The sequence below is a fragment of the Ammospiza nelsoni genome, chromosome 1 (assembly GCF_027579445.1).
Source record: "Ammospiza nelsoni isolate bAmmNel1 chromosome 1, bAmmNel1.pri, whole genome shotgun sequence".
Taxonomy (NCBI): domain Eukaryota; kingdom Metazoa; phylum Chordata; class Aves; order Passeriformes; family Passerellidae; genus Ammospiza; species Ammospiza nelsoni.
The window spans coordinates 13,743,526-13,976,464 of record NC_080633.1 but is presented as its reverse complement, the minus strand read 5'-3'; the positions used below and the strand labels follow the sequence as shown (position 1 = coordinate 13,976,464).

General features: G+C 40.1%; 3 protein-coding genes and 2 long non-coding RNA genes across 9 annotated transcripts; 4 read left to right on the top strand and 1 right to left on the bottom strand.

The window, feature by feature from the left end:
- Nucleotides 1-20,051: 20,051 nt before the first annotated feature.
- Nucleotides 20,052-140,334, top strand: CCNY (cyclin Y). Of its 5 annotated transcripts, none has more exons than XM_059473687.1 (10): nucleotides 20,052-20,471; nucleotides 93,413-93,487; nucleotides 99,164-99,198; nucleotides 109,701-109,801; nucleotides 112,814-112,849; nucleotides 117,033-117,090; nucleotides 117,195-117,314; nucleotides 127,997-128,163; nucleotides 131,872-132,034; nucleotides 137,785-140,334. In XM_059473687.1, exons 1-10 carry the CDS (start codon nucleotides 20,318-20,320, stop codon nucleotides 137,899-137,901), a joined length of 1,026 nt encoding a protein of 341 aa, XP_059329670.1. In that variant the 5' UTR covers nucleotides 20,052-20,317; the 3' UTR covers nucleotides 137,902-140,334. The 5 variants fall into 5 exon arrangements, with proteins under 5 accessions (XP_059329670.1, XP_059329708.1, XP_059329699.1 ...); XM_059473697.1 differs by lacking the exon at nucleotides 20,052-20,471 and adding an exon at nucleotides 30,208-30,286; XM_059473725.1 differs by lacking the exon at nucleotides 99,164-99,198 and having other exon boundaries at nucleotides 20,336-20,471.
- A 14,605-nt stretch (nucleotides 140,335-154,939) lies between these two features.
- GJD4 (gap junction protein delta 4) lies at nucleotides 154,940-158,894 on the top strand. Its single transcript, XM_059488929.1, has 2 exons — nucleotides 154,940-155,003; nucleotides 157,714-158,894. Exons 1-2 carry the CDS (start codon nucleotides 154,940-154,942, stop codon nucleotides 158,892-158,894), a joined length of 1,245 nt encoding a protein of 414 aa, XP_059344912.1.
- A 17,562-nt stretch (nucleotides 158,895-176,456) lies between these two features.
- FZD8 (frizzled class receptor 8) lies at nucleotides 176,457-179,755 on the bottom strand. The gene has a single exon (XM_059479467.1). It carries the CDS (start codon nucleotides 179,103-179,105, stop codon nucleotides 177,096-177,098), a length of 2,010 nt encoding a protein of 669 aa, XP_059335450.1. The 5' UTR covers nucleotides 179,106-179,755; the 3' UTR covers nucleotides 176,457-177,095.
- A 7,733-nt stretch (nucleotides 179,756-187,488) lies between these two features.
- On the top strand, nucleotides 187,489-191,582 carry LOC132077665 (uncharacterized). Its single transcript, XR_009419092.1, has 3 exons — nucleotides 187,489-187,647; nucleotides 188,521-188,596; nucleotides 191,472-191,582. It is a non-coding gene; the product is annotated as an uncharacterized LOC132077665 (long non-coding RNA).
- Nucleotides 191,583-195,028: 3,446 nt separating this feature from the next.
- Nucleotides 195,029-212,840, top strand: LOC132077657 (uncharacterized). The gene is made up of 3 exons (XR_009419091.1): nucleotides 195,029-195,085; nucleotides 212,257-212,351; nucleotides 212,740-212,840. It is a non-coding gene; the product is annotated as an uncharacterized LOC132077657 (long non-coding RNA).
- Nucleotides 212,841-232,939: the final 20,099 nt, after the last annotated feature.

Below are 232,939 nucleotides of genomic sequence, written 5' to 3'. Positions count from 1 at the left end.
TGACACCTTGTGGAGTATAAATGTCTGCACTTTATTTTCAAACTGATAAAGCAGCCAAAGGATGCTCCAAAAGTAGGGAATTTCTTGCATCCTATGGGGGAAATTTGGGGTGTGGGGTGTTCTGGAGCCATTGAGGACAGAAACTCATTTTTGCTGCTGTTCCTGTGTTAATATGTATTTAGAAATAAATTATTTTAAATTTGATAGCCTTTCAAGAGGAAAAAAAATTATATTGACAGTTTTTCAATTTATAGGCTCTTTCTGACCAATAGTCCCATTTAATGAAAGACAAAATGGGAGTTATTTAATTTTGATTTATAATAATAATAGTAATAATGATAAGATTTATCTAAATGCTATTGCAAATACTGCTATTGAAGCACAGCTGTTATTAGTTCTAGATCACAGAAATTAAATACAATTAGAAACCTAAGTATCTTTGGAGAGCTAAGGATGTGAAGGGAAAATGAAATAATGTGGCTTTAATCCTGGAAAATGGAAATACCATTCTGGAAATGGAAGGGAGAGGTAAAAAGGGGGAATGCAGAACACAGGAAAAGGTAAAGACAAAGTCATGAAGAAAAGCATTCTTCAGGATAGGTAGATTCCACTTTTCTAATAAATTGTACAGTTGTACATTACAGCTATGACCATATAGTGTTCTGTCCCCCACAGATGCTTTGCCAGTGACCATGTGGATAGTTCATACTTGTGTTTTTCCACAGCACCTATGAAGTGGGTGAACAAAACACCTAAACAGGATTTTTTTTTGACTCTTTCAAGAGAATTAGCCAAATGCATGAGATGTGATGTCAATATCTAGAGCAACAAATGCACTTGCATGTGGTAAGTTTATAGGCCTATTCTATGAAAAATGAAAATACATGCAGTTTGGAAACTGTTGTTATTAAGAGATTAAATTAAATATTTATATAATTTCACAATTAGACCATTTACAAATGCCATGCAATTTTTTTCTCCAGTCCAAAATATTAACTTGGTCACAGTTAAGTTTGTATTGTAACAGAGAGAGCCTGAAGAGGGTCAGTATCCTCTTTCACTGCAGTGTATGACTGCAGAGCTTATAAAGCTGATTTGCTGTCCCAGCTGGTTCAGTGTAGCCATTTTGGCCAGTGTTAGATCTGGTTGTGTATCTCCTCCCCAGACTAGAGCATTCCTGAGGTGACAAACAGTATGCTCAAACAACATCTGATATTAGCTCATGCTGTTGGAGTAGATCAGTCAGTTTCACAAAGTCCTTCTTCCAGTCTTACACACCCTCACACCACCCCACTTTCAGGAATGAAACAAATAAATGTTACATTTCTTTAGCCCTGGAAATCCTTAGGTGTTCTCTTTGATCTCCCACTTTACCATTAGCTCCCTAAGGATCAGAAATGGATTTGCTCTCATAACCCAGCTGCACACTTGTATGAACAGCAGAGGTCTCATTGTGCATTGGAAAGGTGTGAGAGGAGAACAGAAACAACTCATGCAAGTGTGCACAGCAGCAAACTTGCACTCATGCAGGAATGCACACCTGCAGGCCTCAGGTCAAGAGGCATCTCTGGAGATACATTTCTACCAGATCTCCTTTGTAAATGACTGACAACAGAACCTCTGCTTTCTACTGCTCAATTGCCCAAAGCCACATAAAAGAGAACTTGCTCAAGTTATTAGTATTTCTGGAAGTATCACTTTTTATTGGCTTCTTTTGGTTTGTTTTTCAAAGTTTTTTTTTCTCAGAGTGATGACTCTTCTAGCAGAGCCTAGCTGCCTCGGGTAACAGAACTCAAGTTTGAATTCTTCTCTAGCAAGATGGTCAGCTTCCACCTGTGGCAAGGGAACTTGTTATTCTTTTTGATGCACACTTAACATGAAGGCAATAGCTATAGAAATGTCCAAGAGATTTTTCAAGTGTACCAAGGAAAAATAAAGGCATATGCTCAAACTTGAAGGAAGGAAAAGCTTCCTTCAAGCAAGAAGAAGGCACTCCCACAATAAAATTATCAAAGCTCTACTCTCAAGTTCCATAACAAATTTTAGGCATTTCCTCACATACTCCTCTGCAAAGGTTTTGAAAATACAAAATATAGCTGTCCTGCCAGTCTAAAGAATCTGAAAGAATCAGATTATGTAACAGATCTGATTCTGATGCCTGCCTCTGCTGAAATTTTAAGTAAATAAACCTAGTCCTCCTAGTGCTTTCATGGCTTCATTATGCACTGCAGGAAGACTATATTTAGGACAAAAGAAACCAGGATTAACAATGTCCACATAAACTTAAATTTTGGTTAGGATATGGGATAGTCTTCTTTGTCTGAATTACTCTGGGAAAAATCTTCATAAATAAAAAAAACTAATAAAGCACAAGGATTTATGCAATTGCATGAGAAATTGTGTATAGATCAAACAGAAAATGAGTCAATTAGTGTCACTTATGAATGGGACAATGGTTAAGTATGTAGGTCACTTTTTAGAGATTAGTTATCTGGAATCTTGGACAGATGCCCAGCAAAATGAAACACACTAAATGGAATTCCTGATATAAAATAATCCTATTAAAACATAACATTAACTTTGCAATAACGTAGAGAAGTGGTGTCAGAACAGCAGCTTTGTTTTAAAATAAAGACTCGATAAGGAAATAAGCCTGTCAAATGAATAGAATCATAAAGACAGTGGCTAAATAGATGTTAAACGTGGTTAAAGATTTTATTCCTAATGAATCCATCTGCTTTGATTCTTTAGCAACATAAAGTAGGATGAAAGATATTAAAAAAACACAGGGAATGTAGCTGATATGCCATCAGATATGCACTTTAGGCCAGATCAGCAGATTTTGTTTGCTCAAGTCAGTCAATAATTGTAGCAGAAAGCATAGCTAGACCTTGTAGCATATAAGCTGCAAAAAAACTCCAACAAACCAACCCAGCAGAAAACAGGCAAAATGAAAAAATGAAGGAATATACTGCCACAAGGGGGCTGGAAAAATAGTTGTGCTTATGTCTTAGCTCAGTACTCAGTAGCAGTGGTACAAAATGAGTCTGGAGTGCTGCAGCTGGTTCTCCTTCAGCATTCCTGAAGCTGTGTATGTCCAGTGATGAGAGAAGCAGACCTGCCTGAAGGGCAGAGCTGGTGCACAGCCAGAACTTGGCCTGCAGATTTACCTGTGCCTCATCACTGCAGAAGTGCTACAGGGTGAAAACCTTGAAGAGCATCCCCACATTGATGGTACCCAGGAGAACTGCAATGACATTTGTGAACCTGCCATTGGAAATAGCCCTATCTTAAGGACCAGATACTAAATGGTGCAGTAAATCGTTGCATGTCTAAACTTCAGACATCTGGTCCCAAATCTGGTAATTGGATCCCTCACTGTGTACAAGCTCTCTGCATAATACATGACTGCTTACATTAAAGTTCAGAGAAGTTAATAGAAGTAGGTATAGAAAGTCCATCTCCTTTCTTCTGATTCCTGGATAAATTAACTCTCAATTGCTTGAAGTGATACTTGTCTTACCTAACAACGATAATCTAATCTAAACTCTAGGTATTTCTCCACAGACTAGTTCTGTATTTCAGTGGGAGGCAGGCAGTGTTTCCATAGTGCTGTCCATAACTCTGAGGGTGAAGTTATTTGCTCTTGCTGAAATCTCTTTCCTTCCACTAAACAAACAAACAGTTCAGAGGGGAGCTAGGACCAGACAGCTGTTTTTTTGATTGCAGTTAAGCAAGATACACCCAACCTCAATGGTAACAAATTCCTGATCCTTCCCAAGAAAGATTAACTTTTATCTTGAGGAAAAAGTCCTCAGAGAAGCAACTGTGGTAAGGAAGCGGAGACAGTATTATCAGAATAATGGTGTACAGACAGCAGACCCTGACCAGCACAGTAGCTGAAGACTTCCCAGGAGAGGTGAGATTGAAAGTTCTTTGGCAAAGGAGGAATTTGATCCATTCTACATATCTGGGACAGTGATCCTGACTCTGTGCCATAGAAGATGTACCTTGAACATCCCAGGCATGGCTTATGTAATTTTAAAGGGTAGTAATAGTTTTGTTGGCTTCATCTGTCAGCTTGATCTGAAAGTATGAAGTAGGTTTTGCAACTTTGAAGCTAACTGAAAACCCTAATGGTATCAAGTTGTGTTAGACATTCAGGTTAGGTTGAGTGTAAGCAGCAGCTCTGTGAGCACTGAAAAAATTGTAGCTGTTAACAGGAGCAAAACTGTAGCCATGTCAGGAGCTCTTAAGACCAAGATATCCAAGTTCATTCACATCCTATTTTAAACAGCAAAACCTTGGCTTTGGCAAAACCTGGCCTTGTTGCAGTGTGCTTAGTCAAATATCATAGTCTCCTTAATATTTCTATTTTGGTGAATTTGGATATAATTAAGCTTGAAGTACAGAGATATCCATGACCATTAAATACTAGATAAGGATTATTTAGTTTCTCTTTACTCTTCCTTATCAGCTAGTATATTTTAACTTATTTAGCATTAAGTAAAAAATGATTTCTGAATAGTTCCTAACCTTTTGAATGTATTGTAGAAATATTTTATGGATATTTACAGAGCTGAACAATTGCACAAGAATACAAGAAGGCCTTAAGCTAATATGTGCCTCTGCAACTCTTGGGAATGAGTCAGCTATTCATTTGGAATTGAAAATACACAATCCCAGGAGGATATTATAAAATGTTGTGGAGCTATTTTGTTAAAATTTGTTGGATTTTTGTCAATAGTTAATTTTCAGCATTGTTATGTAAGTGAGAATTCACTGTTACCTGTGAAACAGTCTCAGATTAAAAACCCAAAATTCTTCACAAGTTTTGGTTTTTTCTTTGTTAGGGAGCTTTAAATTTGAACATTGTATAAATTGTATATTCAATAAAGTTCCTTGACCCAAATTTCTAGTCTAACCTAGATAGTTATTTATTTTATGTGGGTTCCCGATGTCAACTTCAAAAGTTATGTTATTCAGATGAACAACATAAATTAATAATCAGTGCATATCTGAAAATCTTTGAAGATATTTTTGTCTTCATTTGCAGTACCATGTGCCACTGATGCTGACAGCTTTAGGACATGTGTGATTAGTTCTCTCTGCAGACAGAAACCTTTTTTTTGTCCTGTATTTATGTTTTCAGTCTTATCAGTACCTCACCAGAAAATCCTGATTTACAGAGTTGTTATGGATGTTGCTTCTCTAGTTCTCTATGCCTGACCCATTCCATCCCATCTGGAAACCAGTGGTTGCCTTAAGCTCTTGCAGTTTCTGTGCACCTCACCATTCTCTTTGTGTAAATTGATTTGCATTAGGAAGTAGGATAGCAAAGGCTTTTAATTTTAATTCAACAGATCAGCTTGTTGAAATAGGACTGTTAAAATAGTTATCCTTAAAAATGTATGGGTTTTTTGGTCCATATAGTTAAATTGCATATATGATAGGGTGCAGTAACTATAGACTTCAGGATACTCAGATCAATGGTGAATGTAACAGTGGCATAAAAAGTTGCAAAACCGAGATGCTTATTTGTCAAAAAAGAGATGGAGATTTATATTCCTTTCCCAGAAAATCCCACAGATACTGAGTTAGTCTCTTCTGGCAACCCATCAGGGCCTCAATACTTTCTTTAGCAGTGTTTTTCCCTTTATTATATAAAGGAAATTGATTAGTGATGAAGACACTTGCCTCCTGCTATGGCTGGCTAAAAAGACTTGGTTTGCACTGGAATAATATTTCATATCTTTTCTTATAGTAAAAAACCACAAACCCTAAACTCAAATCAAACATAAAACATTAGTGAAGGCTTCTTTCTTGACAGCCCAGGAGTGTGAAACCCCAGAAGGATTAGAACAACATTAAAGTTCCCTGTGATATGTTCCCCTGGTTTCTTCTGATCTGAACAGACCAGTGGGTGTGATGAAATGCCATTTGTTTATGGCTTTTCACAAAATGAGCTCTGGAAAGTATGAAATGTGGTGAGCAAGGTACTCTTTTGTTGGAACCTGTTCTGATAGCACAAATGCCATTTAACTTACATCAATGATGCCCATAACACAAGAAGAGAAGGTGCTCCTGCATGGTAATTCCTATACTCCCCATGGATATGTGATGAAGGAACAGGATTTAGCAATTAAAATTGATTTCAAAATAAGAGAATGAACAGAACAGAGTATCTCATGCACACTTCTCTGTGCAACATATATTAAATGCTTGAAGCTTCGAGTAAATGTGTATTTGGTAATGCTTAGTTAATAGCATAATGCATCTCTCATTGTGATGTTTACTTCTGTGACTTCACAATCTCAAATCTTTGAACTTGTGACCTAATTCCTATTTCTACTATAGCCAACTGTTGTATTTCATATTTCTAGAGTCCCATACAGCCTCAATCATATTTCTAAAGTGTCGTACCTTCTCAGTGATATTTCTTGGGGGCAGGTCTTCACAGCACAGACATCTTCTTCTGCTTGCTGCTGCTCCTAGGTCAGGATTCCTTCCAGACTCTCCCTGACTGGCCAAGCCCACTCCCTTTTATCACAGTTATCTTCACTAGCTACAGCTGCAGCCCAATTACGGACATCGCAGCTGCAGCCCATCAAGAACAACCTGGGCTTATCAGGGCAAGGCCTATATACAGATATTCAAATACAATACAGATATTTTACTAGGACTCCTACTGTATTTCCCCCTTTTCTTTTTCTTACAGTGACAGGTTTTACATATTCTACTTACAATTATACAATACATGTATTTTCCCAGCTCTCAACTGTATAATACAATACAACTAGGACTCCTACTATAGCCAACAAGGAATAAGGATATAGAAGAAGGTCTAACTGCTACACCAGTAATAAAATCTTGATACTTCAGTCTGTTGCCTAAGCTTCCTGTCCAGTGCTTGGGGATGATAGTCTTGCAAAGGAAACTGTAAATCACATTGGAGCTCTGCTGAGTTGGGTGGTTAGTGAAGATAGCGCAGCTTTATTGTGCAAATGTTTGAGCTGAAAGCAGCATTCATTCCAGATCTTGTGTAGTGATGCAATCTGAAAAAATGGAATCCCAGTTGTGCAACATTTCTGTTTCAAGCCTCATTAGAGAACTGGGTTTTGTGTTTATTCAGACTTAGTGTTTTAATCCACTTGTTCAGATAAGGTCTTGTACCACTGGGGTCTGAGGGTTTGCATTTTATTTGCTATTTGTAAAAAGTGCATTTTTACTTTGTAGGAGTGACTTAATCTTGCTTTCTTTGACTTTGTGCTGGTTTTGGCTGGGGTAGAGTTAATTTTCTTCATAGTAACTGGCATGTGGCTGTACCTCAGCCTTGTGCTGAGAGCAGTGCTGATAACACAGAGATGTTTCAGCTATTGCTGAGCAGTGCTGATACAGCACTGAGGCCTTTTCTGCTTGTTCTGAGGAGGCTGGGGTGGCACAAGAAGCTGACCCCAGCTGGCTGAAGGTGTTTCCACATGCTGATACCATGACTCCACAGGATGCCATTCTCTGCATGTAAAGCTGAGGAAGAAGGAAGGGATTCAGAGCAATGGTGTTTGTCTTTTCAAGTCACCGTCACATGTGATGGAGCTCTGCTGTCCTGGGGATGGCTGAAAAGCTGCCTCCCCATGGGAAGAGATGAATGAATGAATTCCCTGTCTGCTTTGCTTGCATGCACAGCTTTGGCTTTACCTGTTAAACTATATTTATCTCAATCCATGAGGTTTTTTCCACTTTTACTCTTCTAGTTTGTGCTGTATCCCAGCATGAGGAGAGTGAGGCTGCATGGAGCTGAGCTGCTGGTTGGGCTGAAACCATGACAGACTTGTTAGCTAAGTACAGAAATGAGGCAAAGTTCTTTAAGTCTGTATTCCCCAGAGATCTGCCCTAAAAACAGGATGAAGTGGTGGTGGTGGACTCCCATGCATACAGGAAAGGATTTGGGATATGCCTGAGTTGGGATTTATGTCCCAGGGCTGTTGGTAAACCTGTGCCTTATGCAGATTCCAAGTTCTGCAGCAGAAGCCTGACAGTGTAGGTAGGAATTGTTTCTCTATTAAGTTACATTCATAGACATTCCAAAATTACACTTGCAAATGGACATTATTTTTTTTCTTGAGCATACAGGGTACAATAACCAAGCCACTACTCATCACTGTATGTACTGCAGGTGAGAGAAGCTTCAAAGATGTAAATGATGCTCAAATGCATAAAATAGAGGAACTAAAAAGGGCCTGTGTCCCTCCTTTGAAAATGAAAAGAGTCCCTGGAATGCCCTGACAGACAAAAGAAAGTAGGATTTCCCAGATTTCAGGAGCAAGAAAAAGCAAGAAAACTTGGTATACACAGCTGTGAATATACAATGCTGTAAACTTTTCAGGAAATGTGAAAAATCAATGTACATAGAGATGACAGCCAGATGACATAGACAATGCATTAGTCCAATGGGAACTTATCTGGGTGTAGACATCATGGACACAATCTGAAAAACTTTGGCCTTTGCCTGTAAAAATATTTCTAGCTGAAGTCCCAGATGTGTACAGCAAAAGGTAAAAGAAATATTTCTGTAAATAAAAGTATTAATGAGATATGTGGAACAATACACAAGTACCTTTATCTTAAAAATGCTCAGAACTAAAACTGCCCATTCTTAACCTAGACTTCAAGAAATGAAGGAATAATTTTTCTCTTATTTCAGGTAGAATTCAGTGAACTTTGAGACAGTTGCAAGGAAGCTAAGATTTAATTTTTCCAGGCTATGCTTGTTCTCTAAATCTGTGAAAATTAGTTTTCTAGGACTCTCATGCCACTGCTTCACATACAAATAATACTCTATAATCACAAAGGAAGTCAGGAAGAACTGAGAGAGCCTTGCAATTCTAGGCCCCTCCTCAAAGGGTAACTCACCTCAAATTTATTATAATTTATTATACTTTGTTATATCCTGATGTAACATATTTTTGTTGATTTTGTGATGGTAACAGCTCCTCTTATGCTCAAGTAGATTGCTAGAAGTTAAGATTAGCATGACATTACAACTTTGGAAGTAGAATCAGGTAGCTTGCAGTTTTCACATGTTGTCTAACTAATAGTAAGTTGGAGTGGGTGAGTGATTGTACAATAGCTGTTAATGTTTTCTTTCTGAGAAGCTGCATGAAAAGAGATTAAGTTTCACTTGGCTATATAGCATCTCATTTCCATGAACATTGTTAATTTGTCAAAAAATATATAACTCCTCCTTTGACAGAACATTAAAATTTTAATTTTCCTTTAGCACAGCAGAAAAAATTGCATCTATTTCTAAAAAATATATTTCAAGTATTGCACCAGCAGAGATCCAGCAACTGTGCTTATGAAATGAGATATTTCAAAACTATTATTTCCAGCATGATAGAAAAATGTGGCAGAGTAATAAAAAGCCAGTGCTGGTTTTAGCATCCGTATTACGTATTTCTGGTTCTTGGTCTGTGCTCAGCAATGCTGTCTGATGTTCTAGGTTCTTGAAGTGGAAGCAAATGATATAACCAAAACAAAGAAAGCAGCACAGTGGAAGATTTCAGATAAACTGCTGAAGCTACAGATGTCTGGCACAAGTCAAATTCACATGATTAAAAATCCTCTCCTGCTTTTATTTCAGCATCTTAGAAAAAACATTGAAATGTCCTGCAAAAGCAACTGGCAGTATAGGAGTAGTGATAGGGAGGATTCATGAGAATATATTTGCTCTTGGAGCTGATTCCCAAATTTAGGCTGCTGTCTCAGTCACTTAAGCCCCTTGAGTGAGACTGTGACCCAGAAAAACAGCCCTATCTTTCCCCAGTCACGTATTTCCACTGCTTCTCCTGAGCCAGTAATAATGTTAGCACAATTCCATGGTAAGCTGGGTTGGAGACTAGCTGAAAACTTTGCCTGATTTGCCTTCAAGCAGAACAGGCTGTTTGAGCTTCCTGTATGGCCATACAAATAATAATGTGGGCAAAGGAGAACAGACATGATTCTGCATGTGGGAGATCAGCTGGATTTATGAGTGAACACATGATTCAGAGTGAGTGTCAGTATATCTTGTGTTTTTGAGGAGATGAATATAAAAATTGGCAAACTATAATCGGGGCCAGCAAAAGTTCCCAACTCATGTGCATAGAGAAGGAATTGCAGACAAGGATTTTCCCTCCTCTGGTTATGTGCTGGTCCCATGGGAAGGAAAGGGGTTTTGTGTTTTTCAGTGCTGGCCATTTTGAAACACTTTGTGTACTATTAGTAGGATCTGGAAGACATTCTGCATATTGGATGCATCTGTAGTAAACTGAGATTTTCAGTGGTGCAAGTGAAAATGAGGCTGTTGGATCTTGTTTACTTTCACTGGAAAAAAGGCCTTTACCTCCAAAGCTCAGAGTGGCAAGAATCCCTTCTGAAATGATCCTCATGCATTTGTTCAAGTGTTGCAACCACTGGGCCAGAGTGATTTGACTCTCTTGGGACAGACTCTACTATGCAGTTTTTAGTGATGCACCATTCTACAGGGGTCCCTGACACATTTACTGCTTTGATGGCACCTGCAAACTGCACATTAAGTTTAAGCACATCTAAAAGCAGGATGGATATCTGGAAGAGTGAGCACTTGCAGTGAGACAGTTAACTCAGTGGTTGTATTTCTGCTTCTCCCAGTCAATATTCTGGGAAGTTTTGCTCTGCAAAGCTGGTTTAGGTTTTTTGGTTTGTTTTTGGAACTTTTTAAACTCTTATCAATGGGATTATGCATGATTAAGGGTATAGATCTAACTCAAAGAGTCTGTGAGCCCTAATGCTCTAGATGAATGATAGAAAATTTGTTTTGCATGACATAATGTATAATTTTTTCTCCTTTTGTTTGCTACCCTGTGGCCAGCAGAATGATTTATCCTGAACCTAAACACTTTGCCAACACATATTTGATTAGAAATATTAGCCATTACCAAGACACATATTTTAGCTATGTAGGCAATCCCATACCAGCTGTGAATTCTTAAAATAACTCAGTCTGAACAACTGGGAAAATCATGAAACCAATTAACAGACTCAGACAAAATACTGTATTATGCTAATGGATAATCCACCATATTAAACAGTGAAATGTATCTTTCGCAACTTTATTTTGGACAAAGACAATTAAGGGTGAGGTTAAAAACTTTGTAAGCTTGAATACATAATTAGAGTCCAAAGATTGCATTTCACTGGTTTTCAGACTTTAAGGGGCAGCTGCAAATATCTGACCTGAATTGCCTAAGCACTCCAAATAGGGAAGTTTGCTCTGCAGTCTTGAACCAAATTTTATAATTCATGTAACTCACCCAGTATGAGAAATTATTTTAACTGAGAGATTACAGAAACAAGTATTTTTCTATGTGTTTTTGCCATTTATTGGAAAGGTTGTTCTGCAATTTTAGGAGTTTTACTTCAAAATTTGAAGAAAATGGGCATATGTTTATAGATGGATATTCTGTCCTGTGTTACACAAGATATTTTTCTGGTTTTCAAAATGAATTTGAGGAGGCCTTTCTTTTTTGTTTGGAGCTAAGCTTATCTAGAGGGCTACAATTTATAGTCATATCTTTTTATATGCTTTTTATGAATTCTTTAGACCTTAATTGTCAAATTATGTGACAGTTCAAAGTTCCTGGAATGTAAAAATCTGGTGTCTCGAAATAATTTCTAGTTAAGTAGTTTTAAAGTAAAGAGGAACTCATCACTGAATTAATTGGTGTTACAGAAGTGTCACATGCATGAGCACAACAGAAGTATGCTGCAATAAACCTGGTGATGCACCGAGCTGGACCTAAGAAAATCCCTGTTTCAATGCCCTCATTTTATTTCCTGAATAAATTTCCTTAGCACTCCCTAAGGGGCATTTTTTGAGTGACAGCAGAGGACACTTGGGTGAAGTGTTAGCTGAAGAGTTCCAGCAGTGAAGGGTAGCATTAACTTTGAATGAAAAACAGCAAGCTAGTTCCTTACTTGAGATAAAAATGTCTTCATTAATTATATTCTCTTTAATTTGAAGTGTAATTCAAATTGACTAGATTCTTCCCAATGTTAGTCAGCAGTTTCCTACAGGAATGGCTGTGCTGAGTTCCCTGTTTAACCACACACTGCCAGATGCAACTGCAGGTCATGGGGCCTGCTGGCTGCTCAGCTGCTGAAATTCCAGAGCTGCCACAAGGACTGCAGGACACTGAAACATATTACAATTTTTTCCTCATTAAGAGTTTAAAAAGTATGGCTCATTTTGCCTTTTGATTATTAAGAATACTTGCACAATAGTATAATTGTATTTTTATTAGTTGCTCGTGGTTTTATTTTCATGTTTGCTAGGACACTTTATTCTTTATTTCACCATAAAGTCCTGCTTCTTTAGCTACTTTAATTCTTGTCACTTTTAACTGTGTGAAATGGATTCCCAGACAGCCAACAGGAAGTGTTTTTAGGTCAGCAGCTAATTTTCCCAGGCCCATTTTGCAGACTCTTGTGATTTATACCAACTCTATTTATAGAGGAAAGACTTTTTTTAACCTATGAACTTGCTATCCTCATGTTGGCATTTTTTCTATCAGCTGATGTATCTGCTTGTTGAATGATGGTGACAGCAAAGTTAATAAGTTACACAAGTGGAAAAATGTATTGCAACAGACAAGCATTTAATAATGTAATGATGGTCTAGGCACTGCCTGCATCCTGCAGTGTTGGTGTGCATGTCAGGAGCACCATGGGAGGACAGCACATCTGTGATTACAGAGTATTCTCTTCATTTTATTTACTTGGTCCCCTTTCCTGTAACACATGAACAACTTGCTGTTTTAAAGATTTTAATCTTAAAAAAACCCTTTCATATAGTGAGGTTCTATGATTTCCATTCACTGAAAGGGATATGAGATATGGGGGTTAAGTGGTGTTCAAAATTCCTGCAGAGTCTGCAATAGAGCAGAAAAATGAATTTGCGTTCCTTGACTGTGGGCATATCTCTGGGTGGTTATTCTCAATAGTAAAACAATCATTGGTCCTGTCTCTGTGGGTTTGTAGTTTAAAATGTGATAACAAAAACCCATGAGTTTCACCTGACTAAAGGAGAAAACTTTCTTCTTCCCCTCTTTCCCCAACAGAAACTTAATCTAAGGATCATGCCAGGTTTTGCTGTATTTGAGGGGAGATTTTTAAATGTTGACATGGAAGCCTCAATTTCATTTCTGTAGGCTTGCTTGTGTCCTGGATACTTTTTCATTGAGAGAGAAAGAACTCTGGAATACAAAGAAATAATGTTTTTATTACTTTTATTGATTTTGTAGCCTTTCTACTCAAAGAACATTGATATCAACGACCACTGATGGTGGACAGAATTCACAAGTAAAGCTTTTGGCCTTTTTTCATGTATCATTTTCAGTCTTACATTGTTTGTCAAAGGAAAATGTCCTGCCTAATCCCACATAGGATTCCTCCCACATGAGGAAGTGGAACAAAATCTGTAAGAAGTACACACTCAAAATTACATAGCTGTTGATCATTCATTAAGTGCATTAATTAATTTTTGGTTCTTTACCTTTAAGATCCATATTTCTATTTTTTGTATTTTCTAGACGTATACATGGGGGTTTTTGGCCTCTCTACAGTTACAATTGAGCTCCTACAAGTATTCACAATTGTAGTACCCTGCTAAAAATCAAAAAGGCTCATGCCTGGAACTTTTCTGTTGAAAACTTGGATGCTTCAATTTAATTTTCACACTGAGAATTTTCTCACTTTTTAATTTCACCTCTTGATTTGAAAATTAACTCATGAAAGTCCATTTTCACTCAGGACAGATGTTAATACTTACAGGAACTTAGCTTGAGAATGTGTTTCACAGGAATAATTCCTGAGATTCATCTGTACAGCTCACCATATTTAGCTTGATTCCCTGTCTCTGAAACCTATAACTTTTCTTCAGATCTATCCTTCAAACAAAACACTTTTTTTATACTACTTTAAAAGGATGGTCTTCTGGGGAGCTGTAAGATAAAGCAATAAATTTCTATCATATTCTTCATACAGAGAGCTCAGCCTGACACGTGATAGACACATGATCTTCTGGTGAGCCATGTTTCAAAAGACTTCAATCACTTGCATATTACCCTTTATTAGCTCATATTACAGTACTTGTAAGCTCATACTACACAAAAATGTTTTTAACTGTGAGCTGCCACTACTGATACTCAAAATTACGAGGTATTGACAGTTAGTAAAAGTAGGGGATGTTATTTTCTCAAGATGAATCTGAGAGAAGATGGCTTTGTATGAACATGCTGTCCCAAATTGCTGGGCCTGGTTCAGTTCTCATTCTTGGTGGAGATTAGGCACAGCTTCATTGAAACTAAACTAGTTGTATTTGCCTAGACTTGTATGACATAAGAAGAGACTAACACGTACCCCTTTATAGAATGGGATCTTTCACAGGCAGGACAGACTGAAACACAGTAGGCTCTTATTCATACTCCATATAGACTCTCTAGCTAGCAAAGTGCTTTGTGGCAGCACTGCCTGGTTTTACACATTTTGTTTTGTTTAGTTAGGCTTTTCTCTACAAGGGGTTTTATTGTTCAAGAGGGGGCACTCCCACCCTTGCTCATAGTCAAGTCATGGAGTAATTACTGCTCTTTACATGCCAAGATCTCAGAGCAAGAAAAGGCAGCCAATCCTGATACAGGAAGACACACACTGGCACAAAAAAACTAACTAGGGAGACAATGAAGAGAGGAAAACACAGAGTGAGCCTGTATGGGATTGTGCTCTATCTGCCTGTGACAGTAGCATCAGGGGAAATGTTGTTTTTCCCCAGTAGTTTTCCAATATAGTTACTCCATTCACTGATGAATTGAGAGTATGTGAAACTGTGCCAAAGCTAATCAAATCAAATTCCACCCAGCTGGTTAAATCCAATTGCCTGTGCCTTCCTCCACAATGCAAGGGCATGCATGGTACACTGTGCTGAGCTGCCTCCTCCCTCCCAAAGCTCACTGCACGTTTGTGCACTGTGGGTGATCATTCCCCATAAGCGTAATGCGTGGGCTTCTGGCTGCTTGAGTGCAGATCTTATCTTGTTCAATCCCTGGAGAAACAATAAAATAAAAAAGAACAGTTACATATATATGTATATATATATGTGTGTGTGTGTGTATAATATTCTAGCACAGCTGTTCTTCAAATGTAACCCCTAAAACAATGACCAATCTTCCCCTACTTGTGGGGAAACTGCCTCTTTCTGCAGTGATTTCAAGCTGGTGAGAAACATGGCAATAATAAAAAAGATTGTAATATAAGATAATACACACTTATCTGGGCTATGTATGTTTCAGGCAGTACTCCAGCACTCGCTCTCTGGTGTATCACTTTCCTTCTTGAAGCAATTGTGTCCTCCTGTACAGTAAGTGGCAATAGGCAGAGTCCTCTGGCTGCCACACTTCAGAGTAGGAGTGTGATTCAGGGCTTTGCATTGTTGCCTAGAACAGTATCCCTTCATGGGCTAGCATGAGACTAATATCCCAATTTATGCACTAAAGTTGAATACATTAATCAAATAGCCCCAGTTTCTGCCCTGATCTTCAAAACAAATCTTTATTTACTCTTTCTCCTTTTCTCACTGATTCCAGTAAGGCATTTGATTCCTGAGAAACAAATGTGCCATTCACCAGAGGAATAACTCCACTGATACCATTTGGGTATTTTTAAAGCCAGTCCCATCTCTTACATACTCCTTGTTAGGTCTGGGTGTCTTTCCTGTGGACAGTAGCTGCAGCTCTCTGCCATGTGCAGAACCCTCCTCCTCTCTCTGGGGACAGCTCAGAGGTTGGGGCTGGCGCATAACTTGTGTCAGGCTGAAAGGATGTCTTCTGGCAGGCACTGGATTTCTACCTCCAAGAAAGAGAATACTGTCTTAGCCCTGGAAGAATCAAGGGGGAAATCTGCCATAGGAGTAGTCTATGTGCACAGTATACTTGAGGGAGGGAATCTAAGACATGATCCATGAATGCATTCCCTTGAGGAGCAGCACAGTAAAAGGCTTTGCCACACAGCCTGGGTCAGAATCAAGTGTCATGCATTCTGAACTTGCCTTCAGGAAGGAAGTCTGCTAACACTGCTGAATTCAGACTTGTAACAATAAATGCAAATATTAACAATAAGAATTGTCAGAGGGATAATAACATTCCTCAGATGTGTTCATGACTGACTTTAACTGATTTGGAATTTATTACTATCGTAAAAAAATTTAGCTTTTACAATCAACAAAGTCTAGGGTATGATTCAGTTGACCAGGCTGAACACTTTGCACATGGGAATGTTAATTTTAAGCTTTTTCTTAAACTCCAGACAATGATTAGCTCTGTGAGAGAACTGACACGATGCATTTGAGAGTGACTGCACACCCAACCTGCGAGTACAACTCCAACCAAACATCAGATGGCGGTGTGGGGAAGGCATTGTGTGACACGACTTTCTCAGGCTGCATTTGAAAGATGAGCAGAACCAAAAGATCTGGTGATCACCACTCATCTATCTTATGGTTTTGAGGGTTTTTGTTGTTGTTTTTTTTTTTTTCTTTAACTGTACTTCACAAATCATTTGGTTTGTGAGCAGGAAATACTTTTGGATTAAATAATACTTCTAATTTTTATCTGCTCAAAATAGATAAAAAGCTTATATAAGCAAAACACTGACCTATATCTGAGGGTTTGAAACACATTTTTTGACAACGTTCCAGGAAGATTTCAAGCACAAAATTCAATGGGTCACATCATTAATTTTAGCCAATTAAAATCCATTGTCTTTTCTATAGTGGAGTGTTTTCTGTGCAGTGGAGATGCTACAGATTTAAAATATTTTTTGTGCAGGAATAGGCACTTTTAAAACAAAAGTATGTCAGCACTGACCAATTGTGAAAGCCTTGGCCTTAGTTTAGGGACTTTTATGGTGTTCCTCAGCTGATGCAGTTGCTCCAGAGGGCAAACTCATTAAAATACATAAATCATAAATCTCAAGAACAGAAAAATCTCTAATCAAAGAAGGGCATACATTGATTTCTAAGCATGTCAGTAAGGTGCAGTGAGCTGTTCCTGCTTTACTGTATGAATATTTATCAAATAATGCAGTTACATTTGCATCATGCCTTTCAGATAGCTGAAATAATCATAATCAAACCCCAAATATGTTTTCATGGTATATATTTCACCTCTTCTCAGCTCTTACATACCAGCAGGAGACCATTACCCTAGAGCAGCATCCCTTTTCTTTGATTTGAAATATGTATTTCAGCACCTTTGTCATTATAATGTACTTCAGCAAGCTCCTAGAGTGAAAAGAGGAGGAATAAAGGTAAAAATTTAGAATTAAAGACTGTGAGTGAGAAAATAGGTAGCTGTACAGAATAATAGAACTAGGGATAGAATACAGAATGGTTTGGGTTGGAAGGGATTTTAAAGGGCATCCATCTAGTGATCACATAGTCACATCTAGTGATTAAATCCAGTGATTACATGGTCACAGCCAGTGATCACAAATTTTAAATACATTAAATTACAATGTTTAGTTTTATAATATTAGTTTTAAATAAAACACAAAGCTTAAATCAATCCTTTCTAATAAAGAAAACATGTCTTTTTAAGCTCTACTTAAACATTTAGAGAAGCAAGCTTCATAACCCATCTCCATCATTACGTGGCCTGTTTTGTTTCAAAGCTTGTGAAAACTGCAGAATAAGTATAAACTGCAAATTTTGTCTAAGATTTTACTACAATAGATTTACAATTGTTACAAGTTTCTAAACAATTAGGGGTTATGAAATGTTTATGAAAAAATGTGGGATTGATAGTGCAAGCCAAGAGTTGCCCAGTTAGCATTACCCAAAAAGAACTAAAAAGACAATGGTGCTGGTGCCCTAGGAGCTGTCACAGAGGTTGAAAAGGCCACAAATGAGCACATGTCCCTGAATCCTGCAGGAAGGTGGAATTTAACAGGGCAGCTCAGACAAGTCTTCCGCAGAGATCTCACTAGCTTGAGGTGCCTTTGTAAGATGTGGTAAGCCAGGCATTTCAGTAACATCTTACTGTTCTGTTGTGTATATACCGAGACAATTTAATTCTTTTAAAATTGAGATTTTCTGATTGTTGCTTATGCCCATTTCAGATTTAACCTCCCCTGCTGCCAGGTTAAGGTCAGGCCTGGTCTGAGCAGGCTCAGGCTCAGCTGGAGAGCAGGTGAGCTCCAGTGGAGGGGCTGAGGTGCCCTCAGCAAGGGATGGCACGGTGCTGGAAGGCGCTAGTTAGCATGACATCCTCCTAGACAGCATTTCTGAGAGCAGCCAGAGCTCAGCAAAGACTTTCCTTTTGTCTGGATGCAAACCACTGAATACACTAATACAAAAAAGATGCTAAACCTATCCCTAATTTATCTTCACTTACTCAAACACATAGGGACGATGTAACTCCAAATCTCCTGATGTAACCCCAAATCTACTGCCCATCCATGTTTGGGGAGGGCAGTGTCCCTAAACTAGTTACAGAAGACATCCCCAAAACAGTTTGATTTTGAAAAAAACTCACATTATTTTTCTTTCTTCTTGATTCTTTGTATCCCACTAGAGTACATTTGCATCAATAAACATTCAAAAGGCAGTTGAAAATTAAAAATTTGATTTTCTTTGCAATGTGTGATGTGAAAAAAAAAAAAGTAGGATAAAAAACTTACAAGCCTTTCATGTAATCATCTGACTTGAGCAGATCTTGTGAACACATCAGATATCATGAGATGCCGGGTAGATTAAGTCATGGCTCCCTGGACACAGGGCTGCAAGTCAAAGCATCTTTTATAAACACAGAAAAGTGCTTTTCTCTTGTCAAATTATCAGTGTATTCATTCAACTACCATGACTCAGACCTCCAGCAGTCAAGAGACTTGCTCAGATTACAAAGATTTAAAGGAAAAAAACCCCACACAACAAAAAAGACTAATGAAAGCCATGCACATCCCCATTACTTTGAGTAGGGCAAAACTGGATTTTTGACTGGGAAAGCCTTAAGCACAGGGAAGGTGTTACAAAGGAGCACTTAACACCCTCTCATTGCTCTGTGGCCTGTTATCTTTGGGACGGTCAGTCCACAGGAGAGTTTAACAAGTTCTCAAAGAATCCGTGCAGTCCCTACAAATCTCTGGGACAGCAGTGACTCTCTCCGGCTGGATGCGGGTCCCCACGGCGGGGCAGGCGCGGGGCCAGCCGGGCCCGGGCTCCGGTCCGGATCCGAGCAGCCAGGGGGTCCCCCTGCGGACAGGAGCTCGGGGGGTCCCGAGGAGCCCTCGGGGCAGCGGGGCGGCCTCGGCCCGGCCGGGCCCCTGAGGGGAGGGGAACGACCGGGAGCGACGGACAGCGCCTGCCGTGCCCGCTCCCCCCGGTACTAACGCGCTGAGCCCCGGGCTGTGGGAGAGGGTCCGTGCCCGCTCCCCCCGGTACTAACGCGCTGAGCCCCGGGCTGTGGGAGAGGGTCCGTGCCCGCTCCCCCCGGTACTAACGCGCTGAGCCCCGGGCTGTGGGAGAGGGTCCGTGTCCGCTCCCCCCGGTACTAACGCGCTGAGCCCCGGGCTGTGGGAGAGGGTCCGTGCCCGCTTCCCCCGGCACAAGGGCGCTGAGCCCCGGGCTGTGGGAGAGGGTCCGTGCCGTGTGCAGGACCCTCGAGTGAGGAGGGCCGGGGACCCAGGGGCCAGCGCGCCGGGAGCCCCGCGGCCGCGGCTCAGGGGGGCTCCGTCGGTGGCTGCCAGGGCGGCCCCTCGGCCGAGTCGAGCTCCGCCGCCTCTCCCGCAGCCCGCCCGGCGGGAGGCGTCACCGCCCGCTTGAACCGGAACCGGTTCGCGGGGGCCGCCCGGGGCGGCTGCTGCTGCCGCCGCCGCTGCTGCTGCGGTGTCGCTGCCGCGGAGGCTGCGACGCTGCCGCGTGGGTGCGTGCGCGGAGCGGGCCCGGCGGCTGCGCGGGGGCGGGGGAGGATGGGGCTGTGCCCTGGCGGGCCCCGCGCTGCCCGCCCGCGGAGGAGGGCGGCTTAGCTGCCGCAGCCCACGCCGGCGGGTCGCGCTGCGGGGCCGCCTCCGCGGATGAGCCGCCGGGGGGAACCGCCGGCGAGTGCAGCCGCAGGGCGCCGCAGCCGCCGCCTCCTCCCCCGCCACCGCTCCCTCTTGTCGCCGCTGCCGCCCATGGCTTCCCGCCACCCCCGCTGACCGGCCGCCCCTCGTCTCCTCCCGAGCCGGGCCGGGCTGGGGCCGGGCAGAGAAGATGGGGAACACCACGTCCTGCTGCGTCTCCTCCAGCCCCAAGCTGCGGCGGAATGCCCACTCTCGGCTGGAGTCCTACCGCCCCGAGGCCGAGCTGAGCCGGGAGGACACGGGCTGCAACCTGCAGCACATCAGCGACCGGGAGAACATCGACGGTGAGCGCGGGCGGGCGCCCGGGGAGCCCCCGCAGCCCTTCCCCTCCCTTCCGCTCCCTGCGGCGGGCTCGGCTCTGCCCCGGCCATTCCCCGGCGGGTGGGGCCGGGCCGGCCGGTCCCGCTGCCCCGGCACCGCGTCCCTCGGGTGCTAGTCCCTGTGCCCGCGGGGCTCACGGGGATGCCGCGGTGCATTCCGCCTCCAGAGCTGCTCCTGTCCCTTGGGAGAGCTGTGCGGGACCCTTCCAGCGGGGGCTGGGAGCATCCTCGCACCGCGCCGCATCCTCTGGCTGGGTGCAGTTCCGCAGTCCCGGGTCTGCGCTGCCGAGACCCTGCGCCCTTCAGAGGATCGTGAGGTGACATTAGGGGCGGTCCGGCGGGCTCGGACACCCGGGCTCGGCCGTGGCCCAGGGCAGCGGCCCTCGCCCTTGGCAGGGCTGGCTGTGCCGAACTCACGTCACCTGCCGGGATGTCACCTGCCAGGCCTCTGCAGGAGTGAGCGTTTAAAGGACAAACCCTGCCGGAGATAAAAGTGGGAGAAATGTTTCCCATGACAACCTTCTCTTCCAGTGACTTTTTCTTCCGTTGCTGTCATGATGAGGCGCAGTGCTCATCATGAATACTGCCTTGCCCTCTCTTTCTCTGCAGAGATATTAAAAAAAGCCATGTTCCTGTTGGTTTAGTCGTGACTGAATGTGGTGCCATTCGGGCTGGCCAGAATACAGCTTTATTTTAAAGATGTGGGCTGAGTTAATGTATACATGTAATTTAGTTTTTGATTAGCTGAAGTATTTAGTCCTAAAACTTTACTTGCTAAAAGGTCAGCTATCTCATGGGTTTATTCAGTGAACAAACCCATGAGGCTTTTGGTAGAAAGCCAGAAAGAAGGACTTTGGTGCCCTTCAGTTTGCCGTCCACATTTTTTTCACAGCTTATTACATTGTGATTTTAGTGCGGAATTCAATGTTCTGTCACTTCTTGACACTGGTAAAGTTGTGAATCCCGTGGAAGCATATAGGTACCCTCACCAGTTTCTTTCAGTGAGGTACATTCTAGAAATAGGAATGTTTTTCAGATGTCTTTGCTACATGCAGCTGAAAAATGGAGTGTAACAGGATCAGTAGGTGGAAAAAAATACATAATGGTCTGATCTGAGAAAGCCAGGGAGATGAAAGAACCAATTGTTGATCTGTGAATGATTAATTCTTCCAGCATCAGTGGTGTGCAGTGTAGCAGGATGCAGCTCTCTCTGATGGTACGGATTTCTCCATCTATAACAACACAGGCTACAGTAAACTTTTTGGTCAGAGATGTGTGGGTTTTGTGCCTTGTTCTCAGTGTGCTTTTTTTTTAATGGATGGGAAGAAGAGCTTTGATGGGAATAGTAAGTGCATGTGTGCTTGCTGAAATGTGCATGCAATGCAGATAAGTTCCTGCATCTTAGCAGATATTTGCAAAGAACCCCAGGAGATCTTTATTGGTTGGTGGTTTCATTTGTTGTGTCAAGGTACATGGGTGTTCTCTCTTCTCCTTTAAAGTGTGGCATGTGTCAAATGTAGAGTTGTACCCTGTTGTTAGAACACAGAAAACACCTCATGCATTATTTATATTTACATTTGTTGGTTTTCATCTGGAGCCATTGTCAGTTTCAAATGGGCAAGCTGTCTTCAAATTTGTGAACAAACAGTTATTGGTTTCCTTTTTATGCTTTACTCACTCTTGGCCATTTTTATGGATAGAGTCTGACAAGTAAGTTTTCACTGGGAGGACTGATGGGTAATAGATGTCTATGCATTCAAAACAACTGGACAGACTGGGGTAAAACAACTTTGTGAAGCGTGCTTTGTTGCAGGTCTGTTGCACTGCAGTCACGCTCACTGACGGTCTCTTGGTTAGAGGTGATGACTGAGTATTAAATGTAATAGGGTGATTCTTTGTTTCTGAAATTTTATTTTGTATTGGACTAGCTATTATGTTTTTGTTGTTAGATTGTTTGAAGTTGTATGGCATACAGACATTTATGGATGTGACATTGGGATGGGGAAAACCCTTCACAGTAGAGACCTCTGATGATATTTTTGCCATTTTAGAATGAAAGAACAATAGTCTGGTTATCTGTGTTGTGAAGAGAGAATGCTGGATGTTTGTTCCTGAGTGTTCCTGCAAGTCATAAGGTTTCTCAAATTAGAAGTGTTGGCAAATGTGCCTTTTTTTTATTAAATGAATGATGACAAAGACTAATGCACTGAAAGGAAACTTTTTTGACACTTCAAATTTATTTCTCACTGTTCTTCAAGTGAGAGCCCTTCCATCCTGCTTTGGTATGTGTGTCAGTGACAGGTCTCAAAGTGCAAATTCGTGTCTCTAACAAGCATTTACTTTGTCACTGGTACTTTCAGGAACTGTAAAAATCATGTCATGCAGTGTCTTAGTTACTGTGTTTTGTGTAGAAGTTGTTTTCATGCTCATACTGATGGAAATTCAGGAAACATTTTATTTTTTGAAGTGGGTAAATCTACTTGAATAAATGAAGAACTTTTAGAACCTTTAAGTCAGCTGTGGGCTATTTTAAGCTTTTAAGAGATGTGTGGTTTTCACTGTTCCAGGCCCTGTTCTGGCAGTACGGGAGAGACAAAAAAAAAAAAAAAGAGGGAAGGATGTCAAATCTTAAAGTGTAATTTAACTGGAAATTTTAGTACTAGTGGAACTGTTTGACGTCTGCCTCTTTTATGTACTGCATAAGGAAATAGTCATCAAATCTGCCTTCAAAAATCATGCTTTTGACTTCTCTAATTCAAGTTCCATACCCAGTCCACTAGTAGTTTTTCAAAGAACTGGTGGAGAAATTATTTTCCAGTAGGAATTGGTTTTATAACAAAATACTTCTACATCACTGGTACTTTGCTAGAAAAATCTCAATTTCTGTAATATTTTACAACTGTTTGTAAATTGGTAAATCTGAAGGAGAAGGGGAATTTGGAAAGAATTTTGATGAGGAGGAATTTATCAAGAGAATTATTCTGGAGAACAGTAAAGTTGAATTTACCTTTTTTTCCTCTTTTTTTTCTTCCCCTCAAATTTCTCAGAAGGTAGTGGACTTCTACAAACATCCACACAAGCAAAATGCCTCTCTGAATATTGTGCAGTCACCAGAATGTTTTGGTTTTGTTTGTTTCTGAATGCTTTTTGTTTATTTTATTGTTAGTTTCCACAGGCCCATGATAATGAAGAACAGTTAACAGAATTTTAGTGTTTTTCTCTTTTGAGGAAGAGCAAGAAGGTAACTGTAACATACAGAGATTACCTTCTGGTTTTGATGATTTATTGCTTAGGGTGAGCTTCCACATTTTTCAGTGCTTCACTTTCTGAAGTTAACTTTAAAAAAAATTGTGGCAGTGCATTCAATACTTGTAGATTCCTACATCTGTTTGCCATCAAGACCTTTTTTTACAGCAGTCAATGGCAGCCATAAGTAAAAACGATTGAGACCTTTGTGTGGCAGATTCTGTATCTCTTAGGATGCAAACTCTGGCCTGTGCAAGCAGCTTGGTGTGTGCTCGGTGTCAGTGCTCGCTGCCTGGGCTGCCCAGAGCCCGCACTCCCCTTGCTCTGTGCTTCAGCAAGGCACAATCAGAGCCAGTTTAGCTTGGGAAAGGTGCTCAGGTGTGATTGCTCTGTTTGGAGCATGATTTCTACAGTCAGCTTTTAAAGTATGGATCTCTAGTGAGGGAGTGAAAGGAAATGTCTTACTACAAATATAATGGTGTGAAGCAAAGCTGATACCATACAATGAAACTGGCCAAAAGGCTGTTCTTGAAACAGAGACTAGATGGAGAATTCATAGGCTATTTCAAGAAAAGATGGTTCTTAATGTTCAGCTTCTCCCCTTTTTCCCCCTTCATCCCACAAAACTCAGATTTATTTTTTTCCCCTCTTGATAAACTTCTGCTAGTGTCACTAGGTCATGCATTGCTAGTTCACATAATGCCTTGTGCAACTGTGCATCACTGATAAACCTTTTCAGCCCTTTTCAGTCATGGGTCAATCATGTTAATTTTTTTGCTGTATAATGTACAGGCTCCTTAGAACGGACTGCTTTTAAAAAAGCTATTTATTTGTTCATTTATGTTTTTTTTTTTTTTCCTCCAGCTTCTTGGAACTGGCATAAGAGGGTCTCTGACATGGGATTAGTTACTATTTGTATGTTTCTTGGTTGCTAGGTTTTATAAGAGTTACAAGATTTTAGCAAAATAGAAGGAAGTTTTAAAATGTCTGCCCCATATACCTAATGGAATTTTGCTGAAAGGGAATACTGGTGTTTTCAAGAGCTAGGGCATGATGGGTTGCACATTGTGAAGGAACTGACCTACTTCACTAAAGTCAGGACATAAGCATTTCAGAAGCAAATTAAACATCCAGTGTGCTGCACACAGGCATTCCTGCTAAAACACGGATTGTAAAAGGATAGGCCTTCTTTAAAAACAAAGCCTATTTGGTTTATGAAAATTCTCTTTCAAAAAATGTTCTTGTTTAGCCAGAACTCCAGCACAGAGGTGATCTGTGTGTTTTTCAGTACTACTGTTTAGGTGTTTGGTGTTATCTACCTAAGCATTTGTCAGAAGTCATGTATCAAGGTATCCCTGTATTCTGATGCATGAAAAAATTAAAAATGCAGCCTGCTGTGGCCTACATTGTTGAACCTAGGCCTAAACTGCACGTTGCTAATGATGCCTCCTGCACAGCTTTCTTTTTCCTTCTGTTACCACCTCATCTGGTTATTCTGTCTGTGCCCTGCTTCTCCTCAGAGACACCATCGTGTCGTACAGAGCCTTCCTGAAACCTCATTTTTGCATTGTTCACATCAAAATAATAAATTTACACCCTGTATTTTCATATTTAGCTGGAGAAACTTTCAGAGGTACACACACTAAGGCTAGTCATATCTGAACTTACTTCTAAGAAATTTTATTAGTGCGCTGCCATCTGATTAGTATTTTCTTTGCAAGTGAGTTGTACAGTCTTGGCTGGGTAAATTGGTACTTGAAACAGAAGGAAAAACTTCAAATTATAGGTGTCAGAAAATGGAAGGACTACTGTATTTTGAGATGTTTTGGACAAAAACCGGTCCTGGTGGGACACCATACAGCAGCTTACTGACATCATGAATGCCTTTTTCTAGCTGCTGTGGTGTCCTGAGGCTGGAAGGGGAATAAGTGAGCAATGTCTGGCACTACCTGATGGCTGTCCTTGTCCTGCCAGCCAGATGCACATCAGACACAGTCTAAAGATCTTCCTTGCTTAACATCTTTGCAAGAATATGAAACACACTTTGCAAACTGAAAGCATATATATAGCCTGTCTCTGAGCTTTCCATGTAGAAATGAATTGACATTACTTTTGCTTCTTTTCCATTCCTTTGGACTTGGAGAAATAGAACTTCTAAAATTTATTAATTTTCTATGTGCATTCTGACATATGGGGTGATCTTTTTCACTTCATCCTGCAGAATATTTAATATATGTGCCACACCTCTCTGAAATGTATGTGAAGAGCTGGTAAGCATTAATAAATCTTTTAAATCTAGAACTATGGATGGACTAGATGGACTATTCCAAGCAGTGTGCATAGGTGGTGCCTTCACTGGAGTAGTTACTACTTCCTGTATCTTCTGTAAGGAGAACGAGCAGTTTGTAAGGAGTTTTATTCCTTACCAACCAACTTTAAAAGCAAATATTCCAGAATTGCTGAAATGGACTGTTGGGATGTTAATTTCCTTAGCTGAAGCTTTTTGCAAAATTGACCAAAGTTCAGAGATGGTTTTACTGAGCTCAACTTAAACTAGCTTTTGTTGCTGATTCTGTAGGCCGCAGTAGGAGCATCACCAACTCTTGTGCTGCTTCTGGGAGGACTGGTTTTAAATTTGGGGTGCTCAGTAGCCTGAACTGGGTTGAGAAAGAACTTAGTCTTCAGGCCAAAGCTCCTGTTTCTAATCCTTAACTAGTATAGAAGCTGGCTAAAGAGCCATGGTTGGCATTAATGGAAAATTACTAATGAAAACTGGTTGGAAATTTGCACAAAATCCTGGTTTCTCCCCCTTTAGTTTTAATTTGTTTGTTTCCTTTCTCTTCATGCTTATGACATTTTGGGGCTGCAAATTGGAAAGGATTTTTTAGATCATTCAGCTAAGACAAGATTCTCAGATCATCAAGATTTGCATTTTCCATGAACTGGTGTTAGAATCGTGGAACATTTTGAGTTGGAAGAGACCCACGAGGATCATTGAAGTCCAACTCCTACTTATTTACTTCTCTCTTTACTTCTTTGGAAATGAATACTGTTTCTTTTAAGTCAGGGTGATGCTGTGACCATGTTGCTGAAATTCCTTTGGTATGCCATCAATAGGTGCAGTTTGCACTGCAAAACTGTTCTCCTCCTGTAGCTTTTGGTGGTTTGAACAAAATGTATCAATAAAGTCAATGTTTTTGGTACTGCAAGTGGCACTTGATTACTGTCTTTGTTTGCATGAAAATGTTGCAGAAGGCTGCAATAGTTGAATGGTCAGACAAGGTTATGGAATAGAGCTAATCCCAAGATTAAAAGCGAATTTTCATCCACCTTGTGTGACATTTCCCATGCTCTTTTCTACTGTGATTCTTAGAGGGAGAATCTGCACTGTAATATCCTTCTCTCTGCAATCAGAAGAGTCAGCCTTCAACTACTGACTCCTAATTTTCTTTTAAATAAAAATCCACCCAGCCTTAGTTTAAAAAGTTCTATCTCAAACTTTTGGCTTGCTTATCTTTTTTTTGTCTGCAAAATGATTCTTAGCTATGGCTGAGATCCAGAAGATATCAGATGGGAAGTGAAAGTATTTACTTTCAGCAGTATTGAAACCAATATGAGAACGTGTTGAAATTTTAAAGGATTGTTTTCTTTGCTGTGTTGGTATTTCATTAAGAGTGGGAATTGATGAATTGTTCCTTCATCTGAAAGTTGAGTTGTAAGGAGACAAAACTTACAGAAGATATAGAGTACTCCAGGGCTTTGTAAAGTCAGGCTACACAAAGTGATGTGATGAAGATGCAAGACTTAATGGTACAGGGATTCTTTTCTAGATCCAGAATGTAGAATTACTGGCATGCTTAAAATTGTTTCTGTTCTGCATTTTATCCCTGCACATCAGTATTCTGGGAAGCGGTACCTTTTTTTTGCCATGTTGTTATTTGTTTTATGACATCTTAAGGGACACTTCCAACTTCAAAAGATACTTATTACCATCTTAGTTCCTGGGAAAAAGTCATTCATTTCAGATATTGAAAGTAGTACTGCATGGGAAAGAAAGCATGCTTGGTCAGCAGAGATATTTCACATTGCTATCCTACACTTTTTCACCACTGTGCAAGCTCTCTGTGCAGGGGGTAATTTAGGAATTGTCAGTAGATGAGGCTGTGTATGTGAAATGACTGGCAGCAGTTATGCTTTTGTGCTATTTATCAATAGTTCCATTTTAAAGCTAAATATATGGTTTCTTTATCCTCCTTCCTGACTTTCCTGTGGAAGGACATTGCATTAGATTAGAAGGTCCAAAGTTTGGGAATTGTAGCTGATCCTGAGCACAGCAGACCATGCTTCCCTGCTTTGACTAAAAGAAGCTTTCAGGCTGTGGTCAGTGGGCTTTACAAGCAGTAATTATATCTGTGAAGTACTTGGTGAGCTGTGTTGTGCTGTGAAGTAATGCAAGTCATCTAAAGACCTTGAAGAAGGTCTTTCAACATTTGAAATTAATTAGATCTCTTCATTCCTAGGCTCATGTTAGGAGTTTTAGATCTCATCTGTTTATCTAGCTTGAAAAAAGTTGTCTTTGTGGTATATAGGCAGTTTTCATTCAGTGAACTGTAGTCTCTACTAATTTGGTGTGGGTCTGCCCCCACTTCCTCCTCTTCAAAGAATGCTGTTAGAATAACCAGTGTGAAATACAGGTTGAAAAAGAAGAGGTTACAATTAATCCTAAAAGAAATTTTGATTTCCAGACAGTTGGTTTGCTTATTATAGAACGACAGTTTCCCATGTGTTTGCGAGGTAGAACCACAGCTATTAGGAATTGGGATCTTCAAATCTCTTTTTATTCCTGTTTGTTTTCTCTTTATTTTGGAGAACTTTGAAAGACTAATTTTGTTTTTATTAATTAAGTTTATGAAATACGGAACTGAAATCAACAGAGTTAAAATTAATAACTCCAGTGGCAAAATATTTTGCCTAACAATTCATAGCATCATTCTGCTTTGTTTATAATTAGGGAAAAAAGAGTTTCAGATTTTATTAGAAAGAATTTTATGTCTAGTTGCTGGCAAAGTTTCAACTGCTGCTATAGGCAGAATCTTAAATCCGTTGGATCTCCAAACTCAGTAAAATCTGTTGAGGATGACCTATAATGTAAAATTCTCTGCTCTATTCACTATCACTTTTAAAATAAGGATTGTAATTAACCACTTGACACAGTTGTTCATAGATGTGGTTTGAAATCCTAGTATTTCCATTTTTAAATAGTAATCAGTGATTGATTTGTTTGCATTTGGAGTGAACAGTTCCTGTATCTTAACTTCAGAATTACGATACATGAGCTTTTTCTGGTTAGTATAATGATATGTCTTGTTAAATTCACATGCAGAAGATTTCATAGTTCAGATAGTACAACAAGCATCAAGGTAAGATCCAGTTTCACAAGGGAGCAGCAAGATCCTTTGTGTGTGCCTGTGCTGTGAGCTGTGTGCCAGTCCCACCTGGTGCTCCCTGTGAATGCTCAGCTCTCAGTGGCCCCTCCTTGGAGCTGGTTGTTGTGACTGTTCCAGGCTGGCAGAAATCCACATGCAGTTATTCACTCAGCCGGTGGAGGCTGGAAGTGTGTGGAGAGTTTGGAAGTGCAATTGTGTTTTAAGCTTTCAAATCACACTTCTGCAGCTAAATGTCCTCCTTTCTTTTAGGATAATTCACTTGGGGTAAGTGTCTAGAATGCTGCATTCATAATATTCAGTCAGACACAGAAATTTGAATTGTAATTGTATGGAGGATTTTCTGTACTTTTTCATGGGATTAGGGACAGGAAGGATTCCTGTAACTGAGATGGTTTTAGAGAGCAAGTCTGTGATAAAAAGAAGAAGAAGTAGGAGAGATTTAACTGTTTGTTTCATAGAGAAAAAGAAAACAATACCACCTTTGAAAGCTAAAGGAAACAAAAAAACAATTCAACGTTCCACATATAAGCAGTGATGCAAATTCTAAATCTAGAAAATAGTGTCCCCTGGGCAAAAATGGATATTTAAGTGAAGGGGACAGTGCCAAGTTAAATTGGACTGGAAATGAATGTTTTGTGAAAAGTAAGCTCTCAACATTAAATCACATTTCTTTAAAAAATATTATGGTAAAGAATTATTTTTGTAACAAGTATTTGAGTCACAGTTCATGCAATCCAAACGATAAGGTTTTATATTACTACATGAGAACCTGAATATTATACAACTGCTCTCATACTTTCACATACTTGGTTGTGTATAGGGGGATAGCATGTAAGAAAATACAGTGCAGAAGGTAATCTCACATCTGAGGAGTTGCAGCTGTGCTAATTACCAGAGATTAGGAACAGGCCTGCCCTTAACAGGCCACAGCTGTGTCCAACAAGGACTCGTGCTATAAAAGAGTGGGTTAGCTGGGTGAGGGGAGTTGGTTGTGCTGTGAAGAGAGATGGAGTTTGTTGGCTGCACTGTGAAGAAGGAGAAGGTGTCAGTACTGTGAGGAGTTGTCCATGAGAAATCACCAAGAAGGTATGGAGGCTTTTGCAGTAAGATGGCAACAGTTGTGGGTTGTTTTTTTTATTGCTGTTGTTTTTCTCCTTACTGCATGTTTTGATTTTGAATATAAATTTGCAGCTCAACAGCAGTGAAATTAGGTGTGATTGTGGGTAGAAAAGGAGAAGAGAACTTAAGGAACCACTTCTGTAGTTTTTTTGTCTCTGATTTTGTGTTGATTTTATCAAAATGGCTTCCCATGGATGTACCAATGTCTTTGTTACTGTAGGGGAAAAAGCAAGTGTACTCATGCTGACTGTACTGGGTGGTTATTTGAGCGAGGAATGGTGCTGGCACTGTGGCTGCTGCCAGGCCTGGGTGCTGCAGAGCAGGAGCTGGCAGTGGCATCCCTGCACCAGGGAAGGGTTTGTGCAGCATGGCCTGGCCATGGCCCCTGTGCCCCAGTGTCCTCCTGCCCCTGGTGGCAGGGTCAGCTCAGGGCCTGCTCTGGGGCTGGGTAACTCATGCAAACCCAGCGTGCCGTTTGTCCTTGGGGTATCTGTGAGCTGCAGGAGGCTCTGGGCTTTGGCAGAAGCAGAGCACATTCTGCCCCAGTTATTTTGTCTTTGTGTGTATGGTCTTGAATGGAAACTTTGGTCTTCAGGTCTTATGTTTAACAAATGTATTGGAATATAATGTTTTGAAAGTAAGAAGTTAGTTTATGGTGTGTTTCTAGTAAAATGGTAAAAGCAGTTTTGAGCTGAAAGATCAATCTGTTCCTTTTAGATCGTTCTTCCAGTGATTTTTGATGATTCCTCCATCCTTGTTGCTTTACTGTGACTGTCTGATTTTTATCTCCTTTTTCTTCTTCCCCTTTGTTTTGTGTCACTCTGTCATAATCTGCCTTACTTGCTTGTGCTCAGCCCAGCCTTCTTCTACCCACACCACACAGACATCCTGTCTCTGGTCTCATCTCCTCCTACTTGCCCCCTTCTATTTTGCAGTTCTTTTGGGGTGATGAGGAGTGCACAACAGTTACAGTTTGTTCTAGAGCAGGGCCAGTGAAGATTCCAGGGTGGCAGCATGGCTGTCAACACTGAATTCAAAGCCCTGTATTATCTTAGGTCATGGTTTCATTTCAACATTTGCTGCACATTCCTACTTTCCTCCCTCTCCTACATGTTTTACAGACAAGCAAATAGTCCTTGTTCTCTTGGATCTGTGTGATGGTTATCCATAAATTGGTAAGGTTTCTGTGTTTCTGGATTGTGTCTTTGGACTTCCAAGTGCATTTTGATATCTATAATTTTCTTAATATCTTTTGGAGATTTGTGTTTTATAATGAGTGTATGTACTGAAATACAGTTTGGGATAACAAATAAGCCATGGTGCATGAGCTGCAGTTCTTAAACAGGCTGTGAAGCTGTGTAGGTTTTTTTCTTTTTAAAGAATGTGGAATGCATATGCACTGCTTTCTTCTGAATAAAAAGCTGAAAAGAGAATTAAGACTCGGTAGGAGTCTTAAGATCTGCATTTCATGGAAGAAATTTCCTGGTAATTACCATCTTTGTAATTGATACTCTGCCCATTATTCAATGTGTCCAGCTGTATGTAAATCTTCTCTAACCATGTGTTTTTGCATTTCTTTCCTCATGCAAATGAAGAACCTTCTTGGTTTCTATCAGGGGACTCAAATCTGACTGATTTCATGTGCCCTAAGTGAAAGACAGGGTCTCTTGCTGGGAGAGGATTTCTTTCTATTGAAGGAATGGGAATGTGCTTGAGTTCACCGTTGTCCAAACCAGTGGGATTGGTGGCTCTTGGTGGCCTCTTCTGGCCAGGGATACCTGGCAGACCAGGTGGCACCCAGAGAGGCTGGCAGGGCAGTTGTGCTGTCCCTGTGAGTTCCTGGAGTCCAGCCCAGTCCTGTCCTGCCAGGCAGTGATGGGACCATGTCTCGTGCTCCTCCTTCTCTTGGTTTTGTTAGTCTGGGCTCTTGGCCATGTGAAGGGTTTTGTTTGTAGGTCAGAAGAGATCTCTATCCCTGCTGTCTACTTCTAGAAAAGTGTTTTGCAGAAGGCTGCTGATGTGTGCTGGTCATGTGTGCTTGCTGTGCTCCCCTTGCTGGCTGTGCCATCGTCTCCACCAGCAGTCCCTGGTGATGCTGTGCTAATCAAAGCTGGGGCAATGTCACATGCTGAGTCAGCACACTGTCAAATGTGGCTGTAGCTGTATAACTGGTCTTATTTATGCCATAAAAATTATATTTGATTGCCGCTAGATTTCATGAGAGTGTGCTGACTTATTTGAACCATTGCCAGTTCTTACACAGAGGTTTTAATCCTGGTTTTCATTGAGGTAAAATAGCTTTGATGCAGATATAAAAGAGATAAGCTGTTACAGGTAACTATCAAATGGAGGGTGGTGTAATTCACGATGAACTGCTTTGGCAGGGGTGCAGCAGTATATAATGAAGTGCGAAGTGTCACTTCAGCAGTGCATATAAACTGTAGACTCCAGTGCATTGCTGGCTGTAAAACACATTTGCAATGGTACCAAAGCATCTAAGCTTGTGCTATCAAACAGTTAACTCCTATGATAAATTTTCTAACCAAGGCCCATGTGAGAATGTCTTGTTGAAGTAATTCAGAACATGGAACTTGCTCTTGCAAGACTCTTAGTATTCAACAAGGCATTTGTTGAAAGAGGATATTGCGTCTGATTTCTATATAGTCCTGTTAGCTTCCTATTGCTTGCTGCACATCTCTTTCCTCAAGTAACTAAGGTACTTTTTTTCTTTGTATCTGATAAAAAATAATAAGGCAAGTATGCACTGGGAGAACTTAATTATTGATGTCCTCTAGAGAGTTGATAATATCTACTTGTAACCTGGAAAATAAAGTTTACCCAGGAGCCTGACTGGTATCTGGAAAGATCTCTGTGGCATTGTTCAAGTAAGATTTGACAATATTTACTTACTGTTTGTGGAAAAACCCAAGACTTAGTTCAAAAAAACAGTTTTATGCCACTGTGAAGTGGCGTTACTTGCCTGTCTTGCTGTTTGGGTCTGGTGGTCTTTTTTCATGCTCTAAATTTTTCTTGTATCTTTTTCTTTTGTCTCCTGTTTATCCCTGTTTGGCAGGGTTTATTATTTTGCCACAAGTAAGCTTTCTTACCTATTCTTATCTTATAGCAAACTGAAGGTTTTCCAGGACTCGGCCATTATAGCATTTTTTGGTGCCATAACTAAACTTGGGGTGTATTTTCTCAATGGAATTTAAAGTAGATTGGGAGGAAAAAGCCTGAGTTTCCTTCTGATAATATATAGCAGCTATGTCCAGGCACATGCCTTTGTGTTTTAAATAAATAGCTGGTATTTTGGTAGTTAGCATTAATTATTTCCATTAGCTTCATTCCTTTGATTAAAGGGCATCATTGTCATCCCTGTGGTGGTACCCTGACCTAGTAAACAACGGAGAATCAGAAATTACTTGCAAATGAAGGTGGTTGTTGTGAAGAACAACACTTTGTGCTCATGCTTGTGCTTATTGGCATAATATATTAATAATGGCTAATTTATGTGTTTTTAAGCTGAGACAACAGTAAGAAATGTCCTTGGCTCTCTATTTATCAGAAATATGAAATTAACAAAAACCCCAAAGGATTTGTGATATGAACAAAGAAAGCTGAAAACTACTTGAATATTAAATAGTTTGCAAATACTATGCCTGACTCTTGGGAACAGAATTCATTTTTAAGTTAATATATGTCTTCTTCCCCTTAATGGAAATTTTTATTTCCCTGATATTAAATATTTTTAGAGACAATATCTTGATGCTGCAAGCTAGAATTAAAAATATCAGTTGGCATTTTTCAAGCAAAGCAATCTCCATGTCAACAAGTAATATTTGTGGGAGAATGAAAAGCTCTTAAAGCATGCTAGAAGACATAGTTTTATTCACTGGAGCTGCAGACTGTAGTACAAGTTGCAGCATCCCTAATTTGCTTGTTCCAATACCCTTTTCAGGGAATTTAGTAGAATTGCATTAAGGAAAATTTGTCTCTTTATTTTCGAAGGTGATATATCTTGAAGTGAGGTCTGAGGTTTGACGGTTTCTTCAGGGTGTGGAATTTTTCAGAAGCCTGCAAGAAAAGAAACGGAGATGTTTTCTGCCAGTTTAGACCAAAGAAAAAGTTAATCTAGTCCTTGTGGTAAAAAGAATTTAATTCTTTGCTTCCTTAAAAATAAAATATTGCTGGCAGATTTGAAGTAGATTTTGTTCTAGTTATGGGGTTATTTGGTTTTTTGTGTACATGTACATATGTATACATGTGTTTATGTAAATTCATTTAAAACCCCTCATGACTACAACATTTTGGTCAAGAAAATTCAGGGTTCTGTGTGGCTGTAGAAACTCTTGGGACATGTATTCGTACCAGCTGTGTGTAAATTAAATAAAACTGATAACAGCCAAAGACTCACTTTGCTAATTCCTTTACAACTCTGTACACTGTACAATTGCTCTTCTTGACTTCTATTGTTAATTCTCCAAAAAAAAAAAAAAAAAAACAGAAAAGAGAAATACCTTGGTTTTGACTGCAAACAAGGTTATCCTTTTGGGGTTTGGTGCTTGGTTGCTGGCTCATATAGGAGTCCTTCATTCTCACCAGTCCTGGCTGACAATACTTTCTCCTGTGCTGGCTGTTGAGGTGGGAAGGGCACGCACTGGGAGGTGCCCTGTGGGCCCTGCAGGGCAAGCAGCATGAGGTGGGCTCACTTGGCTGGGATGTATCCAAGACAAGGTCAGCAACTTTGGTCTTCTTTGAAGATTAAGTTGGCATTGAATTATACATTTGACTTGCTTTTTTCTCTTAGAGTGAAGTTCAGCGGAGTCTCTACTTGGAGTTTAATTTATAGCTGTTTTGATAATAGGATTTTTTCCATAGCTCAAGGTTGTAGCTTTCTACCTTTTCAACCACCTGGGTTTTTGCAAAGGACAAATTTTTTTACTATCTCAAATATTTTCTCTGTGAAAGTGTATTTAAAAGGTAGCTGACCAACTGGACTCCTGTCTTCAGACTAAGGGTCTATTTCTGCCTCTGTCCTTTTCTGATGAGTATTTGCAATGTGTATATTATGCTAAGAGACTCACTAAATGAGACTGACTTTTAGAAAGCCAAACCTCTTGATAACTCAATAAAGCTAAAAAACAAATGCAGAATAAGCCTTCACTAAATTTTATTTCCTTCCATGAAGTGCCTTACATACTTGTCTTCAAGTGTTGTGTTTGCATGTAGCAGAGAATTTGAGAAATCCCAGTTGGCCCAGACAATGTCTCTGCCAGCAGCAGCTGCTCAGATAAAGTGCACAGCACCATCTGCACTGTGCTGTGCCAGAAGAGCTTTACAGAACTGGAGAATACCTGTAAACATTTAAGACAGAGGCAAGAATTACAACTGTCTTTAGATGTGACTCTTTTTCAAGGCAAGATAGCAATAGCTGTAAAAAAAATCATTCCTTGTTTATAAACATCTGTATTAGATTTGGATTGCTTCTGGTACAGGAAAGTAAGTTTGTCTGTGGGATTCTTTTGGAGTGCCTGTATTCCCAGGTAGAAGGGCACGTGCTGGAGTCCTACAGAGCTGTGCTGGTGTGTGAGCAGCAGGCATCCTTACATATTTGACACTTTAATTTTGTAAGGCCTAGGCTACATGGATGGTCTAGGAGCACACAGTGACAAGTTTCCAGAGTTGACTAGAATGCTAAAACACACTAATTATTTTTTGTTTACTTAATTTTATTCTCAAAAAAATGATATATTTCCTAAGGACATCCATATCAAGTGGAATTTTCAGTGTGAAATATGGTTTTAGTGTTTGTGCTGCACAGTTGCATGCCCATAAAGGTTGATGTTTGATTTGGACTCGAAGGGAGGAGTAAGGGGGCATCTTTCTCAGTCAGCTATAGAAATAGGATAGGCTTTCTAAAACTCAGTAGTTAGTGTATTTTAGCCTTGGCCTCGTGATTTCTGAAGGAGCTGTACACAGTCTTATGATTTCTTAAGGTCTTAATTTTTTTTGCATAGAATGCTGGGAGTGATCTGAGTTTTGCATGTCCTGTAATTACACTTTGGTAGGAATGCTGTGGGGTCATCAGCTGTGCTTCATGGTCTGGGTTTTCCTTGCCTAAGCAGTGTGTGAAGGGGAAAAGAAACTGGCAACATCAAACTTGAGTTAACAGTTACAGTTTTGCTGCTCTGTGTATTGGGGAGCATTGTTAGCACACACTGAAAAGAAAGCTGGTTTTATATTGGGAAATACATTGCTTCTGGATAAAAGGAAGTGTTTTCTTCTAGAAAAGGTGCTTACCAGAATATACTGCCCTTGATTACATGGGCATCTTTAGTAATAGCAAGAATTACATACCTGAAAGGTAAGCAAAAGTCGGAGGCTAAACTAAAGTTGAGGACTAGCCACCAAGTTGTGTATCTCAAGTCTGATGATGCCTTAAACAGCAGATTAAGGGGAAAAAATTCTATCCCCCCCTTCCCCAAATTCCATACTGCACTTTTTCACAGGACAGATACTCAAGGAGGAAGCAATATTGCAATTTGAAACCACAGGCAAGTGCTCATGCATTTGTGGTGTTACTGTTTCAGTTCCCCTTCATTTCCAATGAATAGAAAAAACTCCTGAAAGATTGTATTTCACAGATTAGTGTTCAGAATGTTCACTTTACAATAGTCAACAGGTGACATTCTACACCATAATTTTTATGGATTTTATCTAAAGCTTATCCAGAACACTGATTAAGAAAACAATTTTACCTTGGCAATTTTGGTTCAGTTAAATACGAAAGATGTAATTTTTGTACATGTCTGTTGGCATGTCTTGATTTGAAGCTTAATGAAGAACCCATCAGATAAAACCTATAAAATGTAGGTATCAGTATTTTCAAACTGCCCCATATCAGTTAATTTTCTGAAGTTTGAAGTCTTGTCCATTTTTCATCTGTTCTGTCATCATTTTCAAGCTGTTTCCAGTCCTTACTAAAATTCCAAGAAAGTCTCTACATTGTCTGATGCTTGAGAAGTCTGTCTATAAAAGTAAATAGACAGAAGGTGACGTTATTCTGTGATCTGTTATTTTTTGCTGTTTTCTATTTGTAGTCACTGCCTGTGACTTGACTGATTCTCAGATGCTCACTTCTGTTTGTTTCCTACATGTAATAACCAACCATTTGGCTTTTTGCCATTTCTTGTATCTAAAAATAAGAGACAACCAGCTGATCAGTACCTCCAGTGCAGGTGTACAGTGTGACATGGGGTTTTATTTGGAAAATGGGCATTTTAACAGTGTCCTGCCCAGGGCTGTTCTCTGGATTCTCTATCTTGCTTTCATTACATGTGTGCAGCACTGGCAGCTGTGTTGGGGACAAGGTACAGCAGCACATGTTGTGTTTCTGCCTGGAAGTGGCTGTATTTAATTGATGGATGAACAGCCAGAGTCCACTATTGGCAGTAGTCCTGTTATTGTTTTTTTAACTAGAAATTGTTCAGTGATGGGCATTGAAATTCCAATGAGGCAGATGGAAAGGCAGCAGAAGGCTTTTAGATTTAACAAAATTGAAGTCTTTGCTTTGGCAAGACTCTCAGTTCTTCTCTCTGTTTTAACTTTGTCATTAAGGAGGGGAAGAAAGTTGCTCTAGTTAAAGAAATTAATTAAATTGCAAATTAATTGCAATTGAAATTAATTGCAAGCAGGTGTTAATCTTGTTAATTCTGGTTTGTGTTGATCCTTTCAGCTGTATCTACTAACAAAGCTATATAAGCATTTTTTCTGTGAAGCTGCTCTTCTGTCATTTTGATGAGACTAAGTTATCTCTTTGACTGTTAGTATGTAATATCAGTTTTAATTGTATTGCCCTTGAAATATTATTGATGTATTCATCATAGATTGTCATGCTTAAAAGAAAAGGTTCTGTTACTCATGAACACTGCTTGTTTTCTCTTTTAGCTGGACTGCCTTACCTTGTTCTGACTGCTGTAGAAAGCCCTATAGACTACTAAAGAATTGTCAGCTCTCTGGATGCCTGGTCTGGCTTCTACCTTGTTCTGCATAGTTAAAGTATTCTGGTTTTGAAATTAATATATTTTCAGAAGCTGCTTGTTGCCATTGAAATCCTATTAATTTACTTCCAGTGTTTTCCATGTCAAGTCATCTTTTATAGTCCTCTTATGTATTTTCAGTTTGTCTTTTCTGTGTTGTGAGAAAAATGCCCTTATGCATAGGGTCATTACACTATGTGATGCTGTGCTCATTCTTAGTTGTTTTTTTTTAAATGCATAGTCCTTCTAGTAACAATGACAACCCCTACATATTCCTACTTGTGTATTAATGTGAATATTCTTTAACGGAGATTGGTTTGGGAGTTTGGGTCATTTATACACTGCAGGATATTGAGAACTAAAGGATACATGTAAATACAGCAAGAGGCCAAAAATATTGCTGTAGGGATTCTAAGCAGATGCAGTGTCTCTGTCCCTCCCTCTCTGTTTCTGTATTACCACTGCTTGATAAATGGTTCATATAGGAAGTTAACATGGATGAATATTTAGAAAATAGATGCATCACCTTGAAATGTAAATGTGCTAGGAAGTGAGACCAACAATGTTTAATTAATGTTTTAATGTTTCTTAAGCTGATCCAAACTAAGAAATAGATATTTTATTGTAATTTGGATTTAGGAATTGATGCTTGCTCAATTGATGCCTAATCATGCAAATTAACTTTTTTTTACAAATATGCATCTGCTGGTTTTCTTTACCATAAATGTGATAAATTATTTATAGACATTTTCAGATAATTATGTTTCCAAAATAAATAACTGTTTATTCCAGATAAATAGTTTCAGATAATTATGTTTCCAAAATCTCCCTGAAAGGAGTGTAACTCAGATTGCCAGCCAGAGCAATGACAGTCAGAATTGTGTACCAAAGTTAGAGAGGACCTGCTGTGCTTATTGTTCTGTTTAAGTAACTTGCTGGGACAGCACTGTGAAATCAAGATACGGGAACCCCATCTCTAAAACCTCTGTTACAGTGTTTAAATGTGTGAAAGATTTGACTGGGTTATCTTCTTGTTCCCTTTGAAGAAAGTAAATGATTCAGTGGGCTTCAAGTATATGATTGAATGGCCTTTTTTTCCCCTGGGATTTTGAGATATGTTATTTTCAGGGAAACAGCAAATCACATCTGTATGCCTTAGTATTTAAATTTTTAAAATACCAGTTTTGTATTGGTTAACAAAATTACTGGAAACTGCTTTTTTATCACAAAGGAGTAGAGCTTCTCGTTTTAAGGTTGCTTTAGCCTGTTGCTGGATGCTGTAAGGCAGACATTGTTCCTTTCCTAGCTAAACTGAAGTCAGAACAGAATTGCAGTATGCTGAGAGCAAAACAGCTTCAGGGTTAACCCTGCTCTCTGTGGGCACATTGATCCCTTGGAAAGGAGTGTTTGTGTGTGCTTTGTCTAGTTCTAATTTTTGCTTCTTCAGTGCAGAAATATAACTGCCAGGTAATTAATTTATTTTTTGACAGATTGTTTTCCTTCACTGGATTAATTTATTTACAGATTCAAAACATTCTAAGTTCTCTGAAGTCCCAAATTCTGATGCTAATTCCAGCTAAACCTGTGACACCTGTGCTCATTTATCTTAACCATGCAATCCCTTTTAAGGGCTTGAATTTTCCTTTCTAATCTGCCAGCTCAGATCACAGTGTCTCCTTTCAAAGCCACTCGTGTGCTCTGAAGTTGAGCACTGATATCATCTGGGGCTGTGGCAGGCTGGAGCCCCATGGGTTTTATCTCTGTCTGCCATAATGTGCCTATAGTAGGCAAAATTTCTGGTATGATCATATTTTGTTTGCATTCTGAAAAGTCTGTGTCAGTTGGTTTTTTTTTTCTGTAGCCCAGTTAACCAGCAGGTAACCAATACAAAACTATAATTTTAAAATGAGCAGTCGATACAAAGCTGCCATGTAAATACTGGACTTCAGAAATGTGTGAAGGACTCAAATTTTATAACATTTGGGAAATGACTGTGCTGTTTATCAAGCAGTGGTACTGTGGGACATAAAATGTACAGCGTGCTTTGGTTTTATCTTGGGGGAGTGTTTGCAAATTGTGTATTTGTTTCCAGAGTTTTATGATATGAATGAGTTAGTGGGCTTGGAGTCTGCAGCTCCATGAAGAATTCCATGCCCCAAAGCAGAAATGCAGCACATTTGCATCCTCTGTGTTAGTCCTGCTTCTTGGAGATTTAATTTAAGGGTTTTTCAGTCCCTAGAAATATTAATTATCAGAGCTGGCTTTGAGATCTTGGCATAATTACATGGGGATTCTGGCATGCTTTAAGAGAGAAATTGGATAGTCTTTCCTTACTTTGCAGTTGAAAGCTCCTTTATGTTTTGGCTGTGAAGTCACTGTGTCACTGTTGCAGGAAAAGGGCAATTAGGCTGGGTTTTTTACCACTACAAATTGACTTATGGCTTCTTCCCTCTGGGAATCAGTTGGGAATGAGCTTGAAATGGAGGTACTGTAAAGCTCCAACTTTAGGCTTCCCATATCTGAGTCTTTATCATAAGAGGATTGGGTAGGTTCTAAAGTCCTTGTAAAGCAAGAACAAATCCTAACCCAGTTATGTCCCTTCAGAAAGGTGAATGGATAACTACTAGAGGCTGTATTTAATTTTGTGTAACAGCAGTCTTGACAGCCAGAGGGTGAATAAGTTGTTTCAAACAGGCATACAGCTTTCAGATAGCAAGGAATTGCAGTGTTCTGTCTAGAGGTAAGAGTAGGTATTAACCATTAAAATATACAGCAGATATAATAACCAATGTATTAAAAACTCTTAAAACATGATATTGGGTTTGAGTCTCTTAAACCTTGTTTGTTTGTTTGTGGGTTTTTTTTTCTTTTATGGGAGTTGTGAAAACAGAAGGATTCCAAAACTTTAGTATGTTTTGCCCCTGAATCAGCAGCAGCATATGCCTTTTCTAAAGAGGAATTTGGTTTGCATTTCTTGATATATTTTTGTCTTCCATATGTTAGAAATGCTTTCAGAGGCCTTTCCCAAAGCTGTGTAACACCTGCAATTTTTTTACCCAGAACAATCAATACATTGTTAAACATAAGCACCAGCTGAGTTCGTGGTTCCTGTAATTTCCCATCTGATTTGTGGGGCTAGCTTGTTTCATACATACTTGTTCAGTTCTGAGATATTTCAGGAACAGATACCCATGAGTGTTTCAGTTGCAACATCAATAAAATTTTTAATGGTTTGATTGACCATTCATATAGTATGTCACATGCTGAGAAGGCTGAAGTATTAATAATAATAATAAGGTATTTTCCCTCATTCTGTCTTCTGAGGACAGGAGTGCTCTGTAATTGGACTTCAGGAGTCATCTGGTGGAGGACTCTGCATAGCTTATTCTTTAAATTTGACAAGGTTGTTGTAATTTTTAAGAATGAGCAATTTGCAGCTGGGAACTGTTTCCCATAGGATGGGAGGAAATGAATCCAAATTCAGACTTTCTGTTGAATTTGTTTTGTACATATTTTTATGACTGGGGAGGAATTATTTTGACTTCATTTCTCTTTGCAGAAATGCCTATCTTCTTTCTGCAAATTAGCTTCACATTTTACTAGGTGACTTTGAATAGGCTTCCTCTTTCTCTTCCTGTCCTTAAATAACCCCTCGTTCAAGTTTGGTGCATTTGAGCTTCATTTTTGCTATCAGGGCTTGTAATTAATATTATTAATTTCAGTGCTTAAGGATCAGTGCTGTTATATTTTAACTTACTGGTCATGCTTCCCCTTGGCTGAACACTTTGTGATGGGAAAGAAAACTCTCTGTGTCTGGCTGATCCAATGTGGAGCCATGGCCTGAGCAAACCAATATTCTCCTTTTTCTTAGAGAACTGCTCAGTGCTGATGCAAGTCTTGGGGGCTTCTATTAGGGCTAGCATTTGGTAACATCATAAGGATGTATGGCTGGCCAGTGGCATGTTAGAGACATGTGGGAGGTTGTCAATTAATTGTGTGTTGGTAGGGGATAGTGTCTTGTAAGAGAGAAGATGTTTTCTGAAGTGTTTGTCTGGAGAGCTCCCTTGCTCCTGCACGTTTGTTCAGATGTCTGACCATTGTTGCAAATGGTCACCCTTCCCAGTGTTTGCTCTTCCATGTGTAGAAATTTGCTTTTCTTTTGGGTTGAAGTAAACCAAGTGTTGATTTGGCTCTGGCTGTCTTTTCATTACAAGTTTTTTTAAAGTTTGTTCTCTCCTCTGTTTTCTGTATAAAATTTCAGCAATAGTGTGATGTTGAAGGAAAAAGACAAAAATATAATGTTGCTTACATTTTTTCTCTTGTCGTTCTCTGGTTGAATTCACTGTTGATGGTGGATCAAGAACCTTTTTCCTTCTTTGTACTTGACAAAACAGAGGAATAGAAATGAATGAACTAAGATTTACTGTTTTCTAGTATGGTCAAGTTGAAAACAAAGGAGGAATGCATTTGTACTAGGAGGTGGGAGTGAAGGACTTAACCTTACATCATCTCTAAGGATCTATTTTACTGATAAGCAATGAGGTGTGCCTGTAGCTTGAGGGCTGTATATAATATAATTTAATGGACAAGCATGTTTTAGTGGATTTTAACTAGTGGAAACCTCTATCAGATGTAGAATGATGAATTCACTGTGTAATACATTAAGCAGAGACTTCTGTTTCTTCTTGGTCATAGCTAAACCAGTCTTAGGTCTAGTTCTGGTTCAAGCCTGGCTCCACTGCATGCAGACATTCTCCCATGAGCCAACTGCATTTTATTTTTTGTGGTTAAACCACAAAGTGTGTGGTTAACAGAACTATTTATCTTGGTTTCCTTCATATTTATGGAAATGTACTGTGAGGATTTTACTGTGTAAAAAGGAGATTGCAAATAAAGAGGTGTGTGATTCTCCAAATCTTTCCTCTTCCACTCAAATGGGAAGTATTTTGTAGGGTTATGTTTAAATCCTGTCTGAAAAGTAAAGATTTCTATTAATCCATGCAAATGTCCATGTCTCCTGCCCTATCTTGAGTTGTAAAACAGAACAAATTTGAAGTCTTGTTGTTTGTCATCTGTCTGAGATTGAATGAAGGACTGTTAAGAGAGAGTCGCATCCCAGTAAATACAGTCACAGAGATAATTACAAGTTTTCATAGCTAGTTGAAAATAATTTTCCATTTGACAGGCGTTTTGGTATTTACTCTTAATTCCTGCTGCTTTCCCATATGCAGTTTAACTGAAGTGGTGTTAATTATGGTGCTGGATGATGAACATCCTGCAGGCAATGGGGTGGTTGTTCTCTGTTCCTTAAACTAGCACAAACAGAGACTTCTCCAGCTTTTAGCTGTGCTGTGAAGTTGTCAATGCTTTGATTTTCCTACTGCCAGTCTTATTCAGAGAAACACAGTTTCTTCTCACATGTCCTACTGAGAAATCAGCAGATCCAGATTAAATGAGAGGAGTTTTGGTCATGTGTGGATTTGGGCTTTTGACTTGCGCCAAGACCATGCTCATTTTATTTTAGACTTCAAAGTAAACTCTCAAATACCTTCCAACCCACACAGCTCCCACCATATGGATCAATAACGTTGTGTTTTTTGATTATTAGGTTAATTCAGAGGAGCTACTTCCAATAATTTTTCCCTTTCAAACCACTGAGCCACTGTATTTCTGTATTTAGGTTGCTAACTGAGTACTAACATACTTTAATATCACAAACTGTTCTTCAAGCTTGAAGGTACTTTCCTAACATTTACTTCAGTAAACTTAGTCTTTGGGGTTAATAACTCGAGCTTATATCAGGGGTAGATGCTCCTTAGTGACATCTTTCTTTTTGTTCCTCGGTGGCAAATACAGAGTGTTAGTATCCTAGAAGAAAGCAGAAAACATGTTACATATATATGAAGAATGGTTTGATTTTGGTTTTTTCCATCAGTCTTCCATCTCTTCCTCCTGGTTTCATTCCTTCTTTTCTGCAGCTTCTGTTGTTGTCAGATCTTATATTTGCTTTTAGTATTGCTTTTGCTTGTGTATGAGGGAAGCCTGTTTGGTATTTTTTAATAAAGAGATTCATGCTTTCAAGGCCAGGTGCTTGAAATTAGTTGTTTAAATTAAAGGAGCTCAATTCTTAATGTCTGTGTTGAGTGCATATAATTTCTGTGAAAATTTTACATGACCAATATTCTAGCCCTCTTTGATTTAGGATGCTAATCTGGAGGAAGTGTTCAACTGTGAAGCAACTTGTTATGTTTAGGTTTTAATAATATTGAATGGAAAACACATTTTTGTTCTTATTTTTAGAAGGCATAAATATGACAAAAGCTAAGCTTTTCCACTCTCTCTGTGATGAGGCTTTCAGTCAGGTCCCTTACTTTACCTAGATTTGATAAATTAATCTCTGGGTTGTTTGGTAGAATTTGCCTAAATGTTAGTGTGCAGCAGGAGCAATGTGTGTAAACTGTTAAAAATGATAATTTGCAGGCTAAGTCAGGAAAGCACAGCCCAGCTTCTGCTGAATGGGACCAGGATGTCCCCTTCTGTTCTTAGTCTCTCTTTTTGTGTGTCAGGCAGGTGGCTGGCAATGTCTTTGGTAAGTGGTCTGCCCTCAAGATTGCAACATAAATAACTCCATTAAGACAAAAGGAGGAATAGAATTACAGCGTCTTCCGTCCATTCACAGAAACGTAATTTGGCTGTTACAGTTCTCTTAATGTACAGTCAGCTAGGAAAGTCTGCTAATGCCCTCTGCAGCCTGGGAATTTTATCTCCTGTCTTTTCTCATAGATTAATGGAAATGGGCTTTCCAGGAGCTGTGAAACAGATGTCAAAATTGCAGCAGAGAGCAGTGACCAACTCTGCCCTCTGTGTTTCTTGTTATCATTGGATCTCAGCATGGTTTCAAGCCAGGATGAAAGGAGCCACATCAATATAGCAATTCCTTTTGCGTGTGGTGGATGTTTATTTTAAGTGTTGGCTTCAGAATATTTTTGATACATTCAGAAAATCTGTCTGTTAGGAGAGCAGGAGAGAATTGGTTTGGGTGTGTAGATGCAGTGTGATAGGGAGTCTTGTGCCTTACAGTTGCTAATGTGGATGGTAGTGTGTAGGAAATCAAAATACTCCCTGCAGTTCCCCAGCTTTCCTTTCTCCTTGGCTCTGGAAATAAAAAAAACTTAAAAAAAAAAGTTTTGGAGACTTCTTTTTAAAAAGAGCTTAGTTCTTAATTAGCTTACATTTTTAACATTTATTAAAAGCTGTCATATAATTCCTGCCCTCAAAGCTGTAGAGCTCAGATCTTAAGGGATTTGTTGGGCTGGGAGTTTGCAGTTTGGAAAATGTGCAAATGTAAAGTAAGGTGCCAGTTTTCTTACTGTCAGTTAATGTTTTTTCCCTACAACTTCTGCAGTCTAGTCTGTTATTCACATATTATTCAGAAGCTGATGTTTTTAGGGCTTGGGAAAGACTAAGATACCACCATAGAAAGATGGTGAAATAAAAACAGGATTAGAAAGTATTCATAAGGAGTGTTTTCTTGTGAATAGCCTGAATTTGTATAGTGCCTTGGTTCATAGGACATCTACACATATGGGGCAGTTATGGACTAGGTTAATGAAGGGGTTTTTTATCCTCAGTGTCTATATTCGGTGTCTTATTTCTCTTAACAGTATCAGAATGGGTGAGTTACACTGAAGGTGTACCTAAATCCAGCATTCCTGCGGCTGCTCAGCTGTTTCATTATGTTCTAGCTAAAGGCAATTCCAGTGCAATTTCATTTCTATGCAGAGTCTTTTCCATTACTTTGTTCATACTTAAATTTTTTTCCATTCTTTTAAATTAAGATGTGAGATTTTCTGAGCCTGTATGGCTTATTTTTTTTCCTATTTGTATCAGTCTGAGCAGGCAAGGGCTCTTAAGGGGTGTTATGTTCAATGGAGATTAGATTGACGTTAATTTACCAGGAAGAAACAAAAATTACTGAGAAAAATTTACCACCCATGCTTGCTCCTTTGGCCTTTAACTGAAACAGAACTGTGCTACTAATATGTTTGCAAAAGTTTTCAGACAGCCTGCAGATAAATATTGGGTGATTAAACAGGTTGTTACTTGTGTCAGGGATGTCAGTGGCTGTGCCCCTGTATTGGCAGTGAGGCATGTGCCCCGTTTCTACAAATAAAATAAAACATCAATTTGAATTTACAGTATAAAGGATGGTTTATACCCATGACTTGATTTTTTTTTTTAATTAGTTTCTGAATTCCTGCCTTAAGAAATGAGGTTTTGATCCATGTGGCACAGTGAAATTGGTCAGTGGCAAATACATGGGAGGAAAACTAAAAATGTCCCATTGCTGCCTTGCTGTTGTATTTCTGAAATCTTGAAGCCACCCCTGCTTGGTCTTTCCTCCAAGAGGTTTGACATGAAGATGCTTCAGTGATTCACCAACGCTGTGCAAATGGTTGAAATATTTTGAGACACTTTTCCTTCAGGCATCCCATGCTGTGTATGTAGCAGGTTCAGATGTTTTGAGATTGTAGGAAGTCTCCCCATCAGCTGAGAGGTCAAAAATATCTATGTTGTCCTTGGGTACACTTCTCCAGTCTGCAGTTAAAATTATAATTCAGAAAAGTACTTCTAAGTTTGCAGTATTGGATGGAGACAGATTTTGTGGAAACACTGTTTCGGGTGAGTCCAGAGAGTTTTATATTGCTCAGATAAAATTATTTATTTCAGTACTGGGCAAATCCAAGCAAGTATTCTCATATGTTCCTTTTTTTTTTTTTTGTTCGTTTGTATAGCCAACTTAAACCGATGCAAGTGTTTACTCTTAAAGTATCAAGGCATTCAACTTCAATTTGAAGACTGTAGTGAGTTGACCCTGGCTGGAAGCCAGACACCCACCAAAGTCTCTCTGTCACTCCCCTCTGCAGCTGGACTGGGGAGAGAAAATACAACAAAGGGTTCATTGGTTGAGATAAGGACAGAGAGAGGTCACTCACCAATACTGTCATGGGCAAAACAGGCTAGAATTCGAGATATTAATTGAATGTACTATTAACAAAATCTTAGCAGGATAATGAGAAGTAAAAACGGACCTTAAGAACACCTCCCCCCCCTCCCCTCCCTCCTTCCCAGCTCTGCTGTCTCCCCCAGTGGCACAGGGAGATGGGAATGGGGGCTGTGGTCAGCTCATCACACATTTCTCAGGCTGCTCAGGGAGAGGAGCCCTTGCTCTGCTCCAGCCTGGGGTCCCTCCCAGAGGAGAGAGCTCCCCATGAGCTTTTCCAGCATGAGTCCCACAAACTGCTGCAGTGCAGGTCCCTCTTGCACAGGGTGCAGTCCTTCAAGGGCAGGCTGCTCTAGCATGAATCCCCCATGGGGTCACAAGTCCCACCAGGAAACCTGCTCCAGTGTGGGCTGTGCTCTCCATGTTCTGCCGGTCCCTGCCAGGAGCTCCCCACGGGGTCAGAGCTCCTCTCAGGCATCCCCCTGCTCTGGTGTGGGTCTCCTCTGTGGGCTGCAGGTGCATCTCTGCATCCCGGTGGCCTTGTCCAGCACCATGTCCATGTTGGAGCCAACTGGGGTTTGCTCCCTTGGACGTGGAGGAAGTTTCTAGCAACTCCTCACAGAATCCACCACTGTTCCACACCCGCTGCCTAAACCCAGCCATACAAACCCAATACAAACACTTAGAGGAATCACCACAATAAATAAAATGTTCAAGGTTAATGATCCTCACAGGTAAATGTAAGTTTTATCTAAATGTATTTATCAGTGTTTCCTGATTAGATTTTATTATGGCTTTAATAATACGTCCCACTGTATCTGTGCAATTTTCACCTAAATTTATTTTCTTAAGAGTTTAATGCTCATCAAAATACTTGTTAGTGGTTCTTGGGCTCTGAGCTTCCTCACATACTCCTCTGACTGGTAAACTTAATGATTGCCAGAGTGGTAAATGATATTTTTGTTTATAGTCTTTTTTTCCACTAAATAATCAATGATCAATTTGAAACCAAATTAGTAGTTTTCTCCATCTAGCCCTTTTATTCAACCACTGTTTTTCCCCACTCTGCCAGAGGAGCTGGCTGTGTTCTGCTCTTTTTCTGTCCTGTTTGTTGCTGCTCTGATGATAATGGATGGGAAGTTGTGCATCCTACAGCCTCTTGGACATAATTTAGCCATAGCAGGGCTTGTCTGTATTCTAGCTGGTGACAGCCTGCCCTTCATGTTGGTGCATGATGTCTGCCAGGTGTGCCATCAACCGGCAGGACCTGGGAGAGCTGTGACACCAAGAAACCCCTTTGTTACTTTACAGTTTGTAAAATAAAGGTTGCTGAAGGCAGTTTTCTAGAAGGTGGCTTTTATGTGGGTTTGGAGGGCTTGTGGAGGTTGTGTGTGTGGCACAGATGTGGGCAGGCAGCTGGAGTGCCCAGCCCATGGGCTGCCCACTGGGCATGGCTCCTGCCCAGCCTGGCTGGGAGGGCCTGCACTGTGCTTTGGGCTCTGTTTGTCACCTGCAGAGCTCTGATCTCCCAGGAGGTGCCTGGTCATGGGCAGGCACTGCACACCTGGTGAGCCCTCAGCAGCAGGGCCTGCCTGGGGCGCAGTGGGGAAGGGAGGAGTTGTGCCTCTGCCCTCAGCTCTGTTCAAGCCATAAACACCGACATGTGAGATGACTTGGCAGGGTGTGCTGCCAAAGACAGGCCAGGCTGGTTACACCCCTCAGGGCCATCCCCAGTGTGTCCCTTTGTCCCTTCCAGCAGCACTCAGGCTGTGCAGGTGGGTGGGGAGGGATGCTGCCCAGCACGTTCCACCTGCTGTGTGTGCGTGCTGCTGTCTGTCACTGACTATTTTATGAAAATCCTTTTGCTAGCATTTTTTTGTCCTAAGAAGCTGAGAGGCCTCAAAAATGACATGTAAACAATAACTATCTGACGGCTGTGCAATGTGGTCTGGAGATGGTTTACCAACTATCAAGGTTGCATCATTGATTGGTCTCATGTGGTTGTTTTTAATTAATGACCAATCACAGGTCCAGCTGTTTTGAGGCTGTGAACAGTTGCAAGATTCTATTATTCATTCCTTTCTTTGCTAGCTTCATGATGTCTCCTTTCTCTTTCTTTAGTATAGTTTTAGTATATAATTTTCTTTTAATATAGATAATAAAATAATAAATCAGCCTTCTGAAATATGGAGTCAAGATTCTGATCTCTTCCCTCGTCTTGGGGACCTGCAAACACAGCTGTCCTGTGGGGGAATCACGGGCAGAGGCTCTTCCTCTGGGGTTAGGCATCCACACTGTCGGGAGGAAATCCAAACACTTGGATCTGTTTTCTGGCACATTGCCCTGCAGGGAAGTTTGGTACTTTCATGGATTTTCTGCCTTAATTTAGAGGGAGGTTATATTTTTATCTACTTTACTGGTCAGGTGGGAATTATTGTACAATTAAATGCAGCAGTATTGAGATTATACAGCTTTTTTTTTATAAAGAAGAATAAAAAAATAGAAGACATGCAGTGCTAATGTAACTTCTATTTTCTTGGGTGTGAGGTTTTTTCCTTGTTGGGCTTTCATTCCATTTTTTTTCCTGATCAACTTTGGTATATGAAGAGCATGCAGCATAGGCAAGCTCAAAGCTTCTTGCTTTTCCTAACCGTGTATGGGCTTCTACTATGCCTTGATAGACCTTTGGGATTAATTAGTGTTCTTCAAAAAATAAATTAGCTATGCTTATTACACTGGGTTTGAATTTTGCACTGAGGTTTCATTTTAATAAGGTGACTGAGGTGTAGGAGGAAAACATCTGTGACATTTGTCCTAGCTATGTTTTCTGTAAATACAGTTTTTATAGGGCTAGGCTGTAGATCAATGCAATATGCAAGTTGAATCTTCTGTATTAGCTATATTGTTTTTTTAAAAAATAATTTCAACAAATGCTATGTCTTTCTTAAAATTTGAAGCAAACTTCTGCATTCTGAACATGCTTTTATTTTTCTGTTTAATTTTGATATTTTTAAAGTGTCTTCCTTGGTTGTGTATTGATTTTGGAAGATCATGATATATAAACAAATGATACTTTACTGTTGTGTGATTATGTGATCTCTTTAATATGGTGCTAATTTGGGCCTGTGATGTTGATGTTTTTAAGATGTACATTAACTGCAAATGGTGGTTGGTAATTGTGGCTTCTCTTACTTGCCTTGGAAATGTCTCCTGAATTGGAATTTTTCCTTGTGATTTCTTAGTGTCACTGCTGTTGCACTGCAGGTGAGAAGAATGAGGAGTGCTACTTCTCTAGCACAGCAAATTTCTGCCCTACTTTGTTGACAGCATGCCTGAGACTAAAGAAGTACTGAGATCTTGAAAAATGTTTGCTCTTCTGAAAATATTACGACTCTAGTACATAATGTTCTCTCAGCAGTTGCCTTTCTGATAGATAAAAATAAGCAGTGATTCCTGAGGAGGACAAAAGCTATCATAAATTCCATTAAGATCTGAACAAATGCTTCTAAGTGTTCTTGGAAGTAATAATGCAAAAGCAAGTCCCCTGTTACTTACCATATGGCACTGCTTTAGATCTTGCTGGGAGGTCTTGACTGGTTTATTGTAGTGATTGCATAACCTCTCACTCCAGAAGCTTGTTCACATTAATAGCTGGCTGAGGGAAGCCTGGACCTTCACCTTCTTTAGAAGGTATGGACTTCAGGTTTTAGCTTTAAGGGGATTCACTGCAGGAACTCAAACTAGCTTTCCTTCTCAGCTTTGTTCTTGGAAGCAGAAGGAGTCTTCATCTGATTTGGTTTTTTTTCCCTTTCATTTTTCTTTCTCCTCCCTAATCAACGATGGATATATTTTAAGAAAAATTCAGGGTCTGAGACTGCAATTTGGGTTTTTTTTCTTAAAAGGTGGGATTGTTGACATGGGGAACAGTTGGCGTGAGGAATGGTTGACTGCCTCTGAGGGCTGAATTTTATCTCAAAGGATGAGAGATCAGAATGACGTTTGTAGAAAATATTATTACCCACTAATTTTCTACCTTGCATGTTTTTGCATTATATGATTTACAGCCTAATTATTGGTGTTTTGGCAAGAACTGCTAATAAAAAGGGGGTTTTGGTGTTGGGTTTTTCCTCCCAAACTTCTCCTCCAGTTCAGGTTTTTAAATCTCTCAGGCAGTGATATGCTCCCTTTTCCTTGGGGGTTTGTTGTAATTTTGAAGCATAGTCAGTATTATGTTTCTTTAAAGATTCCGCCCAACATCTTTTCTCCAGCTTTTCCTCTACATACATTTTGTCTAATTTAAACAGTGTTAGGAGTTGCCTTCAAGATTTTTTTGTGTACAGTGTAGGAGGAGATGGACTCCAGCAAATTACTGCATCTCTGTGTGCTCTTTATTGTACTGGAAGGACTGTGAGATGTGATTTCAAAGTCTGACAAGACACCACACAAATTGTTTTTTTTGCTTTTACACTGATTGGTGCAGTGAAATGCAGACAAGGTGATTGGGAGTGGGGCATTATGGGCTGCTGTCTGTGTGATTTGTTCTTGGGTGACATTTAGCATCATTTCTTTTTGTTCAGGGATGAATCCTTTGCTTACATAACACAGATGCACATCAAAGCAGTGTCCTCAGAAGTACACTTACTGTATCTTTGATTTTTTTTGTTGGATTTTTTATGTGTGTAAAATACATAGCAGTGTGGGTATGTAATGCATTTTTATTTTGCAAGGTTGGTATATCTGACACTGACTCTTGTTGAATAATTAACTTTCTCAGTAAGGAAACTTTTTTATTTATCCTATAGAGTTTATTTGATAGTATTTTACAGTGCGAGTATTTCTTTCTGACATAATTAAACTTGCAGAAAATAAATCAAACTATTAGATGCAGTATTTCTTATATGGGGAAGATACTTCCTACAGTTCCTCTCCTACTGTCACACCTGCTTTTATTATTGTAATTTATCCATTTTGGTAATGCAGTTTCATGATTGAATTTGTTCTGGGATTACGCATTGTGTCAGTAGGGATCTCCACCTCAATTACTGCCAGCTCTACAAGCCTTTTCCCAGATGAAAAGCACTAGCCATGGCACAAACACCAATAACAAAGCAGTTTAAAGATTTGGGTGGATGTACCATGGGCTTCTAAGGTTGTGTGACTGGAATTTTTAGCCCAGCACTAAATCTATGCTTTCTTTTATGTCTAGTAACAATTATATCTAGTAACAAATTATACTGTAGTCTTCTTTGGCCACCATCTTAGACCTAGATTTAATGCAGGAGCATGTGTAGATGGAAGATTGATTTTGAAATTAATGAACTGAGCTTCTCCACTACCAAGTGAGACCAAATAAACATGTAGTACTTGCTCATTGCTGTTTTTTTAGCCCTGGGACTAAAATCTGTACTTGCTTCCCCAGGAAGCTTCATGTTTCCTGCATCATCAGGCATGAGTTATTTGAGCTTCTGGTGTACATACCATTAATGTGCCATTTTTTGTTTCTTGTGTCTCAAGAAATTATTTTCCCTGCCTGCTCTGTGGAAGAGTTGTAGCCTTGCACAGCAGCTTTGTGTTGGACCTTGGTGTCTGCTGACAAAGTCTCAGTCTGTGAATATTGACATTTTATTTGTCTTAGGCCTCCAAGTATATTGAGTCACCTAAGTACTCCTGATGTGGAGATACATCTATTTTAGCTGAGTTTCACAACATCTTCACTAAGTCTTCAGTCTAAGTAGGATGGTTTTTGTTTAAAATGCTGGATTGTGAAGAGAAATCAACATGAACCAACCACTGTGCCAGCATCCCACCTTGTAGACCAGGGGGATTCTTCAAAGCACTCAGCCTTCTTCTTTGAATATCCAAATACTTTTAATGATACTTTATGGCTTCCTGTGCCTCAGCATAAAGTGCAGTTAAGTATATAAACATTATATTTGTTCTTGTAAGGCAAACCTTATTCTGTGTTTTGCAATCCAATTATTTTCCCCTTCCATAAGGGTTATTCATGTAACTAATCCTCCTTTCCTCCTCTGTGTTCAAAAATGAGTTTAATGCTGGGTGATAACAGGCTGTGTAATGGGCTGCCTGTGCGTCCTGAGGCTTACTTGAACTCACTCTTCTCATCAGGTACTTACTATTATTATTATTTTAAAGAAGAACGAGGATTGGAGAAATATATACCATATTTGGGTATGGAATCTACTACTCTAAAGAAAATGGAAGAATCTTAATAGCAAGATAACGATATTAAATTCTTGATATGTAGAAATAATAAATTACAGTGGAAACAAAATAATTAATCGTCTTTTTTCCTCTCATAATTTTGGACAGTTAAGTTCAAATTTATTTGTTCATTTATTTCTAACTATGTTCTAATTTTGTTTAGTTTTCCCTGACTAAATCAGTTCATGAAGTACTGCTTTCCTCAAAATAAATGTTTTTTTCCCTGACATCTATAAAGAAATGTTTTATATATTAAATAGGTAGACAGTCCCATTGGCTTTTGTGCATTAGTGGTTATTGGGCTGTAGTGTTGCCTGGGTAGTGTCACTGCACTGCTAAGGGACCACTGCCAAAAGTGAACCTGGGGGGCTCCTGAACTTACCTGAACTTGTGTAAGTTTTACTGTGAGTTGTTGTTTTCTGCCCTTCAATAAAAGTATTTATATTGCATAGAATATAGAGCAAAAGAAAAGTGTGAGGACTCAACAGGCTTCCCAGATCTTTACTTCTGTCACTCGGTTTTTGAAAAAAGCTCTTCTTGTTAGGGGTGAAGAAGTGAGCTGGAGCCAATGTGTCCCGTGTCCCTGTGAGCACGGGTGTGTCAGAGCCAGAGTGGGCTGACACAAACTCCTTTCTGCATCTGCCTTGGCAGCAGCGAGGAAGGAGCAGTGTTCAGTCTCCAGTAATGCACTTGGGGGTTTTGGGTGTGGGGTTTTGGTTTTTTATAGTCCCCAGCTCCTTCCTGGATAGAGGTGTGCTTGTTGTGCGTTTGTAGCAATTGTTTCCTATAAATACTTATAAAATGTTGTGTGCAAACAGTGCCCTTTTTATAGCTACTCTTCATTCTTTGTCTGTGGCACAAACCTGCTAATCTGTTTTGCCTTTGGCTTATTGTTTGTCCCCATATCTTCTGAGTCATCTTGAGAAATTAAGTGGTGTTGATAGAATTGGGTAGGCTGTGCCTTGGGGCTATGAATCTGGGGTGTTAAGATGGTATTTATATTTCCCTTTGGCATGGGTTCCTTGCACAAGTGTTTCTGGGGAGTTGTTGACCCAGAGGGGCTGTGTTTGGGCACTGCTGCAGGAGGCACTCACCTTCAGGGAGAGGTGAATATATACCAATATATTACCAATATACAATTTGGTAACTGACCATGCTGCTGGAATGAGCACAAAGAACTCAGGTTCCTTCTTGTGGCCGGTTATTTGGAAATTTTTAAACAAACAAACCCCAGACCAACTAAACCACCCACAGTGTTTTTGACATTGTTTTGAACTCTGAGTGTATTCATGGTCATCTCCAGCAGCAGAAGACCACAGATGCAAGTGTTCCTTCAGGGCAGCAAAAAGCCTCTGGAACATCAGTCTCCAATTTCCCATCTGTGCAGGCACGTCCCAGCAGCTTCAGAAGGGGCTTCCATGTTCCAGTCTTCATTTTCTTTTTTTTTTTACTGACTGATTTTTCCTTATCTGTATGGCTGGGCAGTTCTTTTTGTCTCCCATGCTCTTTTTTTCCATGAGTGCTCTGTGGAGGGGACGGCTCAGCAGAGCCTGCTGGAGAGAACAGTGTGAGTGTTGGCTCTCTGCAGCTTATTCCACAAACCCTGTTTGAAACATTTGCTTTCCTCTGCATTCTGGGTTTCATTCCCTTGGGCATTTTTCCATTATTAGAATGGTAATGGAAAATTGTTTCTATCCTCTCCTGGTGAAATTGGTGTATCTTGAAGCAGCTATTCATGTCTTTCCTTCTTCAGGGTTTAGTAATTAAAGGTTTAAAGTCTCTTACATTGTGCTGCTCAGCAAAATTTTTTGTGCTGCCGTTCTCTGATTTTCTTTAGATTTCCCTTGGTACCATTCATTCCTTTGTTTTGGTAAGGTACCTCCATTTTAGCTGCAAAGTGATCTCTCCTACCCATAGCCCCAGATGCTTTAATCTACGTTTATTGCTTTGAGGAAGGAGCCTTGATTCTTGTGTGAAGGTTATCTGTAAAAACGACCAGATTGCTTTGGATGGATTTGTTAGATTTCTTGCTTTTGGCAGTTGATTGTACTTGAATAAAATGAGGAACATTTTGTGTTTTTGTGTTGTTCTCTTTTGTTATAATTTCAGTTGTGCAAGGCTCAATGTTTTACTTCAAAAATCTATCCAACAAACATTGTGGTTTTTTTGTGTCTTATATTTATATTCAAGGATGCTTCTTTTTTGAGTATTTTAGCTAGAGGAAAATTACCTTACACATATATTTGTGACAAAGATCTGTTTGGTTTATGCCAAGTGTGGTGTCCTATGGAGTGGGCCATGGTGCTTGTCAGGTGGCAGAGACACATAGAGGATAGTGGTTGTTAAGATGGAATATATTAAGAAAATATTAAAATATATTAAATATTTAAAAAAAGCCTCTGCTCCTAGAAAGGAAAATGATGAAACTAGAACAAGAAGGATTGCTGGTGGGGATAATAGATCTTTTTCCTTATACTGCCTTATTCAAACAAGGGCTACTCCCTGGAGTTAGTGTCTGGTGTATAAAGTGCATGGAATGTGCGCCTTAGGTCTTGATTTGATTTTTGCCTTCTCTGGTCAGTATAGATCTCATTAAAGTTGTGGCATCCTTCTGAAGTACTGCAGAGGGACAAGCTGGATTGATTTTAGGTATTCAGAATTTGTCATCCACTTCTGTATATCTGATGTGAAATGTTTCCTTTCTGTCTTTTAAATTTAGTATTTAATTTCTGTATAAATAGGTTCCATTTTCATCTGAAAAACTTTCAAAGTCCTTTTGGGCATCATGAAACAACTGAGCTAATTAAATTTGTTTTCATTCAACTTTAGAGGCACTCTTAGCTCATCAGGGATATTTTTCAGGGGTTTCACATCAGTGGTTCATTTTGTTGTCTTGCTCTGTTTTAAGCAGCCAGTATACAGAGTGTGCATTTAGAATAACATTGGTTCTTACCTTTTAGAATGTAGTGTTTTGTGGTTCAATAGTCCATCTCCACAGGCTGGCACATTTGCCATTTCTAAGATAAGTGAAGCTTAGTATAAGGACAAAGTTAAAGATGTAGATTAAAAGAGAAAAACCAGGTTGTTTTCTTTTGTTCAATGAGGCAATAGATGTGATTTTTAAAAAATGCTTCAGGAAGGACTTGGCTGAACTTCAGTGCACTGAAGGCTCGAGTCTCTAAAGATAGCTCTCTGAAGCAGTAAATTTGTCCTCTGTCCATGAATTTCACTACTTGGTCAACCCTGAGAGCAGGCAGCCTGGCTTTTGTAAGGAAAACGAAAGATTAAAGATTGGTGACGTGCAAAGTAGTAACAGATGATGGAAAGAATTAAGTTAGAACAGTTCAAACAAGGTATTAATAGAAACTTTTTTTTTTTCAAAATATGGTCTGCAAAATGCCTGCTTTCAAGGCTTCTGTTTTTCTGTGTTTATTTTAACTGTCTTCTTGAAGTGTTTTGTGAGATGAAGATTTTAGCTCAGTTTATGGGACACAGCTGTCACTGAAGTGTTCTGCCACCCCCAGCAGAGAGGTAACATTCTCCTTAATCTTAGCATGTTGAATTGCTGCTCTGAAAGGTAAAAAGTTGCATTGGAATTGTTGAAAAATGTGTTTGATGCTACAAGCTAGTATTCTGTGTCAGGTGGAAATCCTTGCACAACCAGGTAACAATTGATCGATTTATTAAAATGTCATTGGCTGCTGTTCAAGGCCAACTACAGCAATAACTGAGCTTATTACAGCAGTGATACTGGTTTACAGCACTGCGTTTTCATTTCCTTAAGGTACACTGCTGCCTTTCTCTAGCATTTCCTCTTATATTATGACCTTCATTTGCCTTGTGGAAGGTTTCCCTTGCTTTTTTCCCCTTTCATTTGTTTTTTGTGCAAATTCCCAGCTGTGGATAGGCACCCCTGCTTGCTCATCTGCAGTGTGTGGGGTGGTGGAGAACCTTTGGTTTGTCTGTGGGCTGTGTTTGTAGGGGTGCCAGCTTCTGGTTTATAGACCTCGCTAAACAGGCGTGTTCTGACCCTAACCATTGTGTGATTCTGTGAAATGTCTGATTTGATTTCGCTGCACAATCCCTGGCTGTTGTCCTGTAGCCAGGACCATCCCTCATGGCTGGGTGACAGAGCTGTGTCTGAACTTGCCTGTGTGCCTTCAGTCCTCTGCTGAACTTCCTCACTGTTGCAGGGAGTATTTACTGCAGGCCTAGTCTGCATGTGTGCTGACCCCTATTTAAGTGAAAATGAAATTTGACATTTCCTTGAGTCTTTTTTGCTGGGTTGTGACTCCCTCCAGAAGCAGACAGTAAGAGTGTCTCATGGAGGGGTCTCCTGGTGCTCTTGAAGGGAACAATTAAAACCACATTGTTAAGCATGAGAAGGACAGAGACATTTTCCTTATGAGAACCTGTTAATGCATTTAATTTGTTTGCCAACAGGCTGTTACATAGTGACTCTTCCAGTTTTCTTAATTTCTTGAGCAATATGTGTTATGGATAAACTTGGTCCAGGTTTACTGTGCCTTGAACTGCTGTAGGTCCTTTGGATCTGAGATTTCCAGCTGGTGTTTTTTTTGCAGTTTTCCACTCGTGCTGTTGTCCAGGTGAGGTCAAGTGGTGAGGGCTGTTTTGGGAAGGCATCATGTGTCCTGACACACTGTTCATGTGCCTGTCAAGGGCAGTTATATAAAACCCCTAAATAAGCAGGCATGGCTTCTGACACAGCCTTTTGCAGCCCAGGAGGAAGAATGTAGCATAAGGCTGATCTTAGGCTTCTGGAAGTATGTTAAAAACTGCATAAATACACCTCTAGCAAAAACAGCAGAGGGACTGTGGAGCTGTCAGCTCTTTGTCACAGCCTCAGGGTCACTTTGGGCTTGCTCTGCATTTTTCCTACTGACCCATGGTGGGTTCTGCTTCTTAGTGTAGGAGGGTACCTGTGGGACAGCACTGTCTCTCACTTGCCACCCCTGTCAGTAAACTGCTAACAGAGAAACCACCTGGAGATTTTCAATTGGTGATTTTTCCCTAGGGATACTTTATGCTTGAAATTCCTTGTGCTGCTTCATTTTAACCCACTGGCTGAGTAAACAGCCTTCTTTGCAGTATGTATGGCATAACATAGAAGTGGTCCTGCTGCTGTGGATGCTTTAGTTTCATCAGGGCTGCTGACCAGCTGCTGCACAGTTGATAATTGGGATTGAATGGGAACAAAAGCCATAAAAGTCTTTATTTCCCTCATAATTGGGTAAGACAAAATAAATAAGTTTTATTTTAGAAGAAGGTCTGTAAAGGGTTTTTTTTTGGATGTTTGGTTTGTTTTCCTTGTAGCTGAAGTTGTGCCCTATTTAGTGCAAAAATGCAGTAGACATTTATGTGCTTGTAAATATTTTTTCTAAACATATTATTTTGAAATGAATGGCAGGTAAATTGTCAGCTTTTATGCCTTTATCCACCCTGCATAATGTGAAACATTTCTGTTCTGTGGTCAGCAACTTTTGTCATAGGCTAAAAATGGTGTAAAACAGTCATTCCTTTTGCAGGTCTTAAGCATACATCTTTTAATATAGAGTTTAACATTGTAAGAAAGCTCTTATTATATTGCATTGAGATAAAAATTCATTACTGTCTGCTCAAAATAAATTGTGGAAAATATCCATGCAGACAAGTCCTGAATTCATCCACCCTGATGAGGTTGCACAAGGGCCTCCATCATCCACAGCATTATTTATTTTTAAATGTACATCTGTCTTATTCAGAGTCTTTCTCACCTCTCTTCATTATGGCAAGCATCTCTTTCAGTCTGCAGAACCTTTGCTGTCTTTATAAATAACAAACAATTACGTTGCTTCTACACACATCTCTTAAAAATTTAACTACTGATTTAATAAAGAATATTGCCTTAGGAAGATATGTACCTTTTCTGATGAAGATGTTGTGACCTATTTTAGTCATTTGGAGGAGTGTCAGTGTGGTTTTAAAGAGAAAATAATATTTGAACTACATATTTCTTACGTATTACATTACAGTTTCTAGTATTACATTAGTTATTTCCTTGGGGATAGTAGGGTCAGTCCCCAGTAGAGCTTTAAACCTCACTAAGGTGCTTGTTCTCCTGTATTTAAAGTGATGTTTAATAAGCTCCTGTAAATGCTTCATATTATTTTTCCCACTAGCAAACACATTACAGAGTGGTTATGAGTTCATAGGTGGCACATGTGATGCTTAATCCCTCATGTAAAGCCTGGTTAATGCATGTGCAGCATGCAGAAGTGATAGCAAAGGCTTATCCTCAACACTTGGGTTTCCTAATTTGTTCTTCTAATTAAAGATTTTGGCCTGAAATATCCTGCCCAGGCTTAAGTTTTCATTCTGTGTGTGTTGTGTGGTGCAGAACAGAAGAGCTTCTGGAGCTTTTTAATAAACCTAGGCCTGTTGCAAATCAGGGCTGAGTGTTGCTTGCCCTACAATTAGTTTAGAACTCTTGTAGGTGTAAACCTCTGTACTGTTTTCTTTCCCAAAGCAATTAGTTGTTGAGTACATGCCTTTTGAATGTGCCCCTGATGAGTTCACAGGCTGTATGCATGTGGTTCTGTCTTGTTTGTACCAGTCATTTGTGCCCAGAGCAAAGAAGACATCAATAATGTAATGTGGGACTTGAAGGAATTTTCTATGCCTATATTTATGTGGCAATTTATTTTTTTCCACCTTCTGTTCAGTTTGTTCCAGCACTGAAAAGACAAGTCTTTGGGGACTTAAATAGAACGAAGCTTTTTTGTCAGAACATCCTACAGTGATAAATGCCTCAGAAATGTTGGTAGGTATTCTGAAAAACTGCCTATCACTCAAAAAACCATTTAATTCTTCTCGTTCAGTGGTGTGTAAACACCCTTAATTTAGCCTGATATTTACACGCATGCCTTGAATATAGGATGCTGGGAAATACTATTGCTTCAACTTAATGCTAAGAAAATTGGGGAGGTAGTTCTAATAAGATGACCAAGTTGCAGTGAGTTGAAAATGGATAGAATTTTTGACAGGAATATGGTCTACTGTTTTGCTGTGTGACATAATTTTTAACTTGAGTGATGCCTGTGGAGGTGAGAACCTACATTAGCCTTGTCCTTTTTTTATTTTTTCTCTTATCTCTGCCTCTGTTCAACTTCCTCTGAAATTTTTAGTGTCTCCAAGATCCAAGTCTTGGTGTAAGTGGGAGTGTATGTGATGGTACATAGCAGCTACCATCCTTAGGCTCAGATGTACAGGGAGGGGGCAAGCACCTGAAGTGTTTCCTAAACCATCTGTCTGAAGTGTTTTGCCAAGACAGGAGACAGATAATAAAATTTATATCATCAGTTTATAGTAAATTTGATGTCTGCCTCCATTTGTGTGAGATGTATGAATTATATAAAGACTACATGGATAACAGATGCACTGTTGAATCAGATATGCAGTGTGCCATCCTAATGAGATAGCCTTCTGTCTCCTTTTTGCATGTGCTTCTGTTTGAGGTGCTGTGCAGAGCATGTGAAGGAGATGCACACGTTTGATGGGTGTGCTCTAGCTTGCCAGGTATCCATGGTAGGAGTGCAGGCAGTGTGGGAAGACTGGGAGCTTGCTAGAGAAATCAGAGATGTCTGGAGGAGGCAAGGATCAGCCAGATCTGCTGGGAAGGAAAATCAAAGTGCTGCCAGTTGTCGAGGGGGAATTCAGCCCTGTGAAGGGCAGTGAGCATGGGGAGGTCAGAGAAGCTGCAGATCATGTGTGAGAGAGAGCAGAGAGAAGGATTGGAGAGCAAATCCCATTTCCAGCCTATAGCTGGAATTCTTTTTCTCCTCACCAAAAATTCAATTAAGGCAAACCCAGGGCACAGCCACACACTATCAATTTTCAATGTGCTTTTGCAAATTTACTCACCATCTTTCTGCTCTTTGTTTTATGAACACACCAAAATAATGTAGATGTTAATTCCCTGTTAGTAAATTTGTTAGTTTGGTTTTTTGAGGTAATTCTTCTTCAAATTGAGTAGATTGCCCTATTTTATGTTGGAATATCCCCAGAATAACACATAGGCAATAAATTAATCTCTGTCAATTGTGATGGGAGCCTGAGGTGACTGACCCATAATTTAAGCTTTATTTAGCAAGATGGGTTGACTGTGAGCCTAGCAAAATGATTTTGTTCTTTTTTGGGGGGGGGGAAATTAGTAATATTTAACTACAATTTAGTATTATAGTCTGTTCTCTGGTCTAATGTAAGTTCTCACTGTTCTCATGCAAATCCCTTGAATCCTAGGCCATATCCCTCCTTTAAGCTGCTTAATTCTACAGCACAGTTACCCTACATAGCAGTTTTCTGTTTTAGCAACTGAATTTCTTGTATTTGAAAGCATCAACATAGTATGTCCTTTCCATGTGGGAAAATTGATAACTCTTCCCTTGTCCCAGCTGCAGCATCTGTGTGGCTCTCCCAAGTTCCAAATGCTGCTGGTTTTCAGTAACTCAGGGATCCTGGGCCATCTCCTCTCCTTCGCACTGAACCTTTTTGGCGGCCTGAAGCCGTGTGGGCCCTGCGCTGGAGCATTGCCTGTGGGCTGAGCGAGCACATGGGTGCCTCAGCAGTCATTGCCACCTCACCTCTTCATCCTGGAGCTGATTCTCTGTTCTCCACAGTGCTGGAGCCTTTGAGTGAGCCCTGCCCGTTTATTTCAGACTCTGATGTTGGTACTGATGATCCAGGTAGCTCGGCTGCTATAGAGTGGGCAGCCACTGGTGCTGCTGCTTTGACTTGGTTTGGTGCTGCATGTGTTTCTGGATGGATGGATGGAAGTGGGTAAAGAAAATGTAGGAAGTAAGGGAACCTAGTGAAGAAATAGCTGAGTGCTCAGTGTTGATGTCAGGAGAGTAGAGAGAAGTAAAGTTGTCTTCATTTCTCTTCTGCTAAGGAAGAGAAAATAAAATGTAGTAAACATAAAAACCAAAGCCCCAGGGCAAAAGAAATAAGTCCAAAAGAGGGAGAAGATAATTTATGTAACTTTGAAAAATATATACCCTGGGAGGAAAAAAATTGAACTCTGGGGCCATGAAGTGGAAAACCTAGGCTCAGAAAAAGAGATGTACAAATAGGTAATGCTGGATGTTACTGTGGTATTGCAATTCTTTCTGAAAAAAAAACATCTGGAAAGTGTAGGAAAATTCACTTTCCAAATTGATAGCACCAAGAACAGGTTAATGGACATGGGGTGGTGTGATGTCCTGGTTGGGGATACAACAGTGATTTATGCTGTGTACCAGCAGTACGGCACTGACACAGAGGAAAACCAGATGCCCTTAGTTAAGATCTCCCATGTCTTTGCTTCTCATTGCATCTGGAGGTTTTGTTAAACACAGGTCACCTTTATGTCCTTGTTCCTACAGGATATGAGAATAACCATGGAATTGCTGTTCAGAAGGAACATTTGTATTAAATAGCCTAATGCAATTTGCCTCAATTTTTCTAATTTGATTGGAACATAATTTAGCTTTCATCATAGAATTATTAGTGCCAGGGGGCATATTTTAAAGATTGTGGGGACCACTTAGGATCATTTAAATCAGATATGGATAAGTCCCATTAAACAATTGAGCTAATCTTCCTGCCAAGACAGAGCTTAGTATGCTATATGCAGATGTATGTAGTGTTTCATGAGCAGCAAGTCCAATGAAGTTTCTCTGTTAAATTTAATTTCTTTTTTCTTAATAGTTGCTTGTAACTTGTTTGCTGTGCTGCTCTGCCCTACTTCCGCCCATTTTCCTGTCTTTGAATGCACACAAGTGCTGGAAATGGCAAGTTGCTGGCCAGCCACCACCTCTTGGGATGAGCCATCCCTACCTCCTTCCTTTTAGCAAGGTCTTTGATGCACTGCCTTCCCTACCCAGCCTGCCAGCTTTCCCAAAAGGCAGGCAGGTTGTTCCTTTGAGGTACTGAACCTTTTATAAAATTTGTCCAAGTAGGTTTTGTGCTCAGAAAATTTCAGGGCAGACGGCTGAGTGCTAGGGCAGTTAGATATGCCTGATTTCCTTAGGAAGTTAGCTAAAAATAGCGTTATGCTTGGGTATTTATCTACAAGCCAAAACGCTGACATCATCTATTGTCTGTGAGCCCTGTTTGTGAACAACAGAAATAAGCAAGTGTGCCACTTCTGTTGGTGTCACTTCAGAAAAGAGAGAGCTGAAATTTCCTAACCTAGGTAGCAAGATTCTCAGTACTTTCCTACTTAATCTTTTAGCAACATACGACAACTGTTTTGATTCAGTCAAATGCATAGGCCAATTGTTGCATTTATAAATAATCATTAATCATTGTAATGATTATTTCATTATTGTAATCATTTCAAATGTAATCATTATTTCATTTTTTGGTAGACTTCTTGGGCCTTTGGGCAAGGTAGTGTGTTCTGTGTGCCAAGAAATGCTTTGCCAGGTAACCTGAGTTTCACTGAGTTTTGATGAATGTGTCTCTTTGGAAGCCAGATTTAGAATGGTAATAACAACAACAATATCAATATTATTGCATAACAATAATAATGATGATGGAAAGTGTCTGCATATAGTTCATCCCTCTCCCTGTTTGCTTTGCCCAAATCCAGAGCCACTTTCTCTTTGTATGTACTCTATTGCCAAGATGGATAAAGGCAGTTGCTGTTTGAGCAACAGTACTTGTACAAATGCTTAGATTTCCATGTAATTAGACTGTTTATCCAGTATCTTCTGTGAAATACCTGCTAGTTAACAAACAATTGAAAAAAATTTCTCTTCAAGGGCAGTTAGTGTGAAATGTAGCACTTAGTGGAATAAGCACTAATGAAATAATGTCTCAGAGACAGATGATTTGGGTGGTTATTTTTATGCCCTGAATATTGCCTTCATTTGTTGTTCCAATTTTCTTGATTTGTCTTCTTTTTTTTCTATGTGGATAAGCATGGTTTTAAGTGGAAAAAAATCTCACAGGCAAATGATTGCTGATTGCTATTTAATGAAGGACTGGAGATTAACAAGACTAACAGCTAAGCTACTTTATTTACTTGGTAAACACACCATGGTGTAAGAGAGCACACGTTAATGAATTTGAAGAGGCAGCATAAAAAACTGCTTGGGCAGCATCATATGTTTTGTTCTTCATGCAGACCAAATGACACTGGTCAAACACTTTCCAATCTTAGTTGATGCTACCACTTGACTTAAGTAGTATTTATTCAGAGTCTGTGTAGTTATAGCATAGTATGTTTTCCCGTTTACAAACAATTTGCAACTGTTTTAAAGGACTATGTCATTTATTTTATTTTTGGGAAGCTGTCAACCAAGTAACTTTTGCTGTCAATGTGTTCTACACTTGAATTGTAAAGCAGGAACCACTCATTCTCTTGAACATCTTACTGCCCCTGACAATAAAAATGTATATTTATTAGTTCTTGACTTCTGGAGACGTTGAATAGATTATCTAGAAAGAAATAAAGTTTTAGGAGTTCTTACTTATAGGGTTGCACTTGTAGTGAAGAATTTCAAATTCAGAGTAGTTATCTAAAAAGCTATTTAATTTATTAATAGTACATGCTTCATTTTTTCCCATAGTGCAGTGGGGCTTTGTTTGTTTTCATTTTTGGCTAAGCACCTTTTACTTCAGATGACTGCTTCAACAGAAGAAGTTTGCTAAACTGGAAAACCAAAAGAGAAGACCCTAGTTTTAAAATGATATAGTGGTCAGCTGTGAAGCACAGTTCCTGTTCCTTTGAATTTTTTCTGTAAAGGAAGTTCAATATAACATTTCTTGAACATATTATGAAGCTGATGGGTAGTGGACATCCTCTGTATGAATTGTATTATAAATAATCCATTCAAAAATACTAAGAGCCAATAATTGAGCACTTTAAAAATAGGAACTATCAAGAGTTAAAGTTGCCTTTCAAGTTTAATTTATCTTGTTATTCCCCTCTTGCTATGCACAATCCAGAAGTGTGGATTTTTCTTGCCTTGTGCAGTAGCACTGGTCACCTAATGGACTGCTTTTCAGCATCTTTCTTGTTTGTTTGTCACAGACCCAGGTCTCCTACTAATCAAATCTTGTTCCAAGGTAAGTTACACAGTAGTGCTTGTGGACACAAGAATTTTTACTTGTCTTCCAGGAGTTTTATCAGATTTTTCCTTATACTGCAGATGGAGAGCTGATATACAGAATAATTTTGGAAAGGCCTGCTAATTTAATGTTGTTTCTAAGTGCCCAGGAGCTCAGTTTACAGTACATTATGTGCAGTTCATGCTCTTAGTAAAGCTGCTGTTGTTGGCTGAGAGTTTCTACTCAGGAAGAGTTGCAATCCTTTTAATCCTTTCCTTCCTAAAGAAACTTAGGAATCCTTTAGGTTGCACTAGACCTCTAAGATCATCCAGTCCAGCTGTTAACCTGATGTTGCCAAGTCCAGACATGCAGCACATGAAAACTTGCAGCTGTAGATTGCTTCTGCAAAGTTTGGGGTTTGACTGGCAGCAAACAGGCTCTGTGTGAAGGCAGAGGAACCTTTATTTCTGTCATCACTAGAGATTGGTTTCTCTTTACACAGTCCACTGCACACCTTGTTTTCTGTGATGAGAGGAAGAGATGCTTCAGCTAACTGCTCTCTTCATTTGGTGCTGCAGACTTGTTCGTACAGCTGCCTCTTGTGTGTGTAGTGCTGTAGGGGGATAGAAATATAAAGGTAGTGTAGAAAGTAATGTTACCCCTCAGGAGCTGCAGCTGGGCCAATTAGCAAAGATTAGGACCTGACTTTACCAGGCCAGGGCTGTAAGCAATGAGAAGCAGAATGCTACAAAAGAGTGGGGTGGCTGGGTGAGAAGGGAGCTGGAGTCAGTGGCTGCTTTGTGAAGAAGAGTCAGTGCTCTGAGGTGCTGCCCATGAGAAATACCAAGAAGGCGTGAAACTTTTGTGATAAGGAGACAACAGTGTGGAACCCCTGCAATAAGATGGAAACATAGTGACTCTGTAACCATGGGGGAAGGGGAGGTGTGCACCTGGGGTAAGTGAAGGCTGTCCAAGTGAAGAAAGCTTGACAAAGGCTGCACTCAGACCAGACTCCTTTGGCTGAACTTCCTGAAGTCTCAGAACTATGCTGAAAGGTTTCTGGTCACTTTTCTCAAAGTTGTAAGTAATAGGGCAAAATCTGCATATTGGAAACAAGCTTATCAGCTGAGAGTGCTGAAGAGTATTAGCCTTGCCAAGTACAATTTTTTTTTGGAATACAGTGCAATGAAATATACATTAGCATTACCTTGTGTATTTGTTTCAGTTGTGGAGTGGTGCCTTGAACAAGTGCTAAGAGTTTGCTTATTCTGACAAATAGGAGATAGCGGGATATCTCAGGATTTTTACAGGAATAATTAGGGTAATGATTCAGGTTATTTCAGAATAATAGAAACTGGCTATACTTGGTCCTCTGTCCAGTTCTGGGCCCCTCAGTTCAGGAAGGACATTGACATACTGGAGCAAGTCTAGAGAAAGGTGACAGAGCTGGTGAAGGGTCTGGAGAAGAAGTGATTTAAGAAGCAGTTGAGGGGGCTGGGAGTGTTTATCCTGGAGAAGAGAAGGCTCATGGGTGATCTTGTCACTCTCTATAACTCCCAGAAAGGAGGTTGTAGCCTGCAGGTGTGGGGGTCAGCCTTCTCCCAGGCAGTCAGTGACAGGATGAGAGGATGTAGTTGTAAGCTGCTTTGGGGCAGGTTTAGGTTGGAAATTAGGAGGAATTTATTTGCAGGAGGGGTGATTAGATGGACTGTCTGGAGAGGTGGTGGAGTCATTGTCCATGGAGGTGTTTAGGGAAGGACTGGATGTGGCACTCAGTGATACTGTCTGGATGATACAGTGGTGTTCAGGGCAAGGTTGGACTCAGTCTCAGAGCTCTCTCCCAGCCTGTTTGATTCTGTGATTCTTTGATGTGTGCTTAACACCTTTCAGTGTAAATTGCATCAAAATTGTATTTTCACAAATATAATGCAAATTATTTCTAATGACATTACTTTAGGTTTTCTTGGCTACTTTCAGAGAGAGGAGACCGTTGTGCCACATGTTCTGATACACAAGCACAGAAGAACCATATGAGAACAGCCTCAAAGAGGGTTCATGTGCAAGGGGCAGGCACTGATCTCCTCTCTCTGGTGACCAGTGACAGGGCCCAAGGGAATGGCAGGCAGCTGTGCCAGGGAAGGTTTGAGACTGTTATTAGGAAAAGGCTCCTCACCCTTTTAAGGAGGGTGGTTGGGCACTGGAACAGGCTCCCCAGGGAGGTGATCACAGCACTGAGCCAGCCAGAATTCAAGAAGTGCTTGGACAACGTTCTCAGACACAGTTTGATTCTTGGGGTTGTCTTGTTCATTAGTGTACCACTGGCACTCTGATTGCCACATTTGTGAACATAATTTGCTGTACTTCATCATATCCTCATTCTGCCAGCTTGGGAACTCTCCTTTTGCAGTGTCCGCTTGGTACTTTGGGGTTCAGAGCAGAATAACTACGTGGTCTCTATGGTAGAATATGTGACAAGTCAAGGGAAGTGCTCTCCTGGATTCTTGTCCTGTACTGAGGTGCTGACATTGCCAGCATAACAATCCTAACCATAAGTGTCACCAGCCTTCAAGGTATTATATCTGCCTGAGTTATGTGCTGCATTCATTTAATTTAAGTAGAAAATATGTCCATGTAGTGACAATGTCATACATTAGGAGGATAGGTGCCGTTAGAAATTTTGTTACGGAAGCAAATATTAAATGGGATTGTAAAATGACCCTCATGGGCTGTATAAAATGACAGACAAGCTTGCTTTTTGGGTTTTACAAGGGAAATTGAAATTGGTTTAATATACTTTAAAAGATCACAAAATGTATCTGGAGACCTCTCAGATAATACTGTAGGTATTTCTGCTTCTAAAGGCAAAAAGGATACAGGTTCTGTCTATAAAAGAGTAGGTAAAAAATGAAATAACTTCCTTCAACCTATCAACTGTATCTCTCATTTCAGAACATTTTCTGAATTATTTTCTATTACAGGTGTAATACAGAGTAAAACAGGGGTAATCTGGGAGAAATGCAGATGGTTTGATTGAGTCTCATGTGCTCTACCAGTAACATTATTAGTTTTACTATGGAGTACAAAAACATGCAGTTTGCCCTGCTTCATGCTAAGCATCTCAAAGTATTAAAGTTATTCTTAATAAACAATTTACGTTGCCTTTATTTTAGGAATAAGGAGAACAAAAAAATTTAAAATTGAGCTGTTATTCAAAGTACTCTTAATTCAAGCTGTTAAACTTTTATGTCTCTTACGGAGTTCAGGATTACTGACACAATAGTGATGTACTGTAAATCTGTGTAATCTAGAAAGTTGTTTCAGCCTATGTATTTAAGAACTATTTTCCTGGTTTGGCAGGAAGGAAAAAATGTTGTCTGCCTTACAGTTGAAAGTAGGGGGGTAGCAGCTAAAAGAAACAAAAGAACCAAGCTGCTATTAGAGGAGCCAAACCAGCTGACTGTTTATTAATTATTCATGACTGATATGTTCATGTGAAGTCCTTCGTTGTCTGAAGTGTCAGGCTTCCTGATGATATATAATAAACCTCTTGGTGAAAGGTTTCTATTTATACACCTTCAAGCTCCGGAAGGGATGATTGTGGTGATAAATAAGGCCTTGCATATTTTTGAATGCCTGATTTGGGTTTTTTTTTTCTGAAATCTGTTTTGTTTTCCTTGATGTTCTTTTAGGCTTTTCATCTTCCAGCTAATCAACCAAATCTGTGTAAATGTCAAATAACTGAGCGATAAAATTCTTTAGTGTAGCATTTTTTCCTAATGGCTGAAAGTTTTTTGTTCTTTTTCTTAAAAACAAACAACCCTACTGTAAGAGTGTGAAATCATATTGCAGGTTTTTTGCGCCATGTCCATTAGTGTTAATTTTTAGTATTTTTTCTCTCACTCTCGTCATACTTTATTTACTAGCATCTTCAATACTTTGTTTCTTTTAACATTAAAAATAATTAGGTCAAATCAGCTCTGTTACAGCTATCTATCACTATGTCATGTAAAAAAAAGATCAAGGAAGAAGATAGAGAAGGATGAGAAGGGAATGATTATGGGCTTTAAGTTTTTACTCTTTTCCTGACTCTCCCAATTGCTGAGTTACCTCAAAATTCTACCTCCTTTTCCCCTTTTCCTTTATGTGCTTCAGTCAGTCTCTGCTCCCTGTTGCTGTTGTTCCTCCTGCTGTTTCTGTGCATTGCAGGCATCTGTCATAATTTTCCTCTTGAGCTGTCTTTGGGGAAAGCTAGACTCCTGGGAATTCAAGCAAGATGAAAAAGAGAACACCTACAGGAGGGCTGTGTTGTTTTTAATTAAAAATCTTCCTGAATTAACTCCAAGGCCTAAGGACAATCTGGTTTAAAAAAAAGGAATCTCTTTCACAAGCACCTAAAAGTGTCTGAAACATTTTGGCAAGGGAAAAAATGAAAACAGATCAAGGTATCAAAGCCGGAAATGGAGAGAGCATGAGATTCATATTCACTTTCACTAATGCTGGGTGACATCTCCCTTTGAAGTAATAAGCATCAATTTGCTTGTGAAATAAGCAGCATATGTTTTTGTGGTTTAAAACTAGTTCTGTTTGCCAGTCTGCTGGCAGTCATTCATGCCATTGGTCACTGTGGCTTAAAACCAGCAGCTCTTCTCCAGCCAGTGCAGGAGTGTGGCAGGATGATGGTAGAACATCCATTCGTTTGATGCACAACAGGCAGTTTAACTGTGTGGTACCAGCTGTTATGCATGATAAATTCAAAGGTGCAGTACAAGAAACATGATCCTAAGTGGAAAGCCTTACTTTATATTTTCAACTATCTTGATTTTGGAGCAGTTGGGCGGCAAGATGGTCCATTCCAGCAGCAGTTGTAGAATAGGCTGAATCTGTTTTGTATAGGAATGTTTTTTTATTAACCAGGGAAGAAAGATCTATGGGTTAGATAAGCAACTGTATTCAATTAAAGATTAAAATGTATACAGGCCAATACTTGTATTTCTGTTAGAAGATGCTAAATGATACCTTTTTTATTTGCATGATGATGAGGATCCCCAAATAAATGTCATCACTAATAATATGCAAACTGTTTCAGAATGATAAGGTGTGTGATATATAACAAGGGTATCTTCTAGTGGCATGTTGTGCTGCCTTTCAAAGGTGTCAGTAATGATAGTTGTACTTGATAAAAGTATACACTTGAAACTGTGCAAACACATAGCTCACTTTAAATGTGATGTGTGTCAGGCTCTATTTGCTGGGATGTAGCTGCTGGTGTAAAGTACACTGAATTTGTTCCAAATAGTCATCTACTATTGTTTGGTACCCTCTGGCTGTGTTGAAAATGTTTTTTATACCAACTTGGTAACTGGTTTTTCTCAAGGTTTTGCTCTAGACAGTGATGCCTGAAGTTGAGGCCTGGGGACTTTGAAAGTGCACATATTCCACTTTTCAGAGAGTGGTAACTTCTGGCTAAGATTTTGTAGCCTATTGTGGTCTAGAGAATATTTAGAGAGATACTATCCAAATGTTTAATTAGCCATTAGCCAAGATGTCATCAGAAGAACATTGAAAGGCTGGCAACATTGGAAATCGTTGTGAAAGGATGTGCTAGAGCATATGCTTGGATGAAATGGGACATGCATAAGAGGGGGAGCAGTCAAGTGGTGGATGATCATCACCTGCTACGAATTAGACAGACTTAGTTATACTTGGAGATGGGGAAATTGTCATATCTATTGTAGATGAGGTTACTTTGGATGACCTGGCTAAGATCATTCTATTTAAATTTTTTGTTTGGTTTCCTGAAGACTAAGGAAGTAATGAAATCCAGTTTGAAGGGTAATTTATCCAAAACATGTTGCAAATTTCAATTCTGTGCTTCTGAGAGCAGAAGAGTTAAGTTTTTCCAACAATGTAATCATATTTTTAGTTCCCAAAATAATATGTATATACAAATTTCTCAAGAGACTAATAATCTCAAGAGAACAGAACAGACCCTCAGATGGAAGATAACAGCTGGCTGGACACCAGGCTGCATCCAGGGAGGTGATGAAGGGAACAACTTTGCACTTGATTGTATGTGTTGAGAATGTAAATATTTGCAGGAAATATTGGAGTGACTAGAATGAAGATATTCCATAGCAAGATGTTTCTTCAACTTCTGCTTTAGGTCTGAGTGGAAATCAAATAATAACAGCACAATCGGTTCCTCTTTTAATTTAGGTTTCATCAAGGACCTTTACCAATCAACTGTATGAATCTTCATCTGCCTACAATTAACAAATGCTTGAGGTAACTGACCATAGTGGAATTCCATTCTTTGTGCACTGGTCTATCGTTTCTTAGGCCTTTACTACTCTTGCCTTTATGAATAGAAGATAAATGAAGCTTGGGAGTTGCCAATGTAGAAATGATATTTAGAAATGGAGTGAGCCACTGAGAAAGAGGGGTTAGCTTCTGTGAGTGCACTAGAGACTAGGGCAGCCTGCATTGTGTGAAATGTCGTATACATCAATTGACAGTACTAACTGCCTTATGGCCTCTGCAGTGCATTTGCTCATGTGTTAATTTGTAAGCTTTTAAGACTTCTGCTGAGAGTTTTGTTCAGCAGAAAAGCATATGTCATAAGGGAAATTAACACTGAATCAACCATCTGCCTGTAAGTGGTGAAATCTGTGATAATGCAGAGGTTATACATAGCTGGCAAAAACTTGCATTCATGTGCTTTTTTTCATTTCAGGCAATATGAAGGTGGCTTTAAAAATATTCTTAGTCCTGTTAGTTTTCTTTCTTCTTTGAGAAATCCAATAAGGAAAAAAAGATGTTGGTAGAAGAAAGGGAGGAAAATAAACATATTTTGATAACTTCTGTTCTAGCAATTTTACTTTCTTTTTTCTTTATTGGTTTCAGTGAGGGATTGAAGAGAACAATTTTCCACTTGATTGATTGTATGTATGTTACTTTGACAGTTGCAGACATACTAATTAATTACAGAATGGCTATGAAATTTTTCTAGTGATAAGAAGTGGGAGAGAGGGCAGAGAGAGATTTTTCTTATGACAGTTAAAAATAATAAGAAAAATTTTCTTGTGGGAAAAGCATTTAAACAGAAATTTCTTACAGCTATTTGGAGACCAACTTCTCTTAGTTTCAGTCATCTTGGAGTCAGGAGTGAACAAAGCTGTGTTTTTGAAAGGATGCCCTCTGTAAAAATACCATTCTTCTGACACTGGTGTGACCAGCTTGGAACACAAAGTGAGAAAAGCTTATGGTTTACCAGAAGAAAAAGGTGTAATCCTGTCCAATTTTCTGCAAAGTATACGATAGTTTTCTGGTTTTTCAGGTTTAAAAAAAGTGGGAGTAGGCCAACGTGGATTGCCTGTACAAGGTCCTAAAGCTCGAGAGTAGCTCTTTGCATGGTTGCTTTTTGCAGTGCCAGTAAGTGGAAACTTACTCAGGAATGATGGATTCACCCAATGGCAGAAATGCAGGAATTTTGATTTGCAGCGTGCAGTCTTTTCAAGAGTGGATTTGTCTGGTCAGATTGGTGGAACTTAGACTAATCAATTTGAATACTCCTCAGTCTCAAATTTTGGCAGTGCTGGGACATCTGCTGTGCTTTCTGTGTCTCAGGAAGCATTCGTATTGTTTCTTTCCTGGCACATCTGAAAGATTTCCTGGTTTTAGGCCTGTTGTTACCCTGTCACAAAGTAGACAGGGTGACACCCCAACTGCCTTCAGCTCTCAGATCTGTGCTAACTTCCAGGATATTTGGAACCTAAATACAACAGCGTCCCAAATCTCCATCCATATTGATTTTCTGAGACATCTCATGCATGTATAGGTGTGTGTTATGTGTCACCCTAAACTATTTAACTGTTTTAAGACTTCACTGCTTTTTAGTTACTAGTAGAAATTACAGATTGGGCAAAAATCTCTACCCTCTGGTCTATTTCCATTTCTGGAACTCTGCTTTGGCTCAGGAGGAAGTTCCACAATTCTTTTGTAAGTGCACCAATATTTTCTCCTTCCCTATCACAAACTTGTCCACAGCCTGCCTGTCCTAGCTCTGTCTTTTGGCTCATTTGGTATTCTCCAGTCCCCAGACTCATTTTCTTAGCTAAGAAAAGTTTTTCAACAATTCCCATCAGTTCTTCAAATACTTGGTTCAAGTTTGGATGTTTTAGTCAGTCCTCTTAATTTGGTGGGTACATAGTAAAGTCTGCTCTAGAAAGGACAGAGCAGAGCATTCCAGGTTATGGCAGCTCAGTTGCAACTTCTGGAAATCTGAAAGTTGTCATAAGCTCTGTGTAAGCTCTTCCTCTGAATCATTACACATGGCTATTGATTTGAAATTGTCTTGTGTTGCTTTAGTGCAGACAGTGCTTTGCTGACTGCTACATGAGCCTTGAGAAGCTAAATGGCATTCTTAGAGCAAGAAACAGCTGTTTTTCTGAAAGGCTTGAAAGTGTCAGTGGTTGAGCCATTAGGAATCTGTGAGAGAGTTGAATGTCCCTGAAGCTCAGGACTCCCAGCCTTTTGCCTCCACTGCAGTGCCAACCTTCCTGTTGCTGTGCTGAAGAAAGGACAGCACTGGAAATGCTGGTAGCTGATGGCCTGTGGGCCTGGAACACTGTATGTGCCTAAAGCATGAGACACGTGGCAGACTTTTGAGATGGGTGTCTCAAAAATTGCTCCTGTCTCTTCAGTCATCCTGGTATTTTGAAGAACTGAAATGCTGTGAACTTTCAGAATATGTTATCATATTCAGTTGAGCAGAATAACTTGTGGCATCTCTTGTCATTGTTGAAAAGTGACTAAGATCTCAAAAAGATTTCAGAAATATCAGCTGTTTTCCACTTATTTATATGGAAGCAAATTGGTGGCCAGTTGTGGAAGTTTCATTTGCATATATTAAAGAAGAAATGTAAGGTAAAAAAAGGTCGAAATGAAAACATTCATAAATGTTTTTCAGTATGCAGATATGATCGCATTGAGGACAAATAGTTTTCTGCTTTTGAAGTCATACAGATTGGAGACAGCCTCAAGTTTTAAAGCCTGAGAAAGAGAAAACAAACATGATGCTCATGATTTTTCAAAGGCTGATACATTTCAGCTGGATTCAGCTTGCTAGTGCTTCTGCTGTAAAAATATGTCGAGTTGAACCTTGTCTCTTTTCTATGCTGTTCTTCAGTTCTACGAGTCTTCAAACACAATAATTGGAACTTTTCTTTAGACTGCAAATTGAATGTTGTAACTTCTTCTGTGGTATTTTTCAAAATCTTAGCCTGTCAATGAAAACAGACTGACTTTATTGAGAACTGAAAAGCTGTCATTTGCCTCAAGACCAGGGCACACAGAAGAGTGATAGATAAAGGGAACAGAAGACCTGTCTAACACTTCTGTCACTGGGACTACTGGTGTGGTACATGCCTGAGTGCTTATTGACAAAAGGCTAAGGTTCAGCTGGTCCACAGATTTCAGAAAAAGCTGCCAGCAGCAGTGACGTCAATGTCAGTTCTGGTGACTGTATTTTACAGTGGCTGATCTGCTGGTATTTGGACTGAAACCACTGAAGTTATTGGATAGTATAAATTGGTGTAAATCCATTAACTTTTTTTTTTTTTGCTTTGTTCTTACTTATGGCAGCACCAAGCTCAGACTGTTGTATAATGTCATGCATGTTGTAAATTTTTTTAAATTTTACCCACCTGCCTTTTTGGCCTTTGGTTTTTTGGTAGCTTTTTTGATGCTGTGAAGGAACTCAATTGTGATTTTGCCTACATGGATGTGTACTTTGGAGAAATATGCTATCGAGCTTTTGAATGTGTAAGAAGTGGCAGGTTTTCAGGCAAGCCTCCAAATCCCTCCCACATATCTGGAGATTATATAATCAAATTGTGTGTTTCATGTTGCTAGGACAAAGTAGAAACAGCAAGTTGAAGTTCTCATTTTTTAAAAGAAGGCTGTGAGGTGCCAAATTTTGCAGCATTATTACAGCAAAAGTAGAAGGGAATTTTTTGAGGGGATGACAGGGATGAAGTACAGATTGGATCCAGACTGGTCACAGGCAGTAGGTAAAGCTGGTCAGTCAAGCCATTTTTCTTCACAACTCAGATGTGACTGAGGGGCAGGCAGAGAAAGACAACTCTATTGCTTTCTAGACAAGAGAGTTTTCTTATGCAAGTTCTCAGAGCCCAGTTGTGTCATTCAAATCATAATACAGCACTGTAAGGCAGTGAGGGAGCATTTTAACATCATAGCTTGAGGATTTTTTGTTTATTTGTTTTATGTTCCATTTCTAATTTGCTGCTCTAGCTGGCAATGATCATGATTTACAAAGTGTGGGAAAACTCTTTTTAAAAATGTGTGTCAGAATGCAAACCTTACTTTGAACATTTTTCTGTATCTAGTTTTTAGAAACATGAACTTGTGGCATTTTGAAAAACATTGACAGAAATTATTTCACCAGGGTCTTGGTATGTTTAAAAAAGAGTAGCGGTTTTGATCTGCATTTACTGGAGTGTTAAAAGTTTATCTGTGTCTCACTGAGCAGTGCTGTTCTTTAGGTGTGTCAGGCAGCCTGGTGTAGGCACCTGGTGAAGTCAGGATCCACTCCCTCCATGCAGCCAAAGCTTTGTTGAAACATCACTTCCTTGTATAGATGCATTATAAGCTGTACATTGAATAACATGTGAAATAAATATCAGTAAAAGTGTTCACCAAGAGCTTCTAGATACTAACTGGAGTTAGCCTGTGGTTTGGCACCTCCCCTGCCCATTGCTGGGTGAGCTTTCACATGATAGTAACCCAGATGGAAACTGAAATCTTGTGTTTCTTGTGTTCTTTCATGGAAGTACCTACAAAATGCTGTGCATTTAATCCACGTTCAAGAAGAAAAAAGAAAGCAACTCAAAATAGGGTAACACTGCAAAACCTAAAGCCTGCCTTCATTTCTACCCAAAAGTAATTTTTTCTGCAGAACTTAAAAAATCTTGTCATTGTTTTACAAATGTTCAATCTGTGGCTTTAGGGTAAACCTATACCAGTAGGAAAAAGAAGGTTCATTAATTCCTGTTGGGCTTGTCCAGATCCTTAGGCAATTTGCAGTGGATGAACATGTATTTAGTTTGAAATGGTGTGTAAGCATTGTTGTTCCAACCAGCAGAACTGCAGCATGGCAGTGCACTGACCTCAGAGGTAACTGGGGCAGTAACGTGGCCTGTAGCAGATCAATAATTGAGCCCTTACTGAACATTTGGTTTGGACTTGTTTCACTTTGGACTGTTTTGATTCCTGCAGCTGATGTACAAGACATGCAGTACTTCCCTTTTCTGCTGCTTTCCAGAACTGCCAGAAGGACAAATGCTTCTGAGGAGGAAGAGCACAAAGGTGCTCTCTGAGGGTGGAAGTCCATATGCTGCCATAAATCTGATGCTGGCTGGACAAGCAGTCTGATTCAGTGGAGACAAGTTAATTAGTGTTAAACTGCAAGGCAGTGACAGCTTTGCTCCTTGCTTAAAAACTACATGCTTGCCTAGAAAATTCCCAGCTTTGGGTTCAGGTAATTTAGATGTTTTGGTAGCTCTCAACAATAAAGGAACTATTTGGTTTAATTTAAGATGTTTATTTTATTGGTTTATCAGATTGCAATGTACCAGGAATTTTATGTGACTGGTGCCTGAAGTTCTGTCAGGCCTTCTTGCCTGTCTCCTCCGTGAGCCAGTGGCAGAATAATAAAACAGGAACATAACAATATTTGCCTTAAGGCTCCACCCTGGGAATTCCCTGAAGTGTTACTATGCACTTTCCAAATATTAGTGAATTTGTCTTCTAGGAACCTCTGTAATCCCTTTTAAACCCATTGGTGCTGTAAGAACTTCAGTGGTGTGTGGAAAGTTGTTATACAGCATTAACGCTGCTAAGGAGCCTCCTCCTGTTGTGCCATTTGAGTATGCCCCTATCTGATTGCTTTTTTTCCCCAATTCCTACAATACATTTCCTCAGAAGGAATATTCAAAGCTTATAACATTGAAGAGGAATTTTGAATGTTTTTTCTTGTCTGCCCAAATTTTTGCATTTATCTGCATCTACTATTTTATCAACCAGTAACTAAGATATTTTTCACAGTTGATGCCATTTGTGATGTTATGTCCTGTCATCTGCAGATTTTGCCATCTTACTGAAATCCCTTCATGGTTTTGAATGTGCTGAAAAATGACAGAACAGTTGTTGAAAAGTGACCATTTCATCCTGTGCTTCTTTTCCCAGCATTTTTGCAATTTGTTCCTGGCCTTTCTGAGCTCTCAGTGTTTGCTTAGTTTTAGAAGCAAGTGGCCTCGTTAAAGCCTTTTGGTAGTCTTAAGCTGTACCAGAGGAGGTTTAGGTTGCACGTTAGAAGGAATTTTTTTTGCAGAAAGGATGATTAGACATTGGAATGGGCTGCCTGGGGATAGGTGCAGTATTTAAGGAAAGAATGGACATGGCACTCAGTGCTGTGGTCTAGACATGGTGGGGGTCGGTCATGACTTGGACTTTATTATCTCAGAGGTATTTTCCAACCTGATTGGTTCTGTGATTCTGTGTATCTGCCAGATCTCCGTTACGTAAGTGTTTTTTATCCCGTTAAGGATAGGACTTAAAGTCTGAGAGATGTAAGCTTCCATTACAAAAGCCTGCTCAATTTTCCCACTCTGTATCTGGATCCTTTCAGTATCAGGACACCATGGTTCTTCAGAAGGGTAGGACCTCTAGGTCTTCCTATGACATGTTAACTTTTCAAGTGACTCCTGCATATATGAAATTGTATTTTTTTTCACTTTTAAAGAGCAGTCAGAGTTGAATTTGGTACATGCTTCTGTACATACAACACATGCCAGTAAAACCTCTCCTATGATGTGAACTGACACATTTTAATGAAGAAAACTTCTGATAATATTTGAGATGAAAAACTGCTGTCCTGAGTAAAATGGCTCACTGTATTTAATTTTCTTATTGGCAGATTAGAGATAGGCCTTTGAATTGGAAAAATTTCACGTCTGCTTAGCAATTGCTTAAACATTTAATCTCTGGTATGACTAGATGCATTTCTGGCAGCTGTACAAATCACTAATGATGTGGTTATTCTTCCCTGTCAGTAGATACCATCAGTAGATTGTCTTGGAGGAGACTTGATGAAATCAGTCTGATTGGCATGCTGCATTAGGTATTCTCTGTTCTGATTTAATACATTGTCTTTCTGATTCTCTTTTCTCATAGCAACTCTTAAAGTGTTCTAGGCTCATGTGTGGTGGTTTGAGCTGTTATGTGGTAGCAATTCACCTTTGCTGCTTTTGATGTGTCTAATGGGTTGAGCATAGGTCTGAATCTGGCAATGAACATTTGAACACATTGAGCTATTAAAGGCAAAAAAAGCTCAGAGGAATTGAACTTGGTGAATTAAATTAGCATTTCCCTGGTAGGCAATAATAGGAAGTTTTTGTTCAAAAATGTTACACTACATATGGCCTGACATTTGGATGTATCTTTCCAGTAGCCTTGGTACCTGGAACAGTTCCCGTGATCTGGAAATAAGATACTGCCTAATAAGTAAGCAACAACGCTTAGTGTCAATGTGAATAGTTAGAAGCATGGCTGGGTTAGTGTAGTGTGTTATTTTACATATTTTTTAATTAATTTCCTGGTAAGGTTGTCAATAAATGTATCAGGAAAGATGAGGGACGTCTGACTGTGTCCGTCTCTGCACCTGAGGGAGAACAGAGACCAAATTGTTTGATATTACTTGACATTTCAGTAGGTCCTCTCCTGAATCTGGAAGGCTTCTTGGGGCAACAGGTATTTCTGAAAAATGGATCCAGATGTTCAAGCAAACTTCATGTATACTCATGGGTTTGAGGAAAGGCTTAAAAGATTAATGAAGAGAAACTGATTCTGAAATTTTCAAGATTAAACAGAATCAAAGAACTTTATTCTGTCTTTCCCCGATTTCTTATATGCCCATGTGTTGTTTTTCAACAGGGCATCCTGTACTGAGAATGGACTGTAAGTAATGCATCAGTCAGTGCAGAGGAGAGCTTGTCTGTAGGAATCCAGTGGGATTTGTTGCTGAAATAAAGGTGTTATATGGAGGACATCAAGAGAGAGTGGGATGTGAAGACAGAGTCCTGCTTTGTTCATAATTCATAGTGAGCAGTCAGCAGCCTGTCCTGGGTGACTCAGTCAAATCAGAAATCTCTGGGTTTATAACCAAGAGAAGAGTAATTTGTGTCAACCTTAGCTGACTGCACCTTGCTTTAGACTGAGTTTGTCACCACTGGATCCAGGTATAGACAGTGGAAATGGGTCAGTATGTCCAGGGTATGATGCATCTGTTCTATCCCAAATATTTGTTTTACGATTTTGTGAAATAGCTGCTAAACAAATGCACTTTTATAAGTGCTTACTTTGTTTATTGAGGGGCTGAGTTAGACATCTAAAAAGCAACTATGAAGTTTGAGCAAGATAGTCCTGTGACACCCTGAGTATGTGCTCTTCTTTTTCTGGCTGCTTAGATTGATGCTTGGAGTCAGTTCTACGGAGCTGTGGGCTAAGTGCAGAACGGCTCTGGGATTTTAATGGGACATTGCTTTTATTCCTTTACCTCAGTTCCTCGCGCAGGTATCCCTGTTCTGGGTTTGGTTTGTAAGGTTTTATCTGCCTGGATTTAGAATGGCTGCATTACGTGATCAGGTCAGCCTCAAGACCTGAGTACTACATGTGATGGCACCTGACTTGGAGGAAAAAAACCAAGAAATAGGAAATTGCTTTTATCCTTTTTTCAGTTGTCCGGGGCTTTTATCAAGAGCTGGAAAGCTGTAAAATATTGAATCTGAAACTAGTTGCTGCACTGTGACTGGGTGTTACTAGTCTTGGGCATTGAGCCAGTGTAATCTCGGAAATAATTTTGTGTTTGGGACAAGGACAGAACATTTCTGTAGGATTTAGACTTAAAAGTAAATTTAAGATTTTTCCGTGGTTGTTTAGAGCTATTCAGATATTCAGTTTAATATGTTAAATCATGATGAAGATAGATGGCAATGTTTGAGATGGCTATAAATTTTCAACAAATAAAATATCAGTGTACTGCTTTTTACCTCGCTGGGAATGGTAGCTCCTATAGTGAGAATTCATAACATATTCAGTTGTTGTAAGGGGCTTCCTCAAGGTCAGCACTTAATGACTCTGAGCTGACTCTTCTGAGAGCAGATGTTTATTGAAGAACTGAAAGACTTAAAATAACTGTCAATTAAAGATCTCTGTCTCTTTTCTTCAAAGTTCAATTATCAATTTCCTTCTTCTTGCTCTTTTTAGTGTGCCTGGTGTATCGGATGCATGAGTGTGGAAGTTGCAGGTTTCCGGTTTTGGAGGGTGTAGTGTCTGGAGTCTGGGTAATAATGACATGGCAGCATCTGAAGTGGATGCATGTTCAGGAATCAGGGAGGTTCCTGTTCTGCCATCAGCCTGCAATGGGACTGAGCCTTCTGGGCACACACAGGGCAGCACGACAGCTGAGTAATGCACCTGTGCATGGGCTGTAACTGGGTATGTTTATGGGCTTTTGCATACATTGACAGATGTAGAGATTCACTGATAGAGGTTTGTAATATCAGTTGACTTTCAGTTTTAGGTGATAATTTTTATGTATGATTTTGACACTGTATCTTGGTAGCTTGGTGATTTGGTTGCCATGTGAATACAAATCTGCAGGGGAAAAATTGAAAGCCTGTTATCAAATATCCTCCTCAGAAAATACTGCAAGTTATATTTTTTGCATCTTAAGAAAGCAGCTCCTGTCCCTGAAGTCAGAAATGTACCTTTGCAAGTGTTGTATAATACACTTGCACTAAATTTTCCGAGAAGCCAGGGTTGATATTTTTCTCTTTGTATTTCACAGATTACCTACTTACTTTAACTTTGGGTCACACAGCTCAGTAGGGAAGCAAAGAAAAGGAAGAGAGCCTGGCACGATGCTATTTTCACTGGCACTTTTAAAAATCATTTCTGTAAGGGAATGAGGAAGGGTAAACTCGTCCTACCCTGCTGGGCTGGTGAGAGCTCCTCAGAGCTTCAATCAATATCATAAGATGCCTTTGTCCAGATGTAGAGTTGAGCTGCAGCTCAGGCTCCTGTGCCCTGGTTTGCAGAATATAATGACTCTTAAGTCATGCATTTTCTTACTGATTTGTATGGCAATAATGTCTGTATTTTGAGGAATGGCGAAATGCATGGACCTTGGTGCAAAGCTGCAGGTAATGCTTCAATCTAAGATTCAAACTCATAATGTCAGCTGTGAAATGATGATTATGCTGCTGAGTTTGTATTGATCTGTGTCTTTAAGTAAAATTGCTTCACTTTGCTGTAGGTTATCACAGCACTTCTGCTGACTGGTATTGTGTGTTTGCCTCAGTGACAAAAATCCCCTACCAGCTGCTAACCAACCTCTAGGTTAAATTTGTGGCAAGAGCAGCTGGGTTCTCAGCCAGCCTCTCTTGGGGCATGGATGGCTTGATGTCTCTTGGTGGGAGAGCATGGTAATACTGTTTCAAGCAAGTGATGTAATTTGGTGCGGCATCAGCTGGTGTAATTTGTTTAAGTCTGTAATGATACTGTGTTTAAAAGATTTTTACATTTGTCAAGTAAAGTTGGTATCATAATGGGTGGTGACTGAATCATAATTTTTTTTCTGATACATGTATGTGAAGAAAAATAACTTGGTATTTTTTTAATTAATAATTTTTAAAAGTCTTTCACAATGCTTTATGTTCCCTTCTGTCTGCCTTTGAATGTGATAGGGCAGAATAATTAACTTTGAATTGGTGGATAACTTAAGTAGAAGTTTGTTAGGGAGAAACACTAAGCACTACAAATGCTAACAAGGACATTAGAGAAATGCGTAAATTTCAGTTCGGGGTTAATAGGACATGGCTTAGTTACTTTCATTGCTACATTTGCTTAAGGGGAGCACAAGTGATGTTGACAAAGCAGGAAATAGTTAAGGTGTTGATAAATCCTGCTAGAGACAGGTGATGTAGCAGTTCAGGTGGTGACGTTCTGCTGCTTTATGTAGAAATGCACTTGGAGACCCCAGCCTGTATTCCTGAAGTGGGCACAGTGATAGGATCACCTCCAGTGTGCTCTAGCTGGCATTTAATCAAGGAAGGTTACTAAGAGAGAAGGTGGAACTGGGAACTTGGGTACTGTGTTCTCAAGTGCCCGCAAGTGTGGTCTAGTAACAAAATGAACAGATTATCAGTGAGAAAATGAGCAGTGATGGGCAATGTGTGCAGCAAAAGCCCAGGAGTGCAAAGCAAGATGCTTTAAAATGGGCACTGGAGTTTCTCTCCCCAGCCTACATTACTTGAAGGCAGCTATATCATATATGATTATTGGGGGGAAAAAAGGTTTTGTGGAAGTGTTCTTATCTATATTACTTGTAATATTTAGAGTGGACCATGCTTCTGAAAAAATGAGAGCAAGCCTTACCCCGTGTTTGTATTCCAACAGCAGAGCTGGAATGCCACACACATTCCTTGCCTGTTGGTGAGAAGTGTTCAGAGCAGTTTTGCTTGGCTTCAGCTGTGTGTCCGTGGCCATGTGCTCACCCAGATGAACTGAGGCAGGTGGCTGTGTGAGTTCTGAGACCTTTGAGGGAGGCTGCTGCATCTGCTGGGTCTGGCTCAGGCCACCCCTGTCTGCTGGGCTGAAACCTGCTCAGTGCTGAGGAGTCAGAAGCTATGGGAGCTCTTGTGTGTGATGAGCTCGCAGGACTCCACTTCTGTCCAGTGCAAGCTTTTCATTCCCAAAGTCATGTTACACAATCTCAGTATGATGAAAATGGTGTTTCAGAGTGAATTTTTGTCCATGAAAGCCTGTGATGTCCTAGGGAGTGTTCTTCCTCAGCTCTGGAGTCAGTTTGTGTGTATTTCAGCATGTCTGCTTGACATCCCTGCATATCCTGCATATAAACAAGTTTTGGGCCCCGTTGTGATTCTTGGGCTAGGTTCTGTTGAAATCTTCCTTAAAAAAAAAAAACCAAAAAAACCAACAAACCCAAAAATTAATTATTTTTACAAGACTGGTGGGAGGCTCTCTGTGAGGACAGTGTTCAATTAAAGGGTTGTCAGTGTCCTTTACCCTGTAGCATGCCTTGGGCCTGCTGTCAGGAGGAAAGGTGGACATGCTCACACATGTGCTTGTCACTGTTCTTATTAATTTTAACAGGAAACTGAAAATCTTAAAGGTGCCATATTTGAGAAGTTGTTTCACTTTGCTGGCCTTAGGTTTTTAGTCAGATAAGCGAAGGGAAAGTGACATTCTTGTATGTCAAGATTTTTTGATCTAAAGAAGTGGCTTTTAGAATAGACATTGTTCTACATTCCATTATTGTATTTTATTTTTCTTACACTTCAGATGTTTTAGGGTAATGTAAAATGAATCGTGCTTCATGACATTGAGGTGCTGGAGTGTGTCCAAAGGGCAATGAAGCTTCTGAAAGGACTAGAATACAAGTGTTGGGAGAAAGGGGCTGAGGGAGCTGGAGGTGTTTGTCCTGGAGGAAAGGAGGCTCAGGGGAAGATTCTCATTGCCCTCTACAACTGCCTGAGAGGAGGCTGTAGCCAGGTGGGAATTGGCCTCTTCTCCAAGGCAGCCAGTGATAGGACAAGAAGAAATGGCCTCAAGTTGCACCAGGGGAGGTTTAGATTGGGTATTAAAAACCAGTTCTTTACTGGGAGGGTTGTCAGGCATTGGCACAGGCTGCCCAGGGAAGTAGTTGTGTCACTATAGAATCACAGACTGTTGAGAGGTGGAAAGGACCCTAAAGATGATCCAAAACCAGCCCCCTGCTATGAGCAAGGACATCTTCCACTGGAGCGGTTTGCTCAAGTCCTTACCTGGCCTGGCCTTCAGCACTGCCGGGGCTGGGGCATGCCCATCCTCCCTGGGAAATCACAGTTAGGTGCTCCTTGGAGCTGTAGACTTGAAGACAAGGTCTACCTGTTAGCCTGACTCCAGCCTGCTTCATGTCCTCAGTTATCTCCATGTTTAGGTCCTAGAAGGAAATGACCCTCACTGGGATAGGTCTTTAATTTCTGCGGTGTGCACACCTTGAAACATGTTCCGAAGATTGGAACAGTGCAAAAGGAAAAACTTGCAAGTTTTGAGCATTTTATCCCCCTTTCAATCCTTGGTTCTCTAGGGCTGCTTAAATATTTGCATTCCATTATTCATATAGCTTACTTTCTAAAATAATGGAATAAATTTCAGTGTTTTTTAAGTAAGTCTGTTTTGACTATCAGTTCTTCTTTGGTACAATAAGAAGAAAAAAAGGACTGAGTAATGCACTTAAATTTCTCTTTTGCCTTTTCATTGCTAATTTCTACAGTTACTCAGTCAAAATTTTTCTTGACCAAATTTACTGCTAGGGTATTAGTACAGGCTGAAAGACTTAAAAAATTAACTTTAAAAGCATACATTGAAATCTTAAAAAGCAGAAGCATATATTCTTCCAGCTGGTATTTGTGTTCACATTAGTATTAATCTCAGAATACTTTTTACTTAGATTTTCTCTATGATTTTAACTTCAACAAGAAATAGTATTTAATGTCTCCATCTTGAGGCATTGCTATTCAAGAAATGTTTTTATTTTCTTGGGTCTTTGCTGTGGAACTTGGGTTACCTGAAGGTTATGCAGCTGTATTTGAAGCCCTGTCTTTGTAGGCTTCACTGAACTGTGTAGCCTGTCAGTGACAATACTGTCCCTGGAGGGATCTTAAAGATTGTGCTTGTGGCACTTGGGGACATGGCTGGGCCATCCAAGTGGTGGACTTGGCAGTGCTGGGTTGATAATCTTGAAAGTTTTTTCCAACCGAAGTAATTCTATGATTCAATGATTCTGTGTTGGACTCAAAAGCCAGAGGAACAGTATTTGAGTATGATGGAAATACATGTATGCACAGTCATGTGTGTTGTGTGAAGCACTTTTTACAGTGGACAGTTGTATTTAAATAAGGGGAATGCTCTGGATTTAATAATAGCACAAAATTGTTGCTCTCTTCAGTTCATGCTGAATTCTGCATATAATGGGGAGAAATAGTTTTTCCTCTCTATTTTCCTGTGGGGAAGGGAATGAAGAAGTGTTTGCATTAGTAATTTTTTTCTTGTCTTCTTGTATCTTACATATCAATAAAACTTTTTAAACTAATTTTGGTTATAGTTAAAAACTAATAAGTGCAGTACTGAAATGTCTGAAAAACTTCCATGAGATGAGCTTGAGAGGGAAAAGATGTATTTATTACTATCTTTCATGTTCTAAATGCAAGGAGACATTAAACAAGAGACTTATGAATCATGTAATGTCAGATCATTTAATTTGCTCTTGAAATGTGTCTAGTTAGTTTGGAGAGACTGCTGTGTAAGGGAAAGCAAATCCTGATAAGTGATACAAAACTAACAATTCTGGATACAAACCTTGTATTTCACCCTGTGGAAAGTTATATCTGTGATTTGCTTCTAGAAGAGAGAATAAATATAGCTGTGCCCAAAAGAACTGCTCTGGGCTGTCACTTGGCTGACTGGTCAGGCATAACTGTACAGAAATGAGCATTATTTGCCACAGAGGGTTTCTTTTATTGACGAACTCTCTCAGCCTCCCTTGAAAGCTGAGATCAGAGCAGAGCCTGGAACAGTCACCATGTAATTGGAACTTGCTGAGAAATGTCGTGCCCTCGTTTGCTTGGAATGGTAGGCTGAGAATGCCATAGCTCCAGGATAGCAAAGATCACATCCAAGTTTTTCCAGCAATCTAGCCAAATCTGAAGGAGTTTATGCTTCCAGCCAATTGGCTCTTGAAAGCCTTCCAAATTCCAACTTTCTTTTCTTTTAATTATTCTCGTTAAAGTCTACTAGAACACGATCACAAACATTTGTTCTTGCAGGAATACTGCATGCAGCTGAGAGGCATCTTCATTTGTGGTGGGTTAGTTGCTGCTTAGATTAGAATTGAAGTATTGTAAAAAGTTGCTGCTGGATCTTGTAGTCTGATAGTGCTGAATCTTTATGCTGTGATTGTGTGGTGTTTGAATGACGTGAGCTGAAATTTGTAGTAATGGATCTCACATCTCAGAAATTTTAGTGTAAAAACAGGTGCAGTTACAGTGAAATCAGCCTATACAATTCAGTCTTGTTTTGGCTTGAAAGTTTTGAAAACCTCTGAACAGAAAGCACCCCAGTGCTTTATTTATTTATCCTAGTGTATTATTTTAGTCACAGTGTTTTATGCATCCCACATTTTGGAGCCATTGATGTACAGAAATCTCAAATGGAAACTTTACTGCTAGATTTAGTCATAGGGCTTTCCAAATGTAAAGTTTTATCATACCTCTTTTGCCTAAATTATGGTGCTTTAAAATAAAGTCAAAGAATATGGATAATAATGGTGAGAGATAGAAACAAGATTGAAAAAGGCTTTGCTCTCTATTTTAGTCTTTGTTTTTAGTCTTCATTTGACTAGAGACAGATGAGGGGCATCCTCTTAGCTGAGGTGTCCTTTTAACTCTCACCAGCTCCTCAGGGAGTGCTAATAACATAATAATGTTTAAGGGTGTATTTTCATTATTGTACTCATGGCTAATTGCTGTTAATTGAGGAGAGCAGCCCACTAGAGTTAGAAAGTAGCAGAAAGGAAAAAGGCGTAATGAGACTTTGGGAATTTATTTCAGCATTTTTTTCTAGGTTCAGTGTTGGGAAACTTATCTCCCTATCTGTGCTTGTAGAATACAGATTTGTTTCTCTTCCCACAGATGGCATCAGCTCATTCCTATGGGCTGGTACAGTGAGGGCAGGAGCACCAAGCTCCCTCTCTCTGCCAGCTGGACAGATTACCCCTCAGGTGCTGCTGGTGCAGAGGTGGGCATGGGCTGGGGAGTCAGAGCTGTGCTGGTGCCCACCCACGTCAGGGCACATGGGAAGCTCTGCCTTGGACATCCCTGTGAACATCATCCCCTTAGCTCAGGTCACCTGTGCTTCCCGTTCCCTTTGCCTCTGTGGTGATTGTTTCTCTTCTCTTCTGACACGCTTCCTTCCTGAAAGAGTGTAGGGCTTAGATGTTACTCATGGATTGCATTCTTGTAATTGCTCAGTAAGAACCCTTGTGGTGTTTTTGTTGTTTTCCACCCACTGCAAGCAGTCACTGTAGTGTCAGGCTGTGGGTGGAGAAAAGATGGCAAAGAAGTAAAGTAATTTGTGTAGTGCCTGGTCAGCTCAATTTCCTGTGCAGTATGCCCTGGACAGGTTTTTTCTTACCTTAAGTGCCTTAAAATAATTTTAAAAAATGAAGCATATGATAAGCCATTAATATGGGATACTATTTATTTCCCAAATGGTAATGGTGGCTGTGCAGTGGCAGTGATAGGCTCTGGTGCCAGGGGCTAAGGGAAGGAAGGAGAGGATTTCACCAGGTTATTTCAGAATTGAGTAAGACTAAAACCAGTGGTTTACTCAGCTTAGACTTTATTCTGTTATCAAATCACCATCAGAGCTTTGGTGGTGCAGACTTACCTGACTTTCATTGTTCAAAAGGAAGGAAATAACATCTTGTTTTTCTAACAGAATAAACACATTTTCAGACCTGCTCCCTGTGCTGCAGCCCACGTGCGCTGTTAGAAAAGCAGTGACTGTGTTGGTTTTTCCTGTTTGTGTCATGCAGAAGCTTTGATGTGTATTGCTCTGAAGTTAGTTGCTGCAGCACACATCCTTCATTCTCTTGTCGTGCCCTCTCCTATCACGGTAAGATTCACGAGGTGAAGAAACAGTTGGGTGTTTTGTTAAAGTTTTGCCACAAAAGATTTAGTCTCATCCTTTACTGTTTTTTTTTTATCTTGTATAATGTATTCTAACCACAAGTTTGAAAATGTACCTTTTTCTGAAGAATTGCAGCAGAGCTTGGTGCAGTTTTAGAGAGTTTACAGATGTGCCACTGGGATTTGCTGAGCTTTTGTGCTTAATAATTTAAATATTGCTATTTCTGAAGATTTTATAGACCTTAGGCTTGAGGCCCCTGGGATCATCTGATCTGACCTGCATATGAATCATAAGCAAGTAGCTTGCATAAGTTATTCTTAAATTGAGCCCAAATACTCATTCTGGACTAAAGCCCAAAGATGTTTGGCTAGAGCGATCTTCTCAAAAAGGAAAACATCAAGATAAGTTGAGTGCATGTTCCTTGGGTGTGGAGCTTCACTGCCTAATTGTCCTCCCTTTTTTATCATCCAAGCTCCTAATTAATATCTTTCTTTTGGCTTTCATTTTCCACTGTTTTTGTTATGTTGTGTGTTAGATTGGAGAGAGCTTTCAGTAGTTATCAAGTTTTATGTGAAAAGCGGACACCTCATAGTTTTCCTTTTCCTTCAGCTACAGTATCAAGACTCTTAATTGAAGGAATTTTCAGCAGTCTGTCACACTTGTAGCTCACCTCTACACTCATCTAAATTTTTTTCTTACTCTTTGCTCTGCTGTTTCTGCTTTAAAAAGTGGAAGCTGAGGCTGTGTTCAGTTTTTTGTGTTTTTTTTTTTTTTTTTTTTTTGTCTCAGTAATGCATTTTAAGATCTTGTTTTTAGATTTAAAATCTTGCCTGGGCTTTAGCCCAAGTCTGAAGCCAAACTGTTTTACAGTTCTCTTCTTTTTATGGCCATATTTGAATGCAGCTGCTGTAGCTTAAGGAATTAAGCTTCTCATAGTGTACAGGGTGAATCTTGTTGTGTTCTTCTGGTGGTGTCTGTTTAGTATAGTTATGTACTAAATTAAGTTATATGCGCAATCTATTCTTTTTTTCCTCAGAGTGATTTTATTTTGATGTGATGCATCAAAATGGCCAGTTATAAAAATTGTTAATATGGCTGCTGCTAAGCAAATAAGAGAATGCAGTCTTAAGTATATTTGCCTGCATTTGTAGCTGTTTTTGTCCAAATCCTCCAAAATTGTGTGAGTTCTGTTAGACACATGATCTCTTATTTGAAGTGTGCATGAGTCTGACTTTGCCTTGGCTAACCAAAAATTAGGTTTCATTTAAATATGCAGCTATCAACTAATCTATAGATATAGATATATGCCTGTGTATATGTATTTAAAGACACAAACCTTTGGTTCCTAATCTTTAGAAGACAAAAGCCCTGAAATTTTCATGGGGTACCAGACTGTTGAGGTGTTTACTGGATGTGGATTATATTTTGCCTAATTTAACAGTTTTTTTCATTTATTAATGAAAAAAAAAAACCTAAATTAAACTTGGAAATGATAGAAAAACATTCTAATTCTGTTCAACAGAAAAGAAAGCTACAGTGAAAGATTTGGACTAGCCATGAGACCATGGCTTTTTCTCTTTTGCAATGCTGGATAACTGTTGGAAGAAGTACCCACTGTTATTCTTTCATTTGAAGGCTGTGATGAGTTGCAGAGCAGGCTGATAGTAATGAAGAACATTTTTGTGCAGTTTTTGAGACTTAAAATTCTGGCTCTCATTTTCCTTTCTTCTGAATAACAGATTATTGCTTGTATGAGTTTAAATCTCTTTTTTTATCTTTGACCGTTTCATAACAAATGGGCAAACCTTTCCTATTATGACTGGTTTTCATGGTACTTTTCAAATACTAGAGAAAGAACTAGTAATAACTAAATAACTCAAGAAACAACTAGTAATAACACAAAAGCAGTATGAGTAATCTATTTTCTTTAGGAAGGAGTTAACCTTTTTATGGATAATGCCCTTTGTGATGAGTTACTGGCTTTAGATATTTGTGTATCATTTGATCTTTCTTCTGTAATGTGTTTTGTAGTGACAAATCTGTCAGAATTTGTTGTCACATTCAAAAAGAAAATTGTTTTAAACGTGTACAATGAATTAAGACCTGTAAGAACCACCAGAGACTGAAATCTTTCATGTTGTGAATCCATTCTAATGCTCCAGGGTGCCAGCAGTGGTGCTCTGGAGTGGTGTGGTGCCACAAGTGGGATGCTTGCGTTTGCCTGACCCTTTTTCCTGGAGGAAATGGGGTTGGCCCAGTTGCAGGTGCACACCAAGCAGTGCCTCTGCCTGCAAGCCCTGTGCTGTTCATCAGAGGGATGTGGGGAGCCAGCCTCTCTCAGCAGCACCTCCTGTCCCTTCTGCCACGCTGTGCTGGTAAATCAGGCTTTGCCTTTGCCCATAGCAGTGTTCTCCTGCTCTGAGTTCTGTGCAGGCAGTTTGGGAAGGACAGATGGATGTGTCTGGTCATTGCTGTTGCTGGGGAGGATGTGAGAGAAGGGATGTGGAGAGAGGAGGATGTGTGCTGCTCTGTGGGGCTCAGTGGTGGGAAGGAGCCACGGTTGCTCCCTGGCTGTGAACCATTGGCTCTGCCAAGACAATTAAAAATCCCTGGACTGTTCTCTGCAGCTGCCGAGATGGGGTTTTGCTGGCCGCCTTTCAGCTCCTGTCAGAAGAGTAACAGTTTATCTAAGAGACAGTGCTTTTTGGTAGTTCATGCATTTTCCAGGCAGACTTTTAAGTCCTCTGTTGGTTTACTGCTTCTGCAAAATAGCACCTTGTAACACAGGCGTTTTTGGGAGATGCTACTTGACTGTAAGATGTGGCAATTGGTTTTTCTTTCTTTTCAGACCTGCAAACAAACTGTGAGCCTGTACCAGGTTGTTATTTTTGCTCAAGCAGATGATTTTCTAGGCTTGAAGGAAAGAAGTGTTTTTTCTGTGTTTTGCAAGCTGGATTCAGTTTTGTGTTCCTGAACCTATTTTATTGACTGAATTTGCACTTCTGTACTTTGAAATGGTTGCTGAAAAAAAAAATACTTGTAGTGTTTTAAAAAAGCAAGAACTCTTTTTTTTTTTTTTTTTTTTTTTCTGGTGATGTATTGTGCTGATAAAAGATGAAGAGGTTGACAAAAGATAATATTGCATTTTTGCTATTTTGCATTTTTAAGTGCTGATTACTCTTCATGTAAGGAGAAGCATCTTGAATTCAGCTTAACAGAAAAACCATCCTGAAATGGAACACAGTCTATACCAGCATTGTCTATGTCAATGGATGGTTATTTTTTTCTTCTATATGTCGAAATAAGATGCATAGATTAACATGAAAACATTCTAGCTCATAGTCCCTTGAAGTCAGAACTCCTAACATAAGATGACATTCTTAGGGTATTCTCCAAACTTGTCTGATTTCTGGGACAATCAGAATAGCTTTCCCTTGAAATCCCTAGATTCCCTTTCCTTTGTGGCATGGATGATAATGATAATAGAGAAGAAGATGAGAAGACGATTTGCAGCTGAGAAGTTGCACTTGTGCATTCTCAGGTCTTCCTTGTAGAAAGATCAAATATTTTCCAGAAGTTGTGCTCAGGTTTCCAGCAGCATGTCAGGCTGCTCATCTCATGGGCTACAGAGTGCAGGGAGGTGAAAAGGAAACCAAGAGAGCATAAAATGGAAAAATACAAATAGAAGGCACATTTGTAAAGAGGTGTGCTAAGGAGAAAAATGCAGTCAAGTGGAAGACCTGGTAAATTATTAAATAGAAGGGCAAGGAGAGCAGGGAAAGGGAAAGCTACAGGGAAAGCTGTAGACAGAAGAACTTGACCCTGGGGCAAAATCACTTTGTTTTCTTTTCCTAAGACCTGGGGCTTAATTTCCAGTATTACTGAGCTTTCACAAGGATATGAAAGGGGAATGAGAGAATTGTAGAAATTCTGGGATAATCGTAGAAGATAAAAATGTTAGTGCTCCTATGTAATCTCACATAAATGCCTGCTTAAAATACAAGAGAATGTACATTTGGAAATAAAATGTAAGAGAGCTGAGGTTGAGAAAGCCACTCTGGGAGAGCAAGGAAATGCTAAAAAAATATGTACTGTTTTAGGAACATGTTTTCTAGTGGATACAGGCCTGTAAGCTTTAGCAAATGGGTAGTAGAGTGCAATTTGGGGACAAATAAATTCAATGGATTTTAAAGTTGATAAGGAAAATCATTCATAGAAGATTGTGTTATGTATGATAGATTTGAATTTGTAACTGGTAAATATCTTTTAGGACTGGTTGGCGTTTTTGGGGGTTTTTGAGATCTTTATTGTAGTTGTGGGGGTTTTTTGTTTCTTTTTTACAAATTGTTACAGCAAAGAGTGTTAATATGTGGAAGTGCCATGTTTTTCTAATCTTGATCACATAAAACACTGTAGCCTAGAGTTTACTTGTTTACATTGAGTATCAATAACTACTTTTTTTTTAAAATCATGTCTAATCTTGGAAACCTGTCTATATGTAGAGGGTTGTGCATTTGTTTGTAATATTTAATTCTTCAATAAGTGCATATAACAAGCTGTTTTCCTGTGCCAAGCTGTGGCTTTGGGGCCTGGTGGGAAGAAAGGGATGGTAAATGGGAAATTCCTGACTTCTTGTATACCAGCTTCTGAAGCTGCTTTATCTGTTTTAATCCAAAAGCAGCCCTTAGAACTGAAGTCTAATCCCAAAGCTGTGTTGATGCAAATGATTTGTGTGCCAAAAAGAGCCACTTGTGCAAAGAAGGATAAAAAAGTGGGCCTCAAGATGGATTCTGTTTTACAGTAGCTGCTTAAGTATGTAAACTTGGTCTTACTAAAAAGAATGAGAAAATCTGTGTCTGCCATTGAATAATCATAAATAGTTTTTGTGCTGTGCTTTCTTTCCAGATTTGAACATGGAATTCAACCCATCAGATCATCCACGGGCCAGTACGATATTTCTCAGTAAATCACAAACAGATGGTAGGTTACTGAATTTATTACAGTAGTTATCTCTAAACCCTCTGTTAGAATGCATGTGATAGTCCTTTAATATGCAATGGCCCCCTCTCCCCAAAAAGAGGCATTTAGAGGCATCATGTTAGTTTTAAGTAGTCACACCTTTAGTTAATTGTCTTGTCAGATCAGTAGTACAAATATGGATGGAGCTCAATATAATTATATTTTAAGAAATGTTTTCTCTAAATTGAAAATATTTTGTCTGTTTTTTAAATTTTTTAGCACTCTGAACATTAGGCTTCTGAAAAAGGTGTAGAAAATAATTTTTTTTAAAAAATGCTAGCTTATATTAGCTAAAAAGACGTTCCGGGGTTTCTCTGATATAATTATACTGTAAATAAGTTCAGTACTAGATTTTATTAACAAAATAATTCCCATCCTACCCCATCATTCCTTTTCCTTCTCTTGCTATGGATTTTATATAATCATGTTTTTCTGGAGTTTAGTTGATTTTTTTTATACATAGACAAAATGATCTCTAAAATTAATATTTATTAAACAAGCCTCCTGATAGAGTTTAGTAGAATAGAAGCCATTTACTGTGGCTCTTTTGTTCCCTGTTGGACATGTATGATATGTTGGTTTAGAAATAAATGAATAATGGATACAAAACACATTATTTTCTAGCCGGACTTTCAAAGCAGTTCCTGCATTTTAATTCTGACTGTTCAGCATGAATTCTTTGTCCTCCTTTCTGCTGCCTATAAATGCTGCTTTTGATTTACATAGTAAATTGCAGTGTCAAACACATCACTTGAAAAATAATGTAGTTTTCACTTACTGTATATTTTTTGCTAGTTTTTGAGCATGACTAGAACAAAGAGGATATACATTTAGACCCTAATTGAAGAGTTGATTATGTGAGTACCTCCTTTGACCTTGAGACTCTCCTTCTGAATTCAGCCCTCATTGTTTCAATGCCTCATTATTTGGGTTTGGATGCCATTTACCATACTAATCTGGTTTGGTAGTCTGGCAAATGAATATGGCAATATTTCTATAGTTGTACTATGAGGATTGATGTCTGTTTTATAGTGAATTTGCTGTGTTTTGAAACTGTCTAATCCCATATGGATGCTACTTGTTTCTTGTTACAGCTTGTTGAAAGAAAGGACAAAATAGACCCAAGTTCAACAACTAAGTTTTTGACCAGACTGGATGATTATTCTTTCTTGTAATAGGAGCAGTTAATTTATGGCAATATCAAGCTAATTTTAAGCATTTTACAAAAATCTTTACACCTATGTTAGAGTTGGTCTATGAAGCTTTGTTCTAGTTTAAGTAGTGTGAAGAACATGTTTTTGAGTAAGGGCAATGAATTCAGTGAAACATTATAGAGGTGTTATCAATGGGAGTGTAAGATCAGTTCAGCTGTCCTTGATACCTTGGAAAAAATACAGAGCCTATTTGTTTGTATAAAAATAAAAGGATTCTACAAACATTTATCTCTTGATTTGTTGCCAAGAGCTGTTGTGTTCTGGTGGGACAGCTCCCAGTAGTAAAGATTTTGCTTGGCTGTACTTTGGGCCCCTTGTTGAACCAAGTGAGGTGTAGGAGTTAGCACACTGTTCAAGGGTGCTGCCTAACCAAAATGCAATAAAGTGCTTGTTAAGAGGAAAATAGAGGGATTTTTCAGGGCAGGTAGGGCTGTCATCTGACAGGTTAGGTTACTGTGGAATCTAGGGGACCCCCAAGACTACTTCAGATGATGTAGAAGAGGAGAGCTGAGCTAGCTGTGTTGAAAACACCTAACTTGGGCAAATAACTGCTCCATTACTTGAATAGTATTGGGCTGGAAAACCTTCCTGTTGACTGTAAGATAAAATATTTCTATAGATAAGACCCGTGGACATTTAAAATGCACATTTTACAATACACAGAGAGTCAAGTGACATCAGGATTCAGGGTTTCATCCAGGATCTGGCTCTGGCTGTGAGTGTACATCTCATGGTTTTACAAAGGGAGATGGCCAAGTCCATCACTAGGTGCTAGACTGACTTGCCAGTGTTATCTTAGGCAATTCCATGTTTGGCTCTCTGGTAGCTCTGTGCTCTTTGAGCCTCACTGGTGGTGTTATATATTTCCTTGGCAAAGCTGTGCTTGACCTGCTTGTGATCAGCATGTGAACAAAGAGCAACAAATAGAATGAGACAGGATGTGGCATCTGGTTTTATTAAGTGGTTTCTAATTGTCTTTGTTCTGTGAAGCCTGGATGCTGTGCTAAGCATGTAAATTGTCCTGCCCCTCTTAGTCAGTAGTCTGAATGGATCTTTAATTACCTGAGCATTCCATGAATCTAGAGAAAAGTTAAAATGACAATAAGTATTAATTTGATTCCTAGCTAGATGAGCTTTTCTAAATGTTTCCATCACTCTTGGGGATTTTCTAGATACTGAATCATATGTGTGGAATTCTTCCTATTTAGGGAGCTGGTACAGAATCTTGCCTGTTATGTTTTTAACTTCTGTGAGTGCTTTATGCAAGTTCTCCTTAATCTGCTGAGCTTGGCCAGTGAGCTGTGGGTGACTGGAAACCCATTATTTAGTGGGTTTTATTATTTAGTACTATTTAGGGTGTGGGGGTGAATAACCCAGGGTTTCCAAACAGCACTTCAACAATGGAACTACCTTTTCTTCATGCAAGAAGGCAGTGTTTGCTCCTCCAGGGTGCTGGTAATGGTGTTACCTGTCAGTGGGCTCCAGCTGCACCCCTCTAACTAAGATTGGGCTTTACACATTCAATGTACTGGTTAAATTTTGCAGTATCAGTGCAACAATGGGCTTCAGACAAAAAGATTTTCAAATTATATTTATATAGGCAGGTAGAAGTGGAGTAAGCTGCTTTGTCTTTAGTGTTAGCTGGGACCAGTCTTCTCAATTAAAACAAAATTGGATGAGCTGCCAGTTATTGGGAATTCCACTTCCAAAACACAAGATGTTCCTATAATTGTAATAATGAAGAATTTTGTTTTTGATCCTAATATGATTGACATTAAAGTAAATGTATAGAAATGGCACAGTGAGAGTTCTTATTACAGCACAATGAAAAATACATATATACATACAAATACACACAGATGCCTCTGTGTGTATTTCCTCATTCCCTTTAAATTTCAGGGTAAATTCCTCCTATTGCAAAAGCTCAACAGTAAAAGTTGAAAGTTTCTGCAGCAACAGGAGTAGGTCATTAACTGCAGAATGAGGAAAACTGAGATAATTTGGCACCATCTCAGGCTCTACTTGAAGAGTTTATCTTTCAAGTTTTATAATATTTAAAAAAAGTAGTAGTTGAATTGTTTAAACTGACTCCAAATCTGTTTGACTTCACGTCATGAAAACCCCATGCCTGAAATCCAAAATCCTGGAGTTGCAGTTAGGAGTTTATGCTGCAAAATGCTGGTTCATTCTAACATGATGGTTTGGCTTGCTGCAGACCACACTGATTTGTGTGAGCAGCAAAGCATTTTTTATCTGACTGAAGGCAAGTGATGGAATTACCTCTTTATAGTCATTTTGCCTTGTGCAATAGTTGGCTTCCCCTTGTTTAAAATGGGGATTGTGATTATAAAAGAATGGTTGGGACAGAATGTGTTTCTGCTCTGCCTGACTCCCCACTGGTACGTGTTCTGGAGAGAGCTGAGCCTTACACTGTGGCAGAGTGAGCCAGAAGCACGGAAAGGAGCAGCTGCCTTCCTGGAGTGCCTCACCTGAGAGGCCAGGCTAACTGAATTTCTGTTCTATGGGGACACAGGGAAAGGAGGTCAGCATGGTGCTTGCAAGATGTGCACAAGAAGTGCTTCAGAGGCAAAAGGGAGGGGTTTGTATAAATATTTTAACATGTTCTTCTGGAGACTGGCAATAGCAAATGGGATCGAGCTGTGAGTGATGTTCTTGCTTTGGGTAGTAGAGGATTGTACCTTTATGGGGAATTGAGTAAGGGATACAAATACAGAAGAAAAAAATCTAAGGGGTATAAAGGTCATTAAAATGGAATTTGGAGTATATGTGCCAGCTGGCTTTGTAGGATTTGAAGAACTTAGAATGTGGTATAATTATTTGTGATTAAAACTGTTAAATACTTAACTGTGTTCAAAATTTCACTGTTACTAGGTATGAACTTTGAGTTAAGCACTATATTAGGTTTGCACACAGCTGATCAGAGTTGTTTACTGCCTGTACACTGCAATATGTGATACTGGACAAATACTTTAGCTGTTCTTAGAAGTACCTACCATCATTTTATGTTCCCCTGTAGATGTCTTATGTGTGGTGATAAATGCAGTGTGTGGAACTTAAGTGTAGTGCAGTGTTTTAGCAGGATTTCAAGCAGTTTAACAATTTACTAGATCATCAGAACTTTTTTGCTGTTCGTGTTTAATTCTATTTTTTATACAATGTCCATAATTGTGGATTTGAGCATATTCTAAGTGACATGGCTAACATCTGTCATGTATGATTCTCCTTTCTGCTCCCTGGGAGGAAAATTATGTAAGGATTTTTCAAAGTATTTTCTTATTTTTTATTTTCATTTTATGTCTGCATTAAACACAATTATTTCACAGTATTCACACATACAGCCTTGTTTATGTGAGATTGCTTGCTTATAATAAATCACAGAAAATGGCTTCTCATCCAACAGGGAATGGACAGGCTATCCCACCATTGTGAACACTCTTATTTTGCTAAGTGCATTGGTTTGCATAGCTTTCAAATCATGATGCACCAAAGTGCATTTAATCACCTACAGCATGAAACCATTATTATTTTAATCCTGCAGCTTGATTTATGTGTTAGTAACCTCCAGAGTTGTATCCTAAATGCTGTGCTATTTTCACTGGAACAGAGCTCTGCAGGCTCTCTATGGGGTGAGTTAATTGGGCAAGTGCTTTAAAAAAATGAAATAAAGTATGTATAATCAGCTGTAATGAGCATTTTCCTGACAATTAAGACTTTATACATCTATTTCCTTTTTTGTTGCTATTTACTTTCTGACTGTTTTGGCTAATTGTGGCTTTGACTTGCAACCATTGCTTGTGGTGACTGGTTCATACTCACTAAGGAAATAGATTTTCATTGTTACATCCAACATGAATAATAGCTTCAGGCTTGTGCCTGATCATTATAGGGGGCAGTGGTGTAATCCATACAGTTTTAAGGCTTCTCTGTGGGAGTTAGTGCACAGTAAGCTGTGATGAGAATTTGCTAACTCCGTGGTGTGGCTGTTTAGGTGCTTTCATACCTGCAAAGTAGTGTAGGCCACTTTGCAGCAAGGTGCCTTGGATGAAGGCACTGGTGGCTCAGGAGTGCCCACACAGAGAGCTGGGCAAGAATGGCCAAGCCACTGCTACCTTGGATTGCAGCTTACTGCATATTAGCATGCCCATGTGGGCCAGCACCTGGTGAAGTATCCCAATGGATGAGAATTTTAACCCATCACCACGCTAGTGAACATAAATGCCTTTATGCATACAGATATGTGTTTCTTCTGTGTTTGCTATATAAATATACTTGGTTAGTGCAAAAGCAATTATAATGTTGCACGTAAATAGCCGCCTGTTCTTTTTATTATAAATGGTGTATAAGAAGCTTAATCAGGAAAAATAGTCATGTAATATTTCTATCATATTTTGTGTTTTTGCAGTGAGAGAAAAACGCAAGAGTCTCTATATAAACCACGTAAGTGAAAATGCCTCGCTATGCAGCTTTCTCCTTGTTGTCTATATTATAAATGAGAGTTATCACACGTGATTTCCACATTGCTGAGAGGGTGCTGATGCTTCACATGTTTCTTGTGCATCAGGATCCTGAAGTGTAGGCCTTGACTATTGAGTTAGTGGAACAAATATGTTGATTTTAAGACAGTATTATGCACACAAGCAGTGTACATAGGTAACTGGTATCTGGGAAAAAGAGCTGCACACGTTGCTATGATTTTTAAAATTACTACAGAAGCTCTTGAAACTTTAGATTACATTTGTATCCAAGTTTGCATTGGCAGACAACTACAGCATTGGATATTTACACGGTTGTTCTGAAGTGTTGATGCAAGGTAAATGTGAATTGACATGTGCTACATGCGGAGTATGAAGACAGGGGGTTGATATGCTTATATACCCTGGGCATTTTTCAATTCAGTTCTCTTCTGTTTGAATCAAATTCTCAGTGAAGCTGAGAGCAAATGCCCTGTAGCCTGCTTTGGTACAGGAACAGGTTCTTCACCTCAGTTAGAATTGTTTGTACTGCTGAAGCACCTGGAACCAGTGTGTGAAGCCTTGTGCTGAAATATGCGGAGTCATGGCTTAGTAAAATTGAGAAGGGAAAGAACTCATTTTCTGCCAAATGCTGTGTTTGCCTTTAAGGTGAATGGGGAGAAGCTCTCAAGTTTTTCTCTATTTCATTTTTATGACACGACAGCTGCTGAAACAAACAGATATGCTTTATACCCACTTCATCTCTTTGTGCTGAAGTGGACGCTTTTCTGGCTCCAGGTAAACTGGATCAGGGCACAAATGCAGGTGGATTCAGCTGAATGCTAAAGTGGGACTCCTAATTGTGATTCACTCCAGGGCTCACACCTGCAGAAAGGGAGGGAGCCACGAGGGCAGGAATGAACTGCTGTGTGGGGTGAGAGGGGCAGGGCTGCTTCACTTGTTGATAGAACTGGTTGGTGTTGAGTATTTCTGAAACTGCTGCATGGCTGTCAAAGCAAGCTGAGATTTTCAGTTTCCCAAGAGTTAAGATTCTGAGAAGTCATGGGATACTGTGAGGCTTACAAAACCCTTAATGTTGCCCTCACTAGGTTAGCAGATGTTCTTGGTCCTCATCTTCTAATCCCCTATAAAACATTCCCATTGTTTATAGTGCATGTGAGGGTAATTTGCAGAGCTGTTGTCTTGTTATAAAATTACTTGGAAAGCCAGTGTAGTGGCTTCCTGTGAACTTTATAATGTGTACTCAGTACCAACAATTTCATATGTACAAATTGTGTTGTGAGTTCTGATTCCTCCAGCAGATTAACAAAGATGATTATTACAGATGCTGCTGGAAGCACCCTAGTGCAAACTCTGGTATAAAGTGATTTTAGGTGAGGCTGGACATACCACAAAAAAGAGAAGGGTGATCATATCCCTGAGGAGTTGTGTTGTTGGGAGCTCAGTGTAGCAGCATATGCAGTTGATGTGCTAAGTGCTGTACCTCTTCTTAATTTGTTTTGTTTTTCCCCTCCCAAGTCCCATTCAAAATATTGGCTGAGGTTGCAGTAGTGTAAACTTCCCTCAGTGGTTTACTGCTACCTTAAGTCTTTGTACTTAAAAAGTACTTCTTCTGAATTACAAAGCTAAAAATAACCTTTATGAGGCTGAAGTCCTTACCATGTCTCTGTCTTTATAGGTCAGTTAAGCTTTTTAGGCAATACTTGTAATACTCATAGATAAAAGCTGCATTTTCATACATGTCCTGTAATATTTTAGGTTGTTCCTTCAGCACACCTGTGAGTATTTATTCAGCACCTCCTAAATCTTAAATGCTGAACCTGGTGTACAAACTGGGTGATCCTTTTTGAAGGGGTAGCTGTGACTTGTAACTGGAAACTGTCTTTACATTTTCAGACTGCAGGGAACCATAATGGTTTTTATATCACCTTGTTGGAAGAAATTGAAGGAATTAGTTAGATTTAACAGTTGTATGTGACAAATGATGGGTTTTATTTACATGGTACAATGGTTTATGATATACTCTATAGATTGATCCATTCTTTTCCACTGTTTCTCAGTGTATGCTAACAGGAGCTTTTGCTACTCATCTGTTTCCCTGTTGATGTGAAGTGCTGGGTCCCCACATCTTCTCTGGTGGAAACATTCCAGAGGACATAAATTCTGTACTGTTACTATTTTGTCTTTTTTTTTTTTTTAAAGAACTCCTCACCATAATGCAGCACATTTTTCTTTTGTGGTTTTTCAATGATGTCATCTTTTTTGTTGTTTTTCATGCTTATTCTCCTTTTGTGATTATCAAGATAAGCAACAAAGTATTTGTATCTTTTTGTGCAATATCTGCATAATTGGTTATTTTGCAGGCAGAATTGAATTTTTCCCAAGTGATATGGGGGGCTGGTTAGAAAGAGAAGTGTCAAGAAAAGCTGGGTGGGTTTTTTTTAACTACTTGCCAAATTCTGTGTAGTAACAGATTAGTGATTTATACAAATGTTGTTTTGAGATATTACTTATGAAAAAAAATTAGTGTTGACTCTTCCTCATTTAAAAATGCACTTTCTTAGCATGATCACACCACTGTTCTTTTCCCTTCTCACTTGCTTTTGTTTGTAGGATATGTTATTTGCCTGAATAGTTTCCTGTGATCCCCAAACACAAGTGGTGGGCTCCTGCTTTGATTTGTTACACTTTGTCAAGAGCTGACAGTGCCATGTTTCAGATTCACCTTGTCAGTAGGTGTGATGGAAGAAGCCAGCAGCTGCTCTTTTTTTTTGGGGTGGGGAAAGAATGAAAGGAGGGAGTGACAGAGTGCTATGGAGGAGCTGCCATCTCTGTGTTCCCACAGGGCCCAAGGAGACACATGACAGGCTGGGAATGATGCTCAAAGTTCCCTCCCTCCAATGTACCTGACCTGTTTGCTTTCTTCCAGCCTGTTTTAATTCCTGAGCAGTTGCAGCAGACTCTGCTTCTCTTTCCATTGCACTGGCAGTCAGTGTTTTTTGTTATTTTATGGCTTTTTTTATGCTGCCTTGGTGTGCACATGTCTTTTAATCTGCTTAGTCAAGCTGCTGAGAGGGATCAAGATGCAGACTGAGATAGGGGTGTTTCCTTTCTCAGAGAGGAGAGATTGCATCAGTGTCTCTGCCTGTACAAGGAAAGCAAACAGGAAGACAGACATGCTTTGTGTTTTTAGAGGAGGTGGTGGAGAAAGAGTGAATCTTTTATTGTTGTTGCAGTAGGCAGTTCTTTTTTTACTGTGTTTTTTGTAAAGCAAAGGAGCAGGGTGAGGGGAGAAAAAAGGTTGTTTTCTCTTTCAAGTTTTTCTAGAAATGTTCCCTTTCAGACAAGGAGAAACTGCTCTGTTAGCCCAAGTAATTACTTCTCTTCTAGGTGAGATACACTCATAAAATGAATCTATGTTTATGAGTAGTAATACCCCTTAAAAAAAAGGGGTATTTTTCACTTATGTTTCTGTATTTCTGAAGGAAGATAAAGGGTAGGAAAAGGGAAAGAAAATAAAAGGAAATAATGTCTCACCTTTGCATATTTTTTATTCTGGAGACTCCTTGCCAGCCTTGTAGCAACAGCATCCTTTCATCGTTGTCTTTTTTAGGGATCTGGACATGGCTTCCACTGTCTGCTACCTGACAACTGGATGTTAAATTCCAGCAAACTAATACTATTTTTATCATTCCAAGTAGAAAAGTTAACATCTATGTATAGACCAGAATTTTCATCATCTTGGGGAAAAGTTACTGGGCAACACTCATGTCACAGTCCTGGTCTTTCTAAGTGAACCTGTAGTGATTCACATCAGGGGAAGCTTCTCCCCAGACACAGTACTGGGGACTTGGAGAGAGCAGGTGGGTCTTTTGCTGTACATGTCGAGGCAAGAACAATTTCCATGAGCCTTTTTGCATGCTTCCTATGTAGCTCCCAAATTTTCTTGTCAGATTGAATCAAGAGGCTGCTCTGCTTCCCTGTTGTAAAACTACTGGACATGTGACTGATAATCAAACACTCTCAACTAGTGATTAATGAGTAAATAAGATACATGCTGAAATGGGAGCATAGTCTGAAAAGTAGTTTAACCTGTGAAAGCAAAACATAACATAAAACATGAAATGTCGTTTTCAAGTAAACTGCCTGAGGCTGGCTGTTGTAAAGGCTTATAATTGCTGTCCAAATTCCTTAAGATATTTTAATTCCTTACTTGAAGAGAAGAACAAAATAAACTGAAAAATAGGTTAGAGGCTTCTCAGGTGCTCTTGAAGTTCTCCTAGAGATTGCTTAATGTGGCCTTTGCTCCTTTCCATTGCACAGTCACACAAAAAGCAGGTCTAGAGGGGGCCTTTATAGGCCACCTGGTCCATTTAGCAGATTCCCTACACTGATGCCATTCCTAATAGATGCTGCTTAAGATTCTTTCCAGGCATCTAGTAAGTTAAAATTAACAGGCTTTTTTTAATGGCTTACCTAAATTTACTGTTTGAAATGTGTTTTTCTAAAGTCTTCTAGTTAGCTTCTTTTCCTGTCTTCTAGGGTGAAGAATTTTACCTGTCTTGTCAGCCTCAAGGCACTAGGTTATGTGAAGTGATAAACTTTTTAATGGGGAGAAACAAAAGGTGACTTTGGAGTTGGAATGAGAACATGCAGGACAGCTCTTTTACAAGGGGCTGTGTAATACTTGCTTTGCTGGGGATGTAATAAAGTCCCTCTGGTGAAATTGCACAACAGTAGCAATTACACGCTTTGTAAATATAAGCCTTTGAGCTGATTTTAACAGTCAAAGAAATATTTAATCTTTCATGTTTGTAAAGCAGGGTGCTTTATCAGTGGTTAAATAGGGCCTGCATGTGCTGCAGAGGAGTTTACTGGTGGTTGCTGAGCCCCTCAGGAGCTCAGTGGTCTACTGACATCATTTTCTATAGTTGGCATGAGTAAGGATGAGCTTTGAGAGCCAAAAACTTGCAAGTACAGATCTAGTCCAAGCTAAGCTAGTTTTGGGCATTATCAACATTGGTGAAACTTCAGCTGAGGGCAAAGTTGAATCATGAGGAACAAGATGTATTACTTAAGAGTAGTTGGACTGGATTTTTTTTAAATTGTAGTTGTTGGCAGAGGAAGATGAACATACAATGGTGCAGTTTCCTATTACTTTTGTTCTGGTAGATGCACCAAAGGTAGACAATTTTGCTGTATTGGCATTATGCAAGATGAAAATTACTGCAGAGCTTTGCAGAGCCATGCAGAGAATTGTGTTGCAGGGTTTGCTTGATTTGGGAAGTAATTTGTTGACCTGTAAAATCATGTTTCTTCTGTGAAAAATGTTGTCAAAAGGAAATCATGTCCTGAAGCAACAGAAGATCCTCAAGATAGGAACCTCCCTTTTCCAAGTCAGAAGCAGTCCTGGTATTTTTGCTTACTGTTGTAATTTGGCTTTATGTGCACTTTTATGTGCCAGTTTTGCCTTTTAACATCTTGGCCAGCCTCTACTGCCTGGAAGCTAATGGGCATGTCTGCACAGACGGGTGCAAGCAAGCCTCAGTTTTTCCGGGGGGGAAAATATTATTTAATAGGACTTTTTAAAATCATGCCCCAACTTACACCTGGTTTGCAGGAAGCAGAGAAACTACTGTCATTATGTAGTACAGGAGCTCCAAATCATCTTTTGATGGACAAGTGTGAAAGAACACTGGAAAAGGCTGAAAGCTGTTTTGCCGAACTGGAAGCTGGCTGGCTGAGGACCAGCGCTGGTACAAAAGCTTCATTAGGGGAGTGTTGTGCCCCAACAAATGGATCCTGCTGAGTTTCAGGGCAGAGAGCCACCCTAGTGCTGCTGGAGAGGCCAGAGCTGGCCCTTCAGGTCAATTCTGAGTGTGGGTTTTGGGCAATGTGCACCATCCATTAGATGTTACTACACAAAACCCCTCTGAAGTGCCTACTTTAACAAAAGAAATAGTAACATTTCTTCTTTGCCCACAAATTAAATCTAATTTCTAAGTGATGCTTCCTGAGGGAAATTAACTCTCTTGTACGTTCTCATTGTGAAATGTTAGGAATTCATTGTGATCCCTTTCAGAGCAGGTACCCAGAAGCAATTCTGCAGTGTTTGTATGATTTTGATGGCAAACCAAGCCATTAAATTTCTGATAAAATGTTTTTATGTAATCTTCAAGTAAAAATCTGTAGTCCAAACATCTTAAAGCACACAGGATTTGGAAAATTGGAACATGTCAGGATGAAGCTGGAAGAAAATAAAGTGGTGATATTTGCTTAGTACTTTCTGTGCAAAGGAAAAACAACTGCTAGTCTCAAGAGCTAGGAGCACCTGCATTATTAGAAGTTGAATTTTGATCTGTTAGGGCTTTTTCTGTAACACATTCAAAGACTTAGCAAGTTATAAAGCAGAGTTTTCTGTTCTATATCTTTTCCTGTTAAGAAATTCCACAAAGCACCTTTTTCATATTCATTGTGAATAATGAATGTCAGCATTTCTTAGTGGATGTCTTTGGTTCAAATGAGAAAAATAGCAACTGTTTCTGGAGTAAAGAACTACAAATCCTCTCCACCAAATGTTAGAAGATTGGTCCAGAATTCATCTCAAGAGCTTGTTCAGTCTAGTTTCTTGTCGAGAAGCAGAAGCCTGTGTCTAAGCTATGCCTGGCCTATGTTTTTCTCTCTTCTTAACAACTTTCAGTGATGGAGATTCTATCGCTGCTCAAGTAATTTAAGGTATCCCTGCTATTAGAAAAAGGTGGTGGCTTAAGAGGTGATGGCAAAAACACTTCTCACACTTTCATGCACAATCTTAATTTTCCATAGCTTAATATAAGCCTGCTCTTTCTTATCCCACCCACAAGGGTCATGGACAACAATGTCCTTTTCTTTGTAGCTTCCTTCAACATGAATTAAGGCCATTATTTTTGCTTTGTTCCTGGAGAAAACCTTTCCAGCCTGCCAGCTGTCCCTTGTAAACCAGGTTTTTCAAATCTCTGACTGATGTTGCTTCTCTGTCCTCCAGACACTCTGAAATAAATTCATTATTCTTGAATTCTTGAAATAGTGTCAAAAACGGGACATAAAATTCCAGGGGCAAAGTGGATGGGTGCTCTACTCTGTTGCATATATGGTAACTCTATAAATTCTATTGATATATTGCATTTTTTAAAGAAAAAAGTCCTCTGCAGGTTAATGTCAGCTGCAAATTCGATAAAAAATACTTTGGTACTGTGATCCAAGTTTTTGGTCAGTATTTTATGTGGAGTTGACTGGTACCTCTGTAGGATTTCCCTTACTTCAATCTTCCAATTTCAAGTGTTCTCTAGCTGACCAGAATATAATTTTCCAAGTAGTTTTTACCTGCCATGTTTTCCTTGGTTTGCCCTTTGGGAGTTTTATGTGAGATGAAGTTGAGAGGCATGACATCTAAGCAATGTCTTGGCTACAGCAATAGTACTGTAGCTACTGAAAATACAAATCAAGTGAGTCCCACTTCATATCAGTGAGTGTTTTGAATTAGTAAATGTTTGGAATAGCAGAGGTTGTCAAAGCTTCACACGTGTCCTATGCTCATTTTTGCATATGAAAATTTACAAAAGGAGGTGTCCCAGTCTGTCCTTTTCCCTTTGCCAGCCTTATGGTGGAATAGAACTGTAGAAAGGTCTTGTTAGATGATTTGGCTAATTTCTCCAAACGCTCTGTAGTCATTCTCAGCTCTTTCGGTTTTTTTTCTTAATTAGAGCCTCTCTGACTTGTCTAAATGGGAGCTTTTTTGTGGTGAGCTGTGATGGATTTGAAATACAAAGGTGTGAAGCTCTTGTACAATTTTGGTCATAGACCTATCCCATTGAAATGGCCATGGGAGTTTGTCTGTAGGACAGTGCTGAATGCTGAGCTGATGCGCAGTAACCCCTTTGGTCCTGTGCAAGGATGCAGAAGGTTCCTGTGCAGCATTTTCTGGGGGCTCAGAAAGGTCTCTTTGACTGAACTGTGGCACTTCAGACATCTCCCAGCTTAGTCAAGATGAAGTATGAAACTAAGGGTGTTTTCCAGCAATTGGCAAAGGCAGAAAATGTTACCTGCTGCATCATATGGCTGCAGTTGGGGATCAGAGTAGAAGCTGGGGATGCTGATCTCCTGACAGGTCAGTTATTCACGTGGCACAGGTGTGTGTATATTTACCCAAGGATGCATAATTTGTAATTGGCTTTATAATTGGCACCATTCTTCTGACTGGCAGAGGTGCTTCTTCCTGCCAAGTTGTTGTGAACAGAAAGTGAGGCATGAGACACCACATATTTTCCTGAGGTGCGAAAAGTTCCAAGCCTAACCAAGTGAGATGTGGGCTGAAAACCCAAGAAGAATTCTGTGATGTGGTAGTTTCAGAAATAAGGTGCATTGCTCTAATTATTGATGTGTCAAATGTTAGAGTGCTGTTTACATAGGAAAATTTAAATCTGATAGTGATGTTGCTATAGAGTTATTTTCTATTTTTTATTTGTGTTTGCCTTGAATGAATCCAGTATATTTATCTTAAATTTTATCTAAACCTTTAAAGCATGTTGACACTTATTATGCAGAAAGAAAACTTTCCATGTGTTGGGTTTTTTAAATAACAATGCTGAGATGTGTGTATATCTCTCTTTTTCCCCCCTAGCCGCTAGAGTCTCATTTTTGTTGTTTTTAAGTAGCTTTGCCTTTATCATGCCTGTGGAAGGTACTCAACAGACTAATGCAGGTATTTAAACTCAGCTATGGTAGAATAAGAGCTGTGAATCACCAGCCTCCTAGTAGTTCTCTCTGTGTGCATCAGTGCTAGATAAGAAATTTTATGGCATTAATATTCACAGTATTTCTAGTTTTTCTCTTTCTTGCCTAACATACAATAGCTTGGAAGGTAGATGGATTGTCAGCTTTCACAGTGTTACAAAGTACCTTTCTGAAGTCTTGAAGGATTTTTGAAAAGGGGTGTTTTTCATTTTCTTGGTGAACTTTTTCACTCCCAAGAAAAGCAGTTCAGCCAACAATTTTATTGGTCCAGTGAGGGACCTTGCTAGAATTTGTTGGTAAGCTTTCAGGTAATTTGAACGTAATGTTTCTACAATTGTGGCAGCTTCATAAAATGTTGAGTTTTTTTTCAATTAACAGGAGACTGGTTTTTCACTCATAGATGTGAAATACAGAAATATGACTTAGATGTGTGTAGGTTTTGCCAGGAGTCTGTCTGTGTAGTGAATGCTGTTAAGAAGTCAGCTGCCTATGGAAAGTGGAGCATTGGTGAGCTGATGGATGCTGGCACTTGTAATAATATCTGTTTTAGAAAGTGGGCAGGGGAAGATGTGCTGAGGTAGGAGTCACAGGACTGTATCCTGGATACTCAGTTGCTCTGAGCTGGTAAATACCTCTGGATTCTGCTGATGGGATTGACATTGGTCCCTCCACTGAAACACTGCAAACTACATTAATTGTAAGATGAATTAAAATTTCCATGTTGATGTGCCAAATGAATTTTAAACCTGTTCTGTAGTGAGTTAAATGTGTAATTTGAGTGATCTTCACTTTCTTGACATAGGTTCTTGGTCAAATTATTTGCTAGTGTAGATGGGATAAGCAAAGATAGAATCCAAGAGGATTAAGAACTGTGAGAGCTATTAGCTGATGTGATTGAAACTGTTCTCTTCAGCCTGGTGGAGTCCTGCCTACTCTAAACAGCTGATGGAGAAGCTCTCTCAGCAAAAAATGTTTAGAAATAACTAGAGTTCTCAAATGCCAGTTTTTTGGCTGGATTTTTCAGTGTTTTTCTATGGTAGTGCAGCAAAAGGATTGAAATATATTGAAAACCTTTTGTGTTAGGATATGGGGTATTTTTTTTTTTGCTTATACTCTTTTCTTCTGTTCTTTGATCAGTTTTCTTCCTTTCTACTAACAATCTATTATTGATAAATTATTTTTAATGAATTCTCCTTATTAATTTTGTAGTTATAGTGTAAAGATCTCTTTCCCTTGCTTCATTCTGTTAGGAGCTTTTTTGAGGGTTTTAGGGTGTTTTTTTCTGCAAGCATAGTTTTATATTTGTTGCTGAACTAGTCTTTGCTAACACAATTTCTTTTTCACTCTTCCGTTTACTCTTTTGGAATGAGGACAAAAATATAGGCCTTATTCATCTTTGCTTTCCAAGTGTGTGTATGTATTTGAGTAAGCCTGCAGAAAAATTTTTGCATGTTTTTGGGGAAGGAGAGACACAAGGGATTTGGGACTTGAAAGCATTAGCAAGTCTCAGGCAGGGATTTTTGTGACTTTTGCACTGTTAATTATTCCTCAACTTTCTGAACTGCTTCCAAACGTGATCACATTACTGTGTGCATCATGTGAGAGAGAAATTTGTCTTTTTAAAATTCTTACATTTCCTCTAAAAATGCTTTGGTATTACATATTTGCTATTGTTCTTTTGCATGTTTTTGATAGCATCCTCCTGGGCAGTTGAGAAGGAAGTACAGTTCCTGCTCCACTATTTTCCTGGATGACAGCACGGTCAGTCAACCAAACCTCAAGTATACCATCAAATGGTGGGTTTTACAATTTATTTGTTTTTGCTAGCACTTACATTTTATGTGTGTGTTTATGTATACCTATTTATGAACCACTCCTAAGCAAGCTTCAAAGGTTTTAGTTTTTTATAAGTAATAAAATTGTTTAATCAGTCATGCTGCAGAGTTACTGGGTGATGTCTCAGATGAGTGTTTTAAATTTCACTGGTGTCCTTTTACTGTTGGAGAGAAATGAAGTTGATATTTGTAGAGTATTTTTCTTTCCATTTTGTACAGTAAGGGGAAAATAGAGACCAAATGCTCAGGCATTTTGTGCTCTTTGTTAGTGATTGCTGATAGCCTCTCTTGAGTTGGCTGTAGGTTGGTTACCTTGGTGTACACAAATGCAAAAATTTAAGACAATATCTCTGCTGCAGAGGTGTTACATGAGAGACAAATCTATTTAGACTAGCACATCCAAAGGAGTTTGTAATGTGGTTACTAAGGCAGTCCTTAATTTTTCTGTTAAAGGAAAAACAGGGGAGAGGAGAAAGGTTTTGTAGTTTAAACTGATGCCTGATTCCTCATCAGCTCTTTCTGCCTGGAATATAGTCTTGCTTTTCTTCATGTTTCTGTCACTAGTAACTTAAAAATAGTTCTGATTAACACTTGAAAAAGGTTTTCCCTTTCTGAGGTGTTTGGGTTTTTTTCCTCCTTGAATCTCATACTCTTCTGCTCTAAAAACCTTTGTACACAGCAGAAGTGCAGCCTTTTGGGTGGGTTTTGGGATTCTTTTTGCATTATACCTGCCATGACTCGTGGGAAGAAGAGATGAGTTCAGGTGCAGCAGCCAAGAAGTATTTTCAGGTCACAGAAGGACGAGCTGATAGTGGGGAGAAGGTTGGTGTGTTTGGGAGGGACTCAGGTGCATGGTGGGGACAGAAGAGCTGGAGGAGCCCGTGCTGGGATGGGGCAGGGTTCTGCAGGGCTCAGGCCAGGCTGCCAGCATGGGGAGGGTTGGAAGCTGCAAGGGCTCAGAGGGCTTGAGAAGGGACCACAGAGGGTGAGAAACTGAACTCTGGCACACAAACTCTTTGCATCTGCTGTCCAGCTGCACATTTGGCAGGTTGAAAGGTAAGGAGACAGTAGGATTATTGCTTCTGTAGGACAACTTCATTTTTTCCCCCACACCTTGCAGTCTCTGCAGGAAAATAAGTATTGCACATAGATAAATCTATGAGGGAGGCATTTTGCTCATCTTTTCTAGGTCATGTTATGCACTGGTGTGTTTAAAATATTGCTGTATCCACTGCAGCATCTGCAGCAGTCAGGGTGGCTGGGGTAGAGTGATGGAAAGCTCCATAATCATCATTTCTGCACTCTTAGTGCCAGCTGAACCAGTGTATGAAAGGTAGAATGAAACTTGGGTGAGTTACTCTCTTGCAGCCCTCAGAGACTGTCAGATTCTGATACAGATTTCTAAATAGTAAATATTTTCTAAACTTAATTTGACATTTTGTTACAAAGGCAACCATTTGGGCAGCAAGCAGAGCTGTGCACATGGATTCTTGCATCTGCTTTCATTAAGTGAACTGGAGCTGCAAGTGTGTTCCTAGGGGCATAATTTAAAATTAAATTTTAAGATTAATTCATCTTGTGAATATCTTTCTGTCAAATCAAATTCATTCATAAATGTGGGTTTTTCTTGTGTTCAGTAGCAGCTGTGGTCTTTAAATGTCTGTGGTACATCCTGAGTCCTTAAATATGTGTTTGTAGAAAAAAGCCAAATTTAAAAAGCATGTATGATCTGAAAACGTGTAATACAGGTAGTAAAAGCTCATAAAAAATTTAATAAAATATATTTGCTTTTAATGGAGAAAAATGTTTGCTACTGTACGGCTGTTCAAAAAAACCTCCAGTCAAACCTGAAATAGTATAAAATTCTGCTGGAGTTTCAGCTCAAACATTTTCTTTTCCTAACATGCAGTATCTCAGTTTTCATATAAAAATTCTGAAATAAAATCAGAGAGCAACTGCTTGACCCTTAAAAGGTGTTTCAAGGAAAAGAGGGGAATTTTGCATCAGTATAAGACCTAAACATCTTGCAGTGAATCACTGATGAAACAAACTGTCCACAAAGAGAATCAGTGAATTCCCTCCTCCATCCTCTTTCCCCTTTAGCTTAAATTGGTTTTATGCTGCTGCAGTAAGTAAGGGAAGAGTGCTGGCTCGGCTTCATTCTTCAATAAAAATATGTTGTGAGTAAAGCATGAGCTGGGAGTTGGGAACTGTAGGATAATCACAAGGATCCATGCTTTAATTTTGTTCCATCTCATGAGAACAAAATGAGATCTGTTAGTTGTCTATGTAATCAAAACCTTAACTTTCTGTGAATATAAGGACACTTTTTGTCTGTGTGCAGAATATAAGCAGGGGTGCTTTGATGTGTGGCTGAGAGTAGGGGAAATGCATAATGCAGTTAGTTATTCAGGGAGTTGTCTTTCCTGAGTTAAAATAAGTAAGTTGATGCTATAAAACTGTAGGAGAGTGGTATTTGAGTCTGCTGTTTGAGCAGCTATATAAAGACAGACACAAGCAATGGATTTAAATATACAATCATAAGCCAATGGTGATTAAAACGTTTTGTGTTAACCTGGCAGCAAACCTAAAGAGAATGTCCAATGCCTGTGGTGCTTTGTCTTCAGCATTGCAAGTCAGGAGTTTAATCATTGGTTTAGTGGAGTAGGGCATTAAATGGGAAGTATGTGCAACTTGATACATGAAATAAGAAGATAATATGAATATGCTAATAACATGAAGTAAATTTCTTAATTACTAGTAAAAAGGATATAGTGGGAGTGTACAAAACAAACATTATAAAATTGTCTGTTTACAGCAGTTTTCCTGATATCTAAGAGTGAACAAAAGAAAATTGACTGTTGACCATATACTGTTTGTCATGCTTTATGCTACGTTTTAAATTTGCATGCAATATGACAGAAAACATAATATGCCAGTCCTGAGATATTAACTCTGTATTTTTCTTTACAGTGTAGCTCTTGCAATATATTACCACATCAAAAACAGGTATGTGAATAGTTACTGAAAATATCTTTTATTGAAACAAGTGAACTGCTCAAACCCTAAAAATCCATGCTTAGTTTCTTTCAAAAAGTTTTTGGGTACTCATTTTCTTAACTTACAGGCTAGCAATAAAAAACACACACATTTTAGATAGGTATTATTTTACGTAGAAAAATTAAAATTGGAGGATTAAGTACCATAAAATTGGAACTACAGCTCAACATTGAAAAGCTCTGATCATCCAGTGTTTGGTTTTATATGGGGCACTTCTGCATTGTTGCATATGTTGCACTTACATGTAGAAAAATCTGAACAGTATCTTTCAATTTTGTATTTTTAGCTGCACCTTTGTAAAGGTAACTGTGTTTATAAGTGACCAGTTAGGATTTTGAAATAAAACCCTTGAGTTATACAGTAAGAGTGGCATTGTGAATAGATGTCATTCAAGATGCCTCAGAAACAGAGCAGGTCCTGGCTTATCTCTCCTGGTGTAGTCTGTTTTAGATCTCTGCTCAGTCAAGTTAATGGAAAATTAATAGAAAAAAGGTTCTCTAAAAAGTGACTTGGCACATATGTGAGTTTTCTTCATGTTGAATTGTGCTTTTGTATCTTAAATTCTCTGTCCTCATTATACGTCACAGTATCCTAAAATAATATTTCCTAACATTTCTAAGGAGAGGTTGTATAAATAATTCAAGTTACTTTTGTGTCCATGGTTTTTCAATTGGCCTTTTCAGAGAACTTGGCTTAGATCTTGATTTATCAAGCCACTTAGACTTTTATTCTTCTGGACTATCAGAAGTCCAACTAGAACAAAAGGAGTTACTCATGAGTTCAAAATTCAGCTGGTACTGAACCATTCAGGACCATGGTTCAGGTCACTGGAACCCATCACACTTCTTGAAACAAGGCTGACATCTCAAGAGAATCCTTTATATGTGCAGAAGGGCTTAGGGCTTGATTCCCTCTGTAAGCTCTTGGAAGTCTTTCTAAGACATCAGTGGGCCTTGGACTGAAACATGGCAGTGTATAAAGCAAAAGTTGCAGTGAAATCTTCTCTCAAACTTTTAATCTCATTTACCAAGAAATAAGGCATGAGTGGTCATGCTTGGATTACTTGTTTATCCATCTGTGGTTCCTTTTCCCCCTCTTTTCCATAGTCCCTGGATTAGTTAGCTAGTCAGTTTTTGCTATGCTTGACTAAATAATAGAGATCTCAAAGATAATCAGACCCCAAAGTTTTGTGGAAATAAATTAAGTGTTCTCCGAAGTATCATGGCAGCTGAGTAAAAGGCTTGAGAGAGTTGGACACATCAGAGACTGCAAGAGGTAAGAGACCTCAGTAAGGGCTCTCAAGTGAGCAGGAAGAATCCAGAGCCACAGTGTGTCAGACATGGCCATCTATGCTGTTTGCCATGGAGCTGATCCCTGTCTGCAGTAAATTATACCCATTTGTTGGCTTGCAAGGCCTGATGCAAATGTGACCTACAGCTGGTAGACAGAGAGACCAGACCTTTATAAAATAAAGACTACTCTGTCAGCATCTCGAAAACAAATGCATTCTGACTGTTACTTTCTTGGGAAAGTTGCTGTCTGTCCTTTCACTTTTGGGATGGAGAAGTGATTGATTCAGTAAACTGCTTGCTGCTGCTTTCCCTGGAATGTGCCTGGGGTGGGGAAGTGCTGTGCCTGCCCTTGGGACAGTCCCAGCAGTGATGCTGGAGCCAGGCTCATGTGTGTCAGTGAGAAACTCTGGAATGAGGGATGTGAAACAACTGCTGACTCTTGGGTTCTCTCTGATTTGGGAATGGAGGGACCATGTGATAACAGCACTCAGTTGTGCTTGCTGCTGAAACAGCAAGAGCAAAATATATGTTCTGTTTCCTGCTGTTATAGGAGAAAAGGAAGTTGTTGACCTATGTGGGAGATTTTGGTTCATTAAGGGGGATGGGGAGTATGAAACCACTGTGACTCTTTGACTCAAGGTTCATTTTGATAGAAAATTAGTCAAGCATCTCCTTTTCCAGAGAATTAATTCATTTTAGACAGTATTTAGTTGGTCCTGTTCTCCTGCATAGGAGACTTAAACCAAAATTACTTCCTAATGTTTTAAACCCTCACCAATCTACATTTTTTTGAGAAGCTATGCATGAAATATCATATTTCTTCACATGTTTCTCACAATTCATTTGATTGTAGCGTTCCAGTTATCATTCCTCCCTTTCCCAGTGTCTCCTATCATGGTTATACTGATCGGTGTTCTTAATGTTTTGTTGTCTTGGCTACTCAACAAGTAATTAAAAAACTAAACTCATCTTGTTTTTGAAGGAATGCATAAGCATTGGTGAATTTGCTAAAGAAATAAAATAAACCCCAGCAAGCTGACCATAAAGAATGCTTGAGTAATCAGTAGATGGTCCATTTTTGAAAGAGTACAATGTAAGTTTTAGTGAAGACAAAAACCTCTCAAGTTTTTTAAATAGATTTTTGAGGGCAGTCAGGTGTGACTTCATAGCATACAGCAGCTACAACCTGAAGAAATAAAATAGGAAATTATTTGCATTGTGAAGTGCCATAGTTCACTGTAGCACACCACCTTTTCAGGGAGACTACTTCTGCATTAAGATACTGCTTTTTTAGGTAGGGTTAAAGAGTCTGGCCTAGACTCCTTGCTGGTAGGAATTTTCTAGTAATTACCCCAGTCACCCCAGTCCAGGTTTTGGGTTTATTTTTTATTTTGTTTATTGTTTTGTTGTTTGTTTGTTTTAATTTAGATCTTCTTTTTTTTTTTTATTAAAAATGTGTTTCTTTCCAGTGTTAGCCTCCATTTTAGTAGGAAGAAAAGTCACCTTCAGCTGTTGAGTTAATAAATGTATTTTGCAGACATGAGTCCACTGTAAAACTTGTGGTTTGCATGCTCTGAGAGACATGTGCTGCTAAGCAAAGATAGAAAATATATTCAGTGGTTTGTTTGTTAAGGACTATATGATCAGAGTACCAGGGATGCTAAAAATAAAGATGGGACTGTAATAAGTAGGTCACAGGGATGCACCTGTCCAGAAAGTGCCAGTTCTCGTACAGTTATACTTGGTTTTGTTTGTTAGTGTCCTTGCCAAAGTTACATACAGCAAAAATCTTATGTTGCATCCTGGATGTTAGGCTTGTGAAGTTGCATCAATGTGCTTGCTGCTGTTGATTTACAGGCATTTCAGAGAAACATCTTATGAAACCAGTGAATGAGAATATTATTCTGTCTGAATTTTTTTTGTATGTGCTTCTTTTGGCTTTCAGAAATCATTAGTACAATAGGGTTTTTTAGATAAATGAAAAGTGAACTATGTATGTATTAACTAAAAGATGACTGTAAAAATAACATTGCCTATTAGTGAGCTATTGTAAATGCAGGTCCACTGATGAGGGGAGAGAATGATGCATCTGACTCCATCTTATCAGAAGGCTAATGTATTAATTTATTATACTATATTATATTGAAGAATACTATACTAAAGAATACATAAAGGATACTTACTGAATGCTAAAAAGATGATAATGAAAACTTGTGACTCCTCTCTTTGTCCTGACGCAACTTGGCCTTGATTGGCCAGAGTCAAAACAACTCACACCAGAATCCAATGAAACAATCCCCAAACACATTCCACATGAGCACAACACAGGAGAAGCAAATGAGATAGGAATTGGTTTCTTTTTCTCTGAGGCCTCTCTTGCTGCCTTTCAGCTTCCCAGGAGAAAAACCCTGGGCAAAGGAATTTTTTCAGAGAATGTGAATGCCACAGTAAACGTTTACAGTGTTGGTAATGAAGAAGGAAGAGGAGTTGAGAGATTGCAGGGGTGGACATGAATAAGTTAAAAAAAGGAGAGTAAGCTGGCCTGATTTTATCTAGTTCGTAGTAGTGCTGTTTAAGCCTCGTAGTAAAGAGCACAACAGTTTTGTATCTTGGGCACTGAAAGCTGAGTGTTTTAGCATGTTTTGTAGTATGAATTTCATGTTACACGAGGAGCTTATGCCAAAGTAGGTCTAACCTCTATTTGAAAATCACATTTCATCAGTGTTTCTAAGCACCCCACAGCATGGGGAGTGTTGGAGTTTGGATGGTGCACTGTGTCTGTGAGGGTTGTGTGCTGTTGTGTTCAGATAATGACAGTGCTTTGGTTTTAATACTTTTAGGGACACAGATGGAAGAATGCTCTTAGATATTTTTGATGAAAACCTTCATCCCCTTTCGGTAAGTTCATCTGCCTCTCCTTCCCTTTCATGTGAACTGTCTTTTTTTTTTTCTGTCTGCTTCGTTTTGTTTCAGTCACCTATTTGGAAGTATTTCTTCCTTAGAAATCCGAAGTGCCACCAGACTACGACAAACATGACCCGGAGCAGAAACAGATTTACCGCTTTGTCCGGACGTTGTTCAGTGCTGCTCAACTGACTGCTGAATGTGCCATTGTCACCCTGGTGAGTGTCTGAAGGATGACATCAGCCAGCTGACAGACCCAGTTTTGTTCTCAAAAGCTGTGTTTGTATGATTTCATAGATCTGGGTGCTGCCAGGGAAATTTTTTCTCACTATGGAGACCGAGGAGATTTCTTGATGGGAAGAGATGCCACAGTTCATTTCATGGGTTGACTAAGTGAGGAAGAAGAGATTGGGTAACATGTGACACAAAACCTGGGGTCCTGCCTCACAAAATGAGTGTGTTCCAGGCCACCAAGGTGACTCATAGAAAATGTAGGTGGACAGGGTGGTCTGAATGTGAGAGAATGTTAAAAGCAGAAAGTCTTCAACTTCCAGGGGGTTTGCTGTGTCTCACTGCAGCTCCCAGGAGAGACTTGGGAACAGCTGTAGGTGATTTGATAGCACTAATAAGAATTGACTGGCACATGAAGTATTCAGTGAGTGACTGGGACATGTTGGCTCTCTTCCGCTTCCACTATTCTTGTTGTGGGATTGAACAATTGTACTCAAGTCTGAAGTTTAGCTGCTTTAAAATAGCACAACACAAAAGAAGGTTCAAATTTTCAGCTGGTATGGATCAGCATAGCAATGTGGATTAAAAGAGCTAAAGTGATCTCTACCAGCTGGGAGTTTCTTAATTTTCTTGAAATTTATATCCTGCCAATTCTGACAAGTCTCTTCAGCTTTCAGTCACAATTTTGGCCATGTTCTTCTCTTAGAGGTTTTAAAATAACAAAATGGTTTTTTACTACTACAACATGTGGTTTCATGACAGCTTAGTTGTGCATTTTAGATGGAGGAAGGAGAAATTGGAGAAGGTGAATTTTGAAGCCCAGGCCTACTCATTTCCTTTGTTAATCTATTTTCCTTGGCTTCGAAGATTAGTTGGCAGGCTTTTCTTCTTCAGACAGAATGAGTTGTACTAGCCAGTAAAGAACAGGAATATGGGAGAAATGGGGCAAGAAACACCCCCCAGTGCTCTACCCTTCCATTTTGTACTCTACCTAGTTGCTTGACAGCCAATATTTGTTTTCTGAAATGACATTTTGCCTATTTTATATAATTGTACTAAGTGTTTGTCCTTCTTCCTTTTCTTCCTAATTGTTTTCTGCTGGAGACAAGATACGTTGTGTGAATCAGTATGTTCTTTTGTAATTTAATTAACCCACTGTCAAATACATTTTATTTGTCTGTTATTCAATCTTAAGTTATGTGATCAGTGTGTGCACTGTTTAGTAGAAGACAGGGGTCTTTTTTCCCCTTTTTTTAGTAGCATTACCTTTCTGTTACTGCAATGCATGAGAAGTGCTTTCCCACAAGTCTTATATAACTACTTCCTTGCCTCTTCTGGTTCTTGTGTGGTTTCCTTGCAAGTAACTCTTTTGAAGCATAAATTTTTTTAGTTCATTTGGTTATATTGCAGAAGCTGTTTCCATAGTTGTTAGTGCTTGAAAACTTAGGTGACTTGGGTTTTTTTTTACTCATTACCATGTGAACAGGAAAATGTATTACAGCCAAGTTCTTAGAGAAGCCATGCAGATGTTTATGGATGAATTTGGTGCAGCTGATCAGTGTTTACCATTCTGCTCTTCTTGCCTGTGTTGTCAGGATAATAACACATGCCTGACCCCCCTTTCCACAAACCTTCAGAGGTTATACATAGTGTTTTACAAGTGTGAATTCTACTGCTGCTGTTCTCAGTTTCCTCTGTACTTCTAGATCCCATTTCTTTATTCCTTTGTGTCATCGGGAGGGGCCCCAGACACAGATCGTGTTGTTTTTGAAATACTCATGCATGGAAACTAATCTGTGAAAAAGCAAGCAGCCCTTTCCCCCTTCCCACACTCCTGAAATCTTAATAATGTTGATCCTGCTGTTTATGAACCTTGCAAGTGCTTTCAGTTTTGATATCCTGTCTGGAGAAGGAGGGATCAGCATTCCCTGCTGTGTTTGCCATAGTCTGGCTGTCCGTCAGCAATCTGATAGCCCTGTCTGCCACTTGCTCCTCTTGGGAGCGCTGCCAGAAGGCAAGAAGTGTGGGGATCTGGGACATTTTGAACAAGATGCTACAGTTGTATCGTTCTTTCACTCGCCCTAATTATTTTTAAACAGTTCTAAGGACCCTTTTTTACTGCCCACATTATGAACGTGGTCTGACGTGCGTGGTTGTATGCACCCACTGTTTGTCTTGGTACGTGCATTAACCAGGTAAAAGCAGCAGTAACAATTAGTTCTACAGCAGGCTGTGTGCATGCAGGTGCTGAGTAAATGTGAAACTCCAGACTCTGAGATAAGCTATTCTGCTGCAAAAAGCCAGCATTGTGTGGCTTCAAGCACTTAATTAAAATATTTCAATTAAAGCCTCCGCTATTGCAGCAAAACCGATTTATAATTAAAGTAAAAAATTTAATTTTCACATGGCCTCCAGAGCTGCCAAGAGATTTCCCATACTGATAGGTAGAAAATTAAAACCTCAGGTTGAAACAATTAAATACTAATTCACATTATTTATTTATAAAATAGTACCATAAGAATAAAATTAGTTTTAAGAATTGTTTTGCTAATTTAAAGCTTGTGACTAGTGGTTCTAACCCCAGTGATCAGCATAACTGTGTTCTGTGACCTGACTTATTGAAAAAAGTCTCTCACCCCAGAGTATTCCCACCTTTGCTAAAACTGAGGAACGCCTGTCTCCTCTTTAGCATCTCCCTCAGTGCAGAGGTGGGAAGTTGTACTTGTGTTAATCTACTAATTGGATGGCAAATAAAAATGAGAACAGGAAAACAATACAGTGTTTGCATGTCAGGAGAATTAAATATTTATGCTTTGTTCTTTTGTTCTGTGAAAACAATCCTATGAACTAGACCTGAAGAGCAGAATGGTCCAAGTTTTCTGCTTTGCCTTGGCACGACTTTCTGAGTTTTTTGCAAACAGGCCAAATTTAAGGCACTTTTATTATACATCTGTGTCCCTAGTGGTTTCATTTTGCATTTGCAAGTGTGCTGGGTCTGCATGCTGTAGATAGATCAGATACAGTGATATGTAAATACATACAGTACACAGGCTGAATTATTCTGACAAGTTCAGAGGAGCATGCTTTTGGAATACCTTAAAGAGCTCATACTGTGACTGAGGGGATTTGATATTAGCAAATTTGAAATTTGAAGTATGTAGGAATAAATTCTCCTTATGAAAAATAGGGATTTAATTAATCCAGCCAGATGTTCCTGAGTTCTTACTGTATTCTTCAGTCACATTTTCAGCACTTAGGTCAAGAGACAATACTGCTGAACTGTATTGTAAAAATTATTGTATTTGCAGATAATTTTGATTTGTTTTCTGTGTATTTGGAGGAATGGTGAAAGTTTATTGGTTTCCTTTCACTGGGATGTTTTTACTTTTGATTGCTGATAAAATACTTTATTTAAAAAGTATTTCAATTGATGTAAAAAAGTCTGATACTTGTTTAAAAGGAAAGGAAAACACAAAAGGGTGTCCAGAGTCCATAGAGACACTTGATCTGCAGAGGTCCTTTTCTGCTGGAGTGTAACCTCCAACCTTTCCACAGCTGATGGAAGGTGCAGGTTTCCCTGAAGACCTTGGAGTGCCATCCAAAGCAGTGCTTGTTGCCTGGTGTGACTCTGAGGCAGCCTGAGTGTGGCTGGGTGAGAGCCAGGGCAGGCAGTGAACCTGGGCTCTGTGGTAGGAACCCCTGAGGAGAGCTGTGTGTATCCCCTGGTGCTGGTGTCCTCCTTTGTCCTGATCCTCAAGCGTTCCTGGGGAGGTGCCAAAGCCCAGCACTTGGGCACGTCAGAAGAAGGTCTTCAAGGTGTAGAGAGAAGGTCCCTTGACCTGTGCTGTTGATCCTGAGCTCCCTAGAAGGAGGAGGAACCTGTGCTCTGGGTACTGTGGGACAAGAGATTCTGGCTCCTGGTTTTAGGCTATTCTTGTCTTTTCACTGCAGTCCAATGTCTGACACACGAGTGATTATCAGTTAATACTTACACATCTACTTAGTCAATTCTTGCCTTAGAGTTAGTTGCTGGGATATGCACTTAATGAAAAGAGAACAATAGAGGTGGGCACTGAGGGGGAATTCTCTTTAAATTGAAAGGGAAGAGGACATTCAAAGAGCCTGTATGTGCTGATGCCTCTTGGGCTTCTGTGTGGGCAAAGAATGAATGCTGATCCCAGTTTTAGACTGCAAAGCCAATGTTGCCTAACAGTTCAAGTGCATTTGACATGGATTATAGGTATTTGTCTTAAAAAGAGTAATTTTGGGGGCAAACCTGGAGATGTGTGACTTTTCTCTCGGTTCCATTTGTGCTTTCTATAAATATCTGTAATGGTGCTTTGCAGTTGTTCACCTTTTTTCATAGTTCTATGCTTTTGTTACTTCTTTTCACCATTTGTTCTCAGAAATAAAAATGGGATGAATTTGCAAGGACCACAATGAGATTATGTCCTTTTCCACCAAATGGGTGGCACCAAACCTTTGTGGAATATTTTAAATGCCCAGCTGGGCAATTGCAAACCACGGTTATTTCTGGAGAGTCGTGGTGAGGAACTGGCTGATGGCTTAGAACAGAGCATATGGCAGTTTAGTGATTGGATTAGAGCCTGATTTGGCTGTGTGAGACCCGCTACCAATTATAATCTTTTCCATAAAGATATCATTTCAGTTTCAAGGCATTGTGACACACTGAAGTTTTCTCATTAGAGAGAGATGACTCTGTATTTTTCCATAACATGTTGGGATGGAAATGTCTTTGTTAGCTACTCTGTGCTCCTGCAATTTACAGTGTGGGTTACCTGATGAGGAAAGGAATGAGGTGTTTGCAAATAAAGGTTAATTTGTAGATTCTCAATTATAGTAATTAAAATAGCAAAGCCATTGTCTCCTTTTTGTCCATGTCAATCAAGTGATAAATAACTTAAGCTCCTAGAGTTTTATTGGTAAAATAGAGGTGGAATTTTACATAAAGCCATATAAAAACCACATGGGAGAAGATCATGTTTTGCTCCTGCTGCTGCCTCAAAATTCAGAATTATTCTAGTCATGACAGTGACATTCCTTGGAGATTGCCCATTGCTGAGTGTGCTGAGACTCCCAGTCAACTTCCTTGGGGGCACCACTCAATTCCTGACCTCTTACTGTGGCACCACAGGAAATTCTAGTACTGCATACAAATATAATTGCATAATAATTTCAGTTAGAAGGGACTTTTGGGGTTGTGTCTGGTTTGGCCTTTTCTTAAAGCACAACCAGGCTAATCAGGGCTTGACCAGTTGAGTTCTGACTTTCTCTGAAGATGAAAATTTCATAACTTCCACAGAAAACCTTCTCCATTGCTTTAGGGAAGCCTAAAAAAAGAACTGCTGTATTTTTAGTGTTTAGACTGCAACTCCAATGTGATAAGAGGTATCAGTGGAGTATTGGAAGATAATGTTGAACAGCTTCAAGATGAAGTTACAAAAAGAAGTGAAACTTGTATAGGAGCCCTGTTGTATTTTGAAAAATGAGTGGATTTTGTGATTGTGAAATACTGAAATGAAATTATTTCACATTTTAATATTAGATATATATCCTCCTGAAGAGGGGAAAAAAGGGAAAGACGTATTATCCAGTATTTTCACTTTTCTTTCTACTTGAATGTATTATATCATGTCCAAAGCATGCTAAAATATCCTCTGAGGTGGGAAACATGAGATGCTGTTTCACACTAATTAAAAATGAACTCTTCAATGCTATCTTTAGTTTTCAGTTTCTTCAATCGATTTGTGTTCTGTTGATTGGGATGTTGTGTAACCAACACTCTGCTATCCAGGATCATGGGGAGCCTGACATCTTAGATAACTGGGACAGCACAGGACACTGTGGATAGTTACCATTAAACACTTGGGGAGAGCAGGATGGATTCACCCACCTGCAGATAAACACCCTGGGGATTAGCTGAAGCTCAGCAGTGGCCCTGCTGGAGCAGCACTGCTGGGCCTTGGATGCTGTTGCTGATGCTGATAGTTTGTGCCATGTTACAGTTCTGTGTTTGGATAAAAAAGCCCCCCAGGACCAGTGGTTATAGTGGATGGCCTTGTGCCATTTAGCATGCCACTGCAAGTCCAGGGCCTGGGAGTCAAGATCAGAGACATCCAAACTAGGTCAGCATGGAGTTGTTTCAGGTCTGGCAGATTTAACAGCTGAAGATATGTGCTGAAACAAATCAGTTCTGTACTTCTGCTAGACCTGAAATGGCTTTGCAAGCCATTTAACTGCATTCCTGTGGTGCTACATCTAAGCTAATGAATCTCTCCAGAGTTCATTGAACTTCCAGCCAATTTGGGATTATCTATACACATGGAGTGGTAATTTTATTTAATTAGTATAAAGAAAGTCTCTTTCATTCAGATAAATGAATTTTTAACAGAGGCAAATCACCAAATTGGTTTCACTTATGATTAAATAATAATTTGCTAATACTCCAAGTATAAAGGTCAGTCATTGTGAAAGCCTGGTGTTAGTCTGTGGGAAGAGATAGAAAATAATGCAGTATTGTTCCTTTGAAATCTTAACTCTGTGCAGTGTGCATTCTGACTTGTGCTTAGTTATTAAAACATCTCCAATGAGGTGCAGCTGTTGTCCATCAAAGCTTGTTAGCCTGACACATGTGAAATCATGTGATTCATTCCCAAATGCAGAATGTAGGCTAATCATGATAGTACCAGACTGAGGTGTTGAATCTGTACATAAAAATGTATGGACAGACCAGGCCACTGGCATTTTCCCAAGCCAAATTGTATTTTCATTTCAGCTCGGATGTGAATTATGGTACAAATGAGCTTTCAATATTGTAGTGTTGTTGTTACTGAGTTCTGTTGGTTCTTTGCAAGCTGGAAAGAGTTCAGAAGTGTGAAACCACTGAAAGTTTTTGCTCATGTCACATTTGGTAACTTTAATCTGTATAAGTAGTCTTGTTATCATTCTGTAAAAAATATCTATACATACAGTCATAGAACTAAGTGGGCAATGAGAAATGTGATGAAGATGACTCTTGGATGCTATGAAAGTGCTTGAGCAGAACTAGGTGTTAAATTAATGCAGAATAAACTTGAGTCTTTTGAGAATTCAGCTTTTCAATGTTTAGTAGAGAAGTACTGAAAAGTTCTGCCTCAAAAGCTTACCTTCAGGATGAAGCAAATTTGGAAAAAAATAACAACGGTGCAACAGCTTCAATTTGTTTTAAGCTTTAGTTCCATTCTTGAGCATGGATACAGCTGTTAAAAGTTGGTGGAGGCAAATAATATTTTAACCTCTGGACACTAAAAGCTCTTTAGTTCTAGTTCCATAGAGGAACACCTGTCAAAATAATCAAAAAGACAGATAGTTCTTAGACTTATGCTTTAAAAAAGAAGGAGAAAGAAAAATAGCATTTTTTACGTTGTTTCTTTTGCATTTTTTGTTTTTTGCCATATAAACCAATTTTTTCCAGCATTCTGAGATGGAAATTGTAATATTCTTTTCTATTGTGACCTTTTAAAATTAAATTTTATTATATTGCTTCATAGCAACTAGTTGTAAAGTAGATGTTGAAAGTGTTTTGCTTTTGAAAATTAGGCCAGTGAAATTCATTACAAGAGAAAAGTCCACTGAACCACATAGTACACTCAAAATCCCAGTCTGTTTGATACAAAACCCATATTTAGGAAAATGACCCTTGTGTTTAAGACACTGTTTAATGTTTAGACATAAATGCATACAAATGGTATTTCCATATCTCACATTTACCATTCCAGGGCCAACATTTTCAGTGATTTTTTTTTTTTTTAAATGAGGTGGAGCATGCCTCCCTGTGTGTGTGGGAACACTCACTGGCTTTTGCCAGCAGAAGCAGGTGGTGTTCTCCCACCAGCAATGCATTTGTTTGGGATGAGTAGTGTAGTGATTAACCACCCCACCAGCCTTCCTCTTCAAACAGGCTGGGAGCCACCTGGCCGTTCTCCAGAAGTCTCTCCTGATTCAGCACATCTTTGCAGCAGCCAGAAGCACCCCCTGCAGTAGTGAGAGCATGGCAGACTCTGCCTGTCCTGCTCTGATGTCCCATCGTGGGACATTGTGGGCTTGTACTGTGTCCCACTAGGCCATTGAAATGCTCTGAAATGAAACCAGCTCCATTTATCAGAAACAATTAATTTTGGGCACATTTACATTGGAAACTGCTCTATGTGTATTGCTGTTACGAGGTTGCTCTACATCAGCAGGGCAAGAGCTCAAGTATGTACCAGCCTGAATTTGCCAATCTGCAGTCAGTGGGTTCTCTCTGCGAGAGAGACACAGGGAGAGCTGGAAGAAAGACTGTCTATGTGGCTGGGTGAGCTTGATTAAAAGTTGAATACTTACACTAATGTCTCCCAAAGGTACACTGATGATGTCACAAATCCTGGATTACTGTGAGTTCGCACACTGACTGAGGACCTTATTAAACTTTAACAAGTGTTTGCTGCAAGTAGTCTTGTTCTTTTTCTGTCTTCTCTTACTTAAAACCCAAGACTGAGTAAAGGAGGCCACAGCAAGTGAACAAAATAAATGCTCATTTAAGGCATGTTCAAGAAAAGAGTTGAAAGCTACACTAAGTGCTTTTCTAATGGAGAGCTGTTTATCATCCTCAGTTTTAGTGCTGTATGATAAAGAGCTTTGTTCCAGCAAGCAGTGTATCTGGAGTCAAGCCCAAATTATCACCAGGGAAGCAAGAGTGATTTTTCACAGCCCTCAACATGCTATTGGAAGATGCATCAATATGGTAATGAAGTAGGTGTAGGAATAGTCTCATCAAACTCCTATTTAAATTTTAATTCTGATTTCTCAAGTATGTGCCGGTGGGAAAATAGTGGCAAGTTTATGCTGCCTTTTTACTGAGGTGTAATTTCATCTGCTGTGCAGATGGACCCTGACAGGCTTGAGAGGCTGGCCTGTGCAATACTCATGAAGTTCACCAAGGCCAGCTGAAAGGTCCTGCACGTGGGTCAGGGCAGTCCCAAGCACAAAATGCAGACTTGAGAGCAGCCCTGCCAAGGAGAACTTGGATGTGTTGGCTGGGGAGGGGCTGGATGTGTGCAGTGTGCTCTCATAACTCAGAAAGCCAAGCGTGTCCTGGGCTGCATCCAAAGCACTGTGGGCAGCAGGTGGAGGGAATCTGTCCTTCTGCTCTGTTCAGCCGAGTGCTGCATCCAGCTTTGGGCTCTCTGACATTAGAAGGGCATGGATCAGCTGGAGCAAGTCCAGAGGAGGGTGATGAAGCTGGTCAGAGGGCTGAAGCACATCTCCCATGACAGGCTGAGAGAGCTGGGGCTATTCAGCCTGAAGAAGAGAAGGCTCTGGGGATGCCTTGCAGCGGCCTTCCAGTACTTGAAGAAGGCTTACAGGAAAGCTGCAGAGGAACATTTTATGAGGGTTTTTAGTAATAGAACAAGGGCTATAAATGGCTTTAGCCTGAAGGAGGTTAGATTACATGTTAGGAAGAAATTCTTTACTATGAAAGACACTGAAACAGGTTGCCCAGAGAAATAGATACCCCATCCCTGGAAGTGTTCAAGGCCAGGCTGGATGAGACTCTGAGACCCTGTCTAGTGAAAGATGTTCCTGCCCATGACAGGAGAGTTGAAACTACATGGCTTTTGAAGGTCCTTCCAAGCCAAACCAATCTATGATTCTATGTCTTTCCTTGCAATATAATTCTTACCTGTTTACATTTTCTTCTCTAAGTGCCTTTGAATTTCAGCCCCCACAAAATCCTTACTTAATTGTTTTTATCTTTCTAAGCTATAAAGTTCTCTCTCTTTATAAGCTAGAGTTGTACATTAGAAAAGATAGATTTTTTCTGATTTTTGTATGCTCTATCTACTATAAATATGGAATATTCATTCTAAATCTGCTAAAACTGGATGTGAAAAGTTGGGATTTAAAAGGTTTGCATTAACAGTAGAGAGTCAAATTCTGCATTGGTGTGAAGCAAGTTATCTGCTAATTTGAGTGGTATAATATTATAACTTCCATATGTTCTCTGCTTATGGAACTCCCAGTGCTAGTGTATTGCTTTAAAGAAGTTTTCTGCTTCCCAGGGATGACTCCAGGGAATGCTGTATTTTCATTATTTGAGGAGCAGTTTTGCTTGCAAAGTTGATAAATTGCCTTGTGTGATATAGAGTGTGAGGAGCTTGTTTACACAGGCTGTCTGGAAAAGACAGTGTTTTGCACCGAACCCCCTAGTAGTGCAGACATCAGGGAGAGCTATGTGCCATCTTCTTACTGAGCTTTGTGTTTCTGCAGTCTCAACATAACGGATTTTGTACATCAAAGTCTTTTCAGAATGATCTGCTAAGTAAAAAGTCAAACTTCCATCTTCACTAATGGGCTTGACACATAATTTGGAATTTTGTTCTTAAATAACAGTGATTTGCCTTCCTTAAGAAGGAAAATATTTTATAATATTTTTATTTTATTTTTAATAAATAAAATAAATATATAAATATAAAGTATTTATATTTAATTATCTTACAATAAAATAATCTTCTTGAAAGCATTTTTGACAGCATACTGTTTCAGAATTGCTGGAATGTGAATAATTTTCTTTTTCATTTCTATTTAGTAGCACAATAGATCAAGTCTTGATTTTGATGTGTTTCCACAGGTATATCTTGAAAGACTCTTAACTTATGCAGAGATAGATATCTGTCCAGCAAACTGGAAGCGAATAGTACTGGGGGCAATTCTACTGGCATCGAAAGTGTGGGACGACCAGGCAGTGTGGAACGTGGATTACTGCCAGATCCTGAAGGATATCACAGTGGAAGACATGTAAGTGAAGGTTGTTTATCTTTGTCAATGAATGCCAACATCTGTGTCTGTGAGGGGGGTGGGAAGTTCTTTCGTAAATTGTGTGAAATTTGTATATTTGTGTTGTATCTAAACATGGTGAATGCTGATAGATGGCATGAGGTCGGCTTGACAGCTGCTTACATGAAAGACATGAATTATTTTTGTTTTCTGGTTGAAGTGTATTTTACCACTGGATATTCAGGCACAATAATGAAAACAGATCTACGGAATATTTAAATGTATGGTTTGATAAAATTCCCCACATCCAGTGAGCCTGCATATATTCACTTCAGCATCTTTTCCTGTCGTGCTACTTCTCCATGCACAGAATGGACATGTAAGGCAGGAAAGGAAGTTATCTTAATGACCTTTAGATGATCACCCAGTTATTTATTGCCATTATTTAACATGGATGCTTTTGGGTTTTGATATTTCCCCCCCGCCCCCGCCCCCCCCCCCCCCCCCCCCGCTGTTCTGCTCTACTAGTTTTCAAGATGTTAAAAATCCAAACAGAATGAGGTTTCCAAAATAAAAGAGAGATATAAGATGGACAAGACCCAAAATCAGGCCCTTCACATTTCTGTGTGCAATATTCCGTGCCAAAGAATTTGCTAATGTTTCCTTAACAGATTGAGTGGAATTTGAGTAATTTTACAAGGTACTTTTCCCCTTGATCCTTTTCTTATGCTTTTTGAGCATTCAGTAGCAGTGGGGGTCTCCCTCCATTCGCTTCTCCTGGGTGCTTTTAAAGTGTTGCTGAAGCTGGGACCTGAGCTCAAGTGCTGAACAGCTTGAAGCAGTCACAGGTTTGACTGTGCCATATGACAGTATTAATCAGGAATGGTTATAAAAGTGAGGTTTGAAATGGATAATTCTCAGTGCTTTTCTTGAAGGCGGTGTGAACGGAAACAAAAAAAGAAGTTATTGTTTCTGACAAACACATGTGATGGTGCTGCTGTTAGAAGCTGCACTTGAGCTGTGTAACACCCATACTCACATGGCAGACCTGTGCTCACATCAGCCCTTTTCTGCACTGCTTATTCCCTAAGCCAAACTGTGATGAGTCCTTGTCCCCAAGGATTTTTAGCTTCTTACCCTTTCCTTGTAAGATTTTAGGATTCTGACAAACTGGAAACCCTGAAGCCTCTGAGGAGCCTGCGTTTTCTCTGTGTACTTGGTGATCTTCATGGGCTTTGTGTTTAGGGCTCTGTGTGAATCCCCCAGCAAAGATTCTGGTGCTAATATTCCTGCTTTCAGTTTTCCAATTTTTGTTTTCATCCTATCTGCAATGGATTTTTTTGGTGGATTTTTTTTTTCCTTCTTATTTTTTAGTTAGCTGGGACAGTACAGTATGATGATTTTGAAGTCTCTGGCTCTAAGCAAGACAGGGCCTTTCATTGTATTACTAAGGCAGAAGATCTAGGTCAAAATCTTCAATTTGTGTGAATCACTCAGCATAAGTGTATCTTGCAAAACATCAGACAGACCTTTCAGGGTTTTATAAATTAGTATCAGTGCAGTGAACTGTGCCTAAAAGTGAGTGGAGAACTTGGGAGTACTGAAGTGCACTGGGTCCCTGTAGTCTTGTATGTGGCATTACATTGAATTTCTGACGAGTGGCCCAGGAAAGCACATACTTAAAGCAGTCTGAAGGAGATGTATGGGGTAAGAAGGGTATGGTGGTTAGTTAAATTATATAAGTTCAGTAAGAAATATTTGTGTAGTTTTGTCCTTTCTGATCTGTAGCTAGTCTACTGATCCAACTTTGAGATCCTGGAGATGGGGATAATAAGAAACTAAGGCTGTGTATTTGAGGGTACCCTTCAAATGGGGTACAGCCAATGTCTTCTGCTAGTAAACTAGGCTTTATATTATCAATTAATATAACTTTAGGCTTATCTTGCAGAATGTACAACCTTGGCAGTATAAAAGCACATGTAAGGGTAGTATTTTGTTTCTCTTTATGGACATTTTTTACTTGGATTTTTAAGTTGGAATCTTCAACAATGTGAATTTAAGCCAAAGACTTCATATATCCAGCTTTCAGTTATTAATTGGTGTTTATCATTAAATAAACAGAATTTTGACACAGAGAGTGAGGATAAGGAAGGACAATGCTTATGATGTAAGAATTATAAAAGGGTAAAGAGTGAGAAGGAGAAAAAAAATTCAGTGTTAAAAAACTACTGCACCAGTACTTTTTATCTTCAGATCCTTCCTCTTCTACTGCCAACCGTGCAACTTCTCGTTCATATTTCTTGCGCATTTGTACAGCAGTCAAAATGTGCAAAATTGAAGACAATTCCCACTGGTAGCACAGCAGTGCAGTCTCTGGGCTCTTTAGGAAACATTGATGGCTTTCACCACCCATTTATTTTTTTTTATTTCTCATATCTTGAAATCATTGTTTTGAATGTATCATATATCCCTGCTTAAGTATTAAGTAGGATATCCAAACAATTTATGGAAATATCCAGTCTTTCATTTTGTCAGTTGGCTTATTTCTCAATGTACTTTTTAATGTATTGGTGTAGGTAATAATGTTTTTGTATACCAAAGTTTTACAGGGTAGGAGCCCAAACAGGAGCTTAGTTCCTATCAGATATTTTGACAAATATTTTCCTTTAGATGCTGGAAAACATGTGATCACCACTGTGAATTTTGGTTGCCACGTCTAAGGGAAAAATTGCTTTATTCTGTTCATAAAGAGAGTATGATGAAAAATTCAGGTTTCCCATGACTAATTCTAAATGATTGATTATGAGGAGCTGCAGGGAGTAAATATGTTCTTCAGTAATTTATGTGTTAGAGTAATTTGCAGCGTTTATGAGAGGAGCCTGACAAATTTAGGACAAATTTGTGTGTGTGTTGTTGTGGCATAGCTGTGTGTGCAGACCCACCTAGTGGAGGTAAAGCAGAAACTACGAGAAATTTTTTTCCCTGCTAGGTTTTCTTTCCAAAATCGTGTTAGCTAAACTGATAAAGGTGCCCTTTCACCAGCAAAACTTTGTGTCTGGATTTGATTGGCATTGCAGTGGCAGCTGCAAGGTGCAGCATTGTTGAAAGCGAAGGGAGATGACCCATCTTGTTGTTGATCAACATTGACTCCGATTTATTGATTAAATCAGCCACTTTATATTACAGTGTTAATTAACTTCATGCATATTGCAAAATTCGAGCTCACGATAGGTTACAGAGAAAACTCTAACCCCTCCTTTTGTTTTACAATACCTGTGGTTTGTTTATTGAAAACAGGACCAGCGTTCTCACTGTGATATGAAAAGTTCTCAAAACCTTCATATCTGTTCCCAGAGCAGCCAAAGACTGTTATGAGAAGACTGTCTGAGAATCCTGCTGTTTATAGAAAAGGTGTCTGAGAACCTAGTTATTTACAAAATCAAGCCTGGGAACTGCTGCTTTACAGCTGCCTTTTACTTTCCCATCAGCTGTATACTTTCATGGCCTCTTTCTTTAAGCCATGCTTGAACCAGGCTCTCCACACAGCATCTCTCATATTCCTCATTGGTGTGATAGAACTTGGAAGAGGAGGTCAAACCTTAGGCTGGGATAATGGCGGATAGCAAGAATAAAAAATGAACTTGGTTTGTACCATTTTCAATTTAAAGTAAAATTACATTCAGAATGCACAGTCTGAAATATGCTTCCATGTTTATCTTCTTTCCACAGGAATGAGCTGGAACGCCAGTTTCTTGAGCTGTTACAGTTCAATATTAATGTTCCCTCCAGTGTTTATGCCAAGTATTATTTTGATTTGCGTTCCCTGGCAGAAGCGAATAACCTGAGTTTTCCCTTGGAGCCCCTCAGCAGGGACAGGGCATATAAACTTGAGGTAAGGCTTTTTAGATTGCTCAGTGTTAAATGTATAGGGGGAGTGGGAATTTCTGTGCTGTTTCTCCCATCTCTTCCCAGATACTCCCATGAGATATTAGAATATCATAAGCCTGATTTTCATAATGGTTTTGTTTGAGTATTCATGGCTATGGGGACAGCTTTTAGACCCAGTTTGCTTCTTACCTTGCCTTCCTTTCCATTTCTTTTCAGTTGCAGTTGTCTGTATTGGCCTTGTGGAAGTACCCACAAGTTTTATAATTATTGTATTCACGGTCTAGTGTTGTTTGTTCATTTGGTTTCTTAAAACTGATTATCCACCTTAAATGACACAATATTAACAACCATTGCTGATAATAGCTGTTCCATGTTCTTCTTCTGTAAGTGCTCAGTTTCATGTGGATCCAAGTTTATCTCCCATGATGTTTTTCTCAGTAAAGGGAGAACAGAAATGAGCACATGCCTTCAGTGAATAAGTCATGGATGGTTATGAGATGTGGATATCCCATATGCCAGAAGCACTGTTGGATGGTGTGGGCACTCCGTCTCACTGTGAAATGCTGGGCACTGTGAATACCACAGACAAAGGAGGAATTGAAATTATCAGCTAATTGTGGGCCCTTTGCAAGACTGCAACATATTTTTCCTCATTTTTTGGATATGATTTTTGAAATATGGGCATTATTGCACTGGGTGTGCATTTTGTTACTAATTTTGAAAATTTTCGTTAGATGCTGGCTGTTTTTAACAGTACACATCTTTAATTACATAACGTCTCTGCACTGGAGGTTGTTTGCCTGTGGGTTAGACTGAGCTTTGCATGTTCTGAAATTCCTAGTGCTCCTGTGGAGCAGGCAGGCAGTTCTGTGCACGTTTTTGTGGGGGGGGAAATGGTACGTGGGAGAGTTAATTGACTTGTTTGTGACTCTAATGGGAGCTAAAAGTGGTGGAGAAAGAATCAAAGAAAATTTCATTTAAGTTTTATTTCCCATTCTTTCTAAATATTCTTCCTAAATTGCACAGGTAGCTTCAATAAGAATGTCATTCTCTGTATGGAGTGTGATCTAAATCTGCATCAGATTTTGTTTCTATTAAAGAGAATATTAAAAAAAAATAATTTGGATTGTAATTTTACTTGAAAAGAGGTGTTTTACTGAGTTAGGGGAGTCTTGATAGTAAGTGCTATTATATGTATCAAAATTAAATTAATTGCTTTTTGATTTAGCCCACAGTTTCTTAAAACTGTCCATCTATATCACACACAATGTATAACAGCATGTTACAAATGAATGCAACAATGATGCTCCTAAAACCTTAGAAGGGAAAAAAAAATGGGAAATTATGGTAAATAGACAAAGAATACTGGTAATTCTTCTGTACTAGCTAAAGAAAGGGCATATTTAAAAAGAACTAATGGAATATTTTTTCAATAAATCTGTATTATTAAAAACTTCCCCATTGGGCATGCTTTGAGCTGCCAGCAGAAGTTGGCTGTAAATAACCCTGCCAGCCAGGGGATGTCTTCAGGGTAGAGGAGGAGTATCTGCTGTGAACCAGCTTGGTCTGCCACCTCCTTGCCTCTCTGTTCTGTGGCCAGAAGGAAGGGAACTGCCTTGTTCCCTGGCAGTACATGGTTGTCATTAGTGTGCCCTTGAAACTACTTGACAGCATAATTTATAACCCAGTTCCCTGAGCACAGTGAAGCATTTCGCTTGCCAAGAGTCATCAAAATGCATTTGCAGCACTTCTGTAGTCTCTCGTGTGCTGTTCAGACCAGAGTTCTCTGTTTTAAAACAGTTGCCTGGATTGTCAGGTGGAGTAGATGAAGTACCACACAGGCTGTGATATTTTTGATACTGAGAGAAGAGCTGCAGTCTGTGATGAAAGACAACAGCCTCACAGCAAATGTATTCATGCAGGGGAAGGATTTGCCTTGTGTGATAAACTAGAGAGACCTTGCTCAGTCCTAAGATTAAAGCAACTTATGGCATTTGAGATCACAAAAGGTGTTGTGTGGAGAAATAGCTGTATTATAAAATATTTTTGATATTTTTGCATTTTAAATTAATTTGTTATATCTGAAGTAGAAGCATTAGATCTGACATGGCAGAATCTGCATTGTGATTTCTGCAAACATCATGGAGTTGACATAACCATGATGATGAAAAAAGACCCTAAAATGACCTAAAAGGATGAGGCCAGTAAGAAATGTACCTCATCACAGGGAAATGCTGGACAAGATCCATCAGCATAGAGGTGTTACGAGAGATTGCAGTACTTGTTAAGCATTACATCACTTTCTCCAGCATCTGCAGTGGATGTTTTATCTTACGTCATGTTCTCAGAATTGACACTTAAAAAGCGGCTATGTCTTTTAAATGACAAAATGAAAGTAATTTTTTTTTTTTACTTTTTAATTATCTGTGGACTGAAGTGTCCTGATTTTGTTATACCAGTCCACCTAGTAGCCAGAAACCATTTTTATGAACTCTCTTGTTTTTTTCTCCTGTTCTATGGAATCAGGCAGGTTAAAAATGGCAAATAAACTTTCATTAGATCATCCACTCTGTCCACCTGCCAATGCTGTTTGTTCCAAACAGCATGTGTTATAGTGTGTTTTGTTCTTCCTTTTAATTATGTCAAATGTTACGGCTTTCTTTGCTTTTCCTGAGACCTGCTTTCTAATATGGGAGAATTTTTTCTGCCAAGAAGGTTGTTGAGTGTCCAGCCTTAATCTGTTATTTCATCATTTCCTACTCTTGCACCTGGTTTTTTCTGCCATCTACTGAGCTAAATATGAGTCATATTCTCCTCTTTAGGTTAAGTAGACAAAATGTGTCTGTCCTATTGCTGCTTGTGATCTGTGCTTGTTCCAAGGTTAGATTTTCTAAGAGCATTCATTAGTGCACTCCCAGTTTAACTGATGCTGTCTGAGATCTTTCTTGTTAGGATGGTACTTGAGCACATAGTTCAAACCCTTTGAAATACTTGCTGTTTTCTTGACCCTAAAGAGATACAGTCCCATAGATCAAACAGACAAAACCAGGAGAAAAATATGTAAGTTACAGAGAAGTGTCTGTATATGTCTTCAGCTTTCCACTGTCACAGTAACTTGATTGCAGTTGTATGATCAGAACCCTCAAAGCCAGGAGGAAAAGGAAGAGCAAAACAGAGCAAAACTCACCTTTTTGAGTCTTAGGAGTAACCAGTTGTGCTTTTCTTGTGCTTTATAAATTAAGGAGAACTACCTGCTGTTTGTCCCTGCTCAGTTTCCTCCGGTTTGTCAGTTTTTGGAGGGTGTGCAGCACTCACAGTCTGTGCCTTTGTGCATTCCTGAGAGTGAGCCCATAACCAGCTGTGCTGCTTTCCTGCCCTGCACAAATGTGCATGCAGCCAAAATTTGTACTGCTGCTTCTACTATTACTGCTGCTGCTACTACAGCCATTCTCCAGCCTTCTTTCTCCTTACTTGTCCCCTCTTCCAGTGATAGAATCTCTAGGAGAGTCATATAACTCAGCAGAGGAACTGACTCGAGTTCTGTATGCATGGGTATAATGGAAGAATAGATATGTGTATGCATTCTAGCTGAATACATACATTACAGCCAAGTCCAAAAAAATTCACATGATGAATTAGTGTTGCTGGTTTTAAAGAATGTTTTGATTTGAGATGAAAAATGGTCCCTTGCAACTGTCAAAAATTGGTTTCTTTTTCTAGCGATAAAAGCAACAGAATTATCAGATGGTAGGTCATTATAGCTATTTTGATTTATTTTAACTGAAGGACAATAATAAATATTTACCATTTTCTGCTTTTTTTTGTTTCCCCATATGTTATAACAAAGTTGACTAACTACCTTGCCAAGTATGCTCCAAATGTTGATTTTCTAACTTACTTGCAGATGAAGAGGCATCTTTAGATACTGAGCTGCTTTAAATGGCAGTGTGTTTCTTATCCATATGATTCATCAGCATAGCCTAGAGATGCCAAATATTAAGTGCCACTTCCAAGCAACAATTCATTTTGTCTGACCAAGTGCCAAAACAGAAATTTTCCTGTGTCACACAGGCAATTTTGAAGTGATTACCTTCTCTGACTGTTTGATGCCTAAGGTAATAGTCTGATTTGAAAGCTGAAAGAAGCTGAGCTCACCTAAGTACACCTCTTTGTCATGCCATGCCTTGGCACATGATTTCATGGATAAATGTTTTTAACCCATTGAATTGCCTCAACTCTCTTAGTCCATTAAGTTCCTGGTAAATTAAATAAGGTTTTATTAAGCAGTTGTAAGTGAATGAAGTTACAGTCTAAGAAGTAATATGAATACCTTTATTATTTTATTCTGTTGTTCTCTTTGTGTGCACCATGAAGGAAAAACGCGTTCAAGAGTAGTCTTAACAAAAACGTAGTTTTCAGCTAAAAAGTAGCATCTGTTCTCTTGGTGGTGGTAGGTTTTATGTTGGTTTGGGTTTTGGGTTTGTGTTTTATTTTTCTAATTTTATGTTTTGTGGATGGCTTGGCCAGAGCATTAGGTGAATGTGCTCTCAGATGTATGAGCAGTATGTTTCTGCCATACCTGCCTCTGGTCTTTGCAGGACTATTCAAATTAAAGGACTCTTCGCTGCTACAACTTCTATAGCAGTGCTATAGAAGTAAAGATGAAGAGTGAAAATTATGATCCATGGAGTCAGGATGTTTAATTATTTGTAATGCCTTGTGTTATAATCAAACATTCTACTGGGTTTGTTTGTACAGTGGTCTTTATTAAACATCTTATCTTAAGGCATAACTTGAAAGCATTCCTGAGTAAATAAAAAATGCTGCGTTAGTTTGTTGTATTTTTGAATTTGACCTTGAGTACTCCTTGCAGTGAGCTTTCTCTGCAGCTCTGCAGTTTGATTGCCAGAGTTAACATCCCTACTGATGCCAACCACAGCTTGTCCCAGCCATATGAACTCTAATAGACAGGCTATTTTAGGGAACAGTAAATTCATGCATGTGAGGTCCATAATAAATACTATTTTTAAACTTGGCTAAAACAATAGAAGAGACATCAAACATTAACTCCAGTATAGCATAAAAGGAGTTGACATTTGAATAATGTTTGTCTCTCTCTTCAAAAGGTTTAAAAATGACTATGTATTTATAACATGAATTAAATTATTCTGAATATGAGTTTCATTTCCCTATATATATGGAATTATATAAGATAGCCTGGTCACTTAAAAATTATCATCTGCTTCTGAAAGGTGGGTTAACATCAGCTTGGGAGGCAAAGCAGAGTGAGTGTTCTGCAAGACCATTTCTCAAAAGAGAAAAATATAATACAAGATTTTTAGGAAATAAAACATTTAAGGGCCATTCCATTTTTGAATTCTCCAAATACACTTACAGTTTCTATAGTTGTTAAGTTTTCCACGATTTTTGATTTATGAAGGATTATACATCAGTTACTTTGTAGAAATGGATAAGCATTGTCAGCTGCCTCAGTGAGGTTTGTGATGGCTCACCTGCAGAGACAAGGCTTGGGGTATGCTGAGTCCTTCTGAAGCTGCCACATTGGGCAATGCAAGCCTTTCTTCCAAGACAAATGAGATGAAAACTAGGATTTGAGGAGAATGTCTTCATGTCTTTTGCTTAATGATGTAACTTTTGTAATTTCACCTGTATGAAGAAATCTGCATCTAGTCTTGCTTTACCTGTACAGCTGTGGGCATTGCCATTGAGGGTTTTTCATCTTGTGTCTTGCAGGCCATTTCTCGCCTGTGTGAAGATAAATACAAGGACTTCAGGAAAGCCGCAAAGAAGCGGTCGGTCAGTGCTGACAATCTGACTGTGGTTAGATGGTCCCCTGCAATTATCTCCTAACAGAGGAGACTGGAATATTCCTACGGACCTACTGTTTCATCCATCCATTTTTTTCAGAGTGGGCTGGGGGCGGGGGGATAAAGAAAAAAAGACTTTTGATTTTTTTTATTTTTAAATCTGTCAAGCTGCCTTTACAGTGCCTCCCCATTGTGTAGCACACGAGTGAAATGCCTAACAGAAGGAGAAATGCAGAAATCGGTGTTTGGGAGAGAAGATCGGCAACAATTATTTTCTCACTTCTACTAACAGCTTTACACTTTTATGAGGAAACAGCAAATCAGGTGCTTGGAAGAAGAAACAAAAAAAATGAAGTAGAGGCAGAAAAATATTTAAGAACTCTGCCATTTTCTATTATATTGTACTCATGAAGGGAAATGGCAGCATGAATAAAAACCCATGTAGTCAGATGACTGTGCACTAGAGGAATGACATTGGGAGAGTTCCATCTTAAAGGTTTCCCTTAATATCTTTTTGTTGTTGTTGTTGTTGGTTTTTTTTGCATTCCTCATTGCTGCTTCCCAGGATAAATTCTTCCCCTTGCACAGCAGGAAATACAAAATCTGTATTTACAGTAGCACAAGCCCCTGAATAAATAGTGTTGGGTTTTTTCACTGCACTTTTCTCTGTAACCTGTCTTATTAGCATTATTCTTCTTAATTATTATGCATATGTTACATATGTTTCTTGTATGCCTTTTATTGTATTTCAAAAGAGAGAACTTGACCATAGTGCTGAACCAAAAGTGTGTACAGGGATCAGAAGATCTTTGTAATTTCATGATGTGTTTTATTTATAGTATACTTGGGTGCGTGTGCCTTCCTGAGTTCTTGGAATCATTTATTTTTTCCTTAATATAAAGATACAGTTGTTAAAGTCTTGAGATGATGATGATAAGACTTGGGCCAAATCTCTGAAATTTGCAACAGATCTTGTGATCCTTTTCGCAGATTTTCATAGCATTAGAAGTTTAGCAAAATTCATCCATTTTGAAGGAGATTTTTTTTTTTTTGTGGACTGACAAGTTCATTCCTTCACCTCCAGGTCCATTGTTGCAAGCAATATTCTCAATTTTTATATGTTTACTTTAAATCAAAGTGAGTCTGTTTGTATAAAATAAAAAATAATAAAAAAATTGTTTGAATGAGAAGGCCTCTAGAAGAGCAGAATGGAAATCTTAATAAGGTATCTGTCACAAGGAGATTTGATTTCGAAGCTAAATACAAACCCTCATGTTTTTCAGTGTAGGTGCTTATAGAAATTAAAAGTAACTGAACTGTGAATATAATTTCCAACTCAGTTGATTGAACTTCTCTGTTGTTATTATTATTTTGCTCTTAACTGTGGCTGTTCCCCCCTTGGCAATTGTAAGAACCTTTATACAAAATAACTTGTCAGTATAAGGATATTTGCTTCATACCACCACAGGGTGATTTTTTCCCCCAGTTGTTTGTTTGTTTTTTTTGGGGGTTTTTTTTGCACAGTTTAGAAAGATAAAGCTGAAAGCTCTCAGTTCCCTGCAATGTGTCCTTGTGACTGTCGCTGAAGGGAATGGCAGCAGATGTCCCTGATTTGTGCACTACTGTTGTAACCCACAAAGATTCCATGTTTGTTTTGTTAAGCCCTATGGGCTTGTAGCTTTCTGGGGGCCCAGAGATGCACACCTGGCTCCCAGAGCGATGCTGATCCAGGGCCTCCGGGCCAGGAGGCACCCACAGGATCACAGCAGAGAAACCAAACAGCTTCCTGTCAGCTTTCCAATGGGATTTGTTTAGTTTGAGACATGAAGGCTTTGTCCATAAATTCTCCTGATGTTCTTTGGGCCTTTAAAATAATCTAATTCTCATCACTTCTTGTTGTGCCAATGCATCAGAACTGTGAGTATCCAAGTCCATTTTCCCCTTGAACATGGAATGTAAGGCAAGTGTTTATAACAAATTACAGCATTTGAAACCTCTTTACAGATAGTATCAAAAGGAACATTTTCAGAACATTTGAAATTCATCCTTTATAAGCATAAATTTAGGCTTTAAAATATGTAAAATATTTTGATTTATCAACACTTTGCTAAACTATTTTCCATTTAACTTGATATCAGGAATATTGGTTTTATCCATTTCTGGGTGATAGAGATATGAACTTTGGATTATGTAAAGATATCAATGCATCTACTATAATTTTTGTGAAGTTTATTAAACTACTTTAAAGATTGTATAGTCTATTTATTGTATGTATGTACATACAGTCTGATACTTTAAAAAGTGGATTCCGTAAAACCTGGCTCAGTCTTGTTTAGACTATTGAATATCGTTTTAGCCTTGTGCACTGGACTCTACCTCTGTATAGGAGAATTTTCCATATTCTTAATTAGTACTGATTCTGTGATTAACTTGGTTATGTTTCTTGCACTAAGAATTAAAAAAAAATCTGCTGTAAGTGTGGATTTTTTCTTTAGTTTTGCCATATGAATCCTCTACGTTTAGATGGATGTTTCATTCCCTCATGGTTATAGAGTAATTCTTTGCTTTTTCTTCTGGTTTGTTCCAAGGTTGCCAAAAAATACAGTACCTGTCAGTAAATCTGAAAAGTGTCTTTTGTTTGCAAGGTATTCTATACCAGGTAATTAAAAATTAATTATTATTTAGGCTTATGTTGTGTTTAGTGTAGTTTTTCAGAAAATACCATTGCAAAGTTAGAGCATCACTGGAGATGTAAGAAGGGAGGAGAACCATATGACATTTTGATTAACAGCACAAAGACATTGTGTATTGCTGTAAATGTTTTCTGGATTAAGGTTTTCATTATTGCTTTGGTCACCGGCTCAGAACTGAAAAGGTGTAGGAGATATAATAAACCTGTCCCTTCAAGTATCATTGTCTTAATGAATTATTTTTATTTGTTGAGCCAGTGGGCCGCTTGTTTGGTCATTTATGTGTTGATAATTGGATCATTATTTGAAAAAGGCATCTTGTAGGGGTTTTAATCATTCATCCGTATGCAGCCCAGAGTTGTTACCATAATTCCTCTTTCCACCTGCAGACCTCTTTATATTTTATTTGCTGTTTGTATTTCATTGTTTGTCAGTGAAATATATCATTCTGACAGTGTCATGTGGGACTGAGAGCACTGGAGTCATGGGATGAAGTGCAAAAACAAAATGATCAAATCACCTTTTTCCACCTTTCACAAACCCAGTCAGCTCTTCAAATGATGCATGTTTTCTATTGCTAAAAATATACAAAATCCTATCTTATAGCAGGGTAATGGATTTGTTTTGTTAAGGATTTGGGGATTTTTCTTAGAGAGAGAGAAATTAGCATATATTGCATAATTGCTGGTTACATTTATGGAGTCTGAACTAATACTTGGTGTTTTAACACCTTTCTCTCCAGCTCCCCTAATGCCAGAAACCTTAGCTATAATATAAAGATTAGAAGTAACAAAAACCTCATCAGAGAAAGGCAATGGTGGCAGATGACAAAATGACATCTGTTAGTGTTGGCTGTATAAAAATAACAGTATGTGGGAGGGAATAGAGGAACTGAAAGAGCAGAAAAAAACCCCAAAATCTTAACACCTGAAGCAACAAATTATTTACAGTTATCCTTAGTTGGTAATGAGCATTTCATTTCCTAGTGATGTGTTTAAACTCCTAATTGAAGTGCTGCACATCCCCTTCAGGCTCGTGTTTCTCTCTGCTTCTTCATGGTCTTCATGTGGAATGCACTCAGCTTAGCTTTTAGCACTTTCCTCACTTCTGTGTAAAACACATTTTTCTGTAATCAGAACCTTTTTTTTTACTTGAATTGGCAGTTGTTGATAACATTTGCCTACTCTGCAGTGAGGTTCCCACTTAGTGTCTCTAATGGTTTCTGAGAAATCAGGTAACTATAAACACAAACATACCTGTGTGAGTTCACTAAGATGTACGTGGAAATCTACTGCACCTGAAGTGCAATATGTGTTTTTCTGCTGGTTTTGTCTGTCTTCTCATCAACTGAACTCCATCTTGAGGAAACCACAGAACTGGTGAGACTGAGCTGCATGAACTAAAGGTAATGATGGCAGATGTGTAGTGACCACTGCTCTGTGAAAATGCTTTAAAAAGGGAAACAAGATTTAGAAGAAAAGCTGCTGCTTATAAGGAAAACAATAGTGATAGCAGACGTAGATTATGATGTTGAAAAGGATTGTTTCACAGTGTGGGAACCTGCTTTCCTGGATCTTATGAGAATCAACAAAAAGTAACTGCCGAGTTGCAGAACCACAGCTTGAAAAGGACTGAATGCGTTGAGGACGTTGAGGCACTGCAACAGGTTGCTGAGACAAGCTGGAGATGCCCCTTCCCTGGAAGGGTTCATGGCTGGAGAATTTGAACTAAATTATCTTTAAAGTCCCTTCCTAATCAAGTTTTTCTATGGTTACAGCTAAGAAAGCCAGGCTTGAGTTTATTTCTTGCCTGGCCTGGATCACTGTGCTCTTCCCACTGAAGAAAGAAGCAGCAGGATGGCAAATTGAAGAAAGGCAGGTGACAGAGCAGGACAACTAGACTCTACTTCTTGTGTTCCTTCTAGAATAGTTGGCCTGATGCAATTTGGTGTGGAAAAAGAGTTGTTGTTTCATGCCCTTTACACCATGTTTAATGTATTTCAGTATTATCAGCAGAGGCTTTCAGCTGTTACACCTGGAGATTTTGTTTGGTGAAGATCTGCTAAGCAAGCTTCTTGGTGTGGTGAAATGGGGCTGTACACCCATGAGTTGTCCAGAACCTCTACTAAGAGTTTGTAAAGCTGGATATGTCAATGGTCTCTACAGATGGAGAACAGCAAATAACAACAAAATGTCAGAAATTGTATTTTGTAAAATACAATTTCTCGATGTACTAAGGTCATTTACCTAATGTACCTGATTTAGTTTCAGACCTTTTTTCCTTGCATCTCTGACGCATGGACTGGGGTGCTGTGGTAACTAATGCAGTAAAACTTTGAAGCTGGAAAATCTCTGGAACTATCACTGCCACCCCTTTGAATTCACTGGCAGTGAAGTGAATCCTCAAAAAGCAGATGAAGATTTACTCATGTGGCATGAGGGCTTCTCTAAACGGGCATTAGAGTAAGACATCACCTTCATGTAAGAGATTCCACAGCACACTTAAGTATAGAGCTAATTCTTCTCTTAGCTGTAGGTTTCCTTGCTTCACTGCTCTGGGTTTTCATGCCCCTGTAGTTTAGATGTTAATATAAATTATTCTCCATGGAAACAGTATCTTGGGAACTGGCAGCTGTGATACCCTTGCTGTCTTATATTTAAACAATACAGATCATCCTGTGGCCACATCCTTCTCTTTCATGTATTTCAGGCAAGTGAAGAAATCTGCTGTAGAAAAAAGAGAGGCCAAAACGATGGGGATTGGTGTGCTAGAAGGGCTGTGAGGCACAATTCAGTGTATATATTTTTAAAATAATCCAGGAATTAAGATGGAGAAATGTATTTGTACTTTCTATGCTGTCAATACCAAAAGGCATTGATGATACTTTGAGAAGTGTGATGGTGTTGAAGCTCTTGGGCAAAGAGTTTAAGGGATTATTCAATGGGACCAGATATGCAGAATGTTTTTCATTGATCTGGGGAGGAGGAAGACCAGGCTGTACTGAGCAAAATGGTACAGAAGAACATGTAAAATACATACACCAGATAATCTTGAACTTCAAGCATTAGAATGGCAGAACTAGCTTGATGTTGGTACATTATTTCAGTGTTTGCAAAGTATTGGTGGTCCCCTTACTTCGATAGTAACATCCTTTTTCTTGTGTGGCATTCCAGTACAAGGTGGTCCTGTGTAGGCAAAAGCTTAGTACATGTTGTTAATTATTAGAATATAATCAGTAATACTTGAAAGCGGACTTTACAAAAAAAGCTAAAATAAAAAAGTAGTAAGAGTTCCTGTTAAGAACAAAAGGTGCAGAGGGTAACCTGATGCTGCTGTAGAGCTTCATCAGTATGAGCATTAAATAATGAGAGTCTCCTGCTTGTGGCAGCTCTCAGTACATGACAGTCCCACTTCTGAAGTCACAGGTTGGGAAGGTGAGAAGAATTGTGGAGAACAACCTCCTACCCATGTCCCCTGGTAATGACAACCCAACTCCAACTACTGTAGTTACAGTAGTTTAGCACAGCAGAGTTTTGAACAGAGATGGAAAATTATTCTTCCAAATTGCATCATTGCTTTGTACAAAAGTAGGAATTGTTTAAATGTGTAAATCACCACCAGCATTTGTAATATTAAATATTTAACTTATTACTGCCAGCAGGTACATACCTTACACCCTGCCATGGGAATGAGTCCACAGTCTGAATGTGCTCTCTGGCAGTGCTTTGTAGGGCACCTATTCTAAGTCTGTCCTCTGGAGGAATGTTTCTTTTAACCCTGGAAAATAGTTGGGTGTATGTTGATAATTTTGAATGTCAGGTAAGGTGATCTTCCAGATCTGCCTGATTCAAGGCTTTGGATCAATGGTTCCTTCAGCTGAACAGAAATAAATGCTTCAAAGCATGAAGTGACAGTACTGACTTCATCTAGAGAAATTGTGGTCATGTCACCCTGTCACTGAGCTTCAGTGATAGAAGGGCTGGCCTGGTTCTTCTGCTTGCCCATTTAATCATGAGTCTCAGTGAGAACATCATTCGTGTTTCTGACCTGGGAGAAATCTGGCCTATGAAATTGTTGCTTTTCTGTGGTGGCCTGTCATTGTAGTACATCAGAAAGGTTTTTTTGTTCTGCTCTGTTTTGCTGGCATGTGGCAGAACAAAGTTGTTCTGTCCTTCAAAGTGTGCAATAGCTGAACCATGTGTTAGCTGAAATTGTGTGCTCAGACATCTGATTCCCAGCTGTGACATTTTCCCTTAACCTTTTCTAAAATAATTTTCTCTTAGAAAAAGGAACCAAGGCAAGCAATAAGTTTTCTCCAAAATATATGGCAAATCAGCATCTTAATTTTTCTATTTCAGATTTTTCTTTATAATTTCAGACTTGAACTTTTCCTTAACAACTCAGTATGTGTGAACATTTATTTTTGGTTCTAATTGCATTAGATAAGGAATTTTTATGGTAGTTGCTAATAGAAAAGGCAATTATTTAAAATGTTATTTGAACCTGTTGTTTGCCCCCTGAGGAATGCATTTATCTTTGACTTACTAAGAATAGGTAAATCCAGTGATACAAGATTGCAGATTTTTGCCCTATCCGCTTCATCCTATTACATGAACAATGAACTTTTAACCATTTTTCAGTATTTGTAAGAAATTTTACAGATTTCTAATACTTTCAGTATAAACTGAGAGCTTCAGAGGACCAGAAGTACAGAGAACAAAAGAAATCTGTAGCTTTGATTTCTAACAATTAGAGAAAAAAAAATTAGAGCAGACTAGTATCTATCTCCCTCCGCTTTATTTCTTAATAAAGTGTCCCTAGAAACAGCTTCAGCATCTGTTTCCAAATGTCCTGTGTTCTCCTGAATTTCTCAGGATTTGAACAGAAAGTCACAACCTCATCAACTGTTTTAACCCTGAGGTATATTTCTGGGGAAATCGGGCTGAAATGCAATATGAAATGGTATGTGACACAGGAGGGTGGGGGAAGGTCTCCTGAGGCAGTGGAAAAGTGCCCTTGAGCTGAGTCAGCACCAGACTGAGGAAACAGGTGAGGAGCTCAGGCTTCCCACCCCACAGGTTCCTTATCCTCATCCTTGCAGCCTGAGCTGCCACTCTGGGCTTTGAAGTGATTGAATTCTGTGGGTCTGCACTGGTTTGTGCTATCAGGTGTATGTGTTTAGGGCACAGGTAAGTGAAATTGGGTCTGTATGACTGGGCAGCCCCAGTGCAGCTCTCACCTAACAGATTTGCAGCTGTTTTTCCCTGCATGGATCTCATGCATCAGTCTTTGCATCTTCCTGGCCTTCCCCTGTGCTGTCCCTGTCACTGTGCCAGTGTCTGGGACCTGGCAGTTCACCTGGCTGGGCCTCCTCCCTGCTCCAATATGTGATATTTGCATGAGCAGCAATGCCTCTCTTGTGTTAGGTTACACAGATGATTGGTGGCCATCCTAGAATGGGTTGGGTCAAAGGCAACCTCAAAGATCACCTCACTCCGAGCGCCCTGCCATGGGCAGGGACATCTTCCACCAGCTCAGGGACATTGTCCACCAGCCCAGGGACACCTTCCACCAGCCCTGATTGCTCAGGGTCCCTTCCAGCCTGGTTTTGTTGCTTTATCTGCACATTCTTCAGCAGTGTCCTTAGTGAGATTTGTGCATGAAATCAGTGGCAAGATGGAAAACTCATCATTTACATTTGTGTAACAACACCTGCCCTGAGAGCAGGGCACTCACCTGAGTGACTTTGGGTTGCTTTATCAACATGAGAAGAGTTGAAGCCTCTAAACCTGAGGGATGAATCATATAATTGCTGAAGACAGGAAGGGGCAGTAGGGGACCACATTACTTGAACTTAAAATTGCTTTTGCCTATCTGACATCACAACCTGGGACAGGAATCCCTGCAGATTAGAAAAGGGTCTGGGGGATTCTGACACAAACCTCTAAAGGGGGAATTGGTCCATACATGAGTAGCTGTAACATTGAAGAGAAAAACTTTATCCTTCTGATTCTTTCTGTGTGAGAAACCACATTATTACTGTGGGGGAATGCATTTTAAGCATGTCCTGAAGCACTCATGCTAAACTTCAAAGATGTAAGACCTTCTAAAGTCTACTTTTTTGTATATAAATGAATATGGCCATTGAAAGAAAGGTCAATTAAATATACATAAATACAAAATAACTTCCTTTGTCATGTACATAAAATAATACAATTTATTCAGGAATGCAGGTATGTCACATACTATGATTCTGTTTGGTGATTTATTGGATTGATTCTCCAGAAATGAAAACATCATTGGCAAATTGTGTGGATTAATGTACTTAAACAACTGCTTTTTGAGGTGTTTCCTATGAGTTTTTTGATGGCCTAAATATTTTTTCCCCAGGAAGGGAAGGCAGTCAAAAGAGAAAGCAGCAAAATGTAAAATATGTGGGGGGAGAAAAGAGGAGAAACTGAAATAGTAACAGCAGTGAGGAGGCACAATACAGGTCACAGGGGAATATATCCATAAATACCTGTGGCCAGTTCTCCTGGGTTTGCCAGTGCTCAGCCCACACCAGTTCAAAGAACTAATGCAATTTTTAATAGTGTCAGGAACACAGTAATTGGTAGCAGTTTTGTAGATTAGATTTAAATGGCAAAGCATCTGTCATAATGCAGAGGAGGCAGAAAGATTGAGCTAATGGCCCTGTTTTGTCTTCTTCTGCTGTGTTTGTGCCTTGCTGTAGTAGTAAAATTTCATTTCTGTTACTGGTACTGAAAGAATTTTCAGTGGAAGCTATTTGCTATCTTGGAGTGACAAAATCACTTTGCTCAGGTGCTCTGAAAGGTTTTGTTGAGGCAAAGGGGGTTGGCTGGAGATATTTCTCAGTTCTGGGGGGGAACCACCTTTGGAAAAAAGCTTTGGGAGAGCAGATGTAGGAATGGGAGGTGGTTTATTCTGTGTTTGTGCAGGACACAGTAAACTGAGAGGCTGAGTTGCTGCTCAAGGGATGGGCAAGTAAATGGGGCATAATCAGTAATGCCTGCTCCTTCATGGAAAATAGACTGTCAGACTATCATTGAAAAACAGGACAAAAATTGGTGTTCTTCACTCTAGGCACACAGTTTGTGGTGATTGGGAGCGGGGCTGCGGCTGAGCCCCATCCCCAGTGGGCACAGCTGTGAGAAGCAGCAGGTGAGCAGCACTGACAGCAAGGAGCCAGGGAGTGCCCAGGGGCACTGACCGACCACCAAAGAACAGAGGGCACACAGGTGCCATGCACCAACATGGGGGATGGAAAAGATTGGGCCAAAGAACAAGAAGAGCCTACACCTGCAGCCTTCTGAAGGGCCAGGATGGTGCTCTGTATGGGCAGACACCTGAAGCCCTCTGATGAGGTGAGGTGTTACTGTGTGTGGGTTGGAGCTTTCTGGAGTTGTATGGTGACACTCTGTGTACTGTGGCTGCCTTGACTGCCACATGTGCTGTGGCTTGTGCTGTGACACTTGCCCATTTCTGCTGTGTTTACCTTCCTAGCAAAATCTTGCTGCTCTCTGCTTTGGCCCCAGCAGGATGTTTGCCAGTGCATTTATCCATCGTGTGAGATTTCCTTGCCTCTGGACAGCACTGGGAGCTGCTCCAAGGTAGGGAGCAGTGCTGTGTGTCCCCAGCCTGCCTTGGGCATGGGTCCTGTGAGGAAATCCACTCTTAATCATTCCTGTCTGTTTTCCTTTGCTCTCTAAGACATTGGAATAAATCCTTCAGGCTCCTTGTTACCCTTTTGATGTTGTGGTAAGAGTTTTCAAAGGAATGAATGACAGTTGAGTATTGAACTCTTATCAATGGACTGAGCCATCGAGCTGAATTTTATGATGCTTTTCTCTTTAAAACAAAAAATCCTGGTTGATAGAATACATAGAATGTATATACTCTTGCAGTTTAATTAGGGAATTCCTTGTGTACTGCCCAGTATGTGTTGAGTACACTAGCAATGATTATTAAAAATGGCTTTTGGAAGAAAACAAAGCAGAAACCATGAAAACTGCAGGCAACTGGCATGGTAGGACTGTATTATGAAGCAAAAGTTTGGGGCTGAGGGCAAATTCAAATCCTGGAATAAAAATCTGGGGTGATTTTTCCTAATGCTGTGGAGGCTGACCTATCTGAATTTTGTTTAAATGACTTTTTACAAGGCCACACTAAACCTAGACTATTAGCAGGTCACAGTTTAAGGTCAAAACAAACCTCATAAAACCATAAGGTGATGTGGGTGCAGAAACTCAGTTTCCTGTTGTCCTTTAAATGCCCAGATGTACATACATAAATTGTACATCCTGATATCGACACAAGAAATCCAATCATTCTTTTGTCTAGTAAGCTGTGAATAGCCATTATGGGCACTATTAGATTTTTCCCTTCATTGTTCATTAAACAGGGCTAAATATCAAAATTTCTCATTCTGAAGCAGTGTGATAGATGTACACATTCTTTTTAGACAGAAGTACTCTTCTGGATAAGGATTTTATTATGCACAGGATACAGCTTTTATTTATTTAAAGCCATATTTTTAAGACAAAGATGAGATTTAATACAATGTACTTTTTGACATCTGCATAGGAATGAATTTGACTTGAAAATGACATTTCTTCACGTGTTAGAAGAAATCCACAGTTGGTACTGGCTGCAGAGATTCCTGAAGTTTAAGTTGTATGTGAATTAGAGGGGGGAAATCCCTTTTCTCTTTTCAGCTTCCTTCTTTCATTCAGCCTTTTCCCCTGTGCTTGGTTTAATGACCACAGGGTTCCAGTGCATCTGTCCATGGTGAAAGAAAAAGCAGTGTCAGTGTTCAATAACAGAGACAACAGTAAAGGTTTTGTTCCTTAAAATGATCAGCCATGAAATACAAGAAGGTGTAAAGAACTCTTACTTTAAATGCACAGTGGCTGCCTGTATGTTAAATCTAAGATGACAGATTTATTTACTGAAATCCACAACCAGCACAGTAACCTCTTTTGTTGTGCATGGTGCAAACAGGGATATTTGCCCTCCACAGGTCTAGCAATATTCACACTTGGAAACCAAGTATTAAATTTAAAACATGGTGACCCAAAGATTTCTTGCAGTTTTCTGTTTATTATGAAATCTGTTTTCCTATTACCTAGGGCCTTTTCCTTATTTAAACAATTTCCATGGTATCAGCTCACCATGCTTTTGCCTGCCTGACCATTGCTAGGACCTGCTTGAGGGAAGAACTCCTTAGTGCTGGATGTTGGGCACTAATAAAACATGAAATCACCTGCTTCATCATAAAATACAGGATCCTTAAACATTCCAACCTTCAGTTCTGTCTTTGGCACTGTAAAGAAAGGTAACTGTAAAACTCAGTGGTAAATGTGAAGTGCAGAACTTAAAGAAGAGCTAGAATCTCTCTTACACAAGATTTTTTTTGGTGTGTTACAGCAGAGCAAATTTCACTAATAATGTTGTGCTCATGTAGCTACCAATTTCAGTGGGAGTTAAGCAGGTACTAGTAATGTGCTTTTGAAAATCCAGTGGACTCATTTTGTACTTTTACTACTTAGTAAATTAAATACTTTTGAAGAAATTGGCCCTGAGCTCCTGAATGAGAATCTATTTTCCATTACTTAATTTTCCTTCATCTCTGTCTTGAAGTGTTCAAAATTCTTGGCTGAGTAGCTGTGAAGTTTCTGAACCAAAGTCTGAAGAAGAGCTGCTTTTTCCATTTGTCATCCTCTTAAAAGCAGGTTCTCTTTAGAAATACAAATTCTGAATATTCAAACGTTTAGGATAAGGGATTCTGTTTGAGACAATGTGGGAGAATGGTCTAAATCCTTAAGAGCATGCAGTAGAACACAGTCTGTTTTTAGGTGTACTAAATTAGTAGAGGAACAGTGAGACAACAGAACACATGCAAGGAACTGAGGCACCAAGCTTTGGTGTCCAAGGGGACAGAGCTGGTGTGGAAGTCAGCAAGGTTGAATCCAATCAATGTGAGCTGAACTTCACAATTCTCGGTGTCCTTCTAGGCTGTTTTAGACACACGTGCATTGGCATTTCTGTACATTTGAGCATGTGTGCATGCAGCTCCTCCCTGGGAATGGAAGGCTGGAAGGGATGGGGAAGAGGGAGGAGCGTTTGTTGGAAGTTTCCTTTCCTTGCACTCAACTCTGCTGCTTCTGGGGGCTGATGAGTTAGAGGCTGAGCAGTGGGGAACAGGAGCAACATTGTTTAAGCTCCCCCTGGAATGCTTCATGATGGGACACATTCACTGCTCCCTACCTCAGTGTGTGAAGGCTCTGTAGCCCAAAAGCTGTGCTTGCCTTGCCTTCTCCATGTCTGAGCAGCTCTGGTGGCTGTTCTGGGCACAGGCTCCTTCCAAACAGCAGCAACACCCAGGGAGTGCCAAGAGCGCAGTGCTGGATGTGCCTGTGCAAAGCAAAGGGCTTTCCCTGCTGCGCTGGCTCCTGGCTGTGGGAGTGCTGTGGAGGTTTACATACATGTGTGTACATATGTCCTAAAAAGAGCATTTGTTCCGGACAGCTTTTCCTACTAATTTACTATTGTCCTTCATGGCTAGCTTGTTTCTTTCTTTTCCCCTTCTGCTGTATTTCACAAATTTTAAAATGAGGCCATCAAAATAAATTTTAATGTTTACTGTCCCTGCATTCACAAATCACCTTTGGAAGAGCAAGATTTACTGCAAGATTCCTCACTAACACATAATTTTTGCTAACTAAAAAAATTCTAAGTAACTTTCTTACTTAGACTTTAAAATAGGTATCTGTGTTTTTCCTTTCCTAAATTATGATATGCCAAAGGACCTGGACTAAAATGCCAGCTCACTTTGGCATTTAGTCTGTTAGGGAAGCTGCTATGCTGATCTATTTTGCCTTACCATTAATTATATTGGTAGAGGGATGTTCTTTCATTGCCAGGTGTGGGGTAGGGTGCAGTCTCCCTCAGTAACTCTCACTTCAGTGTCATTACTGTAGGTCTTGACTGGGTAAAACAGATGGGTCTGGGATTTGCTGGGTCAGAGGAATGTCTTTATTTTCTGGGAACTTTTTTGATGTGTGATGGGGGTTGTGGCACCATTCAGGTGACAGATTTGATCCTTAAGTGGCTTCAAGCTAACTCTGTTTTACCTCTGGATGTCATTCTGAGCCAAGGACCAGCTGCAGTGTCTTTGCTCTGTGAAGTAACCCAGATCTAAGCTTGGGGATGTGGCACAGGTCCACACTGCAGGGAAATGCAGTTCCAGTGCTTCAAAATGTTTCAGTGGCTCTCTCACAGTGATGGAATCTGTGTATTTTTGCAGGATCAAGCCCTAGACCTATGATAAGGGGTTATAAATGTGGACAGCAGTTGTAAATTTTAAAATAGATTAAAGTGTGTCTTCTCATGTTTCACTGTTTGTCTCTGAAAGTTTTCCAGTGGCTTTTAGGGCCCTTCCTAAAACGAGATGTGATGAGGTACTGCTGGATTTCCAAGTTTAACTTTACCCAATACCATGTCAGTTTTTTCTACCTGCCTTTTGTTTTTACTGGAATGCAGTGCAAGTTCACAGATTTGAGAGTTTTTTAGGTTGGGAGGAGTTGTTTGTGGGATTCTAGAGCTGGAGTGGTGGGGCTGTGCACCATGTGCCCCTCCTCTGGTGTGGGAAATGGTGCCAAACCCACGGGTGGCACTGCAGAGCTGGGGCCCTGTCTGCAATCTGGTCTCCCTGTTTCGTCATAGTACTCACAGGACAACAGGGAATACAGGGAACAGCTAAAGATAAAGAATAAACAAGGGGGATTGTGTGGTGATTATGTTCAGCTATGATGTGGAAAATGTTCAGGTGGGATCCCTGCCCTGAAAGATGGGTTTTTGTTTCCTCATCCCTTTGCTCAGCAATGTGGGTCTGTGGAGACCGAACATTTTATAACAACCACCACAGACTGGAGCCAGTGGGGACTGAGGCAGAGGCTTGGGAAGAGGATACACCACAGAAAGGAGAGGCACTGGATTCAAGTGAGATATGAGCTGTTAGAAAAGCTAAAATTAAAAAAAGCTAAAGATGTCTGAAAAAGCTAAAATGTAATTCAAGCTTTCTGACCTGAGCTAAGCTGCACTGTGACAGGAGGGTGCCTGCTTTCTTTTGGAAGAAAAAGGCCATCCTATCTCAGTGCATCCATGCTGAGGGATCAGATGTTGTTGCCTGGTATAGTTCCTCAGGCAACAATCTGGGGGCTTAAATTCCTAGCTGTTATCCCTCTTCCACAAATGGTAGAGGTCTCACAGCAACCACAAGCAAGGATATTTTAACCAACAATATTGACAGAGACAATTTATAGCCTATTGTGTGGATGCAGCTGCTGAGCATTCATATCCTGCCACCGTCTTGGCATTCCTGACTTTATTTTTGACAAAGGGTGTTTAACCAGGAATACCTTCAGAACTCAGCATAATTCATATCTTGGCTATTTGCATCTTTTCTCTATTGACTTTCTCCAGCTTTCCTTCCTTCCCTTACTTCTCACACATACACACATCTCTGGTTGAAAAAAAAAAAAAAAGAAAAAGAAAATCTGTGTATGTGTAAGTAAATGAAACTAAAATCATCATCACAAACCATAAATAAAACTTGGTATCAGAAGAAATGGCAGTTTGGCAAATATTTTACATAAATCAATTCTGAAACCAATAACATTTCTGTGTTTTCTACTGCAATTAAAAATCTTTTTACACAGATAACAGACAAAGGGTTTTGAAGGACAGTCTTTTCAAACCCCACTTTTAGGGTTTCCTTAGGCGCTTACTGCAGAGAGGATGCTCAGTGTGTTCTGCCAAGGCATTGCAAAGCCTGTGAGCAGGGAGCTGGGGAGAAAGTCTTTGTGCAGGTATTTTTTACCTGATGAAACTATCAGTTTTACCTTTTACCCAGGTAAGATGTGCTCAGTCACAGGGCCCAGCCCAGCTGCAGTGCCCCCAGGTCATGGAGTATCTCCATGCAGCTCCCTCTGAGCTCCCCAGAGCAGTCCTGGGTCGAAGCACACAAGCAGGGCTGCAGTGCCCAGCTGTGCCTGGGCTGTTGGCACCCCACAGGAGTCAGGAAATCACTTTTCTCCCTGCTATATCACACAGACTCCTTCAGCTGCCGTTGCAGGGATTGTTCCTATTTCCTGACTAAGTTTTCACGGTATGTTCATCCTTGCCACAGCCCAGGTTAAAAAGGACAGAGCAACATCCCAAATCTGGTGGAACAGTGGCTGGAAGATGATGGTAAATTATTTTCCCCAAGGTAACCTGGATGAAGAGTGAGGCAAGGAACAAAAAGCTGAGAGTCTGATTTTCACCCCTGCTTTTTCCTGGTGTGCAGCACAGTGGCACAATGTCCAGGACACGCTGTGCAGTTGCATCTTGCTGAGCCCATGGGTGTTCTGCTCCAAGTGGGAGCTCCCTCCACCACTGCTGAGAGGCTGCTGGGTGTGAGAATGATGGTCAATCACCCTTAAGATCTTTGAGTCATCTCCAAGCAGTTTGAGTGAAGTACCGAGCAATTTCAGCCAAAAGCATTGATATAAATTAAAAATTAGTGACTTGCAGCATCTTGAAAAGCAGCCCCACGCTTAGGATTTTTATTTTTTAAAGCTTCCCCTGTTTTTCCTCTTGCCTGCAAGGAGGCTCAGCCTGCTGGCTGGCTCAACACACAGAGGAGAGTTTGGGGTGGCTTTGATTGACAGGGCCATGGTGTTCTGTCAAGGAGATTTTGATTTAAAAACCAAGTGGTTTTGGGAAATTTCAATGGAATAGCTTCCAGTGACCTGAACTAAAGCTGCCTTTCAAAAACCAGGGATGCTCATCCTTTTCTATCCCCTTCCTTCTCTAATCCATCTGCAATTCTTGTGGGGAGACAGAGAGGTCTCTGTTATTTCCTGCTCTATGCTATTTTCTCCTCTCTCCCTGTCTTTCAGCACTGAAGTATCTCAGCAATGCCAGGAGGCTGGTATGCCTGGGAGGGTAAGAATAGTCTACAATGGCAGAGATCACTCCTGCTGTTGCTTGTCCACTTGCAGTTGCCTGGACAGAGGATCCACACAGAGGTGGGAGCAACAGGATCTGACAAGCTAGAGCTTTTGTAAGGCAATGTGTTAAAGCCTGAAGAAGATCAACATTCAAAACCAACAGTCCTGTTCAAATCATCAAAATAATCCTTCATCAACCCATTGTTTTGGCTGAGATCCTGATTTCTGCCTTTGACCCTCAGAAAAAATGCCTTCCTTTTTTACTTTTTCTTCCCTTTTCCTACCCCCTTTTTTCTCTGTCTAGGTCTATTCTCCTTTGGAAATGACAGAACTGTTAGGACATCAGGAGCTGGAAGTGTTTTGAGCCTGTTCAAACATGGAGCACTGGGACTCACTGGGATTTTTGATAGTCACACTCAACTATAATGTGACTATTGTAGGTAAGTATTTTAAAAGAGCTCTCCTCTTTCTTTAGCTGCTTCAAATCCTGAAGCCACTCAAGTGCCCTACTGATGATCAATTTTAATTTCAGGCTGTGGTTCTGTGATCTGTACAGTGAGTTCTTTCCTTGATACCTGATAGAGTAGATTAATGTATTTATTTTCTTGTTAACAGATTGCTTCTCTTTCTTTGATAGGTTTTTCCTGAACATTGCATAAAATATTCTTGCAAGGTTTTCACATTTGGGTCTTGATGACAGGGCTCCCTGTCAGCTGAGAGAAGGGATCATGGTAAAAACACACAGAAGTAATGCTGATTGCTTCTTATACCACCTAAAGTGAGTGGTAGAATGCATGCAATAGTTTAGTAACAAATTAAAAAACTTAAAGAAGAGGACAGAAGAACCACTCTCTTTTACAGGAGGAAGTTTGTGGTTACTACCATTGGGGTTAATTATTGCTTTTCATTCTTTATTTTTGTAAACAAATAAGGATCATGCATTAAAAAAAAAAAAAAAAGCAAATCCAAGAAAAAAAAAAAGCAAATCCAAGAAAAATAGTCTTTTCCTTAGCTGTTTGCTGTTTATTTTTCACCTGTGTAATTTAAAGAAGATTCTGTTCCTCTATCATGGGCTACTTTGAGCAAAGTGTGAGCCAGAGGAAAACTTTCAAGGGCCCTTTAAAGATCTTTGCCTGCAGCAGTTGCTGTGGTTTATGCTGTGCACTGCAGGGAGCATCCAGCTGAGCCCCAGCAGGGCTGCTGGAGAGGTTTGTTCTTGTGTGTTAAATCAGGATTGGGTCTTTAGGGACAGGGATGCATGGAGGGGTTATCTCTCAAATGTATGTCACACTAAACTACTTCCTAAGGAGCCATTGATTTTTCTTAAGCAGTACTCCCCATTGTACATGTTCAAATTAAAAATTGATAGTGAAAGAGCATGTAGTGTTTTGAGCCTAATTAACTAATGAGCTTCAAACACTTTGAGGTCCTCACAGGGAAAGAAATGCTACCAAAGGATGAAACATGGTTTGCTAAAGATGACAGATTCTGTAGAGCTGGTGTTTCCTATTGACCCACTGTCAAAAAGTGAGTAACAGCACAGGCTGCCAGCAAACACAGGTGGTTAAAGATAAAATGGAAAAGCCTCAATTTATTTATAGTTGGATAATATATTATTTTGCCAGGAGCAGCAGTTTCTCTGATGATCTCTCATCAACCTTAGATATTCTTCAGGTTTTTCACTTCAGAGTGCAGTTTTACTGTTCCAACCCATAATCTGTCTGCTGGCTGGCCACAAATGGTTTTCAGAGGGCACTTGAAGTGTATGTTCAGTACAATAATAGGTATCACACAATGTTATGGAAATATTTGAATATTTCAAATTCATACCAACTACTGGGAAATAGCTTTATGGGAAATATAGAAGAAAAATCTCCAAGGCACTGCCCGTAAATAGTTTTATAGTTTACAGAAAAATCCTTTGTGACATTTTTTAAAGCCTTTACAGTGTGTATTGGTGCTATTTCACAGATTGCACACAAAACGTTGTGTGAATATAAGATGTGCATTCACTATTAATGACTTGAGCTTTTCAGTACATTTCTCAGCCATTAATTCTGTATAATATACTTTAGTCACTGAATCTTGCTCTTTCTCTGCCTGTGTTTACAATTCCTGTCTTAGCAATAATTAAAACAGAATTAATCTTATAATTCTTTAATGTTGTTTTTTCTCCCCCCTATTTTTGTTTTCAAACAGGCTTTTTCCTCTTTTTTTTTTTTTTTTTTTTTTTTTTTTGGTAGGGGATTATTAAATTAAATTACTTTTCCAAAACTATATAGGGAATTGGTGACAGGATTCAAAAGGAAATGTGAGAAATCCAAATGCTAAACTGAACTTCAGATGTTGAATATGTGTTTGTACAGAAGCTTTTTTAACTTTTGACAACAGAATGTTATATCTTCAAGCCTTCCTATCCTGCCCAGGAAAAAGTTTTAGAATTTCATAGAATCATAGAGTGGTTTGAAAGAAGGGAACTTTGTCTGATTGGAGAAAATCTGCTCACAGAGGTGAGCAAAGGTCAGAAATCATGGCCAAGATGGGGCAACCAAAGAGGCAGCAGAGAGAAATGTCTGGGATGCACAAATGTACTTTTATAGAACACTTTGCATAAATTTGCTAATAATAAAAATAATAACTAATTAACAGCTTGCTAGTAAATACCATTCTAAACACAGCAGAGATTTTGTTGGCCAAAGTAAACTTGACATGCAATGTCATGGCCAAGACCAAGAACAAATATTATGTCATGGAGCAATGTTTTTTGTCTAAATGAGTCTCCTACTGTGTTACCTGAACTGTATTGTTGAAATAGGACAAAATTCAGGTGCAGGAGCTCAACAAAGAAGAACTGTGAATAAAATGGATTGTTTAGTCAGTTTTGATTTCTTTTTATTGGAGTGTTTTCATTAAGTTTCTGTTGGCATGGCTTTTTGTATGTTTAACTCCAACATTGTAAAGTCTACATGAAGATTATGGAATATGTCAGAAAATACACATTTTCACTGGATTTTCTGTCCCAGTCAAAAAAAAAAAAAAAAAAAAAGGAGAGATTGTTTCCTCAAATGCCTCATGTATAGAAAGAGCACCACTGCATGACCTGCCCTCCTTCTCAGGATCTGACCCTTTCTTACCTTTCCTTCTCCTTAGGGAAGCTCTGGCTGGTGCTGATGACCCTGCTGCGCCTGGCAGTGGTGGTGTTAGCAGGGTACCCCCTGTACCAGGATGAGCAGGAGCGCTTTGTGTGCAACACCCTGCAGCCAGGGTGCTCCAACGTTTGCTACGACTTGTTCTCCCCCGTGTCTCACTTCAGGTTCTGGCTCATTCAGACTGTGTCTGTCCTGCTGCCCTATGCTGCGTTCAGCATTTATGTGCTGCACAAGGTGGCTGTGCACATTGTCAGCATGCACTCTCTGCTGCATGGGTGCAAGAGCAACAAGGGTTTGTCAAGCCCCAAAGATGTGAAGCAGCTCTGTAGGAATGCAGTTGTCAATAGAGCAGATTGTGGTGCAGACAACCTAAGTGTCCTTAATTTTTCAGGGGCATATACTGTTCATCTTTTTGTCAGGACCCTACTTGAGGTTGCCTTTGCTGCTGTGCAATATTTCCTTTTTGGATTTTTTGTTCCTGACCGCTTTTCGTGCCACCACTCACCTTGCACGAGCACAGTTGACTGCTACATCTCCAGGCCCACTGAGAAATCCATCATGATGATTTTCATCTGGGGGGTCAGCAGTCTGTCCTTCCTGCTCAGCCTTGCTGATCTCATCTGTGCCCTCCGGAGAATGACAGCAAGGAACCAGGAGAACAAGCAGCTGGCAAACCTCTGCACAGAGCAGGAGTGCAGGATACACCTTCCCCCAGCCCAGCACAGCAGCTCCTCTCCACCTCAAAGCAGGGATGGCCCAGCAGCAAACAGCTGCCACACCAGTGATGGCTCCTGCTCACCTCTCCCTGAGGAGGAAGAAGAGGCTGTTCTTCATCCTGGAGGTGTCCCCCAGCAAAGTGCCAGCACTAACCTCAGCAGCAATAATTTCTGTGTGCCAGGAGACCTTGCTGCTGAGCAGCAGAGCACTGAAGCGCCCTTGCGTGCCAGCGACCACCAAGGAACTCCCTGCAGCCAAGTGAGACCCAGACTGCAGCAAGACTTCATTAAAGATTCTGCCCTGGCTTTGAGACCTCAGATGGAGTCTCCCCTTGGGGTTTCTTCCTCTGCTGTTCAGGGCAAGCTTTTAGGGTTCTACCCTTCAGCTGAGCTAAAAAGCCCTGATGAGCAATCGCATTGCAGCAGCTCTAGCTGCCTGAGGTCAAAAAAGTCTGAATGGGTATAGAAGCCAGCGTGAGCCCTGTGCTGTGACCTTGACAGGCAAATCATTGCGTCACTGAAGAGGCTTCAGGGAGTTTCAGCTGAATCCCTTGGCTGTGGTCATGCTGCAGAGACACTCGACTCCATTAGAGAAGAAGAAAAACTTTGAATAAGAGTGTGAAGGGTTTGAACGTTAAGGGACATGTTCTTTAGAAAATGGGACATTTTTATGGTTTTCTGCATGTAGATGGTTTAAAAAGGCTGTGAACTGTCACTGATGTGACTGACCTGGTTTTTCAGGAGTATGTGTGAACACTTGTTTACTCTAACCTAGTTTTATGGCAAAAGATTGAGCTTAGCAAAGATGGGTTGTCTACTCTCAGAAACCTAATTTATCTCCTCATACTAAATTCTCAAAGCCCATTTAAAAACAGGATATTCAAGAAGACGACTAGACAGTGAATAAAATAAAAACAATTGTTTTGTAGCAAAGTGTTAATTTGTTAAAACCCCTGGATCCGATTGCTTGAAGGCAATACCCCACTTCCAGCTAGCAGTGCTGGGGTAGTTCCTTTCTCTGACACTGATACCAGCTGCAGTCTGACCACACTTGAGATTTTCAACTATAACACCTTCCAGTACCTAGAGGAGCCCAAAGAAAAGCCAGAGAGGGACTTTCTACAAGTGCGTGTAGTGATAGGACAAGGAGAAATTGCTTCAAACTGAAGTAGGGTAGGTTTAGATTAGATGCAAAGAAAATTTTATTTTGCTTGATGGCGGTGAGGCAGTGGAAGAATTTGCCCAGAGAAGCTGTGGATGTCCTGGATGTCCCACACCTGGAGGTGTTCAAGGTCAGCTTGGATGCAGCTTGGAGCACTCTGGTTTTGTGGAAAGTGTCTCTGCCTATGGCAGGGGTGGTAGAACTAAATGATCTTTAATGTCCCTTCCAACCCAAACCATTCTATGAGCTACATCAACCTCCAAAACAGAGTGGCTGCATCCACATCAGCTGCTGGGCATGGTTCTGTGCTTGGGAATTTCCCAGGAGACAGCAAGGAGGTGAGAGCCAGAAGGGTGGCAGGGGGTGCTGCAGCAGCTGACAGGGACTGAGCAGCAATGCTCCTGCTCTGCTGCACTGACACCTCTGCAGGTGTGACATCTCAGCCTCAAATAGGCACACAGGCTCTCAGTTTCAGGAGGTGGGAATGAGTCACCTGACCTGCTTTAGGGGTCTCTAAAGGTAAGATGAGTCACTTTCTAGATACACCTATTTCTCCCACAATGTGATTATCTCAGACCTGGGTTTAGGGAAAATGGTTTCTACCCTGAAAGAAGGATACAGTGGCAATGTCTATATCAAAGTGCTCACCCTCTTTGTCTGACAGACTCATAATGCTAATAGTTTGAAAACATGTCTAAATTGAGTGAATCACAGAAGATTTTATTACAATTACACTTTGTGCCCTCCTTCAGTGTTAATTCTGTCGCATTTGCATAAGCGTGGTCCAGCACCAGAGCACAGCAGTGCGTGAGATGAATTTTCCTTTAGCTACAAGTCAGTGGGGTTTGGAGGTTGCACTTACCTGCAGATCACCAGTGGGAGTGGATGTGGAGGAGCATGTACCCAGAGAAACGTGCTGCTGGTAGTGTCTTATAAAACAAATTATTCTGAGGGTGTCAGGAACTGGTGTTTGTAGATCCTGCTTGGTGCTTTGATGCAGTTTGGAGCAGGCACAGGTCCAGCCTTGCTCCTGGGCTGCCAAGTAACAAATTTCTGTAATAACTCAAGGGCTGGCTCCCATGTGCAGGGCATGAAGGGACAACAGCTTTCACAGTCTGTCTTTTCTCTCCTATGAGTGCATAGGAGTCTGCAAGACAGGCTCATCTCACCTGTGTATTATTTCTCACATGTACAAGGTAAAGACTAGCAATTATCCCTTCTCTTCTGCATTGCCCCAAAATCAGGTGGCTTGATAGGTAGACAGAGCTGCTCTTTGGGTCAGGAACAGAGTGCTTTGGGATCCTGAGGTAGGCTGTGGGCATTTTTAATCACTACCTTCTAAGTAAGGTTTTCCTCTCCATTAGCTCTGTTTGTTTCTGTTACTGTGCATGCTTGTTGTGTGATTTGTCATTTCCAGGGTAGAAGCAGCATTAATTATTAAACTTATCATAGGCAGAAAAACATTAAATATTTAAACTTCTCGTCCTCCAAAGCCTCTTTAATGGGGTCTGTGCTGATTACACGTGCCATGACAAACCATTGCAACAATGAAACCTTTTATGATTCATTGCTTCTTCTCAGATGTGAAAAGGAATGCAAGGAGCAAATGTGGATTCAGCCTATTGCATACATCCCACAGCATGAGATATAATAAATGAGGTAGGAAAAATAATAAATGCATTATGGCTGGACACACTTTGGGTTTTTTTCTCTCTGGTTAGACATTTTTTAATGACTGAAGAGTCTCATTTGAAATTGGAAAGATCCTCTTTGTGTTTGAAATGGAAAGTGAAATTAGTGGATGTCATTGTTTGTCTGCAGAGACTGTGGCCTTTGGGTTGTGCTGCACCTCTGCAAACCTGGCTGATTTTGGGACTTGTGGCTCCATTGAAACATAATTCAGTCAGTGTAACAAGCACTTAATGTGTTTATAAAAACTGCATATTAAAAGAGAAAGATTTGGTGTGGAATTTTCCCTGGGGAGTGAATAGAAACCTATGGCATCAACAACCCGCTCCTAGGGCAATGACTCAGGACCTTTTACTGCTATTTCTCCAAGTCACATACAGCAAGGTCAGCTGATTTGTCAGCAAGGGAAGAAAAAACAAAGATCAGCTGTAATTTCCCCTTGTATTCAATATCTCTGAATGTGGAGGTGCTGTAGACATGCCTGGATGTCTTAGAGTGCAAAAAGAACTGATAGATGCGAACCAAGGAAGCAGCAAGGCTTTCTGCTCTTAAATATTTAGTCTTTTAAACTCATGTATTGGTGTTTTAAGTCCTTCCAGAAAATATTGCATACTCAGAAAAAACATTACAAATGGTTCTTATTATGTTTAATGATGTATCTTAAATAATTTCTTAACCTATCTGCTTCAGAAAAGCATTTCAAAGATGGGTTGGAAGCACAATTCTCCTCAAACTGCCCTCAGGGACCTTTGCCTTGTGCTCAGAGTGCAGGTGTCACTTGCACCCTGAGGTGGCTTTATGGAAAAATACAGAAGAGATATATATTTCTTCTCATCCAGCCTCATGTGGTGCTGACCATGAGATTATACAGATAGAATTGAGCTCCCTGGAAATAAGAGTTGGAACTGATCAGAAAATCTAGGATAAAATAATTTCCATGTAAGAAATAAAATTTTTATTGGAAAATTATCAAATTAGGATCTTCAATTGCATTTCAATAGCAATTCTCTTGCTAAATAAGTATGTAGTAGGCTTTGGAGGCACAGAATTTTCATGTTTTCTGTGCTGCAAAATCAAGTATCACTGGAAGTTTCTGCAGTATGAACATGATTGAAAGAAAAAAACATCAATTTTGTTGCCTCTAACTAAAATATATTTACATTTTTCTCTAAGCAAATATTTTTTCAATTTTTTTGTTTTGTTTTGTAATATATTTTTGAATACCATAGTCAAAGTCAAACTAGTTTAGAAGCCAAGTTTCAGTCAGTTATAATCACTTTATCCTCTTCTTGCACTTTTGAGGTTGGGTGACTTTGATTTACTCTCAGCAGCATAACAGAAAGGTGTGACTCTCTCTTGTCTTGTGAAAGACGCTGTAGACAGGTATCTAGGGAATGTATAATTTCCTGTCAGCAGCAGTTGTTCTCCATGAATATCTCAGTTCAGCCCAGAATAAGTATTGAATCTGAAGTTAGCAGTGTAGAGACATCCTCAATGTATTCTTTCAAGTTATTATCTGCCCTTAAATGATACATCATTATTTCAATTAGCTTTCTGAAACAAATCCTTAAAGAGCATATTAATTGGGCATTATATTATTGTAATGTCCTGATTACAATGGAGAACAGATAAATTGTTACTGCTTGTAGTATTTTTAGGACCATAAAGAAATATATCTCAAAAAATAGGACAGTGGAGTAGTTCAAAAGGCTGTTCTTTAATTTCTGTCTTTTGATCTGCTTTTAATAGCCTGATGTACTCCACTGACAGAGAAGTAATTTTACAGCACAATGTCTTACGTTGTAATTGAGTTGCTGAAATGTTCTGCAGATTAGATGGTCCCTGCTCACTCCTAGCATGAACTCTTGCCCTGTGGTACCCAGCAATGGCAGCTCTGAAAGATGAGTTCACCAAGGCAGAAATCTGATCAGAATGTACCAACTGCATCTCTGTGTTAAAATTATCCAGTGTCCATGTGGATAGGTTGCAATCACAATCTGCCTCACTGGCTGCTGATTCCTCCCACTGTACTGTCTGTTTCCTTCCACTTGGTTTGGCAGGCAGGAGGTCCCAGGCACCTCCACAGCTGGAATTTATTCACGGCAGTGCACACCCAGTGCTAATCTGAGAACACTTTCATAACCCCGAGCTGCTCCCACTGCTGTGGGAATGCCAGAGCTGGAGAGCTGTCTCCAGTTCAGTGTCTGCAGGTAACACTTTGTGCTGAGCACTGGATTAGCTCTGAAAAGCTTTCACTGATGGACAATTTACTGAGTGAGGATGATGGGGCATTTGAGCTTGTTGTTAGAAACTGCGGTTTATATATGGTGCTCTCAGGAACGATGGGGGATTTGGGCTCAGCAATCAGAAGTAATTTCCTTCCTTTCTGGCTTTCCTATGTGAGTAACATCTATTTTGCCAGTGAGACTTTAGGCACCACAGCATTTTCTGGCACTGAAAATGTTACCTTTAGAAAAGAAATAACAACAACGGAAATAAATAGGAGATTTTGACCTAGCAGAATAGAATTCTGCATTTTCCCCTGTGATGACTTGCCTTTTCCTTGCACTGAAGATAGGCAATTTTTTTTTTTAAGAGAAGCCAGGATAAGATGCTTTCAGAACCCCACTTGTCCTGACAAATTAAACACCCACTTAGACACCCACTCCTCCTGCTCATTTCTCTGAGTCAGTGTGAGTGATTCTTGCTTCTGACAGACAATATACAGTGCAATGAGCTCCTTCTTTCTGGCACAAACTTTAAAGCTCTGTGCTATCTTTGGAGGTCTAGTGGAGATATTCAAAGGTAGGCAGATGAACATCTTGTGTGCACTGGCTAAGAAATCCAAGCTGTTTTCTTCTTCAGCAAGCCTCTTTCTGAAGCATTTCTCTGAAACATAAATTAGGAATATCTGTAACACAGTTTACCAGTTGTGATGCACTGACAGACACCTGTTTGTCCAGGTTCACCAGAGACTTTCATGTACATCTCGGTATCTTGGTGGGATCTAATCTTGGAATGACTGATAAAAGCTCAGGATTTGCATTGCAGCCCCACTTTGGTCTCCCAGCAATCACTCAGAACTGATCCCATGGACTGCCAACCTCTATGAAATTCACAAGGTGACCTGATTTTAAGGAATGGTACAAATGTAGACCTTTTTTTTGTGTGATATAGACAGACAGACATGGTAACAATCCACCTCATGGGCTGGAGTTACATGAAACACAGAGCTACTTCAATTTAGAATAAATCAATCCTAATTTTCAGAGCTTATGGCAATAGATTTTAGAATGTGCAGATAAATAGGAAATATTTTTTTCCAAATTACCTTTATCTGAGAGATATATTCCATGACTTTTACACAGAAATATTGACAACCCCTTAGAACAACAGTCTTACATTCCCTATTTACTCAGCCCTTTGTACTTCAGCAAAAATCCTAAAAATAGTATGGGGGAGAAGGAGTCAGGGGTTGATTAAAACATCCAAACAGTTGCTTTATTTTTACATGAAGTTCCTGAAATATTCCTACAAGGATCATTTCCAGAAACAACTTGGCTCAGCACACTTTATCTTCTGAGAAGCTTTGCTACAAATTGAAAGCAAAGGCTTAAGCAAAGCATTTAGGTTGTTTATTTCTGTTGACATGCTCACTGGTATCCATCAGTAATATTCTTGTTGTGTAGAACCTGGGATTCAGCCCACTAGAGCCTGGACACCAGGTCAGCTGAAACATAGTCCCACACAGCTTCTGACACAAATTCTACACAAATTCTGCCCTGATTTTTGAGTATGCGCAGGCATCGTAAGAATAGTCCAGCTGGGGCACCAAAATACAACTTTCAGTGTCTCCAGTCCCTACAGAGCTGCTCTCTGCATCCCTCAGGCAGCCTGCAGGCCCTGCCAATACAGACTGAGCACCCTGAACTCTGAGGACTTCTGCTGATAAATGAGAATCACTTCAGTAGATCACTTGAAGCTGACCCTGTGCTGCATTGAGAAATTGTGGCAAAGCTAAGGCCAGACAGGGCAGCTGTTTATTGCAATTGTGAGCACAAGTCTGTGGCTGCAAAGTTAGCTACAGATAAATTTATTTGGATTGGAGAATCATCAGGATCTTCCTCAAAAATGGGCTATACAAAGCATATAATGAGGGTAATGGTGCCTCAGTCAGCACCTGACAAGAGCTCACCCCCATCTCAGGGAGCACTGAGCTCCCCTGGTGGAGTGTTCCCTGGAATTCCCATGTTAGTGTTGGCAGGAATTAGTTTGTAAAGAGGAAGTGCTGGTAAGTGTCAGCTAATTCCCATTTTGCCAGTGCCTTTAAATTCTTTCTGCCCTGATTCCAGACTGGCTCTTGTGGTGCAGAACGCTGTGTTTGTCCAGTGCCCCAGCTGCCAGCACACACCTCAAAAAGCAGCAAGGTGCATTCTCCACCATCCACCCAGGAGCACCTCTTCCATAGTTTCCAGGATCTTTGGCAGTGTGTTTCCAAAAGGTGAGGAGGGACTTGGTTGGCAGGTTGTCTGCATTGCTGTATCTGACAGATCCAGCCCACCAGCAGCAGCCATGCAGCTCCTGAAGAGGCAGAGGCCTGGTATGAAGGGTGACACAGGAAAGGGGAAAATGGGATAAACATTGTCTTCAGCTGCATACAAAGCATTCCTTGCTGGTTTTCCCCTCTTTGTCTGACTGGATCAATCTCCTCCTCCATGTTATGCTGGTATGCTGGGGTGAGCCGAGCATCCTTGAGGCAATGGAAAATGCCAGCTCATGGCAAATCCATTTTCCAGAAAGGATTCCCTCGCTTCATTGTGGCCTTGGCAGTCACCCTTACACTGGTGATGGTTTCTGTCTGTCCAGAATTGTCTCTCAGCATTCTCTGTGTCCAACAGAGGCTGGGTGGTAACTTTGGGGAAGGTGGTTCCCATTTGTACCTGGGTACCTGGCAATTTGAAGGGAATGCCACCAGCACAGGTGGTAGTGGTGATGACATGAGGAACTGAGGAAAAGCTGCTCTGCTTGCGGCCATGGGCTTTTTGCAGCTCTGGAGTTGGATTAATTGATCAGGCTTTTAACTGAGAGAAAAACCTTTCCAAAAGTTGCTTTAGACAGTCAATACAGACCTGTAGCCATGATATTTTGTGGAAAATCCGTTCCTTAGGATTTTTCCTCCTGAGAAGCTGAGAGGCCTCAGGAACAAAATGTAAACAATGATTATCTGCTGCTGTGGAATGCAACAGGTGCATCTGTGATTGGTCTCATGTGGGTGTTTCTAATTAATGGCCAATCACAGTCAGCTGGCTCAGACTCTCTGAGCCACAAACCTTTGTTATTAATTCCTTTTCTTTTCTTAGCTAGCCTTCTGATGAAATCCTTTCTTCGATTCTTTTAGTATAGTTTTAATATAATATATATCATAAAATAATAAATCAAGCCTTCTGAAACATGGAGTCAGATCCTCGTCTCTTCCCTCATCCTAAGGCCCCTGTGAACACGGTCACACAGACCAAGGAGCTTTACTGCCAGAAAACCTTACCAGAGACAGGTCTGTGAACATGAGCATGTTTTTGGAAGCTCTGTTATATTGGTTTCCCCATTAGAATGGGTTTGCATTGTTAGGACTGTGCCAGCTGTGTGAGCTCTGGGGCAGGCAGCTGTCAGTTGTGCTGGGAGGCTGCTCTCAAAGAACAGAGGGACCTTTGTCCTCCTCTTGAAGATTTATGTAGCATTTAGGTCCAAACTCCTGGTGGCATTAGCCTGAAGACGTCTGTAGCTAGAAAGGTTTTATATTACCTTGGCAATTTTTCTTAACAAATAAAAGAATTGTGGCTCCCTGTCAGCTCCCCAAGCCCCAGTTAGTGCACACCAGGAGCCAGAGTCCCATCTGCCAAACGCCCACTGATGGACACGAGGATGGAGAACTTGTGGGTGTTTTTCTGAGAGTGAGTGCTTCCTCTTGGCTGCCAGTGCCGTGTAAAGATGGAAGATTTACAGCCCACGGATCTGGTGTGCATCCAAGTCTGGTCCCTGGCCCAGGCTGAACCCCTGTTGCTTCCTTCTCCCCTCTGCCATCAGATATTGGAGAGCTGGTGCTGGCTTTTGGAGAGGGTAGGAGGGTCCACACTAAATATCAGGGCTAGGACAGTTCTCAGACAATGCCAGAAAATGCCAGGCTCAGGTATAAGACCTTCATCCCTCATAGTTTTTTGCTCTTTAGCAGTACTTAGCAAGTTGAGTTACAAAAGACTTTGTTTCAAGAAACATTAGGTTGAAGCGTGCTACTATTTTATTTGAACATATTTGCTGCTCTCTAGAGGAGATCATGGAACTTGCATGATTTAAGGATATGTGGTTATGTACTTTAAGTGGTCCTAAAATTTGGATAAATGAAGAAAATTTAAAAAAGAGGAAAGCCAAAGTAAAAAAATAGCCTCTCTAAAATTTTGTCAGGAAATGAAGCAACAGCAAAATAAAACTTAAAGAATAGAGAAGTTAATATACCACAAAGAGGCAGAAGAAAGCAAAAAGAGGCGATACTAAAAAGAGGTAATTCTAAAAGTATTACCAAAAGAGGTGATACTAAAATAACACCTCTTCAATAAATTATTATACTGTATAAATTAATATTATACCAATCAAAGGCCTTGTCAAGAATAACACCCCCCTTCAAATCCTTAGCAGACAAGGTGCAGAATGCTTTTAAGGGGTCAAAGAGGTCAGAGCAGTGGCTAAGAAGAAACCTCTCTACACAACAATCAAAACTATACATTGTGCCAGCTTGTAAAATGACATGAGAGGGCCCAGCAAATATTGTAAAACTTAAGCAAACAGCAATTAAAGAACCCATCAACAAGAAAATACTGAAATCTTGCAACAGAGATGATAGAAATAATCAGCAGCCTCTCTTGGGAGGGTTCAGCTCAAGGTTAAGACACCAACACTTTGTCACAGAGCTGTGAGGTCGGGGTCAATAGTCCCACTGCTCTTTGAGGAGATCTGGTCAAATCCAGATCTGGGCTGCAATAAGCTGCCCACAAAAGTAACCCCTGGTATTAGAGCTGCCAGAGGCTAACTGAGATATTCACCTGTGTCTTTCAGACATGCCAGAAAGTTACAGGACACCCATGTCTCCTGTTTGGAGACGCAGGGAGAGACTGGATGGGAATCTCCAGGATCACCTGGAGCCTCTGTCTGAGCAGCTGAGCTGAGGCCCACAAGTAACTTAGAGTCCAGATTCTGCTTCCATGACCTACTACAGCATTCCTAACACTCTATTGACTGCAGTAAGAGTTCAAACAATGCCTTACCTAAAAAAAAAAACCCCATACTGAGACACCTACCTGCATTTACACATCCTAATCTTGAGCTGAACCTCAGCCTTCACCTAAACGTGGCACTTGGAGGGAGGAGGGAAAAAGAAAAGTATGAAAATGTTGAGAAATATTTAGGCAGTGATAACAGCTAGAGAAACATTACTATAGAGGATGTTACCTTTCAAAAAACATGATACTGGTTTTTATTCAACAAGGGAGACACAGAAAGCTAATTTGGGAGAACCGTATTGCTGCTGACCTGCAATAGCATATGATGCCAAACATTTTCACAGTAGAATTATTTAGAAAGAGAGCACAAAAGGCAAAAATCACACTGGTCATACAATTTAGATGTTTCAAAAAGACACCTTGCAAGCCAGCACCACAACGCTCCAAAATCTTCTAAAATGCAAAAAGAAAAATTGACACTAGAGTCTGACTTCACAAGTACAGTCAATATGGCCACATGGTCATGGCACTGAGGTCTTTGAATTCTCATGTGAGCTGTTGCTAAAGACATAGTTGAGAGAAGTGCATAAAAGAAGTGTTGTATTTCCAGAGGAATATGGTAGGAAATGTAAATACACAGCTGGAAAAATGCTTCTATAGAAACAAAAATATTATCCAGTGTTGACAGAGACAGATGATCTCTTGGTATCAAGAAAACACAGTTGCATCAGAATCTGCCACTTCAGCCATTACTTCAAAAGACAAGACATTTAGAGGTAGACACATTTTATTTTAGGAGACATTACATAAAAAGTTTGTTATGCCCACTGACTGGAAACAAAAAATGGCAGGTGTTTCTTAAAAACAGTGTTCTTTTATCAAAGACCAAATATAATATCACTTAATGTAGAACAACTTATCACTTTCCTTCCAAGAGACTGAAATTATCTATGTAACACCTTATATTCAAAAGCTTCCATAATTTAGTTGAGATGAAGTGAACAGATAGTCTATAAAAGTTGCTGTATGCACATTATTTACTTTCAGCTTTCACAGATTGTTCACTGTTCATTTTGGACCTTACAGAACATTCTAACCAGAATAATTTTCCATTAACTTCTTCTATGACAAGCAGAAATATTCAATTTTAAAAAGTATTTTATCTACTCTATTTTCCCAGAAGGAATTATGTTTGAAAGCACTGTGTAAATTCATGGGTAAAACACTAATTCAGAAAAGCACTCTTGTTCAGAAAAACATTTATGCACATGCTTACTTTAAGTATCTTATAAAATCTCACTGAAATCAATGGGACTTTGGCATGCACTTAAATAGCCCTTACCACCCTACATGCTTATGATCCACTTCTATTCAAGAAAGCAATCAAGCACAAGTTTCTGAATCAGGATCTAAAGGTATTCTGTGAAAACCATTTCTATTCCAAGCTCTACTAATAAATTAGGTTTTTTGTGATTTTGCTTTTTTTTTTTTTTCCATTAAGAATGTATAACGTGAATGTGCTTTGCTTCATTTTAAGCTGCAAAGGCCCATTTTATGTACTGCTTGTTAAATCAGATTCTAATGATTCTTTCCCTCATGCAAATCTTTCCTCTCATTCATGGATTGTATTTAAATTCTGCTCAGCTTGTATTCATGATGCCTTGTCAGTGATTTGCATTGCTCTGATGCATTTGCCCTGGTTGCACCCCTCACTCACTTTGGCTTGAGAACATAGAAGCCACAAATAACTCTTTAGCTGCTAAAAACAACACACACAATTCTTGTACACTAATGAGCTCGAGGATGGCAGCAATGAAGCTCCGTGTGGGTCTCCGTGGTTTCCTGATCTGGCTATTCCAAATGCCCTGCTGTGTCCTGGAAACTAAGATTTTACAACTTGTTATAACAAAATATTCCTTCCTTAGAGTTTTGCGAAAAAGTAACTTCAGTTTAAAACCCACAATGATAAATGTGCTTTCCACCCCGCAGGTTTGGAGAGAGAAAGTCGTGCAGCTCCCTGCAGAGAGGCTGCAGCGAGTACAGAACACACAGTGCCCAAAGCTACACGGTCTGCACGGGAAACATTGCCCCTTCCTTTCCTGAGAGATTTAATTCTGTTCCCTCCCCACATCTGGACAGAAAGGCAAAGCAAGTAATTTGTTTCCTAAGCCAGATGGCTACATTTTCTGATTTACATTGAAAGAGAGCATTTAGATTTCAACCACTGAGAAATGATGAAGGTATCATGTCTCAAACACATTTATGAATAAGTCTCTTCATAGCATGAAAACCATTCTTTTTTATTTCAGAAGATGTGAAAATTGGACATTCTGGTTGTAAGTTTATTTTTGGAAAAAAGTCAATAAGAAAAAAGTAGTTTGAGACTAACGTTTCTTTGTGAAGAATGTCACATACAATTATCAATGACAGAAGTTTGGAGGAAAGAACTTCTAACTAATGCTTTTAAAGTATCCAAAAGCATCAGATATACTTGAAAGTATCTAGTATACAGCTATCCCTGAAAGTATCAGGTATACAAGTCATAGGTAAGGCAAGACTGATGGGATAACAGCCCTTTTTAATGCAACATATTAAAGAAGTTCGATAGTGTCCAAGAGAAATAGCCCAGCTTTCTCCTTTATAATATATTAGACGTCTACAGCAATGTGGCCACATCTTTCCGACTAAATTTCTCTTTTCTTGCAAAGCTGGATTTTAGGGAAGAGCATCTTAGTTCTGCGCTCTCCCCTGTTCATTGCAGCGGGGGTGAGCCCTGTCCCGAGGGTGTCCGCAGTGCTGGGCAGGGTCGGGCAGGGAGCGGCGGCTCCCATCTCCCATCGCCCTTCTGCGCTCCGCGGAGAGGAGAAGCTGCGGGAAGGGCGGGAATGCCGCGGGAGCAGAGCGGGGAAGGCGCTGGAATTCCCGGTGTGCCCAGCGGAGGGCACTGCGGGATGGCGAGCGCTGGAGCCCCGGCCCCGCCGCGTCCCGCTCGCCTCAGCCACCGCAGCCCCTGCCCGGTGCAGCTCCAGAATTGCTGGAAACCTCCTTTTCCCTACCTGCCTGCCGTAGGGAATGGGAGGAATGAGTGATTTTCCTCCAGTACAAGCCACTCCAGCCTCAGCCCTGGGGCATCCAGGGCCCGGTGGGGTCGGGAGCGCGCCGGGCAGAGCCGCGCTCGGGGCCGCGGGGGCTCTGCGAGAAACTGTGCGAGAAACTGCTCTGAAAATGGAGCTGGACTGAGGACACAGCACAGTCAGGAAATCCAGGTGTTCCTCCTAGAATGCATTTAGGTTTCATTAGCCTGGCACTGCGATTAATACTCTCTACTGCAATTTCTGCCTCGCAAGAAGAAATCTGACTATTAATTCACAAGTGAATGTAAAGTGTTTTGAGATGACAGATAGGAGACTGGTAGGAGTGAAGAAGTGTTATCTCAGCCTTCAAAAAGCTTGGTTCAGCATTTGACCTTAGGTACTAGTTTCTGAGGTGCTTTGACTGTCCTTAGTCACCTCAGATTATTGCTCCACATTTTAATACCAGACACTAGTTATTTCCATGCCACCATAGCATTTATTATGTGTGATCCTTTCTGCTGAACTAGTGAAACTCATATACCTGATTACAGTAATGATGGGCAGCTGTAAAACTTAAATAAATAGAGCTGCCTGAAGATTTCTAATTGAGTTCTCTCAAAGGCTGCCTAGAGCTCATCATGACCACATGCAGGGAGCCTGCCTTGTTTAATGTTTTTTCTTTGGACTGACATTTTCAGATCTCTTTATTCTTTTCAGTCTCATCCTATTGTTTCCAGGGTGCCCTTTGTTGCCCAGCCTCTTTAATTCCAGGCACAGATGTGCTGTCCTTCCATACCATCCAGTTTTGGTGTGCAGGAAAAAGAAGAGGGAACATGGCCAGGAAGGGGAGAGATTGCTCCTCACTCCCTTTGCTGCTGGGCCAGCAGCTGCACTGGCCATGGTGTGTGGGGGTGGAAGTGTGTGCCTGCAGAAGCACAGGCTGTGTGCCTCTGGAATGGGGTGCAGGAGCAGGGCATGCTGCAGGCAGGTTGGAACAGGCACTCTGGAGACTGGCTGTGATTCCACAAGCTGGTTTGACTGGTCCACACTGAGCCTTCCTCCAGCATGATCTTGGCTCCTGGTGAGTTTTCACTCCAGGAGCATCTTTTGTAATTTTTCAACACACATTATCACTCGTTCTCTCTCTTCCCTCACATTAGGTGGCCTGTCTCTCCCATGTAAAATGTCACGTTTTTGTTGCTTAAGAGGGTTACCTTACTGTGCAGGCTAGGTCTGGCTTTTGCACTTCATCTAGTGCTTGTGACATAAGTGTGTTGTGGGATCAAGAAGTCGTCTTGTATTGAATTCTCTATTTCAAAGTAGAGCTGGGTTTCTCCCAAGGCCTTTCTTTCTCAGCTAGTGATTCCTTTTTAAATTTGGGCATTCTGCCTTATCTCCCAGTACCAGTTTCCTCTTGTAAAAAACTGTCATTGCTTTCTTCTATAAGCCACTTTCAGGTGTCTGGAGATGTGTCCACCTGAGGGAACCTGGAAAAAGCCCAGGCTCTGAAGCTGTGGTGAAAACTGTGGGTAGGGTGTGCACAGAGGCACCTCTGCCTCTAGATTTCCTACCCCACCTGGGACAGCTTTGAGCACCCCGATACATTAAATATTGTGTAAGAAAGGAGAAACACTTATTTTGTGCCAGTCTAAGCCTTCCCAGAAAGCCTGGTCACATCTGTATTATTACAATATAAAAGAAGTTCCTAATTCCTTCTTTTCTTGAAGCCCCTTCCCAACCAAAAGATTGATTACCAAAGCTTCAGGGACTTCTCCTGCACAGGGAAAACTTTGGAGCACACTTCCAGCTAGCTCCCAGGGACTGTGCTGTGCAGCAGGGCCCAGGGCATGCCCTGTGTCCCTGCTGAGGCTCTGCAGCTCACCTGCACTGCTGTGCCTCCTCCATGAGGCCCACCAGAAGCTAGGCCAGCTCTCTGGGAGGCTGCAGGGTTTTTTACTTTTTGCAGCAGAAGAAAGATCTGTAAGATCTCCTTTCTGAAGCAGGAGCATGTAAAGTAAGGAGGGGTCCTGGGGAAAAAAAAAAAAAAAAAAAAAAAAAGGAGGGAGAATAAAAAAATAAGAGAGCTCCCCAAAGGTATTTTGCTTATTAGAGAAGAAAAAAAAATCCCAAACAATGTTTTTGTGCTACCTTGGTCACCCACCTGAGCAGAGCAGTTTGGCCTTTCTGTGGGAGGCTCTCAGCTGCCTTTATCCAGCCCCCAGATGCTGCCATACAGGTTGTGCTCTGGGCCACATCAGTGACAGCAAAACTTTCCCTTGGCTCTCCAGAGCCAGTGTGCGTGGGCGCTGCCCCTGGCCATGGATGAGCCTCTGGCACAGGGATGCTGTGGGCACTCCTGCTCTGCAGGGCAGGGACCATGGCTCTCCTTGGGCTGTTTTCAGTGGCTTTCTGTCAGATTTACAGAGAAGGCAGTTTATCATCAGATCTTGAAAATTAACATGTCATTTCTATCACCTGACCAATACCTTTTGGATCTTCATAGCAAATTTAAATTTTGATAAAGGGCATCCTAATAATGTGAAGTTCATTGCAGCTGTGGATTTTTATTTTTCATGTACCTAAATGCCTTGCTTTTGGCGTTTCTGATTGTTTTTTCCTATCTACAAATTTTATGCTGATTCACAAAAATCTGCACTTCTAATGGAGCTTCTTTAGCTCCATTTCCCCAGGTCTGTGTTTCTAGTGGTTTTAATTTTACCTGATTTTAATTTGTTTAACCTTTGCATTATTACTCAGTCACTTCCAAAGCAGGCATCATGTTTACCTGGCTAGCTCTGAGGCCCCTTTTTTTAGTTCCCCTGTAGCCCCTCTTGGCTCATTCTGGAGGTTAAACCAAAGGGCTACTTCTTTCTTTTACCATAAATGCTTTTATCTCAGGGCTAGCAACCTGCACCAGCAGCCTGTGGGTGAGAGACCTCTCTAAACAAGTTCTCAGAGAGGAGTTGTGGCTGTACCTCTCCTCTGTCTTCCTTGCTGGAACCTGGTGGAGGGGAAGGAACTCAGATTTTTATCTGCAGAACTGATTGTGCTGTGTGGGTCTTCCCCAGCAGGAAAGGAAAGCTGACAGCTGGGAAAAGTGCCACGTTGATTTAGCAACAACCTTGAAAAGAATGTTTCCAGCAATATAGAAAAATAGTGTGGCCTTTTTAACTTACAGCTCTGTCAATTTTCTGATGCTGGTCAGTTGGTGCATAAATAGGTACCATGTGTAAATCCCAGGGGATTTTCCTTTGCATTTAAGAAGTTAAAATTATTTTCCCCATCAAGTAGTTAGTTAGCATTTTAAATTACTCCTTTTCATGTTCCTGGCAACTTTGTAGAAGTGGGGTCTATTAAGTCAGGAGATCTTTGAAAGGGACACCAATAATCAAGTCAGTGCTCAATGAAACAAGGTTTTTCCCACAAATCATGACTGATATCTGTGTCATTAGTAGGGTAGCTGCCCATCTCTTACCATGATTGGCAGGTTAATAAGGGACCTGGGGCTTTTTCACTGCTAGCACACAACCTAACCAATTGCTTTTAAATGACTGCTAATTTGACAGAATATAAGCAGAGTATGTAAAAATATCTGGAGTAATGTCTAATGCAGTTTTTACTCATGGTATTCTGAGATCCCTCATTTTAGAAAACAGATTAGAATGTTAGTTAATAGATTTTAAAATTTTTTGGACACAGTTTTTAAAGAAAATCTTGTAGTTGTTCTTTGGTTCAATTAGGACCAAAAGAGAAGGGAGTTTTGTAATGCAATTGTCCTGTAAAGGAAAATGTTTTAAATTGGGGAGATTATGTGAGCAGACCACCTGTAGGGCATTCATAGCTCTTTTCTATAATGCTCCAAGCCATGCCTTGCTGCCTGCAGTCTGGCTAACAATGCAGGGAAAAGCTGTTTAAAAGGCTGTTCTCCCTTTTCCCTCTGGTGTTCACTAACTGTTACAAGTCTTCCTCTTAAAATAAAAAAAAAAAAAAGTCCCATGTCCCTTTAATTGAAGAACTTTAAGGCTCCATGGTGGCCAATTGGTCTGCAACAAGAGGAACCAGGCAGCAGGGAAAGAAACTTCAGACTATACATCACGTTTGGTGAAGAGAAAAGATCAAAGTTTTCCCAAACTCAAAAGAAACCAAGTTCCCTACAGATTAACCCTATTCATTTAGCTCCTCTTAAAGGAATGATGTTCTGAGCCACTGGGCAGACAGGTAAAAAGTTCAACAATTGCCAAAGCATTCTTCTGTTAATTCAACAGCCTTCTGCTCAAATAAATTAGCTTACTCCTGACAGAAGAACAATACCTTTTCTCTTGAAAAAGGACCATATTTGATATACAAAAGTTAAGATGTTAGTTTAATCTGTTTAGAAGAGATTGATCTAACAAATCTCAACTCACTGTTCCACCACAGTACATGAGCTATGAATTTAAAACATTAACCTTTTACACTTCAGTATGCATCCCAGGAAAGGCAGGTGCTTACAGAAGTGTAGACAACAGACATGAGAGGTGGGTGTGCACATTCCTAAAATAACACCCGTTTTAAAAGGATACTTAACATGCCACGGGAGATGACTCTTTTGTAAAGGCTCAAAGACATCATCATCTTTCAAAAAAGGAAAGAAGTATGGTAAAGCACCTCCCAATTTTGGCAAACACTTTTTCAGAACAACTTGTTGAATGACTTGTTTTCTTGTGTCTACATATCTCACTTCTTTAACAGATAATGACTGGAGCATGAATGTAGTTCATAGTTTATGGAACTACCTAAAGATACAGCAGCTGGAATAACCAGGGCAGGAGGAGAGGAAAATCATGAAAAAGTCATTTATCAAAAGTCATTTTATTGACAAAATAGAATACTCATATTTGCTCTTACAGGGGTAGCCTCTAAATTTTTACAAAAAAATTTACAGACTGTATAGCTTTGGATATATACATATTTTACACATCTGTACAAGGTAACAAATAATTATATAAATACATCCTTTAATGTAGGAAACCCGTATTTAGCTGGGGTGTATAATTAAGACATTTTTTGATTCAGTCAATATTGTAAGGCATTTGCCTGGTCATCCACATCCCAAAAACCTGCAGTCCCCAGCAGACTCCCACCTCAGGACGGGGGGAGGAAGACCCTCTCTCCCATAAAGAGTAAAGAGCTGCTGTTAGTCCAGAGTGATTCAGAAGCTGCTGTGCCTTGCCCTCTGCAAGACACGGGTGAGCCTCTACCCTCCTCTGCCAGCAAAATAATAAGCTGGCTCCTTGAAGTACATGCTCCCTGCATATGAATGGAGGGGAAGGAGGAGGGGGCTGGAGCCTGGGGCCTCTGCCAGCTGCATTGTTCTATACAAGCTGTGGCTAATAAGGACCATTAGGGGTTCATTAATGGCACCAAACAGTGAGGAGGCATTTTAGGCAGGCCAGTGTCCCTCATTCCCTAACCTTTGGCCTCTTTCCCCCTCCTCACACTTGAGACAGGGGCATCTGCTTGGGATAGGAGACAGAGCTGGCGGTGCCTGATCTCCAAGTCAGGCCGGTGCTGACATCGCTGTAGAGTGAGCCGCCAGCTCCGGCCCCGAGCCCTCCTGCCGGGGTGATCACCGCCTGTCCCCCTGCCCCCGGCCCCGCGCTCCCGGCCACGGCAGCGCCTTTGCTGGCCCAGCAGCAGCGGGTGCACAGGGCCCTCCAGGACTCCAGGGTCTTGCCGGACCAGACCCAGACACCCGAGGTGATGCCCACCACCAGGCACATGAAGTACTTGAGCATGAAGACGGCGTAGTCGGGGCGGCGGGCCTGGTCGGGCTGCTGGTCCCGCAGGCAGGGGCAGTTGTGCGTGGCCTCCCAGCGGGGCCGGTTGTGCTGCTCGTAGAACAGGCAGGCCACCACGCTGGCGGCCGGCACGGTGTAGAGCACGGTGAAGAGGCCCAGGCGGATCATCAGCTTCTCCAGCTTGTGGGTCTTGGTGGGGCCACCCTGCTGCTTGATGACGCTGCGGATACGGAAGAGCGAGACGAAGCCGGCGAGCAGGAACATGGAGCCGATGGCCAAGTAGATAAGCAGAGGCGCCAGCACGAAGCCCCGTAGGTTCTCCAGGCTCTGGTTGCCCACGTAGCAGATGCCGGCCACGGGGTCCCCGTCCACGGAACTGAGCGCCAGCACAGCGATGGACTTGACGCTGGGGAGCAGCCAGGCGGCCAGGTGGAAGTACTGCGCGTAGCCGGCGATGGCCTCGTTGCCCCACTTCATGCCCGCCGCCAGGAACCAGGTGAGGGAGAGGATGACCCACCAGATGGAGCTGGCCATGCCGAAGAAGTAGACGAGCAGGAAGACCACGGTGCACAGCGCCGGGCCGGTGCTCTCGTACCGCACGTGCTCGGCCACCGCCAGCTCCGGCTGCAGCTCGGCCGCGCCGCCCGCCGCGCCGCGCCCCCCCGCCGCCGCCGCCCCCGCTGCCGCGCCGCCGCCGGCCCCCGCCGCCCCGGCCCCCGCGCCGCCCGCGCCCGCGCCGCCGCTGCACGCCACCTTCTCGTGGCCCGCCACCAGCCGCACCAGGTAGCCCAGGGACACGAAGAGGTAGCAGGCGGCCAGGAAGATGATGGGGCGCTCGGGGTACTTGAAGCGCTCCATGTCGATGAGGAAGGTGGAGACGGTGGCGAAGGTGGAGAGGAAGCAGAGCACGGACCAGAGCCCGATCCAGAAGGCGGTGAAGGCGCGCTCGTCGGGGCTGAAGTAGGGGTTGTGGCAGGGCAGGGCGCAGTTGGCGATCTGCCCCGTCTTGACGCGGTTGTAGAGCGGGTGCCGCTCGCTGGACACCGACACCATGGGCGCCCGGCACTGGCAGCCCGGCTCGCAGGGCGGCGGCGGCCGCGGCTTGCGCGGAGCCTCGGCCGGCGGGGCGGCGGGGGGCGCCTTGGCGGCGGTGCCGGGCTTGGAGCCGCGGAGCGGGGGCTTGGCGGGCGGCGGCGCGGCCGTGGTGAGGTCCGTGCGGTTGTAGTCCATACAGAGCGTGTCCGGGCTGCCCTGCTCGGGGAGGCGGTCGCAGCGCATCCTGTCGGGCCAGGCGAAGCCGTACTGGCGCATGAGCGGGGCGCAGCCAGCCTTGGCCCGCTCGCAGACGCTGCGGCAGGGCGGCAGCGGCTTCTTGTAGTCCTCCAGGCAGATGGGGGTGTACATGCTGCAGAGGAAGAAGCGCAGGTCGCTGGAGCACTGGATCTCCACCAGCGGCCAGAACTGGTGCACCTCCAGCCCGGCCTCGTCCTGCGTGTCGTGGTTGAACTGGTTGGGCATGTAGGTGTAGTTGTAGCCGATGCCCTTGCAGAGGGGCACGGTGATCTCCTGGCACGACAGCTCCTTCGCCGAGGAGGAGGACGAGGACGCGGCGGCTGCGGCCGAGGCGGCGGCGCAGCCGGCACGCTGCAGCAGGGACAGGGCGGCGAGCAGCGAGGTGATTTCCAACAGGTAACTCCACTCCATGCTCGGCGGCGCGCGGGCGGCGGCCCCGGCTCCTCTCCCGTCCCGCTCAGCAGCCGCGGGGAGCGCGGCGCCACAGCACCCCCCCGCCCCGGCTACCCCCGGGGGGGCGGAGGGCGGCCCCCTCCGTGCCGGTCGCAGGTGAGAGGTCTCGCAGCTCCCGCCGGACTCCGTCGTCCGCGGGCACCCGGTGAGGGGGAGCCCCCACTCGGTGCCGGAGGATGGGGGGGCGGCTCACGGGAGGCCGCTCAGCCGCCGTCGCATCGCTCCCCGCGGGGTCGCTTTCGCAGGGGGAAGCGCGGCTCCTCTCGCCGCTGCTCCAGCGCCGGCCGGGCACGGGGCGGCGGCGGCGGAGAAGTTTCGCCGTCAGCCCCCGGGCGGCGCGGTGAAGAAGGCTGAGGCGTCCCGGGAACCAGGCGGTGCCGGGCTCCCACCGCCCCGAGCGGGCGGGCAGCGGCGGGGCCGGAGCTGGGGCGGCCGGAGCGGCTCACTTCTGCCGCCCGCCCGAGAGCAGGGCCCTACGGGTGACCGCTAGCCGACCGCTCCTCGCCCTGCGCTGGGTCCCTCTCCGGCTGCCGGGCGCCCCGGCCGCGATCGCACCACCTGAGCCGCCGGTCGAGCGCGGCAGCGCCTCCGCCAACTTCTCGCTCTCCGGCCCCGGCCGCGGCGCTCCGGCCACCGCGCTCTCATGAATATTTATAGCGAGCGCCGCCAGACCCCGCCCCCGCCGCCTCGTCCGCCAATCAGCCACGCTCGGGCGGGACGCGGGGGGCGGGCCCCGGGGCTCCTTAAGGTGGCGCCGGTGCCGGACTGTGGCGGCTGTGGGTGTTGCTGGGTCGCGGTGGCTGCGGGGACGTGGCGGTGCTGGCTCGGCCCCTGCCCGTGCGGAGACGCGCGGCAGCCACGCACCGGCACGGGCTGTGCAGGGATCTCCGTCTCCCTGCACGGGATCCCGGCCAAGTCACAGTCACCGCAGCCGCAGTTTAAGTAGGGCTCGGGGCTGTTTCGGAAGGGGTTTCCTATCACCTCGTTCTGCCCGCGGGATCGCCGCCCGTGCCGGTGTGTGCGTTGCCGCATCCCCTTGCACGTGTTGGTGATGGGGTCCCGGCAGCACCGCAGCCCCGGCCCCGCCGCCCCGGCTGCCCGCGGCCCCGGCCCCAGCGCGGAGCTCCGAACCACGCGCGGGGCAAGCGCAGCGCTGGAGGCTGTGCCTGGGGTCGGGGCAGCGGCGTGTGGCGGGTGACACGGGGACCCCCGAGGCGCGGGCACCCGCGGTCACGGCGCTCGCCGGGGCGCGCTCAGGCGGTGCCGTGTGTGCGCCCCGGCCGGCGCCGGGAGCTCCCGGTGGGACGGCGAGGAGCAGCCCCGCGCCCCGGCAGGTGGACACTCGGTTCCCAGCCGGGCAGGACGAGGTGATAGGAAACGCTGGGCGCACACTGCCCGCGGAACATGAGCCCTCACCGCGGCCGCCTTCGGCCACTGCCCCGCAGCCCAGGGACAGCGCCGGGAGCCGGTCCTGGCACGGCCGCGGCTCCGAGCGCCCGCGCCAGCCCGGCGCCGCGGCGGTGACTCGCTGAGGAGCCGCCTGCAGGCTCCCAGGGCGGCGTGTCCCGCCCGGGCCGGCGGAGCAGCCATCCGCGGCTGGATAGCCCCGCGCTGCGGAGCCCCCCCCGCTTTCCACTCCCGGGGCCGAGAGAGGCGCCGCTGCTTTTCCTCCGCCTGCGGCAGGGAGGGGGCGGGCGGGAATTCCGGCGGCCCCGCCGTAGCCAGACCACCTTAAGGGGAGCGGCGGCGGCGGGCGCGGGCTGCGGGCGCGGCGGGGCCGTCCCGGGGGGTTGTCGCGCTCCCGGGACGCGGCGTTTGTTTGTTAATTGAGGCGCTGCTGCGCCTGGCGCTCGCGCGGCGCTCCCGCTGCGGCCCTAATGACTGGAACGGCGGGAACGCGGCGGGGCCCGTCTGCCGGCGGCGGGAATCGTGCGATTCGCGGGGAGGCGCACCGAGAGCAGCGGGGCCGGGGGGGAGCGAGCCCGCCCCGGGGGGCGGTGCGGGGCGCCCGGGGAGGAAATGGAACGCGTGAGGCCAAACAAGGAACAATCCCCGGGTTGTTGGCCGAGCCAACAGGCTGCTGTCGCCGTGTGAGCGAACGCGCGGATTACCCCGTTAGGAGGAAATGGGCGATGATGGGGCGATAAACGCGCCCGCTGTGTGACCACAATTGATTTGCAATTGACCGAGCGCCGCTCCCGACCCCGCGCCCGCCCCGGTCTCTCGGGCTGGGAAGCTCCCGGGGGCCGAGGCCGCGCTCCTCCGCCTGCTCGGACTGGGCGGTCGGTCCCGCTGTTACCCGCGCGGTGATGGTTGTGACCGCAATCAGAACTTTCCCAAAAGTAGCAGGTGGTTATTTTAGCGCTAATTTAGTTAACGCCATTGTGAAAAGTCTTAGGGGATCGAACAATGCCCGGTGAAGAAAACGTCTGGCACAGGACTCATTGAGGGATAGAGGTTTAAAACGTCTCCAGTCCTGGATGCGATGCTCCATTTTAAGAAGTGACTTTTTTTTTTTTTTTTTTTTTGTGTGGTGGCTGCTTGAAGCGCACCTTATTTAAAAATCCCTACAGAATGTAAAACTGAGTGAGTCTAGTCGGGGGAGCCGGGCGAGTCTGTAAATTACCGCTCTGTCAGGATTCCTCTTGCCTCTTACAAAGTACCTTTTTATGCTGAACTTAAACTTTACACTACAGAGACAGCAGATGTGAGGTGATGGCTTCCAAAAGCAACACAGATGCTGTAAAATTTCCATTGCTATATTTCAGCGAGGAAGCTCAGGAGACACGCTGAATGCTGCAGTTTAGAATTACACTGTAACTCTCCTAGAAATAAGAGAATACTAAGTTTCTCAACAGTACATTTGGCTTCATTTTGGCTGTCATTCATATGCTCTTGTTTTCTTACAGCGAGAAGAAGAGATGAAGCACAAAGATACTGTGTGTCTTGAAGCTGTTCAGTAATGACAGAATTGGTAATATGGAACTTTATGGTAATTTAGTAATGACTGCATATCCAAATTCCCCAGTAAGACCATGATAATTTTCAAAATTGTCTTTCAGGTATATAAAACAGCACAGCTGTGAGGAGGCTGCTTTGCTTTATGTGACTGAAAAGCAGCCTGGTTAGCTCAACACTCTGGAATCAGAGCCCATTGTGTGTTCCTCATACTTGGAGACTTCCCTGAAGTCCCTAGAAGTTCTGTGATGAAGGAATCAAGGGTCAAGTCTTTAAAATGGTTTGTGTGTTTATTCCAGAAAATTCAGTAGCTGCTTTTTCTGAAAAGCTGAACTTTGCTATAGCAATGCAGAATACTTTAGAGCACTTTTTCCCCCTGGGATTTCAAAACAGATGTCCAGTCATCAAATCCTGCAAAAATATGAAGCTGGCAAGAATGTTACAGATATTATAACTTTTTACAAAGTTACAGATTTGACTTGTTGTCAAATCTAGTCACTTTCTGACTGGTCTTTGTCACTACAGATCTTTGCTGCCACAGATACTCACCCTCTTTTAGTCAAATAATTCGGTTTGGTACTGGCCCCTCTAACATAAGCTTTGTTTTTCTGTGTATCTGAGGCTTTGCATTTGGGATTATATGGATCCCAGGTAATGGTAACCACAGGACATTTTAGTTCAAAATAAGTAAATTTGCCTTTTTTTTTTTTTAACTGGAAGTAAAAGTGCCGCATGAAATCTTGGGTTTAACATGCTATTTTGTTTATGTAAAAATAGAGACGTTTAGTTTATAAGATTGAAGAAAAATTGCTTTTTAATTCCCACTGAATGTTCTCCAGTAAATTTTAGTGTGGCATTGTCTGCACTGGATAGGTCACTGAATGGTGCTTTTATAAAAGTGTTTGAAAAGAAGAACTTGGTCCATGGAAATTGTTCAAATAATCTTGTTAGAATGAAGCCTTGACTGAAGGCAGTAATTTCATGGATTAAACCCAGAAGGGCTGGCTGGGCTGATCTCCTTCCTATCGCAGGCCACAGAGCTTTGTGCAGAGACTGTCTAAGCAAATGCTGGTTAGCTGCAAGACATGGGGGATTTTGCATGGACAATACATTGAACAACACCATGAAACTGGAAACTGGAACTTTGTGAGGACAGGATAAATAGGAGCTGGAAGAAAGAGTATTTTTACAGGCCTTTTAGTAAACGCAGTGAGGTAGAGTTGTTGCATCTAACTATGTTCAGATTTCCCTTAAAAAGTTCCAATTAAAATTAAGAGAGACTGTTTCCCCCCCCCTCCAGTCAATCCTTTTCTCTCACATGCCACATGTGGTCCAGAACTGAGCAACATGATGGCACAACCAAGGAATTGCCTGGTTTGTACTTCTGCAAGCCTGAAAAGCACAAATTATGAGCAAAAATCCAGTGCTGTGAAAGCTGAAGAGAAATAGAGATAGAAGAATACAGTGTGCATCTGTCTTACAGTCCGATATTTTTCCATTTATAAAAATAAATAAATAAATGACATTCATACATCTTCTGAGTCAGCCTGTACTTTATTGTGATTCATGAGAACTTTTTGTAGGCAAGAACAATGTTCTGCTTGCATTTCTTCAGGCGTGTCAGATCTGATTGGGGATGGGCACAGTACCATGGTGGTGCTGCTGTTGTTCAGTGAGATACAAGAGAGACTTCAGGAAACCAGAAAATTGGCTGACTACAATGTGCTGCCACAGCTACTCCTGGAGTGCAGTGAGCAGGTGACAGAGGAGGAGGAGGAGAAACTTCTGGAAGAGTACTTTGTTATTGCTTTGTCATAAAGGATGATCACAAAGGGTTTGATCACTGCTGCGGTCTGAGTATTGCTCTGACACTGAAGCTGCGAGTTGTGGCCCTGAATGTGGCTGGAGGATTTTCTGCTGACCATGTTTAAATTTCTTCCTGAGGCTGCTTTGAGTGCATGGGCTGCACTAGAGAAGGAGTATGAGCTGCAGAATGAGTGTAAGGACTTTGGGAACAGTTTAGCATGAGGGCAGTATAAAATGAGCTCCTATTGAAGGGCTTTAGCCCTGCTCTCCCACACTGTGCAGTTGGTGATTGGGCTGGCACTCTCAGTGTAATTGTATATTGCTTCCATTCTCATTAGTGAAACAATGCAGGAGGAAGGAATACAAAAAAATACAGATTATAAAGATTGTGAAGGAAAATCAGTGTTCTTGAGGTTTTTTTCTAAAATGCTGTATTTTTCTTTTCCCACCACTAGTTAGCAAGCTGCATTTATAATCCACCTGTGCTGCCGATTGTAATACCTCATGGTGTGGTGTTTCACACATGATAAATCATGGGACTTGTGAAGACAAATTGCACTGAATTAAACAGTCTGTTGATCCACTGTCACTGGATGTCAGCTGTCTGTTGCTCCACTGTCGTTGTCTCTATTTGGAGAACAACACAAACTCCATGCAGTTGAATTGCTGACCATAATGTATGTGAGGTTATAAGGACAGAGTGAGTAGTGCTGTCTTCCTCTGATCACCCAGGTAACCATGAATTTACTCTTGGGCTACTGCTAGAACATTAGTATGTAAATGCACTCCTGAATCTCAGGATGGTTATGTGCATTCAGGTTGGTAAGGTATTAACCACCAGTCTGGTTTCTGGGGGTTAATATGAGAGTATAAACTTGCCCCACTCTGAGAGTAAACATGCACCATTCTCTTCTCAAAGCGGAAGCATGTCCAGGCCTCTGGCACACCAATGACTCCTGCAGTTATGTTTGTGGTTCTGTCTCCATGCTCCACCAAAATGTAACTAGTGCTCATATATGCTGGAATGGCACATTCACCATCACTACTCCCAGCATGGGCTGGGAAGTCCATTTGGTCTTCAGTTTTGGAGACCTCACTTTTAATGACTTGTGTACAAACCCCTGCAAATCTTCTGGTAAATACCCACTGCTGTTCCATTGCCCCCTGCCTTGCCTGTCTGGGATGTGGCCCTCTGGGATGGGCAGCTTCCAAATTCCAGCTCCCACCTGGCCTTAAGATGGCATGACCCGCAGGTACCTGGACTTTGATGTCACAGCTTTGGGGGAATTAAGGGACTCCATCATTAACTTGACCTCCTTGACTTTGTTACTCAGTCCATGCTTGGGTGGTAGGAGATGGGTGAATAGCACATTTAACTCTGAGTGTTGGTACTGACAGGGTGAAAGGAAGGGCCACAGCAGAGGGGATGGGGAGTGCAGGCTGTCTCTCATGTGGGGTAAGTCACATGAGATGTCACTCACGCAGCTGTGGGGGCACTCCTGGCAGGAAACCCAGCCCAGCCTGTGTGCAGCTCTGTGCCAGCTCACCCAGCCTGGTGGGAGAAGGTTGGTGCAGGGACAAGATCAAGCAGTGTAGTCCTCCTTGAGCCAAGAACTTCTGCATAAGCTGCACGGAGACATTAGCTTGCACATATACCTCTCACATGCTGTAAATTACATGAGAAACTAAAGAGGTGGTGTGCTTATGAGTAAGAAGTGAACTGATGGAAAAATGATGCTTTGTTTTAAAAGGCATGCAAAAGAATAAAAACCAGATATAAGAAAGCAAAACTTCGTGTGATTGATTTGAAGAGAAACATGTCATTAAATCCTTGAACAATGTGAAGTTGGTCATCAATTCTGATACTATATTTTGCACCTTGGAGGTCAGTGAAACTGTAAGTTAAGGGAATAATGTTTTGCATATGTTTGAAGTAGACATTTTTTAAGTTTCACTGTTTCCAATCCCAATTTTTGATGGATGCCCAGTAGTAATTTTTAAAATACTGAATGACAAAATCACATTTTATCCAGGAGATAAAATTGAAATAACAGATGTATCTTTCATCACTAATTTTGAATATTTATTCTTTGCATTTCATTTATCCTAAACATTTTTTTTTATTTCTATAGTTAGACCCTGACTAATTTTTCACTGTATTAGTTTTGCTGGGACAACAGTGGCTGGTTATTCCAAATATGAGTAAGGACAGCAAGCTTGGGCTTGTACTAATTTTGATGAATAAATTTGCCTTGAGAATGACAAATTGTGTTAGTACTTTTCACTTTATAACATTAGACAGTCAGAGATGTTAACACTTTGTAGGGAATGAGCATTAGGCAGTGTTTGGAACTGCTTATAGGGAGCTTTCAGGTGCCTGGTCTCAGCAGAAACTGCTGAAAACCTTTCTCTATTTTTATTTTAGTGAAAGAATGGTGTGATTGAAAAGCAAGGTGTTGAAAGGAATTTCACTGTAATAGCAAAATGTCCTTCCTTTCATTTTACTCCCTGAGTTCTAAAATAAGGATATTTCTTTGCCAGTTCCTTTGAATTTTCTTGATTCTGAGTTGGCATAATGATGGCAGGAATAGTCCATAGAGGAATAATCCTCTCTGTGTATGGTGAGGGGAAAGAAAGAAGTACCCCACTGGCATGAGATTTTCTGCAGTTGTCTTTTGTAGGTTCACAACAGTGTTACAGAAAGTGCAGTCTTGATTGATTTCTTGTCTTTTATTTATTTTCTTTATACATTTATTTTGCAGTTGGGGTGAGGGGATGCAATTGTATGTCAGGAAGCAGCCACAAGGGGAGAGAAATACTAGAAATTTAGTTGTAACGTTTTTCCTGGTAGTATTAGTTGGGTGTTTCTCTGTCTTGGTCTGGTCAGGGCTTGGTTTTGGATGAAAGGCTTTCAGTTCTTCCAGGGGATTGTGGGGTTCCAAGAAAAGGGATGATAATAGCTGTGTAGGGATAGCTGATGCTTTTTATTGTATTAGTCTTATTGGATTTATTCCTTCTGGATAACTTTACTGAAAAGAGAACCCTGGAAGGGAATAATAACTGGAGTGTCTTATTTTCTTGCCACTTTGCTAATTTTGCTATACATATTTTTGTATTATAGATTTCTTACTCAGTAAGTGTAGCCATTGTATGAATCTTATCTTCATCCTTTGCTTTTGTAAGGTAGGCTGGTTGGTCTTTTATAGGATAGGGCTCATACATGAAGTTATCACACCCATTCAGCTCTGCTTTTGTTTGGGTTCAGCTCCTTGGTTTTTGAACAGTCCTGCTCACAGAACTGTGATAGAAAACTTGAACCATTTTACTGCTGTTTAATTTGTTTCTGATTTGTGGGTGGGTGGGTCCAGGTGATATCTTTGAATCTGCAGGTTAGTGAGAAAGAAAGACCTTTCTTGACCCATGAAATTTCCTGCATGAATTTTTGATAAAAAAATAAAAATCTTTTTCTGTTTCTTTTTTGTCTTAATTTTCCAGGAAACACAACATGCTTTGACAGAACTCAGAGCACTTTGGAAGACTTTGTCTGGAAACAAAAACTTCTGCATTTGAAATGTGTTACTGTAGTCCTCCTGTGACATTACAGCCTGGATGCCTGCTGGCCCTGCTCTGCAAGGCTGAGGCTGCCTTCCACCTTTGACATTGTGCCATGATCTTCCTCCTTGAAGGGATGGGGAATCCCTCAAAATGATCTGTCCTCAGAATTCTCATTTAAATGGTAAGTCTGGTTGATAGAGATCTGCCACATAAAGCAGATAAGCTGGAGATACAATGAAATGCTACACTAGCATTTCTTGCTAACATACTGTGTTTTCAATCAAAATATTTTTGTTGATAAGTTTGGCTTTTTGGTAAGGAAAGTATACTTGCAGAAGCACATATTTAGACATGCCAAAAACCCCCAAACAATCCAACCAGAAAGTGTTTAGCTGAAAACCTCATTTCCCATCAAAAATAGATGCAGTGGAAAATTTTCAAGCAGCCCTATATTTAACCTCCTTGGATCAGAATTTGGTTGTTGGACTGAGGGAGGCTTACAGAGGTTTTTGGCTGCTTTTGTTAGGGTGTCTGTTTTTTCACTCATGACATCTGCCTGCTTTTCAAGCTGTATTCAACCTTGTTATAACTCTTGCTATTGCAGCATTTAACTGTGTTCAGAATGCTAATTCCCACTGGACTCCACTCACTCGAGTATGTGCAAACTCAGTTTCTTTCAAGGGGTGCATCAATCTTGCTCCTTTTTTTATTTATTTATTTTTTAAATTTTGTGTTTTACTAAGAAAATGTGAGTGCTGTGTACTGACTGTGCTCAAAACAGTCAACACTACAATGCAGCTCCTAGTTCTTTGCCCAGGGTAGCCTTGCTTTGGCACGTTGTGGATACAAAAGTTTATATAATTTCAAGGGATAATTGGATAAGTGAAAGAGAAGGTCCATTGGGCAAAATAAATAAATCACTAATCAGTCTCAGGAATTCTTGAGACTGGAATATGGTTGAAATGCTAGAGAGTTATTCTGGGAAAAATGTGTTTGATTTCTTTGCTCATGCTCTCTTCTCTTCACTCTGACTTATGTCTGCTTTTGGAAGCAGGATACTGACCTAAGTGGACCTTTGATCTGAATTGTCATAGCTATCCTTGGATGAGGAGAAGTACACTGACAAATGAGTAAGTGTGGGCTTTGGCCATCTGGATTTCAGCAAAATTTATCGAAAATTATTTTATTTTTCACCAAGAAAAGTACAATCAAATCACTAAATATATGAGCATAGGAATAGAGAATTTTGTCTGAATAGATTGTGATTCTGGAGTCAAGCACTCTGTTGATTTATTTTTTTTAAGTAGGTTTTGCAGCTTCATTTCTTCTTTGTTGCTTTTTGTAGAGGTAAAAATATGCAACAACTATGTCTCAAATACAACTGTGAACCTTTTTTGTGTTCTTCCAAAGTTGGTGGGTGTAACATTAGTGAAAGAATCCTGCAAAATCCATTGGACATTGTATTATGACAAGAAGAGAAAACAAAGCAGATATTAAAAATCAGGGAGGAACATTGTTAGTATGATCGGCATTAGTTTCAGCATGAGTTATATTCTGTCATTAGCTCAGTGTCAGAATGCAGTTTGTAGCCAGAAGCTACCACCAACTGGCAACGTGCGGCATTTCTTGAGCAAAAGTTGATTTTTATTCTTTATTGCTTGTTTTGTATTCTAACAGCTTCACAGAAATATCTTTCCAGATATTCTTAACTTTGTTTCCATGGTAGTTTAACTTAGTTCATGACTGCTAAGTAATACTTTGCTGTTAAAGTCTTCACAGGTATTAATGGTAAAATCTGTAAAGGAGAATACTCTTGGTAAAACAGCAGGGGTTTCTTTTCTATATTTTTAATAAACTCTTCAGAATTTTTATGATTTCCTGAAAATAGATATATTTAGTTTTACTCCTGTGTGCTTAAATTTACCTGGGTGTTATATTGGCCAAAATAGGTGGGACCTCTTTTATTTCTTTTCCTGACATGGCAGACACTTTTTATTCAGATTTCTGTCAGCACAAATTTATTATAGTACCTTGTCAGTACTCAAAGTTCCCTTTTATTATTTTAGAACTATTTAAAATAAATATTTGTAAGAAAATACAATAGCCAGACAACATTTAGAAGGAAGAAAGAGTTTGAGTATTGTTGAGAAATAGATTCATCAACCCAAAGTGTGGCAGGAAGGACAACAGAGAAAGGAAAGCACAATATTGAAGCATAAGAGTGAGCTCATATGGTGCCAGCTGGTCATGTGTGGAATCTAAACACTTTCTGAAGCATAGTGCTCCACAGTCAATTAGCATTAATCCAAATAATCATTGTAAAAGGAAGAAATTTTAGTGCATTAGAATTCATGAGTTGGAAAAAGAAAACAAAAATGTTCATGCTTTCCCCCAAAAAAGCAGTAAAAAATATGTAAATGCTATTAAAATTAATTTAGAAATTCTGTGAAGTGAAAGAAGATATTGTAATCCTGTCTATAGTGTGTCAAGAATGGCAGAATAGTGCAACTTCTCTCACATAATTTGTATGGCTTAATCAGAATTTTTATGTTAATGTCAAGAACTGAGAAGCAAATAGAGTTGCAAAATCTGTCCACTCTTGAAATTGAAGAATTGAGGGGAGTAATTGGGTACAAAATAAACATGTGTTCACAGGTAATTGGACTGACACTATTAAATTTCTTTCATTTCAGTACTAGGTACTAATTACTTTAACTTCAAGGAAAAGAGAAGATTACCTCCTGTAAACTTTCTCATACAAAATAATCTCTCCTCCTGTGATGCTGGTTACTTGAAAATGTCTGTTTGCTTGAGAAAAGGTTTGTCAAATCAAGTGGTTAAATGGGAGACAGGAAAACAAAACTGTTTTTTAATGGGAGTTAACTTTTGGAGGTGTGGGGTAGAGAATGGACAATGAATATCACCATCTTTTAAGTGTTCAGTACTATTAAAACTGTTTTCCTTATGGAGAGTACTTCATTGGCAGAAAATTTGTGAAATAGTGAGAGCAAATAGACAGTGAAGGCTGTGGTAAAATATATATAAAGAATCAAATATCAAACCCCAGAGTTAAGGCATACATCTACAGACTTAGGAAATTGTGAGGATAAACTGAAAAAGTGTTTCTATGCTTAGAAAGCCTAATTGTAATTGTATATATCAATCTCTTGTCTGTTTTGTAGACATGTTTGTGCTATTTAACTATCATTTTTGAAGCAAATAATATTTTTACAAGAGCCACTAATTTAGTTTGGGATATAAGAAATAGTTGTTAGCTTTATGGGTGTTGTTAACTTTATGGGTAGTAAATGTGAATGTAATAATTTTCAATTTTGAATAAGCTGCTTCATTCTGTATGTAAAACGAAATAGCTTCGAGGTGCTTGGTTTTGTAATTAACAAATGTCTAGTTGATCCAGAATATCCTCTCTAGGATGAGGCATGGAGCTTAGGCTAGACTGTGTTACAGAATAATGTGATTATAATGATTTCCTTAAGAGAGCACAAAGCAGCATCTAAGTTTCAGCTGACGTTTATTGACACACAGCATCTGTTGGGAGCCCCATCAAACTTTCTATTCTTTTCTGTTTACCACCTCCTGCTTTTATTTACAGTCAGCATATCTGTTAATTAGCCTCTGGTAGAGCCAGTTCTTCTAAGAAGATCTCTTGTCTTCCTGGTGATGGCCCCATGAGGTGACCATGTACACACAGTCTGGGAGTGAATTAATCTTTAACTCCTTAATTTCAGTGCCTGATTCTGCAGTGTTTAACCGCTGGCTTGGGTTCCTGCTCAGCAATTTGTATTTGGGGAATTGTGATCCTTGACTTCTGCCAACCTCAATGTCATGAACACGTCCCATGAGCTCTCAGCTTTTCATGGGTGACCTCACTGAAAGTCATATCTTCCTGTAGGTTTTTGGTTTCCTGTGGTTGGAAATGCAGAATGCACAGACTTCCTATGTGTCACTGAGGTTATTGACCTAGTTTTTATTGCATATTTGCAGAATAAAATTACTCCTGCACTTCCTCATATCCGAATGCAGCATTTTGCAAAAAATATCCCAAGTGATGTTGCAACACGTGGATCTCACAAGAGGATGCTCTGGAAGGTGCCGCGCTGTTTTACAGAGCCTCGGTGAGACCTTGTGATGATGTGAAGCTGTTTGTAGCCACAGGCTGGGTGCTAGAGGTGCTTGGGGTGCACTTCTCCCCCAGCTCGGCTCCTTGGTTAGAAACGAAAAGCGTTGTGGCTGTACTTGAAGGAAGAACTCAGGAGAGGATTCAGGGATCTCCAGCCAGGCCTGCAGTGTGTGCTAGAAGTGCTTTGAGAGGTGAGAGCTGACGTGTGCATCTCCCCGGGGTGTTAATGGTTGTTTGTTTCACCTGGAACCTGAGAAAGGAGCGACTGGGCCGCTCATTTGCACAGTCAGCTGCGGGCAATGCCTTAAGTGATGACCGAGTTCCTCACTTTTGCCCTCTCCCTCCTCCAGCTGAGGAGCAGCCAAGCTCTGAAGGGTTAAGCAAAGGTTAAAGGTGTCCTTGAAATCCTGCCCAGTGCAAGTGCAAGTATTAAAAGCCATAAAGTACATGCTGTGGCAATGTGAACGTTTTTTCATAATTTAATGAGAGCTATACTGATAAAAATTCACAGTTTCAGTTATAAAAAAATGAAAAGAAAAAAAAAAACCCCAACAAAACAAACCCAAACCATCCAACCAACAGCATAATCCCTGGAATACATCCAGCTTTTGTACTGGAAAAGTACCTCAAAGGAGTATGATCTTCTCTCTTTAGTGGGAAAGTTTTTTTGCTTATCTAAAAGGTTTTATGCTGGCAGAACTGCATTTCATTGTCTACTTTTTGTGGCTAGACAGATCCAGGTAAAGTAACTTAGTTTAAAGGAACTACAAACCTTAATTCCTTTAAATTAAATTCCTAACACATCCACAAGTCCAGGATGCTGTGAAAAAATACAAAATAATTAAAAATAGAAGCTGGATATTTGCTACTGATAGTTCATAGCTTTGGAGGGCCAGTGGTGGTGCATTGTTGTGATAAAAAAAATCAATGTAAAAGTATCAGTTAAAGTTTCCTTTCACAGCTTTAATTGTAAGAAGTCAGTGCTGACTGATCTGTTAATGTTTCATGGGGAAAGTTGACACTGAGGGGAAGGGATGGGTGACATTTCTTCAAAACGTGGTAACTGCATTTACTTATTTTGTGGTTGAAGGACAGAGAAATAAGAGATGCTGAAAATGTTTTCTAAAATTATGTGGCCTTTCATCAGTGTTTTATAGGTATTATTTAAGCCATCTTTGCTAAGGAGAAGCTCCTTTGCTATTAATATGCTGTCATCTTTCAAATCTCATCAAGGCAGCACCAGGATTTTTTTACACAGATTTCTTTTGACGTACAGCCTCAATAAATATGGAAATTACAACTTAAATATCATTTTTTTTTCCTGCAAAGCAGTGCAGTGCCCAAATTCATTGAATTTCCACTTTTATTTTTTCTTAATGTTGAAAGACATATATGCAAATTTTATTAACAATATGCATAGTTAAATTTAGCTGTAAATTCCAGTCAGGGATTTTTGCTTTGTTTATTGTCCAAGTCAATATGTCTGTGGAGAAAACCTCCTGCTGTGCAGGAATACATAGTCAGCTACTTGGAAAAGTAGAAAGCTTAATTATGAGAGTTTATTCTGGAAAAAGGTAAAGCAAGCACTGGTTTTTGGGTTGGGTTTTTTTAAATTATGACTTCAGCTAAAAGAAATTCAACATACACAGTTTGTTTTGACACTAACTGTTATCAGACAAACCACTTGATTTTTCTTTAGCCTGGTCTTCTGTGTAACTGAGAGGTTCTGAAAAAGTAGAGGTCATGAATAAATGATGCATTTCTTAAACTTGCAAGGTAGATCATGACATAAATGAAATAAAATCCAAGTGTGAAGGGAAAAAAGAAGCATAAACACATGTATTGCTGACAATATCTTCATTAAAATATACTTTATCCTATGAAGATATTAGTGTCAGATGCAAATTTCCTTTGTTGCTCTCTCTGAAGTTATTCTGATTTTTTGTGTGGTAGCAGTGAAGTACCATTATACAAGGTTTTTGAGTGGAAGGGTAATTTATTGCCAGGGAGTATGTGTTATAAATGGTATCCAAACATATTCTTGTGTTTGTAACAGAAAGCCCCCCAAGACTGTAGTTACTGAAGTGGTTCCCATGTGTTCAGTTTTTGTAAGTCATTTTCATGGAATACATTTTATCTAGCTGTGTAAAAAACTCCATTGCTTTCAAAGAAGGTGTTTCTCCTGTCTACGCAGAGTTTATGTAATAATCTGTATTTCTCCTTGTGGTTCAATTAATATTTTTCCTTTCTGAACCTGTTCAAATGTAGTATGAAGAATGTTTTAATGATAATTCTACTATGGATGTATTAATTAACTTTAAGGGAATAAAATTTTTAAAAATTATGTTATGGATACTGTTTGGGTTGCATGACTCACATCAGGTGTGTAAGCATGTCCTTTATTTCTTTTCATCTGTGTAGGACTGATCCATAGCCTGGACTTACAGGTTCTACAGTGACACAAATGGCACATGATAATTGTGTGTGGAGAAAGGCTGGCAGCTTTACAGAGGAAATTTCTGGACCTGTGCATAAGTTCAGAATAAGCAACTGCCTGTAGCTTCCCTTCCCCCAGACAACTGAATCTTTTTACTGAGTGTCATTAAATGGTCCTACGTGTGGGACATGAAATGTATTTATGGTAGAGTGAGAGTTTTGTTCTGAGTCACTGGTGCATCAAGAGTTTCTTCACAATGTTCTTGTGGCTGCCTGACCAGTGAGACAGAACCATGAGAGACACAGACCCCGTGGGAACAGTCCCTGAACCCCACCTGGCTGAGATGTGGAGGTGCCTAATTCCTGTAGAAGTGAGTGGGACTTTATGTCCTTAAATAGAATTCAGCAACCTAAATACCTTGTAATTCTCCATGTATAAATCTTAGTTGTAATATAGCCTCCTAACTCCCCACACATCCCTGCATTCTTTCATACATGTTTCTCCCTTCGGCAGTTTGGATGCTTAATTATGCTTCTGTTTTGGGAGCTGTTTCTTGCTAATCTTATCCTGTATTTCTCTGGGATCTCTGTTCCTCTTCAGCTCTTTCCACTCTTACATTTTCTCTACATAATAAACACACTTAATTTCCAGTGACTGGCTTCCCTCTTACCATGGCAGGTGTGAACCATAGGACTGCTGGTATTTTTAGAGCACCTTGTAAAGATGCTATAAAAGGAATCATTAGGGCTCAAAATTGACAGGGATTTGATGATTTTGTCCAATCTACTTTTTGACCAACTGTAGGAGGATAGAATATAAGTAAATAAAGGTAGTATAAAAAGTAATCTTACTCCCTAAAGAGTTGCAGCTGAGCCAATTATTAAAGATTAGGAGCAGGCCTGATTTTTACAGGCCACAGCTGTAGCCAATAAGAAGAGTGTTATAAAAGAGTGGATTGGTAGGAACTGGTGTCAGTTGCCTACTGTGAGGACAAGGAAGAGTCAGTGCCTGGAGGAGATGCCTACAAGAAGCATCAAGGAGGTATGGAACTCTTGCAATATAGAACTCCTGCAATGTAATGATAACAACCAACCAATATTCAAGTTGCATGTTAGACAAATTCTACTTCATTTGAGTGCCAAAAAGGGCATGGTAGGGGTGTGTGTTACAGGTAGTTCAAGGATGCAGAACCTTGTGCCAGCCTAATGTTTTTGTCATAGGAACTACTCTCTGCTCTGCTGTTTGCTCTTCTGAAACCAGCAATAGTAAACCAGGGCATAAATCAACATAACACTTTCTTCCCATGCTAAACTTTATCTTAGTTTAAGGAGTAGGATGCAGTTTGGGTAGGGATTTAAGTGCTTAGATATTGCAGATTCCTTTTCATTTCTGAAATGTTTTCCTTCTTTCTGGCCAATAAAGTAACATGAATTAATGAATTAAAGAAATTAATGTGATTGACTGTTTCTTGTGGCTCAGGGATTCATGCTGTTTGGCTAATCGATGGCTATGAGTGTTGCATGTGTAAGTAGTTATAAACACTTTGTTTTATTCATGCTGACTTTATCACAGAGCATCTTAGTTTGTACTGAGGAGCGCTCCAGGTAGACCATGGCCTGTGCATTCCACCCCAGTGAGGGGTGCTTTCAAAGGGCCTTTTGTTGCTCTGTCAGTGCAAGGCCTAAACATATTCCATAAACTATCTCATAGGATCGGAGAGTGACTGAACTGGAGATGGACAGAATATGGTAAATTATGTTAGGAACAGGCTGGTGATCCTTGAGGGACCCTCTGCAATACGGCCTGTGGCAACATATCTTCTTCCAATCATCTCTTCAGCTCTGGAGTTCTTACCATGTGATAGATTTATACACTTAATTGTCTTTTCTTTAAAGCTATCCAGCTGCTTTCAAACCAATATTGTTAACTTTCTACCTAACGAGGCTGATAAAAATGAAAGATGTTTGTACTTGGTTGGCTTCTTCCATGATCTGGGATTCATCTGGGAATTTGATCTATAGAATCTCTTAGAATTATCCAAATATTTCTGAGTGCCAAATATAACCAACTGAAATATCCAGAGATTAGTAGTTTTCAAACAATTTTTAGACTAAATCTCAAAGTCACAGCAATTTTTTAAAATAGAACTGTTGGTGCTTCCCATTCACAGGATTTTTTGTGACATTAATGTGGTGTAAATAGATAATTTTTACATGGAAATGCAGAATATAAATGGTTGGCTACTGATACATTTTCTTCTACTCTATATGTGTTAATACAGTACCATACCAGTGCTATGGTCATGAGAGATTCTGCTGGTGGAAAACATGATCATGGGACTTGACCTCCTTGGAAGCAAGGACTTCTCCAGGTCATGAAAGGGCAAGTATTCAGCTCATGACTAGTGTAGAAGTCTTTTTCTGTCATAACAGAAATACTGACACCTGGTTTGCACTTGAAAGTGTTCTCAAGGAGGCCTGTCGGGGAGGGATATGAATTTTTTGCTGACATAGCTATGCCAGCAAAAAACCCAGTGCAGAAGCTGCATAAGGAATTCTTTTACCTGTACATTTTACTTCTCTTGAGGGATAGGTGTGGATTGCTCGAGAAGAAGAGTCTTGTTACTGTAATTTCTATATTAACCTTTCTAGTGTAAATCAGCTGTAAGCCTCATCCTGCAGGGACTCATGTGCTAGTTTATCACTGCACACAGAGATGATACATCATAGCTTATGCTTACCTTGCTCCCAAGAATGACCTCCAGAGCAGCTCTAAGAGCAGTGTCACTGTCTCCTGTTCATCTGCTGCCTTCAGGCTTGTCTTACAGCTGCAAGTTCCTGACAATGCCTGAATGTTCATTTTTGGTATCTGTCCTGTTGATGTTCTAGTCTTGGGGATACCTTTGGGCCAAGCTTAGGAGATGGTACAGACAAAACCATTGCTTAGCTGAACTACTTTCAGGAAAAAGAGGGCAGGAGGTAGATGTTGTAAGGGGATAGAACATAAGAACATAAATAAAGGTAGTATAGAATGTAGTCTTACCACCTAAAGAGTTGCAGCTGGGTTAATTATTAGTGGTTTGGACAGGCCTGATTTTAACAGGCCATAGCTGTAGCCAATAAGAAGAGTGTTATAAAAGAGTGGATTGGTTGGTTGAGGGAGAACTGTAGTCAGGTGGCTGCTGTGAGGACGAGGAAGAGTCAGTGCCTGGAGGAGCTGCCTATGAGAAACATCAAGGAGGTATGAAACTCTAGCAATATGGAACCCTTGAGATATAATGACAAGATATAACAATGAAAAGGAGGGAAAGGAGCGCCCTAGTAGTGAAGCTTTTGATGTGCAGCATGCAAACTAAGGGATGAGAAGTACAAAAGTGGAATTTTCCTTAGGTGAATCGGTTCTAGCATAAATAAGCATGTGGGAACACTTGGTGGATCATGATTGTCCTTTGCTAGTGCTACATGCCCTACCATAAGTAACAAGTAGCTCTAAAGAAATTGGTAGTGGAACAGGGGAGTAGAAATGGTTTGAGTGAGCTCAGGTTATGACTTGAAACCTTCCCTTGTCTCTTACCATGCTCTTCCTGTAAAATAATTGTTCATTTAGAAATTCTACCTTAGAATTGATGCCCTAAAGTGTGGGCTCATAATTGTTGCAGGAAGGACTCCTTTTTCTTTATGGAGAGACAACTCAACTAGAAATTGCGGCTAACCTCCAGTGTGTAGATATTTTGTATTGGTTAAGTTACTTCATAACATCTGAAGTGAAGGCTGGACCAGATACCAGAATACATTATTTGCACTAGTAGAAATAATTTCACATCATACTCTGCAGGAATTCAGACTTGTTCTATTTTTGGGCTTGAAACAGGAACAGCTTGAACAAGCTAGGTGATGTTTTATTTGAGACAAAGGTTTCTTTTTTCCTCAAAGGTTTTTTTAAGACATGAGGAATGCCCATTTCAAATAATACTGCCAGGGTTAGATCTGCAAATGTAAGCTCTGTGCCTGTGCACTGAGGTTGATTAATCAGCCAAGGTTAATTGAAATTGGTATTTTCATGCGAAGTCCTAGAGACTCACTTTGGAAATGCATGAATCTGCAGGTCTGCAGTCTCCCTGACAGATAAATCTAGTCTTGAGGATTGCAAATTCGATCCCTGCTGTTACCAGTCCAACCACAGGGGCCATTTAACAAAAGATCCCCGAGTTAATGATTGCTGTTCTATGACAGGGATATTGGACTTATTATACACTGAACACAAAGGTCTCTGATCCATATTTGTGCCTTGTTTCCTGCTTGGGATTCAGCACCACATGGTGGTAACTGTCTGCTTCATGCAGGAAAGAGTTCTGCTGTGATATCAGTGAGTGATAATATCAGAAGAACATCCATTTCCCATGAATTTAAACTATTACTGCAGTTAGGTGCAATTATTGAGAATCCCTGTAGAGATGTACAAAAAATGTTGTCTCTGCCCAAAGATGTTGATTCTGGAATGTAGCAGTGCCAGTCTGACATGCTTAGTTTGGGGTCTCAGTGGCTGCTACAAATTGTACCCTGGAAAATGGTTACTAGGGCTATAAAGTACAGTGCTGCATTTCAAGCTCTATTTTAAGTATCAGTGGCTTTGTCAAACTATACATGTAATTTAAATCGAATTTATATGGTGAAAATAAGTTGAAGAGGAACCAATGGAATAAGATGACTTCATAACAAAGAATATTGACTTTGCATATTAACTTCATTAACTTAATGCAGTCTCTTGTGTATTGGGAAATTGTTCAAGTGAGAATAATAGCTTTTGAACTACTTACAGGCTAATAGGTAGTGATTGTAGTCACTAAGACTTTGAATAGCTGTGGCTGTTGATTACACAGATTAAATGTGAGTGCAGTTTTCAATATGGGAGATTTTCAAAAAACTAATTTTCTGTCCTTCATTTTGACTTTCATGGCTAATGACACTGACTTCTAATGCATATTAAATTCTGAGAGTGGGAAATTAAATTCCTCTTCTGTCTCAGACATGACTGCAGAAGCTCCCATATGCTTATTTTAAATTGTTCAAGAATGAAGCTGTCAAATATAAGGTTGCATTAGTGGAAATTCTCATACAGTGGGACATGCTCTGTTGAAACAGCTACAGCTGATTGGTTATAGATGATTGTAGTGTTCATAGCACTAATTTTTTATGCACTCCTTCCTTATGTGTTTTTCTCTTCATTTCTGAACTGTGTGCTCGTCTCTGCATCCGCTGTGATTTCTCACTGAATGCTGGTTCCCAAGTTCTTTCTCTATTCTCCCCTTTTTTTTTCCTCTTTTTTTTTTCTCCAGGACCTAATTATGAAACAGCTTCAAATAAATACAATTTTTTAACAAAAAACATTCTGCTTCCTGTGAACAATGGGCTGAATTTTTCTCTTTATTCTTGGGGAGTTCTTATTCAGTTGGAGTGCTTTGCAGTTGGCTAGGCCTGAGATTTCTGGGAGCTGTAATTGTGTCTCATTAATTCTTACAGTAATGTAGGGTAACTATAAGGAGCATGCAATTAGTGGTCTGGTCAATGAATAGAGCAGTTAATCAGCAGACAAAGGATGGGGCTCAGGACCTATTAGGCTGAAAGGAAGTGTTACTATTGTCACAGGCAGTAGGAATGCATGCAGACATGCCTTCAAGTTGAACTGTTTAAGGGAACTGTGTATGTGTTTTGATAAACCAGTTTTCCTACCTATTCCACTACTTGAGAGAGATTCATTTAAGCTTGCCTGCTAGAAGTCAGAGACCATAGCAGGGGTTTCCAGCAGGCTGAATGGGCTTAGTGTATTCTCTCACCTTAAGAGGCAGCCCCAGGGTTTATCAAAAATAAAAAGCGGCTGAAGGGATGCAAGGCATCCTTAGCTGTTCCTCCTCCTCCTCCTGCTCAGAAAAATGGTTGGTGAATGTAAAGTTTAAATCAGCCATTGTGTGATTGTCAGTCAGTCATACTCAGCATGTTTGTCTTCATAATGAACCTTGTTTGTTCTGAATGGCTGTGCTTTCAGTGCATGTAAATGTATGCAAATACTCATAACAGTTTAAAAATGGTGGCTCTTATGGTAACAAATAACCTCTCCTACTTTTATGAAGACCTGACTTTTACTATATCTAGGGTTTAAAATGCAAAAATGACTCCAACTTTTGACAATGCTTCAGGGTATTTTGTTAGCTTCAGATCAGAACTTCCAGTTGTTTCTGCCTTTGAAAAAATATGAATCTCATGAATCCTGTGAAATGTTATGACATATGATGATTATTAAGAAAAAAGCTTTATCAATAAAACACTGCCCTTGAGTAACTCTTATTTCTAGTAGGCAATGCTTCAAATAAAAAGTCATTTCTTCTCCTAAGTTAAGCAGACACTTGGCATAAAAAAGCAGTAATTAAAATAACTTTTTTTGGGGAAAAAAAGGGAATCGAACTTTTATTAAACTTATATTCAGAGCCTAGTGTTTTTCTCAAAACTGAAAGTAATTTTCAACTGTCTTCTTTGTATTAACAGGTCTGTGGTTTTATCTCATGATATTCACATCAGCAGCAAGTAATGTTAGAAGAATAAAGTCTCTCAGGCTTTATATTAAGGATTCAATTATTCTGTATAATTAGCCCTGATTTGTTAAATATTTGAAACATTTTCTACTCTTAGGTATGGAACAGTGTACTGGAGTGATCAAAACCATAAATAACTTGTACCTTTACTCAGAAAATGCTTTTTTATCAAATAATAAGAAAGATTAAGCCTAAATCTCTCTCTTTTTCTGTTTGGATTTTATTCCTACAAGAAATATCACTTTTGTCCACAATCTCTCATGTATTTCTATTCCCTTGAAATACAAAGAGGCAATGGATTCTGGTATAAATTAGGTAGATTTAATGAAATTTATGAGTTGTAACTTGTGCCTTGAATATAAAATACTTGAGTGAGGCATAAGGTATTTTGCTGATGCCATTGTTGTCACCTGTCTGGTTTTTTCATTCTTCTGTGCATGTTTTTTGAAACACTTAGGGAGCTGTGGAGTCTTGGGAATAACAGTTTCTATATGCCATACATAGCAAATCTTTCCAAGGTCATAATTTTCTGTCTTCTTTTAAAGAAGCAGGGCAGACCTACCCTGAAAAATGAGAAAGTGGTATTACTTCCCTACTCAGAAGCTGTTACCTCATATACATGCTACTTTCCCAGTGTGTGATACTGCTGAGAGAAACCACTGAACATATCTTTTTTAACCTGAGATTTGGAATAATAAGCTCTTTAAGTCCAAAATGGTGACTCTAAGGGTGCCTCCTTAACTGCAGTTCAGCCCAGGTGACACCTAAATCCCATGAGCAGCTTTCCTGTTCCATGGTGGGTGCAGCCAAGGTCCAAACCAGCTCCATGGGGGCAGAGCTTGTTCCCTGCTCTGGCAGCTTGACTGGGATGCAGGAAGCAGATGCTATGGGATCAGAATTACCTGGGACAGCTGATCTGTTCCCAGAGCTCACAATATCCTTGAACAGCTTCATCTCCTCCTGAAATGCAGTGACAGCAGCTGCTGCCGCCAGAAAAATGGAGCAGCTCCCTTTTACATAACATTTTAGTAGCTAGATATTCACCCAAGAGATGTCTGGATGGGCTTGTATCCATTCTGTGTATTGCCTTGCAGGCCACCCTAGCTCCTAGAGTAGAGGCTAGACTGAGCTAGAGCTAAAAGAAAATAGTGCTGGTCCTTGAATGTCTTTACAGATGAAATGGTTTGTCAGGAATTTGAACCAGAATCAATTCAGTGACCCAGAAGAGTATATGGAGTATTGGTGTGCAGCTTGCTCTGTGCAATTTGTCACAGCAAATAAGCTGCTCTATAGGCTACTTGCTACAATTGTTGTATAACATTTTCTAGATACAGTTTCTTTAGCAAACTTGCCTGAAAGAGCATGATTAAAATGACCAGGAAAAGGAACAGGTAGTCTTTCTGATGGCTGTGCTGAAAGAAAATTTCTTGTGACTGTTGTTACTTATTTCACTCCAGTCTATAGTAAAGAAAGAAGTAAAACTCTTCCTGACTAGGAGTTGTTCCAGCTGTATTTGAACTGTGATGGTTTGGGCCATCTGTGTGCAACTTAGAAATGATGGTTGACATGGTGATATTGTCACTATGTTGCAGAATTTCTCTGCATATCTGCTTTAGTTCCCAAATACTTGATGGCAGGAAAATGAATGCTGTACTTTGAGAGTAAGTTTTGACTTGTGTATCAGAGAGACTGGTGGCATTGGAAAGACTTGTTTTCTTGCAGAGACCTAAAAAAAGCAATGCAGAAAATGTCCACATTGGAACAGCATGATGCCAGGTAATAATTTACAGAAAGATCAATTTTTTTAAAGAATGAAATATGTAATTGAAAGACCAGAGGAGGATAGGGGAGATGATTTGACTCCAAAGATGCCCTTAGACTAATCCTCAAATCTATGAGAAGGATTTTTGGACAGTATGAACTTCTCTCGGGGGAAAGGCCATTGTGATCAGAATCTGCCCAGAGCTGACACACCTTGGTTTGAATCTCTGCACTGTCAGCTGCTGTGCTTGCATCAACTCCAAGTTTCATGTGATCCCTGAGTTGCACATAACTTTCTTCCTATCCACATTTATGTCTTACTACTATCACAAAGGAGGAACAGTCATACGGGATCAGACTAAACATCTGTCTAGCTGGGTATCCTGTTTCTGACAGCAGCCTGGGGTAGAGTATAAGAAAATGTCAAGCACGTAATGATCCCTTCTTGGTGTACTCTCCTACCTTCTACTGAATCATGGTTTTGGGACTTCCTGAGCCAGAACTAATGCTGACATTTTTCATCCCTCCTCACAGTTCCATTAGTGGTGCTACCCTTGAGACTTACTTTTTTTTTTTTTTAACAAGTCTTTTGCCTTTTGTATAAGAACTTTTATTTTTTTAATGTGGTGTCTTACACAGGCACTCTTTCTTACAATGAACTGCTAAGCTTATATATCTTTTTCCCTGTTTAAATTCCTCTTTGGAATTCTTTTCTTCCTTGACATCTATCAGAATAAGTTTGTTGCTAATTTATTTCCATTTACTTTGTTAGTTAGCTGCTCATTAATGTGATGGGAAGGGTGTGGGGGATCCCTAGGGAGGCTGCTGGCTGTACAGGCTTCAGCAGGATGGCTCCATTTTAGCTGCTGTGCTAGAGAACAGGGAGGACTTAAGGTACTCCGTCCAAGACAAAATTTTTGAAACCTAACAGTTGCAGGAGCCTTCAATTCCAGAAACCTCACATTTCTCTGTGAGACAAGCTTGTTGTGCAACCCAGGTCCCAGCATGACAGGAAGCAAGCCAATTGCCACTGACACAGGCTTTGAATGATGTGGATAATCAAACAGTAAAATAATTTATTTGGCTTCTTGTTCCCAGCAAGTTGTGACTGGTCCTTTTCTAAATCAAGCCTTGTCTGCAGAGGATAAATGGTGCTGCACTGCACGCTGCCTTCCCTCCCCCTTCCTTGCAGCAGGAAGTAAAAGCGTCTGTGGAAGAACTTTGGTGTGAGCAAACACAATCTTGAGCCAGGAAATGTTTATGCAAGAGCATGTGAGGACCTGAAGGAAAATGTAGATCTAAAAAAATCCTGTACCTAACAACTGCTTCCCTCACCTCATCAAATGTAAAGGAATTTAAAATTTCTCAGTGTTTTAGTGCATGCGGTCTTTAAGAAAAATAACAAAATCTTCTATGACTACTATAATTTTGAGTTAGATCAGTTCTTTTTCACTTCAGTGTTTACTATGTCTGTTGGAGAACTTGATAAACCAGTGTTGGTTTCAGGAGGAGTGGATCCCTATCCTTTGTGGCTATAGGTATATAAGTCCCTGGGCTCCTACATTGAAAAAATAGCTTATTTAACATATCTTACCACCAAACTGTTACAACTGTAACAATTCTGACTACACAAATTCTTATCTAGATGTAAATGAATAAGAAGGGAGGAGTGCTCTCTAAAAGCTTCATACATGGGAAAGAAAGAAGAAATATTACTGAGTCCTTCTTTGTCACTTAGTTGCCAAAGCCAGCTATGACAAAGAGTTTATAGTTTTTTCTGTTGCTGCTTTTGCATGCTGATAGGTTTAAATGGAGTGATTAAACCCCTGGAACACGAGATGCAGTTTGTGTCAGCTAATCCAGTGCTGACCCCAACTTTCTCATCTCTGTGGGAAGGTTCTCTTCTGCTCCAGCATCTTGTCAGCTACTTTGACTGCACTTAATCCTACTCATATTTTGTGGTGTAGGCCAGGCCAAAAATATGTTCTCATAATTTGGGCCAGGCAAATTAGAAAGGCTTTGCCTGCTAGGCACGCTCATTATTTTATTGCTCAAATGTTTCACTGTGAAATCAATGTATTTTTCTTTCTCTGTGTCACAACAAAAATAGTCTAGAATCACCTGCTTTTCCATTGTTGTCCCCTTCATGTCCAGTTCTCAATTTTGATGCTATGCAGGACTCTTTATGCACCTCTGTTTTTCAGATTTTTCTCCCCCATCCATCAACTGACCCTCAGATTTAGAATCCTCCTTTGTTGCCACATGGCATCCCTATTGCCAATCATCTGTCAGGGTCAGCCAAATATTGCTGTTCTTGTTATTGACAAACAGATAAAAGAATCTGGTGAGTTACCTGCTATAATAAACTAAAAAATAACTTTCTGTCATGAGTAACTTGTGTCCTGTTTTTGAATTCTATTCCTGAAGTCTTGTTTGTTGCGGTCAATTTTCAATGGATTGATAGTAGGTTAATGTTATGTTTTCAGGATCTGTACTGCTTGAGAGCACAGGAGGTTGGAGAGCACTTGTAGGAGGACTAGCAGCAATGCTAACCACTTCTTTTTTGAGGTTTTCAGTCACTCAGAGTAATATAGTCCTTAAAAAAGTGTGCTTAAAATTTCAAAGATGTGATTTTTTTTGCTTATGCTAAGGAACCCTTCCCATCCTTTGGAATAAAAAACCTGGTAATAAACTGGGACTTGGAGGTTAGAACTTTGTATATGTAAAAAGTTTTGTTTATTATCCTCATGGATTGGACTAATAGCTATCAACAAAGCAGACTATGCTGTTGGTGGGGAATGAGCTTTACAAGAAATTTTATGAGTTTTGGGAAATAAAACCATACACATTCTATCTTTTACATGAATGTCTCTGACTTAAAAACCGCCAACTTCACTCAGATGGAGTATAGTACTCCTTTTCATCCACTTGTTTTTATTTTGATTTATTGAATGAAGGTAGATGATGAGCTAGAGGATACAAAGAGAGTGCATGTATGCCAGAACCTCAGTCAGGATTATAGGCTAAAATTAAAATAAGAATTATAAGTACATACAGCTATGGTTACATGAGGGTTTGTGTGTTTTCTTTGCTGGTTTGTCATGAAAGGTTTTTTGTTTGTTTTTTAATTGTATTTTTTTAGATTTTAATTTTTTGTAATTTTTTAAATTATGACAAATGTTGTATTCGTCTCCAAATGTTGAATCTTTTGCTGCATTTGTGTTTTGGAAAACTTGCACTGTGCTTCCCTCTCATACTGCTACTACTACTTCTATTAATAATTATAGTTGAGTAATGTTTAAGGCATGCTAACTACAACAAGAATACGCAAGAGAGTTCTCTCATTTTGGGGAACTCCTTCTGACAAAGAGACAAACCAAAGTGCACAAATGGAAACTGTATTCAGTAGCACAGGTTATGGGAACTGAGTGTATTAGTAGCAATATTGTTACTGAGGTTTTTGAAGGCTTCAAGGAAAGGAGAGGATGAAAGTGGACTTGAAGAATAATGAAGTTGCCATCTAGTTATTTCTGGGGATTTCAGGGAGACAGCACTGCAGAGAGCACCAACAAGGTTGCTTAGGGGACTTAGGGGCTTATCTGGGCTGCTTGATACACAAAACACAGGAGTCTGAAAAATGGGCTGCATATGAAAGTAAAAAATTAAGTATCTTATGTTTTAAGTAGAAGAGCATGCTGTATGAAAAGTGATACCCTAGTTACAGTGAAGGAAGGGCATGGATCCAGTGAGTCATGGATGAACTCTCAGTCTCCAAGGCCAGGCAGCTCTTGGGCACTGCCTGTCTGTGCTGATGGTCTGGACAGGTGGGGCTGGGTCTTACAGACACCCAGAGTCTGAATCCACTCCTCCACTCCTGCTTTATCTTCATGAGGTGGAGTGGCTGTTGAAATCTGACTTTGCATGTGTGTTAATCATCACCTGGTTCATTATGAAACTATTTATAACGTTTTAGTAGCCCTGTCTGAGCCCTGTCTCCCATCCCTGACACATTGCCAAGACCCCATCGTTTGTATCCAGCCTCAAATTAGCTGTTGTTTTGTGCAATGTCATATTGCAGCTGCTCCTAAAGTTGTGCTTGCAAATCCACATTCTGCAGTTGTAGGATGATGCTCATGTGCCCCTTTATGGATGCTGCTGATACTCTGAATTGTAAAGCTGTTGATATTCTGCTGTACTGAACACAGAAACTGAGGAGGCTTTGAGTAAATATGAGCAGGATGCACAGCTCACCAGAGCAGCTTTTAATGAAAGTGGAGGCAGGCTGTTGGCAAGGTGTCATACAGGAATGGCTGAAACTTACCTGACAGGTTCTACACAAAATTTAAGAGATTTAAATAATTTTTTTGAATAGTCAATTTATCTTGTGTGCTGAGTATTCACTGCAGCCTCTCCATCCATTCCTCTCCCAGATTTATCGTGCTGCAACTCTTTTACTCACCACATTTTCTGCCTTTAAAATCAAGACTTTCATCCTGATTGCCTCCTCTTTCTCAGCCTTCTGCATGAGGCTTCCCCTGCCCGGGACGTGCATTCCAAAGAATTAGGGGCAAGTGTCTTGTGAGTTGAATAAGAATGGTGATAATGCAAGATTGAGTGATACAGCCCCTTTGCTGTCCTTTTCACTTATGAATTTTAAATAATATTTATTCCCCGAAATTCAGAGAATAAAATTCAGCTATGAATTTTAAATAATTATTCCCTGAAATTATGTCAATGTTTTACTGACTTGTAGCTTACCATTGGGTTTATTAATTGTATTTTTAAAACCTAATGCCTGCTATCTTACCCATTGTTTTATAGATGTGTAAAGGGCTCTGAAAGCGGCTACATGGTGGAATTTAGCAGTGCATGATACATTTTATTAGGATTAAGAGCTTGTAAATTAATATAGAATTTCTGAGAGCTTCAGAATATACCTGCCTGAAAAATTAGCAGTAGTGACTTGATATGATATTTGTAGGTTTGCTTTTAGTTTGCAGAATGTCTCTGAGAGACAAGCTTCCTGCTAGCCAATTTATTTTTCAGATAACAGGGACTGTCAAGAAGTACATTCAGAAGGAAAACACAGTAATTAATTTGTCACTGAAACCTGAGGGGTCCTCTTCCTCATATAGGTGATAATGAAGGTTTTGCATGTAATTAGCAGGAATAATTAGCACATTTCTGGTAACAAATAGACTGAGTGGTTCTCTGCAAATAAATTAATTGTTGTGCTAACACAGGCAATTGTCTCTTTATTGTCTGACAATGCCCCTTGTTTGCACTAAAGCCTATTTCCGACCTTAGCAGCTTTTCACAAATATGAAAGAGAATCTATAAAATTGTACCTCATCCATCTGCTTTTAAGAAACTTCAGGACCACCAAGGGACTTGTTTGTTGAGACTTGTTAAACAATTTATAATCGTGAATGTTTTTTTCACTATATTAACAAATGGATTGTTCAAATCAGCTTAGTGGTAAACCAGAAAACCAACACTAATCAATCAAACGCTTTTCTGAGCATCTAGGAGAAGAAATGCCTCTGAAAAATAATACAGCAGTAAATTCACAGTGAAGACGAACAAATCCCAGAATTCCACACATAATCACACAATGAAGCAGTACAGGTTTTATGTGGTAGATGTTCCTCATAATGCAGAATCACACTGTGATGTGTGCTCCCTCTGCCTCACGGCTGTAAAAAGTGAAGGTGTCACAGGTCTGCTAAAACTCATCCTCTGAGCAGCCTTAGTCTAGGCAAGGCTTACTTTGCCTATACTGTCTTCATTTACTCTTTTCAGAAGATCTAAAAAGCTACAATTGAGCTAGGCTTTCTACTTCAGGTATTTTGTTTCATCATTTTTCTTTCTCTTTCCTTTCCCCCCCGTGTTTCCTCTGCTTAGGCACAACTGTCATCTCAGCAATAAGCTTACATTAGCTTCTGGGTCTTCATAAATATGGAAACTGTTGGTTATGGTGAAGCCTGCAGATATATTTCATCCCTCCCATGTGCCTGTGGAGAAGATAGAAGAGGAAATAGAGAATATTTAGTTGGAAGATGGGGTGTTGCATATATATGATTGGGTAAAATAATAAACTTTGTTCAGGGGAGGTATTGCTGTTCCTATGTTTTTCTAGAGTAGTAATTTTTCAGTCTTCCACTGAAATGGCAACAGTGAGAATATAACTGATAGGTGTCCCTTTTCCTTTGAGGGTAGGGTTATCGTGCTTTGCCAAAATAACAATTCATCATTTCACTGCCAAATGAGTATTTATATTGATGTTTTGATTTTTATATTTTCATTTTCCCTTCATTATATTTTTATATTTGTGTTTTGATTTTTATATTTTCATTTTCCCTTGCTTTTCTCTAGCCATGGAACTGTGCAGTACAGTTAAATCTTGAAACATAATGTCAGCAATTATTGGAATTAATGTATCAAACTGTAACAGAAACCAGTCCTGCATTTTTCAGTGAAAGTGTTGTTTAATAGCAATGGTTTCCTAAAAATAAATAAAAAAAATTAAAAAGAGGCAATCTCCAGCTTCCCAAATGGGTGTTGTCTGGCATTATACATCAGTGGAAATTTAACCATTGGATCTACACTTCCCATTTTCCTGCCTTGTTGGGGAAATGCTACTCATTGTAGCTATATTCCATTGTTCTTGTCACTGTTGACTAGGATGGGTACAAGAATACGGAAACCACCATCAAAAAAACCTTCACAGCCAAACAGTGCTTTTGCAAGTGTCTGTACCATTGTGAAATTTAACACTTGCCCAAACATGTGGCTGGTTGACTTCAATGCCTTCTCACCAGTGCATTGCATGTCAGCCAGACAACTCCTGTTGTGCATCGTGTCAGGTGCTGAGTTGTCGTCTATGCTGAGTGAAACTTTGTAAGTATAAAAATAATGCTTACTAAGAACACATAAAAACTTGCATCTATCAGATTTTCCCAGGGATATCCTGCAAAAAAATTTGGACTTCCTCTACTGTTTGCTTCTGTGACCATCATTGGTTGTCATGCCAAGGTATCTTCTGTCTAGAAATGATCCTGTGGAGAGGGATGTAAGCCTTGGATATTGTGCAATCAAGCCTTTTACTTTTTGCAGGAAATTTCTCAGTCCTGAACTAAGATTTGGACTTTATTGTCCACATAGGAGAAGACTTATTAACAATGTTAGTATTAATTGATGGTTTATGTGGAAGTGGAGGCACAAGTGGTTGATGAAAGCTGTCTCAGATTGGGGAAGAGGGATTCTGGATGGGCTGACTCAATATCAGGGTAGGACTTCTGAATTGTTTGGAAAATGTGGCTTCCATGAGATGTAGAGGAGTGTCCTTCAAGCCTTGTTACCTCTTTCTGTCTGGTGGATCTTTAGGATGCCACTGTTCTGTTGCTGTATCCAGAGTGAATTTTCTATCCTATTTTTCTTCCCTGTACATATCCAAGTGCACAGCCAGCACTTTCACTTGTTGTGTTGTGCTTGGTGCTGGCTGCTCTCTGCCTCTCTTTAGCTACTCTCAAAAACCCCCACTGACCAAGATGGTGGCCCTGCATGAATTAAATAATACAAAGCTTGAAGGAAAACCAGTTTTATGCTAGCAGCAGAGGCAGAAAAGCATTCCAGTTTTTCTGATTCAGTCTTCCATCAGTGTCTTCATTGTTGAGCCATGGGGCTTATGAGGTAACTTGGCCAAGTCATACAACATTCTTCTCAAAGAAGAGAAATATTTTATGATAATTTTAAAATATTATAACATTTTCCTTTTTTGTTACTGCAAAATTGTGTTCCTTTTGTATGTTGCTGATTGTCAACAGCTAGAAAAGCGAAATTGAGCAAAGGATTATTCATGTCACATGGAGGTGGCAGTAGAAGCCCTGGTACAGCCTGGCAGAATAATTGACACAATCTGTGACCCACTGTGTGCTCCCTGTGCTCTCCAGGGTCCCCTCAGCTTTGGATGCCAGTGCATAACCTGTCCCCAGTGCCTGCAGCTCCTCCTTGCTGCCCTCCCAGGACAGCCCTGTCCATGTGTGGGGTGCACAATGAACCCCAGGGTGGGTGGGCAGGCCAGCTGTGTGATTCTGTGACGAGCCAAGATGTGCCCATGCCCAGGGGCTGTCCCTGAGGGGTGCAAGGTCAGTGTTGGCAGCACAGCTGGCTCCAGACAGCTCCAGGCCTCGGTGTGTGTGCAGCCACAGGGCTGGGCATCACCAGACAGTGTGGTAAGTGACTGTGTAATTTGTACTGGTGACAAATGTTGACAGAAGAAAGATAAAATCTAGGATTAATATTGTCCTCATTAAAATGTTTCCTTTGGTGCTAATTCTGCCTGCTGAGATATGCTACTTGAACTGCTGCTGTACACAAAATTTGGTAGGATGAACCAAGTTTAATTCCTCAGCTTTTAAGTAAAGCATGAGTTTTCTTTTTAAATAAAGGCAAGATTTTTTACTTCTGTTGTTTTGTAAATTTTTATATGTGATGACAGCCTTGTGGTGGTGAAATAAATGTCTTCTCCCTTTGTGTTCCACTTGTAACAATGTGCTAAATTCATGTTCTTTATATTTCGCTCTATGAAGCCACTTGCAGAATGGTTATCCAAACCAAAATAAAGTGTCAGTTGCTCATCCTGCACCTCAGTGCTTTATCTATGTTTTCCCAAAATTGAAAAAAATCAGGGTGTGATAGATCTTAGCAAATTTCTACTGTGGCTTTATAACAATCAAATAACACCAGAACCTCTGGGAATCACACATAATGTCATGGTACATGACAGTGGGGGATGCAGACATAAGATTTTGTAATGTTTGCCCCAATCATGTTCTAGAAAGCTTTCTAATATTGTCCCAAATCCAGTACAGAAGGAGAGAACTTAAGCAAACAGGTAGTTTAACTTTCCATGCTCCTTTTCTCTGAAGGCTAAAGAGTACTGATAACTTTCAAAGGAATAACTTTCTGGAATTTGCTTTTAGCATTGCTGGTAGCCTGACTTTACATAGTAGGATTAGCTGAGGACATTTACAAGAGCTGGAAAAGGTTTTCTTTGACTGTTGTTTAGATTTTTTATTTTGCTCTTGATTTAATTTTAATCTAATCTCTTCTGGGCACCAAGCAGAGCTGAAAAGTGAGTGACGTTTTATCTAAATTGAAGTGACAGCAATTGATCAGGTTTTCATCATCTGTCTTTGCTGTCATTGGTGCTTCCTCTGTGATCTGCAATTGACTGAGAGAAATGAAAACTTAATTGAATTCTTTAGTTCTCTAGTTGTTTATTTATGGATAGGTACGTTGAAGCATGGTGATGTAGGACAGAGTTCTCTTTCTTGCTATGAATAAAAAGTTTGATTTCATTAAAAGCAGGGACATATTTGACTTTCGTGAAAAAGCAGGATGAAATTTAGCTTGGTATCATGACTTGGGAGTTTGTCATGGTGACTGATGATAGAACAGAGAGCTGGTCACCTTGGTGAGGTTTCAGGTAATGCTTATCTCCCCATTTTTAATTTGTTACTGACAAAAGAACTGAGAAGGTTTTTAGAAAATGCATTTTGCAAAAATATGCTGGTAGCACTACCTTTTTGGAACTTGAGAAATACCTGGTACAGTCTTCAAAAAAAATCCCCAAAAATATTTTGTTTTCCCTTCTGCTTTAGTTTCCCTCATTAAAAAATGACATTGATTTGGATATTGTGCTTTGTGGATTTTGCACCATTAGAACAACAGTGTTACTGTGCATTAAGTAGTCAAGAAGAAAAGCAAAATTCAGCCTTGTCAAAGGAAAATTAACCTCATAAATGTTTGTGAGGAATAAAAAGCATGTAATTATCAGTTTTTTTTTTTTTTTTTTTTTCAGATGCCAGAAGTATTATCTTAAACTTGGAAAGGCAGATATTTTAATTGTCTTATGGCACATGGTCACTATAAGACTTTTCAGAGGTATTTTTCCAGGTAGATATATTGTCTATGCCAACTCCTGTAATCATTGTGTATTGATTCCACCAACACATGGGGAATTCTAGTCCAAGTTAAATATTAATAGAGTTTCCTGCTTGCAAGCTCTCTGCTGCTTTTCTGCTTAGCAAATAAGCTCCTTGCCCAAGGATTTGGTCAAGTGACAGAGGAAAAAGCCCAAATCACCAAAACAATACCTTAAACTTTAGTTTGTTTGATTTTCTTTAGAATGGACCAGGACATAATTTTAACCTTTTTTCATTGAGTAATTATATTTCCAAATGTCATGACATTGAATAAAATTCAGGGCTTTGAGGGGTATATATGATATTTACTGTGATAAATGCCCTTGAATTCTTATTGCTAATTATCCCTACATTGGCAGAACTGATGTAAGTCTTACAGCAAACATTGACAGCTCATGTTATTAGGAAGCACAGAAGAAAGATCTAAGAATTACCAAAGACTGGTGTGTACAGTGAAGGTAAAGACTTTAATTTTATTTTTTTTTATTTCCCATGTGTTGGTGGCTTTTCTCCTGTATTAGAAGCCAAAATAAATGTTGTCTCGGAGCAACAGCCTTTTTTTTGTTCAGATCTTTATGCATTGCTCCATCATAATGATGCTCACTGAAGTTCACCAACAAAACACCTTGCAACATTTATGCTCTCACAATCTGCAAATTGAGGATAGCAGCTAAGCTTTTGTTGGGTATTTTTACCACTCTCGAGGGGTAAAAATGGTTTCTACAAGCATTAGAATTAAAACATTCCTAACACTAATCCCATGTTTCTAGCAGTCTAGTAAACAACTCTTATTAAAATTATAGGTAATACTGGAAAATATTTCATCATAGGAAAAGAGGTTCTTGGGGCAGTTTCTTCTTCTGCCTCCTGAGAGTATTATTATTTTAAATTTCTCATCAATTGTAGCCTGATTTAATCTGAATGAATGGTCTTGGTGTGAAAGCTGCTGTGGGTGGCCCTGTCCCTTTCTTGTCTGAGGAGTGTTTATTGCTTTGATAGTAGGAAATGAAATCATATGCAGTGGGCTGGTGTAGATGTCACTGCATGCTGGAATCTAAAGATATGAAAATATATTTGGTGGCAAAGTGGCAAAGTTTGGGGGTGGCTCCTGTGAGAAGCCACCAGAATCTTCCCCTGTGCTTGACAGAGCCAGAGCAGAACCAAAGCCAGCTGGCCATGGCTGAGCCCATCAGCAGCAGTGGTGGATCCTGTGAGCTAACACTCTTAAGAAGGGAGAAAATTCACTGATCAAGAGAAATCTGCAACTGCAGACAGAATATGAGAGTGAGAGAGCTCTGCAGACACCAAGGCCAATGGAAAAGGAGGGGGGAGAAGGTGCTGCAGGTGTAGAGATTCCCTTGGTGGCTGTGGTGAGGACCACGGTGAAGCAGCTGTGCCTCTGCAACCCATGGAGGAGCAGAGATCCACCTGCAGGCCCATGGAGGAGCTGAGATCCACCTGCAGGCCCATGGAGGAGCTGAGATCCACCTGCAGCCCATGGAGGCCCATGGAGGAGCAGAGATCCACCTGGAGGCCCATGGAGGAGCACAGATCCACCTGCAGCCCATGGAGGCCCATGGAGGAGCAGAGATCCACCTGGAGGCCCATGGAGGAGCACAGATCCACCTGCAGCCCATGGGACTCCGCACTGGAGCAAGGGAGGCTGTGGCCCCATGGAAAGGCCACGCTGGAGCAGACTCCTGGCAGAACTCCATGTGGACCCATGGAGAAACAGGATCCCACGCTGGAGGAGGTTTGCTGGCAGGATTTTTAGTGGAGGACTGTCTCTGTGGGAGTGACTCCTCATGAGAACAGGAGAAGTCTGTGAGGGGTCGTTGCCCAGGGGAGGAAGAAGTAACAAGAGACAGCATGGGATGGACTGACCACAGCTCTGTGAAAATGAGCTTGAGGAAAAAGGGAGGGATGAGGGACAAGCTGTTTCAAGATTTGGCTTTAATTCTCATTCTCCTACTCTGATCTGATTGGTAATAACTTAATTTTTTTCCTCAAGTGGACAGCAATTGATGAGTGGTCTCTCCCTGTCCTTATCTCTACCCTGGAGCCTTTTGTTATATTTTCTTTCCCCTGTCCAGCTGATGAGAACAATGATAGAGCAGCTTTGGTGGGCATCCAGCCAGGGCCAACCCACCACAAAGAGATACCAGAACAGATGTGGTAATGTCTGTGAGCATTCAAAAGGATACCTGTGGATTATTGTCATTAATTATTCCTATGGCTTAACAAGAAAACAGCAATAATGACAAACCTTAAATGTCATCAGGAGAGAGAAAACCCTTATTTTAAAAATAATCAAATTTGTCCTTTTCTAATTTGTAATGTTTAAAATTTGTAATTTTAAATTCTTTACCAAGTTGAGGGTTCAGCCACTAACTCTGATTTTATACAGATGATCAATGAAGGGAGGACTTGAGTAGAAAAGAACTAATACTGACTTTCTTTCATATAAAGTAGAAGAACATAGCAACTTCATAGCAAAAATCTTCCATGTGCTCAAAATATTAAGCACCACCATAATGTAGCCTAGGTTTTTCATGGCTGTTTAGAAACAGCTATAGCAAAATGGATCCCAAACTTGTTGTGTTTTTTTTTTTTTTTTTTGACTCCTCAAAATAGAGGCTATTTGCCAAGTTTTGAGCTCTATAATATAAAGCCAACTCAGTCATCATAGGAGTAATTATGCAATAGAAGGGGCTGCCAAGGGCTGTCTCCTAACCAGTATCGCTGGAATATGCAAGACTCAACAAGATACTTATCTGTCAGGGATGCTGTAGGAGGCTTGGATTTAGGTACTCCTTGAAATCCTGTTGACAGAAATCTTTCCTAACCCAAATGATTCTAGGAATACTGCTATGTAGGGGGATTAGATTTAAAAAGAAAATGTACATATTTTTCAAAATATTCTTAATATTTTAATCTTTTATTATTTCTTGCAAAAGAGGTTAATTTCAGACAGCATGAATTTATCTTCTATAGTGTCTGACATCAAAAGTAAAAAAAGAGCAGAATTATATAATTATATGTGTGTACACACTTTTATTGTGGTTGACCTTTCATAATGAGCATAGCTGTTTTCATGTAGCAGAAACTCTCCATAACCACTTTTCCTTGAGAAGAATAGGTGACCTGGAACCCCTTTTTGCATCAAAACAGAATACTGCACCTTCCCATGAAGGATGGCCTGGCATTATTATTCACAAAATTATGTGAAACATAATTTTCACAAACACTTCTGTCCCTGAAACAAATCCTTTAGGTAGGAAGTTCCACACTGTATTGGATTCCCCATGTTCCAAGGGTTTTTCCTGTCACAGCCATGGTTAACATCCTTATGGGTCTGGTTGCTCCTTCTGGGAATGGATGTGTGACTTTCCTTGGGGAGGACATTGGGCTCCTTGGGGCAGTGCATTACATTAACCCAGCAGAGAACCTGGTCCAAGGAGCATTTAGTGTCTGGGACAGCAAGATAAACACCCCAACCTAATAAACTGGTGAAATTTTAAGTCTTAAAATCATTCTAGAATAATGCAATAATTTAGGATTAATTGGCATTAATCTAGTACAAACCCCTGCTGAAAGCAGGGTGAATATCACAGTTACACCTTGTAGTGAAGAATGAAAGAACACCAGAGTAGTTCAAACCTGAAATGTCAGAGGAAACTTATGACCAATCAAAATCCCCAGGGAGTCCTAAAAATGATTTCTGCAAAATTATTTTTGTGCATGCTGAAGGGATGAACGCTCCTCAAATGTACTGAATGCTGATCATGTTATCCATTTTTATTGGGCTCACATGTAGTAATAATGTTTAATTTTTCCACTTTTATCTGGAAATTAATGCTTCTGTTTACAATGCTCTATTTTCCTTACCTTTCCAATTTTTTAAAAATCAGGTTTTGTCTGACTTTCTTTGTTCATAATCTATTGATAGATCATCTGTAACAATACTTCCAGTTGTCTTTTTTCAGAGGTCCTGTGTAGGTTTTGAAAGTGTCAAGGAAACTTCCTCTCATGACCACATGCTCTTTCTCATTCTTGAATGAGTTGTCCATACGAGTTTTGGAGTGGGCTGTCAAATAGAGGTTGAATTACATGTGGAGGAACTGCTTTTTCTGATGAAGGGAGGTATTCCATGGAGGATAGTTTAACTTTGAGATTGTCTCAAGTAATTAAACTTACTAATTTATACTTTTTTCCTGTTCTGAATTAACTAGACTTTTATAAGATTGATATGACCACAATTTATTTCACATAACTTTATAAATTTTGCCAAAGCATATCAGGTGGGAGTGTAGGTAACTCCTAATGACAGATGAGCACCTGCACAGGGTGAGTCAGCAGACCAAGGCTGATATTGGCAATACAGCATTTCTCTGTTACAAACCATCTCTAAGTCACCCTGACCTGGGAAAACATCTTGACTGAGGGCTTGACTATACATTGAGCTAGTCAGGAACAGCCATTCCAGAATCCTTTCTGAATATTGTGTGTGCCTATATGTTTATTCCAGTTGTATCTCCCTGTACTCTTGGTTATTCCTGGTTGTTTGTAATAGACACTGAAATTTTATATGCTGTTTCCATCCCAGTTGAAGCATAAAAAGGCTCTAAGGAAGTCAATAATGTTAATGTTAAGCTTTTCCTCAAGTTACATTGTTTGTAACGTAGGAAAAGGCTTTAGGAAAAATGCTGTAACTTGGGTTAGTCACAGCTAATTCCAGCACTAGACTGAGGTATTGCTGATAAGGATATTCTCTTTACTCCTCCCTCTGCAATTACACACCTGTGGATCAGGATTACACAGAAAACCATCCAGCATGTCTAATGTATGTCTGTGACTCTCTGTGATAGCAGAAGAATCCTGAGATGAGAGGCTGCTGGGGGGTGAATCAGGACCAGGGTCACCAAGACCTCTACTGGCACAGAGGGTGGTATTCAGACTTGTGTTCTCATTGATATATTTTTGTAGCCTCTAGGATACCACAAAATTACCCAGATCTTCTGGAAAAATATTATTGTGTAGTTTGAATATCACCCAAGCCCTGATTTCTGCCCTGCTTTCAATTTTATTGTAGTGTGGACTCCAACATTCCAGGAATTTTCAGCTCCACCTAAACTTTTTCCAAGTATGTGGTATCTCAAATGGGACAAGTGAGTGTGTGTAAGGAGAATGAAGGTACATGTGAAGGAAAGTTCTTACAGATAAAGAAATGCAGGACCTAAGACTGATTAGAGAAAACCAAAAGAGTTGATTCATGAGAGTAAAGAAGCAAAAGACAAAGGCAGTGCCCTGAAGTTGGCAGCAGTTTTACACAGATATGCTGAATAATGAGTTGTGGTATCTCAGTAAACTCATGAAACTTCTGTTTCTGCTATAGGTGGGATGGAAGTTGAGGCAATGATGTCTTGATTCCATACCTAAATCTGATAGAATGTACAAGCTGAAGACCTCGTTCAAACACAATGGTCTTACTTGGTGTGAAGAGTGAGTGACTGTCACCTGGGGACTGCATGGTGCAAGGTAGCAGTGAATTACATCTTCTGGGGAAATCTGTTGTCCTTTTGTAAAAAATGTTTTTTTCTCTGTGAGGATATACATCAAAGTGATAGATTTCAAAGACAATCCCTGAGCAAGCTCCCCATCTCCCCATTAAATAGGGACATGGCTTTCAGCAGCACAACCAATACATTTCAAAACCACACTTATAATTCAATGATCTGTTGTTTTTCATCTTTGAGAGTCAAGGAGTGGGCACCTTCATTACAAAGCCTATGAATCTCACCTAAATTACCTATTGACCTTCTACAACCAACCCAGAAGGTGATAGCCATTAATTTCTACTCATAAAGGGAGGAGATGGGTGTGAACCAGAAGGAAAGTGAACTTTCTTAGAATGTTTCCTACATTTATAAGAACTATTTGTTAAGCAATTTCAGACAGGCACATTTGCAGCTGATGCAGCTGACTGTGGTTAATTTACAGAAAGTAAATTATTAAATTAGTCAAGTAAATTCATCAGGTTAAATTTACCCACTTTCCTGTTGCATCAGACTTTATCACTTACCCATGTGACATTTACTTTGCTTACCTAGAACCAATAATGTCACACATTTTTGGTAAAATCTTGTTGAAATTAGTGGTGAAACTCCTCTAGATGTCCATGAGGATTTCTCTCTTACAAAAGAGCCTTTCAGAAAAAAGTGAAATCTGTTTAAATTTCTGTTTAAATTTCTGTTTAAATTTCTGTTTAAATTTCTGTTTAAATTTCTGTTTAAATTTCTGTTTAAATTTCTGTTTAAATTTCTGTTTAAATTTCTGTTTAAATTTCTGTTTAAATTTCTGTTTAAATTTCTGTTTAAATTTCTGTTTAAATTTCTGTTTAAATTTCTGTTTAAATTTCTGTTTAAATTTCTGTTTAAATTTCTGTTTAAATTTCTGTTTAAATTTCTGTTTAAATTTCTGTTTAAATTTCTGTTTAAATTTCTGTTTAAATTTCTGTTTAAATTTCTGTTTAAATTTCTGTTTAAATTTCTGTTTAAATTTCTGTTTAAATTTCTGTTTAAATTTCTGTTTAAATTTCTGTTTAAATTTCTGTTTAAATTTCTGTTTAAATTTCTGTTTAAATTTCTGTTTAAATTTCTGTTTAAATTTCTGTTTAAATTTCTGTTTAAATTTCTGTTTAAATTTCTGTTTAAATTTCTGTTTAAATTTCTGTTTAAATTTCTGTTTAAATTTCTGTTTAAATTTCTGTTTAAATTTCTGTTTAAATTTCTGTTTAAATTTCTGTTTAAATTTCTGTTTAAATTTCTGTTTAAATTTCTGTTTAAATTTCTGTTTAAATTTCTGTTTAAATTTCTGTTTAAATTTCTGTTTAAATTTCTGTTTAAATTTCTGTTTAAATTTCTGTTTAAATTTCTGTTTAAATTTCTGTTTAAATTTCTGTTTAAATTTCTGTTTAAATTTCTGTTTAAATTTCTGTTTAAATTTCTGTTTAAATTTCTGTTTAAATTTCTGTTTAAATTTCTGTTTAAATTTCTGTTTAAATTTCTGTTTAAATTTCTGTTTAAATTTCTGTTTAGTGTTAGATTTAGTTTTTACTATTTAGTATTTATTTTTACTATTATTATACTATAGGTATATTTACTATACCTATTTAGATCATGTTCTTCTTTACCATGTTTTCCTCTTATTTTATCTGTATTTAATTAAGAAGCTACCATTTCTGCTTGCATTATTCTACATTCTGGAACTTAAAATTCCCATATCACCTTGAGTATCCCACATAACCTTGAGTATATTTCTATGAAAATATCAATATTTTTTCTAATTTTGACCATTTCCTAATCTCTGATGCTGATGACAGTAGATGAGTTTAATCTTTTAATTCTTTCTGTAAATTGATAATCAAACTATGAAGAATACCTATCTGATCTAAATCCCACGCAAACAATTCTTGCCATATTATGATGAATGGATACTTTAAATTCTCATTTTCTTCTTTCTGTCTATAAATCTATTACTTAGTCTTACGATTTTCTTTACCCAGTCTCAAAATTTTCCTTAGGATGGCTACCATCTGCACTAATCCATCATGTGAAACATTGTCAAAGGCTTTCTGAGAGTCAAGATTGCAGCTGCTATTATAGTTCTTCATGTCAATGGCTATTTTCCCTAGAATCTTGAGGTTAACAAGATGTTTTGATGTAATTTGGTTCATAAATCCAGTCTGATCTGGTTTTATATATTTTTTTTGCCATTAATACAGCTTTTATATCTTTAACACTGCTGCTACTGGCTTTTAAAATAATTTTAACTGGTCCTGAAGTCAAGTTAATGCCACAATTGAAGAGTTCACCTATTTGAGATCATAGAATATCCTGAGTTAGAGAGAATGCAGGAGGATCTTTGAAGTTTAAATAATTTTTTAAACTTTTTTAGCCTGATATGTTCTTGCAGGGTTTATTAATGTGCATTGTAAGATATATGTAAAAATCTAGAAGACTTACATAAAGAAAAGTAAGGAAAATGCCAGTAGAAAGCAGTAACAATTGCTTAGGACTGGACAGCAAGAGGAAATCACAAAGGCCTTAGCAGCTGAGAACTGGAGTGCTAGATACAGTAAATGCAGATGATAAAATACAATGGTAGACAATAGTAAGGGTAACTGTTATTGCTGTGTTTGTATGGATGCTTTTTCTTTCTGAAAAATATTAGATGGATGGGCACTTTTTTTTGGGTAGCTTTTCCATAATCCAGCCAGTCAACAGCCTTGGGAGTCAAGACATCTGCCTTGGAGATGTACTCATGTTTTGATGAACCTTAGAGCATCATGGGGTTTTGACACAATGTTGAAATGAAATCTTTGATGCTTGGCAACTGTTGGCTGCAAGGAATGCTCTTTTTTTTTTTTTTCCCTTTTAGTGTGATGTTTACTACACATTACAGGAATGTGCATCATTTTGAAGAACAGTTTTAATTCCCTTTATCCAGAAAGCTTTCTGTAAAAGGGATAAATTCTTAAGAACGTCCTTTTGGTGAAGAATGCTGGCAAATTTAACAGCTGTAAATGTGTATGTAAAAGCAGAGCCTTGGGATAAAAGGCTGTGTGAAGCTTTGCACATGGTAGCAGAGAGATGCCATCAGATGAAATGCTGGAACTGACAAAATCATCTTGGTATCCCTGAGCAGGGCTCACTGTTAACCAGAGAGGAGCTGCACCTGGGAGGCTGTCAGCTTCACAGAAACAGAAGATGTCCCACAGAAGGGATTGCAAATGCTGTTACAGCGCTGCTAATGCAGGCTGGAAAGCCAGATGGGATGGCTCCTGTGGCTCCTGCAGGGCAGGAGGGCTCCCCTGGCTGCAGAATTCCTGTGGCCATGGGGGTCTGAGGGGAGGAGGATGGTCCTGCAGCACAGGAGTGGGCAACTGCTGTTGGCAGCAACATCTGCCTTCTCCAATCTGCAGTGATCCCTGATCCAGGTAGGACTGATAGCTCACACTGATGCTATGACAGCCCTTAGGGCAATTTCTGTGCAGCATTTTATTTTGTGTTTATTAAAGGTGGCATCTTTCCAGCTGCCCTTCACCAGCAGTAATCATTTTTCACTCATTCTAAATGGGAAGAATGGTGACCCCTGTCTTTATGCAGAAATGGTAGAAACAATAAGAAGCCAATGCCCAAGACTGTGGAAATGCCAAAATTGAACTAAAACCAATGGGAAAAGAAATTCAGAGGGAATGCTTTCCAGGGAATGCTTTCAACTGCTTTGAAGGTGTCCTTGTAGGAGGGACATCAGTAAACAAAAAGGTAAAAGAATTAAGAGAAGTAAACATGGAACAGGGACTGTGAAGGTGTTCACAGAGCTTAGGTCTACAGTGCTTAATGGAAGGGCAGATGTAGATTTCAAGGTAATTATATTCACCTTTGGTATAGATTTCCCCCCCTTTCTGTTCAATAAAACAGGATTTATGCATTCTTTCCTTTCCAAATAGAAGCAAGAGAGCAAGGCCACAATTACCTGACAAGGTGTAGGATTGAGTTCTTGGAAATCTAATCAATACATTTCTGTGCCAAAATGGGGACAAAGTTCATTTGAAAGCCCGTCTGCTGAGTTAAGTGTCTAAATGTCTAAAAACTGAATTTTCCTGAAAATCTAGCCTCAACAGTGGTAAGTTCTACTGATAACCAGTTTAACAATAACATGGGGCCAGTATTTTTAATCCAATCCTATGTACCAATACACTCTCAAAGGTGAAAGACTTAATATGAACTGAATAATATGTGTGCTACTGTGGTTGTTTATTTATTTTGTAGCTTAGTTACACAACTGTATCTAATCAGTGTAAATCTCATGTTCAATTAAATTTAAACACCACACATTTTTGCAGATGTAGTTGCCTGCTTTTGATTTTCAAAGTTAGTTTTACCATTATCTCTCAAAATCAATTTGCAGTAATAGTCAATGTGGTACAGATTGTGTTCATACACACAGACCTTGGATCTTGTGCTAAATCAGGATTAGTCTTTGCTCTGCCTGTGTTTCAGAACCACTGCTCTGCTGACTGCTGTTTTATGGATGTGGCTAAGGCTGTTTTTATCTATGCCAGGTTTATTGGTTGTGTTATACTTACAAATTTCCATAATTTAGACTGCAAATTCCATAATTACGGCTTTAAATGAGAACATTTTTTGCCAGAGCTTACTTTGACTGTGGTTTACAAAAAAGGGATTTTTTTTGGTGGTGGTGGGGGATGATACCACTTCAGTTATGTCAGGATTTCTGTTGGTCTAGCAGAATTCTTTCCTCCTTTTAACAATGCTGTGGTAGTGAAAGTTTCAGTTTTAGGCAAGTTTTCTGATTTATTTAGGTTTTTTGAGATTCTAGCTGCTACCTTGTAAAATTACCACCCATTGTGGACTTGGAAACAGAATATGAAACTGCATTTTACTTGACTATCCTTAGTATATACTTAAAATATAAGCAAGATGGAATAACTTTATGGCTCTTTTATACATAAAAAAAGAAATCTTAATATTATGCAGTAAAATCATGATTATAAGCAGTTCAGGCAATTCCTGTTTTTTTCCTACATATAAATATTACCTCATAGTATGAAAGATATTTATGAGCCTTATTAATCAGCAACCTATGATTTGTGGTTTGTGACACTCTCAAGGGTTGACTCAGTGGCATAGGAATTTCTCTAATGCATCAGAAGCAGTTCAGGCTTGCATTTTTGCCACTAACAAGTACCAGCTTTGGTGTTTTCTAGAAAGTTTTCCTCTATTAGTGATAGCCAAAAGTAAAAAAAAACAGAGAAGTGATGTCTGGATAATCCTCAACATCGCACAGAATGTATTTCAAGATGTTATTACATTTCAGGCTGAAGAGATCAGGACAAATTAAAAGTTTGTGTCCTGTGGAGAGAAAAAAAACCCTATACTGTAGTAATGTTTAAATTCAAAAAAGGAAAACATGTAAAAAAGGGAAAGCTGCTTTAAAAAGAGCAGCCAACAGGGTAAAATGATTAAAGACCCTACATTAGAGGCTCAGAGTAACAGTGTACCACCTATCAATTTAAATATTTAAAAAAGAACCTTTTCCTAAACCTGGCTTGGCCAGCAGTACAGCAAGATAGTACTCAGAAGTGCAAATGACAGATCAGCAGGATGAGATGGATTGTGTCCCAGGATTCATGGTGCTATTGTCAGAGTTCTAGAACTTCAATATGGAATTTTAAAATTATTAGCTGCAGTGTGGAATTTATGTTCTAATCAGCCTGAGGCTGACAAATGAGTCTAATATCTTTTAAACACTTCCTATCTTATATATTTTGCTGGGGGAAAAAAATGAAAAAAGCTAATTAAAAACTTACCTGGTGATTCAGTCTAGCAAACCACACATATCTCAAACAGTACAGACATATGCACCATTGATTCTCTATTTAAATAGTATGCATGTAAATTTAATTTAAAAGGTCTGAAGCCCTGCTGTATTGGTGAATAAACATCCAGCAGTAATAATATGTTTGCTATGTGAGTGCCAGTGTTAACTTAATTCCACTTCAGGATATCAAGAATCACAGACACCTTCTTCCCGGTTAATTGCTATGTTTAATTTGTTTGCTCAAGTAACACAATACTTTAGATTATAATAGAGACCAAAAGGTCTCAAACTGCTTATTCCCCTGAGCAAGCCAAGAAATGCAGAAGAAGTCCAAACATGTTGAATATCCATCCTAAAGAACAGCTAGATTTTTGCAATTTTTGATAACAATTTACTGATGTGAAAATTGACTATTATGTAGTTCTTTTGAAATGCTCCTGTACTGTGAATTTTTTAGTTTGCATGAAGGAAATTTCTGATGGTAGCAGGGTGCTTAATTTGGACAATGTAAAATGAGCTTCTGTAAGCATCTTAGATGAAATGCTGGCTGAATAATCATGAGATTAATTGCAATTCTGAATAATTTTCTACTGTGCCTGCCACTTGGTAGCTAGAAGCCAGGGCAGACATAGTGCTCATTGGTGATTGGTTTTGTGGTGCACACTTGTGCATCCTCTGGTAATTATCAAAGTAAACTTTCCAGGTGGGAACTTTTGGAATAAATTTTGGTGGGTAAACGCTGATAAATCCACCTCATCTTAATGGTATTATAAAATCTCAGGGTACTGGAACTGTTGAAATTGAACTTGTCTAATATGAAAAACTTCTGTTTAGTGTAAAGTAAACAGGTGTTAGTTCTTTTCCTTTCTGCTTCCATCTGACTAGGTCAAACCTTTTCATGGATATGTGCTGTCTGATTTTTTTCTTCTTAAACTGAAAAATCTGTGACTTCATAAACCAGCATAATTTTAAGTTTCACTGTCCCTGAGGTTCTTCAATATCAGTTATCTAATCCTTAGCTGGGAGATTCACCATCTTTAAATTAAACTTTAAATTAAGCAAAACATAATTGCCCCAGCTGAACAAATCTTGGGAAGACACATCATGAAACCAGAAGTTCTGCAAGTCGCTTTTCCTTGTTGACTATATTTCTTTACTACTCTTTGATTTCAACTTTCAAGATTTCTGCTGTAGCTGGAATAAACAGTAGATAGGATGCAAAAGATATCTATCAGCTCCAGAGAGAAGCCATAATGGCACAGATAATTCCCTTAGTAAGCAATGATTTCTTGAGATGATAATTTATGTGACGTGTGTGTATTTAACCAACAGAACTAAGCATTTACAGAGGGTGTAAGCAATTTACTTACAGGTGTTGAGTGTTTTTCCTTTCTGCTCTTTTGGATGAATGCACTAAAATCTCCCTTTTCCCTAAATTTCATAAACCAAGCATGTGCATACCTGATTTCTATGAATTTGAATGCCCAAAGAATTCTTTAAAAATGTCTCATTCACTTTGGCCCTGAAGGTTTCTCTGGAATTCATGAAGAGCACTGGCTATCTGCATTGCCCAGCCACTTGTAAAATGCCATCTCTTCAATTCAGCAACCTAGAATGATGCAGCATAATTTTGGGAAGCAGCAGCATTAAATTAGAGATGCAAACTGCAGACTGTAATATTAAAAATGTGTTCTCCTACTGTGGCCTAATTTGCCTTTTCTTTTTATGCTGATAATGTATCTGAACCCACACTGTGAGCAGTGTGCAATAAGTTTCTAGGCTTTTGGCATCTGTTATGGACAAACTGTGGATTCTTTGCAGCTTCAAACAGCAAGTGAAATGAGAAGATCGATGGAATTCATGTCGAGATGTGTGACATGGAAATGTGCCTAAACAAACGTAATTTTGCAGCAGGAGCACCTAAATTGTGTTGAGGCTGAAAAACAGATCTTGCTTAAAACATGAATTAATTAACTGCAAAACATTTCTTTCTGCGGTTGTTACACAAAATAAAGGGCTGGGGATTTGAGCCCTGTAATTCAGCATATAAAACTGCTGTCAGAACCTCTGGCTTAGGAAGCCTTGAAACAGCAGGATGCTGGAAGTGTAACGAAGGGAAGGATCACGACGTGCTTGCCTTGCTTCTCTGCTTTTCCTTAGGCATCAGCTACTGACCATTGCCAGAGCCAGGACATCCAACCAGATGGACCTTTGGTCTGACCTGGCATGGCCACTCTTAGGTAAGAATACATAGGATCTGGGTAGTTTTGATTTTCGGCCCTTTCCAGGGCTGGATCACCACTGAGGATGAGTGAAACTGTGACTGGAGCTCATTCTAACTCATTGTTATTCAGGTTTGGAGTAATTTCAGGGAATGTTGTGCTGTCCAAAAATATGAAAATCCACTGGATATACAGTCCTACTCCGAAGAAGGAAATGGTATATGTTCACATATTCTGAAAGGATTTGAAGTAGAAAGGAAATTGTAACCTTCTGATTGGGTAACATGAGATACCATGATTGTGTTGTACTTAACCTTGTATACACTTCTGGTGTTAGGTGTGTGCCTCACTTTTACAGGAATGATCTGGAAAAAAAGCATATTTTCTCAATATCCTTGCCTGTTTATTTGCTTTTTGTTTTTCTAGTTTTCTTTTTTATTAGTTTGTTTGTCTATTTGTTTGTTTTTAATATAACATTCTTTGTAGCAAAATCCCCTGGCCTTAGTGGCTGGAGCACCAGACACAAGGAGCCCCAAGTTCATTTGGTCTGTTCAGGTGTTGCTGCATTGCACACATGCCCATGCGTTCAGCTGAGATGGTAAAGCCAGTTTGTCTGAGGGGATATTCAGTTTGCTTTAGATGCACCTTCTCTTTCCGGATCGTAGACATTTATGTAAGGCTGTAAAGTGTAACTTAGAGTTCTGCTAGCAGTGAAATAAATAATTCATTCTTTTGTTTAAGTGACACATTCTCGTTCCTGAATCTCTGCTGTCAGGAAAGCAGGCCTGGCCCCATGTTATTGTCTCCTGGTCAGTGTATAAGAATAGAGGCCTGAATTTGACATTGTCAAGTTGCCTTCTCAGGGCCATGGCTAGGGAAAACTGCCCTGGAAGGGGGCAAGTGAATTCTCATGTGACCCCAACTGCTGCTTGAACCATGGCTATTCACATTGCAGCAAGCAAAATTGGGAAAAAGGGGTGAATTCCATTGTACTTGTTGAGCCTGTAGCTAAGCTGTTTCCAGTCTCTGGTTTTAGACTGCACAGTGTTTGGACAGAAGCAAGATGTGCTGGGGAGCTGATGTCAGAAAGGGAACTCTTCACTATGAGCACAGATTTTTATTGGTATTGACCTTTCAGATGTTTGAAACAATGCAGCAACAGTGTGCAGGTGACTGAGGTGTCCTTTTGATTAGTGCTGAGAAATACCTGCTGGAATTAAACACACAAAGAACAGCATGGAATGGTTTGTCTGCTGTGGGAAGAGCTTCTTGTCCTGTGCAGGTCCTTAAGTCTGCTGGACTGACTGAATTAGGGCAGTTCTCCTTCAAATGCTCTTTGGAAAGCATGATCTGAAGGTGCCAAGTGAAAAGGGAGCTAAATGTGTTCTGCAGTATATAGACCAGAAAGAGAGAGAATGTTACAAAGGAGGCAGGAAGTCTGAAAAACTCTTGATTTAATTTCCATAAATGTTTGTTCTAAAGATACAGTAAGTACCAATATGAAAAAACTATTATATTAATCCCATTTCTCCTGCTTTTCTGGAATCTTCCTGGTTACAACTCCTTCTATAACATTTAGTGGTTTTTTTTTTCCTTTTTTTGGGTGGGTTGTTTTTTTTTTTTTTTGTTTATCTTGGGGATTTTTAAAATTTTATTTAAAATACTTTTCTTTTTTTTTTTTTCCTTTGAGTGCTAATATTCTGTGCAGTTGCACGAGCCTGTATTTAAAGCTAATTCAAAGGGTAAAAGAAAAGTCTCTGGAGCACATATGTGAATGGCCACATTTTCTGGTGAAATAAAGTTTTTAATGAATTAGAATCTCAGTGACATATTGTGAATGACTTCTCTCTATTACACCCCTAAGATTTATGTAGGAAATGGTCCAGACTCCTACAAATACTTGTTAATAGTGAGGAATATATACATTATTGTACCAGATGACATATCTATGTGCCAGATTAAAGCAAGTGAAGTTTGAGTGTACATTTCAGCTGGGATGGCCTTCTGGAGAAGTTCACTGTCTTTCTGACCATTTTAAAGCTCTGTTTTATTGATCAGCTGCTTGAGAGTGAAAGGTTGAACTAATTCAACCTGAATTAGTTTTGTCTGAATATTGTAAGAGTATAATCTTTGCTTACAATAAATGAGGGACATGAACTTACCCAGTGGTCTGAACTTTTTGGGTATTAATTTCAGATGCTTATACTTCAAGTGAATATGATTTAGATAATTATGAAACATAGTAAATATTTATATATATTTTTAAGATGACTTTAGGCAAAATATGAGAATAAAAATGGAGTAAGATATTGGTTTTTTTAGTGATAATGGAGGGGTTGATGTGATCATGATTTGCCTGGATGCCTTTCCTATGGAATTTGGATAAATTGACTGGCCAATGTATAGGAAAATAAACAGTTTTGTTACACTTACTTCAGAATGCCTTCCTATGTAGAGATTCTGTTATAGAGTAAAATCTGTTAGTTTTTTAGCAAAATCATTATTTTACAATGCAGCGTTCTTGTGTTATTCCAGCAGAGCATGGAGTGCATGGAAAGGTATTCTGGGGGGGAAAACAAAATCCATTGTCCTGGATCGTCACAGGCCAAGATGCCAAGGTTAAAGGGGTCAGTTCATTTCTGTTTTCCCTGTAGGCTGAAATTTCCCATGTGTGTCCCAAGACAATGGTGTGTCAGTGACAGAGCCAAATGTCCATTAGGATGTGGAATAGGGATTATGCTCTTGGGAAAATTTTTGTTTGTTCATTTGGATGTGTTTGTTTGTATTTTTAGTAAAAATATATAAGAAAAATAAGGAACCCAACATTTTAGAAATTAAGTCCTGAGTTTTGATCATTATTTTATGTTTCGGAGATTTTCTAAAAATGAAGTTCATATCTACCTTGAGCATGTTCATGTTCATCCAAGGCCATGGTTTCTTAATTATGTTTTATGTTGCTGGCATTTTCTGTTGTTCAGGATAAAATATGAAGGATTCTCTTTTTGTTCTAACTTAGAGAGAAGCTTGAAGTTTTTCATGGCATGGAAACTGAGAAACTTAATTTTTAAAATTCTGAATTACTGTAACCCGATATGTGGGTGATTTTGCTTTGTTAGTATTGACACATGCTGTATCTCAGTATTTTATGGCAAAGGTATATAACAAGTGAAGTGATGAAGTAAAAATATAATGGAAATTTAAAAAAAATACAGCAGCAGTTGTTTACTAGAAACTCACATTTGCGTTTTGTTAAAATTGCTTTTTCCAGAGAATATTACTGATTAAATTTTCTTTCCTCTAAAATCTTCCTGCATCAGTATAGAATATCAGATATTTCAAACATGAAGGGAAGAGGTTGTTTGCTATTAGGTGTCCCAGACTGAAAACTGTGCCTCCATTAATATCAATGAGGATTAAAGGTGAAACAATACATAGCCATTCATTAGTCATCAGTATCAGATGGTCCATCTAGCTTGAAGATCAAGTATTTGCTTTAAAAAGGAGCAACAGCTGTATCAATTGCAGGTGTAATGGGTTTGAATAAAAAGTTTAGAGTCCAAATTGCCTATGTAGTTGTGCAAATACGTAGTGAATTTTTGTGTGCAGTATCTACAATCTCTAGGGCATGTCTTTGCAGTGGGACTGTGGGATGGAGGTGGTGAATTCCTGTTCATCCAGTCCTGAGGAAACATCTGTGGATATGAAAGAAGAATTCACTCCAGCAGATACAGGCTTTGAATCTTGGTGTTGTGATAAGTTGCCACTTCTCTTTTCCTGAGGTTTGGTTTCTGAAGTGGCTATCAGACTGATATTTTTGGTTGGAGGAAGGAAAAAAAGACTTTGGTGGCATTTACTTGAGATATTTTAAAAACAATGAGAAGGATTGGTATGAGTAGTAATAAATTTAGATGAGGTTGTGGAGGGAGAGATCAAGACTGTGAAGGGAAAAGGAAGAAAGGAAACTTCAGAGATTAGATAAGCAGCCACAATTTTCATGGCACACATGATCCAAGCCTCAGAAGACATGGTTCATATATCATTGGACTGTGACCTGTGAGGAAAATTCTTTTTAGCAGAAATACTGTAATGAACTGGCAAAGCCCACATACGTTTTCTCTGAAACCTTTTGTCTTTATGCCAATGTAAGCAAGAGAAATGCTTTTACCATAAGCCTTTAGATTTCTTATAACCCATGATCCTTGCTTCATTCTTAACACACTTAAGCAGGGGGTTAAAGTTTTTTCCTTGCTTTTTGTTTTTTTAAGAACAAGTCTAAAGGTTTTTTCTTGTAATTAGGGTAAGGGGGGAGGGGAATATCCCACTGGACAATTACTTTCTGCATATTTTTAGGTCTCTCACATTCAATAGAGCTCATCAATGGGCAGTGCTGAACATTAAAATGCATGAAGTTGAATTAGGCTGTTCGGCCCCCAAATGGCCCCATAGGCAGACACCTTGAAAGAACTGTCATTCAGAATACAACTAGCAAATAATATGTATTTTAGGCTGGAAGCATAGAAGCATTTAAAGTTTGAATCCTAATCATAAATGGATGAGTATCAAAAGCAGTTATGGAATGAAGCCAAGAAATTATCGGTTTTTCAAAACACCATTTACAAGAGGAATTTTTGATTTTTCTTTGGTTACAAATCCGTAGTTATATGCAGGCAGCATAACGAATCACGACAGAAAGATCTTTGGTGTATGAGGTGATGGGGTTTGTTTCTTCAAGTTTTTCCTTTGCTGTGTTTAATCTGGAATTGGTCCCTATTCCTGTTAATTTTAATTGTATGCTCTGAATTTAGAGGTTTTATGTTGGTATACTTGGCATGCTTCCATTTTATCCTTCCTTGCCATGCTGGAAGTGGGCTCTGGATCAGACACGGCAAAGGACATGCATTTGCAATGATGCTTTTGAAAGCAGGCCTATCCCCAGCAGCACACATCTGCTGGTTGGTGCTGCTGCTCAGCTCACAGTGCTGGCCATAGGTGCATTCTCCAGTGTCTAGTAATAGTGGGTCAGCCCATGCAGTGAGAAACTCTCTCTTGCTTTTCTTTTGTAGGTTTTTCCAGGCTGTTTTTGACACCTAAGGGATTGAAAACAAATCCTGAAACATTGTCCAGCACCAGGAAAATTTGGATGCTGCAGAAGAAAGATGGGTTTTCCTTCCTCTTTGTTTGAAACCTCTCTGGTGAGTTGAAATGTATGCCTTCTTTCTATATTGACTAACATGGTTTTTCTTCATAAATCAAATAGAACACATCTGGAGACACCTCCTGCCAGATATAATGCTGTGATTTGTACTTAGAGGATCAAGGATGAGTTGCTTCACTTCAGAGGACAATTCTTCAGTGACAATATTCTGACTTTGTTGGGCCCCAGTTGCACAGAGGAATATCTTGCTCTTTGGAGCACAGGGGAGGTGTCTTCCATAATGGTTCTATACTCTCATCTATACATTTTGTTACTCTGGGACTGTAATGATAGAGCATGTTGCATTTTGGTGTTTTAACAGAATTGCAGGGTCTTTCCAGATGTTTGTGGAGACCGATCTTCAGTGGTATGGGAGGAAAAGAAAATTATCTAAAGGAGGGGAGGAAAATTCAGGTGTGAAATGCATGCAATGTCCCCTAGACTCTGCACTGCCCTCTCATGCATATTCTGATAATCACTAACTTTCAGAAATAAGGCAATAAATAATGCAGTATCTCCCACACTGGTATACCACACATGCATAACCTGATGCTATTAATGCACATCCTCCTGAATCCCACTGCACTTTTCTGCTTGGAAATTGGACCTCAACAAGACAGGAAATCTATTTGCCCCTTTCTGCCATGTGACTACATGAAAGTGAATCAGAATTTGGGTTGTCCTAAAAGTGTTACCAGTAATGCTATAGAGCACATTTGAAGAAAGCCAAAGCTTTCTGCTTGAGTAAAATTTGTTTTGCTGATGAATTCCGTGGAACTTTAAGTGGAAACCCTCTTTGGTAACTGAACAAAGCCATCAGGTATGTTATCTGACTTGACAGTCTGGTGTTTGATTAATCAAACTGTTAATTTGATTTTAAATGACTGATGCTCTTTTAGTACATCTGACTTAAGTGCCTGTTTATAATTACGGTACTGAATCAAAGGCTCTTCCCAGCCATTGTACAGATTAGTTTGAAAAGATGTGTTTTGATTTTAGTAGTCGTAAAAAAATAGCATTGGTGTTTACTTTAAAGCACAAATATGTTCAAAGAAACACATAGTTAAAGTGATAAAGCAGTGCCCTCACATTTTTTATCTGAAAAAGGAATGCAAGGGTGCAATTTTTAATAAGTTATATAAACAGCACACTTTATCTTCTAAAGACATAACCAGTTTGGGGGCATTCATAGCAGTTTGATTGGTGGCCACTTAGCTTTGTGTAATGAACGTTCATCATGCAAAACTTTTGTAAAACTGCTGGAGGTAGGGGATTTAATCTTGTGTGCAGCTGCTTGCATCTTGTATTTTGCTGGGAATAAACTCCTGTGGAACTTGAAATCCAAGTGATGGCATATAGTGACTCAGTGTGCTGTGGTGTATTTTCAAGTGGATTGGAGCAAATGTTCAGATATCAGGAGAGCTGTGGAGGTTCTGGGGAAATGGAGGTTATGGGGAAGGTCCTAATCCTATAGACAGTCAAGCACACAATTCCTTGAAATAATCTGTGTAGTCCCACTTGGCCTGATAGTTGTATGAATTATATCAACCCTTAAATGTAAATTAAACTGATTGGTTTCTGCAGGCTTCACTTATGGTTGTATCCATAACTGCATGAGAATGTCTGGAAAAAAGGCCACAAATTTCTGCAAAAAACACTTTTTAAAAATAGTTTAGATTATGGCTAATCACTAACATGGTAAATTCAATCTCTAGTGAATGTGTAATATACTTGAAG

What these genes read in the sequence shown, in the direction of transcription:
- CCNY (XM_059473687.1), top strand. Translation starts at nt 20,318, where the DNA reads ATGGGGAACACCACGTCCTGCTGCGTCTCCTCCAGCCCCAAGCTGCGG. An exon ending in TATTACCACATCAAAAACAG is followed by an intron (nt 112,850 to 117,032) that starts GTATGTGAATAG and finishes TAATACTTTTAG; the next exon opens with GGACACAGATGGAAGAATGC. An exon ending in GATATCACAGTGGAAGACAT is followed by an intron (nt 128,164 to 131,871) that starts GTAAGTGAAGGT and finishes TTCTTTCCACAG; the next exon opens with GAATGAGCTGGAACGCCAGT.
- GJD4 (XM_059488929.1), top strand. Translation starts at nt 154,940, where the DNA reads ATGGAGCACTGGGACTCACTGGGATTTTTGATAGTCACACTCAACTAT. An exon ending in CTATAATGTGACTATTGTAG is followed by an intron (nt 155,004 to 157,713) that starts GTAAGTATTTTA and finishes CCTTCTCCTTAG; the next exon opens with GGAAGCTCTGGCTGGTGCTG.
- FZD8 (XM_059479467.1), bottom strand. Translation starts at nt 179,105, where the DNA reads ATGGAGTGGAGTTACCTGTTGGAAATCACCTCGCTGCTCGCCGCCCTG.